At 42.2% G+C, this 288,358-nt stretch overlaps 1 protein-coding gene across 8 annotated transcripts; it reads right to left on the bottom strand.

The window, feature by feature from the left end:
* Positions 1-104,538: 104,538 nt before the first annotated feature.
* Positions 104,539-282,036, bottom strand: PIP4K2A (phosphatidylinositol-5-phosphate 4-kinase type 2 alpha). Of its 8 annotated transcripts, XR_002524201.2 has the most exons (12): positions 281,636-281,840; positions 177,101-177,198; positions 175,256-175,352; positions 158,489-158,641; positions 140,586-140,732; positions 139,340-139,441; positions 135,118-135,156; positions 119,383-119,496; positions 116,701-116,830; positions 110,954-111,197; positions 109,174-109,277; positions 104,539-106,897 (listed from the first exon to the last, which is right to left on the bottom strand). XR_002524201.2 is itself a non-coding variant. In XM_021943110.2 (11 exons), the coding sequence occupies exons 1-11, from the start codon at positions 281,777-281,779 to the stop codon at positions 106,817-106,819; spliced, it is 1,323 nt and encodes a 440-aa protein (XP_021798802.2). In that variant the 5' UTR covers positions 281,780-281,930; the 3' UTR covers positions 104,539-106,816. The 8 variants fall into 8 exon arrangements, 7 of the variants coding, with proteins under 7 accessions (XP_021798802.2, XP_021798803.1, XP_021798805.1 ...); XM_021943110.2 differs by lacking the exon at positions 116,701-116,830 and having other exon boundaries at positions 281,636-281,930; XM_021943111.2 differs by lacking the exons at positions 116,701-116,830; positions 281,636-281,840 and adding an exon at positions 234,691-236,221.
* Positions 282,037-288,358: the final 6,322 nt, after the last annotated feature.

Genomic DNA, 288,358 nt, shown 5'->3' with positions numbered 1-288,358 from the left:
AAACAGGGTTGGGGGGAGCATAGAGTTTTTTTTTTTTTTTTTTTGACAGCGGCACAGTAAAGTTTGGATTTAGAGCTTTTTGTTACTGCCCATCTCCCATACTCCTGTTTTATTTCTCTTTGTAGCATTTATAACCTCCTGGTATGATAACGCGTTTTACACGTTTATTGGCTTCTCTGCCCACTTGATTTTTATCTCCTTTTGGAGAGCAGGAAATTTTTTCTTCCCTGGAGCCTAGCACGGTACCTAGCAGTGTACTGGGGGCTTTGTAAATATTTGCTGAATCAGTGGATAAAAAAGAAACAGGGCACATTATCTAAAGTTATTGTGAGACAAGCATAAAACCAAAAGGCGAATGATGCAAGGCGAAGTTATCTCTTTGAACCTGCTCTTTGTGTTTTGGAGCAGTAATACATTAGGACTAGCTAAGAAGGAGTCACGCCAGCATTCCATTTTCCAAATAAGAAAGTGAAACAAGTGAGCTCTCATTTCTGGGATGCTTTCCACTTCATTAGAGGGATTGGTTCTCTGAGGTCAACCCATCAAAAATTTATGAATAAAATGGAAGCCATTTATTACTGTTCCTCTGTTACCCTCAGACATATTCTCATTTCCAGCAGCAGGGAGTTAGGGTGGCATGCCTCGTGAGCAAAACATGGGGCTTGGGGACATTCAGAACACCTACAAGATGGTGGTGTACATAGTGCTTGGAGACATATCTGGGGAGTGTTTCAGATGAAAATTGGCCACATCCTCCTATTACCTGTTTCAAAAATGGCCCCACAGGTTGCACATTTATAAGTGGTGGATTTGTTTTGAGGGAAGTGAGAGGGAGGAGTACACTTTGTTTTGGAGTGAAGAGGATCAGGGTAGCCAGCTCCTCTGAGAAACTACCCCAGTCTCAATCTCCATTCCTTTGGAACTTTTTGTTAGGAAAAGGCCACATATTGGCTGGGAAAATTTATAACCTGTCACGGTACACTTGGAAAGCTCTAAATAAAAAGTTAAAAATTTCGTGTATTCCTCAGTCACCCAGTAATTATAGCATCCTGGTACACAAAACTGGAGGTATTCTTGGAGGTCATTTATTTATTCAACAAGTACACTGTATTTATTGAACATTTTTCATGTGCTAGGCATTGTTCTAGATGCTGTAGATACAGCAGTGAACAAAACACAAAAATCCCCTCTTTCATATTGTTCCACTCCCAGGGCCCTTTCATCCTTTCAATATGTTGTTTTCCTTATTTTAGCATTTGCCACAACCACCTTCTTTGTTAGTTGGTTCCCTTTCTTCAGTAATTTTTTAAAAACTCATTTCTTCAATCCCTCAACTCATCTGAGATACGAACATACCAAAAATATATGATGAAATACAATTTAAAAGTCAGATCCTTTTTTAAAAAAACTTTTAACCAGAACGAATCCACTTCTAAAATTTTCTTTTTTATGCCTGTAATATTTAAAAAGCCTAAAAATGATCTTGCTGGTTTTCTTCAGTTGACTGTTGTGTAAGTGAAAATTACTTCCCAAATCCTACTACTAGCTATTATAATCAAATCAGCTTTCACTTCCATGAGAATATTTCCTTCACAAGACTTTGGTTGACCATAACCAATTTTATAGTAATATACAACAAAAAATGTGGAGAATAGCAAAATTAAACACTTTTTTTTTGAAAAATAGAGGTTTCTTTTCCAGGATTTTTTTAAAAGAGTAAATAATGTTAGCTTGGAGGCTTAGAATGTAAATGTATGACAGGATTCTAGTGCACAGCACAGCCCCATAAGGAATATTCAAGCCTAATTTATCTTAGTTGTATTATCTCTGACTCTCTTCCACCGGTTTTCTCTAAACTTATTTCCTGTCATTCAGTCTAAAATGCTCACTGCCTCAAATGTTCCCTGAAGACTATGGCTTAACTATAATTCTTCGCCTTCCACATTTCACATTTAAATGTGTTTTATTTCAGACTTGCTTAAACATTCTTGTGAACTATCCCTACTTCCCCGCTTATCCTCTTCAGCCTAAACCGAGGAAGCATGCTGAGCTCCTCACTTCTCTCCCCCAGGTTGCTCAAGCCTAGGAATCACAGCCAGATTACTTAAAATGCTAGTGATTCTCAATGCTGGTGGACATACTAGAATCACTTAGGAGACTTTTAAAATACTGGTTTCCTGGCCTACCCCTGACCAAATAAATTAGCATCTATGGCATTGGAGTCCTAACACTGATATTTTTATAAAGCTTCCCAGGATATTCTAATGAACAGCCAGTTTGACAAACTGCAGCAGGCAGCCCAAGTATCTGTCCTCGGCAGTGATTCTCAAACTTCAGTGTTTCAGCATCGCCTGAAAAGCTTGTTAAAACACAGATTGCTAGACCCTACCCGCTGAGTTAATGATTCAGTAGATTTAGGGTAGAGCCCCCAAATTAGCATTTCAAACAAGTTCACAGGTGATACTGATGCTGCTGGTTCAGGGATCATTTTTTGAGATCCTCTGTTCTCAGACCAACAGAAACAAAGACATGCAAGAAAAAAATGAGAGAAAAAAATTGGGAAGATTTTATTTGGTATTTCAAACAAAGCTTTGAAGCAGTTATAAAGGTGCAAATTAGAAATGAGCTTCTTTACCTTTATTTTATGGTTTAGTGTGATTTTAAAATTTAAAATTGTATTTGGGAAAAGAGGACTACCATAATTCTTTTATGTTGGGGTAGTTTCTAGAAGTCTTAGGCCCTGTGCATTTTTTTTTTCATATAAACCTCACCTTTCACCCTCCATGAGAATGTTTCGCCCAGATTTTGCCTGACCATAACGAGCCTTACAGTAGCCCACAACAAAACATTTGTGGAGAATAGCAACATAAAACACACACACACACACACGAGTGAGAGTGGAAGAGAGAGATCTCACTTCCAGCAAAAATGCATAAGGCAGAAATAGTGTTTATCTTGTTTTCCTGGTGATAGGCAAACCTTATCTTGCATGTTCAAGCCTGTGACAGAGAACTTGACACATGAAGGGCATGCAGATATCATTGCAGAAAACTTGTCCGAGTTATGGAAATAAAGAGTACTTTGCTTTTGACTAATTTTCCCATCCGTTTTTGCAGTTTATGCTCCCTCTACCAGCTCATGAGATTACATGGAGAAAGTCAGGTGCAGGAAGCTTTCAAACTTGCCTAGAACCTTACAGCTCATTAGGTATAAAATGAGAGTTCTTGGCTCCCAAACTCTTTATCCTTTTCTCTAGAACATGCTGTAATTCAAATGCCAGAACACTGGATCTGAAGGGAAGAGAGAAAAGATTTTATACTCTTCAACCCTGTAAAGTGAAATGGAAGAAAAACACGCTCAGTTTTCAAGTTCATGAAACAGTTACAAGAATTTGGATGCAATTTATGATACCTGAGGGAGGAAAAATAGGAAAAGGAAAGAAAGACAAGTAGAAAAGATTTCAGGGAAAACACCTGTATAGTTAGCTAATAGTCTTAGGGCCAGAAAGAGATTCTGTTGGACCTTAAGGAAGACAGGATAGAAGACTCATCATTTTAGCTTTGGTTCTTACGAGCCACCCAAAAATTTAGTGGCTTAAAACAAGAGCATTTTATTGCTGAAAATTCTTTGGGTTAGGAATTCAGGCGGGGTTCAGGGAGGATGGCTTTTTTTCTGTTCCATGTGGTCTTGATTAGGGGTATCTCAAGGGGCTGGAGGATCCAAGTTTGGCCTAATCCACAAGTCTGGACCTTGGTTCTCCTCCATGTGCCTCCGTCTCATTCCACATGGTCTTGAGTAATTCAGTAGTCTAGCTCAGGCATTTTTACATGGCAATGGTTTACCAAGGGGTAGAAGGAATCACAGAGCATTACTTTCATTGTATTCTGTTGGTCAAAGCAAGTCAGAGGGCCATTCTGGATTCAAAGAACTGGAAAATAGATTCTACCCTTGATGGGTGGATGGTACAGGCACATTACAAAAGGAATGTGGTTAGGCTAAGTAAAAGAAGCCAGACACAAAAAAGCACATATATTATGCTATTTATATGAAATTCTAGATAAGGCAAACTATAGTGACAGAAAGCAGATCACTGGTGGCCTGAGGCTAGAGGATGGGGATTGCCAGCAAAAGGGTATGAGGGAGCTTTTTGGCATGATAGAAGTGTTTTGTACCTTGATTGTGGCAGTATATATACAAATGTATACGTTTGTCAAAATGTATGCATTTTATTGTAGTTATTTAGGTAAAGCGTACCTTAAAAAAAAAGGTACGAAATAGGAGGTAGGAAGGATTGTCATGACCACCATCAGAAATGATCTACCACACATAAAAAGTTAGATCTGAAGGGACCTTAAATGATCCTGTGGTCCAATGTCTTCATTCTACAGATAAGGAAAGTGAGGCTCAGAAAGTGGACCTTGCCAAAGGATACTCTGCTAGTTTGTGATAAAAGCAGAATTGGAATCCAGACTCCTGACCACAGTCTTCCTGTCACTCCTTCCACATCCTCAACAGGATCAGGGAAAAGGATGCCCTGGCCTGTGTCCCACTGAAACACAGAATTTCCAGGGGTCAGTACAAACAGTCAAGAACAGAGATTTCTGTGCTCTGTTCCTAGTTCTGAGAGACTATGGACACATTCCTGTAACTATTCCATGAGTCAGTGTCTACAATAAAAGTGAATGGAACAATGTTTAGAAACAGAATAGAAAACCATGGGGAAAAAAGAGCACCTATGCCACACATCTGTGGCCGGCAGTGCCATCTTGGGTGTCCTAGGAGGGTATTGATGGGAAAAGACAAGGAGGGCTCTGGAACGGTTGAAATGTTGTTATTTATGTAGATTTTACTAAATTAATAAACCTACCTTTCAGACTTGTAAGGTGAGAATTATTGCTAGCTTTTGTAATGTGCTCTATAGAGTAAGATAGAGTTGAAATAATAAATAGTATAGCAACCCATAGTAAAATGCAAATGTTAGTATTTAGGGAATCTGAAAAAGTGAATACAGTTTACTCTCTTTTTAGTGTACTTTCTTCACTCAGAAAAAATGACTTTGAACCTTGTCCAAAGTCTCAGACATTTATCAGATGTATTTAATTCCTTTGGATGCCAAAGATGCTTTTTAAAAAATGTCTACAACAGATGTTAAAATGCTGTCAGCTGAATGATTTGCTGCTGGGACATCAGAGAGTAATACCCTGCTGATCTGTGGCAATTACCTAGAGAACAATGGACTTGAACTTTGGATGGAATCTGAAATTTTTTCTAACACAAAGTCATATTTGAAAAATGAATGATTCAGCAGGGAAAGTATTTTTCAAGAGAACATTGCTCTGATACATTTCTGAAGATTGGGTTTTTCTTCATTTTCGTTTTGGTTGTTGTTACTTCCTCATTTTTCTTTTTTTCTTTTTTTTTTTTTTGAGACGGAGTCTCGCGCTGTGTCACCCAGGCTGGAGTGCAGTGGCGCGATCTCGGCTCACTGCAAGCTCCGCCTCCCAGGTTCAGGCCATTCTCCTGCCTCAGCCTCCGAGTAGCTGGGACTACAGGCGCCCGCCACCACGCCTGGCTAGTTTTTTGTATTTTTAGTAGAGACGGGGTTTCACCATGTTAGCCAGGATGGTCTCGATCTCCTGACCTCGTGATCCGCCCGCCTCAGCCTCCCAAAGTGCTGGGATTACAGGCTTGAGCCACCGCGCCCGGCCTACTTCCTCATTTTTCTAATACCTATATCTTAAAAACGATTATATAATAAGCATTTTATTAAATGAGGGCTGGGACACTGATTTGCATCTTAGAGTTGTGGCTTTTGTCTCATAGTTGCAGGCTGGGAGGAGTCTGCTCCTTCACAAACATGAAATGCAGTTGCAGAATAACTCTACTACCAAGTGGCAAGTGGTGCAATTATGGAAATAATTCAAGCCTAAAATATCTACTCTTATTTGGATAACCCCAGCTGGCTACCGTTAGCTTTGGTATCGAACGGATTCCCCTTGCTTTAAGTTGGATTAAAGAGGGAAAAACAATGTGGAATGTAAAGAAATCAGTTTAGGGCTCTCTTAGAGTTTAACCTCAGCAATCCTACAAAATTTAGCTTAGTCTGGGCCCAAATATTTCAATTAAAGACCTTTAAAAAAGCGATATTTCCACTCTTGGGGCTGCCATTTTTTGAAATATCTGGACTACCCAACATGTGATATTATTCATTACCCATGCAGACTTTTTACTTAGGTAAATGCACATTTTGCCAATTTTTTTTGTTTTTGTTTTTTTTTCCCCAATCAACATTGGCAATCATGTACAGGTCACCAGTACTACCTTAGGGCCTCAGGAGCCCAGCATGAAATGAGACTCACGACAGAGATGAACCAAAATTTCTAGGTCTCCTACATCCCTGCCGGGCTGGCTCCCACTTCCCACCATCACTGCTATTCCTGTGGCACTAACGGTTTTAGTCACCTCCTATTTACCACATTGGTGAGGAAGGGATTCTCACCCTAAGGTTATGCTGTTGGCCAGACACACAGCACCTGACACTGGACACTTGGGATTGACAGCAGCTTATTAGTCACATATACTCATAGCCAGGGGGAGAGGGATAGGGCACACAAGAGAAAATGAAGGTTGTCCTCGGGAACTGAATGAATAAGCAGGGGCTTGGGAGGCAGGCTTTGTGGTAACAAGAGGGTGGGATGCCCCCTGCTTCCTATAGGATGATGTGATTGGCTTGTTTCAATTCCATGGGCTGGCAGGGAACGGAAACCCAATGCTCAGGGATAAGCAGGAACAGCACCTGATGAGGAGGGTAGATTGGCTAGGGGACCTTATCTGCAGAAACAGAGAGGGAAGAAGATTTTCAATTAGGCCATTTGAGGCCGGCCCTCTCGGTTTTCCCCAGATGACAAGTAATACTGCTCCTTACTTTTAGGTCTGACACCACAATAGCAAAGTCAGGACATTATTTCTAGACCACCATCTACTATGCCCTCTTATAACTGGGAGGAAAAAAAAAAGATGGAGTGTGGCAAAGGATGCAGGCCAAACGCTTTTAGCAAATACTTTCAATTTGTCAAAAAAACAAATGTTTACAGAATATCTTGATGTGCCATCACTAGAGTAGGCACAGGGACTTAGAGAGGAGTGGACCACAATCTTATTTGGAAGGAGTCACGTGGAGGAGATGGGGAGGGCACAAGTAGATGATTATAATACAGAGTGATGGATGTGGGAATTGGGATTTGCACATGTGCAGTGAGAGCACGGTGATGGGAGCATTTATCCAGCAAGGTGAAAGGTCACAGGGATAAGGGACAGTGGCCCCTGAGCTGGCCTTGAAGGATGAGTAGGAGTTTGCCAACTGGAGAAGGAGAGAAATGGGAGCATTATCTCAGGAAGCAACCAGTAGTTGGGAGCATTGTTCCAGAAGGGCTGTTCCAGGAGTTTTCTACTCCTCTCACTGCTCCCGCCCCCACCACCCTGCATTTCCCTTTGGTCCTTCTTTTTCCCCCAGGTATCTTCTCATATTTGCAGAATCAGATTCTTTCCTCATATTGTTCAGGGTCATTGCTGTTGGGGGTGGAGGTGATGGGAGCAGGAGCAGGGAAAATGAGAGAAGTGTGCCGAGGGGGCTGAAGAAATAACAAGAATGAACTTTACTCACCTGACCATCTTACCAAAGGCTGCCTTTGAGTGCATGTGTAAAACTTGCCAGTCACTGGATATACCAAAGACCCCAGTCCTGGAACAGGCCAGCTGGGCTCTGTCCGAAGCTCTGTTATGGAGTACTCAGATTCCCTGACCACTCATCTGCTGTCATTCTCTGCTGCTCTTGGAATCCTCTCCATACACTGCTCCTCCTCCCCTTGAACGAGATGATCAACTCTTTCTAAAAGCCTTAAACTTCTCTAGAGACTGAGGAGGCAGGAACCAAAGAGTTTAAGCTCTTTTCATCCAGTCCAGGGGCACTGCCGTCAATGTTTCTACTTAGATCAGTGAGCTGTATTTATTTTCTTACATGATTTTCTGCCTTCACATGCGCTGATCCCTTGGACTGGAAATTGCCTGCACTTCCTCTCTTCCTCTCTCCCTATGTTCTCATCTGGAAAACTCCTACCCATTATTTTTCAAAGCCTAATTCAAAATCACTTCTTCAGTGAAGGCTCCCTTGACTCCCTCAGGCAAGCTAGTTGCTACCTCTCAGGGCTCTTTTAGCAGCTATTTTAAACTTCAAACACATTGATTATAATTCTGTTTGCATGCATTTCCTTCACTCATCTAAGCTTCTGAGGCATTTTTGTTTTTATGGCAACCCACAGTAACAGACACATAGTAGGTATTCAGTAAAAGTTGAATGAATGAAAGGAGATAAAAGCCAAAGAAAAAACCCTTAAAAATCTTACATATATATAAAACTTCCAACTATCAGTTGGCAGAAAATAGACTGCAGAGAAAGATGTTAAACACTACCCCAAAATGCAATCAGCAGAACCCGAAGAGGGGAAATTCTTTAGGACAAACAACCTAGTTTTCTGAAAAATAAATTACAAAGAGGGAAGAGAGAGAGATGGAAGATGGCCTCTAATTAAAAAGAGACTTAGAAGACATAACAATCAATTGCAAAGCATGTACTTTATTTGGATCTAATTTTTAAGAAATTAAATTATGACATTATGAGACAATGAGAAATTTAAACATTGACTGGATATTTGATAACATGAAGGACTATTAGTTATTTTAAGCATGATGATGATGTTATACTTATTTTGACAGGAGAGTAGCCATTATATTTCAGTGTTAAGTAATGAAATGTTTACAGGTGAAATGATACAATATCTGGAATTTGCTTCAAAATAATAAGGGAGGGAGGAAATGGACAACAGTGTGAATGAGGCAAGGTTGGCTTTGGGATTGGTGATTGTTGTGGCTGAGTGATGGGCATACAAATAGTCACTATATAAATATTGTTATGTGTGCTTGAAATTTTTCTTGTGTTGTTTAAAAACAAAAAATAATCATTTTCTGATAGTATTTTAATAACAGAGTTAAAATGATTACTCCTCACCTCAATGTGAAAAAGTTTTTAAGTTTAACGTATGGTTATCTGCAATTTTAAAAATGTATTTATATATGTGCTAAAATATTCCCCAAAGGGACATAATTTAGAAAAAAACGAGTAAATCCAATTAGGAACATCTGTTTTTCAAAGTGATATCTATATAATAATATATCAACTAGCAAGCTACTTTATTTTATTATTATTACTGATTGCAGGTTGTTCTTAGGTGCAAAGCAAATTTGGAAAAATAGTTTCTAAGCACCATCACCAACAATGTCAGCAATAAGTAGATTTTGAAGTTTGTTCACTTCCACAAAGTCCAAAGTTCTGTAAGTTAAACAGTGGGTTTCCAAGGGTGCTTATCAGTGTGGTTAAACAAGGTATGGTGATACTGACATGGGCAGTGCTTTTGGGGGGGAAAAAAAAAGCTTCGTTGAATCACTTTACACAACATGGGTTACTTAGAAAGAATATTAAATGTTTTATCATTTGTATCTTCAATTTAACATTACTTTTTTTTATGATAAATATTTTCCCAAACCTAAAGATTGTGTGTCAAAACTTGTTTTTCTTTTTTAGACTTGCCCAGTAGAGTCTGAGGATGTGGGCTCAGTACCCTGCCTCCCCTGCCCCCAAGAGTATGGATGTTCTGAGTCCCTTAGTCCTTGTAATTGATGGTTGCCATTAAATGTGTGTTTAGTTGAAATAGTAATGTCATATGTAAACGTTTTAAGTTTTTAGATTAATTAAAAATATTTCTTAGTTCTAAATATATCTGAATTTTTCAGGTGTATGTCTACGTGTATGTTGCTGTCTAACTGGGAAGCAGGTGTAGCAGGTTAAGACCTAACCTTTATTGAATGGCTATTCTGTCAGCTAATGTGCTAAGTGCTTTTCAGGTGTTGCTTCATTTAACCCTCCTGACACACAGTCATGAAGAATTTTACTATTTCCAATTTGTACGAAATATTAAAGAAGGGCTCAGAGAAAATAAGACACTTGCCCAAGGTCACACAGCTTGTAAGCAGGGGGAGCAGGGAGTTGGATGCCTATTACCCTGGTTTATACCATTTCCCCCCTTGTACTCTGATTAATCATTTTCTCCTCAAGACTGTAAACACCTCACTCCTCCCCCTTTTTTTTTGTTTTTGTTTTTTTTTTAAAAAAGAGATGGGGCCTTGCTTTGTTATTCATGCTGGAGTGCAGTGGCACTAGCACAGCTCACTGCTGCCTCAAATTCCTAGGCTCAAGCAATCCTCCCACCTCAGCCTCCCAAGTAGCTGGTACTACAGGTGTGTGCCACCACACCCAGCTAATTTTTAAAAATTTTTTTGGCCGGGCGCGGTGGCTCACGCCTGTAATCCCAGCACTTTGGGAGGCCGAGGCGGTCGGATCACAAGGTCGAGATCATCCTGGCTAACATGGTGAAACCCCGTCTCTACTAAAAATAGAAAAATTAGCTGGGTGTGATGGCGGGCGCCTGTAGTCCTAGCTACTCGGGAGGCTGAGTCAGGAGAATGGCGTGAACCCGGGAGGCGGAGCCTGCAGTGAGCCGAGATCGCGCCACTGCACTCCAGCCTGGGTGACAGACCGAGACGCCGTCTCAAAAAAAAAAAAAAAAAATTTTTTTTGTAGAGAGATTGGGTTTTGCCATCTAGTCCAGGTTAGTCTTGAACTCCTGGGCTCAAGAGATCTTTCTGCCTCTCAGCCTTCCCAAGTGCTGTGATCACAGATGCGAGCCTGTGTGAACCCTTAAAGACCAGCCTTCCATTAATCTTTGGGGATTTCACAACTCCTTAACTAAAGTGGATATTTAATAAATATTTGTTAGAAAATCTCAGCAAATCATTCAAGTGTCAGCTCAGGACATGAGTTGAAAGCTCTTTGTCAGCATATTTTAAACTCACTTTTGGGACTGACCGTATGTGATTATTGAATAACCATTTAAGAAAAATGTTTGAGAACACATTTGCAGGCTTCAAACTACATAAAGAAACAGGAGAAAAGGAATGATGCCAAAGACTGGGGTCAAGGTTAAAAAAAATGAGATTTAAATTTGGAAAATGATAAATTAACCAGAAAAGTTTATGTTTTCGGGGTTTTACTATGTGATCTTGCTGCAGAACAAGTGGAGAAACTAACAACCCATGGAAGAAAATTCGTATAATACTGGGATCAAGTCAAAACACCTGATGGTTTTAGAGGACAGAATTTTCAGAGAGAAAAACACAACCAGATGACTCTCTGCACCCCTTCCCCAGGCCATAGGTGCCTGCCTGATTCCTATAGTAATGAAGGAACGTTTTCCTGATGTGACCATATTCATGGTGTCAGTGCAATCTCAGCAGAGATGACGCTCCCCACTCAAGCTGCCATGTGACTTGACAGGTGAGACGTTAAGTAATAGCTAAAAATATTATCTGCCATTTGTTGCATGCCCAATATATGCCAGGGGCACTAATAAGTGTTTTACATAAGTTATCTAATCCTTCCAGAACCAAACGAAGAAACTGAGGCTTAGAGAAGTTGGGATTTTGCAGCTAAAAGATCTTTCTCTTGGACTCTAAAGCCCAGGCATATTCTGGCAGGGATTATGGTAGCTGAGGATGACTAGTAGTGTTAGGAAGGTGAATTTTTGTTTAACAAGCCCCAATGACAAAAGTTTGTAAGCATTTAGACTGTTTCTGAGGAGCCATGCTCTAGAAATATCTAGAGACAACTAAGAAGGTGACAGGCCAAGGAGTTGGAGGATTGCTGGCCCAAGACCCCCAAGGACCTTTTTAGCAGAAACTCAGCATTTAGAAGCCAGGGTAAAAAGCCAAAGGTAAACTAACTTTAAGATGTCTGAATTTTCAATAAAGGAAACACTTCCAGGGAGGTGTTGAGTAGGTGAGATCATTGGGAATTTGCCCTGTTGTTTCTGGCACCTGCTTCTGTGTGTCTGGACTTTGTAGCACCTCCTGGCCTCAGTTCCTCCCTATTCTAGTTTGACATGCCCAGCCTGGCTTCCAGAGTCACCCCTCCAAAGCATTGAGGTTACTGTAAGCTCTTTGAGGGCAGAGGCTTGGTTACTGACAAGATTCCAGTATGGGAGCTGCTCAGTAAATATCTATGAACTGTTCCAGGGATCACCAAGTTCCTGTTGTCAAGAGAGAACCCTGGGCAAGAACCAGGGCCATGTTCCTTCCTGGTCTTCTTTTCCCTACTGCCTAAGGAGCTCAGCCATGGAACGTAGAAAAGCTATGGAGACAGTAACTCTGTGGTCATGCCAGTCAGGTCCTTTTCTCACTTTTATTGCAGACTGAAAGACTGTCCTGTCCTGAGGACAGGCTTAGCATTTTCCAGTATCATGATATGTAATGTCTATTTTTTATTTTCTTAAAATGTTTGGTGGGAGAGTGTCTACAGTGAAAAAGGTATATAATATCAAAGGCTGGTGAGGATGTGGAGCAACTGGAATGATTACACTCAGCTGATAGGAGGGAAAAGTAGTACAACCACTTTGGAAACCTGGGAGAATCTGCTAAAGCTGAACATGTATATACCCCAAAGCCCAGCAATTCCACTCCCAGGTGTATAGCCAACGGAGAGATGTACACATGTACTAGAATGTTCATAGCAACACTATTCATATTAACCTCAAACTGGAAACAATAAGTTCATCTATAGTAGAATGAATAAATTGTGGCATATTTATATGTGGGACACAGTAATGACATGAAAAAACTACAACTACATGCAATAATATACATGGATCTTACAATGCTGAGCAAAGAATCCGGACACAATAGAGTCCATAGTGTATGATTCTACTTACATAAAATCAAGATGTTTATATTAAAGTATAAAAAACAATTTTTGAAGGTAAACTCATCTATGGTGTTAGAAATCAGGATCATAATTATGTGGGAGCAGTGACTAGGCATTATACGATTCTGGGGTGCTGGTAATGCTCTGCTTTTTGATAAAGTTATTCGTTACATGGATTTGTCACTTTGTGAAAATTCATCAAGCTGTGTACTTATGATTGGTTCACTTTTCTATATGTGTGTTATACTTCAATACAATTTACAAAAAATATACAGTGAGGTCTTTGGAACCTATCTGTTAAAAGAGGTCTTTAAAATCATGAGTTGCAGGCCAGACACAGTGGCTCATGCCTGTAATCCCAGTACTTTGGGAAGCCAAGGCAGGCAGATCACTTGAGCCCAGGAATTCAAGACCAGCCTGGGCAACATGGTGAATCTCCATCTCTACGAAAAAACACAAAAATTTGGCCAGGCATGGTAGCACACACCTGTAGTCCCAGCTACTCAGGAGGCTGAGGTGAGAGAATCATCTGAGCCCAGGAGGTTGAGGCTGCAGTGAGCCACGTTCACATGACTGTACTCCAGCCTGGGCAACAGAGTAGACCCTGTGTCAAAAAGTAAAAAATAAAAATAAATAAAAATAAAAATCACGAGTTGACTTCTACATCATTTCTTTACCAGTAGAAATAAAGTAAATTCTGAAATCTTGTAGCATACAAACGTGCCTTGTGTGTTATTAAATATAACTAGTCTCAACATTTTTTTGTAAAATGATAGTTGTCTATTTAGAAAGAAGCCCATTTGCTAGCATCTTTTTAATAAGTGTTTAGTGAGAAGCATGTGAGTTTGTTTTATTTAGCCTGAAACTAATTGTATAGTGTGTCTGCTTCCTTAGAACAAAATTGGTTGCCACTTTGTTAAGCAATAGTAAATAGGTCAATTTCTGAAGGCCAGTAATGGATCATTTATAATTCATCAGATTGCTAATAAAATAAAATTGGGGGTCTCAGTTGGGCTGCAGTAACAGAATACCATAGACTTGGTGCTTACAAACAGCAGAAATTGACTTCTCACAGCTCTGGAGGCTGGACATCCACGATCAGGGTGCCAGCATGGTTGGGTTTTGGTGAAAGCCTCTTCCAGGTTGCAGGTGGCCATTTTCTTATCATATTTTTACATGGTACAGAGCAGAGAGTGCTCTCCTGTCCCTTTTATGAGGGCACTAATCCCATTCATAAGGACTCTACCCTCATGACCTAATTTCTCCTAAGAGTCCCACCACCTAATATCATCACCTTGGGGGTTAGGATTTCAACATATGAATGTGGGGTTGGGGACACAGGCATTTAGTTCGTAACAATGGGGAATCAAAAAATTTCTGGCATCACAGTGAAGTTATAATACAAAAGTCCTTAAAACCACGAGTAAATGGATATCAAAAGTGTTCCCCACCACAGTGGGCCTAGGAATCTACATTCATCCCAATGTAAGGTGTGTCACAGAGGCTCAAAGGGGGCTGTGCTATAATGCAAAGGGGGGATTGACAATGCTTTAAATTCAGACTCTGTTGGTAGTGGTTGCATGCTTATAATCAATATGGATGTAAGTATTAAGTGAACAATAGCCAAATGCTTTGGTAATTTAAAAGACACAGATATCCAGTCGGGCCTGGTGGCTACTGCTTATAATCCCAGCACTCTGGCAGGCCAGGGTGGGAGGCTCACTTCAGCCTATGGGTTTGAGGCCAGCCTGGGCAATATAGCAAGACCCCATCTTTACAAAAAATAAAAACAAAAATAACAAAGTATGTTTAAAAAACACAGATATCACTCAAATATAACCCACTAAAATACTCCTCCTTCCCCACTAAGTTGAAGGGTAAGTCTGTTTTCAGGAGCTGATTTATTTCTTTCCACCTCTCCTAGGATATTTTGTTGAGTGGAGAAGTCAGCTTAAAACTCAAGGCCCCAAGCCAACTTTCCAAAAATGATTCCCCATTTAGCCCAGTGTCTCAACAAGAACCCTCAGCATGTTCCTTCTTCCACAGGGTCCTCATGTAATAGTCCTGGCAGTAGTAGTGGTACTAATTATAACAGCTAAATTCGTATAACACCTTCTATGTATTAGGAACTGTTTTAGTGTTTTCTATATATATACAAAACCATTTAATCCTCCCAACAACTCAGTAAGGCAAATATTAAACTACCACCCTCATTATCCCATTTTATAGAGAAAACTGAGGCCTAGAGAGGTAAGGGGATTTGTCTGAGGCTATACAGCTGGTAGGGGAAGGAGTCAGCCTTTAGGGTAATGATTCTTGACTTTGCTTGCACTTTGGTAGGTTTGTTTGTTTTTGAGACAGGGTCTCCCTTTGTCACCCAGACTGGAGTGCAGTGGTGCAATCATGGCTCACAGCAGCTTCAACCTCCTGGGCTCAAGTGATCCTCCTCTCTTAGCCTCCCAAGTAGCTGGGACCACAGGCACACACCACCATGCCTGGCTACTTTAAAAAAATTTTTTGTGGCCGGGCGTGGTGGTGCACGCCTGTAATCCCAGCACTTTGGGAGGCCAAGGCGGGTGGATCACGAGGTCAGGAGATCGAGACCATCCTGGCTCGCATGGTGAAACCCCATCTCTACTAAAAATACAAAAAATTAGCCAGGTGTGGTGGCGGGCACCTGTAGTCCCAGCTACTTGGGAGGCTGAAGCCGAAGAATGGCGTGAACCCAAGAGGCAGAGCTTGCAGTGAGCCAAGATTGCGCCACTGCACTCCAGCCTGGGCGACAGAGTGAGACTCCGTCTCAAAAAAAGAGAAAAAAATTTTTTTGTGTGTAAAGACAGGGTCTTGTTATGTTGCCCAGGTTGGTCTCAAACTCCTGGGCTCAAGCAATCCTCCCACCTCGGCCTCCCAAAGTGTTGGGATTACAGGCGTGAGCCACTGTGCCCAGCAGATTGCACTTTGAATACCTGGGTCTCACCCACTAATCACCCAACCCCCATTCCAGATTCTAATTTAATTGACCAGGGATTTTAAAATGCTCCTTGGGTGATTCTAATAAGCTGCCAGAGTGGGGGCCACTGGTCTGGGGCCTGGCTTTGTAGCATCCTACTATGCAGCCCATGAGAAGCGATTGAACAGAAGCTACATCTGGGTTCTTATGACTTTTCCCTCGTTGGGAACAACTGGTTAAAGGAACAGTCAATGGCAGAAGTTTTGTGGATAAAATAATGACAGCTGGATAGATATTTAGCCACATGGTCTTAGGCCAGTGACTCAGTTTCTTCATCTGCAAAACAAAGGGTTTGAAATAAGAAATGATCTCTTGGTTCCTTCCAGTGCTATGAGTCTATGAAATCAATATATGAAACCCTGGATTATCCAGGAGTGGATGATCCAAGGAAATTGTCTAATCTGAGAACCAGTGTCCTTCAGCCAACCTTCTCATTCATTGGTGTGTGCTCAAAGAATGCACATCAGTTTTATTTTTGGCCTAAGCAGAACATAAATAGGAAGGAAGAAATCATGTGTGTACATGTGAAAATCATTCAAAAGATAAATTAAATGATTTGGAGGGATTATCTGCTGTTTGGGATTACCCACATCACTGCCCCCTCCAATAGCGTTAATAATTGAAAGATGCCTGTAGGCTGATTGCCGACAGCTGAAGGATCCATGTTGCCAAGGAACCTATGGCTGAGTGCCAAGGAATGACCTGATTAATTATCCTTTTCTTTGTGCCATCCTGGCTCTTCATACCCTTCCCTCACTAGAGTGGTGTTCAGTTTTAGGAGCACGGAAGAAAACAGTTAAGTCCCCAAAAGTGAACAGTCCCTATATCTTGAGGCAGAAAATACACTGGAGACCTTTTCATCCCCCATCAGGTCCTGTCTGGCTGCTCTGCTTGGTGACTAAACCTCAGACCATAATGAAATCAAAGATAGTCTGTCTAGTCACACTGGCTTTCCACGTGGAGGGTTTTGGCAAAATGTTCTCTCTTCTTCAATTGGATGCATATGGAGGTTGTAATGTGCAAGACTCCAGCATGAGAAGCACAGGCTACTACGGTCAAGAGGCTAAACCTTATTCCCAGTGGCTTTATACTGACTGGGCTTAAACTAGTCATTATCCTCAGCACTTCACTTTGACTATGGAGTGTCATATAGAAATCTTTTTTTTTTTTTTTTTTTTTTTTTTAAATCATGAACCAGCATGCTAGGTGAGAAGTATGTTTATTTCAGGGGAATTTGGGAAAGAGTTTGCACAAATTCTGTGCACTGGTTACATAGCTAAAACCAGGTTACATAACTGTTTAAATTTGGTATAAGCCATCTATCTGTACATCCTTAAGCAGTGTAGACAAGCTGGCCCCAGGGCCTAGCCCCAGAAGTTTCAAGCTTTAAACAGCACATTGCAAATTCCAAATTAGCACTCCCATCCTTATCTTGACCAATAGTCTGTACTCGACTTATAGATAAGCATAAAGCTTTCTCAGTTCAGCTGTAAGATAATCTTGTCTTATACATACTATAATACAAAATATGAAGGAATGATTCTTCCTTCCTGAATTCATTCCATCTAATTCACAGTTTATTTCACAGCCATGTAGAATTCTGAGTCTTTTCTAAAACGAGTTTTTAAATTATTGGCTTTTACAGGGGTATTCAACAGCTATTGAACTGATGGCACCAGACTGCTTATTTTTATCATTTTTTTTTTTTAATTTTTAGAGACAGGGTATTGTTCTGTCACCCAGGCTGGATTGCAGTGGTACAATCATAGATTACTGCAGCCTTGAACTCCTGGACTCAAGGAATCCACCTGCTTCAGTCTCCTGTGTAGCTAGAACTACAGGTATGCACCACGATCCTCAGCCCTGGTGTTTTACTGGATGTGCCGGCCAGGGGCCAGCTCTACAGTCTTCTGCTGGGGCTTCCCAATGCTGGCCCTCCGTGGGTGGCTTCTGGAAACAACCCTCAGAAAGAAGGATGGTTCTACTCATGCCAGAACCTTTTTTGTCATCTTTGCATCTTAGAGAGGCAGGCAGACCTCAGGTATCTGCTCCATCAGAGGCTTGACCTCGCCTCAGTGGCTGTGATTATTGCCCAGAGAACCAGCCAGATTTTACGTAAATTTCAAACAAATCTTTTAAGATTAGGGTCCTATCCTGGAGGCAGCTGGAGGGAGAAAAAAATCCCTCTTAGAACTTGGCCTTTGAAGTGAATTCCTTCAGCAATCTTGCTCTGAGCTTTTCCTGAATACAGTTGTAAATTGATTTGGGGTTTGTCCTAATGGGCTGAAAAACATAGCTTTCCTGTGTTGGGTGGCTCAGTGAAGCCACTATTTTAAAACCACCCGGAGTTCCTTGAAAAGCCACCCTCCATGAGATCATTACAGATACATCCTGAGCTCAATAAAAAAGAAGTTGAGCCTGTGTTTCTATTGGTAGACTAGGCGGGTTTGCAGATACTTGGACACTGGTTTGGGTATAGATTTGTGCTTAAGCCATATAAACAGATTAGTCTGGTATCTAAGCCATATAGATACTGGATTTCACCCTCTATCCATGTCTATAGGTATACTTTATTAGTTTGTTAATGCTTTTCTTTCAAAGAAAAATTTATTTAGCCTTTAGAGAACACAGTGATTTTTTAAAATGTAGCTTTATTAAAGAACTTTAGCCTAATCTAAAATGGTTTCACTGGTCTGCACATGCCACAGGTTTACTGGGGTGTAAAATACCAAATTCTCTTTATGTGTTCACTAAATTACTTTATCTTTTGCCCTGATAACACTTGTCACAAAATATGGAGACCTACTCAATTTTACTAGTCATTGAAGGAATATAAACTGAAACTAGAAGATAATGATTTTTTCACCCATCAAATAGTCAAGGAAATGAATATTGTCACTTCTGGCTGGTGTGACATTTAGGAACATATCTTGACACAGAATTATTCTTATATAGGAAGAAGGGTATTATGTACACAGTCACTTGCATTACTCTATAATAATCAAAATTATTCAACAAAGTCTAAATATCTGACTATAAGGGAATGGCTGAATGACTTACCATTTTGTAACTAACAGTGGCTCTTACGAACACATTGAAAAGGTTTCTGATATACAGCTAGGAGAAGAGCAGGACATGACACAGGGTACAGACTACAACAGCAACTGTAGCATTTTTTTAAATGTGCATATAAAATATGTTTCTGGTGACAGCCCCACTCCCTCCTTCATTGGCTTCTCAGTGCCTTAAGACGTCTGAGGTAATTCCCGGCTGGGACCCCTCCATGTCTGCACTGCTCTGCTTCTATCAGGCCACCCTGCTCTCCAGTGCATCCTGCCTCTGGTCTTTGAACTGCTGGTTTCCTGCCCTGATGATGCTTCTCTCCTCCTCATCCTCCTCATCTCAGGTTTTTTTATTTTTTGAAGACAGGGTCTGGCTCTGTCACCCAGGCTGGAGTGCAGTGGCACAATCACAGCTCACTGCAACCTTGAACTCCTGGGATCAAGCGATATACCCCCACCGCAGCCTCCTGAGTAGCTGGGACTACAGGAGCATGCCACCATGCCCAGCTATTTTTTTGGTTTTTGTAGAGACAGGGCCTTGCTATGTTACCCAGGCCGATCTCAAAATCCTGGGCTCAAGCGATCCTCCTGCCTCAGCCTCCCAAAGTGCTGGGATTATAGGTGGAGCCACCACGCCCAGAAAACAACAAATTTCATTGTATCTTTTTTTTTTCTATGATTACTCTGAAAACACTGTTGATGAGCCTTAGAAATTGATACCACTTTAAAACTACAGAAGAGTGGGTAGTCTGGAGAGACTATTTCACAACTGGGCCAAGGTGATGACTAGTTTCAATTTTGTGCTCTTAGGCCTCATTAGTCTCATTCTGAGGATGCTTTGTTCTTCCCTGAATTGATTGTATTAATAAATAAAGCATGTGGAGGGAGGAATCTCTCCTAAAAGAGGAGCTCACTCATCCTTGAAAGTATATAGGATTTTTTTTTTAAGTGTCTGCCTGGGGAAAATGCTGTGGCGGCATTAATAGACAACAGCATTTTAATTATGAATCTAATATATTTGTATCACAAAACCTGGCAATTTCAACGATAAAGTACTGTGATTACACAAAGCATTTTTAGAAATAATAAACCTCTGCTGAATATGCTTACAAACTGCATTAAGATTCCATTTCAGCTCTCCTTAGTAATATCAAATCATATGGGTAGGTTGGCTGTTTTAAAATGTATTAAATGTAAATTGATTTTGTATTGTCAGAAATAATATTTAGAGACATTCTGCAGTCTCTGTCACGACCCTTGCCTGATTCCTGCTTCATGTGTTTCTAATCCTGGAAGATTTATACAGCTTTTAAATTTTCATTATGTGTTCTCCTGCCTGCCTGGTAGACACTTGCTGTACTTTGCTTGCCACCAATCTTGGACTTGTCTAATGTGAGCCAGGATCCAGTCTGGGGACAAACACTGAGCACCAAGTTTGGGCAAAGCTTTGGCGAGGGGAATGATCCCAAATGTAGGCTCAGGAGGCAGCTGCATCACTTCCAAGTTTTTCTCACAAGGCTGCTGGCTCTGCTAATACCAGGGCCAGCAAACTCCCATCTAAGCCACAAACAAAACGTTAGTGTGCCACGCAATGTGAGTCAAGATTTGTCAAACACACCTTTATTTCATATTTGGCTGGATCATAAAGCACTCATTGCAAAGTTCCCTGGGGCCTGCAGCAAGGGACCTGGGTTGCTGTAACTCTGGTTTGTTCATGAAGTACATTAGTGAGCATAATAAAGTAATTACATGCCTCCTACGGGTTTTTGTCTTGTAGAGTATGTGAAATCTGCCTCAGATAAATATATATATTTTAAAATGAAAGCACATGAGATGTTAGAGGAGAATGCAAGACCTTAAATGATCAACTACGTGGCACAGAAAACACTTGTAAAGAAGGATGGGGGAGGCCAGGCACAGTGGCTCACGCCTATAATCCCAGCACTTTGGGAAGCTAAGGTGGGAGAATCACTTGAGTCAGGAGTTCAAGACCAGACTGGGCAACGTACTGAGACCCTGTCTCTACAAAAAGTTTTAAAAATTAGCTGAGTATGGTGGTGTGTGCCTATAGTCCCAACTACTCAGGAGGCTGAGGTGAGAGGATCGTTTGAGCCCAGGCACTGGAGGCTGCAGTGAGCTGTCATTGCACCACTATACTTCAGCTGGGCGACAGAGCAAGATCCTGTCTGAAAAAAAGAAAAAAAAAAGTTTTGTTTTGTTTTGTTTAGGTTTCAGTATGAACAGACTAACCCTGTTTAAAGAGGGATGAGGAATGAGGATCTTCATCTGCCACACACAGGGCTCCGGGGAAGGACAGGATTCCAGTGCATTTGTTGTAACTGGCTGGGCACAGGAAAGCTGGACTTACAGGCAACAGTACCACAGGGTGGTCCTGTGTAGGAAGGGCTGGGGAAAGAGCCAGGGAATATTCCTCCTTGTGTCTCTGCCCTCTACAAACTAGGTGGTCAAAAATCTCTCAAGTTTTGGGTGATGCTGCTCCTGGAAAGCAACAGCATATTTTACCCGTGAAAACAAGTGCTCACCCCAGTGCCTGCAGCCTAAAAGAGACCAGACTTTTGAGCTTCAGGAATATCAGGCATTCGACCCTAAAGGTGAAACTGTGCCCAAAGGGTTAAAGAAGTTGGTAACAGGAATTCTTGAGCTTGTCTTATAGGATGGCATATAAGGAAGTAGCTTGTAACAGTCCCCTCCACTTACAACAAAACTGGCCAACTGGGGCAGTTGCAGTGGCTCAGGCCTTTAATCCCAGCACTTTGGGAAGCCAAGGCAGGAGGATTGCTTGAGCCCAGAAGTTTGAGACCAGCCTGGGCAACATAGCAAGACGTCGTCTCTACAAAAACAAACATGAAAAGCCAGGCATGGTGGCACATGCTTGTAGTCCCAGCTATTTGGGAGGCTGACGTGGGAAGATTACTTGAGCCCAGAAATTCATGGCTGCAGTGAGTGATGATCTCACCACTGCACTCCAGACTCTAGCTTGGGTGACAGAACAAGAACTTATCTCAAACAAAGAAGCACAACAATAAAAAACAAAACCAAAAAAACTGGCCAAACTGGCTGAAACTAATTGCAACCAATATGGCTGGCTATAGTCTATGCAGAATGGTCTTACTTTGCCAGATGGGTGACCTTTTGATGTCACAGTCTGAATTCATACCATATGGTTCCTACCAATTTCCCCCAACTTTGCACATACAACCACAAAGAAGCACAAAGAGACAACCGCACCCACTTAAGGGACTTTGCAAACTTCCCCTCCCCTTCCTCCAATCATTCACCAACCCCAAAACCCCTCCCCCAGAATTTCTCCTTTCCATGTACTGCTTTGAGACCAGTACAAGGAGATGGATTTGAGCCCATCTCCTGTCTCCTTGCACAGCCACGTTGCAATAAACCTCTCTTTCTACAAAAATCTGGTGCTTCGGTGTTTGGCTTTTCCTTGTGCGTGGGCAAATGGACTCAGTGCAATTAGGTTACAAGGGCTCATAATATCCTCATATTCCTGTGTATCCTGTTTTGCTACCTTTGGTTTGATTTTCATGAAAATTTGTACTGGTAAAATGGAATTGACTAGAGCAGAGGCATCCAGCCTTTTGCCACCAAGAACTCTTTATTATTCCTCATCCTCATCAAGAGAAAAAGGAAGTTATGACTAATTGGTTTTCCACTTTTGTTAGACACTCAGCGCATCTAACCAGCAGGACCGACAAGTACTGCCCCAAAAAGCTGAGGTACTTCCAGCCACACGCCAAGGCTCATGGCATTTTAATAAGACATGGCAACCTTTACAGCAGGCCCAGCTCTGATTGTTGTTAGACTTTTTGAAATACTTAAAATCATCTGAGGGTTCCTTTCACTGTCAATGAAGACTCTTGGTCAGCCAGGCACGTGTGCTGCTGGGCAGAACAGAATCTGGGAGGAAGAACAGCTGGAGCGGGCCGATGTTGAAGCAGTGGGTCAGACAGCAGCGTTGGGCCCAGGACTTTATACACTTCCTATAAGAAGCACTAGAGCTGGAAAATGGGAACTCCTGCAGTGCTGAGCCGATGTTTCCAGGAGTGCGGAGAGTTGTTGAAGAGATGGAATGGGAACCGTTAACCTAGCTAGGAGCTCCAGGGACACAAAGGTCAAAATAAAACAAAACAAAATACAACCCCTCCCCAAAACCACAATGATATATCTCTTAAAAGCTATCCCAAAAGCTTAAAACACACACACACACACACACACACACACACACATACACACACACACACGGGGAGAAAATATAATCAAGTGTTGCCTTCAGACCGTGGGTGACAGATACATATTTATTTAAAGAGGGGAAAGACTGTGTTGGCAGGGGAAGTCAGCCCTACTGAGAAGGTGTTATGTGCCAGGCATTGTGTAGGTGCTTTATAGGGTTGAAGGTTCTTTTAAAAGTGTGGTGCTTGTCACTCATGATATTCTCTTGCCTTGTCCCAGTGGACTCATAGCTAAATCCCAACATGAAGGGGACAGTGATAGGAACAGCAGTAACATAACACTGACTACAACAAAGACAACAATAACAATGTTTACCGAGTGCCTTACAAAGATCAGGCGCCGTGGCAAGCGTTTTACACGGATCAATTAGTTAAGTCCTGGGGATATCCCTAGTCCTGAGGTACTATTATGATCATCTCCATTTTAAAGCTGGAAAAACTGAGGCTCCATGACTGGCCCTAGGTCACACAGCTAAAGCAAAGAGTATCTAAAATCTAAATCCCAAGTCTGTCTGACTTCAGATCGCTTGCTTATAATAGAGTGGACTGTCTTCCATTAAATAGGAGGGAATAAAAACTAAGAGCTGCTTCCTTAACATTTCCATGTAACACAGGAGTCAAAAACAGCACTCTTGGTGGCCATGAAGACAGAGGCATTATTACTTTTTTTTTTTTTAGAGACAGGGTCTCTCTCTGTCACCCAGGCTGGAGCGCGGTGGTACAATCATGTCTCACTGTAGCCTCCAACTCCTGGGCTCAAGTGATCCTCCTGCCTTAACCTCCACAGTACTTGGGACTGCAGGCACACGTCACCATTCCAAACTAATTATTATTATTATTATTTTTGAGATGGAGTCTCGCTCTGTGGCCCAGGCTGGAGTGCAGTGGCTCAATCTTGGCTCACTGCAACCTCTGCCTCCTGGGTTCAAGCAATTCTACTCTTCAGCCTCAGAGTAGCTGGACCGACACGCACCTGCCATTATGCCCAACTAATTTTTGTATTTTTCGTATAGACGGGGTTTTGCCATAATGGCCAGGTTGCTCTCAAACACCTGACCTCAAGTGATTGACCCACCTCAGCCTCCCAAAGTGTTGGGATTACAGGCGTGAGCCACCATTCCCAGTTGAGACATCCTATATACAGAGCCTTAGTAAACCCTGAGTGACTGAGGCAGGCCCTGCAGCTCCTTGCTCCCCCTACTCCATGGCCACACATGACACCTTGCTGTGAGATGGGCAGAAAAGAAGGAAAATTACACAATGGTATGAGAACCAAGAGAGAACTTCCACCCTTCACATCAGCCAAACACTGCCCCTGAAGTCCTGGAAGTGTTTGGGAGGAATCTGGGAATCTGAAAAAGAAAGGATTGGGAGCTACTGCCAGTGAGTCATACTGTGTACTGAGAAATATGAAATCGTGATTATTGATGGGATGCTATTTCTACTCCCAAATGAGTGGGCTGGGAAATACTGGTTACGTTTACAGTGAATGAATAGTTGTCTGTTTGCCTGAGGGGTCTTGTATCTTTTCCACATCACTGTAGGTATTTTCTGAGTTGGAGTTCAAGGTTCTTTTCTGCAAAGACTTCACTTGCTTCTTTGTAAAGAATTTTGCAAAGTGTTGCATGAATGCCAACTTTTTATCTGTTTTTTATGATGATGGCAAATATTAATAAGGGATAGGATCTTCTTAAAGCTTTTTAATTCCTGGGGCCTCCTTCCTTAACACATCCTTGGTATCTGTACTTTTCCTAGAAATGAGAAAGATGCTCCTCTGCATTTTTCTTTTTTCTTTGAGACATGGTCTTGCTTTATCCCCCAGGTTGGAGTGCAGTGGCACAATCACAGCTCACTGCAGCCTTCAACTCCTAGGCTCAAGTGATCCTCCTGCCTCAATCTCCAGAGTAGCTGGAACTAGAACTACAGGTGCATGCCACCACACCAGGCTAATTTTTTATTTTTTGTAGAGATCGGGGTCTTGCTCTGTTGCCCAGGCTGGTCTTGAACTCCTGTCCTCAAGTTATCCTCCCGACTTCGCCTCCCAAAGTCCTGGGATTACAGGCATGAGCCACTGCACCTGTCCTCCACTCCCATTTTAAAAGTTCATTGATTATGTTCACAGTCTGTTAGTTCCTTTGTCTAATACTGACACGTCTTAGTTTTAGTGGGTTTGAGCCCCGTCTAGGCCATTTGGCTGTTCTGCCATCAGGTAGATTGCTTTATGACCTGAAGTGATTGTTATAGACTACCAAAGTGACCAGAAGGAGGCCACAAGACAGATGGGGTTTCAAAGGATCTCACTGCATCAGCCTGTTCTAGACCTTACAGTGGCTTCCCATGGCTCTGGATCCACCTGAGATTCCATTCCACACTCTCACTCCTCTTCCCACCACCACCCCACAGGCTCCTTGCTGTATGCTGCAATTCGTGCCTCAGCCACATCTGCTCTGGGGCCTCCACCCTATGGGAGCTCAAGAGGAGAAATGTGCTTCACTTCCCAGAGACAAAATCCTATGGAAACTAAACAAAGACATGCTCCAGCACTTGACAACTAACACACTGTTTATGGCCTGAGCAGCATCAAGCATTCAGAAAACCAAAACTGGGACTTTGTATTACTTTGTTTTCGAGAGTAAAGAGAGAGAGACATGGCAACCCTTACAGCAGGCCCAGCTCTGATTGTTTACCTTTGTCAGCAATTCTACCTGAAGTAATAAAAACAAGCAAACAAACAAACAAATAAACAACCACCCAGGGAACAGAAGCAGCCTCGTGAAAAATGGCCTGTTCAGAAGCACTGAGATATATGAAAATACAAGCCAGCACAGACTTCCTGTCTCTTTAAAATGTTTTGAATCCCAGATGCCAAGCAGGATGCTAGCTAGGGGCTTCTTGTAGCTGGCCACAAGTGTCAGGAAAACATAAAAACAAACAAACAAAACCCCCTACATGTTGACTCAGTTGAAATAAACATTTCATTACTCTCATAATAAAGACAACTTCTTGACTGAGTGCATGAAATTCCAGGTAGTCAGATTTCTGGATTGTACTGTGCAGGAAATTTCCAGAAACACTTAATAATAGTGTGCATGATAAAGTATTGAATTTGATTGGCTAGAGGGAGATGGAAGGAGAAAGCCAGCACTGTGAGATCGCCTGATAGGTGCTATTAGGGTATTGGATAAATGATTGGACCCACAGACTAGCCCGCATTGTACTAGGTGCTTATTGTCAACATCCAGAAGCCTACAAATGAACCACTTGTTGAAAACATGAGGAGACAGTCTCTATGGACATGCCAGAAAAATAAATCTCAGGTTAGTTTGTGGAATTAAAAATCAAAAGATAAGAAAGGGAGAGGGGGAGAAGAAAGAAGAGAGAGAGAGAGAAAGAGAGAGGCAGAAAGAGATGGAGAGAGAAAGGGAGGGAGGAAGGAAGAAAGGAAAAGGGGAGAGAATAAATGACACAGTGGCTTTGTAATTTTCCTCCCTGTTCACACGAGTAGCAAATCATCCCTGCATTCTTCAAGCCATTTCCTCAAATTTTATCTTGTTTTATTCTTACCACAACCTCGAGGGAACCCTTTTAAAAATTTTTTCGTATTATTTTAGTTTTTTTAGAGACAGGGTCTCACTCTGTTGCCCACACTGAGTGCAGCGGCATGATCATAGCTCACTGCAGCCTCAAACTCCTGGGCTCAAGCAATCCTCCCACCTCAGCCTCCTGGGCAGCTGGGACTACAGGTGCACACCACCATGCCCAGCTAATGTTTTAAAAATGTTTTGTAGAAATGAGGTCCTGCTGTGTTGCTCAGACTGGTCTGAAACTCCTGGGCTCAAGAGATCCTTCCACCCTGGCCTCCCAAAGTGCAGGGATTACAGGCTTGAGCCATTGTGCCTGGCCTTATATAACTGAACACACAGAGGTTAAATTACTTGCCCAGGATAATACAGCAAACAGTCAAGGGGTGGGCACCCCATCTAATCTCTCCAGTGAGCAAAGCCAGGATGGCCTGTTTGTTCTGTGCTGTGAAATTAACCCCAATGTCTCTTGCTTGGGCTCCCTCTGCCCTCATGTTGCCACTGGAGTCAACATATGGAATGATTTAGAGACTTTCTCTCTGAAGGCAGGGGATGGACTTAATGATATCCCGAGATCCCCTGCCAAAGAATGGTTTTCTTGTAATTCTAAAGATACATAGTGGGCCTCTATGGAAATAGAGTCCCATGTGCAGGAAGTGGGGACTGGGCCCCATTTCTTGTCATTGATCAGTTGCATATGTCAGGAAAGGGCATGAAAGGCAAGAAACAGATGTTTCCTGATGGGGCGCCTTCCTGATAAGGGGATCTCCTTGCTTGTCCACCAGCAGCCCTACCTGAGCTGTAAAGCCCCAGCCAACAGTCAGCAGAACCCCTAACTTAGGTTGCTTCCCCCACGAGTCTGCCCCAGGGACTCCTTGTCCTCTATTCTTCCTGGCTCAAAACTGTGGAAGCCTACACCCCTCAGCCCCTATGGTAGGCAGGGGAGGGAGGCTCATTTAGGGAATGGGGGCTGGCAGGGGTCTTTGGGATGGGTTTCTCTTTCGACATGAAGATCATTTCCTGGAAAAGCAAAACACAACAAAAAAAATCTGCTGCCATTTTGACTCTACAGCCACTTAATGTGGTGAAGAGTTGCCGTAGCAACATGATTTCTGCCTCAGCTTGACAGAAATTCATGCTTGCCTGGTTTGAAAAGAAAAATTGGACATTCAATCTGCACCAGAGAATTTACACATAAGAGCAGATAGTAGCTATACAGTCGGCCTTTATTATTATTTTTTAACTTTTTAGTATGCATTTCGAGTACATACAAAAGTAGAGAGAATAGTATAACAATGCTCCTTGTACTTATCACCGGGTTCCCGCAGTGATCAGCATACGGCCAAGCTTGGTTCATTGATCTATTCACTCATTCCCCAGCCCCCACCCACTGTATTAGTTTTAAACAAATCCTGGATATCATATCATTTCACCCACAAATACTTCAGTATGAATCTCTAAGAGATGGGGACTCTATTTTTTAATAAATGATTCTTACACGAATAATAAATGAAAGAGAATGAAGGAAGATTTCAGAATACGATTTCTGCCTTTCTTCCCAAACATGTTTAAAACTGCATCTATTCACTTTTTAAAAATATCCTGCTGGGTACAGTGGCTTGAGCCTATAATCCCAGCACTTTGGGAGGTGGAGGTGGGAAGATCGCTTGAGGCCAGGAGTTCAAGACCAGCCTGGGCAACATAATGAGACCCCCATCAATACAAAAAAAAAAATTAAAAATTAGCTAGACATGGTGGCTGCACCACTGGTCCTGGCTACTCTGGAGGCTGAAGTAGGAAAACCATTTGAGTCTGGGAGATTGAGGCTGCAGTGAGCTGTGATTGCACCACTGCACTCCAGCCTGGGTGACAAAGGGAGACCCTGTCTCAAAATAAAAAACAAAACAAAAATCTCTACTTTATCTCTACTTTAGACACTATGCTTTGGCTTAAAATATATAGCATTATGCAGCAGGGAAAGTTCCAAGTTTACATGGATTATCTCATTTAATCCCTACAACAGTCCTAATATTATCCCATTTTACAGATGAGGAAAATAAGGCCTGGGGAGATTAGTAACTTGACCAATATCAAACACTTCAGTTAGGTAAATAAGCAAACACATTGTTTTTAGTTCCTAATCAGGCCTAATCTTACCATTGAAAAGCCTGCATATTTAGGTTACAACTTGAAACTCGTCAGTGGTGCATGCTTTCTGGTGCTTTGCATTTTTGTACCCACTCTTCAGACGTGACATTAACATCTTATTGAGCAGATCCCTGTAAGAAGCCACTGTGTGGTTTAAGGATTATTCTCAAAATGACCACCCATCTTAATCCTCTCAAAGTCTATTTTCAACCATTGCATATATTCTATTAAACCCTAAGAAGTCTCCTTCAGTGGAAACTTGGGAGGTTTGATCCCCGGGAAGTGGTTCTGGGAGGTAGATGCCATGTTAGATGATGTCACTCAACCACTTTCTGGCTGTGTGACAAGGTAGAATAGCTAGCTGTCCCCGTCAGAACCTCGCCACATTATTTTGCAGTCATCTACTTACTGGTTTGTTTCCTTAGAGGCTCCTTAAGGCCAGGAGCCAAATTGCCATTTGTTGGTTTGGCTGTTTGTTCTTTTTCTGTATCTGAGCATTGACACTGGTACACAGTAAGTACTCAGTAAATATGCTTTTCCAGATACAGTTCTCTGAGTTCTTTTTATTTTTCTTTCAAACTGAACAAACAATGACATATCTGGCCATGACTAAAATACAGAACAGATCAAAGCAGCCACTTAATTCAGGGAAAGTTAACATTTCTTAATTGAGGGAAAAGGTATCCTTTTCTGACTGATTTTCCACGATGTCTGCCCACACTGACATTGTTCAATGTGCAATTGCCCAGTGACTTTATTGTATTTTTATTTTTATTTTTTGAGGCAGAGTCTCACTCTGTCACCCAGGTTGGTTTGCAGTGATGTGATCTCAGGTCACTGCAACCTCCACTTCCCGGGTTCAAGCAATTCTTGTGCCTCAGCCACCTGAGTAGCTGAGATTACAGGTGTGTGCCACCACGCCTGGCTAGTTTTTGTATTTTTAGTAGAAATGAGGTTTCACTATGTTGGCCAGGCTGGTCTCGAACTCCTGACCTCAGGTGATCCACCTGCTTCAGCCTCCCAAAGTGCTGGGATTACAGATGTGAGCCATGGAGGCCAGCCCAACCAATGACTTTATAGAAATAGTCTTTGGAGTTTGACTTGGAACAAGTTAGTGCTGAATTATCTGAAGTTTAATATTTAATGTTTTCATAGTTAAGACTCTTAAGTTGAATTCTCATTACTAATAGTAATTTTGGTTTTGTAACAGGCGAATGCACACAATAAGAACTTCAAGGAACAATTTAAGTCAATATTAAGAGTGTTCAAGTATTTCCAAGTCATTCCAAAATATTTTTCTCACACTTAATAGTACTGTGAAAAAGGTCATCTGATTCTCATAGATGTTCGGAATTTAAATAGTTGTCCCATTTCCCCCCGCTTGCATTTACCAGGTCATATGCCAGGTTTGGGCTCAGAAGATATCATTACTGCACATAATAGGCTAATAACAAAATCAGACTTATACATTGACTTGACAGTCATCCTTATTTGAGCTTGTACTTCTTTATTTTTAAGTTTTTAATTATTTTTAGAGATGGGGATCTTGCTATGTTGCCCAGGCTGGTCTTAACTCCTAGCCTCAAGTGATCCTCCCACCTTGGCCTCCCAAAGTTTTGGGATTACAGGCATGAGCCACCACACCTGGTCAGCCCTGCAGCTTGTTCTTTTTACCATATTTTATTCCATGTGACAGCAAATACTCAAAGTATCTCATACTATGTGTGTTGGGATTATATTGAAAATTATTTCTCTAAAAATGTGACTGTGTATTCTATATAGTTGAAACTATATTTCCTGGGAAATAGAAATAATTCTAGGTAGGTAAGTACTGTGTAAAAAAAAAATCAGAAGTCTGGTAATTTTCTCTGCTCTTTTTGCTTATTATAAAAACAAAGGACAAATTTTTTAAAAACCACAGGAAAAAATTTAGCATTTGACATACATGTCACCCGTCACCTATTGCTGCACTTCTGTCAAGAAAGAGTCTAAAAATGGTATTTTTGATACTGAAAGGTGTGTGTGTTGGTAGAACTCAGAAGTAAGGAGTTTGAAATTGCAGTTCAGCTAACTAACTTCTTTGCCACCATTAAGAAACTGCTTATTTTGGCATGGCTCACTTTAACCTACCAAAAATGAGGCAATGTAGGAGTCTTCCCCATGAGGTTGTTGAGGATTGTTGAAGATATGACATTGCAATGTTAAATGATTAGGAAATACAAACACATGTCTAGGCAGCATTGACTGAGCATTCAACAAATATTTATTTGATAAATATTTACTCTTCTGCCTAAAAAATAATCATGGGTGTTATTCCAGGTTCTTGGACCCTTCACTTTCTAACCCCAGGATTAGGTGAGGTCATTCACCCTAGAGCTCTTTTTTAACTCAAGGAAAATAACCAGGCAACTGGAATGTTAAGTGTACTAAGAGCAAAAGAAAGGTCTGGTACTGCAGAAGTCACAATGAAGGATTCTGGAGTGAGCAGGAGGGGAAGCATCTCTGCTGCCCACTCACAGTCCCTGGGTGATATATTGGTGCCTAAGAGCTTCAGAACAAAATGCTCCATTCCTCCTGGGATCCCCACATCCCTGTGGTGCTCTCCTGAGCCTGACCCATGCTGGGAGGCTCTGGCTCTCCATGGAGACTGCACACGAGAGTGTTGGTCTTACACAGTGCACAACCTCTCGCAGGCGTTTGCCGCCAGATCTTTTCTCTGCTTGGTTGGGGGCTGGATATTGGCCAATTGCCATTATTGCTAGGTGCAAACTTTCTGTTAAGTTAAATATGACCCCTTGTCAGAAATGAAATTGAAAATTGTGATTTCAGGCCAGGCACAGTGGCTCATGCCTATAATCCCAGCACTTTGGGAGGCTGAGGCAGGAGAATTGCTTGAGCCCAGGAATTCAGCCTGGGCAACATGGCGAAACCTTGTCTGTAAAAAAATGAGCTGGGCATGGTGACATGCGTCTATAGTCCCAGCAACCCAGGAGGTTGAGGTGGGAGGACTGGTTGAGCTCAGAAGGCTGAGGCTCCAGTGAGTCATGATCTCACCACTGCATCCCAGCCTGGGTGACAGAGTAAGACCGTGTCTCAAAAACAAACAAACATAAACAAAAACACAAGGAAAGAAAAAAAGAATATTGTGCTTCCTTTTGAAGCTGAGTTTTAGCTTGCCAGGGTCAGAGCAAAGAAGCATCTTCACTTGTGTTTAATGGAAGTACCTGATGCTTGCATAAGTTGTTGACACAAAAACCAGCCTCCCTCATCCAGTCTGCTGGAGGTCACCCTGCAGCCCTCTTTCAGGAATGTTTGGAGAGTTGACAGAAGAGTCAACCAAACCTAAATTCAGAAAATGTTACATTCATCAGAGAGGAAAGAGCTTTTCCTTGTCGCTGCCATTATAGCTCAGGAGAGGCACAGAGTGAGGTGTCAAATTTACCTAAGAAATGATACTCAAAACTTTACATTTGTTTTTATCAATTTAAAAATTATAGCCCTTGACATAAATAAGGCCATTCCTTCTGGTATCATTCATTTTAAATGCAGGCATAATTCTTTGTACAATAGCAAATCCTGGAATGACTTGTTGGAAAAACCAGACTTTTGAAATAAATAATTTAAAAGATAACAACTCTCTGTAAATAAAACTTGGCACCAACATAGTTAAGTGGGTTATCAGCACTAAATAAATATACTGAGACTTACTATGTTGCAGGTACTGTGCTAAGGATATTACATGGATGACTGCCTTAGTCTATTCAGGCTGCTATAACAAAGTATCTTAGACCTGGTAACTTATAAACAACAGAAATGTATTGCTCATGGTTCTGCGGTCTGGGAAGTCCAAGACCAAGTCATAGATCCAGCATCTCATGAGGGCTCAATTTCTGCTTTCTCGCTGGTGCCTTCTTGCTGCATCTTCACATGGCAGAAGAAACAAACAAGCTCCCACCTATTTTATAAGGGCATTAATCCTATTCATGAGGGTTCTGCTCCATCTCTTAATACTGTTGCATTGGGGATTAGGTTTCAACATATAAATTTTGGAGCGACATGGACATTCCCACCACAATAATTGCCTAATTCAATCTTAATTACATGTAAGATAAGTACTATCACTGTGTCCAGTTTCTAGAGGAGAAAACTGAGGCTTGGAGGTATGTGCTTGCCCAAGGTCACAGAGCAAGGAAGTGATAGAGCCTGGCAGGGCTCACATTACCCCAGCTACTCTTACACCTGTGCTCTTGTCTGCCATGCCACACTGTCTGTCTAAGCTGCAGGAGTACTTTCTCCTTCAACACTCATGCCAATCAGGCTCTGTGATACGGTAAGAGTGATTTCTTTGTTCATATGAATTAGAGCTTTATATCTGGGCATCCGTATTCCCTGAAGAATAAGCAAATGAATTGGTTAGAGTGAAACACATTTATAATAATCAATTTTCACAAATCTTAAAACTCCTTGAGAAATTTTATATGGGTTAAACACTTTAATCCTATATGAGGGAACTAACTATAATTCCGTACATACTTTATTTTAAGATTGAAATATGTGTCAAATTTGGCTCTGAAGTGACTTTCTACAGAGTGAATGCTATTTTTTCTTTGAGATTTTTCCACTGGCTAAAGCCGTAAGTCTATTTTTCACGGGAAATTATCCTGACCTAAAGGTGTTAGGATGAGGAAAGTGATCATACCCTAGAAAAGCTTGTAGCAGACTTTAAGTTTCTAGGTCAAGTATCTCCCCTTCACCCTATTTTATTTTTCTTTTGTTTTTGTTTGTTTTTTTGTTTTTCAGATAATGTCTCACTCTGTTGCCCAGGTTAGAGTACAGTGGTGTGATCATGGCTCACTGCTGCCTCAACTGCTTGGGCTCAAACAATGCTCCTACCTCAGCCTCCCAAGTGGCTGGGACTATGGGTGTGCACCGCCACACTTGGCTAATTTTTATTTTAATTCTTTTAAAAAAAATGTTTGTACAGATATGGTCTCCCTATGTTGCCCAGGCTGGACTTGAACTTCTGGGATCAAGCAATCCTCCCACCTTGGTCTCCCAAAGTGCTAGGTTTATAGGCATTAGCCACTGTGCCCACCCCCCATTTTTTCCTATTATTTTGTCTTCTCTCTTCCCGGCTACAGGGATTTCTCTCAAGAGATAGGCTGGCTTCACGTGCAATTCTTGGTGCTCTCTTTGGGATAAGTATCTATTGTACCTTCTAGAGCTGGTAATTGCAATGTGACCACCATGGACACCCATTAGCATGCCTGCTCCACCCCTTCTTTGCGTACATTGCCCCTCTGGTCCCCCAAACAGAGACCTGGGGCCTTCCTTCACACTCTCCTCTCCTTTCTTCCCCACATCCAAATGGTGATCAGGATTTGCCTTTACCCGGGAACCTCCTCTCCATGCACAGCCCATTCTCGACTCAGGTTCTCCTTATTTCTCACCTGGATTAATGCTATGGTTTTTCCTCAACATCTATGCTTGGCCTCTTTTGTGGGAGGCTTTCCTTGTCCACCTGCATCCCTCAGTCTTGGCAGAACTGCATGTTATCCCATGTACACTGATTACATATTTAATTTTGTCTCTTTCTCCAATTCACCATAAGCTTCTTGAGGATGAGGACTGTGTTTTATCCTTGAATGGTCAGCTCTGAACAATGCCCGACACATCGCTGATACTCATGGTCTGTTGAGTAAATGGAGGATGATTTGCAGTTGGTGCTGTGTTCTGTGTTCCTGGGGGAATCTTGTCCTGAGGGATGTGAGCGTGAATGCACAGCTTCTCCATCTGTGGCTTTGGGTAAGTCCCAGTTGTTTTTTTGTTTGCATCTCTTTTGCAAAAATGAATGAGAACACAGCAAAATCAATGACATTTAGCACAATGTTATGAATATTACAGGTCAGAAATAAAGTTTTTTTTTTTTTTTCCCTGAGCCAGGGTCTCTTTCTGTTGCCCAGGTTGGAATGCAGTGGCGTGATCACGGCTCACTGTAGCCTTGAACTTCTGGGTTCAAGCAATCCTCCTACCTCAGCCTCCTGAGTAGCTGAGACTACAGATGTGTGCCACCACACCTGGCTAGTCTTTGTATTTTTTTTTTTTTTTTTGTAGAGATGGGGTTTCTCCATGTTGCCCAGTCTGGTTTTGAACTCATAGGCCCAAGCAATCCTCCTGCCTCAGCCTCCCAAAGTACTGTAGAAATACACTTTTTAAATTAAAACAGGCAGGTTAAATAGGGCTCAAACCTAAGGATTTAGTTTTTAGGCTCTGTGATGTAGAAAAACATCTGTTTTTTCAATATTACCAAAACCTCAGCATATGATATAGTATAATACCTGGTTATAGCAGGTATTTAAAAACAGTAAATAATAAAAACAATGATAATAAGAGCTATCGTTTGAATGCTTCCCATGTGCTATGTACTTCCTATTCTGAATATGATGTGAATATTTCATTTAGTCCTCACAACAGTTTTATGAAGTTAGTATTATTATTAGCTCTAACATTTGAGAGCAACGGGACCCAGAAGACTTCAGTGACATGGTTAAGAACATTCGCAAGTCAGTAATGGCACCAGATATGGACCTGGTTGTCTAATTTCAGAGCCCACTATGCCAAAATCTGTGCACATGTGACTACATCTATGTCATCCTCTACTCAGCTAACTCTCAGCCGGTGAGAGACAGCTGCTGAAATCTGATTTGTAGCAGGCAGAGAAAAACCAGGATTTTGTTTCTGACTTCCTTTCTGATAGTCATAGTTAGCTTATTCAAATTCAGGCAAGTAATTGAAATAATCACACATGCTCAGGTGTATTTAACATTATGTGTTTTCTTAGCTATAACTGAAGGTAGACTTCACTCAAAGGCATTACTCCTCAACATCCTTCTCAAAATTATCATTCTGGAAGATATTTGCTCATATTACTTGATTTGTATAGGAGTTGAGGTTTTTTAAAGAATGGATGCAAAATACATTTACTCTAGTGCTAAAACATACGGATTTTTGAATCTTTTCTTGTCATGGCAAAAGAATGAAAACCATCTGCCTACAGCCACCCACACCTTTGGAACAGTTTTTTACCCTAGTTGGCTTGGTTTTTACTTGTGGATTGAGAAGGATAAGTATAACGTGGCCAGAATCCTGTTGGCATGAATATGGCCTGACTCTAAAAGCTATTTTAGCCAAAAACTTTTAAAAGGCAGCTCAGGGAATTACCGACAGATAGGTTCTCGGATGACCAGCTTTACCTAAACGTGGCCAGAAGGTCTACACTGCACTGGGCAGGTTTGTGGGTTTCTTAAAAATAGTTGGTAAAAAACATCAACCTTAAATTTTACCTTTTCTCTCTGATGTCCACCACTCTGTATTACCAAGCCATAAAAATATGATCCACTGAGCCTACTCATATAAAACATTACAGAAGTGAAGAGGAAATTAGATTCCATTAATTTAGTGCTTTACTCAGTTGTTTAAAAAATGTGTCTGCCTCAAGCTTTCGGCTACAATATGGTTCACAATGACATTAATACCTTTTTTTTCCTTTTTCCTCATTGTTAAGCACCAGTTCTAAGTTTTTAAACATTACTTAAAAATACATCTTTAGGGGTTACACCATGTGTCAAATTCTCAAAGATTTAAGGACACGTGGAAGACTTTTTTACAATTAGGAGATTCAGTTATCTATGACAAAATTACCAATGTGATACAGAAAAACTTTTCTTCCAAGAGCTGTGCACAAATAAATGCATTAATTATTGCTTTAATATTCAGAACTAAAAAACAAAGAAACTGTTTTTAAAATTTCAAAGCCACTCCAGTATACTTCCTGGATTAATTTATCCCCCAGTTTGTCTGGTTTCTTAAGGAGCATGCCTGGACTGTACTCTCTACAGACAGGAAAATGTTCTAGAATAAAAAACAATCAGTAGCTTAACTTGTGTCTGAAAGAAGGCTGTTGAAAGTAAACTATCAACAACTCATAAAGCTACTATTATGTTAACAACTCTTTAATGACCTTTGAAATGGAAAAATGTTAAATATTAAGTGAGAATTGAAAAGTCATGGGAAAATTTTTACTACATTGTGTATATATGTGGGAGAAACTAACACATAAATACCTCTGCAATATTTCCGTGACAATATTTCAAATATCAGACTTGATGCTTTCCGGGCAAAAGGAGATATCAAGAGTATGCAATGGTTGAAACTCTTATAACTATAAGTTCAGATCTTTGCATTTCATTATATGTAAATTATACCTCCATTAAAAATAAAAACAATCCCCAAAACGCTCAAGGTCATAAAAAGCAAGGATAGCCAGAGAAACTGTCACAGCCTGCCTAGGAGACATGAGGACTAAATGTGATATCCTGGATGAGATCCAAGACCAGAAAAAGTGAAAAATAAATGAAATCCAAAGGAAATACGGAGTTCGGTTAATAACAACGCGTGAATATTGGTTCATTAGTTGTGACGTGTCCCACACTAAGATGTTAACAGTAGGAGAAACTGGAGGTGGGGTATAGAACTATGCAACTTTTCTGTAAGCCTAAAACTATTCTATAATTTCAAAAAGCTTATTTTTAAAAATATAAACAAGGAGGATAAGAGAGAAAATAAATAGTGTGACAGTCACGGAAAATACTGCAGGAAGGTCAAGAAAGTGAACATTAAAAGAACAGTATACATTATCTATTTCAAACAATGTGTAAATTAGCCACAAAGGGCAAATGTTTTTATCTACTGGGTATTGGTGCTGAATACTTCTTCATCACGTTTACTTTCCCATGATAAAACAGGTTAGGTGGTCATTATCCCATTATGTTGTAGCTGGTTAATGTTAATAAAAGGCTTGGACGCATGCAAATGAAAATGACCTAAATAAACAATATAGCTTTTATTTTCAGCACAAACATAATCTTCGTGTAAATTATCTAATGCCACTAATCTATCCTGCTGAACCGCACCATCCAGGAGTTACACACATTCTTTATACACAAAAAAATCATTTTGTGCAGGCCAAAACGTTTTCAGGTATGAGTGCGTGTGCGGAGACATGTGTAAAGAATACTCGATTACCATGCCACCTACATCTTTTTGTTAAAAATGACTTTATGAAGGCTATAATCCTTATCAAATTAAACCCTGCGGATCCCCCTTTTAATACACAGGGAGTCTTCCTCCTCATTTATGGGCGTCGGCGCTAACCAGCTCTGGAAACGGCTCGGAGGAGCAGACCCAGCTGTGCAGCGATGTCCGGCGTCGCCGCATGTGCCCCGTGGGGTGCAGCATGAGTCTTCCTTTGTGGCGTGCGGCTCCGTCGGAACGCGCGTTGTGACGACAAATTCCATCCCTCCCCACCCCCAAGCCGCAGTTAACAGTGCTGGGGCAGAGACTGGTGGAGGGGCCCAGAGCCCACGTAGACCGAGATGAAGATGAGGAAGATCATGAGCAGGAAGAGGCTGGCGGCCGCGGCGGCCACAGGGAAGAGCTCGGTGCGCGGCGCAGCCTCCCGCGACCGCTACTCCTGGGCTGCGTCGAGGAGCCGCGTTGCCATAGGAACCGTGGCGGCGCCCCCAGCGAAACCCTGCGTTTGTGACAGGAGAAGCTAACTGCGGCCGCCCACTCCCACCCGCGCTTCCTCCCCGCCCCCACCCGCAGTGCGCGAAAAGCAGAGATCCGAGAACCGCGTGCAGTACAAACGGCAAACGCTTCTCACAAATTTCCCGGGGGCTGAGCGCGCGGCCGCAGGCCGGGAACCCACCGCTCTCAGGCTCCCAGCCCCGGCGCTACGACCCCGTGGGCGCCGCCTGCGCAGCCCCTCCTTCCAGCCCGCTCGGGCGCATCCCTCAGGTCGGGGCAGCGATGCGGACACCGGGAGCCCCTCCCGCCGATCCCGGCTTTGGCCGACACCCAGGGACCATGGAGTGGCAAAAGAACCGCAACGCGGCGCCTGGTCAACCGCGGACGAAGTTCGAGGCCGGAGGGCGTTTTATTTTTGCAAAATTGCCCCAAAGCCAGGGCCGCATGTACTCACTGTCTCCTTTGCCCCACATGCTCCAAGAAAATAAGAGACCTTCTACCCCGAGTCCTAATTATTGGGTCATTTCCTTAACGCGCCGTGTGTCTCCGTAGCCAGAAACACACTGCGAGATGCAGTGTTTGGGTAATTAGCAAAGAGACGAGACCTAACGGGGCTTCCGAAACGCTAGATACTGCGGCCCGGTCGCCCTGCATTCGGGCATCGCGCGGTTCCCGGCCTTCGGGACGTTCCCGGCCCAGCCGGACTTTTACCGCTGGCGTGATTAGGAGAAACGCAGAAGGCGGACGCTCCCCAATTTCCCCAATCGAGCCTTCTCCTCCCGAGTCATTGCGAAGCCCCTGGCTCCGGAGACACCGACTCTGCGCCTGGGCCTGCAAATCCGCCTCCAGCGAGCGCAGGCCCTGTCGCTCCGGGCTATAAATATTAATAAGCTGCGCGGCTACGGGCTTAATTATCTTCCTTTAATTGCAACTCAACAAAAAATCCAGTCTCCTGCCACTCAGCCCCCCTAGGTCAGGATCGTTTGGTTTCGGTGTCAGGAGGCTACCCGGGCTCAGAGTCGTTCTTTGTATTCCGCAGTCCAACCTGGAAACCATATGCTGCACCTCTGCGCCGGTTAAAATCACCAGCAGACAGATTCGAGCTGCCGCCTCTTCGCCTTTTATTCTGTCGCCCGCGTCCCCAGCAGCCCCGGGTTCCCAGTTCCCTCCCCTCTGCCAGAGGATCCTGCCTCTATCCTTCCCCGCACAACTAAAGCAATGGTCTGAGGGGTTTGGTAAACAGAAGCGCCCCGGGAGGGGGTGGGATTCGCCCCGGGTGTGACCCAAAGGCACCTGCGGCGGCCCAGGCCGTGGGCGAGGCCTGCCGGCCTTGTAAAGGCCTCCGCGTCTGCGCGCGGCAAAGCAGCCCAAACGGTTTCACCGCAGCCCACGTCTCTCCAGTCTGCAGGCCCGGCCTGCCCTCCGTTCTTCCCCACAGCCCCTGCAGCCTGCTCCCTCCCCAGGGGCTCATCTTGTGCCCCTAAGGGGCTGCGCGCGGCCGAGTAGGGGTGCCCGACTGCAAGGAACTCAGCGCGCTCTCCCCGGGGTGGTCTGGAGGCCCGGGTGTCGTGCACTGCTGCACTTCCTCGTCATCCACCGCCCTCTCTGGAGACGCGATGACAAAGCTGAGAGCTGGGGCGGTGGTGGGGAGCCGAGGTGTCGCCGCGACTCCGGGGACGCCCAGGCTGACGCTGGCTGCGTCCACTGCTCAGGTCTCCCTCAACTTAGGCTCCTCTTCTTGTCCCAGGGGCTTGCGAGGCCCCAGGGAGGCCGTTTCTCGTCCCCCAGGCGTGGAGCCGTCAGTAAGGGGAGGCCTTGGGGGAGCCCAGCCGCGTTAAGCCCGGGAAAGCTGGTGGAGGCGGCCAGGAGCCCGTTCGGAGGACACACCTGTCGCCGCCTGAGAAGGCCGGGCTCTCCATGCGCAGACCTGGTCTCACAGACTCCTAAGGCACCACTGTAGGCCGAGAGGCGCTGCCTAATTATGTCTTACCTTCTTACTGCAGTTTGAGACTTGTGTGCCGGCAAAGCGCTGCCCAAGGTAGAGAGGTGCTGTCTACTCCCTGGGGATTATGATGGTCATTTAAATACATAACTGTCTGTTTACTTGATACATTTCCACTTAAATTACAAGAGGAAAGTTCAAATTGCAAAATAAGGATCCAGGTAAAGCACCCAAAGAAGTTAAATTAGCTTTAATTATATTTCAATTTAGAATGCAGACCCAATTAAAAGACACTAAGTGTTCCACAACCTGAAATTGTCAGTGATCAGACTGTGATGGTCACAGAGGTTCATGATTGCTAACCTTCCACTGACATGAGAAACAAGAAATCCACCTGAGCTGCTTCAAGACTGTAGCTCTTGTGGGCAGTTTCTGAAGGTCATTCCAGGCAAGGTCAGCTTTTTTGCTAAATCAAAGTTTCCTGTGTAATTAACATAGGCACAAGGCTCTGGCAGCAAATAGTTAACTGAGGCCCAGAGCTGGGGACACCCATTTTGGTGGGCAGGTGGAAGGTCAGTGCTACTCTCATAAAACCACTCTGGTTTGCATCTTCCCTTTTCTTCCCCAGTCCAACCCCAAGTCTAGCACTCAGGTCACCTGGGTGGGAAAGGAGGCTGCCTGATGGGCAGGAGTTGGTCGTCTGGGAGGAGGAGGTCATTGAGGGCAGGAGCAGCAAGACGATAGGATGGCAGCAGTGGGCATTTGGGCAGGTATGGGTTTTACTTATACCTGCACCCAGCAGTGATTCAGTAAGTTCTAAAGGACCCAGAGCTACATGAAGACCACATGGGGTTGACCTTCTCTAATGGGCCGTTGAGCTAAGCCACTTCATTTAGAATCAGGCTTCGAGCCTGCATGGAGTAAAGTGTGTTCTGTCCCACTTTTCTTTCTGCTGTGGTGTGAGAGGCAGGCAGTGGTGGGAGCCAGGCAGTCACAAAGGCCTCCTGTCCCTTTGGAGCACAAGATGGCATCTGGAAATCTGCTAGTGGGAGTATTTCTTGGAATGTCTCGGAAGCTCTTTCATCTCAACCAAGAAGGGTTGCACAAGGCTGGGATAGGCGTTTAAAAATTGTTCTGTGCTAATGACAATCCTGTGTGCGCTCTCTCTCTCTCTCCCCCTCTCCCTCCCCCCGCCCACCCAACTTTCTCTGTCTCTCTTCTCTCTCTTACACTCACCCACATATACACACTTATGAATCTGCCATTTTTGTATTTTATATTGCCCTTTTTAGCTTGATAAAGATCAAAGTCACATACCAACTTGTCTCTCGGAAATGCTACATACAACCCCTGGTCTTCTCTGGCAGTAAAAGTCTGAAAGCTGTTTTTGAATTCTGCTAGCTCAGCCTCACCCTGCTCCTCCCCAGATGATGCAATACTAGAACAGGGCCCAGAAAGCTGCTGTGTCTGTCACCAGCTGGCTGAGTCTTGCCTCGAGGTGCCACAGAGAACTGGACCAAACAAGAGCTTTGCTGAGTGATTTTCCCCCAACGGCTGGAGCTGCTGCAGAAATCACAATGAAACACCCTTTGTTGTTATGGGACTTTAGATCTGACATAATCTTTGCTGGTTCCTTATGACAGATCCTTATTATCTGCATTTAAAGGTGAAGAAACTGAGGCCGAGAGAGGTTAAGCAGTTAGGCTTAGGCCATATACAGAGAATGGGGGTCTTCTGTGTCTGTCTTGGGGCTTTAGCTACAACACCCATCACCATCACCGTAGAGTCAACAGGAGACACTGAGCTATAATCGTTTTTTGGAGAGATGGTTTTGTCCTGGAATTCATATTGCATCTTCACTGTGTTTTGCTGTGTTTGGCAGGAGGCGCACAAAACACAGCTCTCAGCGGCAGAAGGACCAGTGGGTCCCCGATATGGTTTGGCTCTGTGTCCCTACCCAAATTGCATCTCGAATTATAATCCCCCTGTGTCCAGGGAGGGACCTGTAATCCCCATATGTCAAGGGAAGAAAGTGAATGGATCATGAGGGTGGTTTCCTCCATGCTGTTCTTGTTATAGTGAGGGAGTTCTCACGAGATCTGATGGTTTTAAAAGGGGCAGTTTTTCCTCTCTCATTTCCGCTCCCATTTCTCTCTCCTGCTACCTTTTGAAGAAGGTGCCTGCTTCCTCTTCACCTTCCACCATGATTGTAAGTTTCCTGAGGCCTCTCTAGCCATCCAGAGTGGTGAGTCAATTAAGCCTCTTTCCTTTATACATTACCCCTTCGCAGGCATTTCTTTATAGCAGTGTGAGAACAGACTAATACAGTGCCTGACAAGAAACCAGGTGCAGTCCAGGCCACAGAACCAAAGGCACATGTGGGAGCTAGACCTTTCCACAGGACAAAGGTGTCCAGCGGAGGATGTGACATGCATAAGCTGGAAGCCCCCCCTTCACAAAGATAGATAACAGCAGCAGCAGGAGGAGTCCCCAACACCCACCCCCGTGGTGGCCATAGATCCTGTTTCTCCTCTTCCCTCCACTGCCCCTGATTGGACACAGGCCTGGGCAATTGCCCTTAATTAGCAGTGCAGGCCTGGGCTGGGACAGTTTTATTTGCCCTCAGAAGCTGCGGGATGTGCTATTTATCAACCCTAGATATTCAGCAATCTCACACCTATACAACCTACCGGATTTTATATAACATAGACACCCAGACACACCCGCCACTCATGCTCATAAAAACCAACGCTCATCTACACTTCACACCTGGTTAGAGCTTGTGAAAATGAGACTGGGATCTACAATAATTGGATACAGTCTTTCTCTCTTTTGCTTGGATTTTCACATTTGGTACTTAGAGCTGCTCATGTCCTAAGCTTGGTGGCATAGAAAATATTGGAAAGAACTAGGTAGGTATTATAGAAAAGATGGTGTCCTTTGATGGGTAGGCCTGGGTCTAATGAGCTTTTGCGGAGCGTAAAGATTTTTGTTGACTACTTATAAATGTGTGAAAATTAGTGCTCAATTGCCATTCACCAAAGCAGTGAGTCTGGTTGATAATGATAGTGGACATTTATGAGCACCCACTGTGTACAGGGCACTCTGAGCACCTATTACCTCTTTTCATCTTCACTGCAACCCTATATGGGGTGAGTACTCTGAGTGTACCCATTTTACAGGTGAGGGAACTGAGGCATAGAGATGTTCTGTAACAATGCTGGTAAGTAGCAGAGTCGGGGTTTGACTAAATTCTGTTCACCTGTGAATTGGCACGCACAAGCCATCAACCAAATAGGTAAAGCCGGCTTCACCAAAGTTGTAGTCATTAATGCCAAGTGGTTTCATTTGGAAAGTAAGTCTTTATTATCTTGGTTTGATCTCAGCTCACTGCAACCTCCACCTCCTGGGCTCAAGTGATCCTCCCATCTCAGCCTCCAAGTAACTGGGCCACAAGGCTCGGCTATTTTTTATTTTTTGTTTTTTGTTTTGTTTTTGGTAGAGATGGGGTTTTGTCATGTTGCCCAGGCTGGTGCCAAACTCCTGAGCTCTAGTGATCCTCCCACCTCTGCTTCCCAAAGTGCTGGGATTACAGGTGTGAGCCACCGTGCCCCACCTAGTCTTTACTGTCTTTAAGGGAACACATTTCAAGTTATTTTTTTCCTCCTCTCCTCTGAATAAGCTGAGATGCCTGTGGCCATGCCTGGAGGAAGGTGGCAAGTATTAAAAATGGGATGACTTGTTGTCCTTAGTTCCTCCTGTAACCTACTGTCCCACACAGCTGTCAGTCAGCAATGCCCTGGACAGAGTCTGGCTAGGCTGCCATGCGTTAGAAAACTCCTGCTGCTAGCCGTTTGACTCGCCCAGGCTGGAGTGCAGTGACCAGATCTCGGCTCACTGCAAGCTCCGCCTCCCGGGTTCACGCCATTCTCCTGCCTCAGCCTCCCGAGTAGCCGGGACTACAGGCGCCCGCCACCTCGCCCGGCTAGTTTTTTGTATTTTTTAGTAGAGACGGGGTTTCACCGGGTTCGCCAGGATGGTCTTGATCTCCTGACCTCGTGATCCGCCTGTCTCCGCCTCCCAAAGTGCTGGGATTACAGGCTTGAGCCACCGCGCCCGGCTAGATGTGTCTTCTTAGGTCAGTAACAATAGTGCCTTTTACATGAATTACATGCATTTGCAGTCTACAAAGAAAATTCACTCATGGCCTCTCATTTTAGGTGTTTCCTCTTTGCACTTGGGGCTTTGTCTCTAATTGCAGAATGAAAGGCTGCTTCCCTTGTTAAAAAGATCCCAGGTTAGGCCAGCCTGCCCCCAGATAGAAGCTAGTGATTCACTGTGCCTTCTGAAGGAGGAAAATGCAAACTCATCAACCTCAGGATCAAAAGGAGGAGGGCAGTCCTGCCCAGACACTTTCCTATAGGGGGTTTCACCTTCTTTCAGCTTGTACTGGTGGCTCACATTGCAACTCATTTTTCCTAAATCGTTCTTTTCCTGTCTGCCCTCCCTCTCCCCACCCCCAATCAGAGTTTGGAAACCCTGCTATCCAGGAGCCAACTGGAAGCATGGCTCAGAGCTGCTTTCCTGACTCTTCTGACTTAACACTCCTTTATCCCTTTCGGGTGACGTTCAGACAGGAGACCAAATCCAGACTGTCAGAGCAGTTTCTCCAGAAAGGAGATGTATGTGTTCGGCAACATAGAAAGAACAGTCACATGTAGGTTACTTGATGAGTGGAAGACTGGAGCCAGGTTCCTGTGTGTATAGACCCTTCACTGTGGTGTCAGTTTCCATTAGCTCTATTAGGAGCATTTCCAGCTTTCTGACCTCTTCCCCTTTTCACAGGGCTGGTACTAGGGTGAGGTGAATAAGACATTGGCCTTGGGCACAAGATTTAGTGGGCTGCCAAATATTTCTCAGTGATCAAAATATTTTATTTTATTTGAGACAGGGTCTCACTGTGTTGTGCAGGCTGAGTGCAGTGGCACAATCACAGCTGCACAGTCTGCCTCCTGGGCTCAGGTGATCCTCCCACTTCAGCTTCCCGAGTAGCTGGGACTACAGTGGCACACCACTGCACATGGCTACTTTTTTTTTTTTTTTTTTTTGTAGAGATAGGGTTTCACCACTTTGCCCAGGCTGGTCTTGAACTCCTGAGCTCAAGCGATCTTCCTGCCTTGGCCTCCCAAAGTGCTGGGATAACAGGCATGAGCCACCACATCTGGCCTGGATAAATATTTTAATGCAATGTTTTTTTAATAAAATAAAATTAACACAAAAATTCACGATCAACAAATAGTAAATTTTTTAACTAAAAATACTATCACTGATCTTTTATTTTTGTCCCACCCTTCATTATGGCTTGTCATATCACTGCTTTTTAATTTATCTTTTAAATCAGAGGAAATGAACAGGAATAAAAACTAACTGAAATAAACCTGAGAAAGTAGATGTGAATGAAATGAAACCAAAAGTACAAGCATTGGAAATGAGAGAGCAAGAGAATGAGAGCGACTAGATTATATATGAATAGTTTTTTAAATCAATGGCAATTAAAGATTTTCATAGAGAACTGTTTGACTCTCCAGCTATCCTCTGGTTTTCAGCAGTTGTTAAAGATATCCCAATAGTTCACAATGGTTTTTTGGCACATATGTGTTTCCCTTAGTCCTCTAAACCTATTTTTTAGTAATGATACTCTGTTTTTAGAGTGCTTCTTTACTTTTCAAAGTACTTTTTCCATACATATCATTTCATTTATTCTTCTTATATTAAAAGAGAGAGAGAAAACATATTATCCTTTCTCAGAAAATGGGCAGGTGAGATTGCAGAAGAAAAACCAGTTTTTTGAGTGCTAGGCACTGAGCTTGGTGCTTTACCTACATTTCCTTACTTATTTCCCAGACAGCCCTGAGTTAGAGATATCAGCTCCCTTTTACAGATCAAGAAACTGAAATCCAGGCCAATTGGTTAATTAGCTAGAAATGTTCTCAGAATAGTTATTTCCTAAAATGTATATTTGTGTCCTTGTTTTAGTGCATTTGGTTGTTAGTAAAAATTTTTAAAAAGCCAATTACATGAAGAAGTTATATTCTAATTCCAAAAAATGTTTTATACTTCCATATCTGGTTAAATTAACTCCAGCATTTTCTCTTTGCTTCTTCTGAATGGTCTAATACGTACCTATGCCAGCATGAGTCAACCTCTAAAGTGCTAGTCTAAGATGGAATTACTTTGAATTAAGTAGATGTAAATGATTAGCCAGCAAAGTGATTGAGTATTTATTTCTTCTTTACAAATGCATATGGTTTATGTACTGCCATTTTGCCTTCTGTAGGGATTGCGATAGTGTATAATTCTGTTAACACTGAACAAGAAAACCAGTTTTACCTTAACCTTGATAACATCAGATGTGTGATTTCTTTAAAAAGATGCTACATGGGCAGATATAAAATTGCTTCTTGGGGTTGTTTTAAATGCATATTTCTTTGATTACAAATGAAGACATATTTATTAGATGCTTGCTAATTTGTCCTTCCTCTTACCTGTGAATTGTAATTAATATACTTTGCCCATTTATCTACTGGTGACAATGTTTTTCTCATGAATTTGGATGATCTCTTTATATCCTATACATAATCTTGTCTTTCATATCTGGTTAAAATACTGTGCTACTCTCTGGTTGGCCTTGTAAGTTTTGGTAGACTACATTTAAAAAATAGTTTAATAATATAAATGACCAATTTTTGCAGTCTTGCCAGATAACTCAGTGGTACTTTGATTATACAATTTATTTATGAAAGCTAATTGAAGTTGATGAGTATGAAGTAGGGAGTAAACTACCTTAACTCTAACAAGTCAAGCTCAAGAAGAGAATACATTTCTGCCATTTTCTATCATTGAAGTAAGAGATACTTAAATAAAATCAAGTAACTAAAGTAGACTTATGCAGCCTTTATGTTTTTCATTAAAAATAGTTATATTTTTTTAACAGAAATTGACATGGGCATCTCTGATTTTATGCTTTTTAGTTGTAAAAACATTTCCAAGTAAAGAATAGAAATAATATTTCATTCAACTCCACATGAGTGACCTGAAATGATAGATTTTGTTGTTAACTCAGATTTAGTTTTCACTTTTTTTTTTTTCCTGGTACTTTCCCAAAATTGAAAAGAAAACATTTTCTGGATTTTTCTAGGTAGTCTTGCCGACAGCCTCTGGGGGACTACGCATGATTGTTCTGCTCTAGTTATAAAAAGATTTTCTGAGGTGGAAATACCATTTATATCAGTTATTTTTTTTCTAATTTAAGGTGCAGTATCTGACCACATGCCCTAAAGTTGTGCATTTTCCCCATGCATGTGTATGCACATGTACACACACACACACACACACACACACGCGTACTGAATCTTTTACAATCCACCCATGGAGGTTTTTATGGAGGGGGTGGCCATGGGGTTTCACTCTGTCACCCAGGCTGGATTGCAGTGGCATGATCACAGCTCACTGCAACCTCCGTCTCCTGGGCTCGTGATCTTCCTGCCTCAGCCTTCAGCCTCCCTAGTGGCTGGGACTACAGGCATGCTCCACCATGCCTGGCTAATTTTTGTATTTTTTTTAGAGACATGGTTTTGCCATGCCACCCAGGCTGGTCTCAAACTCCTGGACTCAAGCAATATGCTCACCTTGGTTTCCCAAAGTGCTGGGATTACAGGGTGAGCTACCTCACCCCACTTTTTTTGTTTTTGTTCTTGTTTTAATCTGTCTACCCTTAAGGACCAGGAACACACCCATTAGTTGAGAGAATGTCATGATGAAAAAGTGTTGCTCTCTCCTGCTAAGCTTCCCCTCCTCCTTATTATACACACACACACACACACTCTCACACTCACACACTCCTGTTTTGTAAAGTGTCCAGCCCTGGTGAATTAGAGCTTTGCATTGAGTTAGACAATCCCTCAGTTTTTCCTTTTTAATATAGGAGAATATATGACTTTGACTGTCTTGGAAATCTCTTTGCTGCAAATATGCAGAGGAAAAATCAAACGATAAAAAGAAGTCAAGAAAATAAAATGTTTACAGAATAGTGCCAACTCTGTGTGAGGGGCCTGGCAATTATGGATCTGTTTCCTTTTTGTTTCCTGTTTTTTTTTTCCCCAAAATTTTCATTTTTATTTTTGTAGAGGTAGAATACTTTGTAGAGACAGGGTGCTGCCATATTGCCCAGGCTAGTTGCAGACTTCTCGGACTCAAGTGATCCTACTGCCTCAACCTCCCAAAGTTCTGGCATGACATGCGTGAGCCACTGCACCTGCTCATAGCCCTGTTGTCTCAATGGCCACGGTTAGCGTTGCCACTTTTCCTTCTCAGTGCCGGAAAGGAGTCCCTTGTTTCTCTAAGAGACCATCAACTTTTGCCAAAGCTCTGCTACCAAAAATGGGTTACATATTCTTAGAACATCAGAGGAGCTTCCCCAGGACTTTGAAGGCAAAGTTCTGAAAATATAAATGAGTTGCCACAGATTATATTTTGCTTCCAACAGATGCTACGAAGTTGTTCAAAGCACAGTAGCTTCAGAAAACAGGATATCCTTGAACCAAGAAGTTAATTTAATCCATGTGGTGTCCAGAATACCAAGAAATCCATCCTGAGGCAGCTTTCCTGCCAGGGTTCTCTCTCTGGCATATTCTGATCTGCTGCACTAGATGACCAAGTCATCATTTGGCCATCCTTCTCCAATTATGACATATTTCCAGATACTTTTCTTCCTGAAATATACCAACAAGCTGGCTGTATGCCCAGGGCATGAAATATCTCCTTAAAATCTCAACATTCATGTATAAAACCAGTTTATAGGTACTTTTTTGAGAAAGAGGAGTTAGAAAACTGTGTTCTCTGATGGGTGGTGAATCTTTTTGCTAAGCAGATTTATTTGAAACAAACATTGTTCACATGTTTAAAGAGTCACCTGGCCTTCTTCCTACTTGAACTCCCCTTTATTTTTCCCTACAAATTATTGTTCCAGTGGCTGCAAACATAGCTCCCTGCAGCCTCAACGTCTCGGGCTCAAGCAGTCTTCCTGCCTCAGCCTCCCAAGCAGCGGGGACTATAGGTGCATGCCACCATGCCCAGCTAATGTTTTGATTCTTTGTAGAGTTGGGGTCTTGTCCTGTTGCCGAGGCTGGTCTCAAACTCCTGGACTCCTGCTATCCCAGAAAAACCCTTATTGGAGGAAAAAAAGAGATAACTCATAATTCTTCAAGTTTGAATTCAGTACCCATTATTTGCTGTACAAAATAGTTCTTACAGTCTCCTGATTACACTTTAGCTCCTCTCATTTATGGAAGACTCCATCCACGGTTCTTTGCAATTTTTGTAAAGGACCAGAACTATTTGCTCATCATCTCTGAGGTCAAGTAGGGAAGAGATTTTTCTGTCACAGACTTTCTTCAAAATGATACAGCTCAAGTGTCACTGGACTATCAAACGGATGCCATATTGATTTAATAGACAGTGGCTCTTAAATGAAGTGAAAGGACCTTTGCTTAATTAATTCAGTAATTAATTCAGTACACATTTATTGTGTGCCTGTCACATGCCCCCACTGGAAGGAACATCTGCCCGTCATTCTGTGCTTACTAAACCAGAGGAATCAAACCATGCAATAATAGCTGGCATTTATTTGGGTTCATAACACATGTTGGGCTCTGTGCTAGGGATTCTTCACACATAATTTTATTTAATCTTCTGAACCATCTGTTCAGGTAGGCATTATGATCTTTATTTCAGACATCAGGAAGCTGAGCCTTACATGGTTTATCTCTTTGAAACCGTAACAGTACAGCTGGGGTTGGCCCCACCTGGCTTAAATCCAAGTATGGCCTGGAATCACCTTAGGTCCCTGACAAGTTATCCTTTGAGATAATTTTAAGAATGGAATAAAGATAAGATGGTTGGATCTGGAGAAATCATGAAAGGTGTGAAGTGAAGTCACTTTATAGCCTTTATTGTTGGCTTGATTGTGGCTGCTTATCTATTTCATAGATTGTATTATTTTTTGTTTTGAGACAGGGTCTTGCTCTGTCACTCAGGCTGGAGTGCAGTTACATGAACACAGCTCATGGCAGCCTCAACATCCTGGGCTCAAGTGATCCTCCCACCTCAGCCTTTCAAGTAGCTGGGGCCACAGGTGTGAGTCACCCCACCCACCTAATTTTTAATTTTTTTTTTGTAGAGACAGGGTTTTGCCATGTTACCCAGGCTGGTCTCAAACTCCTGGGCTCAACCAGTCCTCCCACCTCGGACTCTCAGAGTGCTGGGATTACAGGCATGAGCCACTGCCCGACTAGATTGCATTATCGATAACCCTGTTGTTGCCTGTTTATTTATAAAGCCATCACTCCTTATTTTTAAATTGTTGTAAATGTATTGTTCCAGGCCTCTGATCAGCAGTCCTTACTGGTCTGTAATACCTTGCATCTTCCCAGGGCTCAGGTAAAGCTAACCCTCCTCTAAGAAGTCCTCCCTGATCACGCAGGTGATGTTGCTGTCTCCCTCCATGAACTTCTAAGCACAGCCACTGACACCTTTCGCTGCACATTGTTTAACATTTTCCTCTTGAGAAAGAGGGCAGGGCCTCCTTTGTATCCTTCCTGGTGCTTTTCACGTGGTTCTTTCTTTCTTTTTAGAGTCGGGGTCACTCTCTGTTGCTCAGGCGGGAGTACAGTTGCGCCATCATAGCTCACTGTAGCCTCCAACTCCTGGGCTCAAGCGATCCTCCTGCCTCAGCCTCCCAGGTAGCTGGGACTACAGGGATGCACCACAGTGCCCAGCAAATTTTTAAATTAAAAAATTTTTCTCACTATGTTGCCCAGGCTGGTCTCGAACTCCTGGCCTCAGGCAGTCCTCTTGCCTTGGCCTCTGAAAGTGTTGGGATTACAGGTGTGAGCCACTGCACCCTCCTACATGGTACCTTTATAATACATATTTGCTAAACGTAGGAGCACCACTTACAACTTTTGAGGAATCACAGAGGTGAAAAGGGCTGAATAGTTTCAGAGTATGTTGAGTTATCTGCAAATAACAAGACCTTGGCAGGTGGAAAAGCTCTATCAAACATTACTGTCAGTTTGTTAATCCCTCAAAGAATCCAGCCCAAAAGAGATGAAGTTCATGTAAAGACTCATAAAGACCAAGTAAGTGTTTTATATGGAAAATAAATTAGCAAATTCACTGTCAAATTCCAAATGGCAAGGAAGCATGGAAAGTTGTAGTTTAATGTCCTCATCAAACTTGTAACTGATGGCCAGATGACAGAGCCTGTCAGAGAAACCAGGGGTCATTTTGGAAACAGACTGCTCTGATACACAGCATTCATTCCTGGGCCGGTCTCAGAAGGCTGGAAGAGAGTGCATCATGAAATCTCAAAAAAAAAAAAAAAAAAAAAAAAAGTATTTGACTGTACAGAGGTTTCCTTTCAATTTTGAGGGTATTTTGGAAGCTGTGTGGATTCCAACTATGAAAAGGAGTACTTGTCATGGGAGTCTTTTATGGGAAGTAAAGTACATTTGAAAATCTACTCCAATTGCATCATTCCATGTAGTATAGGGTTTTTCTCTTGGGAAACACATTATGAGTCAGAAAGGGCAGACCCAACTCGTTTCTTTATCATCAAGACTTCCCAGATCTGGCCCTGTCTGCTAAGTATATCACTATTTGTTCAATGTAATGGGGAAGTAAGAATTGCCATACTAAAAATATGCCAAGGTATTCTGAGAAGCCTAAAGAACAATGATGAGGTAAAGAAAACAGTATGCTGATGGAAAGAAATGCTAAATGGAATAAAGAAACCTGTTCATGACCCATCTGTCTGATGACAAACATTTATTGGGGCTGCAGGTACAGGCCACCACGGTTGGCTAATTTTTTTTTTTTAATTTTCTTGTAGAGATGGGGTCTTGCCATCTTGCCCAGGCTGATCTCGAACTCCTGGGCACAAGCGACCTTCCTGCCTTGGCCTTCAAAGTTCTGAGATGACAGGCATGAGCCACCATATTTGGCCTTTCACAAAGTTTTGTACCATGTCCTAGGCCCTATATTAGGTTCAGGGCATGAAATGTGAGACAAAGCAGTCATGGTGCTTCTTTCTGACTCTTATAGTCTATTAGGTGAAAGAGACAGTAATAGAATAACCACATATGTTAATGTAAAATTGCAACTATGGTTGGTTCCAGGAAGGGGAGAGTACATAGTACTTTAAACCCCCCACAGAAGGAAAGTGTTACCTAATCTAGTAAAAACACCTGAAACTCAAGGATTAAAGTATCACTTCTCTTAAAAAAACAAAACCTCCCAGATTTAGCTAGAAGCACTGATGATCATATGTGTAAATGTGTGTGAATGCACATTATATATATATATAATTTATTTATATTTTTTAGAGATGGGATCTTACTCTGTTGCCCAGGTTGGAGTGTAGTGATGCAATCATAGCTCACCATAGCCTCAAATTCCTGGGCCCAAGTGGCTGGGACCACAGGTGTGTGCCACCATGCTTAGCTAATTTTATTTTTGTCAGAGGAAGGGTCTCACTATGATGCCCAGGCTGACCTTGAACTCCTGGCCTTAAGCAATCCTCTAGCCTTAGCCTCCCAAAGTGTTGAGATTACAGGAGTGAGCCACCACACCCAGCCTATGATATTGATTCTCGCCTACTTCTAAGGTCAGCCTGAGAGCACAGTCATCACTGACATACAACTATTATGGCAGAGCCGAATGAGAAGAGCTGACGATTGCAGCAACATCTAGAGAGTTCTTAGCATTGTGTCGTTATCCGATGAGTTAACTCTTTAGGGAGTTCCAGTTCATGTACCAACGGAAAGGCTGAATTGCAGGGGAGGGGGACTGGAATGGAAAGTTCAAGCAGCAGCCTCCATGTTGCTTATCTAGTGTTCCAGTAGAACATCCCATGGGTTGAGTTATTTTTCAGCTATACCACCTGGTACAACTTAGATTACTGTACAAATAATGGCACTTCTGCTGCTAAATGGACTATTCAAATATGCTCAAAATTTTTGCAAATGAGCTACTTTTTCCAAGGTAGCATACAAAGTCTAACATAATTCAAGTTTCACGAAGACAAGGCCTTGGCTGTCTTATTCTGCGTCTGTAGCACCTGACAGTCTCCATCCTGCCATAGGTGCTCAGTAAATAGTAGTTAAATGAATGGATCTATCCACGTGATTGGTTGGATGTCACAGTCTGCCTCCTGCATCCAGTTGTACTGCAGGAAATATTTCATCTTTTTCTAAAAGGAAGATCATACAAGGTTTCATGCTTGAGGAAGCATTTTCCCAACTCAAAATCTTCTTGTGTCTGGAGTCTACCATTGCTCTGATTGCAAACCTGGCTTTGACCTTCAGCTCTGTAGTGACTTTTGGGTTGGTTCTCTGTACTTAGGTGGGACAGTTGTCTGGCATTAGCTCATCTCTCAATCACTACCTCTGACCTTTGTACACGCCCATATCCACCTTGTCTCTTTGGTTTGCCCTGACACAGTTTGCAGAGATGCAGCCTTTTGTCTCTGGATCTTTATTCTCTCTCTCTGATCTCATTACCCACATGACTGTGATTGTCAAACCTCCAGCTTCCAAGGGGCAGCATGCCAGCAGACAGCCAGTGGGCTGAAACAACATGCATGGGGCCAGTTGCCTGCTGACTACAAAGCAACCGGAGTGTCACAGGTGCTGCTGCATGGCACCATTACAGAGGGCCAAAGAGTGATTTTCTAGAACCACACTATCTAGATGCAGAGTTAAGGGGCTCGTCTTATTTCTTCAAGTTCTTTTGTAAATTAGATGCTAGTTTTATTTGTTGATAATACTTTTGCTTAAAAAAAGATGTTTTCTCTGATTATGAAACTAAAACATGTCTATTATAATTTGGAAAACATAAGGTGTTATAAGGTAAAAACATGATCCCTGTCTTACCATCTAGACATACTTAGTAAACCCTGCTAATGCCTAGATCCGGTTTAGATGCCGTGAGGTAGGAACACTGCCTTGTGGTGTATGTGTCATATAAGCCACAGGGACCACTTCCTTCCTATTTAAGGTGACTTCCACCTTCCTTCCTTCATGCAACCCCAGAACTGGGCATTATCATCCCACTACAGCAATGCTTTCCAGTAGCCAATATGGTGCCAGGCTTAGAGTAGCTTTCAGGCCCCTGCAACCTGTTTTGGAAGAAAGCTGTGTATCAATCAAGAAAGCAGCTGGCCTTGTGACAGAGATGGTTAGCTGTCTGCCAAAGCCGTAGGACAGCTCTCCCTCCGTAGGACAGACTTATAGCTAGGAAGCAGTGTGCAAACATAAGCTACATTGCCTGGCCCCCTTTGTCACCAGGTACAAAGTCCTCATGTGACTGGTCCTCACAGAGGCAATGTGAGCAGGTGTGTGGCATCTTGGGGCCAAGGCCTTTAAGAAGTAGGTGTGCCTCCTCCATCTCCTCCACCAGCCTGCTGTAGATACTTAGGAGTAGAAGATAATGGAGCCACACATGAAAGGAGCCTCGGTCTCTAGCTATCACATTGAGGAAGGCCACCTTGCAGCTAGGGACACCTACCAGGCACCACAACTTGAGCAAGAACTAAATTCTAGAGTGTTGGCATCATAATAAGTCTTGGGTCTATTTGTTACTGGAACCTAGGTGACCTTAACTAATATAGTCCCGCCAAATGTCTAGTGAATGCGTTAATAAATGAAGACACTAAGATCACATATTCTGCCACTGCATCGGAGTTTACAGAGGTTGAGCAGGAAAGATAAATACATCTTGTGAAAGGAACTATTATAGAGGTCTGTGCCTAGCTGTTTTCAAAATGTCCATTGAGTTTGTTATTGAAAAAACCAACTCATTTTAACCTTCTGTTTATGGAGCAATATTTCATAGGCTAAAACCTTATACAAATTAGTTGCTGGAGAAAGAAATAGAAATATTGCTATAGAAATTTGAAATAGAAATATTGCTATAGAAATATGAAATAGAAATATGCAAACCACAACTGCCATTAGGAATGCCAGAGCCATTCAGATAAGCAAAACTAACTGATGCAACCAGGGGCCGACCATTCATGAGCCCATGCAATGGTGTAGATAGCTCAGTCCTCTTCTCCAATAAGAAATGTCCCAGAGATTAGGTGTTTTGAGATCCAGCTAAACTGAAGTTCCAGTGCCAGGGCAGCTAGCAACGCTATCCTAACAGTAAATGAAGGGGAGCTGAATCGGGATGGTTAACATGTGCCTTTCATGGCATTCTTCTTTTACCGGGAGGATGGCTTAATGTCTACCTGTGACCAGTGGTCCCTTATATGGGAAATTTGTTTATACTGGCAGATGCCCTTGTCTGACCATGGCTCTGGTCCTGGGAGCCTGACCTGTGTTCTCCCTGGCACCCAAGGGGAAAACTTAGCCTGGGGCAGCCCCTGGTCCTTCAGATGGAAGGCACAAATTCAATACACCACCACAGTAGGGAACAAATTAAAAGGTTTTTACCTACAGATTCTAGGCAACGAGAGTGCAATGAGCTGGGAGGGCAGTCCTCTGTCCCTGGGTCACCAGTGGCAGGAATGAAGGGTCAGGCAGAGGCATGAACAGCATGCTGCAACCAGCAGTGCAGAAAGTACCTGGCCTGTGGTGGTTTGACTTCCAGTTTCTGGACTTTACTGTGGTACAAAAGCCATGTGCATTCAGTAGAAACTACTTCAAGGACCCATACAGCCATTCTGTTTTTCACTTTCAGTACCGTGTTCAATAAATTACATGAGACATTCAATGCTTATTATAAAATAGGTCTTGTGTTAGGTGATTTTCCCCAACTCTGGGCTAACGTAAGTGTTCTGAGTGTGATGAAGATAGGCTAGGCTGAGCTATGATGTTCTGTAGGTTAGGTGTATACTTAGGGGATTTTCAGCTTATGATGGGCTGATTGGGACATAGCCCCATCGTAAGTCAAGAAGCATCTGTATAAAGGAATAGGGCATGGGTCACTTTAAGTTCACTGGCAAATGTCTGAATGGGTAGTTTAAAGGAAGTGTCGGGAAAGTAGGGAGCCCAGCCTGCTAGGCGGGAGAGATACTTCTAAGTGTTTATCTCTGGCCATTGGCTTAAACCATTTGGGTGTGGAGTAGAACTGGAAACTGTGTCAAGGGTGACTGAGCCTTGCTTCTGGTCTGATAAAGTTAAACTTCTATTCAAAATGGAGGCCAAGGCCACATAAAATAAGAACTCATTACATGAGGGCATTAAGTACTTTTATTTAGTACAGTACCCACAGAGCAAAGTCCCTGCCTGGTAGCTAAACTGCAGCTATAAATTCTGTGAAGCGTGGTAGGTTTGGCTACAAAATTCTGAAAAACCCACTAGGCTTGATTGCAGATTCTTGGAAGTCCATTTATTCCCAAAGCTGTGATGAACAATGAATGCAGAAATCTTAGTGCCTTCTTACTGAATTTTAAAGGCACAATTTAGCATTGCCCCTCAAATACCTGTGTATTTGTATTATGGAAAAGCAGTGATCCAAAGATTTATTCAACTAGGTGCAAAAGAGGAAGGATTTATTGTATAACTGCTCTACTCGAAGCCATATCTCCTAAGCACTATGGCTGGCAGGCACCACCTCTGCCATCATAGCTGAGGAGGTATGTGCCTGCCTGCTCTCTGCCTGAACCCCTACCAGCAGACAGATGAGTGTAAATCACAATCATTCCAAATAGCTCAAGATTTCCATCAAACAATGCGATCATTGTCATGAAAAGTAAATCTAGCTGACATTTATCCTGAGTATTTAATTAGTAGGAATTACCCAGTAAGACATGACGGGTGGTGGGGCGTGTGCTGGTATTTTCCCTTCCCCAGGTAAAGGCACGTGTGTGTGTGTGTGTGTATGTGTTTCAGTTGCATCCTATTCCAAAGCTTGGAGAGAGTTTCTGAAACATAGTATCCCCATGGCTAAAAACAAGGATTTGTGTGTAGCTGAATCCATTTGCCCTTCTTGGAGATTGCAAGGAGGTGATGAAGGAGGAGATACCAGCCACATCGTGTCCCCTCTAAACCCCCTCTGGCTTTCAGAACTGATCTCCAAGCAGACTGTGCCCTCAAGCTTCTGTGCTTGGGCATGGGCATAGAATGCTTTTCCCTGATAACAGGTGAGGAGCATAAAAATAAATGAATGTGTCCCCACAATGCATCGGTTGCCGGCACCCCAGATGCTCGGAAGTTGGGATACACCTTCGTCATTGTCTCCAGGTGTGTTCCCCAGAAGGACAGCAGGCAGAGGGGCTGTCAGGCAGCAGCATTCAGTTTCGGGGAGGCCATGCATGCAAATTCTCCCACTGTGCCCTTGGAGGTCAGACAGTATCTCAGTTAAAGGAAGGGCAGCGTGATCCTAACTGCCTTCTGTGGGTCAGTCTCTAAGCCATCCTCTGCCACTGCCAGAGCATCTTTCTAAAGCACAAATCTCCCCTTGTCACTCCCCTGCTGAGGTTGACTGCGTTGACTCCCTGCACCTTCTGGATAAAGTCCATCCCCTTAGCAGATGCACAAGCCTTTTTTTTTTTTTCCTTTTTGTACTCAACTTTATTGAGGTACAATTTACACACAATAAAATGCACTGATGTCCCAAGTATAGTTCAGTGAATGTTGACAAACGGATTTATCCGTGGAACCTCTGCCACCGTGATCAGGATCTAGAACAATTTGCTCACACCCTTTCATTTCCGTCCCCTCCCCTTGTTTCCAGCCCCTGGAAAGTATTGGTCTACTTACTGTTGCTGTACTTTTGTCATTTAAAAATTTTTTTTGTTTTAGAATTTCACATAAATGAATCATAGAGTATGTAGTAGTCTGGCTTCTTCTCACCTATAAAGCTTTTGATATTTATTCATGATGTGTATATCAGATGTTTGTTCTTTTTTTGTTTATTTTTTTGGCTGATGAGTATTTCATTGTGGGGACATAATCACAATTAGTCTATCCTTTCACCAGTTGCTGGACATTTGTGTTATTTTCCAGTTTTTTATGTTCTGAATAAAGCTGCCAGGAACATTCATGTACATGTCTCTGTGAGCATTTTTTTTTTTTTTTTAAAGAGGCAGGGCCTCATTCTGTTGTCCAAACTGGAATGCAGTGGCCTGATTATAGCTCATTGCAGCCTGGAACATCCGGGCTTGAGCGATCCCCTTACCTTAGCCTCCCAAGTGGCTGAGACCACAGGCACAGGCCACCACGTCCAGCTAATTTTTAAATATTTTTGTAGAGATGAGGTCTTACTATGTTTTCCAGGCTGGTCTCAAACTGTTGGTCTCAAGCAATCCTCTGGCCTTAGCCTCCCAAAGTGGTGGGATTACAGGCGTGAGCCACTGAGCCCAGCAGTAAGCACGTGTTTTAATTCCCCTCGGGTAAACACAATTCCTGTATTGTATAGAAGTATATGTTTAACTTTAGAAGACTGTTGCAAACTGGTTTCCATGGTGACTGCAGCATTGTACAGTCCCTCTACTAGTGCTTGAGAGTTCTGGTTGTTTCATATCCTCATCAACAGCTGGTATGGTCCATCTTTTAATTTTAGCCACTCTGGTGAATTACATGAGGCCCTGAAGCCCACCTGCAAGCGTATTGCCCTTTTCTTCAGGTGGCCCCTCCTCTCCAGTCTCATGGGTGAGTGCTCACTTTCAAGTCACCAGCCTTCCTGTGTGAGGCCCCTGCCCTTCTCAAGCTGCACTGGCACTCTAGAGCGGGCACCAGCAGTACCTGTGCACACCCATGCTTATAGTGTGGCTGTTGCTGTCTTTGCCTGTCTTCACCTCTCAACTCCAAGTTCACTGGCAGGAGTGGGGAGAGGCAGGAAGTTTCCACGTATTTGAATCCCAGTACCACATCTCTACAAAAACTAAACAAAACTAGCCAAGTGTAGTGGTGCACACCTGTGGTCCCAGCTACTTGGGAGGCTGAGGTGGGAGGACTGCTTGAGCCCAGGAGGTCAAGGCTGCAGTGAGCTGAGATTGCACTACTGCACTCTAACCTGGGTGACAGAGTGAGACCCTGTCTCAAAAAAAAAAAAAAAAAAAGAAAACACATGAATCTCACAACTTTAAGGTGTCTTCTAATTGATGGGACTCATTTCCTATTAAAATGTGCACTCCACCATTCTTCAAATAATGGATGTGTGCAGATCTCTCCATGGATGCTCTGGCCTTCATTTGCAGAAAAGCCGATGATCCATCCAGCCACAGACTAGGAACCAGCAACACTGAGCAGGCCTTAGCAGGACTGAAGTTTTGGCTTTATGCACTCTGCATCCACCAAAGCCCTTTGCTCATTTAAAGGTGGATATCACTCACTGTGTGCGAATGCTCTGCCGAGGTTCCGAGGGTCTGTGGAAGACTCCAGGGAAGGGGGAATGAGGGGAAAATGATCAGTAAAAGCTGTAGGGAGGAGGTGTGATTGGAGAGGATGCTGAAGGAATGGCAGCAGCTGCATGGATGGAGAGATAGGGGAAAGATGTTCCTGGTGGCAGAGTTCATGCTCATGGAACTGAAAGGTGATGTTAATCACTAGTTTAGGCGAGAGCATGGTTACAGCAGAGGGTCCCTGTTGGAGAACTGTGGCACGTTTATTAGAGGGGCCTGTGACCAACTCGGGGAGGCTCTAGAATGTTTGAGGGAGGACACTGAATTCTGCCTTACAGGCCAGGGGGGCTGGGGGGCAGGTGGGGGCAGAGCCATTCACCTATTTTTAATGATGAGCTCAATATTTTAGAAAAAGATGTCCATAACTAAATGGGAGAAAGGGCAGGGAGCCTGAGCCAGCTCAGAAGCCATCTTAGACATCTGAGCTAGCCAGTGTCAGCTATCTGTGCCCCTAGACCCCCCAGAAATGGGTCACACCTTTAGCAACTGTCCTGTTCATCACTCTACAAGAATATTTCCTCAGGATGCTCACAGCTGCCATGCGGCCTCTCAGGTTGGATGGCTTTCTCTCTACCCTGGCCCCACCACCGATGGAGCAAAGCTATGGTGTGGCAAGTCTAGTTTTATTTCACCACACTCGATATCCATCAGATAAGAAAAATGAACACTGGCATAATGATTTAGAATTTGCTAGATATCTGGCAGTTCCTAGGTACCTGGGAACCATGACTGTCACTAGGCATCTTGTAAAATTATGAGTATGGCCATCCAAGACTACTCTATGTATGCAGGTCAGCGGACCCTTGAGGGGATAATTTGTGCAAAGTTCTACTTAGTGGTTCACAGCTTCTTTTGGTAGAAGTGGTACAAGCCCCCTGGGACTTGGCATGGGGGCTGAATGGGGTGAAAGTGGGTCATTTCAATGGAAAAGACAAGTCGTGCCTTCTACACCACTGCCTTTTTTTTTTTTTTTTAATTTTTTTTGAGACAGGGTCCGCTCTGTTGCCCAGGCTGGAGTGCAGTGGCATGATCATAGCTGGAGTGTAGTGGCATGGTCATGGCTCACTCTAGTCTAGAACACCAGAGCTCAAGCTGTCCTCCTGCCTCAGCCTCCCAAGTAGCAGGGCTACAGGCATGTGCCACCACGCCTGGCTAATTTTTTTTATTTTCATAGAAACAGGATCTTGCTACGTTGCCCAAGCTGTTTTCAAACTCCTGTCCTCAAGAAATCCTCCCACCTTGGCCTCCCAAAGGGCTGGGATTACAGGTATGAGCCACTGTGGCTGGCCAACTTTTGCATTTTTATCTATTTTCAAAAGACACAAACTGCCTTTCAGAACTGGCCATATTCCCAGGGAAGAGTCACTTCACATCTCACAGTAGAAACACCCTACCTGAGGGTCCTGTGTGCAGAACATTCTGCAAAGACCCCCACAAAGGCCAGGTGGGCTTTGCTGCAGGCTTAGACAGTGGACACAGCCTGCAGCTGCGGCCGGGGCAGCACTGAGTTTTTAAAATTTTGATGGGCATTCCCAGCATTGCCCTTTGCGTTTAAACTATTAGAGCCAATATAAAACACTATAAATTCAAATAAACTTGAAAGGATTCATAGGCTATACATGGCTCCAGAGTCCCTACACAGAATCCTGTGGCCAGAGGGGCCTCTGTCTGGTCCTTGCGGTGGGGACTGTTTAATGTCCTGGTGAGGTTCTCAAGGGCGGGGGTGCAGCCTCAGACCAGGACTCGAATGGACTAGAAAGTCTTTCTTCTCCCTCTCCGCTTCACTGCCCCAGCCTATTTTTCTCTCCTGTCTTTACTTGGAATGGAAAACAGCTGGCCAACCTCCTTCCTCCTTGAAGGTGGTTTTTGAACTCTGCCCTTTCTCATTTCCACCCACAGGCTTTGCCCCTTGTCACTTACTGGGCATCTGAGGTACCACATCAGCATGAAAACTCATTACCTGCCCACCTGGTTCCGCTGCCTCAGCTCCTTCTTGGAGGCAGGTGGCCTCTACAGGATGAATATGTTTAAAAGGAAAAAGAAAAAAGGAAAAAAAAGAAAAAAAACACTTCTTATGTGTTGTTAGACTTCTTATTAGAGACACAATTCTCATTTCAGCCATGTATCTTTAAGCCACACAAAGGAGCTCATGAATGGAAACATCTTTTTGTCAGGAATTGTCAGAGGCAGTGATTGAAAAACTGTAAGCTGCCAGGGGAATTGATCAGCCAGCTCGGGGAGACATCAGTATCGCTTAGTTACAGGCAGACGGTGTTTCCATTTTGCTTAGTCACACATATGCAGAGGCATTTCCTCTTTCCACATGGAAGAAGTCCTGCGTGGGGGAGTAGGTTCCATGTAGGGAGCCAGGGGTGCCAAGGGCTGTTGGGCAGAGACCCTGCCCCTAGGGGCACACTGGCCTGGCTGTGGGAGCTGACTTGGGGAGGCATGTGTGTGGAATAGTGACAACCAGCAAGCTCAGGAAGAAACCACCTGGCACTTAGTGGTGCCACAGTGATCAGTGACAACATTCAGGTCTGGCACAGATGTCTGGGAAAAACTTTGGGGCCATGAAAGAATAATTCTGAATGTAATCCTCAAATTAAGTATCAATTTCTGCCAGGTGCCGTGGCTCACACCTGTAATCCCAGCTCTTTGGGAGGCCCAGCTGGGAGGATCACTTGAGGCCAGGAGTTCAAGACCAGCCTGGGCAATATAGCAAGATCCCATCTCTACAAATTAAAAAAAAATTTAGCCAGGTATGGTGGCGTGCATCTATAGTCCCAGTTACTCTGGAGGCTGAGGCAGGAGGATCATTTGAGCCCAGGAGTTTGAGGCTGCAGTGAGCTTTGATCACTCCACTGTACTCCAGTCTGGGTGACAGAATAAGACCCTATCTCTAATTAAAAAGATACACAAATTAAAACATTAATTTCATTGGGAGGCTGAGGCAGAAGGATTGCTTGAACCCAGGAGTCTGAGGCTGCAGTGAGCTATGATTGCACCACTGTCACCAGGGTGACAGAGTGAGACTCCATATCTTTAAAAAATACTGACTTCAGTGACTTTGGATTAATTAGTTTCATTTCCCTTATATCCCTCTCACGTTTTGGAGAGAGAAATATAGAAAAAGAAGAGAGAAAAGAGGGGAGAGAGGGATAAAAGTTCTCAGACATTGGTGAAGTAACTGAAAGACTACAGGGTGAGATTGAATGCTGAGAAATGCGTTTGTCCCAGGTCATTTAAGTTGTTAAAATCGACTGTCACTGGATAGTAAAGAAAGAGCTGTTTAAAATTTGGCAGCTTGATAGACTTTTTAAAAAGCCTCTTTTGCAAGGTTGACTTTAACATAAATCTTGAGCAAGCATAACATGTAAACCACCACTCAGGGCCATTACAGTTATGTTAAGGTTTTTATTTTCTCTCACCAGCGGGATTTCTCTCTCCACTGGTATTATATGTGCCTGCCAAAACCATATAAAAAGGCTTCATGGAGAAAAGTTTCCAGTGCCAGAAGCCAATCCAGTTTTTTCCCAGATCTGAAGTTTAACACCGGGCCTGGAAACTGTTAGGAAATAGATGTTACAAAAGATGCAGAGTGAGGGAAGCAGGGAGGGAAGATGAATGAATTCAGTGTCCAGTGTTCCCAGGCTTCAGGGCAAAGGATGCAGATGCTTCAATTCATTACTGTGAGAGCTGAAGGGAGACAGAAGTTTGTGGTGTTTTTCAGTGACATTTATCTGCTCATCTGTCAGGAGTTTCTTTCTGTCAACAGGGATAAGCTGTTAAAAAACAAAACCACATGCAACCCTGCAGCTCACAATAATCAGTATGTACCTTGGCACTTTTCACACATATTTATGCCAACACAAGTCATCTCGTTTCCTCTCTCCCTCTTAAAATTCGGAATTACAGAGAGGACTATATGAAAAAAATGACTGTCTGTAGTAAATAGCTTTGGTGAAACACACACGTACACACACACACACATCCTTCCTGTGGCATTTAGACTAAAACCAACCTGTCTAGAGCTGACAGTCATATTTTCACATTGTGACATGGGCTACATATTCAGGACCATCGAGATAGATAAGAATTTTGAAGGCCCCCGTGATTCTACTGAGGGAGGAAGGCTTTGTTTGGCTCCACGCTCTGTTCTCAGGACAATGGGCTGTGAGTGATATATGCAAATGTGTCCTTTTCCCATTACTGGAAGTGACCTTTATTATTAGATTGGAATAGCAACATCAATTCTTGGGTTAATACGACTTACTGGCCTAAAGGGAGGGAACATGTTCTCCTAGCAAGATTTAAAAACTGAGAATTAGGTACAATTCTTGCCTTCACCGTAGCTAGAGGATCCTAGTGTGACGTTGGAGAAATGCGTTACCTTTGTGTGTCTCATTTGCTCTGTTTGGAGAGGGAAACCACCTCTCCCAGGAGCATTATGAGTCTTTATTAAGGGTTTCCCAAAAAAGCTGGAAGAGACTGATTCCTACAGAACAATATTTGGATTACTTTAAGCCCCACTGCCATGGAGGAGGCCAGATTCAGAGAAAAGCATGTCAGTAAAAATCATTATTGATGAAGTCAACAGTTACTGCTTATTGGCAAGATGGTCCTGTTGCAACTAAATAGAGAAAGCACAAGAAGGTAATTTCCCTGATGGGATGGTGTTGCCTTGCCAAGCAAACTACTACTATCCCTAGCCATCCGGTAAGCCGGCATCATGAGGCCTTTAACAATGAGTCTAAGTATCATTTAAGTGCTCTTTTCAGACTCCAATCTTGGTTATTTAATTATTTGGAGATGGAGCCTCACTCTGTTGCCCAGGCTGGAGTGCAGTGGTGAGATCTTGGCTCATTGCAACCTTTGCCTCCTGGGTTCAAGTGATTCTCCTGCCTCGGCCTCCTGAATAGCTGGGATTACAGGCACCCACCACCATGCCTGGCTAATTTTTTGTTTGTTTGTTTGTTTGTTTGTTTTTGTTTTGTATTTCTTAGTAGAGGTGGTCTTTCACCATGTTGGCCAAGCTGGGTCTTGAACTCATGACCTTAGATGATCTGCCTGCCTTGGTCTCCCAAAGTGCTGCGGTTACAGGTGTGAGCCACCATGCCCGGCCTCATCTTAGTTATTTGTTTGCCCCATGATAACACTTTACATTTTAAAAATGCCTTAAAGTAACCTGATCAGTTTTTCCAAGTCAAAATATATTAAGAGGCAGGGAGAAAAAGACTAACCTTAAAGACAAAAAGGCAAGTTAGTGTGTACTGACAAGTAACTCGGAGTCACTGGCAAAGTGAGCACAGATGAATGGGGTACACTTTTTAGGAGTCTGGGATTTCAAAAGAAGCAAATTAAAAGTAGTGATGTCATTGAAAGGAAGAAAGCACTGGCCACTGTTAGAGGAGGGTTGGGACACTTTAAGTCAAAAAACAAAACAAACAAAAGTAAAGACAAGGTCTGCAACTGTGTGAACGTTTACGCAGTGTGCCCTCATGGTCTACAGATAAACTGCTGTTTTAAAGCTCACTTGAAGTGTGTGTACCATCAAAAGAAGTTAAGATATCTCTTTGCTAAAATATCCTTCTATGTAAAAGAGGCATTTTTGGCTGGGTTTCCCATCCTTTGGGTTAAAATGATTAAGGATGTAATTGCTTAGGAAGTAATCCTATTATTTCAGATTTCATGCATAATAAATCTTTTTTCCTAATTTGAGGAATTATGAAGGGAAAATGAGATTCTCTGGTACATTTATTTTTGAAAGAACACTTGATAGATGTTGGAACTTGTAAGCAGCTCTGGTCAGGAAGAGGGTCTTAGCACCGGATTGAGAATTCCGTCTTGCAGGGTGAATATGTGAAACCTACGTGACAGTCAAATGAGGTGATGTCTACTTTTGGTTTAGAGCATAACATCACCATAAAAACCTGACTTTTTAGAAGCAGGGCATAAAGGAATACTCTGTTTCATTAAAACCTCTAATATTACTCATGGGAAGTTGGGCATTTGAGCAAATGTCTTGTCTTAAGCATTTAATAGTAAATTTGCACACCTAAGCATTTAACAGTAAATTTGCACACCTGTGAGAAGTTTGGGGAAACAGAGCTTGCCTTTATTTCATGGTTTTGGTCACAAATAACCAGACAAGAAGGTGATTCTAAACAGAGGAGAAGCAAAGGATGGATGGGTCAGGGGAGGTGTTGGATGAATAGAGGAATTGCAAGTATCTCAGAGCTCCCAGTATCTAGGGCAGACACTAATAAAGATTTGCTGCATAGATGGATGACTGGACAGACAGAGTGAAAGGTTTTGTGGCCTCAAAGAAAGGTCAGTCACTGCTTTTTCTTGTAGATTCTTTTCTCTTCCCCCATGATTGGGAAGTGGGGACTTCTGATTAAGTAGATTAATATGCCCTAAACGAACTACTTAATGTCAAAAAAAAGTGTTCAAAGGCCTTAATAACATTCACACCACACAGACCAAGCCAACCATGATTTATGTGGCTCTTTGGTGAGTCATAAAGCCCTGAGGACACTGCAGTGCCTGGGTGTCATTTATCACCACGCAGCTTAGCAAAAATATTCTGCGAACTCTTGTTTTCAGAAAACTTTGATTCTGGAGGACTAGTAATTTCTTTTATTTACATTTTAATTTTTATTTTTAGATGATGAAACATGCTGTTCTTTATACTTGAAATTTTGGCAAGAGTATTTTGCATGTTGCGGGCATGGACACCAGCGTCGACCTTTGTGGATGGGTTTGGCCTTTGCTAAGTGGGATTATCCTTGGGGGTCTGCCAGGGCTCTGTGGGAAAGGGACCCTCTGTAAGTGAGAAGATTTAAGCCACAAACAATAAAATGGAGGTTTTGGAATTTGTGTTTTGAGTTTTTTCTTTGTAACTTTTGCTTTATAGTTTAATGGGATAAACATCCTTTTTTCTTATGCCTTTTAAACTTCTTCATTGCTTCTCAAAAATATTTTTAGGAAGTTTTTTTTTTTTGGTTGGTTGGTTTTTTAGAGATGGGATCTCACTATGTTGCCCAGGCTGGACTCAAAACTCCTGAGCTCAAGGGATCCTCCTGCGTCAGCCTCCCAAATAGCTGGGACTACAGGTGTGCTACATCATGACCAGGAAATTTGTATTATTTGACTTTTATAATTTAGTGAAATATCTAAGGATAATTTATTCACAACATCCAAGAAGCTGGATGTTCACACAAGAATTCTTCCTACCCCTCATGTCTGTCTCTCCCTAAGATAGAGCAGGCCCATCAATATGGTTTCCTTGAATTCCTATTTGAACACAGTTTATTTTTCCTGAGTTGTATAATAGGTCTTCAAAAGAACACTCCAACAGAGGATCTGCACACATTTTACCTTTAGAGAAAAATCAGAGTGGAAGCCAATACCCAGAAAAGGTTTTAGGAAGATATTGAGCAAGTGGCTAGATGTTAGATGATGAGGCAACATGAGAATGAAGAAAACCATATCTTGGGTGTTGTTAAGACAGCTTCAGATAAAACTCTCATTCTGACAGAAAACCCATCAGCAACGTGTACATCAGGTCCTGGGAAGCTGTTTTTCTGTCACTGGAGGTGAGAGTCTCTAACACAATCTGCCTGGGAGAAACTCCTGTTGGAAAGCTGGCGGGAGGCTGAACAGTCAGCTAGAATGCCTTGCCTGCCCTGTTTTCTCTTCCTTTTTGTCAGAGCCCAGGCTTCCTGAGGAATTCCATTGGTTCCATAAAGTTATAATCTTCTCATCAGTATGTTGCTTTCTGTTACTGCTGAAAAGACATTACTCCCTCTATGGTACGATCGGATTCTACTTAGTGACGAATCTTGGAACCTAACTTTGTCTTACATACAAATCAAATCATAATATCCAAACATTGACCTTGGGCTGACATTAGAGTAGAAATGGCTGACCTTGCTCTGAAACATCATATGAGATAGAAGAAAGGAAGTTTAAAAGAAAGAATGAGAGGGAAGGACAATGTTCTGAAAATATGGTTCATAAATAGGAAGGAACAAAAATGAGGCATAAAGACAGAGCACTGACGTATCTATAACTCTATAGCATCTGTGATATCATACCCGTCTATAAGGCAGTTGGTTGTATGAACATGGATTCCATTATTCCGTCTAATAGGAAAACCTTATGAATACCCACAGTCCTGAATGGATGTGCTACGTCCTAAAACTAGTGCATAATATAAGCTATCTCAGGTAATCACTAAAACAACCATGTAATGTGGAAACTGAATCTCTGAAGCCTTCCCAGGGTCATGCTGCAAGGACTGGGATTCAACTTCAGGTTTAAAGGAGTTTAAAGTCTGTGCTTTCCTTACTATGGGATATACACGGACAGACATGAGGCTTTGCACTTGGAATCTGGAGTATGTTGGGAAGACACATATCTATCTATAGGCAGCAAGCAGAGGCCAGAGGCCCAGACCCTTAGTGAGAGGGTGCCCCCAGTCCTCCCGTGCTGGCATGGTGTTGCAGTTGTCTTCCAAGCTAGCCTGTAAACTGCCATAGTTCGTTGACTTTTTACAATGGCAGCGGCTCTCACAAGGCTTAACCCATAGTAGGAACCCAATAAAAGTTTGCTCAATGAGATTATGACATAAATTCCGTATAATCAAGTCTTGGAAGTCTGCCCTGTCTGTTCATCTAGAGATCTTGTTTCTTGGCAGCATTGACTCTGTGGCAGCCCTGGTTTATGGGTGTCTGGGACACCTACTCTCATGGCCCAACCCAGCCTGCCCACGCAGCCCACTCGCTTCCTCTGCTGTCTGTTAGAGCTGCTCCCAGCACTAACGTCGGGGCTGCTGTTGACATCTGATTCACACGTCTCGATTGTTTTTGCCCCTGTGAGAATTATGGTTGGGGAATAACAAATAAATGAAAATAAGTGAGAAAATAAAAATGAGAAAGAAGAGTCAAGTGGGGGAGATTCAACATCCTCTTTTGTGCAAGTAAAGTTGTAAGTGCTGAGTGGACATTTGCTCAAAGAATAATGAGGAGGTGAGTCGACATCTGGTACCATCACTGACGCTCATGATTCAATTCAGCCATGGGAATGTCCAGCCAATCAACCAATCATCACCCGGGTTGATTTATGAGATCTGCTTCAGGGTGCTGAGAAGGTGGGAGTGAGAATTAACTCATTGTTCTCTCTGCTTAACACACAGGCAGAGATTTCCAGGAGCAAAACCACCAGAAGGAACGAGAGTTAATCACGGGTTTGGCCTGCTTTGTGGACATCTTCCTGTCCTCTCTTCTTTTTGAGAGTCCTTTGAAGCATCAACAGTTGGCCATTTCCCCCATCACAGAGCAGGCTCCGAGAAATCACACCTTGGAGGGAATGCAGCCTCTAGAGATGGGCAGTCCAGGAAACTTCCAGGCTCCCTGGACCATTGAACCTCACTGTCTTCCTTATTTTGATGGAAAGAAATTCCCAGAACAAGGGAGATAGTGAGTGCTCCAAGTGATGACAAATAACATTTTAAAAGTCAAAGGTCTTTCCCGCGATTTCAATATCATCACTTTTTTAAAGAGTTGTGATTTAATTTGTATTCTGAACTAGGTAAATAACATGCAAAAGGTACAAAAGGATACATAGTGGAGAGGAAGTCTCCTTCCCACCTGTTTCCTTCCCCTCCCTGGGGGCAATCACTGAAACTGGTTTCCTGTGTTTTCTCCCCCAGATACTCTCTGTATCTACAGTCTGTATGTCTATGTATATGTCTGAAACACACATGGACTTGTCCTCTATACACTTTGGCACCATGGTTTTTTTTTTTACCCTCACTTTTTGGTTAATTTTGGATACATCATTCTAACATGTAACACTAAAATTTGCATCCTCACATTTTTTTTTCTTTTTTTTATTGTCCAATACGGAGTCTTGTTTTGAGGCCCAGGCTTGAGTGCAGTGGTGCAATCTCGGCTCACTGCAACCTCTGCCTTCTGGGTTCAAGCGATTCTCCTGCCTTAGCCTCCTGAGTAGCTGGGTCTACGGGCATGTGCCACAATGCTTGGCTAATTTTTGGCATTTTTAGTAGAGATGGGGTTTCACCATGTTAGCTAGGTTGGTCATGAACTCCTGACCTCAAGCAATCTGCCCGCCTCGGCCTTCCAAAGTGCTGGGATTACAGGCGTGAGCCAGTGCACCCGGCCCATCCCCATTCTTTTTAAGGACTGTGTGGTTGTCCCTTTCTTGGATAACATCTCATTTATTTAACAGTCCTCTTCTACCAGACATGGAAGTTGCTTTCCACATTTACTATTACAAACAGCGCTTCAGTGAATGTGCAGACATTATTTCACATGTGTTTGAGTGTGTATGTCAGATATATTCCTATCAGAGGAATTGCCATGTCAAGGGAGTAAACTGAGTACCATCATTTGCAGACATGATCCAGTGTATGCTGCTTCATCATGTTCAGCCTTCTAATACTCTTGGCCTTCAACATTTTTTTTTTTTTAATTATACAGGGTCCTGCTCGGTTGTCCAGGCTGGAGTGCAGTGGCACAGGGCTCACTGCAGCCTCAACCTCCTGGGCTCCAGTGAGTATCCTGCCTCAGCCTCCTGGCTAATTTTTTAATTTTTATTTTATTTTATTTTTATTTTTTATTATACTTTAAGTTCTGGGGTACACGTGCACAACATGCAGGTTTGTTACACCCATCAACTTATCATTTACATTAGGTATTTCTCCTAATTCTATCCGTCCCCAAACCCCCCACCCACTGACAGGCCCCAGTGTGTGATGGTCCCCTCCCTGTGTCTATGTGTTCTCATTGTTCAACTCTCACTTATGAGTGAAAACATGTAGTGTTTGGTTTTCTGTTCCTGTGTTACTTTGCTGAAAATGATGGTTTCCATTTTCATCCATGTCCCTGCAAAGGCCATGAACTCATCCTTTTTTATGGCTGCATAGTATTCCGTGGTGTATATGTGCCACATTTTCTTTATCCAGTCTATCATTTTTGGGCATTTGGGTGGGTTCCAAGAATTTGCTATTGTGAACAGTGCTGCAATAAACATGCATGTATATATGTCTTTATAGTAGAATGATTTATAATCCTTTGGGTATATACTCAGTAACAGGATTGCTGGGTCAAATGGTATTTCTAGTTCTAGATCCTTGAGGAGTTGCTACACTGTCATCCACAATAGTTGAACTAATTTACACTCATACAAACAGTGTAAAAGCATTCCTGCTTCTCCACATCCTCTCCAGCACCTGTTGTTTCCCTGACTTTTTACTGATCGCCATTCTAACTGGTGTGAGATGGTATCTAATTGTGGTTTTGATTTGCATTTCTGTAATGACCAGTGATGATGAACATTTTTTCGTAAGTTTGTTGGCTGCATAAATGTCTTCTTTTGAGAAGTGTCTGTTCATATCCTTCACCCACTTTTTGATGGGGTTGTGTTTTCCTTGTAAATTTGTTTAAGTTCTTTGTAGATTCTGGATATTAGCCCTTTGTCAGATGGGTAGATTGCAAAACTTTTCTCCGATTCTGTAGGTTGCCTGTTTACTCTGATAGCTTCTTTTGCTGTGCAGAAGCTCTTTAGTTTAATTAGATCCCATTTGTCTATTTTGGCTTTTGTTGCCATTGCTATTGCTGTTTTAGTCATGAAGACCTTGCCCATGCCTATGTCCTGAATGGTATTGCCTAGGATTTTTTCTAGGGTGTTTGTGGTTTTGGGTTTTACATTTAAGTCTTTAATCCATCTTGAGTTAATTTTTGTATAAGGTGTAAAGAAGGGATCTTTCAGCTTTCTGCATATGGCTAGCCAGTTTTCCCAGCACCATTTATTAAATAGGGAATCCTTTCCCCATTGCTTGTTTTTGTCAGGTTTGTCAAAGATCAGATGGTTGTAGATGTGTGGTGTTATTTCTGAGGCCTCTGTTCTGTTCCATTGGTCTATATCTCTGTTTTGCTACCAGTACCATGCTGTTTTGGTTACTGTAGCCTTGTAGTATAGTTTCAAGTCAGGTAGCGTGAAACCTCCATCTTTGTTCTTTATGCTTAGGATTGTCTTGACTATGTAAGCTCTTTTTTGGTTCTATATGAAATTTAAAATAATTTTTTCCAATTCTGTGAAGAAAGTCTGTGGTACCTTGATGGGGATAGCATTGAATCTATAAATTACTTTGGGCCGTATGACCATTTTCACAATATTGATTCTTCCAATCCATGAGCATGGAATGTTCTTGCATTTGTTTGTGTCCTCTTTTATTTCCTTGAGCAGTGGTTTGTAGTTTTCCATGAAGAGGTCCTTCACATCCCTTGTGAATTGTATTCCTAGGTATTTTATTCTCTTTGTAGCAGTTGTGAATGGGAGTTCACTCATGATTTGGCTCTCTGTCTGTTATTGGTGTATAGAATGCTTGTGATTTTTGCACATTGATTTTTTATCCTGAGACTTTGTTGAAGTTGTTTATCAGCTTAAGGAGATTTGGGGCTGAGACGGTGGGGTTTTCTAAATATACAATCATGTCATCTGCAAACAGAGACGATTTGACTTCCTCTTTTCCTAATTGAATATGCTTTATTTCTTTCTCTTGCCTGACTGCCCTGGCCAGAAATTCCAATACTATGTTGAATAGGAGTGGTGAGAGAGTGCATCCTTGTCTTGTGCCCATTTTTGAAGGGAATGCTTCCAGTTTGTGCCCATTCAGTATGATATTGGCTGTGGATTTGTCATAAATAGCTCTTATTATTTTGAGATATGTTCCATCACTACCTAGTTTATTGAGAGCTTTTAGCATGAAGTGCTGTTGAATTTTGTCAAAGGCCTTTTCTGCATCTATTGAGATAATGTGGTTTTTGTCATTGGTTCAGTTTATGTGATGGATTATGTTTATTGATTTGTGTATGTTGAACCAGCCTTGCATCCCAGGGATGAAGCTGACTTGATCATGGTGGATAAGCTTTTTGATGTGCTGCTGGATTCAGTTTGCCAGTATTTTACTGAGGATTTTCACATCGATGTTCATCAGAGATGTTGACCTAAAATTTTCTTTTTATGTTGTGTGTCTGCCAGGTTTTGGAATCAGGATGATGCTGAACTCATAAAATGAGTTAGGGAGGAGTCCTTCTTTTTCTATTGTTTGGAATAGTTTCAGAAGGAATGGCACTAGCTCGTCTTTGTACCCCTGGTAGAATTCGGCTATGAATCCATCTGGTCCTGGGCTTTTTTTGGTTGGTAGGCTATTAATTATTGCTTCAATTTCAGAACCTACTATTGGTCTATTCAGAGATTCGACTTCTTCCTGGTTTAGTCTTGGGAGGGTATCTGTGTCCAGGAATTTATCCATTTCTTCTAGATTTTCTAGTTTATTTGTGTAGAGGTGTTTATAGTGTTTTCTGATGGTAGTTTGTATTTCTGTGGGCTCAGTGGTGATATCCCCTTTATCATTTTTATTGCATCTATTTGATTCTTCTCTCTTTTCATCTTTATTAGTCTTGCTAGTGGTCCATCTATTTTGTTAATCTTTTCAAAAAACCAGCTCCTGGATTCACTGATTTTTTGCAGGGTTTTTTGTGTCTCTATCTGCTTCAGGTCTACTCTGATCTTAGTTATTTCTTGTCTTCTGCTAGCTTTTGAATTTGTTTGCTCTTGCTTCTCTAGTTCTTTGTGATGTTAGGGTGTCAATTTTAGATGTTTTCTGCTTTCTCTTGTGGGCATTTAGTGCTATAAATTTCCCTCTACACACTGATTTAAACGTGTCCCAGAGATTCTGGTATGTTGTGTCCTTTTTCTCATTGGTTTTAAAGAACATCTTTACTTCTGCCTTCATTTTGTTATTTACCCAGTAGTCATTCAGGAGTAGGCTGTTCATTCAGGAGTAGGTTTCCATGTAGCTGTGCAGTTTTGAGTGAGTTTCTTAATCCTGAGTTCTAATTTGATTGCACTGTCGTCTGAGAGACAGTTGGTTGTGATTTCTGTTCTTTTACATTTGCTGAGGAGTGTTTTACTTCCAATTATGTGGCCAATTTTAGAATAAGTGTGATGTGGTACTGCAAAGAATGTATATTCTGTTGATTTGGTGTGGAGAGTTCTATAGATGTCTATTAGGTCTGCTTGGTCCAGAGCTGAGTTCAAGTCCTGGTTATACTTGTTTATTTTCTGTCTTGTTGATCTGTCTAATATTGACAGTGGGGTGTTAAAGTCTCCCACTATTATTGTGTGGGAGTCTAAGTCTCTCTGTAGGTCTCTAAGAACTTGCTTTACAAATCTGGGTGCTCCTCAATTGGGTGCATATATATTTAGGATAGTTAGTGCTTCTTGTTGCATTGATCCCTTTACCATTTTGTAATGCCCTTCTTTGTCTCTTTTGATCTTTGTTGGTTTAAAGTCTTCTTTATCAGAGACTAGGATTGCAACCCCTGCTTTTTTTTTTTGTTTTCCATTTGCTTGGTAGATCTTCCTCCATCCCTTTATTTTGAGCCTATGTGTGTCTTTGCACATGAGATGGGTCTCCTGAATACAGCACACCAATGGGTCTTGACTCTATCCAATTTGCCAGTCTGTGTCTTTTAATTTGGGGTACTTAGCCCATTTACATTTAAGGTTAATATTGTTACATGGGAATTTGATCCTGTCATTATGATGTTAGCTGGTTATTTTGCCCGTTAGTTGATGCAGTTTCTTTATAGTGTTGATGGTCTTTACAATTTGGCATGTTTTTGCAGTGGCTTGTACCAGTTGTTCCTTTCCATGTTTAGCGCTTCCTTCAGGAGCTCTTGTAAAGCGTGCCTGATGGTGATAAAATCTCTCAGCATTTGCTTGTCTGTAAAGGATTTTATTTCTCCTTCACTTATGAAGCTTAGTTTGGCAGGATAGGAAATTCTGGGTTGAAAATTCTTTAAGAATGTTGAATATTGGCCCCTACTCTGTTCTGGCTTGTAGGGTTTCTGCCAAGAGATCCACTGTTAGTCTGATGGGCTTCCCTTTGTGGGTAACCCGACCTTTCTCTCTGGCTGCCCTTAGCATTTTTTCCTTCATTTGAACCTTGGTGAATCTGATGATTATGTGTCTTTGGGTTGCTCTTTTCAAGGAATATCTTATTGGTGTTCTCTGTATTTCCTGAATTTGAATGTTAGCCTGCTTTGCTATGTTGGGGAAGTTTTCCTGGATAATATTCTGAGGAGTGTTTTCCAACGTGGTTCCATTCTCCTGTCACTTTCAGGTGCACCAATCAAATGTAGATTTGTTCTTTTCACATAGTCCCATATTTCTTGGAGGCTTTGTTTGTTTCTTTTCACTCTTTTTTCTCTAATCTTGTTTTCTTGCTTTATTTCATTAAGTTGATCTTCAATCACTGATATCCTTTCTTCCACTTGATTGATTTGGCTATTGAAGCTTTGGTATGCTTCACGAAGTTCTCATGCTGCATTTTTCAGCTCCATCAGGTCATTTATGTTCTCGTCTACACTGGTTATTCTAGTTAGCAATTAGTCTAACCTTTTTTCAAGGTTCTTAGCTTCCTTGCATTGGATTAGAACATGCTCCTTTAGCTCGGAAGAGTTTGTTCTCACCCACCTTCTGAAGCCTACTTCTGTCAATTCGTCAAACTTATTCTCTGTCTAGTTTTGTTCCCTTGCTGGCGAGGAGTTGTGATCCTTTGGAGGAGAAGAGGCGTTCTGGTTTTTGGAATTTTCAGCCTTTCTGTGCTGGTTTTTCCCCATCTCTGTGGTTTTATCTACCTTTGGTCTTTGATGTTGGTGACCTACGGATGGGGTTTTGGTGTGGACATCCTTTTTGTTGATGCTATTCCTTTCTCTTTGTTAGTTTTCCTTCTAACAGGCCCCTCAGCTGCAGGTCTGTTGGAGTTTGCTGGAGGTCCACTCCAGACCCAGGTTTGCCTGGGTATCACCAGTGGAGGCAGCAGAACAGCAAATATTGCTGCCTGATCCTTCCTCTGGAAGCTTTGTCCCAGAGGGGCACCTGCCAGATACCAGCCAGAGTTCTCCTGTATGAGGTGTCTGGCAGCCCCTACTGGGAGGTGTCTCCCGGTCAGGCTACACGGGGGTCAGGGACCCACTTGAGGAGGTAGTCTATCCATTGTCAGAGCTCGAATGCTGTGCTGGGAGAACCATTACTCTCTTCAGAGCTGTCAGGCATGGACGTTTAAGTCTGCTGAAGCTGTGCCCCACAGCTGCCCCTTCCCCCAGGTGCTCTGTCCCAGGGAGATAGGGGATTGATCTATAAGTCTGTAACTGGGGCTGCTGCCTTTTGTTCAGAGGTGCCCTGTCCACAGAGGTGGAATGTAGAGAGGGAGTTGGCCTTGCTGAGCTGTGGTGGACTCTGCCCAGTTCAAACTTCCCTGTGGCTTTGTTTACACTGTGAGCATAAAATCACCTTCTCAAGCCTCAGCAATGGTGGACGCCCCTCCCCCCACCAAGTTCCAGCGTCCCAGGTCGATCTCAGACTGCTGCGCTAGCAGCAAGAATTTCAAGCCAATGGATCTTAGCTTGCTGGGCTCTGTGGGCATGGGACCCACCAAGCCAGACACCGGAGGGAATCTCCTGGCCTGCCAGTTGCGAAGACCATGGGAAAAGTGCAGTATCTGGGCAGGAGTGTACCGTTCCTCTCGGTACAGTCTCACACAGCTTCCTTTGGCTAGGAAGGGGAAATCCCCCGACCCCTTGTGCTTCCCAGGTGAGGTGATGCCCTGCCCTGCTTCAGCTCACCCTCCATGGGCTGTACCCACTGTCCAACCAGTCCCAATGAGATGAACCAGGTACCTCAGTTGGAAATGCAGAAATCACCCATCTTCCACATTGATTAGCTGGGAGCTGCAGACTGGAGCTCTTCCTGTTCAGACATCTTGCCGGAAATCCCCTTTTAAAAAAATATTTAAATTTTTTTATAGAGACAGAGTCTTGCTATGTTGCCCAGGCTGGTCTCAAACTCCTGGGCTTAAGCAATTCTCCCACCTTGGCCTCCCAAAGTGCTGAGATTATGTGCATGAGCCACTGTGCCCGGCCTTCAAATTTACATGTCAGTCACAGGAAACCTTGTGAAAGTGCTGTGCTTTCTCAAAACTCTGTCTACAGTTCTGTCTTCCCAAAAAGTCCCTTTTTATGAGCCACTCCACACCCTTTTCCGGAATAGGATCCGTTAGATCTCAGGCAAAATAGCACCACTTCCTCTTGGCAGCTTTCTGTCTCCTCAAGAAATGGCATAAATACCTTGCCTAGATGTAGCACCTACGCTTCCCGTAGCACCTACACTTCCACCTGATAGCAGGGAATTTACAGAAAACAAAAAATAAGTAAGCAAACCAACACACATGAAAAACATTACAGACCATGAGATGGATCATAATGGAAATAAAGAGAGTATTATGATAAAGAATAATGGAACAACCTCCGTTTCACAGGCTGTTCAGTATGAGAAGGAATGAGTGACATAAAAACTTCCAGGAAGGAGATTCCCATATTTGAGAAGAGCAAAGAGAAACATCCTAGTTTGGAAAGAACTAGGCTTGTTTGAGAAATAGCAGTAAATCAGGGTATAGTTGGAGCACTGAAGGCGCTACTAGGTGAGGGGGAGATAAAATCTAAGAAATAGGCAGGGGCAAGGTGATTTAAGCAAGGCCAGGCAAGTCATGTGGGGAGTGTGGATTTTATCCTTGTACTATGGGAAGCCATGGAAGGGTCTTTAAAGATGTGACTGGTGTCACTTGATTTACCTTGTCAGAAGAGCAGAATATACCTTTAAGCAAGAGGACACTCGGGGAGATGACGGTGGTCTGGGCCAGCCTGGTAGTAGTGGAAATAGAAGTTGATAGAATGAGATATTTTGAAAGACGAGCCAGCAGGACTTGATGATAGGTTGAATGTGATAGTGAGGGAAAGAAATGGGTAATAAATATTCCCCGGTTTCTGGCTTGAGTACCTGAATGTACTCCAGTTGCTTAAACAAGGCAGTGGACACAGGGCAAGTGGTGGATTTGAGGGCTCTTTAGGAGGAGAATTAGGGGGATGTGAGAATCTTGAACTTTGGGGAAGCATGATGTAATTGAGGTTGGAGAGGAATGGCTCCCACGATTTTCGCTTATATACCTAAATGAATGGGATAAAGTAGGAAAAACTGGAGGAATCCAAGATTCGGGAGAGATAATAGCATGAATTAGCTTGGGATTGCAGAGTTTTGGGAATAAGGGCCTTTGAAACATCCAAGTGAAGAGGTGGAATAGCCAGTTGGCTAAACATAGGGGCCTTTGAGGAGGGAGATGGGCAGGAGATTTACAAATAGGAGTTGATGCTTAGTTGAAAACTAGAGAGGAGTTCAAGGCTGCAGTGAGCTATGACAGCACCACAGTACTCCAGCCTGGGGGACAGAGTGAGACTTTGTCTCTTTGAAGAAAAAAGAAAACCAAATTTCAACAGAGCTCCTGGCTGGGTGCAGTGGCTCACACCTGTAATCCCAGAACTTTGGGAGGCAGAGGCAGGAAGATCACTTGAGCCCAGGAGTTCAAGACCAGCCTGGGAAACATAGCAAGACCTCATCTCCACAAATAATTAAAAAATTAGCCAGGCATGGTAGTGTATTCCTATAGTCCCAGCTACTCAGGAGACTGAGGTGGGAGGATAACTGGAGCCCAGGGAGTCGAGGCTCCAGTGAGCTATGATGATGCCACTGCAGCCTAGCCTGGGTGACACAGAGAGACCCTGTCACAACAACAACAACAACAACAACAACAACAACAACAACAAACCTCGGCCAGGCATGGTGACTCACACTTGTAATCCCGGCACTTTGGGAGGCCGAGACGGGCAGATCACGAGGTCAGGAGATCGAGACCATCCTGGCTAACACGGTGAAACCCCCTCTTTACTAAAAATACAAAAAATTTAGCCGGGCGTAGTGGTGGGCGCCTGTAGTCCTAGCTACTTGGGAGGCTGAGGCAGGAGAATGGCGTAAACCTGGGAGGCGGAGCTTGCAGTGAGCCGAGATCGCACCAGTGCACTCCAGTCTGGGCAACTGAGCCAGACTCTGTCCCACAAAAACAAAACAAAACAAAACAAAACAAAAAAACCCAAAAAAACTCCTGCTGTCCATCCTCCACTGCAAGCCTGTGGGCAGGAAAGCAGGAGAGAGGAAACTTAAGAGACCCAATAAAAAAGAGTAGAGGGATGCAGAGAACAGAAAAATGTCACCTCCAGAAAGAGAAAGTCCAATGCAAAATACTGAATCGAAGTCAAGGCTTACTAATTCATAGCACTGGCTAGAGGAAAGTGGCTTGAAAGTGTGCAGGAAGGAAATACTGCTTCTGGGGAAGTCTCAGCAATATAGGATAGGGAAAGTACTTCTTGGAGATGTGGCAGTAAAGGGGAGCGAAATAAAGGATCCTGCAGAAAAAAATTGATAATATCTCTTTTCACTCAATATTCAAGGGAATATTAAACTCAGGAAAAAAGTAAAACTGTAAAATCATATTAGAAACAAAGATTCAATTGCAAGGTGCCCAAGGAAGAATAAATTCAAATTAAATTTCAATAAAAGATATTAAAAACCAGGAAAAAACCCAAGAGACAGAAAATGAGGTAAAGAAAGACACCCCCACTGCCTCCTGGCATGTACCAATTAAAAAGACCAATCAGGCTGGATGAGGTGTCTCATGCCTTCAATCCCAGCACTTTGGGAGTCTGAGGTGGGAAGATCCCTTGAGACCAGGGGTTTGAGAACATCCAGGGCAACATAGCAAGACCCCATCTCTACAGAAAAATTAAAAAAAAAAAATTAACCAGGCACAGTGGTGTTTGTCTCTAGTCCTAACTACTTATGAGGCTGAGATGGGAGGATCACTTCAGGAGTTTGAGGCTGCAGTAAGCTATGATGGGATCACTGCACTCCAGACAGGCTCAAAATAGAAAAGAGAGGATAGGAGAGAAGAAAAGGAGAGGAGAAGAGAAGAAAAGAAGGAAGAAAGGCCAATTGGTTTGTAATAGTATTATTTACAATAGCTAAAGATAAGTGAATGTCTAAACAAAATGTGGTGTCTACATATAATGAAATATTTTTCAGCCTTAAAAAATGAAATTCTGACACATGCTATAACATGGATGAAGCCTGATGACATTATGTTAAGTGAAATTAGCCAGTCACAAAAAGACAAATACTGTATGATTCCACTTATATGAAATACTTAAGAGTAGCTAATTTCGTAGAGACAGCAAGTAAAATGGTGGTTGCCAGGTTCTCGGGGGAAGGGGAAAAATGGGAGTTGTTTAATGAGTACTGAATTTCATTTTTGCAAGAAGAAAAGGGTTCTGGAGACTGGTTGTGCAACAGTGTGAATGTTTGTAACACGACTGAGCTGTACAATTAAAGAGGGTTGAGGTGGTAAATTTTCTGTTATATGTATTTTACCACCAGAAAGAAAGGACCAATTGGGTACCCTCAAAATTAACCTGGGATGATCAACTTTGAGAATCCTTGTATAATTGTTATCTACAACTGTGTAGATAATGATTGTGTTATCTATCACTGTGTAGATACAACCATGTAACAAATTACCCCCAAATTTAGCAGCTTAAAATAGCAAACAGTTATCAACTCAGTTTCTATGGGTAAAGAATCCAGGAGCGCTTAGCTAGGTGCCTCTGCCTAAAGGTCTCTTGTGAAGCTGCAGCTAACTTATCAGTCAGGGCTGTGGCCTCACTTGAAGGCTCAATTGAGGGAGGACTTGATATTGTTGCTTCAAAACTCCTCTTGTGAATGTTATCAGTTCCTTGTCTAGTAGGCTTCAATATATGTTAGCTCACAGCATAACAAATGGATGTCATCAAAGTGTTCAAGCAAGAGAGCAAGCGAGGGTAAAGACTAGGGAAGCCAGAGTGTTTTTGTAACCTAATTTTGGAAGTGACATCTCATTTTTGTCATACTCTATTTTTTTAGAAGTGAGTCAATGCTCCAACCCACACTTGAGGAAAGATAATTAAACAAAGGCATGAATATCAGGAGGATGGGCTCATTGGAACCTGCATACCAGACCCAATAACATAATTAGACTTTAAAGATAAAGAAGACATCTTCAGGGCCTGCAAGCAAAAACACAAGATAATTTTTAATGTAATAGTGCAATAGGATTCTCAAGAAACTTAAGGAAAGAAAATATAAACTAGAAAAATTATTCAGCCAGTTTTCCTTCAAGTATCAAGGCTATAGAAAAACAGTTCTAAATGTGCGAGAACTTGGGTAATACAGGAGACAAGTGCTCTTCCTAAGAAACGTAGTAGAATAGTGGTCCTCAAACTGGCCTGATGCCTATTTATGTAAATAAAATTTCAATGGCACATATCCACACCAATTCATTGATGTAATGTCTATGTCTGTTTTCGCACTACAGTAGCAGAGCTAAGAAATTTCAAAAGATTTCCGCAAAGCCTGAAATATTTACTATCAGTTCAGCTATTGAAAAAGCTTGCCCACTCCTGTACTAGTGGATGAGCTGCATCCAAATAAAAGATGATCGAGAAAACTTTGGCAAAAGGACTCAGGGTGAGCATTCCCTATATTTAATTGTAGTGCCAAAGCTAAAATAAGGATGGGATTATGGATATAAAAATCCATAGTTGTTAATGAAATCAGTTCCTTGTCTAGTAGGCTTATTTTGATGTTCCGGAAAAGTAGAATAAGACTCAATGGGAAGAGGAGGGAGAGACAGGGGAAAGTAGCATATGATTATTGATTGCTATAGACATAATGGGTGTCAAAGGATACCTATTAGAAGATAGTAAGAGATTAAGTGATAAAAAGAGAGAATTAGGACATTACAAAAATACTGACATTAAGGTAACCAAAAGAATAAAAATGCAAACCTTCCTAAATACTCCAAGAAAATGTAGGCAAAGAGAACACATCTAATGTAGAAAGAAACACAATAAATATAACACATCACACATAGAAAGTGTAACAAAGCATATAAGAGGATTAAGACCACACTTATCAGGCACAAAAATAAATGAATGGATTTAATTTGTCTATTCAAATGTGCACAACTCTATGGTGTATACAAGAGACTCATCTAAGATGTAGTTATTCAAAAATCAGAAAATAAAGGTGGAAGATTTACCAGGCAAAGGGAAAAATAAAGAAGATTGAGATTCTGTTAGCGGATAAAGTAGAATTTTTAAGTGAAAAACCATTACATGAGACAAAAGAATTTTATAACACTAAAAGTCACATTTTAAGATGATGATGTAGCAATTATGAATATATATGCAACAAGTCACACACCAATTACCTATGTAAAACAAACTATAGGAGATTCAAGGAGAAACAGAAACAGCAAGAGAACAGGAAACCATTCTCAGTACAGTATAGGTCCTGTTGGGACAGTTCAGATGGGCAAAATTAAGTAAAGATACAAAAGATCTACAGCATAATCAATAAGATATTGATATAAGAGGCATTGTCACTTTTTTTCTGCAGGATCCTTAATTTTCCCCTCTTATCTTTTGTGATATGTATTGAGCATCACTCTGTGATGATAGGGAATATACCTTCTTTTTAAGTATACATGAACATTCCTGAAAAGTGCTCATATGTGAGGACACAAAGAGAATATTGGTAAGTTCCAAAAAGTTGAAATATTACTCAGTTTCTAAACACAACACAGTAAAGCTAGATATTAAAAACCAAAAAGGCACTTCTACCTGGAGATTTAAAATTTAAAAAAACCCCTCCTATTAGACAGCTCTTGGGTTAAAAGGGAAATGCAGGCATATCTCATTTGATTGTGCTTCACTTGATTGAGCTTTGCAGATACTGCATTTTTTTACAAATTGAAAGATGTGTAAGCCTGAGTTGAGCAAGTCTATCAACACCATTTTCCCAACAGCATGTGCTTACTTCATGTCTCCGTTTCATATTTTGGGAATTCTTGAAATATTTCAAACTTTTAAATTATTAATAGATTTGTTGTGGTGATCTGTGATCAGTGATCTTTGATATTACTATTGTAATTGTTTGGGGGCATCACAAACCACCCATGTAAAATGATGAGCTTAAGAAAATGTTGTGCGTGTTCTAACTGTTCCAACTAGCCATTCCTCCCTCCCTCTTCCGCCCTCTCCCTCTCCCTCCCTCTCCGTCTCCCTCTCCTCTCCTCTCCTCCCTCCCTCCCTCCCTCCCTCCCTCCCTCTCCTCTCCTCCCCTCTCCTCCCTCCCTCCCTCCCTCCCTTCCTTCCTTCCTTCCCCTCCTCCTCCTCCTCCTCCTTTCTCTCTCTCTCTCTCCTTCTCTCTCTCTATCTTGTTAGATCAAACCAGACACAAAATTCCCTCAAGCCAAAGCCTAATCTACAGCAAGGTTCTAACTCTCTTCAACTCTATGAAGGCTGACAGAGGTGAGGAAGCTGCAGAAGAAAAGTTGGAAGCTAGTAGGGATTGATTCATGAGGTTTAAGGGAAGCAGCTATCTCCAAAACACAAAAGTGCAAGGTGAGGCAATAATGCTGATGGAGAAGCTGCAGTGAGTTACCAGAGATCTAGCCAAGATAACTGAGGAAAGGTGGTGACATATTTTCTTTTCTTTTTTTTGTTGGAGGGGGTGGTGTGGGGATGGCTGTGGGGTCAGGGGCACGATGGGAGGAAACGGGGTCTTGCTCTGTTGCCCAGGCTGGAGTGTAGTGATGCGATCACAGTTCATAGCAGCCTCAAGCTCCTGGGCTCAAGCAATCCGCTCACCTCAGCCTCCTGAGTAGCTAGGACCATAGGCATGCACTAACACACTTGGCTAACTTAAAAAATATTTGTAGAGGTGGGATCTCATTATGTTGCACAGGCTGGTCTCAAACTCCTGGGCTCAAGTGATCCTTCTGCCTTGGCTTCCCAAAGTGCTGAAATTACAGGCTTCAGCAACTGTACCTGGCTAAACAACAATTTTCAATGTATATGAAACAGTCTTATTTCTATTAAAAGAATATGCCATCTAGGATATTTTTTAAAAGTTCTGGGACATTTGCTGAACGTGTAGGTTTGTTACATAGGTATACATGTGCCATGGTTGTTTGCTCCATCATCTAGGTTTTAAGCCCCACATGCATTAGGTATTTTTCCTAATGCTCTCCCTCCCCTTGCCTCCCACTGCCCCTGACAGGCCCTGGTGTGAGATGTTCCCCTCTTGTGTCCATGTGTTCTCAATGTTCAACTCCCACTTATGAGTGAGAACATGTAGTGTTTGGTTTTCTGTTCCTGTGTTACTTTACTGAAAATGATGGCTTCCAGCTTCATCCATGTCCCTGCAAAGGACATGAACTCATTCTTTTTTATGGCTGCATAGTATTCCATAATGTATATAAGACATTTTCTCTATCTAGTCTATCACTGATGGGCATTTGGGTTGGTTCCAATTCTTTGCTATTGTAAATAGTGCTGCAATAAACATACATGCACATGTGTCTTTACAATAGAATAATTTATAAGCCTTTGGGTATATACCCAGTAATGGGATTGCTGGGTCAAATGGTATTTCTGGTTCTAGATCCTTGAGGAATCACCACACTGTCTTCCACAATGGTTGAACTAATTTACACTCCCACCAACAGTGTAAAAGCTTTTCTATTTTCCCACAGCCTCAACAGCATCTATTGTTTCCTGACTTTTTAATAATCACCATTTTGACTGGCATGAGATGGTATCTCATTGTGGTTTTTATTTGCATCTCTCTAATAACCAGTGATGATGAGATTTTTTTCATATGTTTGTTGGCCACATAAATGTCTTCTTTTGAGAAGTATCTGTTCATATCCTTTGTCCACTTTTTGATGGAATTGTTTGTTTTTTTCTTGTAAATTTGTTTAAGTTCCTTGTAGATTCTGGATATTAGACCTTCATCAGATCGGTAACTTGCATAGATATTCTCCCATTCTGTAGGTTGCCAGTTAACTCAGATGATAGTTTATTTTGCTGAGCAGAAGCTCTTTAACTTGATTAGATCCCATTTGTCAGTTTTGGCTTTTGTTGCAATTGCTTTGGGTGTTTTAGTCATGAGGTCTTTGCCCATGCCTATGTCCTGAATGGCATTGCCTAGGTTTTCTTCTATGGTTTTGGATGTTAAATTTAAGTCTTTAATCCATCTTGAGTTAATTTTCGTATAAGGTGTAAGGAAGGGGTCCAGTTTCAGTTTTCTGCATATGGCTAGCCAGTTTTCCCAGAACCATTTATTAAATAGGGAATCCTTTCCCCATTGCTTGTTTTTGTCAGGTTTATCAAAGATCAGATGGTTGTAGATGTGTGGTGTTTTGGTACCAGTACCATGCTATTTTGGTTACTGTAGCCTTGTAGTATAGTTTGAAGCCAGATAGTGTGATGCTTCTGGGTTTGTTCTTTTTGCTTAGGATTGTCTTGTCTATACAGGTTCCTTTTTGGCTCCATATAAAGTTTAAAGTAGTTTTTTCTAACTCTGCAAAGAAAGACAATGGTGGCTTGATGGAAATAGCATTGAATCTATAAATTACTTTGGGCAGAATGGCCATTTTCATGATATTGGGTCTTCCTATCCATGAGCATGGAATGTTTTTCCATTTGTTTGTGTCCTCTCTTATTTCCTTGAGCAGTGGTTTGTGGTTCTCCTTGAAGAGGTCCTTTGCATCCCTTGTAAGTTATATTCCTAGGTATTTTATTCTCTTTGTAGCAATTGTGAATGGGAGTTCACTCATTTGGCTCTGCTTGTCTATTGGTGTATAGGAATGCTTGTGATTTTTATACATTGATTTTGTATCCTGACATGTTGCTGAAGTTGCTTATCAGCATAAGGAGTTCTGGGGCTGAGATGATGGGGTTTTCTAAATATACAATCACGTTGTCTGCACACAAAGACAATTTGACTTCTTCTCTTCCTACCTGAATACACTTTATTTCTTTCTCTTGCCTGATTGCCTTGGCCAGAACTTCCAATACAATGTTGAATAGGAGTGGTGAGAGAGAGCATCCTTGTCTTGTGCCAGTTTTTAAAGGGAATGCTACCAGCTTTTGCCAGTTCAGTATGGTATTGGCTGTGGGTTCATCATAAATAACAATTTATTATTTTGAAATATGTTCTATCAATACCTAGTTTATTGAGTTTTTAGCATGAAGGGATGTATAAGGGAAACAGAAAACAGACACTGGACCCTTTCCTTACATGTTATAAATGGATGTTAAATTTTATTGGAGGCCTTTTCTGTGTCTGTTGAGATAATCATGTGGTTTTTGTCATTGGTTCTGTTTATGTGATGGATTACGTTTATTGATTTGTGTATGTTGAACCAGCCTTGCATCCCGGGGATGAAGCCAACTTGATCATGGTGGATAAGCTGTTCGACGTGCTGCTGGATTTGGTTTGCCAGTATTTTATTGAGGATTTTTGCATTGATATTCATCAGGGATATTGGCCTGAAATTATCTTTTTCTGTTGTGTCTCTGCCAGGTTTTCAATCAGGATGATGCTGGCCTCATAAAACGAGTTAGGGAGGAGTCCTTCTTTTTCTATTGTTTGGAATAGTTTCAGAAGGAATGGTACCAGCTCCTCTTTGTACCCCTGGTAGAATTCGGCTGTGAATCCATCTGGTCCTGGACTGTTTTTGGTTGGTAGGCTATTAATTACTGCCTCAATTTCAGAACCTGTTATTGGTCTATTCAGGGATTTGACTTCTTCCTGGTTTAGTCTTCGGAGGGTATATGTGTCCAGGAAAATATCCATTTCTTCTAGATTTTCTAGTTTATTTGCGCAGAGGTGTTTATAGTATTCCCTGAAGGTAGTTTGTATTTCTGTGGGCTCAGTGGTGATATCCCCTTTATCATTTTTTATTGCATCTATTTCATTCTTTTCTCTCTTCTTCTTTATTAGTCTACCTAGTGGTCTATCTATTTTGTTAACCTTTTCAAAAAACCAGCTCCTGGTTCATTGCTTTTTTGGAAGGGGTTTTTTTTTTGTGTGTGTCTATCTCCTTCAGTTCTGCTCTGATCTTAGTTATTTCTCGTCTTCTGCTAGCTTTTGAATTTGTTTGCTCTTGCTGCTCTAGTTCTTTTAATTGTGATGTTAGGGTGTCAATTTTAGGTCTTTCCAGCTTTCTGATGTGGGCATTTAGTGCTATAAATTTCCCTCTTAACACTGCTTTATCTGTGTTCCAGAGGTTCTGGTACATTGTCTCTTTGTTCTCATTGGTTTCAAAGAACTTTATTTCTGCCTTAATTTCGTTATGTACCCAGTAGTCATTCAGGAGCTGGTTGTTCAATTTCCAGGTAGTTGTGTGCTTTTGAGTGCGTTTCTTAATCCTGAGTTCTAATTTGGTTGCACTGTGGTCTGAGAGTCAGTTTATTATGATTTCTGTTCTTTTGCATTTGCAGAGGAGTGTTTTACTTCCAATTATGTGGTCGATTTTAGAATAAGTGCTATGTGGCTCTGAGAAGAATGTATATTCTGTTGATTTGGGGTGGACAGTTCTGTAGATGTATGTTAGGTCCACTTGGTCCAGAGCTGAGTTCAAGTCCTGAATATCCTTGTTAATTTTCTGTCTCGTTGATCTGTCTAATATTGACAGTGGGGTGTAAATATCTCCCACTATTATTGTGTGAGAGTCTAAATATCTTTGTAGGTCTCTAATAACTTGTTTTATGAATCTGGGTGCTCCTGTATTGGGTGCATATATATTTAGGATAGTTAGCTTTTGTTGCATTGATCCCTTTACCATTATATAATGTCCTTCTTTGTCTTTTTTGATTTTTGTTGGTTTAAAGTCTGTTTTATAAGAAATAAGGATTAAAACTCCTATTTTGTTGTGTTTTGTTCTGATTTTCTTTCCATTTGCTTGGTGAATATTCCTCCATCCCTTTATTTTGAGCCTATGTGTGTGTCTGCATGTGAGATGGGTCTCCTGAATACAGCACACAGATGGGTCTTGACTCTTTATTCAATTTGCCAGTCTGTCTTTTAATTGGGGCATTTAGCTCATTTACATTTAAAGTTAATATTGTTATGTTTGAATTTGATCCTGTCATCATGATGCTAGCTGGCTTTTTGCACATTAGTTGATGCAGTTTCTTCATAGCTTCTATGGTCTTTACAATTTGGCATGTTTTTGCAGAGGCTGGTACCAGTATTTCCTTTCCATACTTAGTGCTTCCTTCAGGAGCTCTTGTAAGACAGGCCTGGTGGTGACAAAGATCCCTCAGCATTTGCTTGTCTTGTCTGGAGAGGATTTTATTTTTCCTTCACTTATGAAGCTCAGTTTGGCTGGATATGAAATTCTGGGTTGAAAATTCTTTTCTTTAAGAGTGTTGAATATTGGCCCCCACCCTCTTCTGGCTTGCTGGGTTTCTGCAGAGAGATCTGCTGTTAGTGTGATGGGCTTACCTTTGTAGGTAACTTGAGCTTTCTCTCTGGCTGCCCTTAACATTTTTCCTTCATTTCAACCTTGGAGAATCTGATGATCATGTGTCTTGGGCTTGCTCTTCTCGAAGAGTATCTTAGGGGTGTTCTCTGTATTCCCTGAATTTGAATGTTGGCCTGTCTTCCTATGTTGGAGAAGTTCTCCTGGATATCCTGAAGTGTGTTTTCCAACTTGGTTCCATTCTCCCTATTGCTTTTGGGTACACCAATTGATTGTAGGTTTGGTCTTTTCACATAGTCCCATATTTCTTGGAGGTTTTGTTCATTCCTTTCCAATCTTTTTTCTCTAATCTTGTCTTCATGCCTTATTTCAGTAAGTTGATCTTCAATTTCCAACATACTTTTTCCCACTGTATTTGGCTATTGATACTTGTGTATGCTTCATGAAGTTCTTGTGCTGTGTTTTTCAGCTCCATCAGGTCATTTATGTTCTTCCCTAAACTGGTTTTTCTACTTAGCAGTTCCAGTAACATTTTATCAAGGTTCTTAGCTTCTTTGCAATGGGTTAGAACATGCTCCTTTAGCTCAGAGGAGTTTGTTATTACTCACCTTTTGAAGCCTACTTCTGTCAGTTTATCAATCTCATTCTCTGTCCAGATTTGTGCCCTTGCTGGAGAGGAGTTGTGATCATTTGGAGGAGAAGAGGCATTCTTGTTTTTGCAATTTTCAGCATTTATGTGCTGGTTTTTCCTCATCTTCGTGCATTTATCTACCTTTAATCTTTGAGGCTTATGACCTTTGGATGGGGTTTTGTGTGGCTCTTTTGTTGATGTTGTTGCTTTCTGTTAGTGTTCCTTCTAAAAGTCAGGCCCCTCTTCTGCAAGTTGCTGCATTTTGCTGGAGGTTCACTCCAGACCCTCTTCACCTGGGTATCACCAGTGGAGGCTGCAAAGATCACTGCCTGCTCCTTCCTCTGAAGCTTAGTTGCAGAGGGGCACTGGCCTGATGCCAGCCAGAGCTCTCCTGTATGAGGTATCTGTTGACCCCTGTTGGGAGGTCTCTCTCAGTCAGCAGGCATATGGGTCAGGGACCCACTTGAAGAGGTAGTCTGTCTGTTAGCCGAACTCAAGAGCTGTGCTGGGAGATCTGCTCTCTTCAGAGTCAGCAGGCAGGAAATTTTAAGACTGTTGATGCTGGGCTCACAGCCACTCCTTCCCTCAGGTGCTCTGTGCCAGGGAGATGGGAGTTTCATCTGTAAGCCCCTGACTGGGGCTTTCTTTCAGAGCCATACAAACTAGAAAAAACATACTAACTAGATAGTTTCTGCCTTTCTTCCAGAGCCATACAAACTAGAAAAAACATACTAACTAGATAGTCCAGTAGCTAATTTAATCAAGGACATATGATGGAAGCAGAGCCAGAGAAAGATGCTATATTGCTGGCTTTGAAGACAAAGAATGAAACCAAATACCCAAACAATGCAGACAATCTGTACCTGGAAAAGGAAAGAGAACAAATTCCCCACCAGGGCTTCCAGAAAGAATGCAGCCCTTCTCTTGGGTATGCTCCTAGAGCTGAAATTCCCAAGTCATATGGTAACCTATATTTAACCATTCAAGGAACTCTCAGACTGTTTTCCAAAGTAGGTGTGCCATTTTACACACTCACAGGCAGTATATGAAGGTTCTAAGTTCCTCCACATCTTCAACACTTGCTTTTTCATTATAGTCATCCAAGCCATAGCCTATGCCTATGTTTTCTTCTGAATTGTAGTTTAAGTTCTTTCATTTAAGTCTTTGAAGTACTATGAATTAACTTTTCATATATGATGTGAGGTAGGGGTCCTATTTCATTCTTTTGCATGTGGATATATAGTTGTCCTAGCATCATTTGTGGAAAAGACTATTCTTTCACGCACTGAATTGTCTTGGCACCCTCATGAAAAAAATCAATTGACCATAAATGTAAGGGTTTGTTTCTGAAATCTCTATTCTATTTCTCTGATCTATATGTATATTCTGTCCACACTTTTGATTGCTATATTTCTGTAACTTTGAAATCTAAAAGTGTGAATCCTTCAACTTTGCACTTTTCAAGATTGTTTTGGCTATTCTGGGTCCCTTGTGTTTCCATACAATTTTTGGATCACTTTGTTCATTTCTGCAAAGCAGCCTGCAGGGATTTAGATAGAAACTGGATTAAATCAGGAGTATTGCTTCTTAATGATCTTATGCTTTCCATAAATATGGGATATCTTTCAACTTAATAGGTCTTCTTTAATTTCTTTTAATGATGTTTTATTGCTTTCAGTCTACAAGTTCTGCATTTTTTGGCTGGGTTTATTTCCAGATTTAAAAACTTTATCCATGTTATTATAAATAGAATTGTCTTTATTTAATTTTCAGATCATTCATTGCTAGCATAGAAATAAAATTCCTTTTTGTTTATTGATCTTGTACCCTGCAATCTTACTGAACTTGTTAGCCCTATTAGTTTCTTCTGGTGGATTCCTTAAGATTTTTTATATGCAAGATCATGTCATCTGCAACTAGAGAAAGTCTTACTTTCTCTACAGGAAAGGGCACCCATCAAGATCTTGACCATGCTGGCACCCAATCTCAGACTTCCTGTCTCCAGAAATGTGAGAAATAAATGCTTGTTGTTTAAGCCACCAGTCTATGGTAATTTGTTATAGCAGTCCAAACTAATTAAGACGAATGCTGAGCAGAGGTGGCAAGAGTGGGTATCCTTGTTTTGTTCCTGATCTCAGGAGGAAAATATTCAGTCTTTCAGGATTAAGTGCAATGCTGGCTGTGAGTTTTTCATAGATGTCCATGGAGGTTAAGGGAGTTGCCCTTTATTCGTAATTTGTTGAATGTTTTATGAAAGGATTTTGTCCGATGCTTTTCCTGCATCTATTAAGATCATCAGGCTGTTTATGAATAAAGGCTTTGAGATTTTTTTAGTTTTCAATATAGTTACTTAGAGTTGAAAAAATTTTCCTGTAAGCATGATTTTGGCTGCATCCAAGAAGTTTTGGCATGTGTGTTTTTGTTTTAATTCACTTCAAAGTATCTTAGAATTTCCCTTGTGATTTCTTCTTTAACCCACTGGTTTTTCAGGAAATGTTGTTTAATTTCTACATATTTCTATCTGTAAATTTCTTAAAATTTCCTTGGCCATTATTTCTTCACATATTTCTTCTGTTTCTTTCTCTCTCCCCTCTTCCTCTGGAACTCTCGTTATTTATACAGTGGCATGTTTGATATCCCATCAGTCTCTAAGACTGCCCATTTTTCTTCATTTTTTTCTTTTTTTCCTTAGACTGGATAATCTCAGTGGACCTTTAAGTTTGCTTTCTTTCTTCTGCCAGTTCATATTTGCCGTTGTACCCTTGTAGTAATTTTTTCACTCCAGTTATTATACTTTTCACCTCCTGAATTTCTATGGATTCTTTTAAATAATCTTTTATTTCTGTATTGAAATTCTCCATTTCTTATATAATTTTCCTACTTTCATTTAACTGTTTATTTTTTTTTGAGATGGAGTTCACTCTATTGCCCAGGATGGTATGCAGTGGCGCGATCTCGGCTCACTGCAACCGTCATCTTCCGGGTTCAAGCAATTCTCCTCCCTCAGCATCTTGAGTACCTGGGAATATGGGCACCCACCACCACGCCCAGCTATTTTTTTTTTTTAAATTTTAGAGAGACAAGGTTTCACCATGTTGGCCTTGAACTCCTGACCTCAAGTGATCTGCCTGCCTTGGCCTCTCAAAGTATAGGGATTACAGGCGAGAGCCACAGTGTCTGGCCCCTTTAACTCTTTAGGCAGAGTTTCCTAGTTCTTTGAATGTATTTATAATGGCTGATTTAAAGTTGTTATTTAGTAAGTCCAAAATCTAGGCTTTCTCAAGGACAGTTTCTACTAATTGTCTGTAATACAAGAGCATATCTTCACCCTTCAACCTTAATGGGAATGATGGCAAAAGCTATTTTCCATTGCCCATCAGTGTTGAGTACTTAAAAAATGTGCTGGAACATTTCAGAGGGCACTAGAGACAGGATGGTGGCAGGAGCAGCAGCATTTAAGCCTCCTGAGGAAGAGCTTAGAGGCCTTTATCCATCCTTCTAGAGGTGCTTCTTCCTCTTGTTATTAGAAATAATCTGGAACATCTGAGAGGCTGTTTTAGTCAAGACTCCACCAGAAAAACACAACCCATAGGTGAACTTGTTTTATGAATCTGGGTGCTCCTGTATTGGGGGGGGTACATATATATTTAGGATAGTTAGCTTTTGTTGCATTGATCCCTTTACCATTATGTAATGTCCTTCTTTGTCTTTTAAAATTATTATTATTATTATTATACTTTAAGTTCTAGGGTACATGTGCATAACATGCAGGTTTGTTACATATGTATACTTGTGCCATGTTGGTGTGCTGCACCCAACAACTCGTCATTTACATCAAGTATAACTCCCAATGCAATCCCTCCCCGCTCCCCCTCCCCATGATAGGCTCCGGTGTGTGATGTTCCCCTTCCCGAGTCCAAGTGATCTCATTGTTCAATTCCCACCTATGAGTGAGAACATGTGGTGTTTGGTTTTCTGTTCTTGTGATAGTTTGCTGAGAATGATGGTTTCCAGCTGCATCCATGTCCCTACAAAGGACACAAACTCATCCTTTTTTATGGCTGTATAGTATTCCATGGTGTATATGTGCCACATTTTCTTAATCCAGTCTGTCACTGATGGACATTTGAGTTGATTCCAAGTCTTTGCTATTGTGAATAGTGCCGCAATAAACATATGTATGCATGTGTCTTTATAGCAGCATGATTTATAATCCTTTGGGTATATACCCAGTGATGGGATGGCTGGGTCATATGGTACTTCTAGCTCTAGATCCTTGAGGAATCGCCATACTGTTTTCCATAATGGTTGAACTAGTTTACAATCCCACCAACAGTGTAAAAGTGTTCCTATTTCTCCACATCCTCTCCAGCACCTGTTGTTTCCTGACTTTTTAATGATCGCCATTCTAACTGGTGTGAGATGGTATCTCATTGTGGTTTTGATTTGCATTTCTCTGATGGCCAGTGATGATGAGCATTTTTTCATATGTCTGTTGGCTGTATGAATGTCCTCTTTTGAGAAATGTCTGTTCATATCCTTTGCCCACTTTTTGATGGGGTTGTTTGTTTTTTTCTTGTAAATTTGTTGGAGTTCTTTGTAGGTTCTGGATATTAGCCCTTTGTCAGATGAGTAGATTGCAAAAATTTTCTCCCATTCTGTAGGTTGCCTGTTCACTCTGATGGTAGTTTCTTTTGCTGTGCAGAAGCTCTTTAGTTTAATTAGACCCCATTTGTCAATTTTGGCTTTTGTTGCCGTTGCTTTTGGTGTTTTAGACATGAAGTCCTTGCCCATGCCTATGTCCTGAATGGTATTACCTAGGTTTTCTTCTAGGATTTTTATGGTATTAGGTCTAACATTTAAGTCTCTAATCCATCTTGAATTAATTTTCGTATAAGGAGTAAGGAAAGGATCCAGTTTCAGCTTTCTACTTATGGCTAGCCAATTTTCCCAGCACCATTTATTAAATAGGGAATCCTTTCCCCATTTCTTGTTTCTCTCAGGTTTGTCAAAGATCAGATGGCTGTAGATGTGTGGTATTATTTCTGAGGACTCTGTTCTGTTCCATTGGTCTATATCTCTGTTTTGGTACCAGTACCATGCTGTTTTGGTTACCGTAGCCTTGTAGTATAGTTTGAAGTCAGGTAGTGTGATGCCTCCAGCTGTGTTCTTTTGACTTAGGATTGTCTTGGCAATGCTGGTTCTTTTTTGGTTCCATATGAACTTTAAAACAGTTTTTTCCAATTCTGTGAAGAAAGTCATTGGTAGCTTGATGGGGATGGCATTGAATCTATAAATTACCTTGGGCAGTATGGCCATTTTCATGATATTGATTCTTCCTATCCATGAGCATGGTATATTCTTCCATTTGTTTGTGTCCTCTTTTATTTCACTGAGCAGTGGTTTGTAGTTCTCCTTGAAGAGGTCCTTTACATCCCTTATAAGTTGGATTCCTAGGTATTTTATTCTCTTTGAAGCAATTGTGAATGGAAGTTCATTCATGATTTGGCTCTCTGTTTGTCTGTTACTGGTGTAAAAGAATGCTTGTGATTTTTGCACATTAATTTTGTATCCTGAGACTTTGCTGAAGTTTCTTATCAGCTTAAGGAGATTTTGGGCTGAGACAATGGGGTTTTCTAAATATACAATCATGTCATCTGCAAACAGGGACAATTTGACTTCTTTTTTTCCTAACTGAATACCCTTGATTTCTTTCTCTTGCCTGATTGCCCTAGCCAGAACTTCCAACACTATGTTGAATAGGAGTGGTGAGAGAGGGCATCCCTGTCTTGTGCCAGTTTTCAAAGGGGATTTTTCCAGATTTTGCCCATTCAGTATGATATTGGCTGTGGGTTTGTCATAAATAGCTCTTATTATTTTGAGATACGTTCCATCAATACCGAATTTATTGAGTGTTTTTAGCATGAAGGGCTGTTGAATTTTGTCAAAGGCCTTTTCTGCATCTATTGAGATAATCATGTGGTTTTTGTCTTTGGTTCTGCTTATATGCTGGATTACGTTTATTGATTTGCGTATGTTGAACCAGCCTTGCATCCCAGGGATGAAGCCCACTTGATCATGGTGGATAAGCTTTTTGATGTGCTGCTGGATCCGGTTTGCCAGTATTTTATTGAGGATTTTTGCATCGATGTTCATCAGGGATATTGGTCTAAAATTCTCTTTTTTTGTTGTGTCTCTGCCAGGCTTTGGTATCAGGATGATGTTGGCCTCATAAAATGAGTTAGGGAGGATTCCCTCTTTTTCTATTGATTGGAATAGTTTCAGAAGGAATAGTACCAGCTCCTCCTTGTACCTCTGGTAGAATTCAGCTGTGAATCCATCTGGTCCTGGACTTTTTTTGGTTGGTAGGCTATTAATTATTGCCTCAATTTCAGAGCCTGCTATTGGTCTATTCAGGGATTCAGTTTCTTCCTGGTTTAGTTTTGGGAGAGTGTAAGTGTCCAGGAAATTATCCATTTCTTCTAGATTTTCTAGTTTATTTGCATAGAGGTGTTTATAGTATTCTCTGATGGTAGTTTGTATTTCTGTGGGGTCGCTGGTGATATCCCCTTTGTCATTTTTTATTGCGTCTATTTGATTCTTCTCTCTTTTCTTCTTTGTCTTGCTAGCAGTCTATCAATTTTGTTGATCTTTTCAAAAAACCAGCTCCTGGATTCATTGATTTTTTGGAGGGTTTTTTGTGTCTCTATCTCCTTCAGTTCTGCTCTGATCTTAGTTATTTCTTGCCTTCTGCTAGCTTTTGAATATGTTTGCTCTTCTGTAGTTCTTTTAATTATGATGTTAGAGTGTCAATTTTAGATCTTTCCAGCTTTCTCTTGTGGGCATTTAGTGCTATAAATTTCCCTCTACACACTGCTTTAAATGTGTCCCAGAGATTCTGGTATGTTGTATCTTTGTTCTCATTGGTTTCAAGGAACATCTTTATTTCTGCCTTCATTTCATTATGTACCCAGTAGTCATTCAGGAGCAGGTTATTCAGTTTCCACGTAGTTGAGTGGTTTTGATTGAGTTTCTTAGTCCTGAGTTCTAGTTTGATTGCACTGTGGTCTGAGAGACAGTTTGTTATAATTTCTGTTCTTGTACATTTGCTGAGGAGTGCTTTACTTCCAATTATGTGGTCAATTTTGGAATAAGTGTGATATGCTGAGAAGAATGTATATTCTGTTGATTTGGGGTGGAGAGTTCTGTAGATGTCTATTAGGTGTGCTTGCTGCAGAGATGAGTTCAATTCCTGGATATCCTTGTTAACTTTCTGTCTTGTTGATCTGTCTAATGTTGACAGTGGGGTGTTGAAGTCTCCCATTATTGTATGGGAGTCTAAGTCTCTTTGTAAGTCTCTAAGGACTTGCTTTATGAATCTGGGTGCTCCTGTATTGGGTGCATATATATTCAGGATAGTTAGTTCTTCCTGTTGAATTGATCCCTTTACTATTATGTAATGGCCTTCTGTGTCTCTTTTGATCTTTGATGGTTTAAAGTCAGTTTTATCAGAGACTAGTATTGCAACCCCTGCTTTTTTTTGTTCTCCATTTGCTTTGTAGATCTTCCTCCATCCCTTTGTTTTGAGCCTATGTATGTCTTTGCATGTGAGATGGATCTCCTGAATACAGCAAACTGATGGGTCTTGACACTTTATCCAGTTTGCCAGTCTGTGTCTTTTAATTGGACCATTTAGTCCATTTACATTTAAGGTTAATATTGTTATGTGTGAACTTGATCCTGCCATTATGATATTAACTGGTTATTTTGCTCATTAGTTGGTACAGTTTCTTCCTAGCCTTGATGGTCTTTACATTTTGGTATGTTTTTACAATGGCTGGTACCGGTTGTTCCTTTCCATATTTAGTGCTTCCTTCAGGATCTCTTGTAAGGCAGGCCTAGTGGTGACAAAATCTCTAAGCATTTGCTTATCTGTAAAGGATTTTATTTCTCCTTCACTTATGAAACTTAGTTTGGCTGGATATGAAATTCTGGGTTTAAAATTCTTTTCTTTAAGAATGTTGAATATTGGCCCCCACTCTCTTCTGGCTTGTAGAGTTTCTGCTGAGAGATCTGCTGTTAGTCTGATGGGCTTCCCTTTGTGGGTAACCCGACCTTTCTTTCTGGCTGCCCTTAAGATTTTTTCCTTCATTTCAACTTTGGTGAATCTGGCAATTATGTGTCTTGGGGTTGCTCTTCTCGAGGAGTATCTTTGTGGCGTTCTCTGTATTTCCTGAATTTGAATGTTGGCCTGCCCTACTAGGTTGGGGAAGTTCTCCTGGATGATATCCTGAAGAGTGTTTTCCAACTTGGTTCCATTTTTCCCCTCACTTTCAGGCATCCCAATCAGACGTAGATTTGGTCTTTTTACATAATCCCATACTTCTTGCAGGCTTTGTTCATTTCTTTTTCTTCTTTTTTCTTTAGATTTCTCTTCTCGCTTCATTTCATTCATTTGATCCTCAATCGCTGATTCTCTTTCTTCCAGTTGATTGAGTCAGTTACTGAAGCTTGTGCATTTGTCACGTGTTTCTCGTGTCATGGTTTTCATCTCTGTCAGTTCGTTTATGGCCTTCTCTGCATTAATTATTCTAGTTATCAATTCTTCCACTCTTTTTTCAAGCTTTTTAGTTTCTTTGCGCTGGGTACGTAATTCCTCCTTTAGCTCTGAGAAATTTGATGGACTGAAGCCTTCTTCTCTCATCTCGTCAAAGTCATTCTCCATCCAGCTTTGATCCATTGCTGGCGATGAGCTGCGTTCCTTTGCAGGGGGAGATGCGCTCTTATTTTTTGAATTTCCAGCTTTTCTGCCCTGCTTTTTCCCATCTTTGTGGTTTTATCTGTCTCTGGTCTTTGATGATGGTGACGTACTGATGGGGTTTTGGTGTGGGTGTCCTTCCTGTTAGTTTTCCTTCTAACAGTCAGGACCCTCAGCTGTAGGTCTGTTGGAGATTGCTTGAGGTCCACTCCAGACCCTGTTTGCCTGGGTATCAGCAGCAGAGGCTGCAGAAGATAGAATATTGCTGAACAGCGAGTGTACCTGTCTGACTCTTGCTTTGGAAGCTTCCTCTCAGGGGTGTACTCCACCATGTGAGGTGTGGGGTGTTGGTCTGCCCCTAGTGGGGAATGTCTCCCAGTTAGGTTACTCAGGGGTCAGGGACCCACTTGAGCAGGCAGTCTGTCCCTTCTCAGATCTCAGCCTCCATGTTGGGAGATCCACTGCTCTCTTCAAAGCTGTCAGAGTCGTTTGCGTCTGCAGAGGTGTCTGCTGCTTTTTTGTTGTTGTTGTTTTTTTGTTGTTGTTTAGCTGTGCCCTGTCCCCAGAGGTGGAGTCTACAGAGACAGGCAGGCCTCATTGAGCTGCTGTGAGCACCACCCAGTTCGAGCTTCCCAGCAGCTTTGTTAACCTACTTAAGCCTCAGCAATGGCAGGCGGCCCTCCCCCAGCCTGGCTGCTGCCTTGCCATTAGACTGCTGTGCTAGTAATGAGGGAGGCTCCGTGGGCGTGGGACCCTCCCAGCCAGGTGTGGGATATAATCTCCTGGTGTGCCCGTTTGCTAAGACCCTTGGTAAAGCGCGGTATTGGGGTGGGAGTTACCCGATTTTCCAGGTGTTGTGTGTCTCAGTTCCCCTGGCTAGGAAAAGGGATTCCCTTCCCCCTTGCACTTCCTAGGTGAGGCGATGCCTCGCCCTGCTTCAGCTCTTGCTGGTCGGGCTGCAGCAGCTGACCAGCACCGATTGTCCAGCACTCCCTAGTGAGATGAACCCAGTACCTCAGTTGAAAATGCAGAAATCACCTGTCTTCTGTGTTGCTCGCGCTGGGAGCTGGAGACTGGAGCTGTTCCTATTCGCCCATCTTGCTCTTTGTGTTTTTTGATCTTTGTTGGTTTAAAGTCTGTTTTATAAGAAACAAGGATTGCAAGTCTCTTTTATAAGAGACTAGGATTGCAACCTCTGCTTTATTTTGCTTTCTGTTTTTTGGTAAATATTCCTCCATCCCTTTATTTTGAGCCTATGTGTGTCTTTGCACATGAGATGGGTCTCTTGAATACAGCACACCAGCGGGTCTTGACTCTTTATCCAATTTGCTCCTTTAGTTCAGAGGAGTTTGTTATTACTCACCTTTGGAAGCCTACTTCTGTCAATTTGTCAATCTCATTCTCCATCCAGTTTTGTGCCCTTGCTGGAGAGGAGTTACAATCATTTGGAGAAGAGGCATTCTGGTTTTGGAATTTTCAGCATTTATGTGCTGGTTTTTCCTCACCTTCATGGATTTTATCTACCTTTGATCTTTGAGGCTGATGACCTTTGGATGGGATTTTTGTGTATGGGACTTTTGTTGATGCTGTTGCTTTCTGTTAGTTTTTCTTCTAAAAGTCAGGCCCCTCTTCTTCAAGTTGCACATTTTGCTGGAGGTCCACTCCAGACCCTGTTTACCTGGGTATCTCCAGTTGTGGCTACAGAACAGCAAAGATTGCTGCCTGCTCCTTCCTCTGGAAGCTTAGTCCCAAAGGGGCACTGGCCTGATGCCAGCCAGAGCTCTCCTGTATGAGGTGTCTGTTGACCACTGTTGGGAGGTCTTTCCCAGTCAGCAGGCATAGGGGTCAGGGACTCATTTGAGGAGGCAGTCTGTCCCTTAGCAGAGCTCGAGAGCTGTGTTGGGAGATCTGCTGCTCTCTTCAGAGCCGGCAGGCAGGAACGTTTAGGTCTGCTGAAAGTGTGCGCATAGCTGCCCCTTCCCCAAGGTGCTCTGTCTCAGGGAGATGGGAGTTTCCTCTGTAAGCCCCTGACTGGGGCTACTGCCTTTCTTTCAGAGATGCTCTGCCCAGTGAGGAGGAAGCTAGAGAGGCAGTCTGGCTGTAGCCGCTTTGCCATGCTGTGGTGAATTCTGCCCAGTCCAAACTGCCTTGCTTCCTTAGCACTGTCAGGGGAAAGTTGCCTACTCAAGCCTCAGTAATGGTGGACACCCCTCCCTGCACCAAGCTCGACTGTCACAGGCTGACTTCAGACTGCTGTGCTGGCGGTGAGAATTTCAAGCCAGTGGTTCTTAGCTTGCTGGGCTCCATGGAAATGGGACCCACTGAGTGAGACCACTTGGCTCCCTGTCTTCAGCCCCCTTTCCAGGGCAGCAAACGGTTCTGTCTCATGAGGGTTCCAAGCACCACCGGGGTACCAAAAAAAAAAAAAAAAAAACTCCTGCAGCTAGCTTGGTGTCTACCCAAAGAGCTGCCCAGTTTTGTGCTTGAAGCTCAGGGCCCTGTTGGTGTAGGCACATGAGGGAACCTCCTGATCTGCAGATTGCAAACACCATGGGAAAAGCATAGTATCCAGGCTGGGTAGCACAGTCCCTCATGGCTTTTTTTGGCTGGAGGAGGGAGTTCCCCCAGCTCCTTGCACTTCCTGGGTGAGGCGATGCCTCACCCTGCTTCTGTTCACCGTCCATGGGCTGCACCCATTGCCTCACCAGTCTCAATGAGATGAACTGGGTACCTCAGTTGGAAATGCAGAAATCATTGCCTTCTGCATTGGTCTTGCTAGGAGCTGCAGGTCGGAGCTGTTCCTATTTGGCCATCTTGCCAGATCCCACTAAGTTTTTAATATTCGATTTTGTTGGCACATCTTGAAATGTTTCTCAAACTTTGTTTTATATCACAGCTAAGGAAAAACGTGAAGGAACTGTAGCTCAAGCCCATGGCTTTGCAGAAATTAGACTGTAATACTAAAATGAGGCTGTTTCAGGGGTCAGTAATCCTTTGCTGTAAAGGGCTGGATGGTAAATGTTTTGTGGGCCATGATGTCTGTCACTGGCTTGAAAGCAGCCATAGAAAACATTAAATCAATGGGTGTGGCTGTGCTTCAATAAAACCTTATTTACGACAAAAATCATGTTCTGGGTTAGATTTGGCCATATGACTATAATTTTCTAACTACTGCTCTAATCAATGAGAAGTTAACTTGTTCATATATTAGGAGAGACTATAGAAAAAGGGGGAGACAGAGTGGGAGGGAGACAGGGACGGGGGATGTAGCGAGACTCCATATCTACAAAAAAATTTTAAAAACTTAGCTGGGCATGGTGGCATGCTCCTGTAGTCCTAGCTACTCCAAAGGCTGAGGAGGGAGGATCACTTGAGCCCAGGAGTTCAATGATGCAGGCCACGATGTTCAGGCCACTGCACTCCAGCCTGGGCAAGAGCGAATGCCCATCTCAAAACAAAACAAAACAAAACAAAAAACCCTTAGTCATCATTGGGAGAGCTTCACTACTTAAGACAGTGGTTTTCTAAATCTGGCCATTTGGAAGCACCCAGGAAGTCTATTCATGACAGATTTTCAAGTTCCATGTCCACAGACTGCCATTCAATAGGCCTACAAATATTTTATATTCTCCAGTGAGACTCCTTGATTTAAAAAATCAAGAGACAGTTGAAAACCCAAAAAACTGTTGGAGTAAGAGAAAGAATTAGGAAAATGGGATAATACAGATTAATCATCATTAGGGAAATGGTGAGGTCCCAGGTCCATAGCGCATGTATTCAACTTCCACTCTTGAAAGCTGGGGCAGAGAGCTGAGTTCTAAGCTTGGCTTTGTCACTGACCACTGTCTGACCTTGAAGGAAGTCACTTAGCTTCTCTGGGCCAAGGTTTCCTCATCTGTAACATCTCTTCCAGCAACAAGTTCTACAAAACATTCTATAAAAAACAAAGATCTATTGCAGTAGATTCTGGAAAATTGTAATCTTTTGTCCCCTCTCTTATGAAATTAAACAGTGTTTAAGAGTGAGACAATCACAGATTAGGGCATTTAATTGCCCTTTGGCAGGATTTTCACAGAACTGCAAAAGCAGAACTAGGACAAAATTCTGAAGGGCATTCAGTTGAGAAAAAGAGGTACTTTACTCCTCAGGAATTTCTTTTATGAAATAATTTTCTTTTTCTTTTCTTTTTCTGAGACAGTGTCTTGCTCTGTTTCCTAGGCTGGAGTACAATGGCGCAATCTCGGCTCACTGCAACCTCTGTCTCCCAGGTTCAAGCTATTCTGCCTCAGCCTCCCGAATAGCTGGGATTACAGGTGCCTGCCACCGTGCCCAGCTAATTTTTGTATTTTTTAGTAGAGACAGGGTTTTGCCATGTTGGCCAGGCTGGTCTCAAACTCCTGACCTCACGTGATCCACCCACCTCGGCCTCCCAAAGTGCTGGGATTACAGGCGAGAGCCACCAAGCCCGGCCTATGAAATAATTTTCAGTGACCACTCTAGATTAAATTAACAACTGTAATTTTCCCGGGTCACTTCATTGATCTTCTGGGCTACTTTACTATGAGTGCCCCTTCAATGTGCTAACTGTTTCTAAAGATACCAGCTCAGAATAATGAAAACATGGAGTGAAGGCAGGCTGGCCAGAGGCTCCGTGAGGCGATGCAGGTGACTCTATTAGATAGATAAGATAGAGAATTCCTATCTATCTATCTATCTATCTATCTATCTATCTATCTATCTATCTATCTATTATCTATCTATCTATCATCTATCTAATCTATCTTATCTATCTATTATCTATCTATCTATCTATCATCTATCTATCTATCTAATCTATCTTATCTATCTATCTATCTATCTATCTATCTATCTATCTATCTATCTATCTATCTATCTATCTATTTTTGAGACAAGTTCACCCAGGCTGGAGTGCAGTGGTGTGATCATAGCTCACTGCAGCCTCAAACTCCTAGGCTCAATTAGATCCTCCTGCCTCAGCCTCCTGAGTAGCTGGAACTACAGGTATGCACCACCACACTTGGCTAATTTTTTAAAGTTTTAATTCTTATTTTTTTTTAGCAACAGGGTCTCTCTAGGTTGCCCAGGTTGGTCTCAAACTCCTGGCCTCAAGTGATTCCCCCGACAGGTGTGAGCCAGTGTGCCCAGCCTAGCATAGGAATTCAAAAGACAAGGCAGAGTTTCTGCCCTTTAGGAAGAAGGACTTCTCTGTTTTCAACACAGCAATCTATATTAATTTTTATTTTTATGCTTTTAATATATCTATATTATAGGAAGGAATGGGGGACAGTTATTTTCAGAACTCAAGGAAAGATGCACATGTACAATAGTCACTACAATCGCTGACTTTGTGCTATTTAAAAATTCCAAGAAAGGTTGTGCACAGCGGTCCTGAGTCTATGTTCAGCCTCTCGGCCTGAGTGCATTTGCACACTATATACATCACCATTTCACAACATATAGTTTGTAATCTCTTGCACTTAACTCTTAACCACTGTTTTTAAAAGTGTTGCACTCAGGATTAATGCTTCATACCAACTTTTGCCCTTCTATGAATTAGAAATAACCTTCTGGAACTATTGTGGATTCTAATCTGGAACTTAACCAAAATGAAGGGAAAATCAATGTCCACATGCAAACAGTCCACAAAGAACATTGAATTAAAGCTCCCTGCTGACCAGTCAATTCTACAATAATGCCACATGTATGTTCCTAGAAATCACGGTTAGGCAAAGCTGCACAATGGAAATCACAGAACTTCTGGGAAAAATGAGACTAGGACCACAACATCCCAAAATGTAATGAGTCACACACTGAAAAGAGAAAGAAATCTAATAAAAACAGCAGCACAATTATAAAAATGCTAACTGGTCAGGAAATATATAAAATACTAAAATAGGGCAAGTTACCTTGAAAAGGATGTAAGGCATACCTGTGGTTGTGGGCATCAGAAGGATGGTGGCTCTTGGGTTATTGTAAAGAGGAGACAGGTGATCTGATGTCAGGTGGAAATGTATAACTCCAGATACGAATGAGTGTAACAAATCACGTGCAGTGAAGTGAGATGCTGGAGATACCTGAAGTGTGGGTGTGTTGTGTTTCCCTACACAGCTCAGTTCAGTTCACCTAATGTTCCTTGCAGACCAAAGGGCACACAAGCAATGTGAAAAGTGCATTATGCTCAAATTATTCTCCAATACAGTGTTCCCCAATCTTTTTGGCGCTAGGGGCTGGTTTTGTGGAAGAGAGTTTTTCCATGGACTGGCAGGGGGCTGGGGAGATGGTTTTGGAAAGAAACTGTTCCACCTCAGGTCATCAGACATTAGTTAGATTCACATAAGGAGTGCTCAACCTAGATTCCTCGCATGTGCTGTTCACAATAGGGTTCAGCGCTCCTATGAGAATCTAATGCTGCTGCTAATCTGAAAGAGGTGGAACACAGGCGGTAATGCGGGCCAGCTTCACCTCCTGCTGTGCAGTCAGGTTTCTAACAGGCCGTGGACTGGTACCGGTCCATGGCCCGGGGGTTGGCATCAGTTGCATTAGAAGAAAAATGAGTTATCAAAGCAAGTGCTGTAGACAAACTGTCTGTGTGAACCTGGCACCAAGTGGAATGCCGTAAGTCTCCTATCCATCAATGGTATCCCAAGGAAGTTTCAAAAAAATGCTGACACACATAGAACTAAGGTGTATGAAACCTAAAAACAAAACATATGACTTTATAGGATATCATGGAAGAGATTCTTTTCCTCTACTTGTTCATCTTGCAGCAAAGTCAATTGTGTTGTGAAACTCTGTTATTACTGGCAATTCCCAAACGGAAGGCAAGGCTCTAGAAACTAAAAAGATACAATTCCATTTTTATTTTCTCAAGGATTAGCTAAAGACACTGTCAGGACCAAGTATTTAAAATGTGTTTGGAACAGACAGACACAATTGGGACAGAGGAACAAAGGATTCATCTTGTGAGTCATCAAAAGTGCTTTATTTGTAAAGCCCGGCTCATGACTGGAGTGTATTGTTAGCACTAGGAGATAACAGGGCAAACGTCCTCACTCTGTCCAAATAGTTTATCAACAGAAATAAATGAGACTGTTATAGACAAAAATAAAAGCATTCTGTAAACTTCTAAAAGCATATACAGATTGGCCCCAAGGAAATAGTTACTCCAATAATGTATGTGTACCTTATCTTTACTTCAGGGTCTCACGGCTGTAGTCTCGGGTCAACCACAACAGGACTTCAGAACACAAAAACTCGTCTGATGCCAGAATGAACGGTGCAGGGAAAAACCAAATCACAGTATGGATTACTTTAAATACATAAAATACGAATTTGTACACTATGTTACAGTGGTGTTAACATTGTCTGCTGAGGATAACAAATCTATGTAGAATCAGTAGACGGTACAGGGAGGGCATGACCGCTGGCTTCCAAAGACTGTGAACTAGATCCACATACACTGGGCACAGCTGCAATCCGGAGAGCCTGAAGTAAAGTTCCCGGAAAAGGCAGTGCGGCAGGGAGATGTGTTGAGTTGCAAGTAAGAATTAAAGGGTAGATTTTTTTTTTTTTTCTTTTCTGAAACTGCCCACAAAAATCATATCATGTTTTAAACAAGGAGTTTCAAAGGCACGGCCGTAGCGCAGCATATAAGTGGATAACCTACTCTAAGCAAGATTAATATTGAAGCTCAACGCCTTTTGGAAAATGCAGGAGAGTTGGTAGATACATGATCTAGGTTGGAAATCTATAACTTGATTAAAAACAGCACAGTTTAGGGCAATGAACTTACATAAACCAGACTGGGGTGAAATCTCTTTTTAAAAAAATCATTAGGTTGATAAATGTACATTTGGAGGGAAAAAAAAAAACCTTTTCCTTTTATTGTGAAAGACTATCTACCGTGTACTTTGAATAAAACACTCACATAAAAACATGACTGCAGGATGTCTCAAAATATGACAAACATTATTTCACCTACACTGTTAAGTGACTTTACATGTAAACTTCAAAAATCACACGCTGTACATCAAATTTTTAGATTCAAAAGATATCCCTGTTTTCCTAATAATGTAAACAGTAAAACTGAGGGTTTCAGTTAAAGGGATAATTCATAACAAAATCCCACTGTTGAAACAATAGTCAAACATAAACATCTTATAATTCAGATCTGCATTCGGTAACGGAGAATTCAGAGTTTTGATGCTTTGCTGGTTTTCCCACAGTGGGAGATGTAGATACCATTGCCCCAAACTATGCACTTTTCAGGTAAGCTTTACTTTTATTTTGTAGCATTAATTCCTATATGGCAAAGTAAGGGTGTAACAATGAATGCTCCAGGCAAGAAAAGAGAAGTAAGCAGTTTTCCTGGACATATTGGCCGAGGTGAAAAATGTATAGAGAATCACTGGGGCATCAGCTGCTTGTTGGAGGGGTGGGGGCTCTGAACACCAGGGGGTCCTGACAAGGCTGGGGCCAGAACCCTGAACCAGTACACACGGAGACGCCAGCATTCTTCCGTCCAGTGCTGGGGGCTCAGGTTACCAGTGTTAGGGAGTGTTTGCGTGCGGGGTAGAAGTGGAACATTCGCTGTAGGTTTTTTCCTTGGAATCATCATCATTATTATAATAATCATTATTATCTTCATTATTCTGAATACTGTCTCACATCTTTCAACTCAAAAAAAAAAAAACAAAAACCTGATCCACAGTTTGTCGCGTGATGCCAACACGGGTGCCTGACATGCACTTCCTTCTCCCCTCCCCAACACGTGTGTTCACTTGTTCACTCATTCATTCGGCCATAGCTGGAATCAAAGGGTCTTTGTTGGGACACATTCTGACCAAAGTGGATCTGTTTTAATTTATGACTTTTAAAATGCGCACACACTCACATCCCCCCCACACATATACACAAAGTCAGAAATAGCTAGAACGATGCTGGGAAAATCAGGTAGCTGTAAAGCGAGTAGCCCCCAAATCAGTCATCTTGGCCTGAAGATGTAAACAAGGAGGTTTGCTTCCTGCAAGATGAGTACTTCACTGAGTTTGGTTTTCATTTTTCTTACACTGAAGCCACCTCTGTCCATCTCATGTTCATGTCCGTCCGAGGCAGCGCAGGAGGTTACGTCAAGATGTGGCCAATAAAGTCCAAAAAGCGCTTTGAATACTGTTCTGGGTTCACGGTGGAGATCTCCGCGCCAGCCTGGGTAGTTTTTAAAAAAGGAAATACTGATATAATATTTGATTTCTCCAAATTATTACTCAATATCTACAGCTATTTCCAACGGCAGCTGAATATACAGCAAGTAAGTTTCAAACCCATGCAGTCTCTGCTCTGAAAAACATCACTCAAAATATCTTGGCGCTTGCGGTTGAATAATCAAGGTTCTTAGGAATCTGTGTTTGCAAATGAGACAAAGGGCGACAGGAGCACCAGATGCTACCACACACACCGGGGCTGTTGCAACTCACAAAAAAATCAAATGGGCCACGTTTGGGATGCTACTATCAAACAGTGGAATTGTCCAGAAGCCACGGAAACGATACTTATACTTTTCAGGAAGGCAGACGGGAGCCACCTTGAGAATGACATCAACATTTGGCGAAAGGGAAACCTTAATGACAATGACTTAAAGCCGCATTATTTCTCCAGGACCCCCTTGGTTTCGGACAGAGGCGTCCAGCTCAGTGCTCAAACATGAGGGGCAACCGCAGCAGCCACAGGTTCCGGGACAGCCGCCCCCAGCCCATTCCCTGCACCATAACCAGGTGATGGCTTCCCTCTGCAGCAGCACACAGGGGTGCCACTGTTCCCCCTGCAGAGAGCCAGCAAGCCTGGCCCCTTGCAGAAGCCCAGTGGGGGATTTTTCCATTATGAGATGCAAGGTGCAGGCCAGCACACTCAAGGGAGCCACTGGCCAGTTTCCTGGGCTGCAAAGGGCAAGATCAGAGTTTTGCTAAGTGAGCAGGTGCTGTTTTCAGACACCCATGTTCACGGGGGAACTTGTAATATTTCCAGGCCTGGGCTGCATGGAGGAGCCCAGGCTCCAAGGCAGGGAATGGTCCCCAACAGCAGCTTAACACAGCGTTCCTTTGCTGAGAGTAATATTTTCTTCTTGTAAACTACCTGTGATTTTATGCCATGTGTCACACTATGGAGGCAAACTGGTGGCTTATAGGGGGATGAATGTGGAACCATATTGGCTAGGATACACTCCACCTTCTGAAGACCCTTCCCTCAGCCTCCTGAACTGGCCTCAGAATGAGGGAATGGGGTAGTGCACCTGGTACAGACATTTGTTTAAAAAGGGTACTCAAAAGTTTCTGTTGGGTGGAAGCCACCAGGCACCCTTGCTTACTGACATGCTCAGGGGCGGTGAGGTCCTGGTCTGTGCTCTGCATACAGCAGGAATACCATAGCTATTGACAAGGTGACTGAAATACTTCTTTGGCAAATAGAATACAGTGTTAGGCTGATTTCTATTTTAAAATAGAAAAGAAGAGGTTTCAAGTGAGTTTTTGGTTCTGGCGAATCTTGGTTAGCTCTACACAGTCTGTGGGAAGCACCTCTCCTTCCAGGGCCAACAAACCAGGGCATACATTCATCTGTGTGGGGTGGGCTCTATGGCTTTCAGGACCTCTGCAAAACAAAGATGGCATCCTGCAATACAAGCATGAACTCGGCGAGCTGTAAAGTTCGGCCAGGCAGGAGGGGTCTGCAGGCAAGGCAAGGGGATGAGCATGAACATAAGAGCAGGGGGGGCTGGTCCTCGGGAGGAATCCCATCCCTACCATTTCCTAGTATGAGGCCCTGGCAAGTTACTCCTGAAGCTGTCTTCCTCAGTTTCTCCAACTGACAAAAGCAGGTACACTAGTATCTCTTTCATAGGCTTCTCATGGGGGATTCAATAGCTTAACATATGGCTAGAGCAGTGAAAATTCCCATCAAGCACATTAAAGGTGAGTAATATTATGCAACTTTGATCTTGCACTCAAAAGATTTCTGTAGTGGAAAAATACAACTCACTGTGAGAAAAATAGAATCCTGTATATTTTGGAAGTATCTTAAGCAGACAATCATGCTTTAGTTTTGAACATTTCATATTAAAACACTGCATTATATTCTTGCGCACTTTTGTCTCTGGAACATTTTTCAAACAAAAAATAATTTGTATGACATCCTAGTGATGCGCATGCCTGTCAGTGTCCCCCATGTGTAAAAAGAAGAGATGTTCATGTTTAAGTGACTGACTGCAAGCCACAGGGAGCTGTGGTAAGAGCAGGGGTGAGCAGTGAGCATTTGCGGGTTCTGCGTCTTATGCTCAGAACATGATTTGCCCCCAGGGAACAAGTGTCACTAAAGGGCTTTGAATGGCTCAGTAGAAAGCAGCTCAGTGGCAGAAAGGAGTGATCCCTGAGTTACAGGCCACACAGAGGAGCCAGGAGAGGGAGGCGAGGAAACAAAATGGAGATACTCACGCCATGTTTAACGGTTTTTGCAGCATGGGCAGCTTTCTTTTTTGCATCATAATGAGTAAGGATGTCAATAATTGCCATGAAGTACACCTCCTTCCTAGGCGAGTCTGCAGAGACAGGAGAGCAATGACTGTGGGACATGTGACACCACCAGGGCCAGCATCGCTGCTGAGGGAGGGAGGGAGAAGTGAGGCTGGAAGGAGGGGATTCAGCGGAAGGCGGATAGAAGGAGTCCACAGACAAACTCCATACCACTCCTGCATATCCTGACTAAACAGACAGCTTGCCTCTCTGACCCAGTCCCCCTCCAATTTAAAAACAATAACAACTAAAAACATCATAGCAACAGTGGAGAGCCAACGGTGGAAGGGAGTCTTTTTTTATTATTAATTTGCATTTTCTTTAATGATTGTGTATTGCTTTGGTGTGAAGAAATATGCTATTTAAAAATACCCTATAAAACAAGTAGAACTAATTATGTGCATTAATGCTTTTCTACCATTTGATGTACTGTTCATAATTCTCATTGGATATAGTATCAGAACTGGATAAAGGCATACATCTATTCCAATGTCTCTTTTCTTTTTTTGAGACAGAGTTTTGCTCTTGTTGCCCAGGCTGGAGTGTAATGGCACGATCTCGGCTCACAGCAACCTCTGCCTCCTGAGTTCAAGTGATTCTCCTGCCTCAGCCTCCCGAGTAGCTGGGATTACAGGCATGCACCACTATGTCCGGCTAATTTCGTATTTTTAGTAGAGACAGGGTTTCTCCATGTAGGTCAGGCTGGTCTCAAACTCCTGACCTCAGGTGATCTGCCTGCCGCGACCTCCCAGAGTGCTGGGATTACAGGTGTGAGCCACTGTGCCCAGCTACAATGTCTATTTTCTATCCATTTCCAAAAATATGAACAGTAAGAAAAGTACATTTGACTATCTAATTTTCTGTGTTGAAAACATTTTGGTGAGCAAAACAGAAACAGAACAAAACAGAACTCACATCCTCAGCTGATATGCCATTTGAGATTAAGAAAAAACTGATGAGCCACAGTTTTTATTATTCAAAAAACAAACTGTTTTTATCCTATCACAAAAATATTTTGGTTTTGTCATGGATAAGTTGCTAAGGTAGGATGTAATATTCAAATAACTGGTGCACCCAATCACCTGGATACGGTGGATTAAGATTTATCTGACCCTAGGGAAGAGGCCACAGGCCTGCCAACTGGGGAGGACGGCAGAGCCAGTCTAGGCAGCAAATCAGATTCCCACCCTACACACACGGCCCAGCTTCACACACCCTTCACATCCCTGAGAGGGAGCGCGCTGGTGGTGATGACAAGAGGACAACCTAAGGGTCACAGAGGACCACATGTGTGTTCCTTAGACTCATGATGCTTTTGACTTAGATAAAAAAGATAACTAAGCAAAAATGTATTAGTATTTTAAAGCATTTCTGGTGTTTGTGTATGGGTGCATATGAACATGTGTTGTATGCCAGTGTGTATGTGCATATGGACAGGTGTGTTGTATATGTATAGTATAGTTTGTGGTTTTGCTGTATTCCCTCAACATCACAGAATTCAAAGGTCCAATTGCCTTATGTTTCAGCACTGAGATCACGGTTACCTTTAACATATTCTTGTCCTCAAATCCATTTCTTTGGAGTTTGGAGGATGAGTGCTGCCGGACAGCACCCTCATAACTGGGGTAGTGATTCCTGGTAGATGACAAGGCCAAAGTCAAACCACTTCACATGAAAAAGGGTCCACAGTAATCAAACTTACTTTCATGGCACTTAATTCCATAGACGTCGATGTTCGGATCGAACTCCCCAGGAGCCAGGGGTGGTGAGCTGTTCAGTGTATTCCCGGGGCTATCTGGGGGGGTCCCCACCGGGTGGGTGCCGTCGCTCTCACCCTCCTCCTCCCCGTCGTTCTCCTCACACTCCACTTCCTCCTGTTCAGCTCTCTCCACATCGTGAATTCCCACCAGCAGACTATAGTCCATGAGCTTCAGCTGGGCCAGAAACTGGGGACAGAGGTGACAGGGTCAGTCAGCCACACCTTAAACATAAAAGTCAACGTGTAAAAAAAGGAGACAAGCTCGGGTGACACCCAGAGGGAAGGCTCTGGGTTCCAGAGGGAACCCAGCAGAGGCGCCCGGTGCCTCCTTTACGGATGTTCTTACACTCCGGGGCTGTTTATCTAAAGTGGAGCCTCACACTTCAGGCTGGCTCAGAGCTCGGGCCATTTTCCCTGGAATGCCACACTGGAGGCGGAGAGGCGTGGATCTATCACAGGGTGGCTGGGTTTCACCAGAGAGCAGGAAGCATGACCAGTGAGAGATGCAGCGAGACTGGGAGGGAGAGCAAGTTCCTTCCAACGATTAAGACAGGCTAAGGGGGAAACCCAGGCACCTCCCAAGTAGCTTCCAGCGGAGTCTCTGGTGGTGGTTCGGGAAAGCACCTTGGAATTCAGCACGCTCTGCGGCTGCAAAAGCGATTGTTACGCTGTTGCAAATAAGTAAAAGCAAAGGCACTGTGTCCACCTCTGGTGAGCAATGCAGTCCTGTCCGGGTCAACAAGGTGCTTTCCACCAGGCCCCACACACCCAGGATTCCTGTCCTCCCTCTCCTCCTCCAGCCACAGCTAGAACATAAACGTCGGAGTAAGACCCAGCTCTGTGTGTTTGGCTACTCCTGTCTGCCCAGTTCTTTTTTGACTTTTCAGATCACGATTTCTTTTTGTTTCCCTTTTCTGAATTGAGACCTTCAGCACAACGTTCCAATATTGCCATAAAACGTGGACGGTTATGCTGAGTGAAAACAGTGGCAGCCCGTCTGTGGGCTGGACCCAACTGGCTCCCCTGGCCCCGTGGCTGGCTGGCTCTGCACAGGGTCCTGTTCCACTGTGACCTTGGGCTCGGGGTCCAAGAAGGTTCACGGTCCTGGCTCTGGAAGGACTCAGCGCCACCTCACGAGGGAATGCAGAGTGGCTGAGCAGCCTCTGGGCTACGCTGATAGAATTTAGGAAGCAAATGTCCTCATGCAAAGGGCAAGCAGAGAAAATCACAGGTCTTGAAGTTCTGGCTAAAAATGAAATCAATTTGTTGAGCCCCGCAGAGCCATTTCTCCTCAGCCTGCTGGGAAGGAGTTCTGTCTCGAAACTGAATGAGAAGCCCTGATTCCTTACAGATGAGGAGACGACCCCTGGGCACAGGTCTGTCCCACTCTCCAGCTGGTTCCCAGTGCCTGCAATTCTCCATCAGCCAGCATCCCGCTCAGCCCCGCAAACTGGCCAGAGCTCCCACTTTGCAGCCTTCCCACCAGGAATCCCCCGGGGCCAGCTACATCTTCCCCATTTGTTCCGAGCTCAGAAAATAGAAATTACACAAATCTTACACTCAAATATTTAAGCAAAGTGGGAGAAACCTGTTTGTTTAAAAAGAGAGGCAAACCCCTCGTGGAAACAGCATGGGGCTCCTGCGTTCAGCTTTCTGGGTCCCAGAGAGGAGAGGAAGCCACCGCTCATCCCCCTGGCCTTTCCCCAAACTCCCCCATTACAGTAAACATGAGAACCAACTTTCCACTTGCACTTCCCTCTGCCAGATTCCTTTCCAGCATCCTGCTCTAGAATCTCGGCAGCTGCCAGGCTGTGGGGAGAAATCTGCAGTGGTGGAAGGCTCACTTGAGTCCTCCACCAGCGCAGTGAAGCCAGCCAGGGAGCTGGGTCTCGGGTACAGCTCCGCTGTATATGGGCCTGTGGATTGGAAGAGAACTGGGCACTCCAGGGTATAGAGACAGGTGACAAGATCCAAGGCAGGGGGCAGGCTCTCCGTGTGAGACAGCAGCCAGACTCAGCAGCTGGACGAGAGTGCAAGGATTCAAATCCAAGGAGGGGTGAATTCGGGGCCCGTTCTGAGCCCGCACTCTCTGCTCTGTGTCAGCTACTTCTGGAGGCTGCCTGAAAGCAGCTTTCCCCTCTCCTTTCGCAACCCTAGGAGGAAGGTAATGAGTTAAAATCAGCTGGCATCAGAGGAGGCCCTCCACACGTGACTCGGCGCTGTGGGTCTCTGGACGGTTAGGCGGTCAGCAGCAGCACGCCTGGCACTGCTGTGATCATGGAACCCGCTTCCCCGTCCCTGTCAGAATGCCCTGTGGGCCTGGGGTTTCAGAAGCCTATTTGGAAAATACTGCAGTGTAAGTACCCAGTCTTCTCCAACGCTTGAGGGGTGTGTGTGTGGGGGCACTGATGGTGGGCCCACTTCTCCCTGCCCTGTTGTTCCAAGGCCTCTGGGCTCCTGGAGGACTAGGCCAGGGTCTCCTTCGCCACCTCCGCTGCCCCTCCTAAGCCTAGCATGGTGCCTGGCTCTGCTCCCTGGATCTATGGCTTCCCTGGCCTCCCTCCCTACACCTGGAAGCCTCTCTGAAGCCAGGCCAGGCCTTGCTCAGCTTGAGCAGTGACAGGGAAGAGGCCCCCCCTCCTGCCCATCCCTGCTCCCTCTGGGTGCTTGGAAGGTCCCTGTGAAGTGGCAAAGGCTGACTGGTGCCTCAACCTCCCCTCCAGTCCTCTGCAAAGGGCACAAGTTTTCAAAATGTGAACCTAATCACATCCTGTTCTGCTTAAGACATTTCCATAGTGCCACGTTTCTCACGGGGCACAAACAAAAGTCACATGGTCCAGGAGGCCTGGATAGCTTGGCCCCATTCACATCTGGAGCCCACTTGAGCCCTGCTCTGCCCGCTTCCTGGGCTTCTTCCCTGTGGGCAGGTACTTCCTCCTGTGCCTTCAGGCCTAGCGGCAGGGCACCACACAGAGCAGCACAGCCCCGGAGTCTGGGTGTTTAGGGCACCGTACACTCCCTCCCCAGTGGCACATGGCCTCGTTGCACATTCATTTTGCTGGAGTATTTGAAAACTTCTCTCTTTCCCAAGCAAGGCAGCCTCTCAAAAGGGGCTCTAAAGTTTTGGCTTTCACTGCATTCCCGACTCCCAGCAGGCAGAGGGCTCAGGAAAGTATTCGGCACTTGTTGGACAAGAGAATAGGCTGCCTGCTACTTTATCCCTATCTGTCCCCCCAGCTCTCCCTAATTGTCCCCAACCTGCTTCCACCAGGAAATAACTACTAAAGGCAAATACAAACAACAAAGCAACAACAGAAAACCTTTCTGAGGCTGCATGAGGCAACATCTCTCGGAAGGAAGCGCAAGGCGACCATTTAATACGCTTCCCTTAACGGGAAGGTCTACGGGCTGACCTTCAAGTGTGTTTTAGTTACAGAAGTCGGGGCTGTCTGCGATTAATTTGCCAAAGGGCAGGGAGGGAAGGGGACAACTGGGATTTACCAGCCGCACTCACCATGGTGAGCCTTCAGGGCTCAGCCTCCCCGGCACCCCATCTGGGCTCCTCGCCACACTGGGCAGCCCAGAGTAATTGTCCTGGGCCTCAGGCCTGTGGTCAGACTGCTTATTCTCATCTTCCAGTGAGGAAGAAATAAAGGTGCAGTCAACTCCTAGCACAACCCAAAAACCATCAGTGATGAAAACTGTATCTTTAGGTAAGAAGCTGTTCTAAGGCACCCAAGAAGACTGAGGAAATTGCAGTCGCAATGGGTATTGTACATGTTTTCTTTTTGTTTAAGAGATGGGATCTTGCTCTGTTGCCCAGGCTGGAGTACAGTGGTGTGATCACAGATCACTGTAGCCTTGAACTCCTGGGCTCAAGGGATCCTCCCGCCTCAGCCTCCTCAGGAGCTGGATTACAGAGGTGCACCACCATGCCCAGTTAATTTTGTGTGTGTGTGTGTGGAGACAGGATCTTGCTATGTCGTCCAGGATGGTCTGAACACCTGGCCTCAAGTGATTCCCCTGCCTTGGCCTTCCAAAGTGCTGGGATTATTATTCATGTTTTCAAATCTCTGAGACTGAGGTGGAAATGGGAAAAACCAAGTATGGCTCAGTGGTGAAAAGGACAGGCCATGCTGACAAGGGAGGCCCATTCAAGAAGCAAAGAGCAAGTCCGATTCGGCCTCTCGCTAGCTCCACGCTTGACGAGTTTGCCTCCTGGATCTTCAGTCATTCTGACTTTAAAATGGGACAGTGCCACTCACCTCACAGGGGGTGGGGAAGAATTAAGATAATGAAGCTGAGAGAAAGAATATGGTGCCTTGCACAAAATAACGGAAGCTGTGATTTATAACTGTCAATGTTGTTTTGATTATGGTAGAAGTCTTCTTAATATCAAGATTTCAAATTTAAACAGGTTTCAGTTTGTGAACCAGGGGGAAAAAGAACCATATGGAAAAGTCCGTTAATTCATGAGCTCTGATCTTCACATCTTAAATTTCTTTTTGAGACAGGGTCTGGTTCTGTCACCCAGGCTGGAGTGCAGTGGTGTGATCATGGCTCACTGAAGCCTCAAACTCTTGGACTCAAGGGATCCTCCTGCTTCAGCTTCCCTAGTAGCTAGGACCACAAGCATGAACCACCATATCTGGCTAATTTTTACAACTGTTTGTAGACATGGGGTCTCCACAAAAAGCCTGTTGCCCAGGCTGGTCTCAAACTCCTGGGCTGAATCGATCCTCCTGCCTCAGCCTCCCAAAGTGCTGGGATTACAGGCATGAGCGACCACACCTGGCCTCAAATTTTATTTTAAATCTGATCTGAGGTACAGTGAATGAAGTGTGGCAATAAATCCGAGATTTTTGTTAGAGAAAACTGTGGGCTGGAAGCTTGCGGATGGAAAGAGAAGACAGAAAGGGAGTGTGGGCTTCACTGTGGGGTCAGCTTCCGGCTCACTGCAAGAACACAATATATTTGTTCTTTATTTTTTAAGAACATAACATTTCAAAGTGTGAAGATTTTTCAGTCTTTAGGTCCCCTGCTTTTCTTCCTTTCCAGCTTCTCACAAACCACCTGCTAGACCTCAGATCTGCCTCTTTTTTCCCTCCAGAATATCCCTTCTCATCTAATTCCTTAATAATTGATTCCTTGCTGTGACAAATCTTTGAGCTAGAATCTTCCTCAAGATCTTTGCGAGTCTAAGATTATCCTCACAATGGTTTCCAGTTGATTTATTTATACTAACACACTGTGTTCTACCACATCACCATCTCCCAACATATCTGTGAAGTAGAATTAAAATGCCAGTCAACCCTGTTTAACAGTTGTATCTTACCACTTGTTAAAATTATAATAATACTCCTTTGGAGCAATTATCAGAAAACAAAGCCTCCACTGTGCTCTCACGAGTATTTTTAACTTGTGTTTATGTCAAAGTAGTTAAGTACTGTGCCTTCTGAGGGCCTGATGCCCCAGTCTGAATTTAGAAGCTTTGTGCCTTTCAGCAAATTACATACCGTCTCTGGGCTCGGCTTTCTCATTCATCAAACTAGGGTAGGGGCAGGACCACTGTCAAGGGGCTGTTTTGAGAATGACAAGTGACACTGACTGCATGGGAAGGACTTGGGCTTGATGTGCTCCATAAATGGTGCCGCCCATCCCACTACTCCCACCACCCTATCCCCTCTTACCTATCTCCATGGATGGGGGGCTATAAACCTCGGACAGCTGAAGTGCCCTGTGATGGGTACTCCTGGATGCCACAGAGGGACAGCAGTTTTGCATCATGTGAGTCAATGAGAGGAGAGACCAGGGTTGATTCTTGAGGGCCGTGATCAGAGTTGACAAAACACAAGGCAGAAGGAAAAAGTGCTTGTCACTCCTCATACACCAATTTGTGTGTGTGTACGCATGCGCGCAAAGACTCACCTGTGTTTAGTTACGTGCAAAGCTATGTGGATGCAAGTACCCAGCATGGCACAGGAATAGAACGGGCTTCAATGATAGAAAAACAGCAACTAGAATCTCATATGAAAACTAGTTTTCCTAAAATCTAGATTTTTTTGAGCTGTAATACACTCAGATCTCCTATTGAGGCATTAAGGAAAAACAGTAACAACAACAACAAAACTGTAATGAAACTCCAGCGGGTCAGTTAGCTAAATTGGAAAGCATGGAACTGAAGAAAAAAGGAAACTCAATTAAATTCTAGCCTCATTATCAAGATCAGATGTCAAGCTACTTCACCATAATTACCTGCTTAAAAATTTAATGATGGTTCTGCATTAATTTCAAAACTAAAGGCATTTATCAGCTATTGAGAATATTTTTAAATGAAAGAATGTTTTATACCTGCCTCCATTTCAATGAAACAGCTAAGTGCTTGAGCCATGTATGGGATTAGGCTATGAGTCCTCTAATCAATGGTATTATTAGAGACAACAAAAGAGCTAAGAGGATCCTTCTGTAATTCAACTATAAATTTAAACTGCTTGAGTTACATTATTTCTGGAGTCTAAATATCATAGTAATATACTGCCAACGGAAAAAAAAAATTTTTGATAGGTCACAGATAAGCCTAATGGCTACTTACCATAATCGCTAAAACAATATTCTTGTCAGTATCAAAGATTTGCTGATTAATCAATAAAAACCCAAAAGAGTATATTTACTAAGGACACTTATCAGTTGGATCAAACAGATCCCAAAGCAAGGGGGAAATGCTTAACTAATACATTTTATTAATAACCACTGACAACTGAGGAAAACAAAACATTCCTTAATGAAAGACTGGAGAAAAATGTTACAAGAGAAAACCAAACACTTGTATCTCTGTTTGAAGTAGATGCTTATAGGCTAAGCACAGTGGCTCATGCCTGTAATCCCAGCACTTTGGGAGGCTGAGGTGAGAGGATTGCTTGAGGCCAGGAGTTCAAGACCAGCCTGCGCAACATAGCGAGACCCTGTTTCTACCAAAAAAAAAAAAAATTCAAAAATTAGCCAGGCACTGTGGTGCACGCCTGGAGTCCCAGTTACTATGGCGGCTGAGGTGGGAGGATTGCCTGAGCTGGGAGTTCAAGGCTGCAGTGAGCTATGCTCATGCCACTGCACTCTAGCCTGGCCAACACAGCAAGACCTTGTCTCTAAAAACAATGGCAACAAAAAAGTAGATGCTTATACCCTTCACAAATAACGAACATATAGGTTCTAATCCAAGTGTGTATACCATAAAGGTTAAAATAATGTAAAAAAATTTATTAAACTTATTTATGGTCTAAAAATATTAAGTATTAATAACTTAGTCTGAGTTTCTTGTAATAAAAAGAACTGTTAGGAGAGTAAAAAGAAATTATACTGCTTCTGCCTTCATGGGAAATACAAATGTATGACAGTCATTCTCTTTGGCTTTAGTCATTTTCTTTCTTTTCTTTTTTTTTTTTGTTTAATGACATGAAGAAGACAATCTTCCCACAAAGCCTCTAAGTAGCAGCCCTGTACTGGTGTGCCGGGAAGTGTACATAAATGAAAGAAAGCAACAGCTAAGAAAACCTTAGATTAGTAGCTGCCTAAATTCTAATTCCCACTGCATTGTTTTGTAACTCAACGAAGTCCAAGAAAATAATCTTTTTCCCTGGATTTATTTATAAAAGACTTAAATGAGCAAATCCAATGGAAAAGCTGCAATGCCTTTATCATACACTAAATGACAGGAAAAGGTACATTTTAAATGTTTAGAACAGTGTTTTAAAGCAAAACTCCATCATTATGGACTAAAGCCCCTTGGACACTGTTTTATGTCTCTCCACTGTCCCCTATGACCTACTGTCCCAAGCTGCCTCTGTGCTAGTCCCACGATGTGTAAGGGGCCTCACTGGGGCCTCATGACATGGTTCGTGGTGACTGGTGGAGATAAGAAAGCATTAAGTGATCCAGGCTATGTTTACCAGCACTGACATGTGTTTTAGAGGGGAAAGTGCCAAGACTCTAATAGTGACTGAACATTTGTTTTTGAGATGCTCTGCTGGTTGACACAGAGTCTAGTACTCCCCTGGCCCCTCCCAAACTGGCTGGTGTGGGCAGGTCAGTCTTCATGGGCCATTCCAATACAGAATACAGGGGCCTGGGGCCGGGGATTCCCAGCACATGACAGCAGGTGCTTGCTTGTGTTTGGTGCCTAAATGAGAGGGCTGCTGAACTGGCATGTGTTTGCTTTAAACCAGATCATGTAACACGAGACACTTTCGTGTCTGACTTTAGAGTATATAGGTTTTTGCCTTGATTGCAGATTTAAATAGATGGTTTAAAAAGCTCCTAAAAACCAACAGGGCTGATATTTATACAATTAGTATGGCCTCTACACTGACTGTTCTTACCTCAACATCCTTCTTTAGTTTTTCCAGGAAGACCTTCTTGTTGTTGTCATCAATATAAATCTTTTGGCCTTCATTAATGAAATCATTATCTTTCAGAGTTGGCAGTTCTTTGGCCTATGAGAAAAAGAATGACAAAGAAGCTTGAACAAAACCTAAAAAAACCACAAACACCTTCCAACCCTGGACATTGAGGTTTGCCCCGTTCACCACCACAGGGGTCTTACCCAAACAATAAAATAGGAGAAAGCTTGATTACCACCGGGGGGCGCCAGTGAGCTGCAACCTCTGGACACATTCCCCGGAGCAGTGGGGTGGGGGTCAGGCAGACTCCATATAATAAGGCTTTTTGTAACACATTTCATGTTTTTCAGAGGAACGAACCTGACTGCTTTCTTAGATTCACTTTCTTACAAGAAGTCTTCTAGGTATAGAATTTGTATTCTTGGAATATTTTCCCAGGAACAACTCCATCCCTCCTCCCACCTTTGGGTAGCCGTTGCTTGGCTCACATTACAAATAACATATCTTGTCTCAGAACAGCCCCATCCATAATCATATCTACTTTCTGCACCACGGAGAACATGTGGTCCGAGGTTAGCCATCTGCCCTTCCCAGCCTTCCTGTTCACCACTCCAAGAAGGAAATTCTCTTCTCATTTGGACAGTATCAAAGAAAAAAGGTCTTCTCTTAACATAAACGTATTAAGATGACAGTTCTACCTTTTACAAATGAACAAAAGGGTGAGCTAACAAGTAAACTGCACTTATACCAACCAACACAAAGCAATGGGCGACTATTAAAACATGGGTCATGAGCAGAAAACACTGTAGCTTGTATTGCAGCAAACAGAATATAGGCATATAGTTTCAAAACTGTGGATTATTCTATTTAACTTTGTACAACCTGCATTCAGTACGAGCTCCAAATCTCCCACCCCTTTCAGCTAACCATAGCTTGTTTATTTCAGCAGAAAGAATCCAATGTCATGCACTGCCTTTCCCTGTATGTTGATGAATCTGGAAGGGTCCTCTTTTCCGTAGGTGTGAACCAAATGAAAACAAAATAATCCAAGGAAACAACATGCTTTCCTTCCTGGCTCCGGCACTGTTCCTCCTCCCTCCTTATTCAGAACAACGAAAGAACGCTCCCTGGGTCAATCTCCTGAACCTTTCACATGCTCGAACTGCTCACTTCCCCTCTTATTTATAAAGTATAGACATGCATGTAAACATAGTCACACCTATTTACACCCACACATATGTAAATAAACTATGCATTTCTAAATGAGTCACTTTGGCTACTAACTTTGAGAAAGTTTTAACAGTTTTGCAACTTTGAATTAGATAAAACCACAATCTTTATAAGCCAAATAGAATTATCCTTACAAAGCAGGTACAGCAAGGCCCAGAAATGTCAAGATTAGATTCAATAAGCAGTTACTGAGTGAGTCAAGTACAAAGACACAAACATGAATGGCCACAATTTCTGCTGTAAAGGAGTTTGTAATCTCGTACGGGAGAATGATATGAAAGCAAGTAGGTAGAAAATAAAGCAGGATGTGTACGTGAGATGTAAAGATAAATACTAACATTCCGGGGGAGGATAATATAATTTCAAACACTTTTATGCTGAGCTGAGTCTTTTAAGACATGAAAACGCAATGCCATTCTTCACAAAATTTTACGATGCGCCTGCTAGACTAACCCCCTAAGTCTGTCATTAATAATTTTAAAATAAGGCAATACATGCACCCCTCACTCCCACAAACCTTGAATGTGAAGACTGCGCAATATTAAATGTTTGAGCTCATCACACTAGATTACAAGGTTTCTCTCCTATTAGAACTGTAAACATAATGAAGTTTCACCAAGAATGAAATGCAAGGTTCTGAGGTTTAACAAAACTCAGAGGGCAATGGGAAGACAAACACTGCCCAAAATAGAAAATTGCAAGCACGTTAGAAAAAGGGTTGAAGCCAGACCTACACACAAAAACAGGAGATGGAGAAGGATCGTAATTTTCCAAGCAGACACCTTGCGCATTTTTCTGTGTCATTATGTGTTGGCGATGGGAGGTGTGTGGGTGGGGGTGTTAAGGATTATCTGCCTCAATTCCACAACTCATTTTATATGTGTAAGAAAAGAAGGGTAGAGGGTGTTTTTTCTGGTTTTGTATAAATGTGAGAAATCTGAAGGCAGAGATGACAGACCCCAGACAAGGCAGTAAATTACACGCTGGATGTGTGTTTGTAACACAAGTCACATTAATGAAGATGAATGCCACTTCAGGTTCACCCCAGCAGAATTACCTCATGTGACAGGGAAAGTATAATCCTGCCTCATAAAACTCTGGACACCCTGTACTCTGTGACTAAGCTGACTTGTGAATTTCACAGGCACTAGGGACGTATTTAGATTGGATCAAGTTCAAAAAAGGGCACCCAGATTGGCTAAAAGACTTAAGGGCTTATTGAAAGGATCAAGAGGCAAAGGCGGGTCCCGGCAGGGCAGCTGCCAGCATGGAATCTAACACTAGTCTATAGATATCAACCTTCCAAATGCTTGCAGCAAGACAGAGTGCTCGGGGCATGAAGGTTTCGGGGTCATGAATCCTGAGGTTGCAATCCTGGTTCCACCCCTTGCTTGCCAGGGGCCAGGGGCCAGGTTCCCGGACCTCTCCAGCCTGTTTCCATAGATGCAGAAGGGGGAAAACACCGCCACTACCACTTGCAGCAGTCTTAGGTACCCTGCTTAGCACTTCGTGTGTGTCATTTTATTCACATCTGTCATCTACCTTTAGTCTTTGCAACAACCTTAACTATTATTCTTATTCACATTTTACATTCAAGGAAACTGAGATTATGTAATTTAGCTAAGGTCTCCCAGTTTGCGGAGTGATGAGCTGAGATGGGAACTTCAGCCATTCTGCTGAGGTAGAGTTGTGCTGAGAACTCAACCAGAAACCATGTGACAGATTCAAATAGTGAGTGGTGCTTGTAATCACCGTCACCACCCGCATCACCATCACTGTGGGCATGTAACAAAGCGCACGGATTTAAAATGGCTATTACAGGGTGAAAGGCTTTTTTTTTTTTTTAAAACAAAAGTTTAACCTGACTGTTTTTATTAAGAACAAGATAGGCTAGGCATGGCAGCTCGCACCTGCAATCTCAGCATGCTGGGAGTCTGAGACAGGAGGTTCACTGGAGTCCAGAAGTTCAAGACCAGTCTGGCTAACATAGTGAGACTCCATCTCTACAAAAAAGTAATGAAACATATGAGACAGGCATGGTGGCGTGTGCCTGTCATCCCAGCTACTTGGGAGGCTGAGGTAGGAGAATCGCCTGAGTCTGGGAGGTCAAGGTTGCAGAGAGCCATGATTGCGCCACTGCACTCCGGCCTGGGTGACATAGGAAGACTCTATCTCAAAAACAAAAACAACAACTACAAAAAGATAACAAAGGTTAAGTCACCTGACAATGATTCACTCTCAAGAAAATCTTACTGCTTAGCTTTTTAAAAGAAATTTCAATATATCCCTCTGATAATGAGCAGTGCTCATATTAGAAACATCTTTTTTTTAAAATGTGGAAAACTATACTATGATTTAATGAACTTAATAAACTCTTGGTGTAAAACTGCCTACAAAGATGACGTCTGCAGAGCAGCAGAAAATTAACTGTGGGCAGCGACAGCTTAATGTAGCAACAGATTCTACCCTTTGCTTTTAAACACTGGATTATTTGCACTTCGAGTTTTCCAAGCTTGTAGTCACTGGGTCTGGTTCTTTAATGAGTGTCTTTGATATCTTTTCTAGTTCAGTGCAGAAACAGCCAGAGGGTGGAGGAAGCCCCCAGGGTTAACTAAAGACAGCTCAGAAATGCTTCTTAGCTGTGGACTCTCCCAGGCCGGCTTCCAGCCAGCGGTCAGCAACCTTTCTGAAGTGGCGGCAGGCCGAGTCTTTATTTGTTCTGAATTCAGCCCTGGCCAGTTTTGTGGAGATCAGAGCCTCTAAGTAAGGCGGGGCGATTGCTGTACGACTCTCTGTACTTGCTGGGAGGGGTCGAGGGTATGGGAGGGAACTACTCTTCCCCACCCCATCCTCCTCCGTGTGTCCAGTCCTGAGCTGGGACTCCTGCCCGAGTAGGGGGCCCCAGAGCTGCCCCAAGGCCCTGGCCAGCTGAGGCCCCGTGAGTCAATACAGGCCAGCGCAGAGCCAGGCTAGCACAGGCAGGACTGTTTTCTCTCTTGCATGAGGTAATCTGCTGTGGTGGGTTGGATTCCAACTGGCATTCATCTCCGCTAATGTGATGTGTAAATGCACAAACACAGCCACAGGCATCAGCAGAGGGACACTGTTCCCCTGCAGCCTGGCTGTCCTGCTTCCCGTTCGGATAAAATGAGCCCTTCGTTGTCATGTGGGGTGATGCCCGACCCCAGGTCGATTTGGCATGGCTCAGGTTTCCATGTAGGAGAAAGAATGAAGCCCGTGGTTATGAGAACACACTGGATTCAGGCTGCCTGGGTTGTAGCTCTGCAACTCCAATTATTAGCTATGTGACTCTGGCAAGTTACCTAACCTCTCTGTGGTTTGGTTTTCCATCTTTAAAAGGGGATCTGCAAACATAGGGTTGTGAGGATTGCATGAGTTCACACATGTAAAAAGGCCAAAATGGTGCCTGCCACAGTGTGTTATACACAAACGTCGTTACATGCTAGTCACGTTCTCAAGTATGGCTTATGGATCTAGAAAAAGCTCATCGCTGATCAATCCAGAGCAAGATTTTTCTTTTAAAAACTATATTGGCATATTTAACATTTTAATACTAGCTGTGATGTTCTGGGCCACTTGCTTTATCTGCCCAAACCTCAGTTTCCTTAATTATATAACGCGAAATTAATAATACTGCACCTACGTAATAGGGTTAGTGTGTAAATCAAATGACACAAAGCACATAGTGCCTGGCAATAACAACTTGCTATGTTTGTTTCTTCTTTCCCAACTTTCTAATAAAATAGGGTCTTTAAACTTAGGATATCTTCTAGTTGACACCCGGATGATTAAAAAAAAACCAATTTATGATGTCAGTAATCTAAACCTGGGGTGTCCAATCTTTTGGCTTCCCTGGGCCACACTGGAAGAATCGTCTTGGGCCACACATAAAATCAATGAACACTAATGACAGCTGATGAGCCTAAAAAAAAAAAAAAATCACAAAAAAACTCATGTTTTAAGAAAGTTTACGGATTTGTATTGGGCCTCATTCAAAGCCGCCCTGGTCCCACGTAGCCCGTGAGCTGCAGGTTGGATAAGCTTGATTTAAACGATATTTAAAATTTCCTTGGTTTTTAGGTTTTATCTGCTAGTTACAAACATGTCACATGAATTATCTACATACTGCCTTCAAATTTGGAAGACACTTTCGTTACTGCGCACCGCAGACAAACATACCATACATGAGTGCAAGGTTAATATTTCATTTCACTACACAGGACACACGGGGAACACACAGGGTACATGAGACAGGATGCATCAAAGGTGACACGGCCCGAGGCTGACCTCCCTGCCTTGGTGGCTCTAGTTCCCTACTCTGCTTTGCAAACCTCAATTGTGAATTCTCCTGGCTAGAAAAACCTCTGTGATCACCTGCAAAAGCTATTCCTAGTAAGAAACCTCACTGAAAAGATCTTTTTTAAAACTGAAACCCAAATGAGAGTAAAATGATCCTATCTTACAATAAAAATTGGACTGGTTAAATTCCTGAAGAAATAATCTGCAATTGATGATATTTATTCAATATATGAAATAAGATGTAATGATTTTACATATCTGGCCAAAGACAGCAATTTGCTGACTTTTGTCTTACCTTAATTTTCCATGGGTTAGTTTTTCTCAGTGAGCACATTATAATAGTGGGTAATTTAGTGCATGTTCTTTTGCTGACCTAAAGCAAAAATCCACAAGCTGAAATCTTAGTAGCCAGAAAATATAACCAAAATACTAGGGAACAGTGAACTCACTCCTAGGGAGCAGTGAACTCACTGGGAACATTTAGCTTGCTATGAGTTGTAAAAAGAAAATTTATTATAAACATTTGTGTATATATAATACATTTATTACAGACATTTCTCCCTCATTTTGAAAAGTTTTTGGCTTTTAAAGCACAGTATCACAGGCCTCAGCAAGTCTACTGTAAGTCAACAGTAAGAAACACACTGTGTGATAATACAGGTCATGGTCAAAAATAGTTTGTGTGTCATTAAGACACAACATGAAGGTGAGAAATGAGATGCACACTCGGCTGAGTCACAGCCTGAAGATAACCAACACATGCGTAAGGCTTTCAGTGTATAAAAGCCTCTCGACAGAATTACTTGTTCCCTAGGGTTCAATAAAAGATATAAATGATCTCTAAGGACAGATTTGGCCACGGGGTTGGGATTAAAAAAGGGAAAACGTATCAGGACAGTTACCAAGTTTAGAGCCCTCATTTTTAGAATTTCTAAACACAGGCCGCCTTTTAGTAGAGACCTGTGGTATAGAAATTACAGAATTCCACGAGAGCAAAGGAGATGTAGCACTGTTTGCTTCCCAGAACTGCTAAAAAGGAGCTAAAAAGCAACACCTAAAAAATTCCTGCTTAATATTACTTATTTACTACTTCTATGCTTAAAAATTCCAAATGACTAAGAACCGTTGCAGAATCTCCAAAACCAAAACCAAAACAATGTGTTTACCAAAAGGATTTAAATGCTTATTTGTTTCAAGTGGGAATTAACTCATTTGTGTATGTATATATGTGCTTATTTCATTAGGTTCCGTGATTTCATGTATAAATGCTGTCATTCATACGGAGTTTAGCAATATTGGGTATTTTAAGGTTTAGTAAAGCCAGAAGTTATATGAAATTTTATTTTAGTGAGATTTTTAAAAAAACTATCTTTTAGATGACAAAAATTTTTGAAAATCACAGATTTCAAACTATAGTTTGAGTTCTGTTTAAAGTTATGTTTCAAACTAAAGTATCATTGGATTTTGAATGATCATTCTAAACTTTAATTATACAAGAAGAGAGAACTGTACGGGGTAAATGGCCATTAATAACTGGAAATAGAAAATACATGAACCTAAAACGCACAGAGCAAGAATCTTTATAATATAGAGCCAAATTTTCATTTCAGTCTGGATGGAAACCTTACTGGGAAGAAGAAATGCAGCCAGTCACACTTGAGTGTCTAATGCAAACAGGATTTTGGCACTAGGTTTTAATGCAAGGGATAATACATACCATAGTACTCTGTGATTAAAGGACTCGTATTTCAGAATGAAATGAATTTTTTGTTCGATATGCTCATTTGACAACCTATTTATTTATTTTTTAAGTCTAATTGTAAGCCTCAATGTCAAAGACTGCTGCCGGGTGTCCTTTTGATGCGCTGTTACTGTGACACTCAGAGCTGAATGCTCAACATAAAAAATATGTAGTAATTATTGTTTTATATTAGAACTGCTTGTGTTCCTGATTTACTTGTTATTCCAAGCTCACCCAAATGAAAATAAACTTGCAAAAAATAAAACCCCTTTCGCTGTGCTTGCAAAAATCTTCATAAAAATCAGAATCTGTGGAACTGGAAACATAATGCACAAGTATTTCTATAAGGGGAGGAATTTTAGGTAATCCTTATGTTAGAGCTAGGATAAAAATAATTTGATGGAATAACATCATATGTGGTATCAATTTTGGGGTAATAAGAGATGCTAGGGATTTATAATAAAATCAGTTCTGCTTCTCGGAACATCTAAGCCACAAATTTGATACATGAAAAGGCAAATTAGTGGATACGGAGAAAGTTCATACAGAAGTAGCAAAGAAAAAGGGTGGTTTTGCACAAATAGTACATATACCAACCTTCTTTAACTACATAAGTAGAATGTCTATACAAGTTCATGGGTTGAGAAATGATCTAAGAGGTCATTAATAACTTCTAATTTTCACAGTGAAAACAGTGAGAATGTGCACATCTGTGACTAGTATCCAGATGTGAACATTTTATAATTTTTATTTTGAATCTGTTTACGTATGAATGTGGAAAGAAAATATACCACAACATACTTGTGAAACAGTGCTGTAAGCAAGCCGCGCAAAACTGGAGAAGCGCTATTGTAATTTTGTAAGTTACAACTGTTAGGGCTGGCAAAACCTAGCTGTTGGCAATTTTCCCTCAGGCTAATATGTAAAAGGTGACATTTATTCCTTTTTTGATACTGTCATATTTTATGACCACAACTCTATGTGGTGATGTCAAAGGTGACGGTTTGGTCTTCCTCTGCAAACTGGGATATGACAGCTGAACTGCATACAAGACCTACCAAATAGGACCTACAGGATGGGTTTGTTCCAGTTTTAACAGAAGATTCTGGTGCGCAGATGTCTATGGTGATAATCTAAGAAATGTCAAAGGCTGAACACTCAAGGAGTTTGCTGACTCCTCTAGATTTCTCGTTTAATTCTAATATATTAAACTAACATATTAAAGATCACTATTTAATTAAGAATTATACATCTGTAGCAGCCTGGCTTAAATTCAGACCACATACTAAATTTTAGAAGTCTTCTCTCCACCCCAACTTTTTCTAGAACCAACTAAGAGTTGTTAGCTTAAAAACATTCCCAAATCTAACAGCACTGCTCCACGTGTGCTTGGGATACTCTGAGTTGATTTCATTCCAGTGACATAAAAATTAATCTGAGGCAAATGAGAGCTGATACAGCACCATAAGCCATAAGTCATAAAGCCCTGAGGACTTTAATGCTGTCATCTGAGTGAAAATCTGGAAAGTGTTCACAAGAGTCACTGCATGTGATCCTCTTTTTGTCATGTGCCATGCTTACCAGTTAAGAAAAATTCTAAATGAAGCTTTAAAACTTCATTCCCAGAACACCCCTCACGGTTTACATAGGGGGTTCTTATCTATATCTGCTGAACAGAACATTTTTTTCCCTATCAATCATAGCAATCACCTTAATCTACATATATCTGGAACAGAGAAGATGTTAGTCATGGTCAGGCCAGGACTTCTCCAAGTGGGGCCAACTGCTGAACCACATCTCTGGAGGAAGATCCAGGAAAGCTTCATTTGAAACAAGAGATTCTCACCAACACTAAAGCATGAGGACCAATGACGCAGGCAAATCCTTTAATTTTACAAATGAGGACAAAGTCAGATGACCTATACTCAAACCCCATTAATGCAGTCCTGTGCCCCCAGGGCTGGGACTCAGCTCCCCTAACCCTCTGTTTGGAGTCCTTCACCCAAATCTCCCTTTTATAAACTGTCTCTGGTCCAGAAGGTGGATGTTAGTGGTGCTGCCTTTAAGGTCTGAGAAAGAAGCCCTGCTTCTGCCCTAATGGGCAACTTTCCCCTGCACTTTGGGTAGTAGGATTGGTGTCCATAACTAACACTGGCTGGCAAAGGGGAATGATTCCCTTCCATCTCGGAAGAAAAGGAATTTTACAGAAGGCGGTTAAAGCATTAGCTGAATTGAGGGCCTAAAAAGCTTGACAACCCCCCTTTAACCGATGATCCGCCCACAGTGGAAAAGGAGGCACTTCTTAGCTGAGCGGCAAATAAAGATTTCCAGAAGGATACACTGCTGTGCTTTTGTGTCACGTTTGGGGAGCCCGCCACCCTGGCCACCTCGCTTCAACGGCAGCCCAGATGACCAGATAGAGGTAGTAATTAATTATAATCTGTTACAATTTAAAGACCACAAAAGAAATGCTGAACACTGGTTTCGAAAAGCATTTTTAGATGTAAGGGTATTAATGATTAATCCTCTCGAACCCTCAGTTGGTAATAGGTAAAATGTCGGAGACGGTGACAGTCACTTAATTGCTGGTGCAATTCACAGTGCCTGAGAATCGACAAGGCGGCTTTTTGTAGCCCATTATCAAAGTGTCAACAATGATTATTGCCAATATAGTTACACAAATGCCAATTGCAGGGCAGCTGTTTTCTTTCAAATGGGTTTCAGAAAGAAGGCTGTATGTTAAAAGGAATCTTCTTATTGTGACCCTACGGCTCCATTACACACGCTTTACTTTACCTAATAAAATCAGACATGACTTTTGAGAAGAACTGTGCAGGATGATGAACAAAATGCATATTTGTGTAAATCCCCAGGACTCTCTCTCTCAAGAACATGGGCTTTTTAAAGAGTCAGGTCAAACCCCCCAGAAATCAAGTGAGTCCAGTTATGTTTTCTTTTACTTCCCTAGGTCCCCTGCTGAGTCGCTCGCTAGCAGGCAGCATGCTAAGACTGTCATTTGTAAAAAGCAGCCTGCTCAGCTATAATTACTAATTTGATGTCACACTGGAATTGCAGCGCAGCTGTGAAAAGATCGACCACCAGGGAGGTTCGCATTTCTCTGTCTCATTTAGAGGAGGTGAAACTGCTGGAGCCATGAATGGGAGATGCCCTTCCATTAAAAAGGAAAGAATTAAAGAATAAAACAAGTCATAGCAGCTGTCAGAATTTGACAATGGTTATTTTTTTTTAAAGCACTGTTCTGCTCTTAAAAAAAAAACCTCAAGACATCTGTATATGCATGTTCTGAGACTTGTTGCCATGAAAGTGATTCCATTGTTAGAATATAACTTATTTCCTTCAGTTCCATCTTCATGATTATGCTAATACAAATCACACTAATTACATGTCAAGCTAAAATCTAAGGGATGGGACTTGTCTGCACCTATATCGCTAAATATTTGAAATGACAGTTTCAAAACTTGTCATCAACAAGTTGAAAGTATGGAAAATTAAAACAGTTATAATGACTCATGAAAGAAAACCTGGGAAGAATAAGAATTGAGATTACTAATTAAGCTATGTCACCAGAGATTCTCTCTGCAGATTTTTTTTTTGAGACAGGGTCTTGCTGTCACTCAGGCTGGAATGCAGTGGTGTGAACACGGCTCACTGCAGCCGTGATCGACATCCTGAGTTCAAGCAATCCTCCCACGTAGCTGGGGCCACAAGTGTACACCACCATATCCAGCTAATTTTTGTATTGTTTGTAGAGTTGGGGGTCTCGCTATGTTTCCCAGGGTGGTCTTGAACTCCTGAGCTCAGGCTATCCTCTAGCCTCAGTCTCCCAAAGTGTTGGGATTACAGGTGTGAGCCAGCAGGTCCAGTCCTCTAGAAAGATTGTTCTTTGTACCATAATGGTCATTTGGAAAGGAATATAGTTATATATAATAGCAATGAAAATAATATTCTTGCAAATCATTTCATTTATAAAAGGCTAAAATGTAGAAAATAAGTATTTTTAGCCTTCCCCAAATATTTCAAACCAGAGGAACCAGTAGATTGTTTTGATAGCATTTCCCCCCCAATGTCTGATCATAAAAAGGAGCATTTATGATTTGTGAACGCAATGAATGGTATGCTTTGTGGAAGAGTCAAAAATCCTAACTGATCATGGAAAGAAAACCCAAAAGTTGGCAGAAAAGGGAAAGCAAAGACGTTTTTTAAAAGTTAAAAATGTTTTTAAGAGTTTGGCTCTATTAATACATTTTATTTGATCTATTTCAGTTTAATAAACGTTTCTAGATTATACAAAACACTGCCGTATCAGAGAGAGGCATGATCTCTACCAAGTCACGAATGACGACTTTCCCCTGGGCTCGTTCTAGCCACGCTTCTCTTTTCCACACGCTGCTCCTGGGTGACCTCACCCACTTCCCTGTCTCTGCCGACCGTCCTTCCAGGGAGGATTCCCAAGCCCTTTGTTTTCAGCTGAGACCCCCTGTGCAGCCTCTTGTGCCTAGTGGATCTCTCTGTTCTGACGCCACCCTGACATTTCAAATGCCTCCTCCCTCCCTTGTCTGGGGGATGTATCCCCAGGGAAATCGCTGGGGACGTGGTCGGTAAGGGTGGGTGGGAGCCAGATTTCAGCAGGTGATGAAGTGAGGAGAAGAAAAGGAAATGGTGGATGTTTCTTTGGCCATTTGCCCTTTTACTGTGTGTGAATGAAGGTACATTTTGATCTCCACTCTGCTGTCAAGGCAGGTACACTCTCCATCATTTACCAATGACATTCCACATCTTCAAGCTATTTCCTCTCTCCCTTCCCAAGTGAGCATTTCTAATACAGAAAGGTGGGTGGGGTGGCTTTATGCAGCCTCTGTCTTCCAGAATAAGAGTTATTATACACCTCAACCCCAAAAAGAAGGCTAGGGCATTGATTCTTCCTCAGGGCAACTGTGCACACAATTCTAATGTTTGCACAGTGTAAGACACAGTGATAAAGACTGCATTGCATGTACAAGTTTTACAAATATGTACATCTGAAAGTATAAGCACAAATGCTCAAGCTCTTCAAATAGAGGAAATACAAATTGTTTTGCTAACATAGTATGAAACCAAATAATTTATTTTACTACTTTAGAAAAAAAATCAAGTTTTAGAATCAACTGTTTCAGCACCATATTTAACTCTGAAACAATGTTTTTGTCAACGCAGTAACTTTTTCCTCATTTTCACAATTAATGGGATTAACATGACTTTTTGATATGCCGTTAAAGGAAAGGAGAGACATGAACTCCTAAACATTTACAAGGCAGTGTGGCATAGTGGTTAGAAATACGTGCTCTGGTGCCGGTGACCCCAAGCTCAAACCCTGGCACTGTCACTTCCTAACTGTAGGACCCTCGATGAAGTTACTAAACCTGTCAGTTATGCAACTTCATCCACTCAAAGGAAGTAATGACAGCACCAATCTCATCCAGTGACTGTAAGGATGACATGACATAATTCATGTACAATTTAAAATGGTCTGGCATATAGTCTATACTCAACCAGTGCCAGTTGTGACTGTCTCTAAGCCTACCTCCTAGGGAGATGTTTCAAGGAATGATGGCTACATGTTCATATTAGATACAGGATGAAAACATTCTAGCAGAGTCCTAGAAAGATGAGTTCTTGTTCAAACAAATTCTATTATTCTCTTTTCACAGAAAGCTACACCAATAAAGGGGCTAACCATTTTTTGGTGAGGAGGGCAGTGAACTCTCGTTCATGCCATGGGTTTCTGGAAAGCGTGTTAAGTCCTATAGGTGGAACAGTGGAAAGGAAGATAGGAAGTGAATGTCCTGCTTTGCAAGGACCGTTACAACTATAGGAAGTCAAACACATGCGGTTTTCTTTCCTTTCTGTGTGCCCTTATTTTATGATTTAGGCTTCAGCAGCAACCACACCATTAGCTGTAACTGTCCTTGTTGGCAGTGTTTACGTCAGAGCAGACCAAGCCCTTGCTGACTGAACCTGAAGAAATCAAAATGAATGAAGGAAAAAATCCTGCTAGTGGTAGTCCCAAGGAACTTTGGAAGAAAGTAAAAATAGAGCCACCAACATGGGGCATCATATGACTCAGAGGCTGGCCTGTCGTACGATGCTGAAGAGCATGTGTGGCTCTGTACACCTCTGGTATTTCCTCCAAGGAGAAAACCTCAATCAGATTTAGCCTCTGAGCGTCTCATGGGCTAAAACTGAAATACCTGCTCAGTCTTCAGTACCTGGAAGAAACATTTACTCATGGCAGCATGGAAGTCGACAGTCACTGTTTCTGCCTCTTCTGGCCAAAGCCGGTGCCTTACAGGGGGTTTACACAAACGTTGAAATCTCAAAATGTGCATTTACTGATGTACAGTAAAAGGGCAAATGGCCAAAGAAGCCTCCACCATTTCCTTCTCTCCTCACCTGCTGCAATCTGGCTTTGGTCCCCACCCACCCTCACTGACCAGGTCCCCAGCGATTTCCCTGTGGATACGTCCCTGGACAACTCTCTACTCTTATCCCTACCTGGCCTCGCGAAAGCATCTAATGCTGGGAAGTTCATTTCCTCTGGTTCCTGGGAGATGACTAGAGTGAAAGTTTCACGAGGATGGGGATTACAACAGCCTTGTTCCACGAGGCATTTCTTACAATGCTTGGCAGAGTGTGTGCTCGTCACAGACGTTCAATATCTGAGTGAGTGACCCAGTGTCTCCTGGCTCTGCTGGGCTTGTTCTAGACATGCTTCTCTTCTCCACACATTCCTCCTGGGTGACCTCACCCACTTCCCTGTCTCTGCCGACCGTCCTTCCAGGGAGGATTCCCACACTCTTTTTTCAGCTGAGAGAGAGCCCCTGTGCAGCCTCTTGTGCCGACTGGATATCTGTTCTGACGCCGCACTGACATTTCAAACTCCTCCTCCTGCTCTTGTTTGCTATTTTAAGGAGTGGAATGAACACCTACCTACCCAACTGCCTAAACCAGAAACTAGGGGGTCCTCCTTAACCCCCTTTCCTCTATGCACACTCCCTGGCACCTCTGGCACTCAATCCCTCAGTTCTGTATATTCGTTTTCCCAGATCTCTCTGTAATTCATCCCCTTCCACCACATCCCAGCTCAGGCCAGCCATCTTCTCCGGGCTACTTCATCAGTCTCTCTGACAGGTCTGGTTTCCTTCCCTCCGTGGCCTCCTCTCTCCCTGCAGCAAATGCACCAAATGCTCCCCACCCTGACTCTGACGCCCTCGCACCTGCTGCTCTTCCTCTGACTAACTCCTATTGATCCTTCAGGTTTCCGGACATCACCTTGTCCAGGAAGCCCTTCCTTGACCCTGCCCAGCCTGAGCCAGGGGCCCTTGCTATGTGCTCTAGAGCTCTCTGAGTGTCCCATCCGAGTGTTCACCCCATGATAACATCATTTCCTATTTAAGGTCTGCATCCCCTGCTACATCTGTCTGTGTGTCTTGTTATTTTAGCTCTTGAAGCTAGGATAGTAGCCACAAAAATATTCACAGACATCTCTGAATGAATAAACAAAAGCAGATTTGCAAATCTGTAAAATTTAACTCAAAACTGCTATCATTCTAAAAGAAACAATAACCTTGAGCTCTGTTTTCAAATGGAATAGTTAAGAAAAAGGCATTTCCCAAGGTGACAGGCAGGCATAACTAAGAATACACATGTAACCTTTACATAAGCATGTGTTGACTTGGGTTAGTTTAGGTTTACATCCAGGAAGCTACTTTCTAAATTCCTACTCAAACCAATCCTTCAAGTTGACTCTGTCTATAATCTTGCATAGTAAACTAAATGTGGCTCAAATACTACCTAAGGTCCAATAAGCCAGGAAAAGAGAAAAAGGAAAAGAGAAAAAGAGATGCAGTCTTCTTATCCTTATTTTTTTAGGCAAAAAATACTTGAATCATGTCTTAATAGTTGGAAAGGAGTTTAAGGCTTATCCAAGCCAACATTCTACAGGTGAGAAAGCAGACTCAGAGATGCAAAGAAGCATATTCAGGGTCACATTCGGTTTGATATTCGTGAAACGATGTTAGGTCCTGGTTCCCTGACCCACAGGAACGCGCTCTCAGCTGTCAGTGCCATTTTAGATTGTAAGTTTACTGCAATGGTGGCTGTGTTTTTCAAGAGCAAGTTCCATGTGGAATGTTCCTTCCAATCATGCTTGCAACAAATAACTATTTCACTATTCAACAATTTGATGAAGAGAAATGAAGTAGAACTCTCATTGGGTCAATAAAGTGTTTCTCGCTGGTGGCAGCAGAAGGGAACAGGAAGAATCGCAATGGCAGGGGTAGGAGACTAGAAGGAAAGAGTAAAGGTGCCTGGGAGTGTGTGATCATGCCCCCAGGACTCGGGGAGACATACAGCAAGGTACTTACCTTTTCTTTGTCACTAGCTTCTCTAGCCACTGTAGAGCCCTGAAACACAAAGAAATAATAAAAACATGCACATGGGAGGCATTGGGTTTCACAAGTGGAAAATATGAAAATGGCTCTGGGCGGAGCAAAGAGCCAGCTCAGCACCTGCTCTGCTTCGCAGCCCACGTGGAATGGGCTTCTCACCCCTCCCTGACCGTGGCTCTCTGTCCGGCCTATGCCCCCTCTCTGCAGGTATTCTTGGCCACTGGCCGCGTCTCCAGCCCTGACTCTATCATGCTCACCTGTGTGTCTGTGGTTCTTATCCAGCTGCTAGAAGTTAGAAAACCTGACCACCACTTACTTGAGCAATAATTTACTCAACACTGGATCAGCCCCACACTTTCTTCCTTGTATCAACTGCCAGAAATAGTCTTGTTATCTTAAAGAAGAGTCCCACTAGCTGGCTGTGGTGGGACCTCAGGGCGTTAAGTGCCTCTTTCCCTGCATTACGTCTTCCAGATGTGGGCACATCCTCGCCTGCTGACGTTTTTCTGCAACACTCATTGTTTTCTCCCATCTTAAGAGTTACTGATGAACACTCTTTCCTTACGTGCTATACATCAGTCCTCCATGGCCACTCTCTGACCCCATTTACTTTGGAGTTTCCTTCAAAGACACACAGTTATTTGTACCTCTTTTGTGCCAGGCCCTATGCTGAGTGCAGAGGTACAAAGTGGAGGAAAACATGGCCCTTGATCTCAGCAGTTTGTGCTCTACTGTAGTGGTGTTCAAAACTCTGCCTTAGAACTCTGGGTTGTGTAGGATGACCTGAGTCCACCTCAGAGGCTGACGGGGAGGCTTTAGGGGTAGAGTCCAAGCAGAGAAACTTCCCATGGCTTGTGGAAGATTTTAATTCAAAAGAAAAGGTGGGAAACAAATGGTCCGGTGAATTCCTAAGTATGGATGACAACCACAGTGTCTCGTACACAGCAGATGTCCTGTGTTTACTGCATAAATGACTGGAGATGAATCACAGGCCAGTTTCCTGGGCTCCCTTCCCCTCCTGCACTGGACACCCCTAACCACCATGAGGTCAGCCAAGCCACTTGCTTCTCGACCACCTGATGAATAGACATCTATTGCCCTGGGTTACCTGGGTTAGCCATTCATTTAATGAACTTACAGTTGACTTTGGAAAAATGAAAGTGGCTTTTAGATTGGCCACCTGCAAAGAAATCAAAATTTTTGATTACTGGCTTTCATCGAGCAGCTCAGGCACTGACTAGGATGTGTGCTTCCTGCAATTCACAGATATGGAAACTTGAACGGGAGACTCCTCACATTGGGGAAGGGAGCCAAGACCAGGCTAGGGGTCTCCCCAGGGCCGATCTTCCATCCCCCTGGTGCTCAGTGTCCTCCGGACTGGAAGATCCAAGGGACGCTGCTGGCCCAGGAGAATGTTAATGTTTCTTGGGGTGAGTCAGAGCAGCCCAAAGCTAACCCATCAGATGGAGATGGATAATGTGAACCATTCATGAAGGCAAACCTGAGAACCCATTCTAGGACCACAGCCCGAGCCCCTCTGCATAGCCATGCCCAGCAACTGTTACTTGCCATGGTCTACTTTCCTTCCTTTAGGGATTCCTGAATATGGATCACAAGTAGCTACCTTTACACACTGATTTTTAACAAAGAGTGTTCCCAAATACTTTTTTAACACTGGGACATTTGTAATACTTGAGCACTGCCTATGCTGCTGGGTACAGGAAGAAACTATTCTGCTTTGAATTCTTAACCAAGTTGTTGGGGTGTGTGTGTGTGTGTGTGTGTGTGTGTGTGTACTCCCTCCTACAATAGCATCCACCCTGCTTCTGATTCTCAGGGAAGCTTCATCTGTATGTAAATGTTGATCATTAGCTTGGGAACAACAAAACACAAAACTCATCCAAGTTTAAATTAATTCACAATAAAAAAATTATAACAAAAATAGAAAAGGAAGGCCAAGAGTTTAAGCCATGAAATGATGCCAGATGTACAGGTTCCATCACAACTGAGAGCACTGGCAAGAACAGAGTTTATCTATGCCACAAGCCAGAAAGGGAGACGAAATTGTGAAAAGCAAGGCAAATTAAAATTAGAAGATTCAATCTCCAAGTATAATTTACTCCAAGATATGTCTACCAGATGCCTACTTGTCCGAGGCGCTCTCTTAGGCATTGCAGGGGGATAAAAAAAAACAAACAAACAAACCACAGTTAAGTAGAATAAAACACTTGCCCTTGAGGCACTTACACATCAGGAGAATGAATGAGGCAACCAAGATTCATTACCTCCCATATGCCATGCCTCATGCTGGACACGACACATATGTATCTTACGTAATCCTCAAAACATCCCTGCAAATGTAGGTAAAATTATCCCTGTTTTAATAGATGAAGAGACAGAGGGTCATAGAGGTTCAGCAACTTACACAAGGTCAACAAGTCATAAAAGAATAACATGTGACTTTAGAGGTCACTCTGGCTTTCTTCTCCGGGAAAGTCAGACAGAGTCCTGTGCGCCCTGAGTAGTACCACCAAGGCTTCACGAAAGAGCTGGTGCTGGCAAGGGCCCTGGAGGGCGGCTGGGACTTCCCCAGGGGGAATTCCGGGGGCACAAAATGGCTTGTTTGGGCTAAGACTTTGAGGCAGGACAGGACAAGGGTGTATTTGGGAAGTAGATCCAGTGTGTGGGGACTTCAGAGGTTAGGAGACAAGACCAGGACAAGAGGTTAGGAAACTAGACCATTTCCTTCAGACTAGCATTTCTGAAAGTATGGTTCAGACCCTGGGGTCCTGAAACCAAAACTACACAAAGTCAAAACTATTTTTATAATAGTACTGAGACATTATTTGCCTTTTTCACCATCTTGATATGTGTATAAATACTGCAAAAACAATGGTGGGAAGAACTGCTAGCAGTTTAGCATAAGTCAAACAGTGGCACCAATGGGTATTAGTAGCGTCTGTGATTTTAAAAAAAACACCAATGAAAAAAACCAACATCATCAAAGAAACCCAGCGTCATTTCAGAAACCACTGAAGCCACACATCCTGGTTTTTACGACTTGTGAGCTGTGTACGAGTTGCTGAATCTCTGGCTAAGATGGTGTCTCCTACAAGCAGGCATCTAGTAAACACATGAAAGCATAAAATTAAATGTATCAAATCTAGACCCAGGAATACATGTCTTTCCAGTATTCTGTGCGGGAAGTATACATAAAGCACTTCTGTTTATAAAGAAGGAATGGTTTCTTAACTGTTTTCGAGATGGTTTGAGTTATGAGCTGAACTAGCCACCTTTTTCATGAAACAACACTTTTACTTGAAAAAACAATGACAGTCTATGTTTATTCAGATCTGGGCATGTGACCGATGTTTGCTACAAAATGAATGAAGCTGAAAAACTAGGCTCGCCTGTATGCTGGGGAGCTTGCTACATGCGGTCATTTCACAGAAAACTGACAGGGCTTGCGGCCAGTGACAAAATGTGAGATTCCAAGTAAAAAACCCATTTTTAAAAAACTTATATCCCCCACCCTGGGTCTGACAGCTTCCCAATATGTAAAAGACTTTTCTGATGACATTGGTGGTGACAGTGTTATGACTGTTTGATACTGTATAATGAAATGTGTCAGTATTTGGAAGAGGCACATAACTCAGTGAACCAGTATGTTCCAAATGGCAAATGCATGCCTTGACAAAGTCACACATTCAGAACAATGCATGCAAACAGACCAATGGATTTTGATGAAGAGTTCAGAAAGTTCATTGATGTGATTTCAGATTTCATAATGTAACTAAGCTTTGAGAAATTACCTCTTGTCAAGCTTTGGTATAGTATCAACGAAGAGTATCTACAATTATCCAAAAAAGTTGTTAAACATGCTTTAACAACTTTCCAAACTTCATTATTGTGTGAGTTCAGATTTTCTTCACATACTTCAGCGGCATAACACCGCACAGACTGACAGCGGAATCAGATATGACATTCCAACTGTCTCACATTAAATCAAGATATTATGGAGATTTGCAAAAATGTAAAATAATGCTACTTGTCTCATTAATGTTTTTGCTTTTGGAAAATAGTTATTTTTCATAAAAATGTTAACATGTAATGGTTTTCTCATTTTTAAATAAACTACATATTCTAATATTTCTTATATTAATTTTTAATACTGTAAATATCCACAGACACAACTCACATCTGCAAAAGCTTTTGAGGGTCCTCTTTTAAGAGTGTGAAAGCGTTGAGACCAAAAAACTTGAGAACCAAATGTCAGAGACCAGAGTTTGGCAAACTTTTTCTGCAAAGAGTCAGAGGGTAAATGTTTTAGGCTTTGTGGTCCCAAATGGTCTCCGTGGTAACTACCCAACTCTGCCATTACAGTACAAAAGTAGCAACAGACAACACAGAAACAATGGGCATGGCGGTATTCCAATAAAAATGTATTTATAAAATTGGCCCAGCCAGGCGCCGTGGCTCATGCCTATAATCCCAGCACTTTGGGAGGCCAAGGTGGGTTGATTGCTTGAGTTCAGGAGTTTAAGACCAGCCTGGGCAACATGGTAAAATCCTGTCTCCACCCAAAAATACAAAAAATTAGCTGAGCATGGTGGTGCATGCCTGTCCTCCCAGTTCCTTGGGAGGCTGAGGTGGGAGGACTGCTTGAGTCAGTGGGGCAGAGGTTGCCATGAGCCAAGATTGTGCCACTGCACTCCAGACTGGGCAACAGAGGAAGACTCTGTCTCAAAAAAAAAAAAAAAAAAAAAAAAAACAGTCCTTCAAGTAGGATTTGGCATTCAGGCAAGTCAGTTTTTCAGCCCCTAACTTGAACATTCTCCCCTGAGTTGGTGATACCAGAAGCCAGATTATGTCGCTCTACTCTCAGAATTTCCAGGGGACCCCCTTTCTCTCCAAGCCTTTGAAATGGTCTCTGTACTTACAGTTCCCTCTGCCAGCAACATTCTTCCTCAGCTCATTTCCTCATCTCCTTAAGTCTGCTCCAATGTCATCTTTCTCAGGGGAACCTTCCCTGACAGTCCTATTTAAAACTCCCCCCTTCTTTCAATTCTGTCTATAGCACTTACCATTTCTGGGTATGCTCTATGACTAACTTATTACTTTTACTTACCACCTATCTTTAGCCACCAGAATGTCAGCTCCCTGAGTGCAAGTTTGGTTTATTCATACCGTTATTTCCAGCACCTAGAACAATGCCTGGTATGTACTTGAATATTTAAGTAGATGCGATATCTTTAACATGTGCCAGTGTTTTTTGGTGAGGCCGGCAAGCACTTATTGCCTCAGAGGAAGGAATACACTGCTACTTGTCTGGTAGCTTTAAGTGCTGAGTGGCTCCAAAGCATTTTTGATGATCAATGACAACATTTACAATGTAGAAGAGTAAGCTTGAGTTACCTCACAAAAATTCATAAAATCAATCTCACCTTTAAGTCGTATTTCCTATATACAGACAAACGGTGGCTGAACACATTTCTTGTAACTATCACATATATTTCAACTCCATCAACATTAAGCCGGTACATGCCCAAGAATTGGGGAAGAAGGGTGATCCCATGACATTCCACTATGTACTGCATAGGAGAGAAAAAAAAAGGAAAAAAAATCCAATCAAAAGATTGCTTCCTTAGATGTAAAATACATACACCTATGGTGTTTATACAAAGTGAAAACATCCAGTCATTAGGGTCCTATTTACGGAAAATGGCCACATTTGTACTGCTTACCAATCACATCTCTGTTCACTATATCTACACAGAAAAGAAAATTCAATTTTATCTCCAAACAATTTTTTTCCAACATTCCAAATGGAATTTGTAAGGTCAAACCTTGGATATGATAGTGTAAGGCAAGAGGACATGTGACTGTCTTTCTCAAATTCCTTTCAAGGGATATTACACTCCACCTAGCACCTTTGCCTTCTACCCCCAAAGCCCTGACTACAGGACTGAGGCAGAGCGACCTGGCCGCTAAAATCAGCTTCTCTAACATTGTTGAAGTCGAGATTAAAGAGGAAATTGTGGAGACCCCAGTGTTAGAAGCTGGGAGGGCTGAGCTAAGCTTCCCATGAGAGGAGGGCAGAAGGGGGCAATCCCTGCGACCACAGCATCCTCACTCCTGCTCTGCCGGCAGATGGGGACTGCCTGGTTCCCGCTGGTTTCCACCAAGTTAACTGGACAAGCCCAGGGCTGACACCATTTCCGAGGAGAGTTGCAAAAACACAACACGACCTTGGCTGTTTTTCATGACCACATTCTAGAGGGCCACAAGATGGAGCCACTGCTCCCCGAGAGCAGATTTTCACAGAACAGGGGTCCCTCTGCACTTCCCAAAGGAGGCTTAGGTTTTCCTTCCTTTAAAATCATGGGGAAGGAATATTTCAAAAAAGCTCTATGTCCATTGACACATGTGTGAAATCTCCAGGATAATAAACAGCATAAATGGTGAGATTCCATTATTGCAAGCACCATACATGTTGGGCATATTCAGAGATGCTGATGATGCAGTTGGAGGGAATTCTGATCTTTTTTTTCTATACTGCTTGAATTTTTCATTTTCTTTTTTTTTTAAATGAGAATTTTATAAAAAATACAAAAGTAATTAGAATGTCCTTTCAAACTTTTTAGTTGTAAATACTGTTAATAATCAATTCTGATAATACTTAACCACCTTAAGAATGAAAGTCGGCCGGGCGCGGTGGCTCAAGCCTGTAATCCCAGCACTTTGGGAGGCCGAGATGGGCGGATCACGAGGTCAGGAGATCGAGACCATGCTGGCTAATACGGTGAAACCCCGTCTCTACTAAAAAATACAAAAAATTAGCCGGGCAAGGTGGCGGGCGCCTGTGGTCCCAGCTACTCGGGAGGCTGAGGCGGGAGAATGGCGTGAACCCAGGAGGCGGAGCTTGCAGTGAGCTGAGATCCGGCCACTGCACTCCAGCCTGGGCGACAGAGCGAGACTCCGTCTCCAAAAAAAAAAAAAAAAAAAAAAAAAAAAGAATGAAAGTCTTCAGTTTTGATCATTAAAGATAAACAGCATTGGTACCTGACTTTGATTTTTGCCATCTAGAGTTTTGGCAAGTTTTAAAGCTGCGTCTTCCCTTTCTTTTTTCTTGTTGACAATAACTGAGCTATATATTTTAATCTCACGTAATTCCTGAGGAGAGTTTCACCTTGTTATCTGAAATCAGATGAGTGAAACATTTTCTATTTCTTTCCTTTCAAAATATAATAAATTGAGTTTTGCTAATGCAAAACAGGTAGTAAATAGCCATTGCATGAAAAGAAAATTTCTCACATCTGATCTAGAGAAATAAAAAGGAGTTCTTGGCCTCTGTAGAAAGGTGGTTGGATGGGCCTTCAAACATGCAGACTGAGGAAGTCCAGTCTCCATGTGCAGTAGAGAGAACGTAGGTTTGTGAGCCAGAAAGGCGTGTGTGTGTGTCCTGGTGCCTCCATTTATGAGCTGTGAGATCTTGGGCAAGTTACCAAATCACTCCACATTTTAGCTTCATTTTCCAAAAAAAGAGCCTAATTCCTACCTTGAAGGTTGTTTTGAGGGTTACAGAAAAGAGGATGTCAAAATACTTCACACGATGCTGTGTACTACACTATACTGAAGATGATAATGATTATTTTCATTCAAAACTGTTAAGAAATTTTAATGTTACACCTGTTTTGTGCTCCAAACTGACATACAGACATGTACTGGGTGGGGTCTGCTCTGAGGCAGTTATTTTTGAGGCCCACAAGACAGTCCCTGCCCCAGGGCACACACTGGTTTTGGTTTGGATGCTCAATCCCTCGCTGCGCTCTCATGATGGACTACATTTACAGAATCCTGCCATGTCTCTCTGATTCAAGTTGCTGTACAGAGCCAGACGGCTATGTCTCATAGTGGAAAAGAACCAATGCTACAAATATGGTAAATAAATCTTTTGAATATTATACAGCAAATCATTGACTAGTTGCCCCCTCTTAGGAAAAAACACCCATACAGATTACATTCTGTACCTTCCCTACCTTAAAGATTAGCTAAATTACTACACTGAAAAAAGATCAAATCTGTCTACTTTGCCAGGTGTGGTGGCTCACGCCTGTAATCCCAGCACTTTCAGAGGCTAAGGTGGGTGGATCACGAGGTCAGGAGTTCAAAATCAGCCTGGCCAAGATGGTGAAACCCCATCTCTACTAAAAATACAACAATTAGCCAGGTGTGGTGCTGCACACCTGTAATCCCAGCTACTCGGGAGGCTGAGGCAGAAGAATCACTTGAACCCAGGAGGTGGAGGGTTCAGTGAGCCGAGATCGTGCCACTGTACTCCAGCCTGGGTGACAGAGTGAGACTCCATCTTTCAAAAAAAAAAAAAAAAGTCTGTTTACTTTATCACCAAGTCTACACGCAGTTGTTCTCAAACGTACGGCTCACCTATGGGGCTCCTTGATGAATACCTAAAACTCCTGAGGATATAAATATGTACCAACCCACAAGTCATACCAAAGTTTATTAGATTGCAGTATTGCCAAGCTGCAGGTGGTATCAAAGGTTTAGAAAGCATTAATGGGTTAAAATTTTGCAGCAGAGAAAATTATACCCATTAACTCAATTTCTGGGGGGAAGCACTGGGAAAGGGGCACACTGTTGCATTTTCAGTGGAGGAACATTTCACTGGGTCTGTGAATGCCTGGGCTATGGACCTCTGTTCTCTAGCACGACGCGCTGTTGTAGGCAGATGTTGACACAAAGAGGCCTGAATGAGAATCCTGGTGGATTCTCCCAGTTGACCCAGAGAAAGCTGAGCACAAATTCATAACACCAGTGGGCCTAACTCCAAGGATTCCTACACACAGCAGCTGCTGGAGGGCAGCCCTGAACCAGGGAGACTGTGGATTCACAGCGACAGCGTTAGCCGGGGTCTCACGAGCCTCAGTCACGCTGCACAGCTAGGAGCCCCCCGATCCAGCTCCGTGTTCCTTACCTGTGTGACCTTGGGATAGTTATTCAACCTCTTGGTCTGCATTTGGAAACTGGGAGGTAATAATAGTACTTAATGATTAAATGAGTTAATTATAAAGTTTTTAGAACAGAGTCTGGCACATAAAAAGTAGTATAAAGTGTTATCTACCTTATGAACCTTTTCCATTTTCATCAAACCTCAAAACCCCCTCATCACTCTCAGTATTCATTCATAGAGGTCAAGTATGGTGGCTCACACCTGTAATCCCAGCACCTTGGGAGGCCAAGGTGGGCAGATAGCTTGAAGTCAGGAGTTTGAGACCAGCCTGGCCAACACAGCGAAACCTTGTCTCTGCTAAAAATACAAAAATTAGCCAGGTGTGGTGGTGCATGCCTGTAGTCCCAGTTATGCAGGAGGCTGGGTGAGGCAGAAGGATCGTTTGAACTTGGGAGGCAGAGGCTGTAGTGAGCCGAGATTGCACCACTGCACTCCAGCCTGGGTGACAGAGCAAACTCCTGTCTCAAAAAAAAAAAAAAAAAAAAAAAAAAAAATGTATTCATACATTCACTTAAAATACATATTGAGCATCCATCACATGCCTGGTACCATGAGCGGTGCTGACTTTGCATTGCGGAGTGGAGACGCCTGGTTCTTGTCTGTGTGCAAGTTATCCTATTTCAGGTGGAAAAGGGTGCCATGGGAGGGGAATGGCTTGTCTTCCAGTAGCCCCATCTCCCAGTGATACAGTTTGAATATACGTCCCCTCCAAACCTCATGCTGCGATGTGATCCCCAATGTTGGAAGTGGGGCCTGGTGGGAGGTGACTGGGTCATGGGGGTGGGTCCCTCATGAAGGGCTTGGTGCCATGGGGAGAACTGCTTACAGAAAAGGGCTTTCCAGTCTCCTTCCCCACCTCTCACCAAGCCATGCCAGCTCCCCACTGCCTTCCAACATGAAGGAAGCTTCCTGAGGGTCTCACTCAAGACAGATGCTGACGCTATGCTTCTTGTATAGCCTGCAGAATTGCAAGCCAAATAAACCTCTTTTCCTTATATATCACCCAGCCTCAGGTATTCCTCACAGCAACACAAACAGGTGAAGACACTCAGTGCTTGCACGGCGGATCCCCTTCGAAGAGCAGTCTCTCCAGTCACACTGGGACCAGTCTTGTCAGGTTCCTGGGCATCCTCCCCCTCAGTCCAGGATCCTCAACCTCTCTCCCTCCACTAGCAGCTTCTCAACAGCGCTTAAATGTGCTAAAGTTTCTCTCAGGAAAGCAACAAAAACAAAACACAAAACACCCCCTCAATTGCAGAGATGCAATTGAGGTCTGGCACTGCCTGGATCCTGGCTTGAACGCACACTTTGAGGGCAACTGGGGACACCTGATTATGCCACTAACTAGGTATTTGGTGATAGTAAGGAATTTATCAGCAATTATCTTATACCGAGAAGTCCTTATGTTTCAGAGAAGCATATCAAAGTATTTACAGAGGAAATGTGTCTGTGATTTACTTTTGAAACACTTCTGCAAAAATAAAATGATGCAAAATAAAATGTTAATAATTGTTCAATCCAAGTGATGGGTATATGCTACCAATTTTCTGTCTGTTTGAACATTTTTACAATAAAAAGTAAAAAGAAACACAAACCATTCTTTGACTGCATGTCTTTCTCCATCTCTGGTCTCTCTCCTGACTGGCTTCTTGGCAGAGTTGTCTATGCTTATTCTCTATTGCTCTGTAACTCCCATCCATTCTGCAGCTCATCCTGCTCTGGATTTTACTTTCCTATCCCTTCAGAGCAACTGCTCCCCCTGAGATCTCAATGACCCTTAAGTGGTTAAATTCGACAGATGCTTCTCCGCCTTTCTCTCTCTTGAATCCGATGAACAAACAGCGCTCTTGTCCAGGGCTTCCTTCCTCGGCTTCTGAGACGCTATGTTCTCCTGGCAGTCCTCTTCCTACTCTGTCCCACCTTTCCTGCTCTTTGGCCGATTCTTCCTCCTCTACATGCAAACTGTCAGGGCCCTGACCTAGATGTCCTCTCGTCTTCTCTTCTTCACTGTGTACAGGCTACCTGATCCACACCTTTTCTTTTCACTTCTATCTGTGTCTCGGTAACTCCCAAACTTATGATTCCCAGTCCATGATCTTTCTTTTGAGTTGCACATCCATATAGGATTCATGTAATATGGCTTTCTGCTCCACGAATGTAAGCTCCATGAAGATGGCAAGCACTGCCCTTAGCAGGACCTCATGTGTAAAAAACATTTCATATACAACTGTTGAATAAATAAACAAATGCAGCAAATAATTTTAAAAACCCAAGGTGTTTCCTACAGATGCCTACTCTCTCTGCTCTCTATAATTAACACCATGACCCTTACCTCCAGGTGTTGTAAATATGAAAATTCTAGATTTTGAAGGCAGAAAAAAACCTGTCATTTATGATGAAAGGGAAGCCCTAGATTTTTCTCATGATGGCCATGACAAGTGAAGAACTTTACACAAGAAGTAGGAAAAAAGCAGGCATATGTCGGGCATGAAAGGATGAAAAGAGGGTACTACAAAGTAACTGTTTAAGGATGCTCATCTTAAAAAAAAAAAAAAAGGCAGTCACATGGTTAACTCGGGGGAGAATTCAGAAATGGTCACAGTTTATCTGTTCTAGGGCTCTTACCGCACATGCAAACTGTATGACGCAATGTATCCTCATTCTCTAGCATCATGGGAGAAATAGAACTTTGAGGAAGGGGGTAGAGCAGAATCATAACCCTACTGATATCAATCTGTCACTGAGTAAGAGTAAAGAATCACATCCGATGATTTATACAGAATTCACACTTAAAATTATCTTAACTTCCCAAAGTTTGTATGCACTGATGAAGTTGATAAATGGTGTTCTCTTTAAACCACAGAATCACATGCACAGCAATTAGAGGACGTCTGCCTCCTTCCCCTCCAGCTCCTCTCTATCCTCACCCTTGGAGGGGAGGGGATCTTTGGGCATAACACGGCTTAGACGTGATGCTCCCATATCAACAACAGAGGAGCTTGCTGCCTTTAAGATGCCCCATTCTGGCTGGGCATGGTGGCTCATGCATGTAATCCCAGCACTTTGGGAGGCAGGGGCAAGTGGATCAATTGAGGTCAGGAGTTCGAGACCGGCCTGGCCAACATGGTGAAATCCCGTCTTTACTAAAAATATAAAAATTAGACAGGCATGGTGGCAGGTGCCTGTAATCCTAGCTACTCAGGAGGCTGAGGCAGGAGAATCACTTGAACCCAGGAGGGAGAGGCTGCAGTGAGCCGAGACTGCGCCACTGCACTCCAGCCTAGATGACAGAATGAGACTTTGTCTGAGAAAAAAGAAGAAAAAAGAAAAAAAAAAGACACCCCATTCTGATGAATGTGGAGATAAGGAAAACAGGACCTGCTGATGACTCAAGCAGGGCCAAGATGCAGCTAAGGCCCTGGGGTGAGGGTGGAGAGGGCAGAGGCAGGAAGGGGTGAGGGGTGGAGAGGGCAGAGGCAGGAAGGGGTGAGGGGTGGAGGGCAGAGGCAGGAAGGGGTGAGGGGTGGAGAGGGCAGAGGCAGGAAGGGGTGAAGGAGGGAGACTTCCACGAGCACCCACCGTCTAGATGTGGCTACAAGGCAATCCTTCCCCACTGGCAAAAGGACATCATCAACACAGTTGTCCCTTTCTGTGATGGTAATGTCTCGCTTTACAGACTCGACAGGTGCAGTGCTCTAATGGCCCGGAAGGCTCCTCTGTAGAATGGATGAGTGCCAACTCCTGTCTGCAGCCACTTTGAAGTCCCAAGGCAGATGAGGCCGCAAATGGACCAAACACTGAACAACGCTGGCCGTCCCTGTGTGGCTCAGAAATTAAGAGCACACACCAGATAAGTGGGCTTGTTCTCCTGGGAGAGCACAGGCAGCATGTACACAATACCGAAGAGTGTTCCTTTCAGCAGTTCCTCGAATAGGGCTTTTCCCCTGAGGCATTCCTCCTGGTGGCACAATGCTCACCTGTCATTTCCACCTGTCTGACTCTGCAGGTCACCTGTAGCTAAGCCCTCTGCTCACATCAAACAGCAGCTCTGCCTGGCACCTGAAGCGGAGGTTTCTAGATGTCTGTGATGCAGCCATGGCACTGAGCTTCCATCTGCATAGGTGCTGAAAATCTGCTCTCAAACTTTATAAAAGTGAACCTGATTATCACCAATTCTTCTTACACTTGCCATATGTAGCTAAGTCAATCACACTTATTCTTGGGGTCAGCTTTCCTATTCTCAGTGTTAAATTTACTACGTTACCTATGCTTGCATTTTACAATATTGTTTTTGCCTAGCTACTTGGGAGGCCGAGGCAGGAGGGGTGCTTCAGCTCAGGAGTTCAAGACGAGCCAGGGCAACACAGGGAGATCCTATCTCTTAAAAAAAAAAAAAATTGAAATACTCCTTTTATTAAGTACTGTTCACTTCTGCACTGTCATTGCTGGGCACCTCTTGTCACTTCCCTGCATTACTTACCTCATAATAGCTTCTGCTAATTCTAAGAGTGCTCTCAGAAACTTTCCTATATGATGGCTTTATTTTTTAATTTTTCATCTGTAACATGCATTTCCAACAGTAACAGTTTTCACTTTTTTCTGTCTTTTTTTTAAAAAACAATTTGCTTACAGCTGGGCATAGTGGCTCATGCTTGTAATCCCAGCACTTTGGGAGGTCGAGGCAGGAGGATCGCTTGAGTCCAGGAGTTTGAGACCAGCCTAGGCAACATGGCAAAACCCCATCTCTACAAAAAAAACAAAAGAAATGAGCCAGGTGTGGTGGCACATGCCTGTATTCCCAGCTACTTGGGAGGCTGAGGCAGGAGGATCACTTGAGGCTGGGAGGCTGAGGGTGCAGGGAACCGTGTTTGCACCACTGTACTCCAGCTTGGGCTACAGAGCAAGATCCTATCTCAAAAAAAAAAAAAAAAAAAAATCTACTTATAAATGATGTCATCAACAAAGGTCAAGTTTCTCCCTTCCTAATTCTCCCTCAGAACTTTTTCCTGTACTACTGTGGGCTTGTTAGAAACGTAATGCAATGATAAATTAGAGTCGTGGAATTAGGCTTTCAAAAACATAAAATGTTAACAGCCACCAGACCTAGGTTTCCTTTGCTCTTAGGCACTCACCGAGAATAACAAGGGTTATGAAGCCCCGATCTGTTGCTCTTCTCATGGAGAATGAAATGCCATTAAGAGATTCACAGCTGACTGAAGGTTGCAGCAGAGAGGGTTCTAAGTGATGTACTGCAACAGATAAATATTTATAACTCCGCATGATAGTGTGAACCTGGGCTCTGGCTTTCGGGAATTGCTGTTATTATCGTGTTTCACTCATTTTTTTAAAAAAGCTTAAAGTGACAATTTAATATAGCATCAAATTAGTACTTCAATGTAAAGTCTTGTTCTTGTTTCATTTAATGTTTTTGAAAGGTTAAATTATCTGTAATCCTTATTGTACCACGGGCTATGTTTATAGATTATTCCTACAACATACTTCACATGAAAGAAAAGGAAAGGGAAAGGAAGGGAAGGAAAATGAAGGGAAGGGAAGAAAAGAAAGAAGTCCAGGCAGCCTGAAATTATGGATTGCTCTGGTGTACAATGGCCAAATAAGTAAACAAATGACACAACTTTCTTTGAGTGGATGTCTTGGTATATTCGGGGATAATGGTCTGTAAGCGTCAGTTAATATAATTTATTTTGATTTCAAATCGTCTTGAAGTTAAAAAAAAAAACAAAACAAAAACCAAGGACTACATTTAAGCAAATGTAACAAATAATATAACAAATAAAACTTTACTGCTTTTCTTAATTAAGCTTGATAAAAATCAAGCTTAAAAGGAACAAGCATTTTTCTGTAGTATTTACACAAATTCTTCGTACTGAGATATGCAGAAATGCCTAAGTGCACACATGGATGTGCCTAATTCAATTAGTGACACACCATAATAAAGACCCATAAATAACATCATTAAAAATGAAATAACTTTGTAAAAAATACAATAAAGTGCGTTATTATATGTACATATGCCATTTGTTACAAAAAGCACAGAATGGCTGCTTCACACATGACCGCTGGCAGGGAGCTCTGACAAGCCCAAGGCCTCCTGGACAGCCCCATCCCAGACAGGAAGCTTAGCTGGTATCAAACGCAGGAAGGTTCCAGAATGGCTCCTGTACCCCACACACAATTGGGAGCTGGGGCCTGAGCGGCCTATGCCTGGGGCTGGGGGTACTGAGCATTTGAGCAGGTGCACCCGAGAGCAGGTGTGTCCAGGGAGCATGTGAGGAGCTGGGATCCAAGCCAAAGTGTTGGAGGTGCCAGACAGAGCCTGTCAGGAGCACATGGGTGCAGGGACACTGAGGACACCAGCATGGTGGGGGAGTGGGCCCAGGGGCTCCCACTCCTAGCAAAACCCTTGAAGGGTGCAGACAGAGTCCAGGGCTGGGAATCCCCACCCTCCTCTTTTGCAGAAACAAAACTCTCTGAAAAAGAGCCTCCCTAAATTAGGGGCAGAGGCCTTCCCAAGCATTGCAGAGGGGAAGATGAAGCTATGAGTTCAGCAAGACTCTCGGACACTAAAAAAGCAAGTGTAGCCACAGAGATGGGATGCCCAGATTCCCTCCAGGGAAGGCCGTGCTGCCCAGCTGAAGGTGTGCGGTCCGCAGAAGGCCTGCAAGGGCAGCTCCTTCTAGGTCTGCCTTCCAAGGGCAGCCTGTCATTTTGGCCCAACATAGGAGCCTCTAGTGCCCCACGAGGTTAGCCGAGGCTTGACTGGGCCAGCAAGGCAGTCTGACTTCTCCCTCTGCCCAATCTCACTTCTTTCCTCTTCCCTACATAAGTTTTGATCCTGATCAACATCTTGACCCCAAACTGTGTCAGCATCTGGTTGGACAAGTCACTGTGTGTGAGAGTTGGCAGACTGAGACAAATTCAGGCCCCCAGGAATTACAGAGGTGGGGACTCTCAGGAGTAAGTTTTGAACAGTTATGCGCAAAACATCTAAAGAAACAAAGGATGCAATTTCACAGATGAGCATAAAACAATAAACTATCAGGAATGAACTGTCAGATTTTGAAAAATCTTCTGGAAAACTTCTAGAATAAAAAAGATAATTGTTGAAATTAAAAAAAAAAAAAAAAGGGTTAGAACAGTTGAAGAGAGACTTAGGACTGGATGATATACTTTGAAGAATTTACCCAGAATTGGGCAGAGATGTTTGGAGATGGAAAATGGGAAAGAAAAGTTAAAGATGGGGAAGCCAGAATGAGCACATTAAAGATATACTTGTTGGAGAAACAGAAGGAGAGAGGTGAGGCTAAAAGAGAAAAGGACCGCGGAACTTCCAGGCCCTGGGGAAGAAGTGCCGCAGGAAAAGCTTGCTGGGGAGTGAGCTGGGCAGCTCCCTGTGAAACTAGGAGCAAATGGCTGAGGACGTTGGGAACAGAGGGCTACAAACGCCCCTGTCAGCAAGCTTCGGGGCACTCGTTGGGCCACAGGAACTCCCAAGATGACAAATACTTTCACCCGTTTCTAAAACAGAAGCAAGACGTGTCCGCAGCTTCCAATGGCAGCAGAGGGTCTATAGGGAGCTTGTGTTTAGTCTCATAATCTGATACTTACACAGCACTGAGAATATCCAAGTAGATATTGGATATCCAAGGAGGCTCCTCCAGACCCATTCAGTCAGAGCCCTGATGAAAGTCTAAGAAGCACTAATGCAATGTAGAACCTTTTCTCTTTTGGTGCTACAACCCTCTCCACTCTTTTTTGCTTTTAGCTTTTATGGTCCCTATTTTCTCAGTTTTGTTCTACTGAAGCCTCATCCTTTGAATAGTAACACCAACGTCCCTGACCTTCGGGAAAGGATAAGCAGATGTACTATCAGGAGATTTCAAGGAAGTCACATGCTCACCCTCAAATCCTTGAAATTTGAGGTGCTAATTAGCTTATTTAACAGGGAATTCAGATTTGGAGGCAAACCTTCTGGATTCAACTAAAGGTATTAATTGTTTCCCCAAATAAAAGGATAAGAAAGGAATTTAAGTCATTTTTAACAATTTCACCCATTTATCGATTCAGTCACTTTGAAATAAAAAAGTAAATTAAAATGCTACATTTCAAAAGCTATTAAAACACTCAATAATAATTTCATAAGGTATTTCTTGATCACCTACGTTGCAACTTCCCTTGGGTTACACTGTAAGGTCTATACAACTTCTGGGAGGTATGTTACCGACAATGCCTCTCAATTTTTTTTTTTTTTTTTTTTTGAGACAGAATCTCACCCAGGCCGGAATGCAGTGATGCCACCTTGGCTCACTGCAACCTCTGCCTCCCAAGTTCAAGGGATTCTCATGCCTCAGCCTCCTGAGCAGCTGGGACTAGAGGCATACACCACCAACCCCAGCTAATTTTTTGTAGTTTTAGTAGAGACCGGATTTCAGTGTGTTGGTTAGGCTGGTCTTGAACTTCTGGCCTCAAGTGATCTATCCACCTCAGCCTCCCAAAGCACTGGGGTTACAGGCATGAGCCACTGTGTCCAGTCAATACTTTGAAATTTTAATTCAAGTTGAAGCTACATGATACCAAAGCTCCCAATGAATTCAGATCAGTGGGGGGGAAAAGTCAGTCAATTTAAGAAAAAAAGATATTCAAGTGGGTTCTTTGCCTTTTTTTTTCCTTTTTGAATGCTCTAACATTGTTTAGCTAATCAGCTGATAACCATCATTTATAGGACCTGAGTTTCTTATAGCCTAACAGAAATGTGAAAAGGATATTTACAGCGAAACATTACTTTCCCAACTACAAGTAAGAGAAAAGAAAATGAAGTAAATGAAATTTATGAAAGTTTGCTGTGCTTAATGTGAATTCTCCATTGGTCTGAGAGATGATGCTTTCCTTTCTTTGCACAGAGTGAAAATTACGGTACAATTTGGGCAGGAAATGAAGAATAGAGCAAGATACTGGAACTTGGGGGAAAAATCTAACTCCTTACGGCTGAAATCTTCATAATTCTGCATCAGTGCCATAGCCTACCAGAAACCAGGCCCCCTAGTGGATTAAAACTGTTAAGGACTGAATGCCACATTAGAATGATTTCAACACGGAGGTGTAGGAAATTAAATACAAGAACGGTATTTAATTAAAAATCTTATTCAGTCACTCTTTTAGTACTTCTTTTTCTTTCTTTCTTTCTTTTTTTTTGAAACGGAGTCTCACTCTGTTGCCCAGGCTGGAGTGCACTGGCGCAATCTTAGCTCACTGCAACCTCCACCTCCTGAGTTCAAGTGATTCTCATGCCTCAGCCTCCCGAGTAGCTAGGACAACAGGCACGCGCCACCACACCTGGCTAATGTTTTTGTATTTTTAGTAGAGATGAGGTTTTACCATGTTGGTCAGGCTGGTCTTGAACTTCTGACCTCAGGTGATTCACCCACCTCGGCCTCCCAAAGTGCTGGGATTACAGATGTGAGCCACCACGCCTGGCCCGTTTAGCACTTCTTATACACCAGACACTGCTCTGAGCATGTTATAAATATGAATTCACCTAATTAGCACAACACTCAAATGAAGGGGGTACTATTATCCAAATATTATAGACCAAGAGGTATCAAGAGTGTAGGTAACTTGCCCAAGGTCATGCCATTGGCCAGGGGCATCGCTGGGACCGGAAGGTGGCTGGCTGGCTCCAAGTCTTTGCTCTTGAACCACCTGCCATACCAGATAGCTGGGAAGGTCAGTGTGTCAGAAAATTAATCCCAGGAAGAATTTACTCAAACATTCAAATAACTAGCAATGTTCTACTTCTCCAGAGGCTGGCCTTGGGGCAATTTTAACCCTCCAGAATATAATTGCAACTGTGGCTGCCTTTCATTAAAACAAAATACAACAAAGGAAAAGGAAAAAAAAGGGCTGTTGGGTAACCAAAGTTGTCAGAAAGTCCACACAATTCACTCCACGGGAGAAACCCTCTATGAGAGCCTCTCAGCAACTGATATGCAATTGAACAATCTGCATTCCTTGTCTAGATTTGGAAGGTTCAGAAGCCCAGAGAATTCCAAGGTAAGAGCAACAACAAGCAAGAAGAAACAGAAGAACTGACGATCACTACTGAAGCAGGAGACAGAAAGTTTCTTAGATACAAACCCTAAAAGTACTCTAGGTCCACATAAAGTAGGAATGAAGGCCTGACATATACCTCAAATACCTCTGAGCATCTCAAACCACAGGGAGAGAAATGCAAAGCTTGACAGGCCTCTCTGGGTTTACCAGTGAGAGGCCTGTGCCCGGTCACATGGAATCACGCGAGGGTACGCCAGGCTGAGCCCACACCCAGTAATATTCATCAAAATCTTGTTTGGAAGTGGCATACAAGAACAGCCTGAAAAACATTTAAATAGAAGCCAGACTGGGAGAGGGCTAGGCAGCCGGTGTGCATTGTGGCCTTTCTCTGTAGAACAGCATTTACTAAATGTAAACTACACGTTGGTGTGGCCTCTGCTAACTGCTGCGGGTGTGATGTTTGACTCGGCAGACCGGATCTTCCTTCATGAACACCTGCCAACCTAAGCAGGGTCCCAGCCCTGCCCTCAGTGAGCCTAGCAGGGGTCACCCCAAATAGATCAGTATCAAATAAACTGTGTGAATGATGAACCTTTTATGAGGTTTCTGTGGCATTCTCTGATTACGGAATTAACACTGTTACTCTTCACTGCTGCTGTAGTTTTAAAAACCTCTTCTATGTGAGATTTTGCTGAGATGTATACAAGTGGCATGTTCATCTTCAATGGTCAACATTTGTGCCACCCACACATTTCCTTGTCCTTAATTTGTTTTTGTTTAAATGTAATTTAAAAGTGGACAAATTAGCAAAACCAGAAACAAAAACGAATGGTGCTGCAACCGTGGCTATATTTACACATGGCCTATATTGATAATTAGCAGCCTATATGGACCTTTTTTTTTTTTTTTTAAGTTCTCTGACATTCTTGTATGTTTCTCAGCCTGTGTCAAGGATGTTGTTTTATCAGGTCAGGTGTCTTGTGTCTGCTCTCCGGGGAACTCCTTAGAGTCAACCCTGTTGGATTTTAGTACCAAGACCACTTACATTTCTCCCTGGCAACAGACTCAAAGTGTCAAGCATGCTGGTCATCTTGGCATGAATGTCTACACTCATTCCAGGCTCCATTTTGTGCCTTTATCTTTCTGCCTCCTCCTTTTCTTTTTTTCATTTATTCTAGCCTGTATTTCCAACTTCTTTGAAGGCCACCTTAAATCCTTTCTAGAATAAGGTCAAGAGTGAATACATGAATAAATGAATGAATGAATGAATGAAATGCAGGTGCAGAAGCTGAGTTCAGAGATCACCCAAGAGGCAGTTCCTAACAGGTGAGGATCTACGTCTCCTGACTTCAACTTAGTGCCTTCTAAATAATTTACATTAATAATGTGATTCTCAATCATTAAGACCCTACAAATTATATTTAAAATATTCTGTTTATAAAAACAAAAAAAATATAAATGTTGGATAAAGGAGACTTTTCTGAATAAAGAACACACCAAGAAGATAACAATTTTGTAGCAGTGGAACAAAAGGAAGTCTTTACACTGTTAAAGCTCCTGGGAGGTGTCAATAGACTTATTTTGATCCCACACTTATTTTAACACTGGGGATGTGTCAAATCCCTATGTTAGGTTACAATAACTACCCCAGAGAAAACATTACAAATTGTGATTTTTGTAAAGTCAAAGGATGCTAAACTCAAAGTTGTCATCAAGAAGTTGATACTTCAATTGTGTGTCACATTTTATTAGCATGGTATCCTAGCCATCTATCAGAACAATATGTTCTCATCAGTCATGAGATATCACTTTGCTTTGAATGTTCTGAGACAACTGAAAGAAAGTATAAAAAGAATGCATAAGTACAACATCAATTTCCAGAGGAGAAAAAATGAAAAAGTAGACTGTTTAAAAGGTGAAGAGTTAAAAGCTGCAACCTGTAATTCAATTCATTTAGATAACAGAGCCTCAATGTCTTCCCCCTCACAGGTACCGTCCTGACACTTTAAAATTTCCTTTAGAATAAGAGGCAGTAACATAAGCAGTGTAGAACAAATTTCAAAAGGAATAGATATTATAAAAGATTTATTAGATACGAAATGAATTTAGAGACTGACTGATTTTAGAAGACAAACTAGAGGCAGTACCACATTTCAAAAACAGAATATAGCTCAAAGATCTTTATAGACTTCACTGCAAGCAAAATGTAATTGATCATACTTGCAAAGATTGGAAGAATAAGCAACTGCCAAGAAAGAATCCATGATATTAGAGCATCATGCATGACCCCAAAGTAATGCTTTGGAAGGGATGTTTAAACAGACATCTAGGAACTCACAAGTCCAGGCCAGTGCTGCCTTCAAAGCAGATGCTTAGTAAGTGTGATTGTTTACACTTGAGAATCATTTTATTAATATAGTCAGGGCCTGTGGCACTTTATTTTGAATACCCTTTGTGACAGCCAATTTCTACCTTTGGGGAATTGGGAGCTGTTTAAATTAAAAACACAGTGTGACTCTGCTATGAATGGAAAGTTTGTGACCCCCAAAATGCTCATGGTGAAACCCTAATCCCCAAGTGATGGTATTAGGAGGTGGGGCCTTTGAGAGGTAATTAGGTCATGAGGTTAGAGCCCTCATTATGGGATCAGTGCCCTTATTAGAAGTGACAGAAGAGGGCTTTTGATCCTGTCCCCATCACCCTATTCCCGCCAACGCAGGTGATGATACAGTGAGAAGCTGGCCGTCGGCAAACGAGGAAGAACCCGACCATACTGGCACCCTGATCTCAGACTTCAATCTCCATAACTGTAAGAAATAAATTTCTGTCATTTAAGCCACCCAGTCTACGCTTTTTTATGACAGCTCAAGCTGACTAAGATCCTAAAAGCATCAACGTGTGTATGTGTTTTAAACACCAGTTCTGAAGATGATTCCTGGGATGTTGCAACAGCAGACATGTTCATATCATATGACTACAATTTCTCAAAGTGACTTAGTTGTTATGTCATTTTTATATCATAGATGTTATCTTGATAATATTGATGCTATGGCCACCACCATACATTGAGTATCTAGTGTGTGACAGACACTGTGCTAAGTACATGACATGCATTTTCCTATTTAATCTTTAGAATCCATATTAGGTGTCATTATTATCCTGACTATATAAACAAAGACACTGTGGCTTCAAAATCCAGGCAGGGTGTGGAGACTCACACCTGTAACCTTCGCACTTTGGGAGGCCAAGATGGGAGAAATGCTTGAGCCCAAGAGTTCAAGACCAGCCTGGGCAACATAGCAAAACTCCACCTCTATAAAAACACAATTTTAAAACATTAGCCAGGCATGGTGGTGCATACCTGTGGTCCCAGCTACTTGGGAGGCCGGGGTGGGAGGATTGCTTGAGCCCAGGAGGTTGAGGCTGCAGTGAGCTGTGATCACGCCACTGCACTTCAACCTGGCGGCAGAGCAAGACCCTGTCTCTAAAAAAACAACCAAGTCCAGAAGTCACATGGTTAGTAAGTGACAAGGCTGGGATTTGAGCCCAGGATTGTCCAACGCTGGACTTCACGCTCTTACACTCCATGGTGAAGGAGGCCTCTTACAGTGCGGGCTGGGCCTTGGGAACATGTGCTGTACCAGGGAAGCTTGTGCTGGAATTTACTCCATGAGAGGCAGATTGCTGCTTCCAAGGATGGTCGATTTTACCTCCAGTGATTACAATGGAATTATGCTCGGGGATGAAAAGCGGGCAAGAAGCAGACCAACACTCACCTTCTAAAATCAGAGAGCTTGCTATGTAGCAGATTGGAATGGGGTGGGCCCTGCTGGGGCCAGGACAGAAGAACCACTGACAGCAAAATGGGATTTGGAGGTGTAAATGGATACAAACTCAGAGGTCAACACCCAATCTCTGGGACAGGCAAGAACTTCTGCCAAGTTGCCAAAGCTTAAGCTGAAAGATTTCAAAATCAGAGCAGTGATAACTGAATCTATTATACAAGAGTATTTAGGTTAAAAGTGTTATATAAATAATGAATGACCTTTATAGCATAAGCATGCCTAAACATGAACTGCCAGGAATCTGGCCACTGTAATTTTAGAACACCGGGTTAGAGGAGATTTTTATGTGAAATGTGTTCTTCTTGTTCTCTAACTATATATTTAAATCTTTGGCCTTGGTGAGAAATCGCTATGCATATTAACCTTCTTGGAGTTTCAAGTAAATATCAAGAAAAATTACCTGGTGGTATTTCTTCAGGATGTTGTGCATTTCGGCCACGTCTTCACTGGTAATGGTCTTGATGATGTATCTTTTGTCGTAGGAAGTGTGAAAACGAGCTCCACTGCGGGCCTGGGAGTCGTTGGGGAGGGGTGCACTCCTGGTCAGGGAATTCTTCCCGGGTGGGGTAAGAGGGGAAGGAAGGGGGGAAGATAACTAGTTAAAGGTGTGGCTTTCTTATTCCCAGAGAATTTGTCATCATTGGAAGTTTTCAAAAACATCTGTGTCTGGGATAAATTGATAAGTAGGATGACATTTTTACATGCATCATAACTCACATTGCAAGCCTTTCAGATGAAATGAAAACAGCTTGAATTGTACTATGATTCTAATATCCTTAAAGCAGACTAATGTCTACAATGATAATCAAAGTAACTTTAATCACTTAGTTCTTTTCAGAGTTGGACAAGATCTCAAAGTTTTCTTCTGAATAAAATTAGGTTCCAGTCATAAAAGAAAATTTTACAGTCACTGAGCATTTCCTTACATGACAGGTATCATGCCAAGCATTTTGCACAGATTATTTCCCCCAATTCTGATAACATTCCCATGCAATTGTTACGATTGCTATCATCATTATTTTACAGACGAGGAGATGGGGATGAGAGAGGCTTAGTATCTGGGCAAAGGGCACATAGCTAGCAAGGGAAGGGCTAGAATTCTGACTCCAGTGTGGCTGGCTCAGAACCCAAACTCTCAACTAGTAAATTACTTAACTAGTAAAGTACTTAACTTGCAGACTATGCTAACTGTGTGCCCCAGGAGGAGAGGGCAGGAGCCTGGGAGAGTGTCTTCTAAAACAGCTCCTCCTTAGGCAATTTGAATTCGGTCCATCCTCCACTCCCTACCGCCATTTTTGAGAACTACTGATATCCTGGAGGGTGGACACGGAGGGGCTCTGAGTAGGGGCTCTTCTGACATCATTCACTCCAAGATCTGGTTCATGCTAGTGACACTGGCTAGGCAGGTCTACCTTTCTCCTCCCATGTGACTTCTGTTCAGATCTCCTCTTTCTTACATCCTCCAAGAAGCCTCCTCCTTGTCCCAATCTCCTGACAATGGCTGTCCAGGCCATGGGGTCTAGCAAACCCCACACATGGTTAGTAAGTGACAGGGTGGGGATTTGAGCCCAGGATTGTCCAACGCTGGACTTCATGCTCTTATACTCCATGGTGAAGGAGGCCTCTCCCAGTGCGGGCTGGGCCTAGGGATGGCCTGTGTGGGATTCAAAGGCAAACACGCTTTCTCCTTTTAACTTCCTCTCTAGAGTGGGCATTCAAAGGCCTCAGTGGCCAAATGCTGTCAGGTTAAGGGAACATGGATATCTTCAGAGAGGCAGGTGATAGCTAGCTCTGCCCATGGATTTGCAAAAGAAAGAGTGCCTTTCTGTCTAGTATATTCCAGTCTCTTTATCCTTTCCTTCCTTTCTAGATGAAATCAACAGGACTGAACCACTTGAGGTAGAATCAGATTGCAGCAGTGCAGGGGTTCACGCAGGCCCTACCTATGCCTGAAGAGAAAAGTGGCCCACGAGCAAATCTTCCCCTTCTAGGATTCTCACCTCACCACCCTGGCATCCCCTGCAGTGGATCACACATTCTGCAATCGCACACCTTGACCTGAAGGCAAGCAGGCGCACCTGCCAGATGCAGAGTCAAGGCCACGAAGTAACTGAATCTGCTTTCCTTAGCTTATTAGAAAACTTGAGAGAAGGAAAAAAAAATCTACATAATCCCCAGTGACTTTAAATAGCAAGACTTGGCAGTGTTCAATTATTCTTAAGACAACTGAAATTTATTAGATAGCCTGAGAATGATAAAAATGAGTTTCAGGATGAAAATGGCTATATTAACAAGAGTTCCCTTCTTAATTACAGTGTTTTTTTCCTAAAACATGAACAAGATCTCCTTTATACTACTTCCCACTTAGAACAAAAAGGAAGAGAATCAAAGCGAATTTCCCCTGGTGGGGTTTTAAATGCTAGCCCCCAAAAAGCAATTCTTGCTCTTTGTTAATGGTCTTACTTTTTTCTTGCAATCACTAATTTGCAAAAGGGTATTTCTTCCAAATAAAACAAGAACTCTAGGAACTGTAAGATTGCAAATTATCTTCAGGCATAAAATCAAAGTGGGAACAATCAAGTTTATGAAAGCCAGGTGGAGTAGACCAAGTGGAACAGACCTTAAACTCTGTCAAACTGACAATACGTGTAAAACAACTTTTGGGGGGATGGGGAATAGTAAAGGAGAACTGTATTCAGCACAGGATGGAATTCCAGCAGCCTCAGTTTCATAGATCGTTTCCTTATGCACATTAGATAGGACAGTATAACATTCTCTCATGGGCCAATGGGGTGAAATAAAATTGAAAGCTGCATAGTCAGTGCATCTCAAACTCAACAAGCAACTGAATCACCCAGGGATCGTGTGAAAATGCAGATTCTGATCCAGCAGGTCAGGGGTGGGGCATTTTCAGAAGCAGATGCTGCTGCTTGAGTGGGTCTGCAGACCACACGTGAAAACCAAGGTCTATAGAACGGTGTTTATGCTGTGTTTTGCCGGCATGCAGCATGTACAGTCTAGTGTATTAAGTACGTTATAATTACAGACTTACCGGCACTCATGCCTTTCCCATTATATTCTCTACACCTCCAGTTCGATTAAAATGGGAAACTTTATAGTTCATAATAATAATCCATGGCATTTACTTTACTAATTAATTAAAGAAGGGTTTAATAATACTATGTACAAGTACCAATACAATGTATGGGATTTTTTATTTTTATTTTTTGAGGCAGGGTCTCACTGTGTTGCCCAGGCCAGAGTACAGTGGTGCGATCTTGGCTCACTGCAGCCTTGATCTCCTGGACTCAAGTGATTCTCATGCCTCTGCCTCCTGAGTAGCTGGGATTATAGGCATGTGTCACCACGCCCAGCTAATTTTTGTATTTTTAGTAGAGACAGGGTTTTGCCATGCTGGCGAGGGTAATCTCGAACTCCTGGCATCAAGTGATCTATCTGCCTGCCTTGGCCTCCCAAAGTGCTGGGATTACAGGGATGAGCCACCATGCTCAGCCCAATGTATGGGTTTATAAAGGGCTGGAAATGTAAAAGCAAATAATGTAGGAACTCCTTAGCTCAGATACTACTCTTCCCCAGTTTTTTGCCTTTCTTTCAGTTTCAAAGGCATTGTTATAATAACATATGCAGACACTGGATTAGGATATCAGCCATGTCTTCATCCTGGTATATAAAACCTTAAAAATTCGAATCTTGATTGTCTCAAATCACCATTTTAATAATCACATGAGTAGCCCCAACCCACACTATCTGAATATTTTTAAGGTTCATGAATATCAAATAACCAATGAAGTTAGGAACACTGTATCAAAACACAGAATGTACCTTTCATATCACCATGAATATAAAAATACATAAACCAAATGTATTAAAAGCCTTATCTGATAAGCAGGAAATCAAAAGAGTTAATGCAATTCTACACAAAACACCTGATCCTTGGAATGATTCTAAGGCCTGGAAAAATCCAACTCATTATTTCACATTTATTTTCACAATATTTCAGTGAGAGAGGAAAAGCCAGGTCCATTTTTCCCATCTGAAGATAAAGAAACTAGTGTACAATGGAGCCAAGCAATATGCCTAAGATTCCTATCTAAAGTTTTCTCTGAACTAACCAAAAAGGGTGATTCACAAAGACAAGACTATACTTCTGTCATTATAATCATAGACTTTTTGTAGCCTTTATAATAAAGTAAAATTGTTTATGTATTTTTACTATTATTATTTACTTTCTTGCCCTATTCCAAGGCAGACGTGTGTTTTTAAAAGCAGTACAGGCAGGGCACGGTGGCTCATGCCTGTAGTCTCAGCACTTTGGGGGCCGAGGTAGGTGGATCACCTGAGACCACAAATTCAAGACCAGCCTGGGCAATATGGTAAAACCCCGTCTCCACTAAAAATACAAACATCAGCCAGGTGTGGTGGTGCATGCCTGTAATTCCAGCTACTCGGGAGGCTGAGGCATGAGAATTGTTTGAACCTGGGAGGCAGAGATTGCAGTGAGCCGAGATCATACCACTGCACTCCAACCTAAGTGGCACAGTGAGCCTCTGTCTCAAAAAAATAAAAATAAAAATAAAAATAAAAAATAAAGGCAGTACCGTGTAATGGTGAGGGCACTGGTTTGGGATCTAGAACATTCATCAGTTCTTGTAGATAGCATTTAGTCTCTTTGAGCCTCAGTTTCCGGGTCTATAAAGTGATAGAGAATAAGCCCGGGGAGAGAATGGGCTGAATGAGATCTCTACCTTGGAACTTTTATGACTCTAAAAATGGATTTACTCAGCCGGGTGCAGTGGCTCACATCTGTAATCCCAGCACTTTGGGAGGCCAAGGCAGGCAGATCACCTGAAGTCAGGAGTTCGAGACTCGCCTGACCAACATGGAGTTCAAGACTAGCCTGACCAACATGGCGAAACCCCGTCTCTACTAAAAATACAAAATTATCCAGGTATGGTGGCGCATGCCTATAATCCCAGCTACTCGGGAGGCTGAGGCAGGAGAATCACTTGAACCTGGGAGGCAGAGGCTGCGGTGAGCCGAGATCGTGCCACTGCACTCCAGCCTAGGCAACAAGAGCAAAACTCCGTCTCAAAAAAAAAAAAAAAAAAAGGTTTACACGAAGACATGACTCGCTCTAGGTCTAGGAACTGCTGTAAAACATGGGCCTCAGAAGGTGACTCAGGACACCTGTCCCAAGAAAGAGTCCGATCAGAGGACAGTACAACCATCACCTCGGCAGGGGCCTAATGATGGTTTAGGACACTCAGGCCGAGAAGAAGGAGAAGATGCAGTGAAAATAACACTTCACAGATTCCAGATGTATTCAGGACAACATCAGCCAGAACGAGCACATGAGCTCAGCGGAGGAGGCCTTGTATCTTCAACACAGTCACTGTGCTGCCTCGAACACTGTATCTACCGACACTGAGTAAGAAACTCCTCAGTGTGCTTTGTTTTGTCGCAACCAAAAAAGGAATCACAGCATGATGTTGGATGCTTGGACAAGCTGGGAGGCCCTTGATGGAAACAGAGCTTGGGAGCGACCTTCAGGTGCCTTCAAGGGGTCCCTCCATGTTTAAATAAATCTCAAAGAACATTAGAGTTGGAAGCAACCTTGAAGATGACTCCAAACCACTCAATATACAGATAAAACAGACCCAGAGAGCAGAAATGACTTGCCCAACTCAGTTCTCCAACATCAGGTGGGCTGGTGAGCACGGAGGGCTGCAGGGGCCCCACCCAGAGCCTCCATCTCCCCCTGCCACGCTGTTTCTTCGCCTGGGCTCTAGAGTATGGTGGGCATTATGAAGGGACAGTCGATTTTTCCGTAGTGACAAACACCTTCTAATGCCAATTTAGAGTGTGAGCCAGCTGGCACAAAACCAAACCTGTCTTTAGGTTTTCGGTTTTGCCAAGTAAAGTGTGTAGAAAATATCATCAATAACAGCCACAGTGCTAATGCAGTCCAGAGTCTGTTATTTACACTTTTATTAACAAGTGTACAAAGCTATCTGGACTCATTCTAGGACTGTTCATTACTTTACATTAACTGAGTAGGAAGAGTAGGAGCTGTCTTCTCTCCAGGCAGGAGCTGAGACAGATGAGTCTGTGGAATAAGCATTTGGGACAGGAGGACTGTGCTGCTGAGCCCTGGACCCAGAGTCAGGCACTCACACGGTGTAACACAGGGCTGAAGGAGGACCGGCACTTAGCATTTCTTATGAGTCCTGTTGACTGTGGTGATGATGTCAACCCTAAGAATTCTTCACATTTCTGACCATGTGGCACACTGCATCATGTCTATTTAAATTAGTTTATGTGGTCTGAGAATTGTTGGAGGTTCTTGTTTTCCTCCTGTCACTGGTTTCTGCCTTTATAAGAAATGTCCCATCCACTTTTTCTGCTTAAAACTGCATGGATTTTCTTCACAAACAATGTCAAAGCTGAAAGGAGCAATCTTTTATACTGGGAGTGCTGAATTCTGGGTTACTTTATACTCTATATGCACTCTGAATATTACTAAGCTGGGGGGATTAAAAAAAAAAGAGAGAACAGGAAAAAAAGAAATTAAGATGAAATTTACAAGTTAAGACCAGCTCTACATGGGAAAAAGAAGGCCTAACAGAAGGCACCATTTAGAAAAATTATTTGTCCTCTCAATCACTTAATTTAAAAGGACAAATCTGAGATGAAGCTGATCCTATCTAAGGCCTTAAAAACACCCGTTAGAGGGTTGGTTTAGTCCTCTTCATCTCCAGAGTAAAATATTCACTTTCTGGAACACTTACCCTTATCTACCTGTCTTCATGGGAAAGCAGCCAGATAAAATTACCCAATGAAATCCACCCAGGCTTTGGAGAGATCTCCTCTCATTAAAAAACAAATTCCTTGGCCGGGCGCGGTGGCTCAAGCCTGTAATCCCAGCACTTTGGGAGGCCGAGACGGGCGGATCACGAGGTCAGGAGATCGAGATCATCCTGGCTAACACCGTGAAACCCCGTCTCTACTAAAAATACAAAAAACTAGCCGGGCGAGGTGGCGGGCGCCTGTAGTCCCAGCTACTTGGGAGGCTGAGGCGGGAGAATGGCGTGAACCCGGGAGGCGGAGCTTGCAGTGAGCTGAGATCCGGCCACAGCACTCCAGCCCGGGCTACCGAGCAAGACTCCGTCTCAAAAAAAAAAAAAAAAAAAAAAAAACAAAACAAACAAAAAAAACAAATTCCTTGTCATGGACACACTTGGAGAGTTATATGGTCTGCAATTTATTTAAATTCAAAACTGGGGGCTGGGCGCAGTGGCTTATGCCTGTAATCCTAGCACTTTGGGAGACCGAGGTGGGAGGATCACTTGAGGCCAGGAGTTTGGGACCAGCCTGGGCAACATAGTAAGACTCTGTGTCTACATAGTATTAAAAAATTAGCCAGATATGGTGGTGTGTGCCTGTTGTTCTAGCTACAAGGAAGGCTGAGGTTGGAGGATCACTTGAGCTGAGGAGTTCAAGGCTGCAGTGAGCCATGACTGCACCACTGCACTCCAGCCTAGTTGATAGAGACTCTGTTAAAAAATAAAAACAAACAGATAAAATTGGGGATTCTGCACCTATCAGTCACTAACAAAAGTGACAATAAGTTATTTCCTAAAGGCTTCAATAATAACTTACATGTTAAAAGGAGAATTTAAAATTTCACAAGAAAGTTTCAGATTGAAAATTCCCAGCCCACAAGGTCTTCCTTCTATTGCTGGCCCCTGCTCACTTCCCTGTGACCTCTCAAACCAGAGGTGGGCAAAGGACATAGATGACGGCAAAACAGAATGGACCCAGGAAGCAGCCTCAGAGTGTTAGGGTGATCCATCTCAACAGCAATGGGCTGAAGTCAGGGCTTTGAGTCCTCCCTCCAACTCACCCTTCCCACATCCCTTACTCTGTTATCTGATTATCTGCAAAGAAAGACAGCTGGATTTAATGGTCTCTAAGCTTCCTGCTCATTCTTCTAATTATTATTCTGCTGTCAGTTTGTAGAGACTTAGGAAATGGACGATGATTTACTATTAGTTTATGGGAAAAAATCTAATAAACATGCACAAACTGCAAAAATTCACTTTCTTCATTGGTTATTCCTTTTCTTCTATACATTTGATAGTTTCATATTATAAATTATGAAATGATTTAAAGTCACCTGTTCTAAATAAAAATACTGATACCATAACCCATCCCAAAAGAAGAACAGCCAAAATCAACTTTGGGAAAACCTGTCTCTTATTGAATAAATTAAACTGGTTTCAACCTTTTGGGAAAAAATATCTCTTATTGAATAAATTAAGCTAGTTTCAAACTGAGCATTCTTCTTCGTTGAGATATGGCTCACATACCATACGACTCACCTATTTAAAGTATACAATTCAATAGTTTTTAATGTTTTCACCAAATCATGCAACCATGATCACAATCATTTTTAGAGTATTTTCATGACTCCAAAAACAAACGCTGAACCTATCTGCAGTCACTCCCATTCCTTCCCCTATCCCCCAGCCTAGAGAGGCCTCATGATCTTTGTGTCTATATATCTGCCCATTCTGGACATTTCACACGGATGTAACCATACAGCACACAGGTATTTGTGATTGGTCCCAACACTGATCTTGCAAGCACCCTAGACACAGTCATCCACCTTGAGGTGACGCACTGTGCCAGCCGCAGCCCCCGGGCTGTCTCTGGATGAGTGAGGTGACCTGGCAAGTGCTCTCTACTCAGGCCAGCACGCATACACAATTGCAGTGGACACATCACAGCCAATAAATGTTGCTTCTAAGTTTGTTCCTAGCATAGTCAGGGAGCTAGAGAAAAACGAACAGTTGGACAAACGTTCAAGTTCCATGGCAAAGCTGTGTGGTGCAGGGCAGGTAAGAGGATGACAAATTTACCTCATTTTTGCCTATTGTGAAACTTGGTGAATAAATGTACTTTTCCCATAGCCAAATAAATACCTTTCCTATCTTATACTATCCTAGCTCAAACCTCAAAAGCTGTGTTTGAGGCTCTGGTGCTACCTCGGTCCTCTCTACAGCAAATAAAGGAAGGTAATGAGAGATGAAGCTCCCTCTTTAATGCCTTTTTATATTTATAACTGGAAATTTATTGTCCTTTCCCTTAAGAAAAGGATTAATGATGCTGTCCTTTCCCTCTTCCTCTAAACGTCTGCGTTGAAGATGTTTATTTCCGCAGTCAGAGATCCAGGATTAGTGGAGCCCCCAGAAGGGGGAAGGAAACATAAATGTCAATTTAATTAGCTCATTCTTACCGCCAATCTTTTATCTCTCTCATAAAAGTGTCCTCATTTAATAACAGTTACTTTTCCCTGTATTTTTTCAACAACCAAGCATTTTGCATATTTAATTCTCTTGAACTAATCATGTAAGTCTTGTATAATTTTTGTTTTTTTTTTTCCATTTTGATAGTCATTTGTATACATTCTGCTAAAAATTATGTATGAAAGTCTTTATTTTTAGTTGAAGGAGGGGCCATTTAAACTTTGCCATGCTCAAATGTGTAAAGCCACCCTCGTATATGGGAACATGTCAATACCGTGCAGAAGAACTCACATGATAGCCATCTCCTCATGGGGGCACAGTAATAGATTCAGAGACCTGACAGCTAGGGCGCCTCAGAGAGCACTGTGTCCCACTCCTCATGTCACGGACGAGGAAACTCAGACCCACCTGGGGTGAGTGAGTGTCTCACGGTCACAGCATCAGTCACTGAAGATCCAAGACTCAACCAGGTCTTCTAACTTCCTGGAAATATTCTTTTCCTCAACCTGGCTACCTGTTTCATGGACTTGAAACCTGGAAACCAATCACTGCCCCGCTGACAGCTCAGGATTACGATTACATGCATCGAATCACACAGCCCAGGAGACAGGAGCAACTTGCCTGGAGAAGGCTGCTTTCTGGGTCTGCGGTTGACATATGTGAGCGAGCACAGATGGTCCTCTGACCTCGCCAGAGAGTTAAAGACCAACGTGTGAACTTGAACATCATCATCAAGGATTTATTAAATGCCCACTGTGTTCAAAGCCCTGTGTTAAGCTCTTGGGGAATTTCAAAGAAAGTCTAAGCTGTGATCTCAAGCGAAGAATAGCTTTCATTATAGAAGGGAGCAAGACACAGTGCAATTTAACACTTCTTAATAATGAAACAACTTATCAGAAAAAAAGAATATAAAAATGAAAGGCAATGACCAACAGAGAAAGCAGCAGAGTTGCAGAAACTTCACAGAGTGCCATGAGATCATCTTTTAAAACCTCAGGTTGCTGTTTGACGGTGATTAAAATACCAGGGACCTGTCCCCAGGGCTCACGGTAAACACAGCATTTAACCTGGAGAGAAGCACCCAGTGGCAAGGATGACTGGCTGTCAGCTCTCTGTCAAAAGCCACAAGGCAAAACCCAAAGCAGGTCTGAGGCAGGAAACACAGGCTAACAGGAAGCCTGGGGTCCCAGGTGGGGGCAGGTGGTGGTAGGAACAGTCATTTGCGCAGCTCATAAAAAGGACCTGAAACAGTGCAAGAAATGCCTGATGACCCTGATGGGCTGTGAGGGAGCTTCCCCCAGTCTATCAAGAGGTTGTCCAATCAGAGAGGGGCCTCCCTTGGGTCTCAGCCTCGGTGCATCTTTGAGTGGGAGTTTCCTTCCAGGGCAGCCAACCTGTGAGGACAAACGGAGCAAACCCAACAGGCAACAACTGGTGACAAAGGAATGAGAGTGCCTGGGCATTTGAGGAGCAAGCACGGGGGTGATGGCGTAGTTTGAGGGTTAAGAGTTGGACCAAGGAGGAGTCCCACAAGCACGTCTGTGCCAATCCTCCCACAGCTGGACCTCTGCTCCGACCTCATCCAGAGTTGTGAGCCAGGATGCCCAATGCAGGCCACAAGCCTCACCGGGTATCCCACCACCAGGGCCAGTCAACAGGTCAAAAACTCAACTGTATCTTCCTTTCTATCCGCCTGCAACCCCCAACTTCCCTCCCTCCGGGACCCGCATCCCTGCTCTCTCAGCCTCTCAGGTCCCAATGCGTCGGTGGCTCTTGTCCTTTGCCACTGGCCACCAAACCTGTGAGTTTACTTCTCTCAATGTCTTCTGATGCTGCTCCATGCTTTACACAGTGGGTGACAGAGGCTTGGCTCACTGGGATTTCACAGCCTCCTGATTTTCTTATCTCCCTTCTATGCATTCTATAAATTACAATGCAGTTATCTTTAGAAAATACAGACCTTGGCTGGGTGCAGTGGCTCACACCTGTAATCCCAGTACTTTGAGAGGCTAAGGTGGGTGGACTGCTTGAGCCCAGGAGTTCGAGACCAGCCTGGGCAACAATGGCAAAACCCTGTGTCTACCAAAAAAAAAAAAAAAATACAAAAATTAGCTGGGCATAGTGGCACTTACCTGTAGTCCCAGGTACTCAGGGGGTTGAAGTGGCAGGACCGATTGAGCCCAGGAGTTGGGAGGCTGCAGTAAGCCGAGACTGTGCCACTGTACTTCCAGCCCGGGCGACAGAGTGAAACTCTGTCTCAAAAAAAAAAAAAAGAAAAAAAGAAAAAAAAGAAAGAAAAAGAAAAAAGAAAAGACCACACAGATTTCATGACATCGCCATTCCCCCGAGCAAAACCCACAGGGCTGCTCACTGGCAGCAGAATCGGCCCAGTGTCCCTGGTGTCTTTGTGTCTCTTGCTATTTTAACATCTTTATTTCCCACCATTCTGCTACCATCCAAATACCTTCACATTTCATAGGCTCTTCTGTCTTCTGCTTGGGCCCAGAGGGTTCAATTCTCTTCAAAGTCTCCATTAGCCCTCACTCACTTTCTTCTACAACTAAGTGGAAGTATTTACTTATTTATTTTTCATATTTTTAGAGATGGTGTCTCACTATGTTGTCCAGGCTGGTCTCGAACTCCTGGGCTCAAGAGATCCTCCTGCATTGGCCAGCTGAGTAGCTGGGATTACAGGTGTGGCCGCTGCCCTGACTGCAAACATTTCTTAAGTGTCTGCTGAGCTGAGCATTGTGCTAAACCGGGGACAGGCGGCCAGGAAACACAAACACTGCTCCTGCCCTCAGGCAGCTTAAAGTCAAAGTGAGAAATCTACAAGTGAAAGTTTCAAAGGGTAGACTTGATATTCTAGAGATTAAGGCAGAATTCCTGCTACCCTCCACTTCAAGTTTAGTATACACTGAAGGTCTTAAGACTTTAGAATTTTGTTTCTAAACTTGAAATAAGAACATCAAAAGTTTAAAATGTTAGCTCTTAAAATTAATTATTTTAAAATTAGAATTCTCTGTTACAAACACAAAGAAGAAAGGGCATCAGATGTGAATAATGAGGGATTCTAATTCAGGAGACACAGTAGGGGAAAAGTAAACCTGATATTATCCTCCACAGTGAACAAGAGGCCTCACTTTCAAATGTGTGGTCTATTTAGGTTTAACAGCATCAGCTCCCTCCTGCATAACTTTTTGGTTTCTGGGAGGCAAGCCTCTCTGGCAGCTACTAAATGTAACTGAAGCCTCTATTTGACTTCCCAGGGCTGTTTAATGTTCTTCATGAAAATCTGTACCCTCTGTTTCCAGTCTCTCTGGGTCTGAGCATAAGAGACAATCAAATAAGCATAAGAGACTGGAAAGAGGGGTGCAGATTTTCATGAAGAACACTACAAATCAAGATGCTGGGTTTCTGCAAATCTCGTTAGCATCTAATATAGAATCTGGTACATAATAGTTTTTAAAGAAAGTGATGCTTCACCTTTCTTTCTTCTCTCCGCATTCCCTAAAACATCTAGCACAGAGCCTGACGTGTGGTAGGTACAAATAAATACTTTGATTTGATAATTATGCATGAAATCCCAGACCTAAGGGTGATCAGGGATTAAGGATGCAGAGGTAATGGTAGACATAGAACTGCAGCTATAGTCACAGAAGAGGCCTCCCAGGCAGCATTCGTCCTGAAACATACCTTTAAAGTATGACGATGGATATCATGCTGGTCAAACAATGATCAGAACCCTGATTCAACACTGAATCAACCCTGAGCATATTACAAACCAATCATGCAATTTAAAAATGCCCTAATGAATTGGAAAAAGTTCTGAATCTAGAAGCACTGGTTACACACGTGCATGAGCACGCGCACACACACACACACACACAGAAGTTTACATATATATGTTACATGGTACTGCTATTAACAACGAATATTCTAGAACTGTTCTTTGAATTTGTCTTTAACAAGGAAAAGTCATTTTTAAAGATATTCCAGAAATCAAAACTAGAGGAAAGATACAAATGTTTACTGAGAAAGCAGGAATGTTTTCATTTTTCATTTCATTATCCTTTTCATTTATCTTAAAAACTTTTTAAGAAGTTTAAGTTCACCAGTAGCAGTCAATTGCATAGGTTACTTAACTATGTTCTACTTCAAACAGAGCGATCTCCGCGGACCAATACCTACTTTTTTCAGGTGTAGCAAAAAGGTGGTCACACAAACAAGACAAGTCGGGACCATTTACCCACTCGGCCGAATGGAAAGGTCTGAATATGAAATAAACCAGATGATAGAGCCCCTGATCACCACATTGATTTAGAGCCGCTGGTCCAAAATGCAAGCAGTTTGGAAAAATAAACACAGCAGGCAATGCCTGGTCTCCTTTTGCTATCCAGTGTCCTCCAAAACACCATGAGAGCCTAGGTCACTGATCCTACTTTCCAAGTCAGTTGGGAAAGAGTACTCAAAAAGCAGCTCACACTGATAAGCTCAGAAAAAGAGTTGTTTTTTTCTGATGTATGCAGTCTTCAGTAACCAGTACCCAGGAGTGACAGCGGCGGCCAGTGGGAGACTCTACTCAGCAAAGGCACATTAGCAAGTTCTGGGAGAGGAAAACAAGGTTGTTTTTAGTCATTTGGTGTCACATGTGCCAAATGATACCTGTTACTTGGACAGGGCATGAGGATTGAACTGTCTGGGCAGTAACAATGTGCCAGGCAGCTGGAGCCCCAGGTCCTGGCCCCTGCCTGTCTTCTGCCTGAATCCCTGCAGTACGCACGGGCCTGCAAGGTGACCCTGGAGCCAGAGCTGTCACAACTGCCCTCCTTTCTTCCAAGCCAAGTAGCGATAGACTGGGATACAGCCCCAGATTTATGATCCTGTTTTCAGTTGGAACTCAGGGTCCCTGACCCTGCTGAAGAATTTTAGGAGGTACAGACACTGGGAAAGAAATACAGGACTGAGGAGGGAAGAAAAGTATACCTCTGGAGTACTGAAGTGACTGAATACACACTTTTCTTCTTCTTCTTCTTTTTTTTTATAGAGGGGAGCATACAGTTTTTGTTTTTTGTTTTTTTTTTAAATAGAAATACAGTTGCCAAAGAGAAAGCAGCAATTTAAATGCCAAAAGCAGCAGGCAGAGCTAAGGAAAGGAGGAGTGTTCGAATGATTAATCACACTCACACCACTCTCCCCAACAGGGAGCTCTCATGTGAAGAGTTTAACGGACTTGCCAATTAGTTACTTGTGAATCATCCTCCACTTGCCTAATTTCCCTTCAAAGTTTGTACTCAGCAATTTGCACTGACTTCAATATCAACTTACGTAGTTTTCTTTGTAGGGTTAAAAAAAAGGGAAGAAAAACCACTTCATGTCTTTGCATTTCAGCAACTAAATTGGTCATTTGAGGAAATTTTAAAAATGACTTTTCTTTGCTGCAGTGCAGAACTCAGAACATAATGGGTTCATTTTGGATCTCATTTGACAGAGTTGATTATGACAAGAAATAGAAAGACTTCATTTCAATAATGCTTTGAGATATCTAACAAGATAAGATGCATGGGCCCTCAAAAGTCAGTTTCTGTGAAATGCCAGTGAAATTGTTTTATTAAAGCAACACCCACCCAAACAAAAAAAAGGATGTGGACAGAAGGAGGAATACACTGGTATTCAGCTTTTCTTAAGGCAGAGGAGATTTTCTTAAGACACTGAAGGTATCTGCTGTTAATTCCTTTAAAAAAAAAAAAGCACCTAGTTCATTTTCATGTGGCCTCTTTAAATTTAGTAATGATTCTAAAATGATACAGAATTATTAATTTTAATTTCAGAGAAATGCTTTTTACTATTCTAATAATTATCTGTTAAAAGCTAATTATTTTTACAGCAGTAAACTTCAAGTCCATAATTGTGATCTAAGTTCTCTCTTAAAAATTAAGCCCCAAGGCCAGGTGCACTGGCTCATGCTCTGGGAGGATGGCTTGAGGCCAGGAGTTGGCGAGCAGCCTGGGTAACATAGTGAGACTCCATCTCTACAAAAAAAAAAAAAAAAAAAAAAATTTAGCTGGGCATGGTGGTGCACACCTGGAGTCCTAGCTACTCTGGAGGCTGAGGTGGGAGGATCACTTGAGCCCAGCAGTTTGAGACTGCAGTGAGTTATCACACAACTGTACTCCAGCCTAGGCGACAGAGCAAGACCTTGTCTCAAGAAAAGAAACGAAATGCCCTAACATGAGTGTTGGCTCCCATGCAGTTTTAATAGCAAATGAGCAACCACATCCTTCCTGTCCCACTAGCCAGCCCTCAGCTCTTCTGTGTACACAGAGCCTCAAGCTCAGGGTCTGGACCTCCATGCAAACCACAACCTCAGGCTATCGTGAGACAGTGTCACTGGCAGCCTGGTCAGCACTGCTTTCTCCAAACATGGCAGCCTCTCTCATGCCTCAGCAAACATGTGAGAAATTCCTGGAAATTTTTGGCAATGGTACAGAGAGGGCAGTGGGAGCACAGATCTTTAGGAAAGTGTGCTAACTATCTCAGTTTGCCTCAGGGACCCTATTCTTCGGAGGAAAACACAGGGTAAGCTGTATCAGTATTCAATTTGTAGTCACCCAGGGTGGCAATATGTCACTTAATGCAGGATGAATTCAGATCTTAAACTGAGGGCAAATTAGGACTAGATTTGAAGGGACTTAAGTCAGTACATGTTGAGCATCCCTTATCTGAAATGCCTGGAGCCGGTCGTATTTCAGATTTTTTCAGATTTCAGAATATCTGCATAGATAATGAGATATCTAGGGGATGGGACCCAAATCTAAACACAAAATTTATCTATTTCATATACACCTTATACACATAGCCTGAAGGCAATTTTATACAATATTTTAAATAATTGTGTACATGAAACGAATGCTGTGTTGAGCACTTAACTGGAATTTTCCACTTGTGGCATCATGTTGATCAGAAAATATCCGATTTTGAAGCATTTGGATTTCAGATTTTCTGATGGGGATGTTCAACCTGTCCCTTAGATTTCCGCTTTTAAAAAAAGCGGATTTTTAAAAAAAAAAATCCTTAGCCATTTACGAATCTGGCTCGCTATATGAAACTTGGGTAACCAATGTCAAATCCTTTCTTAGAAAAAAATGATCATGGCTCAACAGTTATTTAAAGAGTTAAAACAGATGTTCAAAAGTTAGAATGAAGGATCAGGCCAGAGTGGGGAGGAGAGCAGCAGTACACATTTTTACGTGGTGGGAACCAAGATGAAGAGGAAGATGCACCACAGGACACGCCCAGGATGCTGGGTTCCTGGTGCTGACCACAGTGCTATGGTCATTCCACAGTCCAGCACTGCAGTGCACAAAGGGTGCCCTTTGACAAAAATGCTGTGGCAAGAGTCTGACCAACTTGAAAAGCAGCAAATCAGCAAGATAAAGATTCCTGAGAGTCCTAAGTAGCCTCTACAAAGATAGAAAACATGCACACTCACACAGGCTACTGACATGTCTGACAGCAGAAATTAACAGGCGGCTCTGCTAGCAGAACCTTTCCACCTGGAAATGAGAGTATTCTATAAAACCCTCACATGCTCAGTCTCCTTCCAAAGAACAGTAATGTCTTTTCCTACTGACTTTTATACCAATATCATATGTATAGAGGTCCCCAATCAGGAGAACACTTTACTTCAGCATGAACATTAACAACTTATTACACAAAATGAAAACTACTATTATATAATTACTTTTATTGACAAAAATATAGATCCTAATTTATAGAGCAAAAGGCATGGCAAAACCCATTTCCTACTGGAAGCAAATGTTACAAAAGCAACTCACCTGGAAATCTTGATCATCAATTCCAAACCTCTCCCGCAGGTTACGGAAGACCATCGGGCAGTATTCCTTAAACTTGAAATGGCTTGGCATGTTTTCTCTGAAACAGTCACAGCGTGGAATAAAGCTCAGAGACAGTCAATCAGACTTGCATCTGTCACCACTGAGTTCCACATGTAACTAAAGAAAGGTTCGGAGTTCACTGTCTACTAAAGGGACAAGTGTGTTTCCTAGAACCAGGTACAACCCGCAGGAAGATCCAGGAGACATGGGGGGCTAGACGGCTGTCTGTCTGTCTCCTTTGTCACAGGCATGCTTGGACTATGTGACCTCTTTAAATCCTGGCCACACACTGCAGCCATTCCTCAAAAAACAAGAGGTGGGGAAGGAAGGGGCCAGGCAGGAGGAGCAGTGAAGGAAAAGCACAGTGGCAGGACAGTGAGTTAGGAAGAGGTAGCGGAGCAAGCCACCAGCACGGCCCCCAGGTTCCCTCTCAGCTACTGCCGAGGAAAGCAGGGCCACTCCCTCACCCCCCTAAAAGGCTTATTTTATATAAATGCCACATTCTAAATTTGCATACAGAAAATTCCCTCAAAGTCAGCCTCTAAACACTGTTATGAGAAAAACTAACACATCAGCTTCACATAAGGACAATGGATCCCTGAAGAAATTTCATAATCGGCCTGGCACGGTGGCTTACACCGCTCATTTGTAATCCCAGCACTTTGGGAGACTGAGGTGGAAGGATTGCTTGACATCGGGAGTTTGAGGCCAGTTTGGGGAACACAGTGAGACCCCTGTCTTTACAAAAAGTTTTAAAAAAAATCAGCTGGGCATGGTAACCTGCACCTGTAGTCTCAGCTACTTGGAAGGCTCAGGAAGGAGGATTGCTTGAGCCCAGGAATCTGAGACTGCAGTGAAGACCCCTGTCTTCACAAAAAGTTTTTTAAAAAATCAGCTGGGCATGGTAACCTGTACCTGTAGTCCCAGCTACTCGGAAGGCTCAGGAAGGAGGACTGCGAGAGCCCAGGAATTTGAGACTGCAGTGAGATATAATTTCGCCACTGCACACCAGCCTGAGCAACAGAGCAAGATCCTGTCTCAAAAAAAATTTCATAATGATCCTCACATGGGAGTGATTTGAGGTTCACCCTAATCATTCAGAACTGTTTCCCTCTTTTTGTTCCCATGGAACCAGACACGCATATAAATTATACATATGCACACACCCCTCCCTTATCATACTTTGCACACTGAACTATAGCAGTTTGTATATGTGTCAGTTTTCGTACTCTGAGCCCCTTGAGGGCAGGGCCAGGTCTTCTATATCATTGCATTTCCAGCTCTCAATGGACCACCTAACATATAATAGGTGCTTCACAATGATGTCTAAAACGACATTCAAATGAAGGAGAAATGTTCTCAATGCCCAACATGGCATCTAATTGTGCCTTATGAAAATGTACCTTCGGTCTTTATTGTTCTATGATGGAGTCATTGCTGTTCATAAATCATCATTTTCAAAGTTCTGTGTACAAGAGCAGAGGTTCATAACTGATAAAAAATCCAAGCAATTTACAGCTTGAAAAATTTGAATTATAATGAGAATATCACTTTCAACGTATAAGATATTCATAGAGAACAATATGCCATATGGCAAAGGATATTATCCCAGAGAGCCTGCTGTTGCTTCTCTAAAAATGACAGATGGTTATGTTTATCACAGGATTAACTTCATCAGCAAAACTTTACTCCCACCCATTGAAAAATTATGTGATTACAGAAATTCACAAAACTTGTACTCCTAGCAGCCATGCTAGTCTTATGAAAGGTCATACTTGCACTTACTTGTTAAAAAGGTGATTGTCCACCTTTATTTTTGAATAGGCTTTGAAGTCATCTGGCATCAACATAACAGGGATTTGAACATGGCTCAGTTCATTGATCTAGAAAAATATAAAATAAATAGCACAGGTTATTACTATCCAGGTGAGGAGGACTTGACTTGAATGTGTACCTTGGGGAAAAAAACATGGTGGACACAGGAAGTTCTCTTCCCACCCACCCACCCATCCTCCTTCCCTCTGCCATCATAATCTCTCTTCCTGCCTTCCTCATTCCCACTTCTTACGTCTGTCTGATGCTGGGTCCATGGCGGCCATCGGACGGCAGTGGTGAAGGAGATTCAATCCTCATGCCGCCTGTCCCTGCTTCTTGTCCATCCACTCTCCCTACCTTCCCTCCAGAAACTCATCCCCAAGCCCCTTTGGTCACATGTCCAGGACAACTTCCCTCTGTAAAGAAAATGTAATCTGAGAAAGAAAGCTTTTAAATTTTTCATGTAAATATTTGTTGGATTAATGGATATGATTTATGTATTGAAATCCAAGAACAACACTCATCTGTGTGCTCTTTACTTCCCTTACAGGAACTAAGTTTAAAAATAAAGACTGGGGTGGGGCATGAATTAACCAAAAGAAGAACCTCCATTCAGGGAAGGAGGAAGACATGTGGCCCCAGGACTGCAAGAGAAGGAGGTGGGTTGGACATGAGTCAAGAACAAAAGCAAAGATGTGCTTCCAAAGGACAAAGAGTAAGATCAAGTTCCAGTGAATGACAGGGATGGCTTTGGACACATGATTTTGAAAAACCTGAACTTTCTCTTGGTTAACTATTTTTGCATGTTGACTTTCCTTGTTGCTAGCAATAAAAACCATGTCAAAGATTTATGCTTCCAGTAGGATAGAAGGCAGGCACGCTGAAGGATTCTCAGTTACAAAAACAAAACAAGCAAACAACAAAAGAATGAGCTGCTTGATAGAGCAGAGATTTTTTGTTTTTTGAAATCACATTGCTGGGTTCACAGACAGTAGAGGAAATCTCCAAGACACCTTTCTTCCCCTAAAGTGAGTTTAACCCACATGGAGTGTGGGGACCATTAAGCAAGCCTGAAAGGAGGGACTCCCTGAAGATAACTGCCAATTTCAACACTTATTTGGGCCAAAGGAAAGCTGGGAGCTCAACCAAAGGCTTCAACATTAACCTGAGATCCTTGAAGGAAGCCTTTGAAAGTGGCCCCAACACCTGGCAGAAGTAAATGCAAATGATCTCTGGAGGAGAGCACCCCCTGCCAGGCCTCCAGGCTTCCCACAGATGGAGATCAATCAAACATGAGCTCACAGAGATAGCAACGACTGATTAATATTCTCAAGACTTTAGTTACTAAGATGATCAGATAGAGAATTTTTTAAGCCATGAGAAGTGAGAAATGTATACGGAAATAGAAGATGAACAAAAGATGATTATATTTGAAAAAATAATGATGATTCAGAATTTTCCACAACTAACGACAGTTATAAATCTGTAGATACAGTTGGGCACAGTGACTCATATATGTAATCCCAACAATTTGGGAGGCTGAGGCAGGCGGACTGCTTGAGCCCAGGATTTTGAGACCAGCTAAGGCAACAGACTTTGTCTCTAAAAAATAAAAAAAATAACAAAAATTAGCTAGGCGTGGGGGTGTGCAACTGTAGTCCCAGCTACTTGCGGGGGTGAGGAAGGAAGATCACTTGAATCCAGGATTTCGAGGCTGCAGTGAGCAGTGATTGTACCACTGCACTCCAGCCTGGGTGACAGAGTGGAGCCATGTCTGTTAAATAAAAAACAAAAAAAAGCAGACTATTCAAAGCAATATATAAGTAAGAATATTCAAAGCACAACTAGATATGCTGTAGTTAAACTAAAGAAGGCCAAATGCAAAAAGAAAGGAATGGTGGCCAGAGAGCAAAGGCAAACACAACAGAGGAATGATAGTGACAGCTGACAGCTAGCTTCTCAAACCCACTGAAAGAAAACAGGAATCTAACATCATATAGCTTCTCCGGTTCACTTTCCCCAAGCAGCTTATGATACTAAGTCATTTCCAGAGTATATTTGTGAAAAATTAGTTTATATGTCTTTATGCTATCAGAGGAATATCAAAGTTTGAAAAATAACAGAAAAAGAAAATCATAATGGAAATCCAAGTCCTGTGATAACAAACACAATGCGAATGAAGCTGGATGCCAACTCAATCAGCACTTCGATATGTTGTGGAACAAGAGAAAGCAAAACCCAACATGGAGGTGGGACCGGACACTGATTATTTAAATGCACGTGATGCGTTTAGCGGATCCTCCAAAGCTTTGATGCCTCTTCAGGCTGCTTAAATCAGTATCGCTTAACAGAGTCTTCTCAGAAAGGAAGCAGGAAACCAGAAACTTTCTGCATCCTTTTGCTTTTTGGTACCTGCTCTGGAACATGTTTTGTGGAGAAAATACGAAAACTTCAGTCAACATGGAATGAGTAAACTGAGAATTTTCCTTATTGATTTTCCTTCCCCATCCATCCTCGCGTCAGCACAACCTTTAAGAGTCCACTCAGTGCTAGGCACAGCTCGGACACCAGTCTTTGCCCTCTTGGGGCTTATGGTCCAGAGGGGCAGACACATTAACTGAAGAACTGCCCCAAGTGTAGAACTCCAACAATGACAGAGTCAGGAGGGAGAAGCACATCGGACCATAAGCAAGTATGGAAAAGGCCCAGGCCAGGTGGGGGAGGCATGCGAGGCTTCCCTAGGGAGCAACGGCTCGTGGAGAAAGGAGAGGGCAGGTGGACAGGGCTTCCAGGAAGAAGGTGGGTCCTGGAGACGAGGGGGCACTGTTAATGGGCAAACAGTGCAGAAACAGACAAGGCGCATGGCATGAAAGGGATGAACAGCATGCTCAGGAGCACCGGGAAGTGGCTACCGTAGAATTGCACCACACAGAGGACAGCAGCTCAGCAGAGGGCGGCGGAGGCAGCACAGATGAAGGAAGCAGACACTCCAGCATGCTCAAGTGCTGAAATCTGCGGGGCTTGATGACAGACTAGAAATGTAGGGAAAGATGGAGGGAGTGCTGCATGCATGCCGGGGTAGCTGGTGAGTCCACTGACTGGCACAATGCATTTTAAGAGAAGAGTTCAGTTTTGAGCTTGTTAAATTTCATGCGCTGTTGGGACATCTAAGTGTCAATGTCAGGTAGGCCGTGGACAGGTGGGTCTGAAGTTCCCAGGGGCAGCAGGGGCAGGAGATAAAAATGTGTGTATCCGTGCATCAGACATTAGCTCCCCAGAGGAATGGATGAGGTAACCTGGGGAGGGGATGGCATGAGAGGGACGAGGGCGGAGAAGCAGTCTTCAAGAACAGGAACGTTTCACAGCCTGGAGAAGATGATGAAAAAGGGGAAAACTGCTACTGAGGCAGGAAGTGAAAAAGCACAGGGCCACCCAATGGGAGTGAAGGGAAAAGGGGGATCAAACATGCTATGGGATGAATATGACACTTTTGAGAAGGCAGGGACTGGGAAATGTCAGCCAGATTGAACAGCACGGGAGGTCCTTGGCAACCTTGGCAGAATTGTTTCGGTGGAGTGTAGCAATGGAACCCAGACTGAGCTAAGCTGAGGTAAGGAAATGCTGGCACTGCACATGGCTATTTCTAAGGAGCCTGGCACGGAAGGACAGGAGCGAGATGAAGAGGGATGGGGGACAGAGGGAGGACCTGAGAGAGAAGGGACATTCAGTAGCACTTCTCAAGAAGGTGGGAGGAGATGGGATCCAAGCATGCAGGAAGGAGAGGCTCTGAGGAGGGAAGTAACTTTCCTATTTACAGGAGGGAAAAGAGACAGGTGTCATGGTGAGGTGGCAGAACTGACAGAGGGAAGACACGGGGCTCCCATCCACTGGCTCCTATTTTCTCTGGGAAGTAGGGCCATGGACACCTGCTGAGAGTGAGAGGCAGGCTGAGGACTTCAAAGGTTAAAGAGAACACAGGGAGCTTAAAAAAGGGACTGAAGAATGTGGATGGACAAGTTTAAAGAGAGACAGCAGGCTGGGCTTCCAGGCAGAACTGAGCATCATCCACAGTTTGTGATGGTTCACATACAGGAACAGAGCGAACTTGTGGAGTGACATTCCTCATTCTGGCAGAGCTCGACCCCAGGGTGCTGGTGCAGAGACAGGGGATGACAGGGGTCCTTCCGGATGGAGGTGTTTGCTGGATGGAGGTGTTTGCTGGTTGAGTGTGACATAAAGGGGAAAGGAGTTCCAGGACGATCACTTGGAAACAGAAAGTCAGTACAAAACAAGATCGCTGATCGTAAGGAGTTTTCTACTGTAGTCGATGGAGCAGGACCTTCACATGTAGTAAAATACCAAGCAGCACAGAAGAAATGCTGAACCCAGACAACAAGTGCCACAGAAGCACAAAGCAGGAGCCCGTGCTCACAGGTGTGGGTGATGGGCTTCTTGGAAGGAGTGCAGCCCTACATGCCCCTTGAGGGATGGAGAGTTCTGACTACTGTGTCATTTAAATGTCAGAGAAACACAAACCTTTAGCTATTCCCCATCTTCCAAAACCAGACTACCCTAAGAGGTAGAGAATATTTGGTCCTCATTATCAAAGAAGACAAGAAATGAGACAAGAAGAAAAATCAAAGATAGTTACACTTATACCTTGGCTTACGTGGAATCATAAGATGCTGAAATTAAAAGAGAATTTCGGAGATCATATAGTCTAACCTCTCATTTTGCAGATTGTAGTATGTCCTAGCAGAGCAGTATCTATACCTTCATAATTGAGTAGTGGGGCAGGATACTGAGTTAGATCTGACAGCTACTTTATGGCTGCTTTATCTTTCTTCCAGGTGGCCTTTCATTCTTTACACTTGCGTAACATTGCTTTTGGCCTTATTTCCCCTCCAGATTCCCCCCAAAAAACTTCTTGGTCAGGTAGGCGGTAGCTAGATTTAATGACTTGTAAACAAGCACTTCACAAAACAGAGGATCTACTACTTAAAAGAGAAGCTTTTAATTAGTAAACTAGTTTTTCAATAGTGTACCCATAAGCCCCTATATTATTTTTTATACAGCACGTTTTACTTTGTTGTATATGAGGCTTAGTGATCATTCATCAGTTTTACTGAAATGGATTACTTGCAGAGCTGCTTAATAACTGAAAAGACACTTAACTTCCTGAAAAACTCTCTCCTTTAGCTGGTTACTTTGCTCTTACCCAAACTAAAATATATTGCTTATCTCCAGTTCAAATTCAAATACTGGTGCAAATGCAGGTCATGGCAATGAGCTCTCAGTTTGAAGAAGGCTGAGTTAATCCTATTTGTTAACTTCAATATTTTATATAGGGCTCTGGGCTGTAAACTTTCAGACTTTAAAATGAAGATTATTGGGTTTTAAAGTCTCCAGTTTCACAAAACTTTAAATTATTAGTTTGGCATTCTACCTAGACCAACCATTCTATATGATCTACCCTAAAATTGATAACTAACAGTGGTTTATCATCATTATTTTACACTTAGTATCAGGATTTTTTTAAAAGATAGGGTTGCCCAGGCTGGAGTGCAGGGGCATGATCATGGCCAACTGCAGTCTTGAGCTCCCACGCTCAAACGGTCCTCTGGCCTCAGTCCTCTGAGAGCTGGGACTACAGGCGTACACCACCATGCATGGCTAATTAAAAAAATTTTTTTGTGGTGACAAGGTCTTGCTATGTTGCCTGGGCTGGTCCCAAATTCCTGGGCTCAACAGATCCTCTTGCCTCAGCCTCTCACAGTGTTGGAATCACAGGCATGAACCACCGTATCTGTCCTTTCATCAATATTTTTTAAACAAAGAATTGACACTTTTCTAAGATACTTACATTGGGAACACACACACACACACACACACACAGTTCTATCTATATGTTACATAATATTCATAAAGGAAACAAAAAGATTTGTGTTAACCATTACTATTTTGAAGGAAAGAATCATACACCCTTTATAGGAATAAGCATACACTGTGAAATCCAAACAGTTTTTAATTCATGAAGATGAAAGTGATTTTTGAGTTTATTAAAATTTTCTTAGGTTAGCTGAACAAAGTGAAAGCACCCGTTATACTATCACATAGAGGCCACATTTAAGGTTCCTTCGGGTTGCAAATATTCAATAAAATTCTCACAGCAAAAGAGCAATATCACTTTATACTTGTGAAATACTTAATGGTTGTCAATCCCCTTTGGCAAACACAGGATAGTTCTTTGTGCTGCCGGTCACACTTGCAGGCCTGTAAAACAAGTGTATTAGAAATTCCCCACCCCACACAGAGCGGCTGGAGGCTGGGGCCCCAGGCGTCCTGGGAGGGACTTCTTGTTCCTGTTTATGCCGTGCCAGTCACCCCCAAATCGCAGGTGTGGGTCTGCACTGCCTTGCTGCTCGGCCTTTGGGCAGCAAAGCTGCCCATGCTGGGGCTCCACAGATGACATAAAAATAAAGCAGCTTTGTTGTCCACATCAATAGAAACAGGGTCAAAGGGGGTGGAGAGGGCTGGTGCAGAGCGCCAAAATGTCCCTGATTATGGTATGACTCAAGAGTGGGGGCAGGGGCGAGGGCAGAGGGGAAGCTGGCATGTGGCAAGGGGAGGGAGGAAGCCGAGGAGAGCTCCTCAGTCTTGGCTCAGCTTTGCCCTAACTCACTGCCATAGTTGGCACTAACCTTATGGTTCATGCTAGAGGCACACGTGCCAAGATCCATGTGAGTCGCTCCAGACACAGTATCTTATCTGATCTTTACAACCCAAGGGGGTAGAGGTGCTATTATCATGCCCATTATACAGATAAGGAAATTGAGGCTTAGTGAGATTAGAGAAGGTCCAAGCTATTAAACAGTAGAGCTGTACCTGGAACTCAGCCCAATCTTAAATCTTCTTCTGCCAACATAACTCACACGAGTTACCTGGAATATAAAATTTAGGGAGCTGGATTGGCTGAGCCCAAGATACTTTCAAATTCCTAACAGCCTGTGAGATAAGATTCCTAGCAACTTCATAAGATATCTGCCTGAAATTTAAGTCTTCATTGTGTTAAAAAAACTTCTAAAAGATTCCTTATTTAAAAAAAAAATAATAATTAAGTACACGTTTAGGATAGATGATGAAATACACAGTTAACTAAATATGTACCATGGGCTACTACAATTATAACAGCTGTGGTTTCAATAGCACAGTGGAAATCTGGAAAGAACTGTGTAACTGAAAAGTTGTCATCTAACATTTCTTATCATTTAAAAAAAGGGAAAATACTCCTCAAAGCTCCATTAAATCTTAATCAATCATACACTGTATCCTTGAAGGATGTAAAATCTATTTCTAAGGCAATTATTTATTAAAGCCAATTGTCTCAGTTTCCTTCATGAAAAATAAAATTAACACAAAACACAGTAACATTTATGTGGGCCTTTCCTTTTAAATTACCATACAGCCCAACTCAGAAAAGGTACCTCAATTCCTCTCCTGAGCAAGGCATTGAAATTTACATCACATGGAAGTTCTCTCCAACACTGCGAAACACAGGTTTGTTTTTTTGCGTGAGATTGGCTGACTGCAATGAGCATCACTCCTGCAGATGTAAGGCTAAATTCACACTGGCAGGAAAAGAGAGGTTGCAATTAAGCTGCAGAAACGGGAATACTAAATAGCTACTGGACAAGGAATAAATAAGTGAGACCCAGCTGATAGCGGTTCTGAAATTAAGGCATAGAAAGGTGTCCCCACAAAGCTATCTCACAGTGTGACATTTAAAAAATAAACCTAATTTATATCATTTTTAAGTCAAGCAAAGAATATGCTCATAAATTCTGAGAGGCATAATTAATGACACTTAATTAATTCAGATATATTCACCCTAAACACTATGTTCTCAGACTAATACATAATTAGTAATTGGTTTTCATTCAGCCAAGAATACGCAAAAAGAACCAAAAAAGCCTCTCACATGTAGAGGAGACACTGAGATACTTAATCTGATTATAATGAAGACAATTCCCTACAAATTATGACATATTGAGATGAAACAGGAAGCACCCCTCGTGTGGAGCCCCTGTCGGGTATAAAGGCTGGCAGAGGTGGCAGGGGGCCTGGAGGGGGAACTATTTCATGGCAGCATGAGCACTGGGGGAGACAGGAGATGTTCAGTGGTGTAGGAATTATCTTGAAAGGCCCGTGCATCCCTTCTCAAAAATCTCAAGACACAGATTGAAAAAGGGCTCACTTTATCTCCCAAAATACGTTTCTACCACTTAAATGTGAGGGCCTACTTTAAAACATAATTCAATAATAAAAGTAACCAGAGCGAGGTAAGCACAAAGCGTTCAAGATCAGTGAGGGCCCAGCAGTAAGAAGTGTAACGCATAACTTGATATGATTATTCTGGATACTATTTTAACTTTAATTAATTTCATAGGGAAATCAAACAATAAATATGTCATACCAGATTCCCTAGACTTTGCAAGTGTTGCAATTGCTTCTGGCTTCTACAAATGGATGCTCGCTAGCTTCATGACCTAAAATGTGATATGAGTTCACCACTACAGATAAAAATCTCTCCTCTCTTTCCCCACATCCCTTTCTATCAGTATCTGAAAATAGATACTTTCCACTTACCGGACTCATCCTAAGCAAACAAAATTCCTTTGTGACTCTGTGGCTGATAAAGCACATAAGGATTCCTTCCACCAAACAAATGACTTTGAACAATTTCTGCCCCGAGGTTCATTCGCTTTAAGAAGTGAATGAATAGAGAACTAAAATTAGGACTATTAGGAGATAAGAGTTGAGGGTATCCAGAGCTACTGAAGTAACTCATGGCTGGAAGTTCTGACTAACTGTTATGTCCCTGTCCGGCAAACAGAAGGGCCCTGCAGTTGTGATTAGAACTTTCGCTTGTTCTCCACAAAGGTATAAAAAATGACCTCAGGTGCATTGCTAAGAAAATATTTTCCATAACGTCACCTAGAAAAGGCCATCACGTTGCACAATCCCCTCCACACCATGCTCTTCTCCAGAGCTATCTGCGCACAATTTATTTCTAGAGAGGTGCAGAGGGCTTGGTTGGGAGCTGAGACGCAGAGACATTACAGCTTCGATTTTAGAACCATGCTCATGAACACAGCAGTAGGCTGCCTGGCTGGCACAGAATTACCCACATTAGGTGCAATACCTACGACCCCTCCTTCAGAATACTTGGAAGTTGCGTCCAATTTGTTTGAAAAATGGGGAAACTACCACTATTTATACACCAAAGTTCGTATTTTTGATGTGTATTGGTAGCAACCAGAACATACTTAGCACAAAGACCATCATGAAGGCATCATTTTTTCTTACTTTTTTCTAAGTGTCTTCTTGGGAGGATGAGGGATTACCTAAACATTTTTATCTGATTTTCACTATCTGATATTCATGTGTAATTGTTAATTTTGTACTAGGGGAAAAAATCACCAACTTGAGCACCAGCTCTCATTTGGAAATAATTTTTATAATATTACAATGAATATAGGTTGAAACAATTAAGAACTTTAAAAAAATGAAGTTCTAATATGATTCAGGCATGTAGCCCACACTTGGAATGCTGTGGCTCTCATTACAACTTGCCCTGCAAACCAAATAGCAATTTGAAAGCTCTGAGGTTTCAGAGGGACAGGCGGGGCAAATTAGAATCAGTTACAGAGGTAGGAAAAACCATGCAGCTGAAAATGTCTGGGAAATGTACTTTTATTTGTCTTGAGGCAAGAGGTCAATTTTCTACAGCTGCTTCATCAATATTCATTTTCTTTTACTTTTCTTTTTTTTTTTTTTTTTTTTTTTTTGAGACAAAGTCTCACTCTGTTGCCCAGGCTGGAGTGCAATGGTGCGATCTCAGCTCACTGTAACCTCCCCATCCTGGGTTCGAGCAATTCTCCTGTCTCAGCCTCCCGAGTAGCTGGGACTACAGGTGGGTGCCACCATGTGCGGCTAGTTTTTGTATTTTTAGTAGAGATGGGGTTTCGCCATGTTGGTCAGGCTCTCGAAGTCCTGACCTCAGGTGATCCACCCGCCTTGGCCTCACAAAGTGCTGGAATTACAGGCACGAGCCAACACGCCCAGCCAATACTCATTTTCTAAGACCATTTTTTAAAAGTTGATGTTTCTTTATCTCCAGATAAGACAAAAATCAAAGGTCCAAGTATATTTTAATTAAAACTTTCTTCTGAAATCTGAGTTACCTTCCAATATCTACAAAATAAATGTTTTTTTTTTGACAAGCCAAATAAAGTTGTTCTGATATGAAAGCTGAGTAGGAATGATAATAAAAGCACAAAGGTCCTCCTTTCCAGGGTCCATAAACTCAAAAGCCTAAATGAATTCACTTCAGCAGATTTTTCTGTTGAACAAGAATCATTAAGTCAATCTTTTGATTAATGGCTACTTGACTAAAATTAAAATGTCATCAGAAATATTTAAACTCTTGCTTAGAATCTTACTTTAATTTATAACATAGACACAAACTCTCCCATCTGTCAACTTGGTATCTGCAAGCTCAATCAGACTCTTATGGACATCCTTGCTGGCTGGCCCACTGTCAACTTCACACAAAAGAATGTAGTCATGTTAAAATTCTACCTCCCATGAACCATAGAATCTGACATAAAACTACTGAGTTCAGGCCAAAAATTTATAATCTAGTACAGAGGTAATACGGCTTTTAAAAAAATTCAAACAAAGACATTGCCAATGAAAACAAGAGCTTACAACGTGGTCCATTCAAAAGGGCCCCAGGCTCAGGGAGTCAGGAGACCTCTGACTGAGCCCTGGTCAGCCACGTCACCACCCTCTGGCCTTAAGCAGAGTGCCCCAGCACTCTTGATCTTGCTTTATACTTTAAAAAACGAGTTTGAGGAGAGATCACAAGTGCTTTGGCCCAGATAGTGATTTAGAAAATGCTTGAATTAATTACCAATCTTTTCAGACTTGAGAACATTTAGATTCAAATTTGGATTTCTGGCTTCTTTTAAAAATGGGAAGATCTGGCACCCGGCCCGTCATCATTCATCTGGTGCTGAGTAGCTATGGGGATGCACCCTCTAGTTGGGCACAGTTCCTGCCACTCCCTGGAGTCTCCTGCCTGGATGACTTGGCCCATTCCAGGGCTTTAGCCACCATAGGGCTCTGGTGCCTGCACTTGGGAGACATTCCCACAAATTCAGATGAATCACAAAACAACTTTCCAGAGATCCACTTAATTCCTGGAAGACACAGACAACCTCTTCAAATGTTTTGTTCAGGTAGATGTGGCAGTGCAGGCACAAAGGTTGGAAAAGAAGCCACAGCTCCAATATTCTAATCAAAGGCATTGCAGGTTCCTGGTCTTCCTTTGAAACTGAGACAGGGACAGGGAAGAGATGCTAAATGAAGCTAATATGCCTGCAGTTGCCTGTAACCATGTCTTCAGCCATGTAAAGTAAGCATCACCGTTGATGCCCGGAAAAGACGGGATAAGACAGACAAGAGCCACATGCAGATGACATCATTTAAATCTCTGGACCCAGGAGATCTTGAGGCCAGCCTAACCCCACATCCTTTCCAGAGACAGAAACCAATCAATCCCCTAAGCTAGTGGAAGGTAAATTTCTGCCACTTGCAATTGAAGACACTCAGATACTTAATGAATGTCAAATAAGAACTTCACTCATCCAAATGGCATGACCACTAGCAATTACACAGCACTCCAAGACACTGATCTTGAAAGTTTCAAATAAACATTTTCCTTTTAGTCAGATATTTAATATGCTAAAACAATTTAATACTTCCTGTTATCTTTCTGCCCATTCATCCTGGGATAAGGATGTTCTAAAACTAGAGTTCCCCAAGTGAGCTGTGAAGGCAAAGCTTCCAGAAGGTGCTGGACGATGCCAAGCTGGCAAGAAGCCCTAAATCTCATGCCCCTTTGGGAGCAGGGTCTGGCTAGCCATGGAGAAGATGGGGAGGAGTTCGTGTATGTAATACAGGTGTCCCTGGGTGCCCCAGATAACCACATCTGCTGAAAAAGTAAGCAATGAGTGACAGCCATGCATTTAGAAAAATCAATCACTGAAACACATCATTAATAAAACCTGTAAGACAATGGAGAAGGGGATGGCATGTACGGTTCAGCATTTCACACTGAGATGTGTTCAGCAGACTTCATGGTTGCAAACTACGTTAAGATTCCAGAAGGAAGCAATGAAATCCTAATTCTGTTAGACCAGAACTTGTGTTTTTCTTTCCATGACCAGAACAGAGGGGCCGCCTGCTTTCGTGCCCAGCATCCATCCTGAAGGAACAATGAGAGGAAGGGTACAATGCTGCCGTGTACACTGCTTTCCCGGATTCCCATATTAAGAGATGACCTGACCATGCATTTTTATCTCTTTTCCTTCCAGAAGCTCTGCTAAGATGACAGTAAAGGAAGTTAGAGATTGGGGGAAAAACAAAAACACCACCAACAAACATGACAAGAACATTGGAGAGCAGACAATAGAAAAGGAGAAATGTCAAAGAATTTTTGAAAGACAGAAGAGAAGTAGAGGATTGTTAGCAGACAGAAGAGGAGAGAAAGTTGCTACCTCTGTGCCAGTGGCCACTTGATGCCGTGTGCTCCCAGATGCTGAGGGGCTCCACAGCTAGGGTTCAGGTGGCAGACGGATGGTGCGCTCCCTGTTGCTGACCACACCATCCCATCGCATGGAAGGCACAGGACTGACTCCTCAGAGACCCCAGCCCAAGAGGCTTCGGGCATGGGAAGACCCATCTCACACAGGGCTGGGCTGGGTGTCACGGAGCATGGGAGGAGCCAGTGACCATCTGTGCTCTGAGGCCTGGGCCCTCTGCCGCTGTCCCCTGCTCTGCTGCAATCACACCTATGGCCTGGGTCACTCCCCGTGGGGACACTGGAGGATACCCATTCTGGTGGAAAGGCCCCAGAAATATTAATAATTCCACCAGTGGGCGGCAGCACAAAGGCTGTCCTCTTCCCCACTATGAGTGGACAGGCACCGTCGCTCCACATACCCAGGACAGGCCGTCTGTCTTCCAGCACCTTGTTCTAAAACCTGAATGGACAGCAACAAACGACCGGACATGGGAGGAAAGCCTTTAGCATGAAGGAGACTAAAACAATTCTATAATTTTTTTCAATGCTATTTAACATCATGCAATACTAAATCACCAAATTTAGTGCTTCACAAAGTACTAAAAATAACTTAGTCATAGTAAAGTAATGCTATTATTTTACCAAAAAAACTATGCATTATTTCAAAAAAAAGAAGGATGAGGGGAGAAAAGAGGTGGTGTGAGACAGCCAGCATCATCTGCCATGGCAGAAGCTCAATAGAAAATGCCTAACATGACAAATTCATAAACAATAGCACAAGCATATTACCTAGCAAACACCGGGGCAAATAATTATGTATAGCTGTGTAAACCAACATGGAACGTTCTCTAAGAAATAGTGCAGAGTGAGAAAAGCAAGATAGAGATGTGTTTAATGTGCTACCACTGACTTTTTTTTAAAAAAAGGTTACACATTCATGTGTTTGCACAAAGATCGAGTTTGGGTGTCTGCAGTGAGGGGTGAAGCTCACCAGTAATGGTGAGCCTCTGTACTGTTTAAATTCTGGATCACAAGTTATTTTCATGGTAATGATGGAGAGAAAAACCAAAGTGCTCACGCAGCATTTAACTCAGGAGCAGACCACAGCTCTAAGGCAAGGGTCGCAAGGGTCTTCCACAAGGGCAGTGTGCTCCCCAGGGAGAAGACAGCACAACTTCTCTATGTACTGTATACTAAAAGGCTGCCTTTACAAAGCTTGTTTGATGAATGCCCTCCTCAGTCCAATGTGAGTGTCATGAGCTGTATACTGGAAGGGAGGTACCCGGCGGAACAGTAGGAGCTTAGAGGTTGGCAGTTGGCAGGGGACATCCATGCATTGCTCAGGTCAAATGCATTGCAACTGACTGTAGGTTATATGTGCCCAGGTAAGTGGATTTACAGATCATACCATCTGGCTTTAACTAAGCGAAATCAACCCTCACAAAACAGGCAAGTGCTTAAAAGGATGCCTGAAAAACAACCACATGGGCTGAAGCTAATGTTAAACACACAAGGACCAATTAACAAGAAGCCACGTGGCAGGCCTAAGACTGAGCCCTGAGCTCCCAGGGTTCTCACTATCAGTCACATGATGAGGTCAAAGCACCGATGATTTCATTAGATATGACAAGAATAGTTCACAACAATTAAAATGACTGGGAAGACCTCATTTAAAATGTGGACTTCCATTCATTTTTGTTCATGATAAAGCTTCCCTAAGTGTACACTGTGCCTAGAGACACCAGCTAATGATACTACAGAGCTATCAAAATGGGCAAGTCATGTAAAATCTAAGCACTCAGGACCTGAAGACAAACAATTCTAGTTTATTTCACTATGTTTAACATTGTGCAGTACTACACTACAAATTGAGTACTTCGCAAAATTTTACTAATTTAATGATTAACATGTAGAAGCTTCTTCCTGGGTTCCTTTGCTAGCAAAAGACTAAAAACCACATATTACTGGAGAAGCACTTGCTATTTCTACCAAGGCAAAAATGGCTTAAAGCATGTAAAAACCAATATGGCATCAAATTTGAATGAATTCCTTTGTCAGCAAATACTGTTGGCAGAGGCACAGAAATACCAGTCAATATTTGAAGACTCAGGATTAGAATAAATTACACAGCCTACGAAGTTTGCTTTAGAATTGCATCAAAGTAAAGATGATTCTAACATTTCTCTGCTTCGGGTATTTGCTAACTTATTTCCTGTATTCAAAGAACTACTATGTGTGGTTGAGAGGGAAGAATAACATAAGCACTTTAAAAAAGTTGTGGAATTTATGAGATGAGTCATGCACTTTTCCCTTACAAAACATGTGTCCCAAATTCATGGACCTTTGTAGGGGTCAAAGGTGCATCTCAGTAGTATGTTACCTATCAGGGGGAAAAAAATCAGCACACTTTACGCTTCCTTTCAAAGTAAAGGTGAGACTCAACATTAACTGCTTTTCAAGAGAAACCAAAGCCTTGAGAGTTTTATACAAACAGATGTTTGGAAATATTTCCACTGTTTTGTTATCTTTTTGCCAAAAACAACGAAACTGTGTCACCTATGAAAACTTTTATATCAGCACACTTAGGAACTTGAAAATAGAATATTCTAGTGTATTAGAAATCTTGCCAGAGAGTTTCAAACCCATTTGTTAATGGCTTTTGAATCTATTTGTTAAGCGTTTAAAAATACAGTAACCTTCCAATAAGTTTCAGAATAAAATTTTACCATCTGAAAGTCAACTAAAAACCTTTGTGTATCTGGTGGGATGTGTTGAGAAAAGCAGGGTAATAATTTCGTATGATTTAGTAAAAATGGCCAGTGATATAATTCTTCCATTTGTATTTACAAATCTTTGTGGGGTGTATTTTTCAGAAATGAAAGCCAATAAAACAGATAATCAAAATATGCTAAACTTAGAGCTAGGCTTTAAAAAAATCACAATTAAAAGAACATTTTCAGAAAATTCAAAAATTAGTTTTACTGCTTTCATGAAAAAATTAATCTCTAACGGAGAGCAAAAGATTTTTTGTACTGTTAAAATTACTGAAAATATTTAATCTTACCTTTTTCAGTTCTTAAATATGGATTAAAATGTATAGAACATTAATACTTATATATGAATATAATGTATACATCACAATACATGTTATTAGTATACCCTGATTTCACATACACACAGCTATGTGATCCAAAAAAATCTGGAGTCTATTGTTCTAAGGGAGATGTTTTCAAAATAACCTATCTTTATGCATCTATTACCCCAGGGATGGGGAAACAGGATGTTTGGCGGTGGACTTTGGCGTTAAAAAAACAAAACAGTCCCCAGATATTTGTGATACAATTCTCTCCTCTTCTACATGCTCCTGGCATTTAGTTGGCACTGCTGAGAAAGAAAGTGACCCTCTTATACTCAGGCTGGCCAGAGGCAGGAGGCAGGGCCACGACACAGCATTCGCGCTTAGCCACAGCAACATCATGTTTTAAACACTGTCAAAAAACCTTTCACACAGACGTGGTTTTCGCAATACTGAAATAAGATTATTCTCACTGAACAGAAGAGAAATAAAGTTAAATAACTCAGCAGGGAGGGGAAATGGCCTTTCTTATCTCTTGGGTTATAAGAAGAAAAGTCAGATTCAGACTTCTGATAAAGGCTTGTGCTAACACCAATGTCATCTACACACTGGACTCCAGAGTCCTTTCTAGCTGGACTCTAGAGTCTTGAAGTGGGTGCCACATGGACAGAGATGACATTATAGCCATCCTGCGTGGTCCCGCTGATTCTCTTTCCATGGCCTGGTGGGAAGCTGCATTCCAGGAGCCTGCAAAAACTATGGAAGTTGGGAATATAAATCAGATGACTGCATGGGATACTCAGCATTTTTTATATCTAAATCCCAATCTTCTATGTTAATTTCTCCTACCCAAATTTCTAAAATATATTCTGCTTAAAAAAAAGAGTAACTTGCTTTTGAGTTCAGAGCTTTTCTCATATACTGAATTAATCATGTTTTCCTAGTGAGTTATAGTCTTTAGCCTAAGAGACTATTTCTAAAAATGCATGTTTCTAAAAAAATAAAAGCCAAAAGGCAACTCAAGTTTTGTCTAAAGAAATAATTGTTTAGCAAATAATATTTCAAAGCTATTGTATTCAGAACAAGAGGATATTGTTTATAAGACATACCACACTACATTTCTTACATAATTTTCTTTTGTGTCTCAAAATGTTTCTGAAAATTGAGGAGAATAAGGACGAGCTACCCAGTACAGCAAGTTGCTACAAAGATTTTTTACTTTAGGTTTTAGCAAACCCATACTTCCATCATCACACTGAAGTGTAGAAAATCACTTCCCAGTATAGATATAAATTTACTTCATATTTTAATGCAAAGTATAAGGGTGTGGTTTATAAAACAACCATTAGCTCAATTTCTTTTTCATAGCTGGAAACAGGATATTTTCATCTATATTTAGATGTATACTCACAAAAAATACTTAAGAACTCTACAAATAACAAAAATAACAAGTACTATCTTTTAACCTAGTAAAAAACAACTGTCACAGTTTCATGATTCATTTTCAAAAATATGTCATGCCAATTAATATGTATCCCCTACCCACAAATACTCCTATTCACAAACTGTCAAGAGCACAAAAATGCTACTAGTTGTTTTCATTACTTTAGGAAAAAGGGCATTTGCCATCACATGAGTTTTGCATAAATAATTCTCTCTTCTCCCCATCTCCTCCCACACATTCTATGTATTCCATCAACTATAAAAATAGATGAACAAAATAAACCGGAGAATTAGATGTCAGAGAATCCTAATTCCTAATTAGATCAATTAACATTAATTTTCATTCTCCATATGCTATGAACATGAATCAAGCATGCAATCTACCCAGATTTAATCCAGGCAGTTCTCACTACATTTTAAACCTGGAAACCTCTAAAAATTCTTCTGAATCATTTGAGGCTAATAGTATTCATCAAGATAAAATGCAGACTGTGAGTATTTAACTCTCACAGTCTCTCCCACCAAACCACCCATCATCACAAACGTATTCCTAGGAACAACATACATTGCCCTAAGAGGTCTCTCAAAGGTTATTAGGTGAATAATGCAGATCTTAAATAGCATATTCGTTTCTTTAATATTTTCTCACAAATATCTCTTTTACATAAACTCTAATACACTGCCTTTCCCTGCTCATCAAGAATGCGAAATCTAAGAAATACTGAAAATACACCTGCATTGCTTAACCAAAAGCTAGTATGTTAAAAAAAAAAAAAAAGATAAGGAAAGCTGCTTGCTGTGGCTTTGTACAAACCTGCTGGGATATATGACACGTTGTGCTTTCATTGCTGGCATCTCACTATACGAGGGCTTTGCCTGTGTGCAAGGCCTTTTACTGTCAAATTTAAGAATCCCCATGATATTATTTGAGGACTCTAGTAATTTCTTATGTAAAGACAGTCTAGGGAGAATCTAAGAATATAAGCATTAGCTGTCGTAACAGAATAAAACACAATTTTTCCCAATGAGAGAAAAGTTGGCCTATGGCTGTCATTATTCCCTACAATATTACAGCTACCTTAAGGGTGGGGACTAGATACATTCATTTTTCCACACTTGGTCCATTCCCAGGAACCAACTACAAGAAACAGTTGCTGACCAAATTTTAAACTCATTCCTTGGCTTATAAACATTTTTTTTTTTTTTGAGACGGAGTCTCGCTCTGTCGCCCAGGCTGGAGTGCAGTGGCCGGATCTCAGCTCACTGCAAGCTCCGCCTCCCGGGTTCACGCCATTCTCCTGCCTCAGCCTCCCGAGTAGCTGGGACTACAGGCGCCCGCCATCTCGCCCGGCTAGTTTTTTGTATTTTTTAGTAGAGACGGGGTTTCACCGTGTTCGCCAGGATGGTCTCGATCTCCTGACCTCGTGATCCGCCCATCTCGGCCTCCCAAAGTGCTGGGATTACAGGCTTGAGCCACCGCGCCCGGCCTGGCTTATAAACTTTTAAAGTGACTTTACTATTATATCTAGCAAAGAAAAATCCTGATATTCATATTGATCTCTCAGAAACCCAAAAGCTACAATGCCAATGATTAAGTTTCTGTTTACCAAGTTACCAAAGTTCAGACCAATTAAACACAAGATGACTTACTAAAAGATGATTTTACTGGCACAAAATAAATGCAATAAAATATTCTCCACAGACTAATCCCACCAGCTGAACAATTTTTGAAGAAGTTGTTTTTGTAAATGTGCACAGCATTTCAAACTTAAAAAAATGTTCATATCCATTATTTAAGTCCTTTTCATAACATGAATCTTGGTCATTATAAAAAGTCTCAAAAATCACAGAAAAAATGGTACCCTAAATGCTTTAAAGTGTTGCTGTGTACTCAGGAAATAGTAACTGTCAACAAAGAGTCAAACTCTGTAATTTGAAGAAGTTTATTGTGAGACACATATGAGTGACCAATGGCTCATGACAGAGCCTTCAGGAAATCTTAAGAACATGTGCCCAAGGCAGTTGGGGCACAGCCTAATTTCACACATTTTAGGGAGACATGAGACATCAACCAGAGACATTAAGATTCACATTGGTTTGATCTGGTACAGCAGGACATCTTGAAGCAAGGGAGGGCAGGCCTTCCAGGTCATAGGTAGATTTAAAACTTTTCCGATTGGCAATTGGTTGAAAGAGTTATTCCATAGAAAGGAATGTCTGGGTTAGGATAAGGGGTTTTGAAAACCAAGGTTACATCATGCAGATGAAGCCTTCAGGTAGCAAGCTTCAGAAAGAATAGATTGTAAATGCTTCTTATCAGACTTAAAATCTGTGTTGAGGTTAATGCCGGTTGGCTTTTCCTGAATTCCAAAAGGGAAAATGGTAGAATGAGGCATGTCCAACTCCCTCTTCCATCATGGCCTGAACACGTTTTTCAGGTTAACTGTGGAATGCCCTTGGCCTACAGGAGGGGTCCGTTCAGACGGTTTGGGGACCTTAGAATTTTGTTTTTGGTTTACATAACTCTCTATACTAAAAAAATCCAAAACAACAATTTTCTCTCCTATTTCCATATGATTTGTTGACAGCCCATCAAACAGAACAATTTACTAGAAACTTAATAATGCTTAAAGATTATTAAACTTTAATATACAAACACTTTTAAATTCACTGCCTCTAAACATATACTATTGAGACCTTAAAAATGACAGGATAGCTATTAAAAGCATGCTTCATTTAATATTTCACTTGTATGTGGTTAAAGGTCCACCATACTTGCATTCTTTTCAAAAATGTGGAAGCCTAAAGCTCTCACTAGACCTATGATTATTCTAAGACAACTGCAGTCATACCTCGAGTCACACTGCAATTGGCAGAGGATGCCAGAATGGAATGACAATTTTTATTTCTAGGAAAGCAATCTATGCTAATTATAAAATAAGTTGTCCTTTTTAAAGAAAATAAAGTTCTGTATTATAATTTAAAAAACAAGAGAGACTTTAAAGTAATATACAAACAAGACTGAAGATAAATTTAAAATACAAATAATGACCTACACTAAAAGTAAAATTCCAGGTGGTTTACTATTTCCACTGAGGAGGTAGGGCTAACCCCATCAGAACTTTAGGAAATCTCATTTTCCTAATTTGTTGACTAGCTAAATCAGTTTCACTAGTTTTCTCTTACCCTTTTCAACACTCTAGAGGAAATACATTTCCTATTCCAACCAAAGACTACCCAGTCTTTGCTACAGTTTTTGCTTTTATTATCCCATGTACATACATGTGATAATAAGTGTTCAATTCCAAAGAGGGAGTGAGCAGGGGAGTCCTCCTTTCTATGCCTTTCAAAACAAGATTAAGAAAAAAAAATATTTTACTTTCACTAGATGACAAAAGGAAGCAGTATTAGATGTTCTCCAAAAATGTCTTCAGTTGACTGGACTAGCTACAATATGCTCTATTTCTTAAGCAGTTTCCATCTGACTCCAAAAGCACACCCAAGGCCAGGCGAAATAGCTCATGCTTATAATCCCAGCATGCTGGGAAGGCCAAGGAGGGAAGATGCTTAAGGTCAGGAGGTTTAAGACCAGCCTGTGCAACATAAGGAGACCTCATGATTACAAAAAAAAAAAAAAAAGCCAGATTTGGTGGCATGGACCTGTAGTCCCAGTTATTTGGAAGGCTGGGGTTTCATATCAAACAGCCTTTTGTTTGATATGAAGCTGGTAATGATACCATGCCATTTCCTCCACCTAATTTCAATAATGACTTACACTGTTCCTGATGATCACCCTAACAGTTTAATCATGTGGTTTACATTTTTTTCCTCTAGCCCTATGGCACAGAACACTAAAAGTGAGAGTTCTGACCATGTTTCTTATATATTGTGATGTTTTAAAGATTATTTCAAGTGCTCTGCTTTGTAGCTATTCAGAATATAAGCAGCCACTTAGATGTTAAAATACAGAATTACTAGATGACTGTTAAAAAATATGACTAGAAGGAAACATCTTTCTTATATACGAAACGGGGATTTTTACAATGAAAACTGCTTTCCCTTGTAGATATGAATCCACCAAGTCAGCAGGTTCTAGAACTGCTGTATTTATCTGTGTTACAGCAGTGACCCAACTGTTCCGTTTTTAGACATTAGCAAATATATGATTATCAGCAAAACTTCAGAATGAGCCACAAAGGGTAACAAACTCAAAAACAGCAACAGCGAAATTCATATTCTGTTAAGTTTTGGTTTCAAAATCCCCAACAGTCCTCTAAAGCTGAGACAGGATATGCAGATTACAGGGATGACTCACCATCTATCAATTACTACAACATACTTGGGTTCTGAGTCCTCTCACCTTCCACTGTCATCCAACCTAATTAAGTCAGCAGACTCAGGCAAGGTTTGACACATCAACTCTCTTATTCTTCTTACAAAAGTAAATATTAATGGACAGGAACATGGAAACAGGGACAAGACGGTAGGTAGGAACTAAAAGGACAGCTTCTCGAGATCAGGAGCCAAGTCACGTACCCTGACCAGAAAGCAGCACAACAGGCCACACACAGTACACTAACATACCATAGGATACGACGTTCAGTTTTACTTTGTATTGATGGTCAATACAGAGTTTCTTTGCTTTAGCAATAATCCCTCTTCCAAATATTTTTTTAATAACCTTTTTGTAAATAGTGATAATAATAGATTATAATTGTCATGGGCTCAATGTTTTTGTCTCCTCTAAATTCCTATGTTGGAGCCCTAACCTCGAGTGTGACTCTGTTTGGCGATGGGGCCCTTAGGAGGTATTTAAGGTTAAATCAGGTCATCAGGGTGGGCCCTGATCTGATGGAATTAATGTCCTTTGAAGTATAGACACCAGAGAGCTCACTGCCCTCATCCCCAGCCCAGGCCCACCATGTGAGGAAAGGGGCAGAATGCGGTCATCTGCAGGCCAGAAAGAGACCCCTCACCAGAAACTGAACCCTGCCAGAACCCTGATCCTGAACTTTCCAGTTTCCAGAACTGGGAGATAGTAAGTATCTGTTATTTAAGCCATCCAACTGATGGCATTTTGGTAGTGGGTCTGAGCAGACTAATACAGTAGCCATAGAATAAGAATCTATGAGTTCATGTTCTATGGAAGAAGAGGAAACTCTTCCTTATAGTACAATTTCAACTATGTAGAAAGAATAATGAAAATAAAAAATCAGCAATTTGCAAATACCACAGTAATAACTGTTACACATTAAGAATCAGCAATAAATATTCAATTTGGTGAGCAAAAGTATGGTGAGAAACAGGATATTTACACAATCTCTAAGTATCTCCCACAACATACTTAAAAACAAAGGGAAACAGCAGTGACTTAACAGTGGAGAGAGCTGACATTGACATCACCATAACCAACTGACCAGAGTCAACAGCTTCAGTGATGAGATCAGTGGGCATCACGCGCCTTCTGATACATGCACTGAGATGGACGCAACACTAACGCTCTGGTATTCTTGTGAAAACTGCATAATGAATGCAATCATTAGGAAGCAAGCTCTCATTGAGAGCCATTCTACAAAACAACCAGTCTTCATGAAAAATGTAAAGGTCATGATAGACAAAGACAGGAAATAGTCCAGAAGAAAGGAGACTAAGAGACATGACAACCAAATGCATCATGCGATCCTGGACCAGAAAGAAAACAAAAGTGGAACAAGTGCGGAAATGTAAATAAGAGCTTTCTATTATCACGCAGTCATTTTGTATCAGTGTTAGTTTCCTCATATTCATAACTGTACTATTTGTTATATAAGATGTTAACATCCAGGTGAAGGCCATTTGGGAGTTCTTCGTATTATTTTTGCAACATTTTTATATGACCAAAATTGTTTCAAAATGAAAATAAAAACAAACATTAAAATGGTATTTTTAGTATAGTATGTACAACATTGTTGCTCTCCCTAATAATCTGCACCATCCTTACTAAAGTTGACAAGTTGGTGTTAGCTCAGTTTGTCGTTTTTATGCCACATAATGCATCTTACATACAATTAATTGGAATATTTCTCCCACACCCCACTGGTAAAAGCAAAGTCATCTGCTCTATTCCATGTGCAAGAAGCATGACCTCCGGTGTAGGTCACCAGGCACACTCATATCCCTGGCACCTAGTTCAATGCCCCCTCATTGTTATTTTTTTATTTTACTCCATGACTTGCTGAATCAGCTCAGAATCTCTAGAGGTTATTTTGAAAGAAAAATTATGGGGAAAAAAGGTAGGGGGAAATAGGACATAAAATATTCTTGACTGTCTTACATTATCAAATTTGATGGATAATTTCCAATCAAAAGAAAAAAAAAATGTTTTACTTGTGGAAAGCAGTTGAGTTTTATACTTTGTTCTGTATTCTTTGGTTTTCTATTTGTATGGCCCCTTTTCATTCTCAACATTCATCATTTCAAAAAATGGCCCATAACAATACATCACTAAGGCTAACATTTATTTAAGGCTTAGTATACATCGGGCATCTGCTAATCCCCTTAACAGCCTCCCATGTAATCATCTTAACCCTGTGAAATGGGCACAACTATTACACAGCCCCCTCTTTACAGCAGGAAAACAGGGGCTGAATTAAGTGATGGCTGAAGGTCATGGAGACTCTGCATGGCGCAGGGGATTCAGATCTGGGCAACACAGCTCCAGAACCTGGGCTCTTGACCATGGCTCTCGAAGGCCTCTTGTTTTATAAACACATACATAAATGAAAGGGACATAAATTTTTAAAAGAAAAAGAAAAACCTGCTCAACTACTTAAAGTAGCCGGAGGGAAAGCTGCTTACGGGGTAGATGGGAGCTAGATTAAACAAACACACAGCCTCTCTGTAGAACACACTCACTTTCTGTAAATCTATGCGATCATCTGCTTTTTTATTTTACCCACTCACCTACAGTAAAAACACCTTCATGGAAAAAAAAAAAATCCCAGCTTTGTCCCAGCTACCAGTAAAGAGAGGGAAAAAATATAATTATCTTCATCATTCAGGATAGGCTGGAACTTTGGGGTACTCCTTGGAGCCAGGAGCAAAGGGTGCAGGCAGGGGAGAGGACCTTGGGGCAAGAAACCCAGGTCAAAGGGATCGGAGACATGGCGGGTGCTCAGTCCTTCTCACCTGGACCGTCATTCCTTCTTGCCACACCCAGAGCTGTCTGCAGTATGTTCCAAAAATGCTTCACACAGCTGGTCACCAAGGAAACAATAAATGCTAAACACTCGTGTGTTTTGTTTTCTCAGATCTTTGCCCCAGTATGGAGGCAACTGGGCATAAGCAAGGGGGAAGCCAAGCAAGTGAATTCACAGGTAGAAAAGTGAGTGTCGGCTTCTCAAGGCATCTCAGATGCAGTGTTAGGAGCGTGGAGCTACTGTGAGGACAAACTGAGTCCACAACAGTGCCTGGCTCAGGCACTTCACCGTCATTGTCATCACTGTCCCCAGAGGGCTGCCCCAGAGTAGACGCTTAATAAATCTTTGCTGACTTTTATTGGAAACAAAATGTGGTTAAATCAAAATATGATTATGTGACTTAGAGTCATTATGAACATGAACTCAACAGAGAACCTGCAGCTGATATTCCAAAGAGCAGCTGACAGGCAGTGCCACCCTGAGCACCTGTGAAATCTATGTCCACAAATCACAGCACAGACCAAAGAGCCCAGCCAAAGAGGATGGGACAGAACAGAAGTGGCCTTGCCTGTTTTATTTCATTATCACTGGCAAATCTAAAACTACCATGTGTCACACCTTTTGTTATAGGAAACTGTAATGTCTTGCTCTGGTGTATCACCTTCCTTTCCTACAGTACTTCTTGTTTATATTTTCAAGTTTGTTTCCTTTAGTGGTTATAGATTTGAGGGAACATTTAGACACTTGCTGACAAGGCTGTTCAAACAACTTTAGAATGCTGTATCCGTTTTGGTTGAGTTCTTTGCAGCAATATTATACCATATTCTGCATATGTTACTGTTAACCTATTTGGCATTTACTCGCTTGTTTATTACAACACAATCTCTTAAAAGTCCAAATTTAGAAAACCGATTAAGAGGTGATTATTCACATTAGAAATGGAGACTGCCTTTAAAAAGGATCCACTTAAGTATTTCCGTCCAAGGTCCAATTCTTCTCTCTTTCTCTCTCTCCCTCTCTGTAGCAGAGGTGAAAAGTGTTTTAGGAGGCATAGATTTTTTAAATCTATAGAGAAGCCATTTAGGAGGGAGCACACACAACTATGACATAAAGCAAAAATCATCCCTAATATCACCAAATACTTATTGACCTTTACTAGGCTGTAAAACGTCTTCCCTGTCAAGTTTCATCTTAAGTAACCACTAACCTTAGTGGCTTGTGTCCCCAAACAAAATTTCCAATTTGTGTGAAACCTGGGTCTTCCTTAAGATATAATGACTGCACTTTAACTGGGATTTCGAAGATGTAATCTACATCTTTTAGAGATCTATATAGTAACAGAAGACTACTGGAGAGAGTCATAGGTGAGCAATAGAAACAGTGAGGTTAGTGTGGGAAGTGCAGCAGATTTAGGGGGAGGGAGGGAGGCAGAGGTGGAACATGACAGCTTTGGGGGGCAGTGACACTATTCTGTATGGTACTATTAATATAATGGTGGGTACGTATCATTATATATTTGCCAAAACCCACACCATGTACAACACAGAGAAAACCCTAATGTCAATTGTGAACTGTGGTTGACAATGATATGTTAAGGCAGGTTCATCAAATGTAACAACCGTCCTGCTCTGGTACTGACTGAGATGTCAATGGTGGGGAGGCTGAATGTATGTGTCTGGAAGGGCTTTGTGGGAACTCTCTGCACAGTTCTCTCAATTTGTTGTGAACCTAAAACTTCTGTAAAAAAAATAAAGTCTACAATAAATAAAAAGAAAAGTTGCTAACAGCATGAAAGGCTTTGATAGTATTGAGAGGGAAGACACTGTTAACCACTGAGTTTGAGGAGGAGGAAATGTTGGAGCCAGACCCTGAAGGTGGGAAAACACTTGGATTTGGATTCTTATCAAAGAGAGCATGTCACTAAACACAGAAAATGACAGTGAAGAACTTCAAGGGCCCAAACTGATGAGGATCTTCAGCGCTAGGCTGAATTCTGTGGGCAGCGAGGAAGCATGGAAAGTTATGAGCCAGGGGGTTCTATGATGAGGACCCTCTAAGGAGCTCAGTGTGTGAAATATAACTTGAAGCAAGGATGAGGACTGGAGGCCAGAATCACAATGCAGGACCAAGCAACGGGTGCTAAGAAAGCTTAAGAGGTTTCAAGTCTTTGAGACTAGAAGTGTGGTGAAGCCATTACCTAAAACAGGAAACGCAGAAAGAGAAGTCCATTTAGGGTACGTAGAAGATGCATTATTTGGTATGTCCACAGATTATTCATGTGGAGATGTTTAACATGCAGCCTCAAATGTGGTTCTGAGGCTGAAAACATTTAGAAGTAATCGATAAAGAGATTTTATTTAAAGCTTTAGGAAGAGCGTAGCTATAGGAATTGATAATGTCACAAAGGGATTCAGGAGAAAAAAGAACATGGTGAAAATCTTCAGGAAGAGGACTCTACAATGGAGTCTTTAAAAGGAACTGGAGAAAGAAGAACCAGAGGGAACAGGAAACGTTCTCTCCTGGCCATACTCAGGGAAGTACAGACACCCACCTCTGTCATCGCAACTGATTTATTTTTCAAATGTATTTATTTTTAGTTTTTAAAGACAGCATCTCATTCTGTCACCCAGGCTGGAGTGCAGTGGTGTGACCACAGCTCACTGCCGCCTCAATGTCCCAGGCTCAAGGGATCCCCCCATCTCAGCCTCTTGAGTAGCTGGGACTGGAAGTGTGTGCCACCACACCTAGCTAATTAAAAAAAAAAAATTGTAGGAACAGGGTCTCACTATGTTCTCTAGGCTGGTCTTGAACGTCTGGCCTCAAGCGATCCTCCTGCCTCAGCCTCCCCGAAGTGGCAGGATTACAGGCGTGAGCTGCCACACCCAGTCAAAACTTGCTATGCACTCACCTCATTTGCTGTAGGGGCGTAGATACTGTCAAGCAAAACTTTCTCAAAGTTTACAGCCTAGGACAGGGAATACGGACATGTCCTTCAAGTCCGTAGTACAGACTTTCAAAACACAAGCTCAGAGTGTAAATATGTGGTCGACTGCATATTAACGGTCTCCAGTGAATCACACTTCTAGGTGTTCACACCTTTATGCAGCCCCTTCCCACAGTGACCCTGGTGCGGGCCGCGAAGCGGGCTTTGGTCACTGGGAAATCAGCAAACAAGACCATAAGCATAAGTCTGACAAGCACTGAGCCCTGGGCTTGTTCTTCTGGAAGGTGGTTACAACACCCCCAGCCCCAGTGTTCCCCAGGTGACTGTGGCCACGTGAGTGAGACCAGAAGAACTGCCCAGCAGAACCCAGCCCAAATTGCAGAATCCCCAGCAAATAAAGACTTGTTGTTTTAGGCCACTTATATATTAATAGCAATAGATAGTACAACAGAGCATTTTAAAGATGGAGGCAATATATGTCTACATAGGGTGGCAAGGAAGAGCAAATGTCAAGGAAGCTTTAGGTTTGGAATGGAAGTGTATATTTTAAAACCCACAGAAGAGTGAAAATGGCCCCATGATTTGAAACCTAGGTTGGTCTCTGGCACTAAGCACCTTTCTCAGTATGGCTCTTTTCAAACCGTTATATCCTCATCTGTTGATCCCATCCATAATGATCTAAGATCCAGATTCCATAGTTTAAGAGCTTAAAGGACCTAAAGATGACAAAAAGATTAATAAACTGAAGCCAAATAAGTGACTTATTACTAAAATAGCTCAAGAAATTACTTTTAGCATCAAGACCAGAAGCTAGACCTGCTACTGCTCAGCTGATGTGCCTTGGACTATGCAAACCTGCCCAGCCATTACAACTCATGCTGCGTAACTTAGCCTATCCAGACTATTCACAGATTTGCTGTCCTGAAGAAAGTTGGCCTCTTGCATGCCCTAATGCACACGGGTTATTTGTTGTTTTCTTCTTTGTGCAGTGAGGCTCAATGGCTGGATGGAATCATCCAGGTGGCAAACAGCACAGAGCAAGACAAGGAGCGTAAAGTGCACCGGCCAAAAGACTGCAGCAAACATGCTGCCCAGACGAAACCAGAACTCAGACCCATGCCACCAAAGCAAAGCAACTTGGCCACAAAGAGTGTAAAATCCCACAAAACGTGTTCATTCAACAGTCTTGATGCCCATCAAGCTGCACAATGTAGAAAGTACTTGTTTACTTAAAAGGATCTCAGCAAGTATACTCTGAAACAGACTTTTCTGAGTCACAGAATGATTCTGAATGGATAATCTGAAAATAAGTATAAACACAGTTCCATAATGGATCTATAAGTGAATACTATCTCTGAAAAATCTGATCTTTGGAGATCCTGAGTGCTGCAATTTGATCGGCTAATTCTGGCATCACCTACCTCCTGAACAGTTCCCTGGGACCAAAGAACACAGTGGAATTTGCACTAATGATCCCCAATGGGGCTCCAGGAAGGTTGCATTTTGGATAATAACTTGCACGTTGAAACAGATTTGATCATCCTGGTTGAGTGTACTTGCTAAGAATGAATGAATAAAATTTATAATGAAAATAAATATAGAAAGCATTGGGTTTTGATTAAAAGGAATACCCTATAAAAAATTAAGTGCTTCATAGTAAATTAACTCCACTCTTCTCTGCCACACTCTCTCCTTTCTTTGAACAATCTCTTCTCTCTCCATATTAAGTTTCTGCATGTATAGCCATACTCTTTGGTTAATCTGACCTCAATTTATAGCCTCTCTCAATAATTCTCCTCTCCTCTTTCCAGAATTAGCCTTCCTGACTTAAATTATTTTTTAAGTATGTCTTAAAGTATTCCTATTCAAACTAAATACGTAACCAAAAGGAAAGAGCAGGAAGAGTCCAACAGAACCACTCATCTTTCTTCTTTTTCCCCTTACTTTCTCTGGATCCCATCTAAGTAATTTTCAAAATAAGTATCTTAAATGGAAATTATTTCTATTCTCCTAGTGAACAGAGATCAACTTTTAAAGGGGGAGGAAAAAAACTCACTTTTCTATGGTTATTGTGTGTTTGATGGAAAGAAATTCATTGACATATTTTTTGCCTTTTGAAGTATGTGGGACCTTGAAGTTCAGTGAAGGACAAAGTCCAAAAATCATGGTGTCTTAGAATATTTATTACAGTTCTTCTGTGAGATTAAAAGTATTATGCCCATATAACAATCTTAATGGTGATTCTTACTTGGTTGAAATCTTTATAGCACTTGGTTAAAGTCTTCTTTTGACAGTGTTTTTGTTAGCACTGCCCTGAGCATGTGCTTGGCTAACAGCGCCACGAGAGCAAAACTGGAAGGCATATTCTCAAGGCCACCCAGAAGCCCTAGCCCATACTTTCAACAAAATCAAATTAATTTGATTACACTGATAGGAAAAACAATGACTCATGGTCAAGATGTGGTGGGGGTTAGGAAATGGGGCAGAAAGAATCCTCAATAAAGAGCATCCACCAAATCAAAGACATCAGAAAAATCATTTAAAGCACATCAATTAGCCAATCAAATCCAAGGAAGCCAAGAAGGAATACCAAAAGCACATTTAGGTAATTGTCAACCTTTACCATGCATGTTTACCATGCACATAACAAAAGTGCTCAGAGAAACACCAGCTGAGCTTGCCAGAAACACCTATTTACTTTATACTTGAGAAATCAAAAAAAGCTAAAAAAAACAAAAAAAGGAATTAACATTTTGATTAACTTAGAGACATAAAACAAATGTAGTTCTCTAACTTCTCCATTTGAGAGTTAGGATTAAGGTGTTTTTTTTTTTTTTTTTAAAGGTATGTATATGTCCAACTTTTCTTAGGTTCAAATTGACTTAAAAATTAGTGCGGAAACGACTCTGTTTGACAGCTTTGAAGAGAGCAGTAGATCTCCCAACATGGAGGTTGAGATCTGAGAAGGGACAGACTGCCTGCTCAAGTGAGTAGCCTAACTGGGAGACATCCCCCACTAGGGGCAGTCGGACACCCCACACCTCACAGGGTGGAGTACACCCCTGAGAGGAAGCCTCCAAAGCAAGAATCAGACAGGTACACTCGCTGTTCAGCAATATTCTATCTTCTGCAGCTTCTGCTGCTGACACCCAGGCAAACAGGGTCTGGAGTGGACCTCAAGCAATCTCCAACAGACCTACAGCTGAGGGTCCTGACTGTTAGAAGGAAAACTAACAGGAAGGACACTCACACCAAAACCCCATCAGTACGTCACCATCATCAAAGACCAGAGGCAGATAAAACCACAAAGATGGGGAAAAAGCAGGGCAGAAAAGCTGGAAATTCAAAAAATAAGAGCGCATCTCCCCCTGCAAAGGAACGCAGCTCATCGCCAGCAACGGATCAAAGCTGGAAGGAGAATGACTTTGACGAGATGAGAGAAGGCTTCAGTCCATCAAACTTCTCAGAGCTAAAGGAGGAATTACGTACCCAGCGCAAAGAAACTAAAAATCTTGAAAAAAAAGTGGAAGAATTGATGGCTAGAGTAAAAATTAGTGCGAAAAGTGGGTAATACACTCAAGAATACAAATTGTCCAAAACATAGAGTGTGCACAATTCACAGAATACCCTGAAATTTCTTTAAAACTAAAGCACATTTGTTTCACAACACAAAATGCCTCAAGCTTTCCTAACTAAAATCCCTAAGTGAACTTATTTGCTATAGTGAATAAAAGGAAGTTGCCACAGCTTAAAACTGAATATCCTTTTACTGATCCCTTCCCTTCAAGAAGCATAGAAGGGTTTTTATGAACACCATCAAAACTGAAAAGTTGTATTTAATTCACAAAAGCAGGTGTAATTAAAGTCACATAACGTCTTCAGCCACATAAATTCACAGTCTCTGCTGCAGAAGACGAAGAACATGTGAAGGAAATTACTATGCTGAATTTCATCCAATTTCCAGCCAGATTTCAATTTTCAAACTTAATTAAAACTGGCGGTTTTACCAAGAATCAAATATCAATCCAATGGATGCATGGATGCGTTGTCTTTTTTTTTTTTTTTTTTTTTAAGGAAAGAGAAAAAGAAAAATCAAGACATCCCAAGCAAAGGATTAACAGAGCTTTGACTGGAATTGAATGCCATGAGTTAAACAGGTGTTCTGAATGATCACTTTTATTAAAACACAATCCTTTACACGAAGTTCACTAGATTTTTGAAATTGTTAATTTTAGAATATTGAAAGAAAATGTTTGACTTAACAGGGACTCATAAATCATCAAAGAAGGATGATGGGTATTGCATCTGGGAAATTCACTCCTACAGTATTTCCCTTGGTAGCACCAGGAACTATTTTGGTACCAAAAGAAACCTTGGCAACAATCAGGTGCTCTTTCTGCACACAGAAGAGCACCTCCCAATTGGGAGATTCATCCCACAGGGGCCTCAGCTTGTTTATCAACACCAGGTCCTTTTAATGCATGTGAAGCATGAAGGGGTCTAAGGACAGCAGCTGTGGGGAAAACAGGCTGGCCAAGACCCACTGCCCCACAAAAGGCTCTGGGAGTGGATTATGCTGATGCTGTGTAGCAGGGTGGTGTGCCCAGTGACCCGTGCAGAGCCTAGGGGATTGCCTCTCCTCTGTGTGGAGTTCTGCTGAAAGAGACAATGAAGGGCACATCCTAATATCCAGGCTTCTCACTGGATCCAATTTATTTACCTTCTCCTCCGCCCGGGAAAATGGAATCTAAACTGGGTGATTGACACTACGTTGCTTAAACATGGCTCAGTTTTGTATTCCCTAATGCAAAGTAGAAATAAAGTGCAGATGAAACAGAGAAGCAGTTGCAGTGAGATGAAAGGGAATGATGTTTAATATTCTACATAAACATAGAGCAAGGATGTGGAGCCCAACGAGACTTAGTGGGAAATTAACAGGCAAAAAAATAATAAACAGTTCTAAGAACCGAGAGAAAGATTTGGGAGAAATATAAAATTTTATTCATATTCCATTTTGAAAAGAAATTTAATGCCTCCAATTACATGATCAAGCCTTATCAACTCAACAAATAGCAATATATGCTTGTGTAGCAGCAGTATTTTTAAAATTTGTCATCTTAAATCTTATTGTAAAGTCTGTTATATCCTATGACACATGATGCCGCAGACAGAGCAGTTTTAGACTCGGAGGGTACTCTGGAGACCACCTAATCTAACCCCCTCATTTTATAAATGAAGAGACTGAGGCCAAGGTCATTCATGGAAAAGCCGGGTGAAACTCCAGGGACTTCCTAGCTTCTACCCACAGCCTGCACAACAGGGTCCTGGCTTAACAAGGCCATTCTCTGCCACTACAAAGTGTGTCTCAGTAAATGGATCTATATTAACGGGCTGACATTGACATGAGTGAATTTTTGTTCTCTTATATAGATTTCATGTTTATTTAATGTATACCTGACTTTTTTCTTTTTTCTTTTCTTTTTCTTTTTTTTTAAAGATGGGGTCTTGCTCTGTCACCCAGGCTGGAGTGCAGTGGCACAATCAAAGCTCACTGCAGCCTTGAACTCATGGGCTCAAGTGATCCTCCCACCTCAGTGTTCCAAGTAGCTGGGACTACAGGTATGTGCAACCACACTCAGCTAGGTTTTTAAAAATTTTTGTAGAGACGGGGTCTGAGATCAGCCCAGGCTGGTCTCAAACTCTGGGCCTCATGTGATCCTCCCACCTCAGCCTCCCAAAGCGCTAGGACTATAGGCCATGAGCCACCAGGACCGGCCTACCTTCTCTTTTTGAATGCCCAGCTCACCACCCACATCTCACCCTTCCCTGAACCCCAAATCTACCTCGTTACCACAGGAGTGATGATTCTATATGGCTGTGACCCTATTCTCTAGCCAACACAGGGTTCCCTGCTCTGCAGCCAGAACTGTTCAGGGCTGTCCAGGCCTGGCTCCAAGCCCAAGCAGGCCAACGAGTTTTCTTTCCAGGATCTGACCTTGGGACTTTCACACAGGCCTCTTCCTACAACTTAATGATGAGATATAAAGAACGGACACAGTCACTGTTCACCAAAATTTGGCCTGGAGGAGGCAGAGATGCAGATGGAAGCAGAGGTGAGAAACACAGAGGTCCTAGCGGCATCTGCATCCTTGGTTTCAGCTGCACTGTGGGCTCAGCCACATCCCTTGCTCCACATCCTAGCTTGGGCCTCCAGAACGCACCCTCGGATCCTGGAGACAAAGCTCTCTTTCTGCTTAGTCTGAATTGGGTTTCTGTCACTTACAACCACAGTTCTATAGCACTTTCAAGTTTCACTGAATTTTGCTTTGAATATATTTAATACCTAGTGTGTGGTTTGAGGCAAACCAATTTATTTTGGCAAATAAAATCATACCAACAAAGAAGAATACTAGGATAGGCTGGCAAAATCAACCTTGTCACTCAAAATGTTACTAATAGGTATTCAATTTATTAAGATAAATAATCAAACAACTTTACCACTTGCAAATTGAGAAATTTTAAATATATATTCTTAAATTAGGAGTATCTATAACAGTGTATTTATAAACAGATGTGTGTCTGTATATTTATACATGTATTTATAAACAGATCAGTGTGTATGTATATATACACACACACAGATCTGTTTATAAACACACACACACAACAGATATATAATAGATCGGTATATTTATAGCACATCAAAACGGTATTTAAAACAGATCTGCCTCTCATAGAGTTAAGACAATGACACATTCACATGAAAAGATCTAGAGCTTGGAAAAGACCAACAAAGTCTCTGTGGTCCAGGTAAGAGAAGGAAATTGGTTTTCTTCATTCTAACCTACAAAAATCTTCAGATCTTCCTAGATAGTAATTCATGTATTTTCATTCCTTCCAAGAAGTTTTCTTTTGTCAATGTAAACACCTCCGATTACATCTTAAGTCTATTTCCTCTAGTCTGTCTGTTGTGGAGAGGAGGAAAAGCTCATCACGCTCCTGAATATGAGACCTGGGATTACCTGCCTCTTTCATTAAGCAATTTTCAAAAGGTTCCAGCACCAAGGAGGAGGTGTGGAAACACCTAGTTCTCCCTGTGGGTGATGGACACCTCATCAGGATGGGGACAGACTGAGGACTTGGCTCCTGGAGCTCCACTTTTCCCAACTCCAAGTCTGGGGCCCCCTCTTCCCACCCATCTCCTCATCCCTCTCTCACCAACTACTAACTCTCTTGCCTACAGTTTGCCAGACTACATCTTATGGGCAAGTCTGGCCACTGGCTGCTTTTGTAAACAAAGTTTTATTGGAACAGAGCCAGGCCCATTGATTTTTGTGTCATCTATGGCTGTGGTTGTGCTGTGACGGAAGTTTGAGTCACTGACAGAAACTGTATGGCCTAAAAACAGTGCCTAAAATACTTACTATGTTTTTTGCAGAAAAAGTTTGCTCACTCTTAGATCTGTCTTAGGAAGGCAGATTAATCCTACTAGGCCTTCCATCCCTGTTTAATTCAGATGTTACAAGAATCCCAGCCACCAGCTCCATTCCTCTCCAAAGATGGCCTAACCTGACCCAGGACTTTTGCCATCCCAGGCCCCCAAACCCCTCCATAGGGCTCTCCAGGAGTCGTAATTTCTCATTAGCAAAAATTAACCTCTCGCTGAATCTTTATCTTTTCATGCCAGCCAAATTCTGATTGTCCCCAAGGACCACATTTCCCTTGCAGCCCCCTCAAGTATTTTTTCTTCTGCGTAGGAACCACAGAACCAGGAGGTGGGGTAGGGGCCCTGTACTCCTCCTGACCAATCCCAGATCCCCAATTCCCTCCTCCTTCCTGAAGTGGTCATCCCCTCTGAAGCACCTACCATCATATTACACCATGCCTCTGCCTCTTGGAAGGCTCCTGGCCACCTCCCCTTCCCTTGGAGTGTTTATCATCCCCCAGAACCCAGCCTGCCCCACCATCTGCAGTGCAATGGCTCTCACTTTTTAAAACATTTCTAGCTCTCATCTCTCCACTGAATTCTAAACTCCCGCTAATCACCATCCCCAGTTGGATCTCTAACAAACATCCCCAAAACCAAACAACTCATCCAAATGTGAAGTCCTATTCTCCCCTGGCCTGCAGTCAGCTCCTGCTCACCCCTCCCTCTCTCAGCCAGTGGGACCACCATGCGCAGAGCAGCACCTCCATGCACAGAGTAGCTTGGGCCCAAACTCCTGGAGTCGACCTCCACTCCCCTCTCACCCTGCAGTCAAGTCTTCAGCAAATCTGTGGGTTCTTTATTCAAAACATGCCCCAAATCAGCCACTTCTCACCACCACTGCCTCTCTCTTCAAAGCCATCAGCATGATTCTGCAGATGGCGGCAAAGCCTCCTGGGAGGTCTTGGCTTATCAGCTCCACACCTTGCAGCCCAGGGCATGCTATGCAGAACAGCAATCTAATTATTTCACATCCCTGCCCAACTCCTCTGTAAGTCCTCACCTTGGCTAAGCTCCTGTCTGGTCTGCCCACGGCTAGTCGGTCAGGTTTCAGTCCCCACCTCACTTCCCAGTCTCTTACCTCAAGTCTCCGCTCAAATGCCACCTTAGCAGACGGGGCTCCCCTGACCACCCTATCCAGATGACACCCACCACTCTAATCTCCTTCCCTAGCACTTGGTAGCACCTGACATGACAACTTACTGTGTTCATTTTTAACATTTTCTCTCCCCCTCCTAGAATGTAAGACAGGAGAGTAGGGATCTAGTCTGTGTGTCTATTTTTTCCCTAGTGTGTATCTTCTAGGACCTACACTTGTGCCAGATAATTAGTGGGCAGGCCATAAATATTCAATAAATAAATGAATTCAATGAACCAACCAAGTCACCATTATTTATCTCATGGCAACTTCCCTTAACTGGAGAAAAAAAAGAACTGCTTCGGTTAATTTCCAGATATCCCGAGAAATTCCCAATCCATCAGAATCAGTAAAGTCACAAGACGCTGGTTTCTAAGACTTACTACCTACCCCCTTCCCCCTACAGACACAAGGAAGAAAACAGGCTTCTCTGCTTTCTGTAGGCAGGTACTTTGGTCACCTGGGGACTTACTAAGAGGGCAAAGAAATACTAAACTATCAGGTGGAACCAAATCACTATAACTGGTCAGAATTGACTTTTAAAACACCAAAATTTTGATCTTTTAAAATTTTGATTATCCACACTAGGTTGAAGCAACTCATTTTGAAAACATAATTTTTTTTTTAAATGGGTGACGATAACAAAAAAAATTAATGCTTATGTATAACACCAGTAGTATATCTGGTTAGTTATTAAAAATGAATTAGGGCCAGTCATGATGGCTCACGCCCATAATCCCAGCACTCTGGGAGGCAGAGGTGAGGGGATTACCTGAGCCCAGGAGTTTAAGACCAGCTTGAGCAACATAGGGAGATCCTGCCTCTACAAAAAATTTTAAAAATTAGCCAGGCATGGTGGTGGCACCTGTAGTCCTTGCTACTCGGGAGGCTGAGATGGAAGCATCACTTGAGTTTGGGAGTTTCAGGTTGCAATGAGATATGATTGCACCATTGTGCTCCTGTTCTGGGTAACAGAGAAAGACTCTGTTTCTTTAAAATAAAAATTTAAAAAAAAAAAGGAAAAAAAAGATTAGTTTTGAAGGAATGAAAACAAGTAGAACACTGTAAACTTTGTTAAAGCAACAAGTGGAAAATGTCTTGGAAAAAAAATGAAGATAGTACTTTTTTTTTCTTTTTCTGAGACAGGGTCTCACTCAGGGACTCAGACAGGGTCTGCACTCCAAGCTGGTGAGATCTCACCTCAGGGCTCGTTGCAGCCTGGACCTCTTGGGCTCAGTTGATCCTCCCACCTCAGCCTCCTGAGTAGTTGGGACTACAGGTATGAGCCACCACACCAGCTAACTTTTTTTTCTTTTTTTTTGTAGAGATGGGGTCTCCCTATGTTGCCCAGGCTGGTCTGGAACTCCAGAGCTCAAGAGATCCACTGATCGTGGCCTCCCAAAGTGCTGGGATTATAGGTGAGTGCCACCGTGCCCGGCCTAATAATATAATTAACTCAGGTAAACCACTTTTAATTTTTTTTTTTTTTTTTTTTTTTTTGAGGCGGAGTCTCGCTCTGTGGCCCGGGCTGGAGTGCAGTGGCCGGATCTCAGTTCACTGCAAGCTCCGCCCCCCGGGTTCCCGCCATTCTCCTGCCTCAGCCTCCCGAGTAGCTGGGACTACAGGCGCCCGCCATCTCGCCCGGCTAATTTTTTGTATTTTTAGTAGAGACGGGGTTTCACTGTGTTAGCCAGGATGGTCTCGATCTCCTGACCTCGTGATCCACCCGCCTTGGCCTCCCAAAGTGCTGGGATTACAGGCGTGAGCCACCGCGCCTGGCCACCACTTTTAATTTCATGATCAACCTGCCTGAGAAAAGGGGTCAGCCTGGCAGTGCACAGTAACAGATGAACAAAGAGGACTATATCTGAAAGACAACTTTCCTACAGACACAAGGAAGAAAACAGGCTTCTCTGCTTTCTGTAGGCAGGTACTTTGGTCACCAAGAACCCACCTTTGGGGGACGAGGTGTGCCTCTCGATGAAGACATTGCTTGTCCCTAAAGTTGGCTGGAGAATGACACAAGAGGAATAGAGAAAGGGAGATTGAGATTTCCTTGGACTTTTGTCTACAGTTTTACTTTTAAAAATAATTATCTGGCCTTTTGCTGCATTTTTATTCTTTCCTTTCATACAAGGAGCTTATCAACAGCTCTGACAACTCATTTTGTGTTTTGTTTCTGGTTATCTTGTACTCATCTAATAGGCGGTAGTGGTGGTTTTCAGTTCACACATTTTTCTTACAAACAGCCTTGCGCTCTGAGAGACAGGAAGCAGACTAGTACAAATGGAAAAAAAAATATCAAGACCACCCTTACTTCTGCTGAGAACAGCTGTTTGGGCGGCTAACCTGGGTATCAGAGAGTAAAAGCCACAGTACACAACCTGCATTTGTAACTTGGGAGGGACACTTTGTCTTCCCTTTTCCAAGACAAGTCAAAGTGGGCCCCAGGAGCTCCAGTGGGGAGCACTGTTGTTTGCACCCACCTGTGGAGTCTGAGAGTTAGGACTGTCTTAAAGACAAAGGTTATTTAGTTAGATCCTTCTTAAGATAGGTTGCCTGATACATCCTTTTCCTTAATTACTGCTTTCTATTGTATGCATATTAAGTAGAACTCCAATGCTTCCTTCAGCAAAAACTGCAAGACAAAAAAACAAAAACAAAAACAAAAACAGGATGCAAGCTGACTAGGCTGTCAACCTGGCTGACCCATGGGTGTTTTCTCTCATTGAAAAAAAAAAGAATTGTTTACTTCTACTACAAAGTTTTTTCAAAGAAAGATGAAAAGCTGCTTTTTAAATGAGGCTTTATTGCTCTCTGGCCAAAGCAGAACAGGAAATGCAAGGCTTCGTAACTACTATTATTATTACTCTGCTCATTATTTCATGGGCTCTAAGTCGCCTATTAAAAGTGTATATGTGTGCCCACGTGCCATTTTTGGTAGCACGGTACAGGGTAGAAGAAATAAATTCTAAGTCTTGTCAGGTAATTCAATATCGTCTCTAAATACTTTGTGTGTGTGTGTGTGTGTGTGTGCGCGCACACACGTGCGTGTGTTTTCAAGCTTTGTCTTAAAGCACATATGTTACTATTTTGTGAAAGGCTTTTGGGACAGAGGAGGCAGGGAAGCAGATAAGTAAGTGAAAGGACCGAGGTGGAGAAAAACAAGCTCTCCTGGGATTTCACAGCGGAGGCATCCCATCTCAAACACCATCGGAGAGTCACGGGATCTACACAACGTGGAAAACAATAACATAGGCCACAACAGTAACCCAATCTGCATTCAACAACATAGAAAAACAAAGTGATGGGTGATATAGGTGACATGGAACACCCTCCTCCCAATCAGCTATCACATCTTTGTTCCAAGTAACAAGGGAAAGGCCTCGGAAAGGTCACAGAAGACGGGATTGTGGGGACTTTCTTCACATCAGGTCCACTGAGGAAGTGGCATATTAAACCACAGTAAATGACCCAATGAAAACAGGCTACTGGCAACAAGTACATGCAAGCGACCTTTTGGGATTTCACACAGCAAAATCTCCAGTGAGTTGCAGGAAAACTCACCATTAGCCCTGGAAGCAGACAGCTGGGGAAAACAAAAGAAAAACAATGTGTGAAAAGAAACAAGATCTTCCAAAAAAAGAAGGTAAAAATAAAATATCGACAACATCTCAGGCAGTGGATCTCTACTTTTGTTATCTAAAGACCTTCCTGAATCCTTTCTATGTCTATATGTCTACCCATTCTTCAAGGCTGTTCAGACTTTATTTCCTTCCTCCTCAAAGCCTTCCTGGAATATTCAAGCCCTGACTTACCTTCCTTCCAGTCTCTGTCTTTTCAGAGTTAACACACAATTCAGTCTGTTTAAATATACAGTTTTCTCTCTTCTTTCCTGCAAAGGTTGTATCTTAAAATCTACTAAGTAAAAAGAAAAAAAAAAGTGCCAAATAATAAGTGAGAATATATACAGAAAATATTCAGACAACGAAAAAACTCAGTTAAGGGTGGTGTGGGGAGAGTTAATTCCGTAAGTCGGCTTAGTAGTTATTCTGTGAATCCTTTATTAGCTGACATTAAATAGCCCTCTAGTTATTACAGTATCAAAGAAGAGGAAAAGTAATCTGAAGAATATTTCTTCCATGGGACAGCTTCTTTTCATTATTATTCTTCAATTTTTATGAGTGTCTTTGAAATCTTTAAACACTTGTTACAGATAATGAACATTCTGCGTTTTCCAAGTATTTTCCTCAGACTGGAAAACACTCTTCCTGTCATTTTATACTATCTCTGATTTTGCGGGAGGGGGCCTGAAACTTGTGACCTTTTCTTATGCAGTTTATCTCCAGGAAGAACAGAAAACTGATTAACCACAATCAAACATTCAAAAAATTCCATGGCTCTTGTGGTCTGAAACAGGCACATTTCCTTCACACGCTTCAAGGAAACAATTGAATGTAACTATTTAAAACATACTCCCAAGCTTAATGAGCAAGAAGCGGCTTTGCCAGACCACAATGTCTTTGAGAGATCAATCTGGCCAATGAAGACGAGAGAGGATACATATTCCTGAAACAGAAAGCAATTCAAAGATACTTGTGATCATCAAAACATAGCCCAAAGCCATACCATTTGCTTGAGGGCAGAAAGCACATTCTAGGACATCAATATCATACTTTCAAGAATTAACCCTCTGATTTCCCATAAAATACCAGTTTTTAGAGCCAGAAAGCACTAGTAAAAATAATTTACTAATCTGGGCACTGGAATATTTTCACTGATAGTTCTAATTTGAGTTTAGCTATATGTCATCCACTTTATAAAAATAAAAATGTATCCAAAACTTCTTGCTATTGCATGCATTTAATGGATTCACTAGAAGGCTTTGCCAAATTCTAAATGTTTCATCATACATTTATTCACCAGTTATCAAGCAACTTATGAATAATTTAACATGTTCCTGTATTCCACAATCAGATGGGTCTATGATGTCTGTTTCTTTCTCCTTTGACTATAGATTTTCCAGCTCCCAAAAAGTTTCTTAATTGTTTTAAGTTCACACTTTTAAAATATTAACTTGGCTGTCAAAGGAATCATCTTCCATATAAAAGGGCTGAGTGAGTAGAGTTACTGTTGAACTTGAGAAAAACCCCTGAGCCAAAACATGCGTCAAATGGCTGTTTCTTTTCCACCTAAGTGCCATGTTGCACCCGGCACAGTGCAAGGGGCCAAGAGCAGGATAAGAAAATATGCTCCCTGTCCTTCAGGAGTTAATAAAGTAACTAGCGGGTGACATTGCACACACAAGGAAGGAAGAAGTCTGAAAGCATTAGCAAACGCAGGCTCATGGTTAACCTGAACATCCTGACTTAGGTCACCTCCAAGGCAGGGCATGCTCCCTCAGGGGCACGACCAGGAACGGGGTGGACAGCTACATAACGGGACAGATTTATTCGGTAAGAGGGATGGCCATACCCACATCAGCCTCCTCACTAAATTATACAGCACACGCAGGTGGAAGGACCTGCCCCAGGAAAAATACTTTATAAGTAGATTCATTCTTCAGCAAACGACACCACCAGTATTTCCTTTATGGTTATTCATATCAATCACCCTCCTGCCCCACCGGGTCACAAAAGGTCCCCTGTATCCCTGCAAGAGAATGGCAGGAACACCCAGAGTTCATGGTTCTATCTGCCTTCCTCATTAGTCCATCAACTCCTTGGGGACAGGGGCTGTATATCTCCCCAGAACCCATCCATGGGATTTGGCTCAAACATTTGACCAATAAAACTAAGTGTGTGTCCAAAAATCTTCTAGGCTATTCCAGATTCAAAAGTGGCCTCCCTTGTGGGCCACTCCCTTAGGGACTTCCCAGGTGACCTGGCTCTATCTATCAGAGGTATTTACAAGCAGGTACGAAGGTTTTACAGTCATATCACTTACTCTTTAGACTCAGTTTTCTTTTTTTCTGAGACTGGGTCTCACTTTGTCACCCAGACTGCAGTATACAGTGGCATGGCCACAGCTCACAGCAACCTCGACTTCCCGGGCTCAAGGGATCCTCCAGCCTCAGCCTCCGGAGTAGCTGGGACTAAAGGGGCACACCACCACACCCAGCTAATTTTTGTTGCCATGTTGCCCAGGCTGCCTCAGTTTTCATAACCATAAAATGGAAACAGGAGTATCTGCCCTATGTAGTTCACCATGAAGTATCAGAGCACTCTACATAGCACTCTATAAACAAGAGGACATATTTGGGCTCAATTTTACTGTGATATTGTAAACAAGCTGGACTTCTGGCTTCAATATATAGTCTCATTTAGGTGTCATTCATGGTATAGCAAGACAGTTAATGTTCTCAACAGAGAGAAACTCATTCTTCATTTTAAATTAACTTCTCCAGGCACAGCCTAGCTGCTAGCAGAATGGGATACTTGAATCAACTTCTAAACTTTGTAGAAATGGTCTATCTCCAAACATAAAAAGATTCCCTCCTAAACTAGATGGAGAGTTTCTTCTTTTTGGAAATCTACTGCTTTTTGGTTTTTTTTTTTTTTTTTCCCGCCTACTGTTCACTGGCTGGCTGTTCCTGCTCTAGCCTGCTTCTACACGTCCAAGTGGTCTGCCTTGAGCCACCTCAGGCCACAGCCTCTCTCAAGCCTACCTGGTTCACCACCCAGCTTTAAATCTCATCTGGAGGTCACAGTTCCCAGATTTGTAGCTCTAGCTCCTACCCACCCTCTGAGCTCCAGACTTCCACAACCAATGGCTTTCTTAACATCTCCACTTAGAGGGCTAAAAAGGCAGTCTTACCACAAAGTTAATTATGCCAGAAAACCATGCTCTGAGTCTGGGTGAGTGGATCTCTATCTAGTTTCTCTCCACCTCCTAAGCCCCACCAGCTATCTGGACTCACTAAGTCTGTCCACCAAGCAGACCCTTAACTGGTCTCCTGCCTTTCACTCTGTCCCTCCTCCCAGACTTTCTCCAAATTGAGGCAGCTGTGATTGTTTAAAAGCACTCATCTGCCACTATTCCAGCCTCAAAAGATGACTTCCAATTATTATTAGGAAAAATCCTTTTGGTGACCTCAAAGCCCTACCTGACCCACCCTGTCCCCAACTCTATGCCCTGTGGCCTTTCACTCCGATCAGCCCGGTCTTTGCTCTGTTCTCCCAGCAAGCCTGGGGCCTCCCACGCGGCTCTCCTGCCTGGAATTCTCTCACTCCCTCACTCTGCTTCTCCTGGCCAGCTCTCAGCTTAGATGCATCTTCCTCCAGGAGACTTCCTAGGCGTTCACCCCACCTCCAGTTTAGACTCTGTCCCCTTATTATTTACTTCTAAGCATTGTGGACCTGTCTTTTAGCCTCATGCAGTTGTCATCACTGGTATTTGTATGATGTATCTGACATTTGTCTCCCCGACAGTGGAACCGGTGAGAGCAGGGCCATAACTACTGAGGTCTGTGTTGTGGCTGCAGGGTGCCAAGGGCAGATGCATGGGCCACCGCTCACTGCTTGTACGAATTCCTGTACTGCTTGGTCTGGGGAACTAAAAATTAATTTCTCAGATTTCCTTGCTACTAGTGATCTGGATATAAAATCATGATTCCCCACCTGCTAGCACTATCCAGAGCTGCTTTTTCAGCATTTGCAGAGACTGAGCCACTATTAATACTCACTAGTACATGCCTTGCTATCTAAATCAGCTCCTGTAGATTCTGTATTATCTAACTGAACCCTATAACTGATACAGTGCTTAATTTGTGTTGAATAACCACTAACAGTCATGAAATAACTGACAAACTGCACACCTTTTTTTTTTTGAGACAGACTCTTGCTCTGTCACCCAGACTGGAGCGCAGTGGCGTGGTCTTGGCTCACTGCAACCTCTGCCTTCTAGGTTCAAGCCAAGTGATTCTCCTGCCTCAGTCTCCTGAGTAGCTGGGACTACAGGTGCACACCACCATGCCTTTTTTTTTTTTTTTTTTTTTGTATTTTTAGTAGAGATGGGGTTTCACCATGTTGCCCAGGCTGGTCTTGAACTCCTGACCTCAAGTGATCCGCCTGCCTCAGCCTCCCAAAGTGCAGGGATTACAAGTGTGTGCCACCACGTCAGGCCTCAATTTTTAACTATCCACTTTAGCAACTGTCTGATAATAAACCACTGAACTGTGACATTTCAAGAGACATCTCCATCTGCAAAGCAATGTCTTCATAGTAATCAACACTGTAGTTATAATAAATCTAAGACATAACTGAAGTCAAAGTTTAAGTACCTGTAATTATCTAGCGTATTATTTCACGGGCTGAAGGTACATTTGCTTTTAAAATACGCAAATGTGTATTAAAACCAAAAATTTAAAGTCTGTCACTGTGTGATAAATTCATCTTGCAACTCAGGTTACATAAACATATAAGTTAAAAAATGATATGTTCTCAATGAAAAATACACAATGAATTCCCAATTGAAAACGCTGCTCCTTGTTCTGATTCAATGCTGCTTGAAATGTTTATGAGGGGTCCGTCACGGTGGCTCACGCCTATAAGCCCAGAGCTTTGGGAGGCTGAGGCTTGAGGATCTCTTGAGCCCAGTAGTTCGAGACCAGGCTGAACGACATGATGAGACCCCCATATCTACAAAACCACAAAAATAAGCGGGGAGTGGTGGTACACACCTTTAGTCTCAGCTATGCAGGGGGCTGAGGTGGGAGGATGGGTCGAGCCCATAAGTTTGAGGTTGCAGTGAGCTGTGATGGTGCCAGTGCACTCTAGTCTGGGCAACAGAATGTCTCAAAAAAAAAAAAGAAAGAAGTGTTTGAGAAAGGATCATCCCCGGGGGTATGAATCATACTGTACGTGAAGTTAAGGGCCACTCCACCAAAGACAACTCTAAGAAGAAAAATAGTTTCAAAGAATAAAGAAGAATATATGGAAAGGAGAAAACTCCTCCCCCTCTTGCCTCAGATAGGGGGCAGTACGTGGGAGGTAAGGAAATGAAGGAAGTCAGTGCATGACAGCCAAGCCAGGCCACTTCCTTCCTTCACCTCCGCCTCTTTCTACCCAGCGTCACACTGCAGGATCCCCTAAGACACTGGGCCACTTACTCTAAAACTTCAGCATCCCATTGTCTTCGTGACAGTTTCACTGGGGAAAGTGAACTGTCAGCAACAAAAGGTTCACCTTCCACCCATCTTAATCTTTCTCTTAATGATTCAATTCAGCAGATGCATGCTGGGAAGGCCGGGGAAGCAGACAGAAGAAAGGAGGTAGGCCCTGGTGCTTTGGGATTTCCATAATTGCTCAGTCCATCCTACATGCCTAAAGTTAGTGGAGATTTGGGATTGGGCATGGTGGCTCACCCCTGTAATACCAGCACTTCCGGAGGCTGAGGTGGGTAGATCACTTGAGGCCAGGAGTTCGAGACCAGCCTGGCCGACAAGGTGAAATCCCGTCTCTACTGTAATCCCAACTACTTGGAGGCTGAAGCAGGACAATCACCGGAATCCAGAAGGCGGAGGTTGCAGTGAGCCGAGATTGCACCACTGCACTCCAGCCTGGGCGACAGAGTGAGACTCCACCTCAAAATAAATAAATAAAGTTAGTGGAGATTTGGGAAAGGTCTGTATTCTGAACAACTGGCAATCTGCAGATCAGTGTTAATGCCGAGAGAAAACAGCTGCTGTCTCTGAAGTGCCCGAGCATTTTATAAACAGTGGTTTTTTGGTGAGTGCCGCAGTGTCTCTCCTCGCTACGGGGCTTAGATTTAATAAATGGACAAAAGGAAACCCTGCAGTGAGGGGTTCTGGAATGGAAATGACTTTGCTGGCCACAGATGCCCAAGGCCATTAATATTTCCAACTTAATTTTGAAAAACAGATGTTTCCGTAAAATTTGAGATTAGGAAAACCTAATCTCAATTTTTAAAAATGCTATGAAAATGTTCAAGGTTGAATTATTTTATTTCCTCAAGGTCGGCTGGACACTCACTCAGATTAAACTCCCCCCCTAGCAGAAATATCCACTATTAAGGAAATGGAAAACACGGCTCTCACTTTCCAAGAATTTACCATGTATGGAGAAAAAAAAAGATGTATAAAAATAGATACTTAGAATGGGCAAATGACCCAAATCTTAAGTACACAAAGCTAAAAATCGGAGAATCTTAGTAACAAGGACATCTGCGAAAGGCATTCTTCATATGGACTAAGATTTCAGGATCAAAAGGGCAACAGGAGGGAAAGGGGTTAACAAGACCGAACAGTGCTAGTGAAGCTGTCTCTGAGAAACAATGTCTTCAGAGCCAGGTGAGTTTGACAGTGATTCACGGGGAGTCAAGTGTACATTCCCAAGGAAGGGTCTGGTCCAGCTGCTGGCCACGGTGGGGAAGCCCTGCAAGCTGGAGTCGCGAGACTGGGGTTGTGTAATTCTGGGCAGTTAACACCTCTGAGCCCTCCCCTCACACATTTTAATAGGGATGATGGCATCATTCAGCTAAATTGCAAGGCAGCAAATGAGATGTGTGAGACTGCTTTGAAACCTATGAAAGGTTTTACCTAAAGCAAATCAAAGAAGACTACGGCAAAAGTCGGCCTGGGGCTTTACTCAAGGAAAAAGCAGGGGGCAGAAATGAGCGGACTGAAAAAACGGTGCATCAGGAGGATGGCTCACACCTGTAATCCCTACCTTCGAAGGCGAAGGAGGGAGGACCACTTGGGGCCAGGAGTTTGAGACCAGCCTGGGCAACAAAGCGAGACTCTGTCTCTAAAAAAGAAAATTTAAAATTTAAAAACAAAAATGTAAAAAGGAAATGGTGCCTCAAGAGGGGGGACAAAGGACGTACACAAAGCAAACTGATAAAAGCCCTGGGATACCACCAGGTGGAAAAATAACAATTTGACTCAACTGAAACACTTGGCAAAATACCATCTCTAAGGCAGAGGTCTGAAGATTTTTAAGAAAAGCTGAAGCTCTTAGCCCAGTGTAACAGGCACTGATCCCTGTCTATGTAGCCGTGCACGAGATGAGATCTTCAGAGCTGGAGCCCTCGGCAGGAGGTGGAGGTCTGTTTGTGACTGCTGCCCTGCCTTCCAGAACCATGGTAATTTATGTTTCTTCTCTGCACAAGCCTGACGCCCCATGTTTCAAATGCTGTCTCTTGATTTAGCCAGTTCACAGCTGTGCGGTCTTTTTCATTTGTCTTAAAATTACAGGTAAGTATGAAGAACAGAGACAACCACATATCTTTTTGATGTATTTCCTTCTAGGCTTTTGTGTTCTAAGTTGTTTGCAGATGGCTGAACTCATCCTGTAAACAATTCTGCAGCTCAGCTTTTCTCATTTAAAAATTCTTCCAAATATTTTAATCAGTAGGTGTTCAACAACTATTTATTAAAGTGTAAATATGACTGGATGGCTAGAAAACATTCCGACGTGCATCTGTACCACAATTCGCTTGCTTATTCACTTATTGACTGCTGCTGAAGCATACCCTGGCTTTTTAGTACATCGTGATTTGTGCAAGAATGGAGTTTCTGGGTTCCTGTGTCAGCCTTAAGAGCTGGGTGTGTTGTGTAGTGTTGCATCGTTCCACTGGATGGGCGCAAAGCACTGGAGTGGGCATCAATTCTGACTCCAGGCATTCCCTCATTAGCATCCCGGGGGGAATCAAACCAAGAATCCACCAACCCTTAAGGGGAAAGTTCCTATCAATCTGCTCCATGGAGCATTAATGCCTCAAAGACCCCAGACCTTGCTGCCATCCTCCTCTCAATGCCTGTGGCACATTTAATGAAATAATACAGAATTACTCCTAAGTGTTTCATCTCATGTTGTTTCCTTGTGGATGAGTTCTGTCTCCATGTGAGGGACACTGGCTATTCCCGCTTCTCTGCATCTACTCGGCTCCTTCTGGTTAGGGTCCTGTGTCCCCACCTGGGGCACCAGCCCCTCTCGAATTCCCAGTCCAGCTCCAGAAGTGGGAGAGGGGAACTGTGCCTAAAAAATAAGCACTTCCCATTTCCCTGGACATGGCAACTGCTTCAGGGACAGACATATGACCCAATTTGGGGCAGGGACAGTCAGGCCTAAGACTTCCATTCCACTGTTAAGGGAAGAGACACTGTCTTGCTGGACGCAGTGGTGAACACAGTAAGGCTGGAGATGCCGAGACCATCTTGCTGCTACAAGGGTGCAAATAAAGGTGCGGTGAGTCACACCTGGAATCCCGGCACTTTGGGAGGCTGAGGCGGGTGGATCACCTGAAGCCAGGAGTTCGAGGCCAACATGGCAAAACCCCATCTCTACTAAAAGTAAACAAATTTGCTGGGTGTGGTGGCGGGTACCTGTAATCCCAGCTACTCAGGAGGCTGAGGCAGGAGAATAGCTTAAACCCGGGAGGCAGAGGTTGCAGTGAGCACAGATCGTGCCACTGCACTCCAGCCTGGGTAACAAGAGCCAGACTCCGACTCAAAAAAAAAAGCAAAAGCAAAGAAAAAAGAAAGAGTCAGGCCATGGTAAACTATATGAGACTCTAGGTAGAACTACACCTGGATTTTTTTATACTTGAAGTTCTCTTTCTGATCATGTCAGTTTGAGTTATTCTATGTCACTTTCAAAACTGACTTTCAAAATAGAGTCCTAAATGATTTGCCAATTAGATTCTATACTCCCTGAGCTTGAAGAAGCCTCTCCCGGTTCCCAACAGGGACAAGAGCAGTGTTCAGTATTTAATGTACACTTTGGCTCTAGGGCCATATTTTATTTTGCTTTGTATCTTCTCCAACATCTAATAATGTGATTGACACATCAAACATCTGTGTCTTACTTTGTAGAACTCAGGCCTCCAATTGGAACAAAACATTCTCAGAAGTACCAACTGCCCCAGACAGCTGGTGAAGACAACTCTGTTGGCAATGCAGTACTTCTTCCTCCCTCTGCAATGGGATGCCTTCACCTCCAGACATCCACGGGAGACAGCTGGGAATAACCTCAAAGCACTTAAGACAATGAATGATGTTCTGGAACAAAACACCAGTCTTCCATCAGCCCTTATCAAAAGGGACTCCATATTCAAGGGACTAATATTTGTCTTTTCAAGGAACTTCAATTTTATTTTTGACTGTTGTGGGTCAGTAACAAGTCTTCCTAGAGCAATTTGGGATTTTTCTCTTCACCTGAAGGATCTCCAAAAGGATGCCTTTCAACTCCCTATTCCAAAGCAAAGAAAGACAGACTGCTTTGACAAGAAAAAAAATAGGCTAAAACCAATTTAGATTTTACAATGGTAAACCAAAGAGTCTTTAGCCTTGATATAAATGTCTTCTAAAAGAACATACTTCACCAAATAAAACAAAGACTTGATGTCATAGCTTGAATTTTGGAAATATGTCCTTATCCATGTGACTACTTGGAAAGGCAGGAAGTATAGCTAGCCTGCCCACTTGAAAAACTAAAACCCATTTTGCCCAGGCATGGAATGAGAGACAGTAGTTAAGAACATTGTTATTAAACACCCCATCAATTTTTAATATGGGTGCCACTGCTAAATTTCAAATCTAGTAGTTCTTTTTCTGGATATAAACTAATGCTATTGTGAAATCATTTTTTAGCTTGATGCAGAAAGTAGGACCTATTTTTTCCAGGCTCGAAACCCTACTGAGATCACTACTACAGAAATATGTGGCGCCAGAAGTACAGACAGGAAAAGAAACGTGTAATTTTTTTCTAAGCAATCAGCTATGAATAAAATGCAAGAATACTTTACTTACCCCACACGGAAAATGTTTCCTAAAAACTTCCTTTGTTGATCTTCTCAGAATTAGACATTTGAAGGTTTGTTCTACTTTGAATATGTGGCATCAAAATGTCATACAATACAAATCATTTTGGAAAAATACCGTTGACTAGAAAATGTTAACAGTTACAAAAGGAGAGTAAAAGTGTTGAATATGACATAAACTGAAACGGAAGAAATACTTGGATAACAAGCAAGGCTATTACCGGAAAGAATTGAAATACTTTGCAAAATACCACCATCTCTGACACTTGAGGTACATGTATTGGTGGAGAAAGGGACCATGCTATATTAATGTTTCATATACCTATAAGAATCTGAGAACTTAAAATACTACCTGTTAAACTGATACAAATAAATTAAGAAGTAAAGCGGGAAGGATAATAGGCTTAACTACCAAACATACAAAATACAGGGTAACAGTGAATTCAAGAACTGCAATCAGAAGCTATTCTATACCTGCTTTTTAAAAAAACGTAAAGCTTCTTAGACTAGATCTTTATCGAATCTATTTCATCAGTCCACTGGGATCATATGGTTGTTATGTAGCAAAAGATCCCATAGGAATGAGAATGAGAACATCTCTCCAGCAGTTATCCTAAGCCCAGGAATGTCACAGGCGTTTTACATATATGACCTCAAAAAGTCTGCAGAGCAATTCCACTGGTGGATATGAATTTTTGTCTCCATTTTACAGAAGAAAAAACTGAGTTTAGAAAAGTTACATAACTCCCCTGAGGTCACAAGGTCATATTTAATTCCATGACTATCAGATGACAAAGCCTGGAGCTTTTCACATCTGATAAGGGCTCCATAGGTTCCTAAGCAAATCTCCAGGCCCCTTGGGGAAGCTCAAGGCTGCGGAATGTACCCCCACCAGAATCCAAGAAACTTGGGTCTGCCTTGGCTCCGAGGCTGGGACTGGTAACCTTGGTTTGTCAAACCACCACTCCTCTGGCCTCAGGTCCCTCTGCCTAACGTGAAGAGGCTGGACTGAATGAGCCCTGGTTCCTTCTGGCTAACATTTGGATTCCATAGGAAAAAACTAGCTTTACCCAGTCTACAGTGATTTTCTTCTTTTCCTAAGCACATACCACTACATGTCTTTTTGGCCACAAAAGGATTCAAGCACCATGAGGACCACAGACAAAAGGCTTTGATTTGGCCGGGCGCAGTGGCTCATGCCTGTAATCCCAACACTTTGGGAGGCCAAGGTGGGTGGATCACCTGAGCAGGAGTTTAAGACCAGCCTGGCCAATATGGCGAAACCCCGTCTCTACTAGAAATACAAAAACATTAGCAGGGCATGGTGGTGGGCCCCTGTAATGCCAGCTACTCCGGAGGTTGAGTCAGGAGACTCGCTTGAACCTGGGAGGTGGAAGTTGCAGTGAGCCAAGATTGCGCCACTGCACTCCAACCTGGGCAACAGAGCAAGACTCCATCCCCCATCCATCCCTGCCTCCTCCCCACCAAAAAAACAAACAAACAAACAAAACAAAACAAAAAAAATGCTTTGATTTAATAGCCTAAAGGGCAGGTCTATTAGTGATCTCTTCCTAGGGCTGTTTTCAGACTGAGGCAGGGCTGGCTACCTTTAATTTAGCTTAAACATCATTTATCACTTGTCTTGCAAAGCAGAGCTCTGGGTCCCTCCTGGCTGCAAGGTACAGACATTGTGTCCTTAACTTCCCCCACACACTTTGATGATTGTTTCCAGGACTTTCTGCCTTGCTAGATAGATGTGAGCCTCTGGCAGACATGGAAACTGTCTCATTTGCCCCTATATCCCCAGCACCTACTCCTTGCTACCGTGCCTGGAGCATAATCAGTGTTTATAAATGCTTACTGAGGCTGGACATGGTTGCTCACACCTGTAATCCTAGCACTTTGGGAGACCGAGGTGGGAAGACTGCCTGAGCTCAGGAGTTCGAGACCAGCCTGGGCAACATGGTCAAACTCTGTTTCTACTAAAATATAAAAAATCAGCCAGGTGTGGCAGCGTGCACCTGTAATCCCAGCTACTTGGGAGGCTGAGGCAGGAGAATTGTTTGAACCCAGGAGGCAGAGGTTGCAGTGAGCTGAGATCGTGCCACTGCACTCCAGCCTGGGTGACAAAGACTCCATCTCAAAAAAAAAAAAAACAAATAAATGCTTATTGAATCCTGATTTTTTTTTTTTTTTTTTTCCTGAAAGGCAGGCAGGAAAGGAGATGCAAGAATCTAGGTGATCCATGTGCTTTATGACTCTAAGGATCCCGTTAAACAAATACCAAGCACGGCCCTATCTCACTGTGCACAAAAGATGAGATGTGTTCCTGAAAGGTAAGAGAGATTTACACCTTGATTCAGCTTGCTAATATTTTCCAAGAACCTAACCTTAACTTCAAATATAGCCTTTCCTTACATTTTTCTTTAATAATCTGTACAGCCTCCTAACTCATGACATCAACAATTAAATACATTGTACTTCTAGAACGCAAGAATATGTACAGTACTTTAAAGCAAAAAAAAAAAAGTGTATATGAAACTACAATGGTGGATACCTGTCATTAAACATTTGTCAAAACCCGCAGAAGATATAACACCAAGAGCAAACCCTAAGGTCACTTACAGGCTTGGTGATAACGACATGTCAATGTAGGTTCATCAATTGTAACAAACAAGTCACTCTGGTGTGGGACAACAGGAGGGCAGTTGTGTGTGGGGGGGGACAGGGAGTTTATACAGAACCTCTCCATATTTTCCACTCAGTTTTGCTGTGAAATTAAAATGGTTATAAAAATAAAGCTGATTTTTAAAAAGTGAACACCCCTTCAGTTAATCCACATTGTTACAGAGTTAAATGTTTCAACTTAGACCATGTATTCATCTTTGCAGTCGCAAAGCACAATGTGACAAAAATCACTTAACTCCAAGTGCCTAAAAATTGATCAGATGGAGTTTTCCCATGAAAGCAACATTTATCCTCCAAATTCATCTTGTTTTCAATTCAGACTTGGATATACTAGTCTATATCTATCTGTGAGGATGCTGTTTTTTTTTTTTTTTTTTTAAAAAAGAGATTAGGTCTTGTTCTGTCGCTCAGGCTGGAGTGCAGTGGCACAGTCATAGCTCACTGTAGCCGCGAACTCCTGGGCTCAAGCGATCCTCCTGCCTCAGTCTTCTGGGTAGCTGGACTACAGGCACGCACCACTGTGCCAGGCTAAGTTTAAAAAAAATTTTTTTTGTAGACACACTGTCTCACTTTGTCGCCCAGGCTGGTCTCAAATTCCTGGCCTCAAATGATTCTCCTGCCTCAGCCTCCTAAAGTGCTGGGATTACAGGTGTGAATCACTCACCTGCCTTAAATAGGAGAACACTTTTAAGTTAAACTAAGCTCCTTGAGGACAAGGGACATGCTTTTCATTGCTCTTTATTCCCCTGATACCTGGTATGTAGTGAGTACCCAATTATTGTTTGGATGAATCAATCAGTAAATGAATATATTATTTTCACAGTTTCTGAGCCAGAAGTTACAAACACTGGATGCAAATTCTAGGATGAAGGACCAGAGAGAGAGAAGAGGCTGAAAATTAGAAAACAAGTCTCAGTAGGGAAAGCAAAGATAAACACTGTGAAACACGAGGAACAAGACCGTGACATGAAAGGAATTCTGTAAAATTTAGTTGGATACCAAAATGGATCTCACAATTTGTGAAATTAAAATTTCTTAACAGTCAAAACAACACCCTTGATCATTTATTATAAATCCAACTCTGAGAAGTTGGGTGCAAGGAATGAATGACAAGAAGAAAACAAAAATGTATCCACCATTTATACTGCAGGAAGTAGGGGGGGAAAAGCTGTCTTTATTTTTGATATAGGATTTTGCATTACTTACTATTTGCCAGATTCTGTACACTCCTATTCCACTTCATTTTCATTTTTACAAATGTCATTTGTTTAATCTAGGCATCCCCATTCTTCCACCAGACTGCATTCTTCCATCAGTTACACCTATCTTCCCACACTCCAACTCCTTTTCCCTTATCCCAAATATAATTCATAGAATCAAGAAACTTTTGTAAGATTACAAGAGTTTTCTCTCTGGTTTGGGTGTAACATTTCACGGAGATTCTGCTGAACGCTGAAGATTTCTGAAATGTTGTGCTGTGAGGTTTCCAAAGGACAACATCAAAATTTGGTATTTATGCGTATGCCAAATAGATTCCATTAAAAACATTTTGCACATAATTAAGGGTTCTTGCCTTCAGTGTTCAGCTTTGCCCTTTAATATGCAGGGTACATCACTGTTTATCTGGGAGAAAAAAGATACTCTTCAGCTAGCTTAAAAGCTTATTTGCTGAGTCAGGTAATATAAAAGAAAACTTTAGCCCGATGACTGCTTGAATGGTTGAAAAACCTCATGGGCACTCACCTGAAAATGGAGAAATCATACTAGCACAGTTTATTGAGAGACACCACAGGGGCGAGGAATTAAAACTCCCCCGCCACAATGGTGAAGACACCCAAAGACTATGATACAAATTGTCCCTTCCCACAAAATCTGATCACCTGGCCAAGCTAGAGGAAAGTTAGAAAACTCTAACTCAAACTCTAAGCCTGGGCTGAGAGAGAGAAGCACACATCTACATGGGGTAATGCAGCAACGCAGCCCCCACACAGCTCTGCAAGGTCTGGCCTACGCTGCCCCAGGGTGAGGAGAGAGAGGAGGCAATTAACGAATCAAAAAATCTGGAATTAGATGCACATTCTTTTGGGTTCTGCCACTCCTAGTGACAGTATGGTGACCTCTGGTACATCAGTCATTTGAGCTTAGTGTCAGCAGTAAATTGAGAGGATCCTGACAATTCCAGCTGTATTTAAATTCTTGGCTTTCCACTTAACTAGCTGTGTGATCTCAAAGGTCACGTCTCTGAGACTATATCTTTTTCTGCATGAAGGACTCTTTGTTGTGACTGTAACATAGGAAGAGGTATCTGATATATATTTGCTAAGGTGGTAAATCAAGGCTTAGTTGAAATAATGTAAGCGAAGAACTGGCACACAATTAGAGCCTAATAAATGTTCACTACCTTGATCCTCCTCTTCCTCTCTAACTTTGGAGAAATCTTTTGGGTATGATTTCCACATGGTTGGTTGTTTGGTTTTTTCTTAATAAATGAAGAAAGCCAATTCAACTTTTTTTTCTAATTATAAAAGTAACGCATGTTCATTGTAGAACGAACAGATTATATATTATATTTGTAAACTGAGAAATGTATGTAGGTAGCATATTTCATTAAAAGTTTAGGGCTTATATCAGAAATCTAAAAGAATATGAAGAGAAAAAAATAAAAATCACTGACTACCATCCAGGGATAGTCACCATGAATGTTTTTGATATATATTCTTCCAGACATTTTTCTCTACAATGTTCTATAAATATTTTTTATAAAAGTGGAAAGTATACTACACAATTTTGCAAATTAATTCTTCATTTATATGCCACATAAATACACAGTCACATGATTTGTAATGACATAGGACTCAACTGTGTAACTACACCACCATTTAATCTCACTGTTGTGCATTTACAATTTTCCCCTCATTTTGGCCATTATAAACAGAGTTGCATGATACATATTACTGTATATACATTCTTCTAAAATGATGTTCCTAATTAGCTAAATCAAAATAAATTCCTAGAGGAAGAATTACTAAGGTCAGGGGTATGCCTACTCAAAGCTCTCTCTCTCTCTCTCTTTCTCTCTCTCTCTACACACACACACACACACACACACAAAGCTATTGTTCAGAAAGACTATTAAATTATATTCTCATCAGCAATGTGTAACTGTTGTTTTAATTTACATGGATTACTACTGTGACTGAACATATTTTCATGTTTCCTGGCTATTTATATTTTTTATCTGTGGTTTTTCCTCTTCATGGTTTTTTTTAATTCCATTTTCTACAGAATTACTTTTTCTTGTTGATCGCACACAATAGTATGCCTTCATGCTTGCCAATTTTTCTCCATTTTTTCTTTTGATTTTACTTATGATAAGCATTGATAAAAGAAGTTTTCACTCTTACGTGGTTAAATCTATTAGTCTTTAAGTCCTTTGTTTTCTATTTGGTATGTACATGCTTTTAAACAAAAATTCTACAATCCAAAATGTTTTACTTTTATTTTTTAATGCTAATAAATAATGTCTTAGAGTTTCAACACAAAATAAACATTTAGCTGTATGGTTTCAGTATGAAGTACTACCACAGAGCCACAAATATCTTCTAGGTCTTAAAATATATTACATTTGAAAGTGAGAATTCTATTTGGGTGAATTTGCAGATTTCATTAAAACTTTGGGGTTTATATTAGAATACTAATAACACAAAATGGAAAACTGGACATCATTGTTCTTTTGTCCCCCACTCCATGAAAAGTTTTATTTTTCTTTTACATTACATAAACATAGGGTCCTTGAAAAAAATTCAAGTAGAGAAAAATAAGGAAAAAAACATATTTTAATAGCAATACCCAAGATAACCACAATATTTTGATTTCTGTATACATATGTTTATGCATATATTTAATACATTCATATACAAACACACATACATTTTTACATAAACGAAAAATTGGCTTTATGATATCTGTCTTCATCACTTTACTTTCTTCCCTCTAACCATCCTGTGACTTTCAAACTTTCGCAAGCCAAGGTGGGCAGCTTGGTTCGTATGTGTGACAAGAAAGGCAACAAGAGAAATGCTTTGCATTTTAAAAATATGAAATCCCATTACATGTATTTCTCTGAACTTGCCTTTTCCTAAACTATGTCATACAGATCCCTCCTACACAACTGGTCTAGCTCGCTTTTAATTATATTACTTCAGAGAGTGAATGCACTATAATTTATTCAGCTGTTCCACTACTGACTGTCATTCACTTTGTTTCCAGTGTTTCTTTTGAGACAGGGTCTCACTCTGTCACCTGTGCTGGAGTACAGTGGCACCATCATGGCTCACTGCAGCCTCAACCTCCTGGGCTCAAGAGATCCTCCTGCCTCAGCCTCCCAAGTAGTTGAGACTCCAGAGGTGCACCACCACCACTGGCTCTTTTTTTTTTTTTTAAGAACAAAGTAATGGGGTCTCACTATGTCACCCACACTGGTCTCAAACTCCTGGGCTCAAGCAATCCTCCCACCTCAGCCTCCCAAAGTGCTGGGATTACAGGTATGAGACCACTGCACCTGGCCTGTTTCCAATGTTTACATGCAATACACAATGATGCTATAAATACATTTATATACACAGAGATACACACATATATATACACACACACACAGACACATACATATACATATATACATGTACACACACACAAGTTTACTAACCAGTGCTTTTAGTTCTATGGGATAATCAGAAGTGGGACTGTAGATCAAAGGCCATATACATTAATTTTGATTACTATTTTCAGATGGCTTTCCAGGAATGCTATATAAACATACAACATTCTCTACAATGTCTGAGATAGGTTTCTAATAAACTTGACCAAGGAAAGGTTGCCTTGCCACCTATCTTGAGGAAAAAAATCTAATACAACACATTTTAATTATTCTCCTCTAACTCCAATAAGTTTTGATGCTACTTTCATTACTCTCCTTATTTCCCAAAAACGCTTTTACCAATATTACATAGGGAAACACAGAAAAGAATACATTACACAAATTCTTCCACCATGAATTTCAAAATAAGATCTGAGAAGTGTTGAGAGTTATGATGACTTTAAAATATATTGTATAACTTACTGATTATCAACCAGTTTTTATGTTGGCCATCTAAACCACAGGGGGAGAAAAACATACCTTCATATAAGTCACAGGAGAAACCATGATCTTTCAATGCTCTTTTCCCAACTTCCCAAAGAAAAGGAACAGCTTTTTATGCAACAGGAAGGCATTAATTTAGGAAGCCTGCTTTGAAAAATTATCGATCCCAAAAGATATTATCAAATCCTTAAGTAGAACCAAGGAACAGCTCTAAAATTCTACTGAGAAGGCAATTCCAAACACCCAGACTAACACAGCCCCTGTGTCAACATCCTGCAGCTGGCTTATCATCAAATGCTTTCTTCAGCCTGCACAAACCCCAAGTGCGGTTCTTCTTAAGTTCTCCCTGCACTGTTTCCGGCACCTACATTTTTTTTTTTTTCTCCTGCAGGCCTCATCTGAAACAGGGTTCACCAAGTAGTCACTTGCATTTGATAAGCCCTACTACCCCTTTGCTCCCCAAACGTACATTTTCCCATCCATTACATTTGTAGAAAGTTTTTAATAGTCCTATACTGATAGGAATAATATGCCAATACAGCATCAGAACAACCAACATCCGCATCTCTGCAAGAAAGTTAATCATTGACAATGTCATTCTATGAGGCGCATGTAAAAAGGGCAGGTGAATCTATTCACTACTTGCTTAGTAACAATTACTTTCCAATTAATATTAATAACTATACCAAATAACATGGAAAGAAAAAAATACCCACATTTCCAACTCAGACTATAACTTTGTAAAAATAATAATGTGTTGACTGGCACAGAAGTTCTTCATCAGATTCAGAATATTTGCCATGATCATGTAAAACCCCTTATTTTGCCAGGTGAAAGTGGGCACTAATGGTTTCACATGATGCTTAAATGAGCAAGACCTTGATCAAGTCGCAAGGAAATTAAAATAACTAGTGTTCAATTACATTCCACTAACTAGCCTTAAATTAATTTAGTTTCTCAAGTGGAAAAAAGAAAGCAACCACAGAGTTTTGATGTGTATATTCAAACAGAGCATGTTAGTTTTGAAATATTACATAATTTTTATGAATACCAAATTAGAATTATGGTAGCAAATACCTTAAGATTTTACTCTGAGTCCTTTGGCTTTGAATGTGTTGTTTTCATCCAAAAGATTAAAGTGGGAAAGTAACATCTATGTGGTTTTACTCATTCTTCAACAAACTGAAGATCACTTATAAAATTGATAATCCTAAAAACAAATTTAGCACCTAACAAATGACGTGCCTCTCAAGTCACATTCCGTGAGATACACATTTATACACCAAGACAGTAATCTGGGAGGTTATAAAATTAAAATTATCTCAGAAAATGAATCCTTTGCCTTTATTTTTTAACTAGAAAATGTGTCTTCCAGCTTTTCCCAGAAACTAATATTTGTAAAAAGAGGATTTTGAAAAAAAACTTTGTAACAATTTTAAAACTCCTCCAAAAATTTTTAGAAATCATACTTTCATGATTGAAATGACTCTTAGCCACAGAAAATCCTGAAGTTTTCAGTGAACTTCTAAGTAATTGTTTGTGTGTGCGTGTGTGTGTGTGTGTGTGTGTGTGTGTGTGCAGGGAGAGGGAAGGAGAGAGGGGGAGAGAGGGAGGGGGAGGGGAGAGAGAGGGAGGGAGACAGAGGGAGGGGGAGAGGGGGAGAGGGAGACAGAGAGGGAGACAGAGACAGAGTCTCACTCTGTCACCCAGGCTGGACTGCAATGGCATGGTCTTGGCTCACTGTAACCTCCGCCTCCCAGGTTCAAGCAATTCACCTGCCTCAGCCTCCCAAGTAGCTGGGACAACAGGTGCATGCTACCACTTCCCGCTAATTTTTGTATTTTTAGTAGAGACGGGGTTTCACTATGTTGACCAGGCTGGTCTTGAACTCCTGACCTCGTGATCCGCCTGCCTCGGCCTCCCAAAGTGCTAGGATTACAGGCGTGAGCCACCGCACCCAACCCTAAGTAGTATTTTTTAAATTGGTCTTTAAAATTCCCTGCATTAAAATTTTAAAAGATTCTCTCAATGTTTCCCAGTAGGCCTTTTCATCACAGACTATCACCAACTAAATAGACAATGGGCTGAAGTCAAAGCAAAACTAAGACCTCTCCTGGCTAAGTAGCACAGTGTTTTTTTGTTTTTTTTTTTAATGGTATGCTAGATGAACTAGATGCTTCTGGATCATATTTAAATACCATACAAAGTAAAAACCCTTCATTGGCTTACAGGGTAGGCAGCTCCCAACATACAATTGGGCTGTGTTTCAAAAGTGAAGTTCTAAGCTCATTATTTGGAACTCAGAATGCATTTTCCTGAAAATTCAATGCTATAAATAGAAGTTGGTTTTCTGAACTAGTCTGCAAAATTCTATATGGCCCACCATGTAAATGAAATACTATGCATGTGGATCAATGCAGAAAATACTAGAAAATAAGTTCCTTTGCAATACACAGTCTACTAGCAACAGTAGACATTAAACACAAATGGGAATTCATGTAAGAAACATTAACTTCTCTTGAAGCCTGATGCTTCAAGCAAAACACGGTTTGGGCTGTTTTTGTAAAGAAAAAGTACCAAATAAGATATTTTAACAGTAAACATTGGGGATGTTTCTTCATGTTTTGCTTCTGTTGGCTCAATTTTCTGTTTTAATACATTTCATTTTTAATAAAACACTCCTGGTTTTAACACTCTTTGTTGCTAGTTGATAATTTGAACATGTCTGTGGAGCTTTCAAGAGCTCTGGGGACTAAGAACACTACATTCAAGTTTCACTTTGCTTCAAAAATAATGTGGCTCTGAAATCCTTTGATAGGGAAGTGTGACAGTACTAGCCATATGCTTTGCAACTATAATGAGGGGAGATTTTTGGCTCACAAAGAGAATGAGTAAAAAGGAAATTAGGAGAGACTGAAGATCAAAAAAGGAAAGAAGAAAAGGTATGTAGAGTTATGAGCTGCATAACGACACTGCAGTCAAGGACACCGCCTACACACGACAGTGGTGCCATAAGATTACAGGTGTGTGGCAGGCAACACCACCTAGGTTCATGTGAATACACTCTGTGATGTTCACGCAACGACATAATCGCCTAACAACACATTTCTCAGAACACATCCCTATCATTAAGCAACACATGACTATGTATAAATGAAAAAAAAAAAAAACAAAAACAAACACACACACACAAAACAACACAACTGTCAGAAGCAAAAACCAAGCTATGAAAGAAAGAAGGAAAAGCAGCACTCCTCCCCACTAAGTCCTCTCCACTGAGTCAAGACAACAAACCCTGTAGGTAAAACAGTTGAGGCTATGGACACTGGGTCTATTGTGGACGTGCCCACTGGAGAGGCCATGCACACTCAGAGGACACCATGGATGCAGGATACAGATGGTCTGCAACTTGCCAAGTTCCACGTGCAGTCACTGGGGCAGTAGAGCTTGGAAGACTTTGTGCAATCATTTTTTTATCAAACATTTTTTGCTAGCAAAAAATATGAATGGCTTTCTGATTTCTAGTCTGCATATTTGTTTATTTGCAGAATCTCAGTGAAAATGAATGACTATGACCTGTCAGTTCACAAGCTGACCATGAATACAGAAAGCCAGGCTGGGCCAGTCACTAGAAGCAGAGCACTTCATCTAGACATTATGGGACCTCAGCATGATCCATACATAAATTAGAGTCCCGGGCTATCATGACCTATTGTGTTTCTTACTGCTTCCGTTAACTGCAGTCTTAATCATACCACATGTAATTTACAACTCACTCTGACAACTAAGTATGACAGGCCAGTGTTGTGGCTCAAGCTTGTAATCCCAGAACTTTGGGAGGCCAATGCAGGAGGATCACTTGAACCCAGAAGTTTGAGACCTGCCTGGGCAACATGGTGAAATCCCATCTCTACAAAAACTAAAAAAATTAGTCAGGAGTGGGGGTGCACCCCTGTAGTCCCAGCTATCTGCGAGGCTGAGGGAGGAGGATCGCTTGAGCCAGGAAGTTGAGGCTGCAGTGAGCTGTTATGGCATCACTGTACTCCAGCCTGGGCAAAAAACAAAAACAAAACAGTATGACAGCAAACATACTCTTTAAGGTCTACCTGACTGACAAACTTCTTCCATATGTAAACAGCTGTGACCTTACTTCTATGGGGTGTTCACTACAAAGACATGGGTTCATTTATTTGTCCTCTTACTCGGCAATTATTTATTGCATATGTACAGAGTATCAAAATATATTCCAGGGACTAACAGTGCAATTAACAGTAATTTCAAAAATTTTTTCTCACCCATATCTTCTGCATTTTCCATAATGTTGTTTACATAATTTTAAAGCTAATTTAGTAAAAACTCACTTTTATATTTCTCCATAGTATTCAAAAACAGTTCACCACACACCCTAGAAATATTTAAAAATACTGTGGACTTTTCATGTATTACAACCAATTGATATTATCAATACAAACGCTTGATTATCTCCTTCCACTAAAAATTCCTGCTAAGGACAGTAACATAATTCTAGCTTTTTTTAAAAAACGACAAATATAAATGTGACACTAGAAACTATAATTTGCTTGCAAGTATAGTCACAGCTGCAGTGAGCACAAAGTTCCTGAAATAAATTGGCTCAGAGAAGAAAGAGCAGAGAAGCAGTCATCATATTGGCATCATCCCATCGGGCATCCAGTAACTACTGGCTATGATGTGAATGCCTTTCCCTTCACTGAGTACCCAAGAGACACTGTGGTAAATCCTCGTGTTTCTTAGTGCAAAGCCAGGGAAAGCAAACACATATTATATACATATAATTCACACACCCACGTGCACACATACATATACCTTTACACATATTTATATATACGCACACACTAATATTAGTCTAAAATATTATAGAAATGGTTATTTCAACATACTATTGAATGCCTTTGGCAATAAACCATTATAGAAAGAAATATGAGTAAATAACAACGCAGAGAAAGAAGGGGGAAGAAAGACCTGGTAAACCTTAACTACTAGTCTCTTCTGGGTGGAGACAGTACACCTGATGAATTTTTACTAAGAGCTGGCACTTATTAATGACTTGCTCTGGTCAGCCATTGCTCTGAGGAGTTTGCCTAAACCGTCTCACTGCATCCTCAGAACCACACTCCTAGGGTGGGCTGCTGGAAGGCGGCAGCCTGATGCCTGGCATCGTGATAAACAAGACTGCCCACCTGGGTCCTGCCACATGGGCCACATGGAGCTCCGAGGCTGTGCGAATCATTACGGGCATCGTAAGAGGACACAGGATGCTAGGAGGCAGAGGGGTACAACCAGATCTAGGGGGTCCTCTCGAAGAAATGTCATTTATGTTAAGACTTGAAGAAAAGGTTACTGAGAAGGCAGTTTTCACTATTAATTGCCTGAATTTTCTGATTTACTTGGAAAATACATACATACACACACATGCACACACAACACACACACACACACTGGTGGTCTAGGACTCTCCTCCAAGAATATTTTTCTAGCTTGTGGTTCTTTCATGAAGCAGACAGGCCCATCACCACCAAGAAACACAAAAAATGTCCGGACTAGCACCCACTGAGAGGAATAAATTATTAAAATAACTAATAATATAATATCTGCTAATGTGAAATAATTTGTTTTTGGCAACCAATGTTTCAGTGTAAGTCAAAGCTATTAGAAAAATACGCAGCTATATTTTACATATAGCCTCTAACTACAAAAACAATATAAGGTATATCACAATCTGAAGCACTGTTCTTCCTCCAAAGACTCTTTGGTCTTTTTCTGTAATAGAATAAGAATTACAAAGTACAATATGCAGTTATTGTTAAAGGAATAAAACGAGGCCAGTCATCTAACACATTTAATGCCGCTACATCATGAATAATATATCAGCATCAGCATCCTGAAAACAAGGTTCCCCCTGGCTGCCCTGACAGCTCTGAGTCGGGGGACAGGGGCCGGGGGGGGTGTTGTCGGGGGTGGACGAGATTAAAAAACAGAATCCAATGCACTGGACTTGAACAGTGAACTATTCACACCTTCATAACCACTTCCAAAGAATTACAAAAATGTATAAAGAAATTTGTCTATAGTGATTTAATCTGGAGAACACGCCCACTTCAGTTTCTGATATGTGCATATTTCTTGCTAATGCTGATTTTGTAATTACAATACTTGAATGTCACAGGTGTACCTGTGAATACATACAGGGATAGGGAAAATCCAGTCACATCTGTGAGGCATCTGCACACAAGGGGCATGGGAGCTGGGAAAGGGTCAGAGAAAACAGAAATGAACATTTACGTCCAGAGGAGATGGATGTGGAGATCAATTCCAGAAGGGCCTATTAAGAAGGGGTGGAGAAGCACAAAGGCCTAGACAACCAGACAGATGCAAAGAAAAAGACCAATGGATACAAATCTGGTAACTCACGCAAGTCACACCAACCTTAATTTAGGATGTCCTTATTCAAAATATTGCCAAACTCAAGACAGTTAACACCCAGCCCTCAACATCCTAAAAAGGTGAGCAGCAGGTTAACATGTCATTCTCCAACAAGCAGCAATATGAAAGCTTTCCAGAAAATGAGTTCCTGAGAAGCCTTCTAGTATTAACAGAGCTTCACTTCCAGCTAAGGAAACGGAGATCCAGTGATCTCTCTCATTCCTGCAGCCTGATTTCCTGTCTCCCTGTCCAGGGCCGCCTCCTGAACTGGTGAGTGATCTGAACACACCTGGGGTCTATCTGCCTTGCTATTTGATTGCCTCTAGCCAGAATGCCCTACCAAGCCCCGATCCCCACAGTGACGACTTCTACCTAATTCAGGCATCACCTCCTCCAGGAAGTCTTTCCCATTACTTCCCGCCAAGGATGGTTTGGGTTCCTTCCCTTACATCACAAAATACTCCATACACATCTCTATCTAAGCTTTATTATAATTATGCTTATCTCTGTGATCCTCCAACTAAATGAACTGATTCCTTACAGGAAGGAATTGGGTTTTATTCATTTTTGTATGCCCAGGACTCAGTGCAGGAAAATGCAATAAATATGTATGCACAAATTAATTAAAATGACCACAGCAGTCAAAGCTAGACCTAGAACTAGAACCAGGTTCCCTGGCCCTGGCCCAGGGGTCTTGCATCAAGCCGAGGGTATATTAAACTCAAAGTAGCATGAGAGAATCAGAAAGTTTAAAAGGAACAAAAATTATTCTAATACAATTTAAACATACACCAAACACAATTCCAAAACAACCATAACTTCCTGTTCTCCTCCTGCAGCCCCTCAACACCAGAGGGGAAAAAAAAAAATCCCAAGATTCATGTAATTGTGGACTATTACGTAATAGGAAGATAGAAGGCACTGTTCCCAACACAGCCAATAATATGACCCTAACAAAATGACTGACAGTCCTTATAATTTTAGCCCAGGGAGAATAAAAAGGGATACTATTTTTATTCATAACACTATTTAATCCTTTTTCTTTGATAATATACTGGATGGCACTAATTTCTATGGGTAATTATACGGTCCCTCAAACAGAATAGGTTTTTCTTTAGCTTTGTTTTACTGAATTCACAGAGTCATCCCAGAGGAATATTATAGCCAAATAAAAAGTCATTTCGCCAGATGAAAGCTCAACTTACTTAACTTACTTTCTTCAGAAATGTGAGGTTTTTTCTTTTTTTTAACCCCATTGTTTTGGTTATACACAGAACCTTTGCTTTTCTTCTGCTGCTTTCTCCTATTTCTAATTTGGTGTCATATCTATTTCATGCAAACTAACAACCAAACGTTTAGCCACAGGGACACAGACTGATCATCCTGGACTTCCAGCAACCAGCGGACACTGTCTTGTGCATGGCGGATATTCACAAAGCATTAATTAGCCTTCATATCAACACTGTTCTCCTCTAATAACCCCTTCAGGCTTATATCATCTTCTTTTGGTGAATTCTGCCTCCAAAAACACTGTTTCCGTACATACCAGACACTTTGACTCCTAAGAACCATGCTGTGGTGATCACAGAAACGCAAGAAGAGACTTGGGAGTAAAAAAAAAAAAACGGAAGAGCAGACCAGCTGTTTCTCCTACTCCAAGTTCATTTCAGTCATCCAGTTACACATTCAGCAAATACTTATTGTATATCTACTTTATGCCAGTCACTATGTTAGGTGTAGTTCTTTTAACTCTTAGCTTTAGCTGACAATAGGTAGAAATGTTTTCTGAAAATGGAATTTTATATTCTTTATAGCATCGAAAATATATTTGAACCACTAACGAGTTTTGTCATACTAAGAAATTTCCAGCCAGGCACAGTGATTCATGCCTGTAATCCCAGCACTTTGGGAGGCCAACGTGGGAGGATGCTTGAGGCCAAGATTTCAGGACCAGTCTGGGCAACATTGCAAGACTCAGTCTCTACCAAAAAAAAAAATCAACAGCCAGGAGTGGTGGTGTGTGCCTACGATCGCAGCTACTCAGCAGGCTGAGGCAGGAAGATCGCTTAAGCTCCGGAGTTTGAGGCTGGACTGAGCTATCATCATGCCATTGTACTCCAGCTTGGGCAACAAAACAAGACTCTAGGATCTTGTCTTAAAAAAAAAAAAAAAAAAGTCCAACTATATTTTTCATGGGCAGCTAAAAGATAGCCAACGTAAATATTAATCAAAGAGAACTTACTTTATTGCTTTAAGAGAACATAGCTCAGAACAGTCATCACTGATATGTGACATCTTTCTGACCCTTCATTCTTATAATTTACATATGATTCATTCAATGTTGATTACTACATTGACTAAAAATTGGGAATATTTGTATTCACGTAAGAGTGGAGATAGCAGCAAGCAAATGAAATTCTTCTATCCTAGGTACCATTACAATGAAGTATTACCTGATACCTTTGCTTTACCTCTTAGAACACTGTTGAGGAGAATCCGGGCGTGGTGGCTCACGCCTGTAATCCCAGCACTTTGGGAGGCTGACGCAGGTGGATCACGAGGTTAGGAGTCCGAGACCAGACTGACCAACATGGTGAAACGCCATCTCTACTAAAAATACAAAAATTAGCCGAGCATGGTGGTGCGTGCCTGTAATCCCAGCTACTCAGGAGGCTGAGGCAGGAGAATCCCTTGAACCTGGGAGGCGGAGGTTACAGTGAGCCAAGATTGTACCACTGCACTCCAGCCTGGGCGACAGAACAAGGCTCTGTCTCAGGAAAAAAAAAAAAAAAAAAAAAAAAAAAAAAAAAACTGTTGAGGAGAAACAGTAAATAAGAAATGTCAATAAACAAGCCATTATAAGTAATGAAAAGACTCTCCTGAACAAGCAGAATGGTTCCCTTAAATGATCAGTGTAGTATAATTCTCCTGACACGTTCCATGAATGAGCCCTCATGTCCACTCTGCATAATGCTCAGAGAAGAGGGGCAACGCCAGGAGGTGCTGAAGCCTGACTAGTTCCTGGCTGTCATCCTTGAACAACACAGTGTTTCTGACATTTCCCGACTTGGAAGAAGGAAACCGATCTACAAAAAAATCAAATAATTTTTTGTACATTTTCTATTCCTTAAATACTTTGGAAACTGTGGCTAGTACTTCTCACCAACCATTAACAGGGAAACAGACACACTGTTGCCATTTCCTGGCCACTTCTTTGTCCCTGTGCTCCATAATGGCACATGGAGCTCCTTTTCCTGTCTTTTGTCTCTTCTTTCCTGTCTTTTCATCTCTTCCTCAGCCTCAGTGGAGAGCGTTTTTGAAGCATCTGTTTCCACTGACAGCAGAGGCTCAAAAACTGTGGTCCCAGTAACAGTACTTTCATTTCCTGAGTTTCTTCTGCTCAATAAGACCCTTGACCAACTTGCGTTAAACAGCAAATAAAGTTAAGACTTCATCTAAAGTCATCAAAATGTATTCCCTTCAGATGGAAACCAGTACCTACAGAAGCTGTTCACAGTGATGACCTATTGCTCCCAAAGGGCCATGTAACAGCGCGAAGACTTCAAGGACCAGTCTTCATCAGAATTTGTAACCAATCTTTAAACCTACCATCTCTCAGCTTTGTCTCACTACTTGAAGAAAACAGCATGTAATGTAGATATGGCCAGATCAAGAGGGGCATTCTAAAAATCTGAATGTGGCACGACAGAGTTATAGGTGGAGAGTCTTCATCTGTTACATCATCTCATCCAGCAGAGAGGAACAAGGGCAAGAGACTAACCAGGGGGAACATCTGGCTCAGTGATGGGCTGATAAGGGAGACCTTTCCTAGGCTCTTCCTGCTGATGAATCAGAGAACAAGAAATAAAAGTTACATTTGTTTAACTGGGCAACTGCTATAGTCCAGGCACTGTTCTGGGTGCTGAGGATACAGTGCTGAATGAAAGAGAAAACATTCCTTTCCCTCATGGAGCTTCTTAGCAGAGGAGGAAGTCGACAATTAAAAAAACAGAATGTCACTTGGTACTAAGTGCTACAGGGGAGAAAGGCTTAGTTCAGAGGGATGGGAAGTGCTGAATACTGGGAGATGCTGTTTTGCCTAAGATGCTTACAGCTATTTATTACCTGCTGGTAGGTTAGTCTGGCATTATCTATGCCACCAATACTAGACATAGGAGATGAAAAAGCATGATTTTATTGCAAATTACTTTCCTTATATTTCTCTTTCCAGTTATACCTAGGGCATTCTATTCATTTTTTAAAAGCTATCATCTGTGAATTTCACATCAAGATATTAAAGGAGGTTACAATGTACATGTTTTGCATGTACATGTTTGCATCATATGGCAAAGGAGGTGTTGGGTCCAGCTGGGGTTGAGAATTCCTACTGGGGTGTGTTCATTCACTGGGTGGGCTCTGGGCACCGATTCCACAACAGGCCTGACCCCTCCTGGAGACTGTATTATCACAGGGAATCAGAATGAGATTTAATGTGACAAGTTACGAAAGTGTTTTAAAGGAAGGAAAGGAGGGGCTTACACAGAGATAGGGCTGGGGCGAGAGTCTGTTTAGTTATGAGGCACCCCCCAGAGGGAGAGTAGGCTGCGGGAACACGCTCTCAGGTTGCATTTTACACTGGGGCACATCTCCCTTCAGAGAGCCACAAGGCAAGCATTCAGCAGCCACACGTGGTTCGTGGCTCGTGGCTGCATGCGGGATCCTGCAGAATGATGAAATATAATGAGCTCTGAGAGGATGAATGTGGAAGTTGAGTGACGGGTTCATGCATATTCCCTGTACTTTTGGAATGTTTTAAGTTTCCCTCAATAAAAAGGTAAAAGAAAAAAAAAGTCCTCAAAACCACTTCTACTTGTCAGTTTCCTACAAACTACTCACTTAGCTTACTCAGTTCACGGCAAGCAATAACAGATCCTTCAAACCATCAGAAAATGTTTCTAAGATGCAGCCAAAATATAATTTAGCATCGCAATCAGTCAGTAAGGTCCTAAAGTGGGCTTCTAGCCAAAGTTTAAATGACGGTAACAATTCAGAGGTTTGCTAAAAGGAGGCTGCGTGTGGTCTAAAGAAGAGTCGATATCATAGGCCACTAAGGGCTCTTAAAAAGAATCTAAAAATACGAAAACACTCATCTGCTACTTTGGCTCCTCTAAATTAATAGCTGACCATTAATCACAGTAACACAGATTTTACAGGGCAGACATCAGTTAAAGCTCCTGTACATTTTTTACTTTTAAACCATGAGGAATGAATGATATAAAAATTATGTTCAATTTTAACTGCTGGACTTAAAAAAAAAAATCTTTATTTTGTCACAATTGCCTTCTCGGTGTTACCCCTGCCAATCCCCCTTTCAACAAGAGAAATGAGATACCAGGGACCAGAGCAGAGCCAGCAGGGTTCTACTTTCTCAGTGATCCCATTACTTTCATACATCAGCAGATACGGCTCCACACGTGTGCGTGTCTTCAGGTAGTCCCTGAATTCTTAGCAGTGCATGATAAAAAGAACACACATACACACACACACACTCCAAATACAAGACTGAGAATGAACACTGGCATACTTTTCTTAATAGCTATTTCCCAAACCTTTCTGCATTTCTTTCCTTTGTTGTTCTATGGGAAAAAAGTCTGTTTTACTTCCTTAAAGACAGTAAAAAATAAAAATAAATAAATAAATAAAAATAAGCTGTTGAAAGAGCAACAGAATGTGAAGGCAACCCAGCTTTATGAAATGAGTTTGCTGTGATGAAAACTCTTCTCCAGCAGATTCCTATTCTTTTTTGCCTAGCCAGCTAACTAGAGAGCTCAAGTTCTAATGTCAGATAAATCTTGATACTTAGATTCTGAAGGAAGCTTCCCATTCCGCCCTAGGTAATATATCCTGTAGGAATAAAGACAACATAATAAATGTACACAGTTTTGCAGTCTTATTTGCGGCAAAACCCAAAAAACTGGAAATAGGTTAAGTCCATCAATAGGAAATGGTTGAATACATTCAGGTCTATTTATACCTAGAGTATTAGACACCTATGAAAAAGAATGTGTTCCATATGTATTGTTCTTGAAGGATCTGCCTTTTAAAAATACGGCAGAATGAGCTATAAAGAGCACAATAAATGAATAAAGTAGCATTTTAAAAAATCCTCTAAAATCTTTGTGACTTGTGTTAGGATGTGACACCAATGACAGAAGCAACAAAACAGAGGAATTGAACTACATCAAAATTTACACCTAATGCTGCAAACAAACACTATCAAACTGAAAAGAAAACTAATAAAATGAGAGAAAATATTTGCAAATCTGACAAGTAATTTTTATTCAAAATATATAAAGAACTCTTACAATTCAATAAAAAGACAACCTAATTTTAAAATAGGCAAAATATTTGAACAGCTATTTCTCAAAAAAAGATATAAAAATGGCCAATAAGCATATGAAAAGATACTCAGTATCATCAGTCCTTTGGAACATGTGAATCAAAACCACAATGAGATACCACTCTTTCATACCTACTAGGATGGCTGTAAGAAGGACAGATAATATCAAGTATTGACATGGATGTAGTGAAACTAGAAACTTCATACATTGCTAGTAAGAATGTAAAATTATACAGTTGCTTTGGCAGTTCCTCAGAAAATTAAACACAGAGTTACCATATAACACAATAATTTCACTACTAGGTATGTACCCAGGAAAAATAAAAACATGGATCCACACAAAAACTTCTACACAAATGTTCATAGTAGCATTATTCGTAACAGCCAAAACATGGACACAATCCAAAGGTCCATTAATGGGTGAAAAGATAAACAAAATGTGGTCTATCCACACAACAGAATATGTACTACTTGACCCCCATAAAAAGGAATTAAGTATTGTTACAAGATACAACGTGGATGAACCCTAGAAACCTTATGCTAAGTGAACAAAGCCAGTCACAAAAGCCCACATACAAATCTACAGAGACAGGAAGTAGATTAGTGGTTGCCTAGGGCTGGGGGTAGGGGTTGGGGAGAAATAAGGTTTGGGTTTCTTTTAGAGAGGATGAAAATGTTCCAAAATTAGATTGTGAGAATGGTTATACAACCCCCATATTTAAATAGTATATAAAAATGTATACTATATTTTAGTAAATATACTAAAAAGCAATGAATTGCATATTCTAAATGGTATTTGAATTGTACACTTTGTATCATATGTGAATTACATCTCAATACAGCTGTCTTAAAAAAGGATTCCTTTAAAAAAATACTCTAGCAAACCTAGAAACAGAAAATGAAGACCATGTACTACTTTTGAATTATGTGGGTTTTTAAATCCACTTAAAAGGGCTGCTGTGGTCATTAAAAATTATGTTTTTGAAATACATTTAATTGCTTATTCCATGAATAAAGCAGAGTACAAAACTATAAATAAATTTTATAAAACAAGAATATATTTTTAAAGAAAAGGCTGGTACTAATCGTGATTATCTTTAGATAGAATTATGAGTAATTTAAATATTGTGCTTTAGAATTTTCTATCCTTTTCTAAACCTCCTCCAATAGGCATGCATTGTTTTTACAATCATAAAAACAGCTATTTAATGTTTTAGATGAGCCACACGTACCAGGAACTCAAGCATCCAGTGGCAGAAGGATTTAACTACAGTCTTCACTAACATCCTGGATAAGAGGATATTTTCCCTCTGTCATGGATGATAATAAAAAGGCTAGCATACATCCCTAGTCCTTTTCGGTTAGGTTAACACTGCGTAAAAAAACACCCCAAAACTTCATGGCTTAAAACCACTGACATTTTATTGGCTCATAATGACATGGGTCAAGAACTCAAGGAGGCTCAACATTGTGTTCCTGCAACAGCTCGGCGAGGGCTGGTGATCCAAGGTCACCCTACACATGTATTGAGGTCGTGGTGATGCTGTTGAAAGAGTAAAGGACATGCCATCCCAAAATACGCCAGATTTTTATATTGATTAGTGTGAGCTGAAAACACTGAAGGAGTTGTAGATTCCAACTTGACCCCAACAAGCCAGGTGACCTGGCTCTTCTTGCATGTAGCAAGCCACAGAGATTCCTTTGGGAGGGGCCCCTTACCTATTCAATTGAGAAAATAGCCCTTATCCCAGAGACTGGGGTTTAGAAGCTGTAACTGACCTGAATAAGGAAATTTCTGGAAGGAACCCTTATCTTCCACCTGTTTTATACTCCTCACGTATCCTCCCAGTGACTCCCTTAGAAATGTACTGCCCCAGACAGATTTTGTCTTGTCATTTCTTCTCAAATGTATTGCTCTCAGCATAAAAGTGTCTTGCTTTGGCCAATTCCTTCGGATTTCCCTTTCTTTTAGAGATTCCCAGGTACATGTAACGCTAAGAAAATTTGTATACTTTTCTCTTGTTAATCTGCCTGATGTCAATTTGGCTCCTAGATCCAGCTGAAGAGCCCACTAAGAGCTAAAGGGGGCTAAGAGGGGAGCTCTGTCTCCCCTACACTGTCAGCTAGGCCTTCTGGGCCACCTGGCTTCTTAAGACTTGGCTTCTCAGCCAGGCACAGTGGCTCATGCCTGAAATCCCACCACCTTGAGAGGCCCAGGCAGGAGGACTGCTTAAGTTCAGGAGTTTGAGACAGCCTTGGCAACATAGTGAGACCTTGTCTCTTCAAAAAATTTTAAAAATTAGCCAGGAGTGGTGGCATGCACCTGTGGTCCCACCTACTCAAGAGGCTGAGGTAGGAGGATGCCTTGAGCCTGGGAGTAGAGGCTGCATTGAGCCATGATGGCACCACTGCACTCTAGCGTGGGTGACAGACCAAGACCCTATTTCTAAAAATAAAAAAAAAAAAATTAAATTAAAAAAATAAAACACAGGAAAAAAGGTGAAAAACTCCTAATCTCAGCTACCAGTAATATTTTACTGTAGCAGGAACTGACACACTTTCCCTGTAAAGGGTTACACAGTAAATTATTCTAGGCTTTGCGGGTCACAGTCTCTGGCACAACGACTCACTTCTGCTGTTTGTGCAAAAGCAGCTATAAACTGGCAAACAAATGAGTGTGGCTGTGTTCCAATTAAACTTATCTACGGACACTGAAATTTGAATTTCATAGAATTTTCACGTTATAAAATACTTTTTTAAAAAACCATTTTTTTGTACGTACATAAAAACTATCCTTAGTTCATGGCCACACAAAAACAAACAGCGGGCCAGATCCGGCCCACAAGCCATAGTCTGCCAACTCCTGTGCTATAGTTAAGTCAAGATATAAAGATGCCCAACGAGGAGTACTCTGTTGCATACCTTATCCACAAATCCACACACCATCCCTGTAAAGACAGCATACAACCCTCAGCTACTGAATTTTTCAAGGTCCTCAAACTGCTCTACTTAAAAGCCAATATTACTTTTCATTAAACTTTTCTCAGTACTTCAACTATTGTTTCTTTTTAACCTAGCAACTGTTGGGCCTACTCATTTCCTCTGCCAGGAGGCAACTGTAGCCCTCAAACCTCAAGTATGCATACCTTGCCTTTATTTTCTAGAAAAGGCCAGCAATCTAAAAATTAGGAAACAACCCTGTTCTGATCATGCTATTGCTAATATAGTGCTATATTTTACTGATAAAACAAAGTATTGGTGACTAACAAATTATTGGACAATAACACTGTCCATGAACCTCAAAAAAAGTGCCATCAATTTGACATTTGAGAGTTTAGCTAACAAAGTACACAAAGCACAAACCACATGGTTGGTGCTGGGTGGTGGGGGTGGCAGAAGCAGGAACCTGTTGACAAGCACATCACAGGACCTCCAAAACCTCAGAGTATCTGTTCTTCCATGAAACCTGCCTCACTTGTGAATTCCTCCAGACTGAGCCAGTCTGAACTTGGCTCCCAGACTCTCTATTCAGGCAGGGAGAACTAGAACCCGAGGTTAGTCAGGTTCACACACCACATTAACCCTTGCTGGGAACACTTGGTAATCTCAACAGGCATCTAAAGAGACACAGATGGTCCAGTTATCTTTACACACGCATCATTTGCGTCTGAAAATCCTGGCACTACCCATGACCTTGGGAATGAACCATGTGCGGCCATCTACCATGTCACCTGTCATCTTCTTTACAACAAGACTGATCTTTCAGATCCTTCTTTATTTTTGCGTAGCTGAGGCCATCTCTGAAGCCAAAAAAAAAAAAAAAAAAAGAACAACAACAAAAAAAACAGCTGACACATGATAGTACAGTATAAATAAAAATGAAGAAACTTTATGTTGGATCAAATTGATAAATTACTGTTCAACCAGCAGCCTCTAAGAAGGGCAGCTATCTGAGCTGAAGACATCTGACTCAACTCTTCTGAGTGCTGCTCATACCACAGAGTCAAGGCTTTTCTTTCAGACTTTACCAGTATTTGCATTTGCCATTTTTCACAGTGATCCTAAGTCTTCCATGCTGTGGTATGGACCCCAAGTTTTCGCAACCCAGAGGTGGGACAAGCGCAAGGGGACCTGAGCGCAAGCCAGGTTTGATCCTGACCGCAGAGCTGACAATGTGGGCTTGGCTGAGTCACTTAGTCTGATGTGTTTGCTCATCTGTCAAATGTGAATAATGACTTGTCCCCACCCTTCTCCTCAGTGCTGGGTACAGGTCAGGTGAGACGACAAAGGTGAAACTGCTTCTCCACTGTTGAAAATAAGTTATTTTCTTCTTCCATTAACTTTCCCCCTTAAGCAGCAACTGCTCTCTTGTGTTCCGTTCTGCAGGGTTTGATAAAGAAGTCTGTTGAGCCCATGTCTGTTATGGTTTTTAATCACAGCTTCATCTTTCGAGACAGAAGGGTCCCTCGTGACTGTAATTTCTTCTCATGGTTTGGTATCTCTTTCGGTCGCCCCTCCCTTAGCTTTTCCCAGTCTCTCTTGTAGCTTTCCTAACAAGCAGTTCACACACATACACACACACACACACACACACACACACACGATTCAAAGTAAGATCTTGAAATATTTTCTTTATATCTCTCCTGGAACTGCCCAGCACTTCCTTGCCCGGAACGTTCCTGGCTACAATAAGCACCACAACGGCCAAATACCCATTAGAAACTGAATGATTCCTATCTGAAATATGCACAAGAAGTCTGCAGACCATTACTTTGTGTGTATAATGTAGTCTTTTTTTTTTTTTTTCTCCCTTAAATGCATTACCTCACATTTATTTGTATTACAATCTAGTATGACAACTTCCTCACTCTCAGTTTCAGGCCTGTGGCAAACCATCTTTCAGTTTATTTTCCCCACTGGTTTGCTGTTTTATGACTTAAAAATACTTGAGAGCAAAATGTAAATTTAAGCAATCTCAAAGATGTTAGTGATTGGGTCTTTTTAATTAAAAACCAGCATTAGTATCTGTGGTACTAACAGTTAATACTAGGTACGCTTTGTCTCAATCCCTTATTTTTCCCTTTGATAGCTACTCCCTCTACTTCTTTTGCCAAAGAAAGTTGTTTAAAAAACTTTTAAGCTTATATTCCTTCCGCCAAAAGCTAACACTCAATGTGTTTTACCATTATTCTTTGTAATGCACTTGTTTGTTTCATTATACTGTTTCTTATAAATATATGTTCATAATTTTAAAAAATATACCTATTGGCTTGCCTTGTCCTCTTAAAAATATTCCCTACCTCAAACAAAACATTTTATTAGTGAAACATAATTTGTCTATCAGAAAGCCTAACACACCCTCCAATGTCCAGTATCAGCTCAAGCTCCTATAGATCCCTGGTCTACAGGATGCCACCCATTAAAAATCTTTCCAATGTCTCAGGCATATGGCAAAGTGGCCATTTGTAAATTACCCTGAAGTTCCTTGAATACTTCTGGGAAAATGCCCAGCCAATGACTGCTGCTTCCCAGCATGTCACCGCCCTGCCAAGTCATCTGAAGTTGTGCTTTGGTGTGTCCTTATGGCACTGCTCATGGACATCTTGTCCGCAGCTGTCCCATCCACAGCCGCTTCACTTTTGTGTTCTTGGCCACTTCGGCAAGTGTCCAGCTAGTAAACAGGGGGCTAGTAAGGGTTATTTTTACACCTGTGGAACCCGTGCAATGACAGAAACCTCATTACTGGTGACACTCTTGTTATTTAATTTCAACCATAGCAGATCTGCCATGTATACATTTTTTCAAGAAGTCTAACGTTTACATTTTCAACAGGCCTTTGATTCTGAAAATGGTTCTGCTTAAATTGGAGGGTAAAGTTATGAGATAAAAAGTACAACTTATAATTACACAGCATGAGATTGTATCCAGATAATTTTTAAGAGTTTAACAGTCCCAGTGTATACTCTTCAAGTAATTTTCTTTTTCTTAAACAATGTTTTTGATGTTTAGCATCAAGTCATACTACTAATGAACCATAATACTAATAAATTTCAGAAGGCAAATCATTAAGAAAATTTTCCTTATGAAATTTTGGTCATGACAGAATCAAAATCTCAGGGTTAAGAAAGTGAAAAGGGTTAGGCATGGTGGCTTGCACCTGTGATCCCAGCTCTTAAGGAGGCTGAGGCAGGAGGATCACTTGATGCCAGGAGTTCAAGACAGGCCTGATCAACAAAGCGATACCCCATCAGTAAAAAAAAAAACAAAACAAAACTTTAAAAATTCGCTGGGCGTGGTGGCATGTGCCTTTAGTCTCAGCTACCCGGCAGGGCTGAGGCTGATGCAGGAGGATCCCTTCAGCCCAAGAGATTGAGGCTGCAGTAAGCTATGATCCCGCCACTGCATTCCAGCCTGGGTGACAGACACTGTCTCAGAAAAAAAGGAAGAAGAGACAACAGAAGAGAAGAAACGGAGGGCGGCGGGGGGGGCCACCTAGTCCTATCACTTGGCTGGTGCCATACCCCTCAGCAATGGCAGGCCCTGAGGTCAGCAGACAACACCTCCAGTCACTCATACTGGTGATTGCAATACTCAGTTATCTATTTTGTTCTTTGTAATTTAATAAGAATTACAGTTCTCTAATTTACTTTTTATATATAAATGTAAGTAGATTCAATGCCATGCCATCCTTTCCCTCTCATTCCAATATTCACCTTAAGTGAGGCAGGGATAGAGTAATAGAGGGTGTGTCAAGATTGCTGCAAACTTCCGACAGTGCCCACGGGAGTCTGCTCTGCTTGTGAGTGTTCATCCATCTTGTCTATCACTGTGGAAAACAACTTGGAAACATGCTGAACTGGCACATTTCGTATAATTTCAGGAAGAGGAAACTCATTATTCCCAAAGGCAGTTGGCTAAATCCTTGGACAACTTGAACTCCTAGATAGTTGTTCTTCTCTCCTAAAGGAAATCTAATCTCCCAATAAATTCCACAAATTACCTCTTAACTAAACCCCACAAATCATTTGAGAGAGGGGACTTGAAACCCCTGGATTCCTTTCAGGGTTCTGATAAGTGACATCAGTAGGCATCAAAAAGACTTTTCTTCCCGTTAGTTACACTAGGTTGAGGAGTCACTCAATAACTGAAGAAAGTAAGTTCTATTTTCTTCTTACTGGATTTTCATTTTTTAATTAAGAGATGGGGTTTTATTCTGTCGCTCAAACTGGATTGCAGTGTTGCAATCATAGCTCACTGCAGCCTTGAACTCCTGGGCTCAAGTTATCCTTCCACCTCAGCTTCCTGAGTACTGGTACCACAGACATACACCAACTGATTATTTTTTTAAAAAATTTTTTGTAGAAACAATGTCTTGCTTTTTTGTTGCCCAGGCTGGTTTCAAACTCCTGGCTTCTAGCAATCCTCCCACCTCCGTCTCCCAAAGGAATGGGATTACGGGTGTGAGGCACCGTGCCCAGCCTCTATTTTTTTCTTTAATCTAGGAACAGAGTATGATACAAAGTAGGTAACATTTCAACATTTTAAATTTCTCATGTTGACGCAGCTAAATTAGACCATTTGAATTTTTCAAATGTATTAACATGAGGGCTAGAGTTCATAAAACTGTATTGGGAATTTTTGTTAAATAAGTAGGTTTTAGTTACTTGTTACAAACACAGACACACACACACAAACGCATACACATGCAAACACACACACAAATTAACTACCGTCGTCCTTTGAGATCAGCGGGCAACTGATTGCAGGAATCCCTCAGGATACCAAAATCCACAATGATCAAGGCCCGGATATAAAATGACGCAGTTTTGCATACAATCTGCACACATCCTTCTGGATACTCTAAATCATTTCTGTAATCCCAAATATAATGTAAACGCTATGTGAATAGTTACACTGCATTTTTTAAAAATCTGTATTATTCTCATTGTTATATTATTTGTTTTTTCTCCCAAGTATTTTCGATCTGTGGTTGGTGGGATCTGCAAATGCAGAACATGCAGATACAAAGGGCCTACTTTGTGCTAGATCATTGACAGGTGAATTTGCTTCACTATAGTCACTGTTATCTCTGTGAATCCCAAAGCATCATGTTGTAAACCTCACATATATAGAATAAAAATAATTTCAGAAAAAGAAATACGGGAAAAAATGAAGAGTAAGTACACCACAGGTCAGATCTTCACACAGACAGGAGACCCCGTAGCATGAACTGAAACATCTTACTTGAAAATGTATTCAGTTCACATTTTACTAGAGACGAGTAAAGGGCCAAAAGTGACAATAATCTGAAACGTTTTTAAAGAAGAAATTTTTCTGAATACAGTAAGAAAGCAGCATGAAGAAAAAAGAAAACTGGCAACACTGAGTAACTTATGTACAGTATCAGTAGAGGACAGGATTCTCTACAGACTCAAGATGAAGGACTATAGCTAATAAACCTGTGCACATTCTCAGGTGTCTGGCACAAAGTTAAGAACGATTTACAGAATTTGCTTATGTGGTTCTTTGGTAGTAGTGACAGTATCTGGTGGGAAAACCACAGAGTATCTACAAGCATAAGATACTGATTAACTGCTTAAGACAGGGTCTTGCTCTGCAGGCTGGAGTACACTGATACCATCTCGGCTCACTGCAGCCTTGACCTCCTGGGCTCAAGTGATCCTCCCACCTCAGCCTCCTGAGTAGCTGAGACTACAGGCACTCACCACCATGCCTGGTTAATTTTTTTATTTTTTGTAGAGACGGGGATCTTGCTATGTTGCCTAGGCTGGTCTTGAACTCCTGGGCTAAAGTGATCCTGCTACCTCAGCCTCCCAAAGTGCTGAGATTATAGGCATGAGCCACCGTGCCCAGTTGAAATGTTTTACTCATAGAAGTTGTGACATTTCAATCTTAGGTCTTCATTTCATAATATTTTTTATCTGGTACAATTAGTGGTTTATTATTAGACTGGATAATGGGGTGTTCCTATTACCACTAAGTTCCTTACATATATGCATACCCACAGCCAAGGGTAAAAGGTCTGGGCTTGTTATAATTTAGCATACATCTCAACTAATTGACTATCATCAAGAATTAGATTCATGCAAGGAATCACTTAAAGATTCATTTGTCTGTCACATTAAAAACACTAACCCATCTTTTTCTTCTTCCTTAGCAGATTTTTCTTCGAGGAGCACAGGGGTGGCCTGGTGGAACCCTTCAGGAGCTAGGGTGTCTGGGGTGGGGGACTAGCCCTGGTCCCCCTGTCCTTCCTCTCCTCCTCATTCCCCACGCTGCCCCTCACCCCGTCTCTTCTCCTTGGGAGCAATTCCCCTTCTCCACGCTTGTGGCACACACTGAGCTTACTCCTGAGCACTCAATAAAGGCGTGTACATCAAAAAATATTTTTAAAAAACAGAAAAACACTGCTCTGAAATGTCATTAATCCCCTAGATGAAGCCCATACAGTAGGTCCTCCATATTCACAGGTTCCGCATCCGATGAAAAATGTAACTAGGCCTATGATGGTTACAGCTATACTGAACACGGACAGACTTTTTTTCATGTGCTTATTCCCTAAACAATACAGTACGGCAACTACGTACTAGCATTTACATTGTATTAAGTACTGTAAGTAATCTAGAGACGGAATTTAAAGCATGCAGGAGGATGTGCACAATCTAAATGCAAACATCATGCCATTTTGTATCAGGGACTTGAGCATCTTCAGGGTTTTGGTATGGGGAGTGGTCCTGAAACCAATCCCTCACAGATACTGAGGGATGATTGCACACAGATTTCAAGATGCATGGCAGTAAAGGAATGGATGGCTTCAATTTGGAATTGTAAATAATGCATACAGGTATTACTGCAAAGAAAGTGGAAGCATATGAGAACAACCAACCATAGCATAATCACTGCAAATTGATGGTTGTTGCTGTAACACCTTGCGATGTCTCTACTAACTGCTCAAGTTTTTCTTTAGCAACATTTTCATGTCACAAAGCCTGATGCACAAAAGCAGAATCCCTGTGAGGACATCACTGAGTAAGGCTGAAATGTACTTACTCTTTTCAAACACTTGAGCCCTGAAGGGGTGGAAAAAAAAAAAGTCCTTATAACTGCTTTTCCAAAGACATTTTATTATAATTAAGTATTTCTCAAAACTTAAATTACTCTTGGCCTTATTCGCACTACAGCAGCAGCATCATAACAATAATAAATAACAGCAAACAGGGCCAGGCATGGTTCTAAGGGTTAATGTATATTAACTCATTTTAATCTCAAAAATACTCTATTTTGGAGTAGGGGTTGGGGGAACAATTCCACAATCTAGGTGCTAATACTAGCCCTGTTGTATAAATAATAAAACTGAGGTACAGAGAGATTAATGCGCTTGCCCAAGGTAACAGAGCTAATACGTGCTGAGTCCAGCCAGTAGGCTCCTAAATCTGAACTGAGGCACTATGCTATGCTCTGTAAGTTAACACAGCATTGGGGCATATTTAAATCATTAGGGTTCCTCCTACTTGGAAATCATTAACTCCACTAATTTAAGATTATTTACCATCATAATGTGTTTTCCACAAGCTGAAATACTAAAATTTTGAAAGGTTTTTATATCTCCTCTTGTGGGAGAGAGTGACAAAAACCCAACATATCTCCTCTTTCAAGAGGATTTTTCTTCAAAGAGCTCAAATACCAAAGAAGAGGAGGAAAAACCCTAAGATTCACTGAGTGCACTCGGAACACTTGGGCAGTGCTTACCTCATTCTGTCCTCTTAATAACATGGCAAGAAATAACCATTTTACAGAGGAGAAAACTGAGCTTGAGATAAGTAATCATGCAAGGCAAATGGGAGGGTTAGAATCTGAAATAGTCTGGCCCCAAGGCTGGCCCTTTAATTACTATGCAATGCTGCATTGATTGCAAAATCACCCTATGTATTTCCTCAAAACAAGAAAAAAATTAACAAAGGGATTCAATACAAACACAAGAGCAGTGGGGCATCAACTGGCTGTGGGCACCTGAGCAAACATTTCTACCACCTCCCTTGTCCCGGCACTTGCTCCAGGGTAGAAAAAAGGATTTGGTCCCCCATGTAACACCCTAAGGGAGACAGAAGAGGTGGTGGTATCCTGATTTTACACATAAGAAAACTGAGTGGTTTTGGTAGTCTTAAGAAATGCCTGAGGTTCAAACAATGTGTGCCAAATGGAAGCAACTGTGTGCATGAACCACTGCAGCCTATTTTATCCAAATGCAATTCAGGATGGCATCTGCGATTCAGAACAGCCCACAGCTCATCCCTTGAAGAGATCAGGCCTGCCCTCCTTTGTCCTCGTCATCCTACCTCCTGGGAACCTGCATTATCCTCCAGCTCTGCAGTTAAAAGGCCTGAAATGCTCATCCATATACCAGCCCTCTTTTCTTCAGACCTACACATGATAGAGCCCTATGTTTATTCTGACTCTTGCCCCTTCTCCTCTTCCCAGGATGCTCGACTGCCACCCTAGTACCTTTCCCTCCACTGCATATGCATCTTTATACCAGAGGAGACTTGTTTTTGCTTCTGTTTTCCAGAAGTTCTTATTAAGCTTTTTCAAATTTTATTCCTTACTATTTATCATAAAAATCTAAGTCCTCACACAATCATTTGTGTAAAATAGAAATACTTTAACATTTAAAATTCATTTCTGTATGTACACCCTACCCGATTCCACAGTGAGGTGGTTCTCCCACTGTGTCATTTGCTGTGTTTCCAGGTATAAACTCCTGACTACAAGGGAAACCCTGCTCTCGGCGTAAAGCTTGACCCATGAGGGTTTGAGTAAACAGCTCTCAGGAGCACACCTTAAACAACACAGTTCTAACTTCCCAAAAATAAGCCTTCTTAAAAATATGTTTCTCATCGTTACCGAATAGGAAGAACTGCTGGAAACAGAACAATAGTTGAGATTCTAAATTTCTTGTCATTGTTAGTCTGGACTGTGTAATAGAAAACCATCTTATAGACCATCAGTCCCCAACCTTTCAGGCACCAGGGACTGGTTTTGTAGAAGACAATTTTTCCAGGGACTGGGGTGGTGTGGGGATGGTTTTGGGACGATTCAAGACTATTACACTTATTGTGCAGTTTATTTCTATTATTACACTGTAATATATAATGAGATAATTATACAACTCAATAATATATAGAATCAGTGGGAGCCCTGAGCTTGTTTTCCTGCAACTAGATGGTCCCACCTGGGTGTGACGGGAGACAGTGACAGATCATCAGGTATTCGATTCTCATAAGGAGTGAGTAACATAGATCGTTCGCATGCAGTTCACAATAGGGTTTGTGCTCCTATGAGAATCTAATGCTGCCACTGATTTGACAGGAGGCAGAGCTCAGGTGGTAATGTGAGTAATGGAGCGGCTGTAAATACAGATGAAGCTTTGATTTTTTGCCTGCTGCTCACCTCCTGCTGCGTGGCCCAGTTCCTAACAGGCCATGGACCACTAATGGTCCATCCGTGGAACAGGAGTTGGGGATCCCTGTCTTAGACAACAGAACATTGTCTAAAATCCACACTAGATTATTTGAGAACCAGGGCAGGGTGGGATGTGATTCTAAATAAATATATTACAGTAGCTGCATCTAGATTCTTCCGTGAAAGGGGTAGGCACTTGGTGTCTCTTTTCCTAGACATCGTCTTTTCTGCTCTGTAGCTTAGAATTCAGGGCTTCAATAGAGTACTACCGTCAAATGTTTTCTCAGAAATATCTAGGCCCCACCTATGGCCTTCCCTTAGAGATGGAGCAGCCCTTCCTACAAGACCACAAGTCAGGTTCTCATTTGACCCTATGGTACAAGGTCTTTACTACCTACATGCAAAGGTAACTATGGTATACGAATCTGCTTTCAGTCAACAATGCACAAAACATGTCCTTTAGGCACTCAGTAGAGATCTCAATTTTTCACCGAGTTGGACTGGAAAATGTTCTTGAAGGAATCATCTATTCAAGGCTGATCTCTGTTTACAGCCGGGCTGGGAGAAAGCCGTACCTCTGGGCTACCTCACTCTGGGTGTGTGTCCCATTTTCCCATGGCTTTCATGAGACTCAATAACAAATAGTTCTGTATATCCATTAATTTTAGTCCTATTTTAATTGATTGGGGTCATAAGTTTTCCTTAGAATCAGGGAGTGAAAATAAACCAGTATTTGTCCTCTCATTAGACCAGGATAGTTAGATCACAGATTTGTCATGGTTACTAAGAAATTCAGACCTAAGTTTCAAGTTCCAATGTCAGTTTCCTTAACCAGGACTGTGAAAAATTTTATGGTTAAATGTGTTTTTCTCTCCCCGTCTTTACAACTGGATTTTTTTTTTAACTGACTGCATTTTGCTTTATTTTACCTATGCATTCTTGTTTAAACTTTTAAGGCTTTTGGAGAGTAACACATACAAGGATTTCACCTTCATCACTAAAAACAGTCCAAGAGTGATTCTACATGGCATCTTGATTCACTTAGAAGGCAATTTCTCAGGAAATGAGAATCTATTTGTGAGTATTCTTCACGTTTCAGTAATAGCTAGACAAAGCATGTGTCTATAAGTAGAAAGCAAAAAGACAAAAACTGAAGATGATTTCAAGGCCATATGTTTGGGAAACAAAAGAACAGAGCCGAGAGATCTGAGAGAGAAATTAGTTTTTAGGAAGTTAGATATCAACAGATCTCCACTAGTTCCCATCTGGGGAGCTTAGTCATCAATACACTACCCACAGATGACCTTAACACACATACCCAGCCTGGTGCTGAGTGGGGAGACATAATTCTGGTCCTCGCTCTATCACTGAGCACTGTTTCTTTATTTCACTGTCTCAGCTTTCTCATCTACAACATGAACGGATTAGGGGAAAAAAAAATCACAACTACCATCTGGTTCTGATGCTTTATGATTTTTTTTAAGGGAAGCCAAGAAATGCAGAGAGCCTGATAAAAAAGGTGTTAAGTCCAGAGTCACTCTCTAATTCATTTACACCCCTTATTTGAGTATGCGGAGCCCTCGGATTCAAGCAAAGGCGATTCAAAAATACAGTACTGGCTGGATGCAGAGCCCGTGGATACGGAGGACTACCTTTTCATATCCCCGGGTGCCACAGGGGTGACTGCAGGCCTTGAGAATCTGAGGATTTTGGTGTCTGCAGGATCCTAGTACCAATGCCCCAGGGATACTGAAGGGTTACCGTACCTGAAAATCTAAGTGATGTGTATGGGGGAGGGGTAAGCAAGACAATCCACTGAGTGCAAGAAGAAACTGTCAGAATGTCTACTTACACTTAATTTTACCTTAAAAGCTAAGAAATGCAGCTTTTACCAACACTGACAGCCCTTATTTAGGTTCATAGGTTAGATGTCACATGCCACTTAAATAACTCAAGATGTGGCAGTGGGCCCCTCTGTCATCTGTTCAATTTATTCACGTAGGGATACCATCTATGCAGTATAAAAAACAAAACCTTTCAGTAGTGAGGTGGGGCATGACCCCAAAAATGTTTTGTAACATACAGAGGTGTTACAGTTCTCTCGTGGGCAAAACACATAGAAGAATTGTTTTAAGAATGATTAACACATTTTTCCCTTACATAAATACAATTTGCTCCAAATTTCCTGACCTACTCTGATCGCAAGTGGCTGTCAGTAAGACCTGGCAGATGTTTTTTCAATGACCTTAATCAGTCCCTTCAAGGTAAAAATGAGGTTTTAAGAAGTGCTAGAAAATAACCGCTTTTTTGAAAAGAAACTCAGACTACAGAGAAAGTATTTTGAAAAGAGATGTGCTTTTGTATCTTTTGTACAAACAACTTAGAAAATATTTCTCATCTGTTTTAAAATTTTCAATACATGTAAAACGTTTTTTATTTTCAACCTTCTTTATCCTTAATATAAACTGGAACACATTTTATGAGAACTTAGTGCTATCCACAAAAATAGAAATTTGCCAGAAAAATTTTAATCAAAATTTTTATCTAACTGGCAGACAATGTGAAAATGAGAATCACCAGTTAGTAAGCACAGCCAACAATGCACTGGATCAGTATACCTTTGTAGGTAACTTTTTGAGCTATTAAAACCAAATAGCCAAATGAATATGGGACCAGACTTTCAAACTGCTTTATCATAAAATATTCATCATTTTTAAAACCAGTGATACAAACTCATCCACACAACCTTCATTTGAAAAAATAAAATCCACTACACACTAATGATAATTTTTAATGATACCAATAATTTTTAACAAGTTTTAGTTACTAATATTTACTTTCAGTGCATCCTGTTAAAATTTCTGCATATAAGACAAAATAATTCAGTAGTACACAGAGGAAAACTTATTTAAAAAAATTTGTATATTGAGAGCACATGCTCAGATTTTTTCACTGTTAAGATGCAAAAACTGGGATACCTGTAGGTAAATTAGTGGTAATCACTGCAGTTTATCCTTGTTTTTCCCAAACTCACAAAAGTGACAACTTTTAGAATTATTTATTATTTGTTTCTCCCAGTACAATCAATATTTCTTTTAATCAAGGGATTTCCTAGGATGGCTACACAGAGAAAAAAAATCCCCTATATCAAGAGAATATTTTATTTCACAAACCAAAATGTACAAGTCATTTCTGCCTCACTGAATTCAACATATAGTCTTCTCAAGGTATCTTTGGGGTATTGGTTCCAGGACCCCCCAGGATACCAACTCCGCAGATGCTCAAGTCCCTAATACAAAATATTATTTGTGTAAAACCTGCATGCATCCTCCCATATACTCTATATCATCTCTAGTCCATGTATAAGTACATAACACAATGTAATGGTCACAGTAAGTAGCTGTTTTACTGTATTGGTGCTTTTACTTATACATTTTTTATTTTTTTCCTTTAATAGTTTCAACCTGTGGTTGGTTGAATCTGAAGATTCAGAAGCCTTGGATACAGAGGGCTGACTGTATACAGATTTCTTCCCACCACCCATCTCACCTTAGAACATGTCTTGAGTTTTTTCCCTAATTATAAGAAGACTGCATGCTCAATATTTTTGTAAGAAACCTATAAAAAGTGTGTAGAAAGCAAAAAAATCATCTGTAATCCCTCCTCAGAGGGACGTAATATTTTAAAGGCACACTGGCTATGTTCCCACTCAACATTATCAGTCATGTGGCCAGATCAGCACAACAATCTCAGCCAACGTGTGTAACAACTAGGGAATATTTCAACATATGGTAACATATTTTATTTAGCCCATCAACTTCTTTACTTTCACAAAAGAACTGGTTTTTTTTGTTTGTTTGATTTTTGTAGGAAACACAGGTTATAAGGGTCTCTCCTCAGCTGACATGCCCAACAGTTATAAGTGTGTTTCTAGCTGAGCCAATTACTTTAGGACCATTCTACATGCCATCAGAAGAGTCTTATCTTCTTATAAATTACCAAATTGAAATGAATCCTTAAGTGGTCTCTTGTTCTGAAGGTTCAGAAATGGGAATAAATTTGTTTTGAAATAGCCTTTGGCCACTCTGGTTAAGTGGAACACAATTCATTTCATTCAATATATTCCTCTATATGGAAGCTTTTTTCAATCTTGCAGACATTTTTCACAAAAGAAAAAAAGGGTAGTTTCTTAAAATAGGGCATAAAAATTTATATCCATAATTTGTAAAGTTCTTATTTTGAAGTTAATGAAAAATTACATATAGTTTATTCATACTGAAAAGTCACCTACTTCCCAAAGCCTATTCAGAATGGTCTGTTTTTGTGTCAAACATTTAATATTTTAAAATACTAGAACAAAGAATAATTCTCTATTAGGTAATCATCCAAGTTAAATATATATTATCTTTTACAAAAGACCCTTAATTTTCTACTTAATTCAAGCTTTAAAAAATAAGGATCAATTAAGGTTCCATTTTAAAAGAAATATATTATCCCAAGGCTAATTTTAAAGCCTGAATTCATCTAAAATAGTCAGTAATTTAGGCCTCCTGAAAATTGGCAACTGTAGTTAGCACTGTCACAATAAAATACATCCACATAAAGTGGAAATAACAGTGTATCTAGACGGCTACAGTTTATAAGCATGACCTTTCCTTTCTTTCTAAGAGCCCTGCTTTTTTCCTTCACTTTTCTTCAGTGTTCTCTGGAGTTCATTTCCTTCAGCTTAAAAAAAAAAAAAAAAGAAAGAAAGTCGACTTTGTATGTTAAGTAAAAGAGTTAAAAATTAAAATTGCATTTCTTTTCCTTTCTGAGTGTCTTGCTATCTAAATGGAAAGAAGCCTGAGTACTTACAGTTATGCAGCAAAGCTTTGAGCTTCCATACCTTCCTTGCCAGGCTTCAGAATGTTTGTGAGGTCAGCACAAGTGACCGGCATTATTTCTACTACATAATGCTGGACAGAGTGGCCAGCACACAGAATCAAGCTTCAAGCCAAACTATAGGACCACAGTAGAGGGATGGTAACATCCAACATTTAAAAAGCAAGGCTGGGTGTGGTGGCTCATGCCTGAAATCCCAACACTTTGGGAGGCCAAGGCAGAAAGATCACTTGAGCCCAGGAGTTTGAGACTATCCTAGGCAACATAGCAAGACCCCCACCTCTACGAAAATTTGTTTTTAAAAATTAGCTGGGCACGGTGGCACACAACTATAGTCCCAGCTATTCCAGGAGGCTGAGGCAGGAGAATCACTTGTACCCAGGAGTTCGAGGTTGCAGTGAGCTATGATTCACACCACTGTACTCCAGCCTGGGTAACAGAGCAAACTGCATCTCAAAAAAATTTTTAATTAAAAACACATACACATATACTGTCCATATACTGTAATTATGGACTCTAGCAGATGTCACATTACATTTTCTGAAGTGGTTCATGTGAATCATCCATAGGTTGAGTCCAACGTTAAGCAGTCAGACTGAATAACGAACTGCAAATTCCTGACTAGTCTACTCACATGGGAAGAACTCTGCCTGCCATTAAATGTTATTGGATTGGGTTTAATATAAATCACGTGGGCTGTGGCCAGCAGAAATTAACCAACCATAGACAGTGGACGGTGACCTGCTTCCGGGATCCAGGCACTCTCTGCCTAGAGTTCGATGAAGAAAAACTGGGAGAAGTGGGTCAGTTGAAAGCAGCTCTTTTGAGAGGGCAGACTTGGGCCAGGCAGCCTATGTGGGAGCCATCCTCCAACCTCAGACCTGATACTCCCACACTGCCCGTGTGCGTACATCTTTGGTCAAACTGCTGAAAATCCCTATAAAGAGATTTCAGTGGGTTAAAAGGATATGGAAAAAAAGGATATCTTTTTGTTCTAATCTTTGCTGTTCAACTTAGAAACCTGAAAGCATAAGATGTGGGAAAGCAGCTCTTAGCCACACTGCTAGGGTTATAATCTGGTATAACCCTTTTTGAAAGTAAATTGGCAACATGTACTAAGAGCCTTAAAATATTCATACCCTTTGACCAAGTAAATTCTCCAAAAAGAGAATCTGTTCTAAGGAAATCATCCCAAATAAGAAAGTTTCATACAGGGAGATGCTGACAGCAACATTATTTATGGTGGCAAAATACTGGGACCAATGTTTGGACTATTAAACTTCATTAACTATTTAGGTTGGTGCAAAAGTAATAGCAGTTTTTGCCACTGAAAGTAATGGCAAGAACCACACTTTTGCATCAACCTAATTATTAAGCAGTGATCAAAAAGTTAAAATCACTGTGAATACATAGTAAGATGAAATAGTCAGAATAGTCTCAATGAGATTTTTAAAAAAGATATTGGAAAGAAGCACATTAAAACATTAACACTGGTTGCTTCTTCACAGAATGGCTATGGTAATTTTTTATATTTGTGTGTGTGTTTCAAGTTTTTCAGAAAATATGCTATATTATCTGTACTTATTAGAACTTAAATTCCACTGAAATCATATTTCAAATTCACCTAAATAAGCATAAGATGAAACTTTATATAACACATAATAAAAATATTCACTATTGGCTATTTCCTGGCTCAAATATTCATTGGCATGTGTTAAATTTGTGAGTATCTGATGCCAGAACTGCAAGAGAAAGGGAATTAGACAAAAAGATTAGCTTCTCCTAACCTATTTTTTTTAATGTCCCTAAAATTTGCTCCTGTCCTCCTACTTTGGCGCAATGTGCCAAAAAAGCAAGTGCCTTATGGATTTATCATACTTTCAGAAACAATATCTGTTTCCCAACAGTTCTTCTGATGCCAAAGCATTTAACTTTCCATCTGGGTGCAGGCAGAACCTAATTTATGAATGGGTTGTGTTCCAAACATTCATTTGTAAGTTGGCCCTTTGATTCTACAGGAAATGTACTCCAAGGCCTAATGTAGTAAAAGCCTGTGGACTTGGTCTGAGAGAGACAGGGGACAGCTGAGAAGAAAACTTCTGTTCCTGTTCCTGGACACAGAAGCAAGCTAAGGCCAATGCTGAAAAAGGTAGCTGCTGAGTAGCGCAGGGAGACATCCTAACACACTAGATACCTGGGAATGTGCGCAACTTAGGAGGGACACATGGTCAGGCCAGAGGAGGATTAGTAAGAAAACTCAAAGAGCCGACAAAGAAATTAATGTTCTGCTTGTTTAGAGCAGTGTCTTCAAAACTTTTAGGCTATGGGCCACTTAGACAACACAGCTTCTTCCACATCTATACCTGGTTACCCTTGGAAACAAACAAACAAACAAAAAACAACAATGATTACACCTTTCTTTGGGAAACTTCCAGCCTGGGCATATAGTTGTTCAAAATACATTGTAAATACAAACACTTTTATTGTAATGCAACATATGTATTTCTGAAAAATTTCTAAGTTCTGCATACACACTAAAATCCAGATTTTAGGCAGACCACATAAAGACTATGAAACTCTATCACCAGAATGCTTAAAAATAAAAATCCTAAAAACAGAAAAATAAACAATATTTTAGTGTAATTTCTAATAGATATATAATGGACTTTAGAAATAGAAAGGTGAGGATCACTAGGGAAGGAATATAAGGAGTAACCAGGCTTCTAAGTCACACAGACTAGGAGAAAATGTCCAAAGATGGGAGAGAACCCTGAAATGAGTACTTCCAAGATCGAGCAGCCAGCTGCTGGAGTCAGGAGGAAGAAAACGGATGCAACAGCAAGGTATGCAGTCCTGTTTCCCAGTCTGGCTTGCTGCCTTGGACTGTATTAGTGTACTTTGCACCTAGCTGCTGATACTTGGAGGCAGTGGTGTACTCAAGGAAAACTGCATACGGACCAATTCCTACATCCTATGCCACATTCCCGATACGCCAGTCTCATACAAGTGAATCTGCATTATAGAAGCATGTATGTAGCAGCAGCAAAGACTGCAAAGTGGTACATTTTCTAAAGCAGATTCAAATGTGTAAGGGGACTTTTTAAACCCCACTTTCTTTTCTTCTGTCCAGCCTCAACACCACCTGAAAGCTCCTCCAAAGACACCAGTGCTTGGGAATATGACATGAGAAATTTTGGATGCATGATCCAAGAAAAGCAGGGCAAAGCGGGGCAGCTGCTAGCACACAGGCACCTCTGTGCACATCAGAAAATGAGCCTCCTCTGCGGACGACTCACAAAAAGGGTGCCTGTCTCCCGCTAATGCAGCCCCTTGCTATGGTGTGCAGGTGGCAATACTGATGTCAGCCCCCGCCTGCCCCCACCACCTGCAGCCTTTGCGCAGGTCATGTGGAATGCTATAGAGGTCACTCTCGGGTTGACTAATATCAAACACCTTCCTCAAAGTCCAAGTTGAAAAAACAAAAGCAAGGCTTATTTATTACAACTACAAATAAACTAAGCTCTGAATTAGCGTGCCTAGCAACTTGCAAATATGTTTCTAAGCCTAAATGACCAAGCCTAGAGACACTAACGCAAACAAAAGTAATGTAAATAAGAACACCTCCATAAGAATGGACACGAATAAAACCATAAAATCAGAAGGAGAGAAGTATAGTGGCACCTGAAGAAGGGTTTGGCCGTTCCCTGGAAATGCCACCTACCCTTTATGCTTCTGTATGCATTACTCTGCCTGTAACGTGTTTTCTCCAGCTTCTCCATCCATCACGCTAATTCTAACTCAATTCCTGAAGAATTTCAAGAGCCTACCACTAACTCTCCCAGAGTAGTTCATTAATCCTCTGCTGTCTCACAGTATCTGTGTGTACAATCCCAGTCGTGGCAAGGGGGACCGGGTACCTCGCCAGGAGCTAACAGCCCCAAAATAACAGTAATGTAATGGAGAGTGTGAATGGTAAGAAACTGACCTAGGTGAGTCACTGTCAATTCCTTCCTATCTGTTACCTAACACAGTCACCAAATCCAGCTGATTCCACCTGAAGTATCTCTAAGCACATCCTTTGTCTGCTTGTTTAGAGCAGTATCTTCAAACCTTTTAGGCTATGGGCCACTTACACAACACAGCTTCTACCACATCTATACCTGGTTATCCTTAGAAACAAAAAAGGCAACAATGTCTGTTGGTTGTCTGTTACCCCTGCCCAAGCTCAGGTTCCCATCACCTCTGGAAGACAGCAATGGCATCCTTCCTTCTTGCAGTCCCACCTCCTGTCCCACTGACTCCCTTCACGGATCCATCCCTGGAAGGCCGCAGAAGCGCCACCATGCTTTGGCTTCTCACTGTCTCATTTACTGTTGGCTTCCCTCTTTTGAAACTTTGAGGTCGATTTGCATTTCTGCTGATAGGGTTATTCAGGTCAGCTCTGCACTGAAAATAAGTAAACGTCTTGAATAAAACATTTACTTAAACATCTTCTTGAAGGCATCAAAGAGTTGGAAGAGGGAGGAGAGAAGATGGCCTGCCAAGATCTTAGTGAAAACTGGAAGCAGGAAGAGTAATTAGTCATGGAAGCCACTTTGGCTCTAAAGGCTTTGATGGTCTCATGGGTTGACAGGAACAGAAGACAAAGCCTAGGGCCCACCCAAGGTATGAAGTCTAATAGGAAACCTTTTCTCCATAAGGCTACAATGGGTCTACCAAAAATAAAATCATTCCACCCCAGGGACTGCAGCTCAATTTTACATCATCATGAGTTCCAAAAAATTCCAAGCTGTGAATTTAGTTTCAAATGGTCTTGGTCTCCAGTACCCCTAGACATGTGGCAAAAACAAACAATTCCTCTGGAAGGATACGTCTTTATCCTAAGACTTGAAGAATGCTCCCTGAATAACTATCCAAGGGAAGTGAGCAGCTAAGAGCCAAAATGAACCAAAGATAAACGGCAACAAGGCACCATGAAGAAGAACCAGCAGAAACAATACACAATAGAAAAAGACCCACAGAGGCCTGAGATATTGACATTATCACTATTCTTACAATGTTTATGGAATCTTTAACTTATGGCACACTTCTGCATACTAGTATTTCGAGAAGCATGTCTGAAGCCATTAAAAGAACAAGTCAGTAACAGCACTGCAGCACACTCTTCTACATAATAATATCTCAGATTACTTAGAAATGCATTCATAGTCTTCACGCAATTCACTTGGCGCCCTTTCAACATCTGACACTGTTTGAGAGGAGCTGTTTACTTTCTGAACCTTCTCCGTCATGTTCACAAGACACAGTTCTTGCATGCTGCTGTAAACATAACCTCTTTCTTTGGCACTGGCTTGCAGTTACCCCATACCTCTTATCACCAATTTGCAGCAAGTTTTCCCCCACTCTAATGCATTGCACAACCCGCTCAGCAAAATGCTCTAAAATGCTCTACGCTTGATTATAACAAAAGTACTCTACACGTTGATGAAAATTGAATATGGGAGGCCTCATGGTACACCACCTGAGAACTAATGGTCTATGGTTTAGAATCCCAGCCCCCCTCATTCATTCAACAATATGTACTGAGCGCCTACTACCTAAACACACTGTTTCAGATGTAGGGATACAGCTAGTAAGTAAGAAAAGTCTCAGTTGCCAGGAAATTTCCTGTTGTAGTTGAAGGAGATAAGCAATAAAAATGTACACAACTCAGTTTCAAATAGTGTTAAGTGTCACAGAGAAAATAACAGTATGATAGTGGAGGGGCTCCCTTAGCTCAGGAGGTCAGAGAGGCCACCTGAGAAGGCAGCCCCTTAGCTAAGAGACTAAAATAACTAATAGTAGCTAACCTTCCAAAGATCTGAGGGAAGGCTGGGCATGGTGATTCATGCCTGTAATCTCAGCACCTTGGGAGGCTGAGGCAGGAGGATTACTTGAGGCCAGGAGTTCAGGACCAGTCTGGGCAACATAGCGAGACCCCCATCTCTTAGAAAAATTTTTAAAAATTATCCAGGCATGGTGGTGCACACCTGTAGTCCCAGCTATTTAGGAGGCTGAGGCAAGAGGAATGCTGGAGCCCAGTAGTTCAAGGCTGCAGTGAGCTATGGCCGCGCCACTGCACTCCAGCCCGGGTAACAGAGCAAGACCCTGTATCAAAAAAATAAAATAAATAAAAGAGGGAAAAACATTCCAACAAAGAGAAAAATGAAGACTGAAGAACTGTGGCCGCTCTGAGCTTGCCTTTAGGAACAGAAAAAGCGCAGGGTGGCTGGAACATGGGAATCATGAAGAGGGTGTCATGGGATGAGGGCAAGGAGGAAAATGGGGCCCAGGCCAGTAAGATCATGCAGGTCAGAAAAGGTTTGGATTTTATTCTAAATGCAATGTAAAGCCTTTGGAAGGTTTAACTAAGGACATGACATGAACTTATCTACAGTTCAGCAAGATTCCTCTGCCACTGCTGCAGAGAAGGCGGACTGAAACGGCAAAACTGAACGCCGGGAGACCAAACACGAGGCTACCACAGTGCTCCTGAGAAGAGGATTCAAACAGACACAAGCATGCGGATTCAGGACTTGAAAATGGGATGTGGGGAAGGAGTGGGGAGAAAAAAGCATAATCAAGGTTAGTCCCTACGTTTAAGCTGGAGCTCCTGGGTCTATGGTGGTCCATTTTCTGAGATGGGAAGAGGCCAGTTTAGGTTATGACGGGGGATGAGGCAGAGTGCAGGGAGGAAATCAAGAGGCCTGCCTGGGACATCTGAGATGTCTATTAGGTATTCATGTGAAGATACCCGGTGAGAAACTGAATACAGAGCCCGAGAGGAAAGTTAGAGCTGAAGTTAAACATTTCTCAATCATCACTGTAAAACGGTTAAAAAAAAAAAAAAAGCCATGTAGGTAAAGTAAATGTAATTGTAGAAGATGATCCTGGACAGAGGCCTGGGGCATTCCAGCGTTTCCAGACAGAGCAAAAGAGGAGGAGCCTGTGCCTAAGGAGTGGCTGGTGAAGCAGAAGGACGACAAGAAGCAGAAAAAAGGAGCCCCTTGCATTTAAAAACGTGAGCACCGCCAGCGATGCTGAGTTGAGCAGTTTCCTTGGTGTGCTGCAGGTGAAAGCTGGATTGGAGTAAGTTAAGGAGACCATGGCAGGTAAGTTGAGGGTTGGCGGGTAGGGTGTCTGCACAGAAACAGGAGACCTCACCTGTAGACAAGGCCTTTCACTCCTGCTATGAAAAGGAACAGGGCAGGTGTGGTTGCTAACACCTGTAATCCCAGCACTTAGGTAATCTGAAGCAGGACTGCTTGAGACCAGGAGTTTGAGGCAGCAGTGAGCTGTGACCACACCATGCACTCCAGCCCAGGCCAAAAAGCAAGACCTCATCAAGGAAAAAAAAAAAAGGAACAGAAAACCTGAGAAGACACTACAATGCGAGACTAAGGGTGAAGGAGAGCTTCTGTTGTTGTAGTTTATTCTGCTTTCAAGATGGGAGGCCCCAGAGCGGTGAGCCATGTCAGTGGAAGGTACTGCAATGGTGGGAATCGTCTCTCTCTGCACTATTCAATCCAGCAACCACTAACCACATGTGGCTAGTGAGCACTTGATATGGGAAACTGAATTTTAAGTTTTATTAGCTGAAATTTAAATTGCCATATGTGGCTAGCAGCTACCAAACCAGGCAGGGCAGCCCCTCCAGCATGGCTGTAGACTGACAGACTCAGCTGTCCAAAATTTAAATGGGATGGTGGGAAGAGCAAAAGCTGATGGCTTCTATTTGTTCAATCAATGCTTTCTAAATGAGGTTATATGCTGAAGGGAGGACGGGTGGACAGGACACTAGGTGGAAGTTGAAGGAGAGGGGACAAGGAAGAAATGACTTCAGAGAGTACAGAACATATTAAAGGAGGCAGTAACTCTTCCGGGTCGAGTGTCATTTGAGATTTGTGGCAAATTTTAAAGTAACCCTGGTCAGAACTGCTGACTTTTCTCTGGCAAACATCAACCACTTGGTCCTTCAAAGGTGGCTTCAAACAAACTACTCTTTCAACCATCTCCTGACATTCCCATTATGTTCCTCTGTGGTTTTCAATTTTCTTGGCTGCAGGACCTTTTTTAACCTCTTTACATATTATATTCTGTGCCCCAGTTAAAAAAAAAAAAAAAGGACAGGACAAAAACAAGGCTGTTCTGGAGGAAACTGAGGTAGGACTAAATTCCCTCACCTGCTCAGTCCCCTCCCACCAGGCCCTGAGGCACATCTAAGGAACCTCAGGGCTTGAAACCAAAGATTTACCCTGATGGGTGTTTCTCAGACTTAAATATGCTGACAATCACTGTGTCTTGTTAAAATGTACATTCTGCTCCACTAGGTCTGCAGAGGCCCAAGCTCTGCATCTGTAACATGTTCCTGGGTACTGCCACTGTGGCCACAGCCAAAGCCAACTACTTACATTCTCCACGCTGCTTGGTTTTGCCGGCTGTCAGACCCTCGGCTGCATATGCCTTTCCCCACTGTATTAGTCTGTTCTCACGCTGCTATGAAGACATTCCTAAGACTGGGTACTTTACAAAGGAAAGAGGTTTAACTGACTCAGTTCTGCAGGGCTGGGGAGACCTCAAGAAACTTACGATCATGGCAGAAGGGGAAGCCCCCTATTTAAAGCCACCAGGTCTCGTGAGAACTCACTATCACGAGAATAGGCTGGGGAAAACCGGCCCCATGATTCAATTATCTCCAGCTGATCCACCTACAACACCTGGGGGTTATGGGTACAATTCAAGATTAGATTTGAGTGGGGACACAGCTGAACCCTATCACCCATCTTCTGCAGCTGGGAGATTCTATTTAATCTTCAAGGTCCTCCGCATTGTTACCTCCTCTCAAGGCTTCTCCAAGTCCCCCAGGCAGAAGTAATCATGATCCAGTCCTGGTTAGCACCTTGGCCCCATCTCCAACCACTATATCCCCGCCTCTTGCTGTGCTCCAGCCATGCCAGCTTTCCTGCAGTTGCTGTAACAGGCCAAGCAAGCACCAGCCTCAGGGCCTTTGCACCAGCTGACCCCTCTGCCTGAAATGCTCTTCTCCCAAATTGCCTCCTGTCTAAACCCTTCACCGACTTCATGCCTTTGCTCAATGTTCGGCACAGTCTATTCAATACCCTCCACCCCCAGCATTCTAGACACTGTAGTTACTTATACATATATTTACTTTATGTCTGTGTCCCCTGTAGTTATGCACAATTTGAGGGCAAGGTCCACAATATATTCATTTTGCATCTGAAGCATCTTGCAGTGTCTCCATATTTAAAGACAAGGTGAAATATCAAGCCAATAGCTGACACAACTTGCAACTAATGAATGTGAATTAGATTTCTGACACTTCAAAGAACCTAATCGCTAGTGGAAGTGTGAAAAATACAAGAAAGAACATAACAAAATAGATACAGAAAGTAAAGCAAGGGCACAAGGATAACTCTAAAATGATAATTCATAACTCAAAAATACACAAGGATGCCAAGTACAATGGTGATGTTCTACTACGAAACAGGATAAAGTAACCACTGATTTAGCATACAATCTGATAATTTGCTACATCTCAGCATTTAAAACATTAAAAAAAAAATAGCATAGGCATGGTAGCTCAAGCCTCTAATCTCAGCACTTCGGGAGGCCGAGGTGAGAGGATTGCTTGAGGCCAGAAATTTGAGACCAGCCTGGCCAACATAACAAGACCCTGTCTCTATTTTAAAGAATAGTAATAATGACAGCTAGCATATTAAGAACTTACCATGTGCCAGCAACTATTTAGGCATCTTACAGGTATAAATTTATTTAATCCATATAACAAACTTCCAAAGTAGGTACTGTTATTACCTTCTTTTATAAACAAGGAACTGAGAGGCAAAATAACTTGTTCAAGGTCACATAGCCAACCGAACACTGACTCCACAGCTCTTAATCACTGTGCCCAGGAAGCTGAAAAACGATAAACATTTAGAATTGCAAAGCTTAGCTGCAGGTAAGTTACTGTTTTAAAACTCCCTACAACATTTTTCATAAACAAATTATGTATTGGTTCTCACCCTACATGCTCTGAACATTAACAATGAGTTTCTTTCTATAAAGGGAAATATAGTTTTTCAAGTAGTTTTCTCCCGTGTTAACAGCTAATGCTCTGTCCATCCAAGAACAGCTCTTAAAATTAAGAAAATAAAAGAACTCAAAGCAATGAATGACTCCTGAGCTTGGCCCAGGCAGCACAGCTCAGTGGCTAAGGGAACAGCTGTGAATCTCAAGTACTAGGCACTGTGACCAAGGCGGTAATCAATTCAGCCCATGCGTGTTCCCCCCAGAGTATTCTTCCTGGCTGCTGCGTGCTCCCCCCACTTTCTCACCCCACACTATCCCCATCTTATTCTTGCAAGGGTTCTTAATGGGGTCCCACGAACTCCCAAGTGGTCCATGGATAGAATTAAAGGGATCCTTGAACTTGGTAGGACATATCCTTTGTATTTTCATTTATTCCTTTAAAAGCCTCATTCTGAAAAGGAGTCTATGGCCTTCACTGGACTGCCATAGGAGTCCCTGGTATAAAAACGAAAAGAAATAAGGATAAAGGCAGATACAGGGAAATAAGCTAGGGGGTTTCAATATCAGTCGAGGAAAGAGGGAAACAAATCTGGTTAGGAGTGACAGAAGTGAGAAGGAAACAAAGAGAGGAGTCAAGGAAACTACCCAGGTATTCCTAACAAAATGGCATCTTTCACCTTCCTTCTACTTACTTTCCAAAAAAGAGGAGTTGCCTCTACTTCCACTCATTCGCTCTTTAAGTCTTTAAGCTTTCACACCCGCCCCCAACCCCAATCACTTTAGCACAAGCACAGCCATGACTCTCAAGCACTTGGGAGCATCTAATTCTGCCCACCTCTGTTTCCTCTTCCTGTTTCTTCTTCCTCGGTCCTTCCCTCAAAGCCAAGTGTCCCCAGTTCCCCGCTCCTCTGGTGGAGATCTGACTTACCAATTCTGTACACGCAGGTCTCAATGGTCTATCCCAGCCCTAGTGGCTCCCAAGCTCCAATCACACCTTTCCAGCATCGCACATGGTAGTGTCACTGCAGGATCCACCCACCACCACCTGCAATTCCACATTCTTGAATCTAAATTGCTTGTCTCCCTTTCCAACCTACAATTTCTTCTCCCAAATTTTCTAATCTATCATGGGGCCACCATTCTTCTAAGGGCCCATCACATACAGTTGGGGCTGGGGGGAGGGATCCTTAGTGGCAAAGTTCTTCCTTCCACTGCTACGTAGCCTATGGACCTGCAGCATCAGCACCACCAGAGAGTACGATAAATGCAGTCTCAGGCAGCACCCTCACTGGATCTGCTGAATTAGACTCTGCATTTTAATTTGTATTGTTTCTTATTTAGTTGGAGCCTCCATCTGTCACCCAAGCTAGAGTACACTGTACAACCATGGCTCCCTGCAGCCTGGACCTCCTGGACTGAGATGATCCTCCCACCTCAGCCTCCTGAGGAATTCAGGCTACAGGTGTGTGCCACCATGCCCATCTAAGTTTTTACATTTTTTTGTAGAGACAGGGTCTTGCTATGCTGCCCAGGCTGGTCTCAAAATCTTGGCCTCAAGTGATCCTCCTGCCTCAGCCTCCCAATGCATGGCTAGGATTATAGGCATGAGCCACTTGCCCAGCAGCAAATTCAGCAGACTTTTTTTTTTTTTTTTTTAAGTCCCCAAGTGATTGATATGCACCTTAAATTTTGAGAAACAGGGATCTGGTTCTTTTAACATATCACCATCCAAACTGCATTTGAACTTTATTACTTTTAGGCATCATTTACCGAATCCTTATGATGTGCTAATTACAGTGCTAAGCCTTAAATACAGTATCTCATTTAACCCTCAACCCTGTGAATCATAATCATTATCTCCATTTTAAGAATGTAAAAATTGAGGCTCAAGTGACTAAATCACCTGCTCAAGCCCATCAATGCCAAAGTTAGCATTTGAACCTCATCTGTCCAACCACAAACCACTTTTGCCAAATTGTACCAATTCCCTTCAATTCCAAAATTTGTATTTCGAAGGCTATGCTGGCAGAATTAATTACTCTGGTTGACTGCATTTTCTAATCAACTTAAAGAAGATTTTGGTGGTTTATTATAATTATTGCCGGCAACCTTTCTAAAGGCACAGCAGATCAGGATACCCTGGAAATAGAAATTATTGACCTGACATGGGCATCATTCTGAGTACTGAAGTTTAGTAACTCTAAGTACTAAGTGACACTAAGTACTAACTATAAATACTTAGAGTTCACTCTAAAGTATCTGACAAATGGAGAGGAAAATGTATTCTGTTCTCTGGTCATAATCCCAAGTTTTAGGGAGTACAAAATGACTTCCCTAATAAACTTTCTGTATGTCTGCTTGGTGTGTTTCTTTCCTCTGAAGATTAAAAAGAACAAAAAAATAGTCTGAGGAGACTAGTTCTTGAATGAATGGTAGCTGGGTTCCACTCAAGAATTTCATCTAATGTCTAATTTTAATTTTAATGTAATTGCCTTATTATGTCCTATTCAGTCAAAGTCATTTCACAGTCACTCACATCACTTTAAAACTTAGTTTCCTTATCTTCTTTCAGTGCCCAAATAAAAACCCATGAACCTAAAAAAAAAAAAAAAAAAATATGATGCATCCAATAATATGGTCTTTATTCCAAAAACCAGAGCCTGCGGAGAATACAATCAAAGCCACTGATGCTCCACCAAAGACACCATGCATTCTCCAGTCCACACACAACACAGCACACGGTGTTCCTCAGGCTGGCCCTCACAGATCCCCACAGTAAGGACCCACGGATGTCCAGAACCATCCAGCTCTATTACTAGGACAGAGACCTGCCTGACACTGCCTGGCAGGCCCTTTCCCCTCTCTGGGGACTGTTCTTTCCCCAACGCCAACAGGCAAGCACTGCCATGTTTTTATAACTGTTTAGTCCAAGGGATGGCCACAAATGACCAAAGCCAGACCAATCCCAAATGGAATCCTTCCATGGTATTTTTATAACTGAATTAGAGACAGGAAGCCCTTTTTGGAGAGCAGAAATGACAAAATATGAAATACAGGAACCGTTCATTCCCTGCTCTGTGGAGGAACCAGCCAGCTATGAAGGAGAACTGAGCCAAAGGGTACAGAAAAGTCCCACGCACTCACACACCCACACACTCAGGCACCCAGCTCTTCACATGGTTCCATAACCAGCCTTTCCTTCTACTGTGATAGGCCCCCCAAACCCCTCAATACCTGACATTTTTGCCAAAGCTCATTTGAACTTCTACAGCTTTAAACCAAAAGCCTCTAACATCAATACTTAGCTACTTCTAAATAGTATATATTTTAAACAAGTTTTATGTGCTTTAAGATTTTTCTATACGGATGTTTTCCTTTGGATATTTAAATAGGTTTTAAAATACTAATTTCTAAAAGGCTCACATTTCACTGTGGATAAAAATCTTTTAGAATATCTATTTGAAATAAGTCTTGGCTCATATCATTCAACATGCTCCCCATACTATTAAAATATCATCTTAAGACGCTTACTGCTTGATCATTTTCAGTTTAATTCTAAATGTAACAAGACAAAACTGCCTTCAGTCTTTTCCTTTATGTATTCAGTTATATTCTCTGCTTAAAATACTTAAAAATTGGCACTGATCCATTCACTGATGGGTATTTTAAGTTAGAAAGCAGTAACATATCAAATTAACCACACAATGGCAGGCTTACTCCTGACGATGAACATTGCCCAAATCAAGATTTTCATTACCACCTCAATGGACTTGAACATTTTCACCTTAATTGCAAGTTGTTATGTTTCAATCAAATCGACTTTGGCTTAATAGACTGCAATGCAGTTCAGCTACATTCAATATAACAAACTCTTAGTTCGCAGTCTCTTAAAATCACCATAGATTTCCTTCTCCTCTAGTCCAGGTCTTGAAAATTCCCTGAATGCTGCTGCATTTGGAAGGTTATAATAGTAAGACAACTTTTATGTATAGTATTCTACAAATCCTAGTATAACACTGTGCACCTAGTAGACTGAAAACACAGACTCTTGAGTTAGACTTGGAAATCATCCAAACAACCTCAGTTCACAGGTGCAAACACTGATGCCAAAACCTGACCTTAACATGCCCAAGGTCAACAGTTAGAGTTTAAGAAAAATTTAAAGCGCAGATCCAATGAACGTTTTACCACAGGACGCGGAAGATGCTCATATACAACACCATGCTTGTTTGTTCTTAAGACTGCTGACGTTATTTATTCTCACATTATACTATAAACTTTGGTGCACAGAAGGTCATATAAAACCTTAGTAACACATTTACCTAATATCAGACACTGTCACCTAAAATGAAATCAAACCAGAAATACACAGCATCTAAGTGCTTAGATTTCATGTTTATATTACACCTCCATTCTTTTTTCAAAAATAATATACTAAAGAAAATAGACATTTTGAAAAAGAAGGCTGTGAAACAGACCTTTCTTATGTCAACTCAGAGCCCTCAAAATAAAGATATTTGGAGAAAAATATTAGAGGTGTTTTAGCAATCCTTCCCATAGTAGCTAACACTGTATGTGCCCAATATATATCTGTTGAGTGAGTAACATGCTTACATTTATATGAAATGGAAACTTCACTCCTCTGGTTGTGGATACTTAGAATCGCTAACTTCTCTTGAGAGCAAAAGAAAAATAACACCAAATGCACTATTTACAAGTCATATACTGCGAAGCACTTTAGTTAAATATTTCCAATTAGCAAGAAACTCTAAAACAAATGTAGCAATTCATAAATGTAAGGTAGCAACATAAGTTTTTACAGTAAAACATACACAATTACAATATTTTTAAAGGCAAACTGGAATTCAGACGAGTTCCCAGAAAGCACACTCTCTTTCGGCAGCATATTGTTGACACCACCTTACTAAATTAAACCCCGAGACAGAAACATTCTCCTGACCAAAACACCAGAACTCCAAAGGAGATAAAGGCACATGAGTAATATGATATGAGTAAGCACTACAGTATTCGTCCTTTTTTTAATTATAAGTTTCTATTCTAGTAATAAGAGACCCAAAAACTAATAACGTAAAGAATAAAAAAGCTTAACAAAATTATACGTAACTCTACATTGTAAACGTATTACCTAGGAAAAACTGCATTTCATTTTCTGTAATAAAACTTGAGAGAGGAGTTTTTGGTGCAGTAATGCATGCTCTTGTAACAACTTACAGTCCCAAATAGCTAAAGAAGTTGTCAGGAAGTTACAATGAACTTCAGTGAATCAGTCATTAAGCTGGATAAAAATAATCATTTCTCAACTTCTTCAAAAACACTCACACCATGCAAACACGATCGATCCTGATACTGTTTCGCCCTTCCCCCTACGCAGCTTGGGGAAGAAAAATACAAAAACGATGCTTTTAGGCATTTTAAACAACTTCACTACATTGAGAGTGTGTTTTTTTTCAAAAAGCCAGCATGGTTTTCTGTCATTTCCACTACGCTGAAAAGGACATATAGACATCCATCGAAATTAAAAGCAGGGAAAGCGGACTTACACTTTTCCCCAGATACTAAGTGACTGCAGTTACTAAGGTCATGGTCAAAATTCACAGCTCATTTAAACTTTCCTGGCTGAGCCAACAGCTCCGATCATGTTTCCTGATCCTATCTAAGTGGATTAAAACTGCAGGAGTTTCTCGCTGTCAGATCAGCAGGAGGCTATTTCAGACCCTCAAACCGCAGTCCGCATAGCCCGCAGCGGCGCATCCTCCAACCCCACTGTGCGTGACGCTAACCTTTCCACGCGTTCTTCTCTAGCCTTTCCCACACCCAACACAGCGGCTGCGCCCAACTCGGGACCCCCTCCGCCCGCGCCCTCCGGGACCCCCGCCTGCTGTCCCTGCCCCGGCCGCCCTTCCGCAGTAGGCGACTTCTGCCCGACTCCTCAAAGTGGGGGGAGGCGACGAAGGGAGGAAGACTCCCCGCCAAGGGCGATGCGGGAGAAGCGCAGGGATGCCGCCCGACGCCAGAGCCATATTTACATCGGCTGCTGCTTTGCCAAAAAGCCGACTTGTGCCCAGTAATATTGCCTTTAAAGGAAAAAGAAAGGACCTAAGCACTAAAGCTGCTGCCCCAAATCTGCTCGCGCTCCGGTATCCTCGCCCCAGTGTCCCAGTGGGAGGTTCGCACGCGCCCAGCCCGGGACAGGTACACCTGCCCGCCGGCGGAGGACGCGGGCGCCGCGCCGCCCCCACACCGGGCAGCGGTCGCCGGGACCCGGCCCCCAGCTGCTCCCGCCCGGGCTGACAGCCGAGGCGGCGCCATGCCCCGCACAAACTTCCCACCTCCCAGGCAGCGCGGACCGACTCGCGGGCGGGCGGACTGGGGGCGGCACTGGCACCCACCGTGAGACCCACATGCACACGGGACCCCCGTCCCGCACCTGGCCCTAGATCTAAAGGGGACGCAAGTGGTGCCTGGGCGGCCTGGAGGGCTGGGGTCAGACGCCGCGGGGCTGGGGGCTCCGAGGCAGGCGAACAGCCGGAGGGCCGGGGCTGGCTCCGGCTCCCCGCCCCGCAGCAGCTGCAGCCGGAGGAGGAGGGGAACGAGGAGGAAGAGGAGGAGGAGGAGGAAGGGGACCGCGCGCCGCAGCCGAGCCCTTACCGAGTGGTTTACTCCCCACATCAGGACGCTGAGCAGCGGGTCGCTGGCCCGAAACAGCTTCACTTTCTGCGCTACGAAATGCTTCTTCTTGGTCTTGGTCTTGCTCGCCAGGACGGAGGACCCTTGGTTGCCAGGGGTCGCCATGGCCGCCTCCTATGTCCCCTCCCACGCCGCAGGCTCCTGAGGCTGGACCCGCCCTCTCTACACCCCGGCCCGGCTGCAGCGCCGTGATCCCCCCGGCGGCAAGCCCCGGCGGCGTTGCGCCTGCCTCCGCCTGCCGCCGCTGCCGGCGCGCCTGGCCCTGCTCTCGGTTTGTCTTGCCCGCCTGGCCCTGGCAGGCTGGTGCTCGGCTCGCGCCCCGGCCCGTACCCCGCGCCCGCCGCGGCTCCGCGCTCAGCCCGCGGCTGGACCCGGCGCGCCGCGAGCGGCTTCCGCGTTGGGCGCCGGCGTCATGACGCAGGGGGCGGGCGGGCGGGAGGTGGATGCGGCGCCGCGGGCGGGGCACTGGGTGCGGGGCGCGGGGCGCGGCAGCCGGACCGTTAGGCTGTGCCCTCCCGCCCCGGCTTCGCTGCAGCCGGACCGCCGCCTGTGCGCGGGCGAGCTCCGGGCGTTCGCTCCTGGCCCGCGGAGGAGGCCGCGGGTTGCGAGCGGGGAACCTGGGGACCCCGGCCGGGCGTCCCCTGCTGCTCCCCGAGGAGGTAGAGGACAGGGTGGACAGAGTGAGGAGGTTGGGCAGAGGAGCCCCCAGGTGTCGATCAGCTGAAGGAGGGAGGCTCACGCGCTCACCCACGCCACGAGTCAGGAGACCCAGCCAGGTGTGAAATGCTACAGGGAGACTAGGGCTTCCCAGCACCGAGGGGAAGGACCGGGGCACGTTGCCGGGTCAGTCCCTGAAATGAACTTAATACCTTTGTGCCATTAACGGTCTGGCCTTTCAGACCCTCGATATGGGCCTCCTGGAATCATTCAAGAGGGAGACTCCCACCTAATAGGCTGGGCTGTCACTGCCAACCCACTCCGTGCCCGGGGCAGCACCCTGGGACCCTCATTGAGAGCCATTGGCTTAACCAGGAGAATCATGCCCTAAAGTGCACCTTCTTCCGATCCATCACTATGGTCCTTGCCATCCCTGCCTGTTTTCCAGTGCACTGACCGTCCATGGAAATCTTCACCGTCTTCCTCCAGATACACCTAAATGTAGCCCTTATTATGCTGAGAATACCTGGCCTACCTCAGGAAGCTGCCATTCCAAGTATGTCTAAAACCCTGCTGCCCCCGTATCGTCCCTGCAGTCGTCATTCTGTGCTATGTATTTACTCGGACACAGCCCTCCAGTCCTCACTGAATAGGTTCTTGGAAACTGTCACCTTAAGCAAAACACCATATAACAAAACCAAATTTGCCATAGGCTGACATAAAAAAGAGTTAAGTTCCTACAGCTTTCTTTCTGGTCACAAAAACATCACCGAATTTCGAAGTAAAGACTCAAAACACTTCTAATATTAAACATTAAAATAAATGTGAGCTCATACCCTTTATTTTAATTTCTTTCCCTTGAGATACGTCTCGGCCAGTCACCTGTGCTTGGGATGCAGGTGCAATCACAGCTCACTGCAGGCTCCACTTCCTAACCCGGTGATTCTGCCACCCTGTGACCCCAGCTTGGGACTACAGGTGTGCACCACCGTCTTATTAAACTTTTTTGTATTTCTAAGTAGAGATGGTTTTCACTGTGCTGCCCAGGCTGGCCCTGCAGCTGGGACTGCAGTGTGCACCCACCAAAGTCTGGATAAACTTTTTGTATTTTTGGTAGAGATGGGTTTTCACTGTGCTGCCCAGGCTGGTCTTGAACTCCCGGGCTTGAGGGATCTGCCCACCTCAGCCTAAAGTGCTGGGAATACAGGCACCAGCCACTGCACCCGGCCCACCTACATTTTTAAAAGATTGATAAAAACTAGATAATGGTTTGCCAAATTTCTGGTGAGTCAGTGAGCGATGGTTGCTGTGGTGCTGGGTTAAATCAAGGAATAAGTGTTTGCAGAGCAAAGGTTGTCAGGAGGACCTGCTGCTACCATGAGATTCAAAAACAATCACAAATATGGTAGCTGAGTGCTCTTCTATCTTGTTTATTGTCATGCATTTTTATGATTAATGTACACTTACATATTTTTATTTTACAGTCATTTGTTTCATGAATTTATTCATTTTTCCAACTCATTTATTCCAGTTCAAGGTCACAGACACTGGGAGCCTATCCCAGCAGCTCAGCTTGGGCAAAAGGTGGGAACCATCCCTGGATAGAATGCCATTCTATTGCAAGACACACCCACCCACACACACATACCCCTATTCTCACTTAAACTGGGACCATGTAGGAAGGGGGCAGTGGTTCATGCCTGTAGTCCCAGCACTTTGGGAGGCATGAGGCAGGTGGACTGCTTGAACCCAGGAGTTGGAGACCAGCCTGAGCAATATGGTGAAATCCCATCTCTACCATAAATACAAAAATTAACCAGACATGGTGGTACGCACCTGTAGTCTCAGCTATTCAGGAGGCTGAGGTAGGTGGATTGCTTGAGTCCAGGCAGTCCACCTACAGTGGAGGTGTAGTGAGCTGGGATCATGCCACTACACTCTAGCTTGGGTGATAGATGGAGACCCCATCTCTTAAAAAAAAAAAAAAAGAAAGAAAGAAAACTACTGATACCATGTAGACAAGCCTATGAACTGAACATGCATGTCTTTAAGATGTGAGAGGAAACTAGGGTACCCAAAGAAAACTTGCAGACACGGGGAGAACCTGTAAATACAAACAGTGGTCCTGGCCCGAAATCCATTTCTTTTCTCATCAACATTATAACAAAACAACGTTGAACAAAATGACGTTATTTGAGGACCTGCTGTATGTTGTCTGTTGTCATTATCACTCCACTCAAATATAGTAGATAGCTTCTGTGCCCTTGGCAGACTGCTTGGTCCTATCAGGGAGATGAAGGATGACAGGCCATTATCCCTTGAGAATCTTGAGTCTCCTCAGGGGTTAAGGGGAGGTCATGTAGTCACCTTCATTTGCTCCTATTCTTTCTTTGACTGTTTTTTAAACACAAGTTTACCCCCAAAGTCCCCTCATAGTAATTTCCTGCTTGCTTTCATCCAAAATGATATCTGCTTCTCCAGCATCAACCACCACTACTCTTAGTGGTTTAAAAAAAAAATCCAAAACCTAAATTTTTAGTGAGACAACACGGGACTGAGCTGTAGCTCTCCCACTTACTTGAGCACATCACTTACCCTCTCCCAGCCTCGGGTTCTTTATGTTAACAATAGGTATCATCAGACACAAATGTCACTTTAGGAACTATTTTGAACCTGGTAATATAATCCTGCCCTACCTACTTTATAGGATGTTTGTTAGAATCAAAACCAACAGTAGATAATGGCCATGAAAGCCCTTTGTAAACCAGACAACACAATAGAAAACGTAGCGTGCTTGCAAGTAACTCATAAACTCTCCCCTGACCTCAGAGAAGTGCCTGGTTGCACATTTGTACATTATTTGTCCACAGGCATCTTTTAAAAGTGTCTAAAACCATCTGGGCGTGGTGGCTGATGGCTGTAATCCCAGCACTTTTGGGACACCAAGGTGGGAGAATCACTTGAGAGAAGGAGTTCAAGAGCAGCCTTGATATAATAGTGAGATCTAATCTCTACCAAAAAAAAAAAAAAAAAATTTAAATGAGCTGCACGTGGTGGTATGCACCCTGTGGTTCCAGCTACTTGGGAGGCTGAGGCAGGAGGATCACTGAGGCTGCAGTGAGCTGTGACTGCACCACTGCACTCCAGCTTGGGCAACAGAGCAAGACCCTATCTCAAAAAAAAAAAAAAAAATTTAAAACCAAGTTTGACATCTTTCCCCATCCCACAAGTTACTTTATTTCTTGTATTATGTTGGAAATGGCATTCATATCACTCAGTTACCCGAGCTGGAAGTTCTTTTATATAACAAATTTTCATTGACCAGGCTTGAAGGCTTGCCATCATCATCAATTATCGCTTTTCACCACCACCCAACCTAAACTCCTTTACTGGATCCTGCCCTTGAAAACAATTAGACTCAGAAATTCTCTCTTCCCTGATGCTTTCCTGATCCTCCTAATTCAAATTAATCCTTCCACCTCAGTGCTTCCATAGCATTTATTTGTTTCATAATGGCTATATTATACTTAATTTTATATTAATAATGCAAGACAACAGGCTTGCTGCACCTGCCAAAAAACTGAATTTAGTGATGATGGAGTGCTGAATGAGCCTAGAGGAAGAAGAGATGGATACCTGTTGTCAGGAGAGGCTCCTCCTTAGGAAAGCAGCAATCTGTGGGTGGGTGCAGAGGCCAATAGCACCGTGTGAGGGACAGATAGCGGCGTAGTGTGGTATTTTTAGGTAGTTATGAGGAGACTTGCAGATAGTTATAAGGAGACTTGTCCTTTCAAAGGACAGAATTTCTGGTGATTTCACATGTTTTGAATGGCATCTAACACAATGCCATTCACAAATACATCATTAAATTATTTATTTATTTGTTTATTTAATTTAATTTTTTTGAGACAGGGTTTCACTCTGACACCCAGGCTGGAGTGCAGTGGCAAGATCACAGCTCATTGCAGCCTTGAACTCCTGGCCTCAAGCCATCTCCTACCTCATTAAATGATTTTGCCAATAACCTTTCACATTAGCTTTATGGTCTGTGGAGGGTGTGTGTGATGCAAGAGTTCTAGAGTCACAGAAATGACCTTAGCATCCCAGAGCTTTGGCAGGCCAAGGCAGGAGGATTGCTTGAGCCCAGGAGTTTGAGGTTACAGTGAGCTATGATTGTGCCACTGCACTCCAGCCTGGGCAACAGAGTGAGACTGTCTAAAAATAAAAAAGAAAAAGAAAGAAGAATGAAGTGACCTCAAAATGTGTAATCCAATTCTCAAATTGTATGCATTAGATAGGCAATTGAGATCTAGAGAAATGTAATAAGTAATTTCTTGGGCAATAAGAAACTTTGAAGGCAAGGACCGTGGTGTACCTGCTTCTAGGGCCTCTCAGTGAACCCTGAATACTCCCTTTCCCATAGCACCTGTGGTGAAATTTTGGTGAATAAAGAAAACCAAATTTTTTATCTCTCATAACAAAATTACATGTAAATTTGCATAGCCAGAAAATGTTTTGTGCAAGGTTCCATTCAGAAATACTTTGTTAGGAAATTAGGTTGGACATAATATTTAAACTCAAGGGCTAGATACTACATGTAGATTTAGCCACCTAGCAGTTTGATCACTGTTTTCCTTTGGAGTTTGCATGCTAATGAGACAAAGTTACGTCCTGCTTGCTCTTGGTTCAGCCCACCTGGTTCAAGCTGCTTACCTTATCGAGGGTTGAAGAACCCAAACCATCCACATTTGCCAAAGGTCTGGAAGAGAGGCATAGCTGGAGAAGGAAGATCAAGGGAGTGTGACTTCAAGAAGAGCATGCGGTTTTGTCAGTCAAGAAGAATGCCATGCCCTCCTCAACAGCCACACCCTTTTGCATTTGGCCTGATAGGATGTTACTCATCCAGACAGCAAACCATCACAAAGGGAAGAAAGGCTCCGGCAGCCAAGTTCACTAAGAAGAAAGAAGGACATGTCAAGAGGATTTAAAAGGTTCACAATACTGACTTGGATTTATTATTTATTTATTTATTTATTTATTTATTTATTTATTTATTCTTGAGATAGGGTCTCACTCTGTGCCCCAGGCTGGAGTACAGTGGCATAATCATGGCTCGTGGCAACCTCAATCTCCTGGGCTCAAGTGATCCTCTTGCCTCCAGTCTCCCTAATACCTGGAACTACAGGTGCACACCACATGCCCAGATAATGTTTGTATTTTTTGTAGAGACAAGGTCTCGCTATGTTGCCCAGGCTGGTCTGGAACTCTTGGTCTCAAGTGATCCCTGCCCTTGGCCTCCCAAAGTGATGGGATTACAGGCATGAACCACTGTGCACAGCCCCCAATACTGACTTGTTTATGCTTCTTACTGTTGTGGTTTTGTTTTTGCTTACATTTACTGTAATCAACCTTATTTAGTATCATAAAACTGTATGGTGTAAATATTATGTTGTCTAAGGTATACAAGACCAAAAGTAGAGGTTGAATAGGGTAGATGCTCTGATTTTTTTATATTACCCTTTTTAATAAAAAAAATACTATCAATTGAATAATTCAAATTCCAATTCTTCCTTGAGAACAGGAAACTGGTAGCTTTTTTGACTTAGTGCTATTTGGAAGCTTTGTGCCTTTCTTTGCTTCATGAAGAGATCAGAGCAAGATGTGAGACAATTCCATTCAGTCTTCTACAATGTCACCCTGAGCTTTGCCTTGCAAAATTATTATGTTGAAAGACCATTCTGAAAGTGCATAAACTGTCAAATCTCACCAAAAGGCAATAAGTAAGCCACAAATGCAATCAATGGGCTCCAAAAATTCAACTGTGACATGTGAGTTACTTTTGGGGGGATAAGTTTTGACATCATGCAGCACAGCTTGCTGTCTGGGAGTTCCAGGGGTCTGGCTAACCTATCCAAACCCTTCCTGGACTGGCTGTGGTTTGGCGCCAGCCAGTTGGGGTTTTCCACTCCAATTTAAATATTGATGATGATTCTTCTGGCTTCTGTAGCTGGCTGGGACTTCCTGCAC

The sequence above is a fragment of the Papio anubis genome, chromosome 11 (genome assembly GCF_008728515.1).
Source record: "Papio anubis isolate 15944 chromosome 11, Panubis1.0, whole genome shotgun sequence".
NCBI lineage: Eukaryota > Metazoa > Chordata > Mammalia > Primates > Cercopithecidae > Papio > Papio anubis.
The sequence above is the reverse complement of the archived record's forward strand: the minus strand, read 5'-3'. Positions and strand labels throughout refer to the sequence as shown.

Excerpts from the sequence above, each read along its gene's own strand:
- PIP4K2A (XM_021943110.2), bottom strand. The coding sequence starts at position 281,779 with ATGGCGACCCCTGGCAACCAAGGGTCCTCCGTCCTGGCGAGCAAGACC. Across the intron at positions 175,353-177,100 it reads GACAATCACCTTTTTAACAA|AGAAAACATGCCAAGCCATT; the intron begins GTAAGTGCAAGT and ends TGACTGTTTCAG. Across the intron at positions 111,198-119,382 it reads AACTAAAGAAGGATGTTGAG|TTTCTGGCCCAGCTGAAGCT; the intron begins GTAAGAACAGTC and ends CTCTGTCCCCAG.